The following is a 288358-nucleotide window of genomic DNA, read 5'->3' on the forward strand; positions in this document are numbered from 1 at the left end:
CAGACCAAGGAAAGAGAAAATAGAGAGAGGTTAGGGACAGGGGAACAAGAAAAGGGGATTTTTAAAAATATACAAATCAACATACACAGTACAAATATGCACAATAGTCTATACTGCAGAAGTGACCTTAAATAGGGAAAGCGGAATCCGGACTCCACTGAAGTCAACAGCAAAACTCCCACTGATTTTTGTGGGGCCATAATTTCACCCAGAGGATAGAAGTCTTGCAAATAAGCTCAGATAGGTCAAACCACATATGGAAAATCTGTATTATTTATCTTTAGAACCATGTGGGAATACACATTATTTTACTGTAAATATTTGGTGCAATCTTCATATGCAACAGCAATATAATATGATTTGTAGAGTCACTGAAGTCTATTTCAGGGAATTTGTTTGTTGGCACAAGCAATCATGTGCTTCATTACCATGGAAGGCTTTAATGTAATGCTAGAAGCAATTCAATAGAAATGTATTACAAAGATGCTTCTGTAGGAAAGAAAGCAAGTTGTCCAAACTGTATGCTTTTTACGCATTGGCTTGGACTTCTTAAAAAAATAGCTGCACTTTTAATTAGATTATAATTTTTTGTTTGTTTATAGTGCGGCCAAATTATACTCTGCAATAGTTCTGATAAAATTTTGGGGAACATAATTTATTGGTTTTTGTTTTTTCCATTTTCCAGCTCTTGCTCAGCTTTCTGAAGCTTCCCCCCGCCCACCCCGAGATTCTCACTCTCTGTGTTTCCCTATCATCTAAGTCTCCATGTTTAATAGTTAGCTTAAATGCAATCGTCTCTTCAACCTCTTCTTACAGCTCCAATTCTATTTTATAATTCTATTCTAGTTTATAGTGGGGTGAGTATTAATAGGTAGGACGCTATCATTTCAGCAACGAATGTAGCACGGTGCCCTGGTTCATATTTATTGATTACACAAACTAAACAATGAGGAGCTTTGTCAACTGTGATTTATATCAATCTGTGTCATAATAACAGCACAGTGAGTTGGAACAACTTAATTTGTTTTTAATAAGTTTTGTCTGAAAGACTGACAATTACACTGGGGCGGGGGGGGGGGAGGGAAGGAGGAATTTACCAAATGGAGATCATAGTAAATGTAGAAACAAAAACAGTGTAAGAATTTTGCATAAAAAAGTCCACTGAGTCAAAATATAGGTACATACATATTTATATTATAGTGAATGCTTGGTGGCACCCATGACAGGTTAGGATGCAAAGCGGTTTCAGATATAAATTCATTATTACATGCTCACAGCCTTGGGAAAAATTAACTTTTGGGTTGAGATTTTCTGAGCATGGCCCCAAAAGGTGATTTTCTGATTTGTCTTTATTGGAAAATTTGAATACAAGTTTGGAGTGTGGTCTGGGTGAAAAAACATCCCTTTTCCATTTTAAAAAAATTCCGGGTTTTTTGGATGATTCTAGAGCAAAATTTTGATTGCTTAAGTCCGCACTGAGCATGTGCAGGAAATAATGTTCGAAAGTCTCAGGTGCATGCTGAAAAGCTGTGCTGGGGAAATGTGCACCTTTGTGGATTCAAAGTATCTAGGAGTCCTTGTGGCACTTTAGAGACTAACAAATTTATTGATACAGACTAACATGGCTACCACTCTGAAACCTGTCAAAGTATCTAGTATCCCTCCCACACCTGGCAAAGCCAGCAGAATTTGTCAACTGCTTATGGCAAAGAGGGGAGAGAAACAAGGTTTATAAGCTTCTCTGGTCAAGTGAAGTCACTCCAGATTTTCTTTAAAGAAAGACACACAGGAAATGTAGTCAAACCACCCCAAACCCTGTTAACTCAAATTTGAGGTTGAATGAACAAGTACCTAGAAGTCAGGATATTAAAAAAGATAGCTCCAGCAACATTAACTGGACGATTGCATATTTGTAGCACCAGCTTGTGCCGTTCTTACTCTCTCTTAGCAGTACCATACTACACCAACAGTTTAATTGATCCTGAGAGCACAGCTAAATGATATGGCAATAAAAATGCCTGAGCCATGTGCACACTGGTGTTTCCACCATTGCTATGCCTTATGCTGCTCTACAGGTCTGAATATTGCTAGTGCAGAGAAGCCCTAATCTTTCTTAAGGCCTCTTACATACTGGACACCAGGACTGAATGATATTCACCCAGGAATTCTGATGCAATTTAAGAATGAAGTGGCTGAGCTACTAAGAAAAATATGCAAACTCTCATTCAAATCCGCTACTATACTGGAGTAATGAAGGGCAACAAATATTGTAGCTGTCTTTTAAATGTCTCTCAGGATGACACTGTGTGATGAAGCGGGACTGTTCTTAATGTTTCCTCTGAATATTGTAGGGGTGCCTCAGTTTCCCCTATGCAGTTCTTAAGTCTCTAGGTGGTGGGATAAGGGGGTGTAATTGTTGGAGAGCAAAGGGCCAGTGTACATAAATGGCCGACACACTGTCTCCTGGCAACTGATGGCCTGGACCCTTCTCCCCTGCAAGGTGATAGCTAAAGGGTTGGAGAATAAAGGAATCAGGTGACCTCCTGGCCCAGGAAAGGGACAAAGCCCAGAGGAGGAGGGGCTGGAGGGTGAGTCAGTTTTGGGGCTGGCTGGGGATGTGGAGTGAAGTGCAGACATGGTTGTCTGGCTCACTGCCCCCCAAGATGGACCCGGCTGAGGGGTCCTGTTCTCTGTACCTACAAGCTCTGTTTTAGACCATGTTCCTGTAGTTTAATAAACCTTCTGTTTTACTGGCTGGCTAAGAGTCATGTCTGACTGCGGAATTGGGGAGCAGGGCCCTCTGGCTTCCCCAGGAGCCCCACCTGGGCGGACTCGCTGTGGGAAGCACACGGAGGGGAAGAGGATGCTGAATGCTCCGAGGTCAGACCCAGGAAGGTGGAAGCCGTATGAGCTGTTTGCCCTGGAGACAGTCTGCTCACAGACAGGAGACTTCCCCAGAGTCCTGACTGGCTTCATAGGGAGCAGTTCCAGAGCATCGCCCAGGGACTCCCTGACACACTGGCATCACAGATTAGTAAGTCTAATTCTAGAATTGTACCAGGTAAATGGTTGAAACGTCACACAGCATCATATATTTTTCAGGAAGGTCTCTATTTAGACACTGACCAGGTCTGACTCAGCCTAGTTTAAGTGATGTGACAAGTTCACAGCTCAAGATGTTACCTTTTTTCACAACACAGTTAATCAAATTCCATCCTACAGTGGTTTCCCAGGTTACCAGTGTGATACTGGCAGACCAGGTGCCAGCCCTTGCCAGGGCTTTATGCCTCAGCTGAGCACTGATAAATTCATTGCTGGAAAGCAGTCCAGCTCACCTGTGTGTTAGTGTGGTGAGGATGGGTACTTAACTTATAACAATGTGTGCCGTGTTTAGACTTGGTGAAATGCTTATAAGTTGCTGCATGCATTAATCTCACATATAATATCTTTATCACATAGTAGAAGATAATATTTAAGTTTTTGCTTTATAACTATAAAAATGTGTTCTCTGAAACCATGAACCCAGTCAGGAGGGATAGCCTGCTAAGCATCAAGAAGGACTCTCAAAACTAAAGGGACCATTGTGGAACATGACAATACAAAGACTTTGTTAATTGCCCCTTCACAACCATGAAGAGGCTATGTGCAAAAGGGCTCATCCCATCAGTCTGAATTCTGGAAGAAGGAAACAAAAACAGCTGACAAGAAAATTTTTCCTCTCTCTCTTTTGTTGTTTGGACTCTGACAGGGCTGGAGCTACGAAATAGAAGCAGAGATCCCCAGGGTCAAATGGATTAAAAGACATTCTGAGCTGATAGATTACTACAACTGTGTCATCTTTTAAAACCAAAGGCTCTAATTCATTTGCATATATATGTTTGCTTCCTTTAACCTTTTAATAACTCATTTATTTTTCCTAGTTAATAAATCTTAAGTTCTTTATTACAGGATTGGCTACAAGCATTATCTTTTGTGTGATATCTAAGGTACAAATTGACCTGGGGTAAGTGACTGGTCCCTTGAGACTGGAAGTAACCTGAATCCTTTTTGATCTTTGGTGTGTAGGAACCAACTATCGTAAGTCCTGCTTGCCTGAGTGGCAAGATAGACTGGAATGCCCAAGGGGACTATTTGTGACTCTATGGTAAAACTGCTATAGTGCTTTTGGAGTTCACACTTGTTACTGGGTTAGTGAAATCTAATTATAGAACATACAATCAGTTTGGTGTGTCTGCCCTGCTTCTTGGCAGACTGCCCTGAGGTTGGCACTCACGGGCATGAGCCACTTCAGAGAGTGAGACAGCTATTATATAGCTACAGAAATGAGCTGCTCTCCAAAACCAAGAAGCAACCTCCTGATCCCCACAAAATAAAACAAGAGAATTTGTCTCAATTTAATTTTTAATGGTTTAAATGTGACAAAGATAGACAAAATGTAAGTACTTAGCTGTGCTTCCCATGTGGGGGGCATGCCCCCAGTGGTGGCATGAAAGATTAGCTGGAGGGGATGAGATGGAAAGACTTCTCAATTGTTCCCCAGAGTCTCAGTTTCCATTTTTCTTTAAATCATAAGTCTCTGGATGTTATGGCTCTGAAGAAAACTTTCTAAACATGAAGCAAGTGTAAGTAATCGGATGTCTGCCTGAGTTCACAATAGCTTTGAGGAGTGAATACAGCTGTGGGGAGATAGGTAATTCCCTGTTGCAGAGGATTTTGAAAGTTCAAAATTTGGATTCATTCTGATTTGGAATGAAAACCAAAACTTTCAAAATTCTCCACAAAAGGGAAAGCCCTGGGGGACCTGACCTCTGGGGTAATCTGGATGGCCTGGTCTTTGGAAAATCTGGGAGACTGGGTTGCCAAGGAGCTGCAAGCTTAGGTATGGGCACCTAGGCTCCTGTCTCCCCATCAGCCCACCAAGCAGCCTACTGAGGAGCTGGGTCGGTGAGCTGGCAGGATACTAGGCAGGTTTCTGGTGGAACCCTGGCTGCTTTCCATCAAATCTTGATCAAAAATCAACCCATCTGTTCAGATTGTTTTGGTGTTGACAAATCTGCATTATCCAACAGAAAAACATTCCATCAGAATTTCAGACCAACTCTAGTGGTGAACTGCTCCATTCTTAGATGCCAGTGATAATACTTTAAATTCCAACATTGTTAACTATTTCACTGCTCATCAAAGAGTGTAAAGTAGGAGAGCAAGTATCAAATTATGAAGATCTACCCTACCTTTTCCCAAAGGGTTAGTGCAAAGGATTAATTGGGGGACATGGACACTGTATAAATCAACATGGGTAGAACTTTAACACCACTTGTGGGGAGAGGGGTGCCTGCACATGGAGACAATGGCTTTCATTTTCCTACAGGGCGCTCAGCTTTCAAAAATTTGGGAAGCAGGGCAGTAGACAAAGTGGGAATGGGATAAACAATTCAGTTAAGGGGGAGATGAAACCTCACAAGGGAGGAGCTACTGAAGGGAAAAGAAGGGAAGGGAAAGAGCTACTGCTTTTGCACGATACAATAGGAAATACTTTGTTAAAAATAATGCACAAACATTCAAGAGAACAGTTTAACTTTGGGCACCTCTAACTTGAAAGTGGCTTTTTTCCCTCTCCACACACAATTTTGTAGGTGTTGAGTCAATTATGTGCCTTTGAGAAATAAACAAGGATCAAAATGACAGTTGTTTCTTGTGGGAAATGGAGAGTTGGGATGACATTACACTTCCAATTTGCTAATCAATATTTTATCATAATTTTTACTATGTATTGCAAATGCATACAGCCTGTGTAACATCTGCATTGCTCAGATAGACTGGAATGGCTCCAAAGCACTTCTCAAGCATCTGTTTCTGAAACTTCCCCTATATTTACTGATTCAATGGAGCATCTACATACTTACTGCACATTAGTAGAGAGGCTACATGGGAGTTTACATATAATAATTAGATAGTCTTTCAAAATACATTGCGTTACTTAAAGAAATAAATGCTGAAACCAGAGAAAACCCAAAGACTAAAATTACCAATAAGAAAGATTAATGGTCTGGGATTAAATTAATGAAAACAATGACACCGTTCAAACGTCAATTCTCTGCTTAGGAATCTAGTCGAGAGCTGGGGAGTTGGCAGAAACATTTCAGGGATGAGCCAGTCTGGCAAACAGTGGCAGCTATTATTTCTAATATATCACCATTCACTGTAAGCAAGAGGCAGTTCAGGCCAAGTAATGTTCAACTCCCTGAATATTTTACATAAAAATGCATGAGTCAGGAAGGACTCAATGCTCAAAAACAATTGGAAATGGGACCAGGAGCATGGAAGGAAGGAGTTGGGGGGGGGGGCATTCTTGTATTGCAATGCATCCTTGAGGGGCATGCCCCTACTCAGTGTGTTAGGAGGCTGCATGATAAGGGCAAGGCTGAGTAGTAGAGCTCCTGTACATGGCATTTCCCCCTGCAGCTCAGTAGATTTCTATATAGATGTTGATGTGCTATTAACAGCATGAACTTGCTTGTGGCATCTGCCACATAGGGTATTGTGCAGAGGTGATGGAAAAGCCAATTTCCTCAGCAAGGCCAGAGGGAGTCTGGGGAACAGCAACGCTGTCTAAAGGGCTGACACTTTCCAGAAGGATGCCTGGCATCCATGGGGTTTGGAGGCCACTCCCGTTGCCTTCACTGTCCCTAGGGTTGCCACCCATCCAGTTTTCACCAGAAGAGTCCAGGTTTCGGCTTGTGAATCTGGGTGCCATTTGACAAGTCCTAACATCCAGTTTTTTTGATGGTGGGAGGGAGGGGTGGAGCAGGGGTGGGGTCTTGTGGTGGAAGAGAAAAAGATGGAGGTGGGGCATCAAGGGAAGAGGTGGAGAAGGGGTGAGGCTTTGGGGAAGAGGTGGAGAAGGGGCAGGGCCTTGGGGGAAGAAGCAGAGCAAGGGGCGGGGCCTTGGGGGTCCAGTTACCAGCCATTAGAAAAGTGGCAACCCTATCTGTCCCACTCCAATGCCCCTTCCCAGCAAGGAACATTTTTTAAAGGAAACTCATTGAGATGAACTTCCACAATTTCTGGGCTCAATGGCCTCCTCCCCTGAGTTTTTCTGCTAGAAGGTATGTTAATGGCCCAAGGCATCTTAAACAGGCCCATTCTGTCTGCATTCCCAGTCTAGGGCAATGAGTGAAACACTGTAACTTTATATTGAGTGATGTATTTTGTATACAGCACTAGGCACCAAGGGGCCACATCCAGTCAGATCTTTTTTGGAGCACTGAAGGGTGAAATTGTTCAGTGTCACTCGTCTGAGGTGAGCCTGAAGTCAAGCTCAGTATATTTTCCCTAAACCTTTAAATAGACACACAGATTTCAAGACCAGAAAGGATCATTGTGATTATCTAGTCTGACTTCCTGTATAACACAGGCCACAGAACTTCCCCGAAGACGTTCCTATAGCAGATCTTTTAGACAAAGATCCAATCTTGATTTTAAAATTGGCAGCAAGGAGAATCTGCCATCACTTTTAGTAAACTGTTCCAATTACCCTCCTTTCTCTCTTGCTTTCTTGTTTTAATGTTATCAACTAAATATACAGCAATGCCTTATGTGTTTCAGGACATCACAGGATCCTAAAGCTTGTAATAGCTGTTGGGAAATACACATTTGGAAAAAAGTTAGTATCTATCAGGAAAAACTTCCTGAAAAATCAGAATTTTCTGAAAAGGCTCAACTTCTCCTAGCCCAGATGTTCCCAAACTTTTTGTCTGTGAGACCCAATTTTGAGACTTATTGTTTTAGCAGTGTTTTCCCCAGGAATTGAAATTATAGGGGGGTGTTCAAATTTACGGGTGGGGGGGAGTGTCAGGGCCGATGAGGGGTGAGACTGTAAGGGTGAAGGTGGGCTGTATGGCACCATAGTAAAAACTGAAAAATGTTTCATGACCATTTTATTAGATTTTAAAATCATTGCACAAATTTAAGTTGGCTACTCAAGCCCTCTAAGAAGCATTACATCTACATCCTTCTTGGTTTCTTGTTATAATTTTGCACAAGTCTGTTAATGAACTTCTTGAATGCAATGCGTTCATCTTTGGTGGCTTCTCGTGTGTCCAGTACTTCCATTCCTTCAACTGATATGCTCATTAGTTCATTCACATGATCAGGCAGAAGGCGACGTCTTTCAAAACACAAAATTCTATTCAATGATGAAAAAAAAAACGCTCAACTGCAGCTGTTGTGACTGAGAGTAGCAAGAGATGAATTCCTACTTCTTTCAGCCCAGGAAACATAGCACAAAGATCTGGTCGAGCCACTAATGATGATAAAAAAGAAGTTGAAGTCAAATCTTCATTCATTCGTCATATGATATTCCACTCTGTGTTCAAATTCTCTGTTCTGTCTTGAGCACATTGCAGACCCATTGCTGGTAGTGCCTCACTCCACTCAACTGTCAGTGTTTTATTAGACAGGGATCTGTAAAAGCTACATAGAGATTGAGTAGAATCTAGAAGTCGCTGCTGTAGATTTTTAAGAATCAAGTCTGTGTACTTTTTCAGTTGTCTTAACAAACACTTCTTGTCTTCTTTACTTAAGGATTCAATACAAATGCCTTCATTAGTCGACTTCTGGACTGAAGTCTTTGCTTCTTCCAGTACTTTTTCAATGGATAGCTCTCTGATTGATCCAAATATAGCTTCTATTTCTGGACAAAGATCTACTACTGTTGTAGCAGATGCCTGGATGGCATTGTTTAATGACCCAAGTGGTTTCAACAGCAGACTTACAAGAGAGAGAGAATGGCAATAGTCTTCTCTGAACGTAGAAGCAAAAGTAATCCACCAGCCTCACTACTTAGATCCATCCCATCTTGGTAGATACTTTCCAAAGCCAGTAATAATGGCTGGAGTAATTTTAAGACAACAGCCAAGGATTGCTCATGAGAAAGCCAGAGGGTTTTCCCAGGTTGGACTAATTTGAACTTCAGTCCCAATGTATCTTCTATATTTTCCAAGATATGCAGTCTTTTTGGACTCTTGATGAAAAAGGAATATAATGAAAACATTAAATTTATAGCTTTTTAAATGTCTTTTGAATGGTCTGCAGCTCGTACTAGCACTAGTTGGAGTAGATGGCCTCTGCAGTGTGTATAGGAGAGATTAGGGTTACACTTTTCTCTGAGCAAAGCTTGTACTCCACCATGTCTTCCAAAGAAGTTTGCAGCTCCATCAAATGCACAAGCAGCCATCTGTTTGGGGTCCCATTGACAAGCATTTAACTCTTCTAAGATGTGGGTTGTCACAGGTGCAGCCAATGTGTCTTCTATAACTTGAACATCTAGAAATGCATCTACTGGCCTACCACTGACATCAAGATAACATACACAATGACTTAATACTTGATAATCATTTGCATTGGTGCATTCATCAGCCATGTATGCAAATTTTTTGAATGTGATGAGAGAGTTCTTCACTTTTTCAACTGTTGAGTCTTTCACTGTTGCACCACATGCGTCTAGCCAGTCAGTTGAGTTTCTAGCAGAAAGATAGTGAGAGCATTTGCTGGTCTTGTTCTGAACCAGTGTTCAACTTCAGGATGAACAAGTGACAGTGCACTTAACATTGGCCTCCAGTTTGTAGTGTGTGGTATCTCTTGCTTAAATAGAAAGTATGATGCCACAGCCATGTTTGTTCGCATGAACTGTGTTGTGTAACAGCCTCATTAACACTCGCCGGTGTTGTCCTTGGTCAGCGGAGACTCAGAATTCAGAGATGCTTTCACATGAGTTTACCTCCCAGGTGGGGGGCAAGAAGGCACCTTACCTTGCTCGTTCCTCCAGTTGCTCACTGTTCGTTCTGGCCACTGTTGTTCATTGTGCCACCGTTCACTCCATCGCTCTGTTGCCAATGGCCTTGCACCATCACCTTCTGCTGCCACCTGCCACTGTGACCTCTGCAAGTTGGTCTCTTGAGGTTCCACCCAGTTCTCAGTGATTTTAGCTGAGCTCTCAGTGGGGGAACCTCGCCGCTAGTGCAGACTGGGCCATCTCTTCCACAGAAACATTGTCCCACAGCAGGTCTAAGCACTTAGACCGGATTATCAGTGATTTCAGCTGTAGTGGTCACTTAACAAAACAAAGACTATCTGTGGAGCCTAATCAGCTCTGTCTTTAAACGGTGGAGAGAGGCAGGTCTAATAGTACTTGTGACTCAGGCAGACCGTCAAACAAAACACCTGTTGCCACCCTCTCTCTCTAGAAGCCCTTTACTCATACAGGCTAAGTACAGTTCTACTGCCCTTTACTCATAGAATAAGAACAACAACATTTCTTTACCCCCCCACATTCAAGTGATTTGTAACCCAACCCCAGCCAATATCTATCACTTGGGCAACACAGCTCTGTTTGCTGGATACCTAGGTAGACTAGGTGTGAATGTAAATACAATCTGGTCCTGAAGCCTTTCCGCCCAGCACCCAGCTCATCACTAGCTGTCAGGGAGAGCTCATTTAGACTTTGCTTACAAATCATAATTTGAAATTATTAGGTTGGCCAACATCACCGAAATGAATGCACTGACATGGTCTTAAACAGCTGTACAAGGAAGCTAGTCTATGTTCATACTTTTCAAATCTATTATACTTTTTCAGATCTTACATGTATTTTATCATACACTGTATGTGCTTTTAAAATGTGTATTAATGTTTCAATTTCAATTCACATTTCCAAACAAACACTGCATGTAACTAGTTCACAAAACTGGGAGGCGGGGGTTGGGGAAATTCAGGGGAAGTAAACACTGCCATGGGGGCGGGGGGTGAATGGAAATCCCTGGACCCCAGACAGCACCAATGCAACATAGCAACCAAGGAATCCAAGGAATTTACACATTACGTACATCACTTAATGCTCTCTAATGTGACACATGGGCTTGTGTGTTGCGACAGTTTCTTGAAGTCCGGCGGTGTGGTACAAATCACATATCTAATCTCCAGTCTGACATCAACAGTAGATCAATACTGAGACTTGATGGACACAAGTGTGCTGAATCCAGCTTCACACAAATACATGCTCATGAAAGGCACCATCAGTTTCAAGGCATGTGTTGAGAGTGTAGGATATTCATCCTTCACAGTGAACCAGAACTCTGGGGGAGAAAGTTGGGCATATGTTCCCCACAAGAACTGATTACAAGAAATTTTGATGAGCTGTTTGATTTCACCAGGTGGCAAATCCAGAGCATCAGCCTTGCACTGAAAGCGGTTACACACCCAATCATACTTTGTCACATCCACATTTGGGGAAAAAGGATGCAAACCACTTCTCCAGCTGGCTGAGATGCTCAGCCATCACCTGTGTGGGAGGCTGAATAATTTCATTGTCAGCCAGGAACTTGCAACGCTGTGGGAAGGATTCATAGTTTGTCTGCAACAGATTATTCTTCCTGAAAACAATTTTCTTCATGACTCCTTCGATTACTCAGCTGAAGGGCGTGGGTGTTCTTTTCTTGCAAACCTGCATTCAATTTATTCAGTCTCCCAGATATGTCTGTGATATAGGCAAGAAAGCACATCTTCCTTTGACCATGTAGAAAATCAATGAATTCACTCTTTTTGTAGTCCATTGCAAAGGTACACATTTTGTCTCTCAGTTCAAAAAATTGTCCCAGTACTTTTCCCCTTGAGAGCCAATGAGCTTCAGTGTGGAACATGACCACATGATCGGACCTCATTTCTTCACGCAGTTTTGCAGACACACACCAAGAGGCTGAGTCTTGGTGTAGGTCATATAATTGTAGATCAAAATGGTGGCCGCCTGGTACAGCATTTGTGGAGCAGATCTGAACATGTTTGGGGGCAAACGGCAACATCTCATGGGCTCAATCTGGCCCATTGGACCTGCATTCCCCATCTGCAGATGGGGCAACCCCATTTGGGATCATGACCCAGAGTTTGGGAACCTGTGCCCTAGTCCAACTGACATCACTATGTCATCTGCACAAGAAGCTAGCACAGTTCAGGATAATAGATCTGGTGTGATTAAAAAAATAGCACAAGATCTTAAAACCTGTCCTGTGTTCATATTCAGCTATTTCTTTGACTTAATATAATATCGGGCTACATGATTGCATCAGCCAATCAGACTGCAGGATTTCACATGCCATTTACTGAGTCTGAATAGTCTGTCCTAATTTAAAACAGCAGAATGCACACTTTGTATTCAATAAACAAATGGTCAGGAAGCCCAGTTTTCTTGTTTTTAATACATTCTGCATTTTTATGCCATTAGATATCTGTTCATGCAGCCGACCAATTTCAAACTCTGTGTGTGTGTGTGTGTGTGTGTGTGTGCGCGCACGTGCACGTGTGCCCATGCACGTACATGGGTGTGTACATGAACATCAGATATTTGTAGAATCTGAACAGAGATAAGCCCTTTAGGAAAATGTTGAGCTATCTAATGCAACAAAACCTTCTTATATTTAAGTTACCTTTAGAAAGGCTGAGCAGAACTATTTGTGCTGCCATCCCCACTGGGCAGTTGTTCAGAACAGTTTGCTACAGCAAAGGAAAGGTTTCCTCACTCAGAGCAATGTTCTCTTTCTTCCACGTGGAGAAGGACCAGCAATACCGGGGAATGATTTGTTAAATATTTCATTCTTGTTGATCGCTATAAAGCCCCATTCCTCTCCCACAGTCTGATCCAAGGGCTAGTAATGAAGAAACCTCAAAAAGTGACTACAAATGTCAGTTCAGCTGGGCACCCAGAGTTTGGGGGTGACATCTTGAGCCCCACTGAAGTCAATGGCAAAATTCCCTTCGTCTTCAGTGGCTGAACTTTTAGACTCCCTTCGCTCTGCACAGCTTGGCTGAAAATTTTATGAGGAGTGGCTCAGTTGTGATGTTTGTAGTACTTTTTGCTGGGGAGACCAGAGGAGTTGTCTCTTTCACCGTAGTTTGACATTTCCACTTTCTACCTGTTACCAGGAACTGCAGAGTGGGGAGTAGGTTGCTATACGTAACCCCATTGTGATCAGCTGATAACTGGACTAACTCTATTCCATCTTGATTTAATCTTTGATGATTTATTAGAATGGGAAATGATGGATCATGTCTTTATTAATAGCATTATATAATGTACTATGAAAGGAAACCCAGCTTCTCCCACATTACTTTGTGGAAACGATAGAAACAGAAAACAAAGCAGAACTCTACTGTCCCCACCATCCCCGTGGTCCTGTCTTTGAGACTGGTTCAAAGGAAGGAAGCTCCCAAATGTTCCACATTACCCCCAGCAGCCGGGCAATCTGGAGTTACCTCAAACAATTATGGTCCCGCAACTAGAGATGCTAAAAGCCTCCTTTCCTCAAGGTCAGGGTAAGAGAAGCCTGCACTTGACAGCCAAATCCACCAGCCAACACCCTGTTCTCAATCTGCCTCTGCCTGCCCAGCTAGAACGGTTTCCTTTCAGTGAGCATGCTGACTTACATTGTGGGCGGGTTGTCTGCCAGGTCCCTTTCCCGATAGCACAGCAAAAAGATCAAGCTGCACATGGTGACAAAGCAACTCTGCCCCCTTCCCTCCAAAGCACATACCCTTTTCAAGCCTCAAAAGTGGTCAGCAGCGCAAGTACACGGGGAAGGTCCAGGTCTAAGTCTATTTTGTACATTTCCTGATTGCCAGTTCTTCCCTGAACTGTTCAAACTGGCGCTGGTTAACGAGCTTCAAACCCTGATTTGTGATTATTTTCACAAATGAAAGTATAAGGATGGGATGCACTTTGGCGGAGGAACAAAGTTAGCCATAGGGTGTATGGCGGAAATCACTACATAGCAAGCCTTAGCAAAAGAAGTACGGTGCTAAGGCACTTCTTGGAGCCAGCAACACTATGTGTACAGTTCTCAGCAACAACTTCAGTAAAGCATTCACTGTTACTTAAAAAGGCTCCAGTATCATTTCTTAGGTTATGAGAGCAAGTTGGTATCAGAACACAACTGAAAGAAAGAGAGTAGAACCTGAAAAGTAACTGAAAATGGACCAATTAAAGTCTCCTGCAAAGTCAGCGTTTGAAGGAGATGCAGCAGAAAACTGCAGAAAGTGGAAGCAAGTACATGAGCTGTGTAGCATTGAGAGTGGCGCAGACAAAAATGATGAATGGCTGCAAACAGCATTATTTCTTCATAGGGCAGGTGAAGAAGCAAGAGAGGTTGTTAATACTTTGCATCAGACAAAGAAAAAATACAGATCTTAAAGAATACATTGGAAGCATACCGTGCACCATGAGATGTCACGTATGAGAGGTGTACATTTTTCACCGGAAGTCAGGCAGATGGGGAAAGTATGGACCAATATAGGACTGATTTAAAACTGGCAGCACAATCTTGCAGATTTGGAGAACGGTGTGAATCACTCATTGACGACCGCATCGTGGGTAGTGTTGTGTCAGTTTCAGGCTGTTTAACCCTTGAACATGCTGTGTACATATCGTGCTGATGAAATGACTGCTAAATAATTGAAAGGGCTGGGTGGACCGGGAAAATATGTGAACAGATTGCAGTGTAAATCAGGGGCATGGCCATGGCCCACCCACTTAGCACTGAGGCCCACCCAGAGCATGGATGGGGCCAGTGCCCCACAAATCCACAGGCTGGGAGGGGGTGAGTCGTCCCAGGCAGAGGGGGGTGCCTCATGGGGGCGGGTCAGGATGGGGCTAGCACTGGGGCTGGAGCAGAGCTGGACCAGGTGCCTCGGCATGAGTGGGCTGAGCATGAGCAGGGTGCTGGAGACCAGGGTAGCAGCGCATGGCGTCAGCAGGACAGAGGGATGCGGCCAGCCAGGCGGATGGACACTGAGCTGGGTGCAGGAGGGGTGGGCGGAGCCTGAGCCCCAGCGGGGCCCCCTCTACCCCATGGGAGTGTCCTGCAGCCTGTGTGCCCCAGGCAGCCTCCTTTTGTGGTGGCTGCTGAATGGTAAAGGCCGGCTGGAGGGACCCCCATTCCTCCTGCCCCCCGTCATTGTCTGTCCCCCCAAAAGTCAGGGCCTACCCAGATTTCCAGTCCTAGCTACACCACTGGTGTAAGTCTGCCTTTATAAGCACTCACACATGCAGCCATGGACATGAGGACATCCTGCTGCTAATAAAGCCAGCGATCAAGAGAAGTAAAAAAAAAGAGGAGTCCGAGGAAACTGAGGATTGGTATAGATGTGGCCAGTGCCATGCCATAAGAAACTGTCCTGCATATAGGCAAGAATGCCAAAGATGTGGCTGCAACTTTATTCTTAAATGACTCGGAGTACCCAGTAGATAAAAGTTTTCAGTGCAGGTAATTCCATAATCATTTCAATATGTACCGGGGGAGAGGGAGGCCTGTCAGCCTTCCCTGTTACCCAGCCTGTTACACAAGCAACCTGATGCTGGGACCTCACCCCCACCCTCCGCAATGAGGGTTATGGGGGAGCTATCAAGGTGGAGGAGGGGTTGGGTCCGTTCCATACCAGTCATAGGAGCCCCATCCTTCCTCTGTTTCCATTCCTTTAAAGAATACCTCCTTTAAACCCTTCACCAATCTATTTTATCTGATCACTGTATTCATTCCCTATGGAGTACCTGCACTGGACATCTGCCACAAGGAGGCACCAGCAATTAGGTTGGTTTCCTCTCCCCATACCTAGCTGAGTTCTCAGACATATCCTAATGCCCCCTTTAATATTGGCCAAAAATGTGTCAGCCCCCAAGTCTGACAGGTGGACCCCATCCTCCCTGAATAATTCTGGGGCCCCGTATCATATGTCTGGAGGCAAAATTACTGACTCCTTCCCATGACATCCTTGAATCTGGCCATATCCTTATTCACTTACCTCTTTGTCTTGTAGAGCCACAGGGACTTCACAGCTCCCCGCCGCACCCTGCATTACAGTATGTCTCATCAATTTTTACTCCTGGGAAAAGTTCCAGGATCTGCCCAAGTCCTCATATCTGAGCATTAACTCAACCCCTTTACATATTCCCTAATCATTTTCCCCAAGGTGAACCACAGTTATATCTGGGGCCCGCTCACAGGCCCCCACAGTGTACAGAAGGGGCTCATCTGGTCCCATAATAATGCCCCTCCTCCTGTGCCAGCTCAGGACTGCTTCACCACTGAGGCTCAGCTGCGAACCTCCAGACAACCGGAATGCCTGGCTATGTGTCCAGTAAACACCACTGTGCAGATCCACACCACCATCTGCCAGCATCTGGAATGAAAACACAACAGAAAATTAACATAGATTCCCCACGTAGGGTCTCACATTCATTCTGTATGCTTCACTGTGAATAAAGGGACCCATCTCTTCCTGGGCTTATTGCCACGTATGCCCTCACAGCCTCCACAGACCAGATCCCGGGCTCACCACCCTCCTGTAAAATGATGGATTCAACCCCAGCCTCCTTAATCTGTCTTTGACTTCCTCAATGTTAATATAACCAATTGCCCCTCCCAGTGTTTATCCCTCAGTTCCAAGGCCCTTCCAGAAGAATCCCTACAGGACCCATGTACTAGCTCACTGATCCTAAAAGTTCCACAAAATGCTACCAGAAATGCTGCCCTGAACAAGGCCACCTCCTGTCCACAATGACAAATGGATTCCAGGATCTGCATCAGGTGCTTGACATATTAACAGTGATGGGATGATGTGTAGCCTCCCTATTGCTGGGGCTTCAAGACCACCCCACTAGAAACCTTCAAACTAAAACAAGGGGCCGGGTCACTTGCTGGAGGATTCTCTGCTCCTTGAAGTCTTTAAACCACGATTTGAGGACTTCAATAGCTCAGACATAGATTAGGGGTTTGTAACAGAAGTGGGTGGGTGAGATTCTGTGCCCTGCCGTTGTGCAGGAGGTCGGACTAGATGATCATAATGGTCCCTTCTGACCTTAGTATCTATGAATCTGGGTAACCATTCAGACTTCTGCCAAATGTAAGGACTGATAGGTGAGTGGAGATGGTTGAAGACGCCAGTCATTGGTGTGCTAATGACACCATGTACTGCAGCCCATGTTCCTCTGCAGTGAGCCATATCGATGACAGGCCTTCCACATCCTGAAACTGCACAAAGTCATTAAACTGCGTTAAAACTTCTCTCATAGCTCTGCAATGTTTGCAGAGCCACCTGACAGCCATCATATACCAAGGTTCCATAGTGCCAGCAGTATCTGTCCAGGTTCCTCACTGGCTTCATCTGAGAATGAGAAAATGTATCAGCTTTGCCATTATCAACCCCAGGCACATGTCTGAAAGAGAAACAGATAATAAAGCTTAATCACTGTAGTACAAATGCCTTCACCAACCTCATGTGTGATCTGGAGGACTGGCAATTGATAACATATGCCACTGCCATGGTGTCACACCAGAAACACACCCTTTTATTAGCAAACTCTGTTCCCCAAATGACCACTGCAGCCAAAATGAGAAAAAAAATCCAGAAATGTTATTTCCTTTTTGTGTCCATGCAGAGGGCCATTGCTGGGCACACCACCTGCCTTGGTAATCACCCCAAAATCCATACCTCCTGAAGCATCTGACTGGATCTTTAAATCCTCCTCAAGTATCCATTCCTCCTGCCATAATGAGACTCCATTAAAATGGCTCAGAGCTGTTCCCACACCCCCAAATCCTCCTTCATCTCTCTATAACTTTTATAAAATGGTGGGGTCACCACTGAAAGCCAGGTGCAGACCGCCCGTCTCGGGGCTACCACCTAGCAGGCAGGGTTAAAGATGCCCAGTAATAGATTGCAGCTCCCAGAGTATAGCTTTCTTGCCCCTCCCCCAACCCCACCCCCAGTAGCTCCTGAAGCTTACCGGAGGGAGTTGCGATATACCCTCCAGGATGTCCCGCTCAGTCCCTTGGTAGGTCAGTGTAGTGGTTTTTCCTCCGCTAGGGGTACCCCAATTTTTTTTGCAAGGACCTGAAAGGTGTCCACCAGGTTAACACACTCATCCAAATCCACCCTGCCTGCGAACAAACAGTTGTCTTAGTAGTGCAGTCCTTTCTGTAAACCAGCTTCCCACATCACTGCCCCATGCAGCACTGAACTAAATTTCTCAAATGCTGAATGGGATAGTGCACATCCTGTGGGTATAGCTTTAACAAAATAAAACTGTCCCTCAAGAGAGAAACTCAGAAGGTTGAAGTCAGAAGGATTTAGTGGTAGCAGTTGAAAAGCAGACTTGATACCACAATAGGCCATCAGCATCCCTGGGCCACAAGACCTAACCATGTGCCTAGCCTAATTGATGGAGGAATAGCAGACAGAACACAAGTCCGGGTCTATTCCATCATTAACTGAGCTACCCCGTGGGCATGACAGGTGGTGAATTAAGTGACATTCACTGGAAACTGTTAGGATATAGATATTCAGGCCTGTCTGTAAAGGCCTATACTCTAAGAATTTAGGTGTATTCTTATTACTTAGCTAGTTATAGAAGTATAAAAGAAAGAATCAAAGTCACTGTCTGCCGGTGTAAGAGCCTTCTCTTACTGTGACAGTCTGAGGCCCTGTTCTTAGGCTAAGGCCTTTGGCTAAGCAACAGAGGCAGCCATAAGCTGGGAAGCGAATGGTCACATCCTCACATTCCGAACTAGTCACATTGAAATAAGGTGCTATTGGGATGTTAGGAATACAATCCTGACCTGATAATGCTTATCGCCTCCAGAGAAAGGGAAGTGCCTAGAAGATGTAAAAGGAAACTTAGTTTGATAGCATCCTGTCCGGCAAGAACTCACATATCAATAGCTGGGATGTGAAATCCTCACTTCTGTATTGTTTTGTCATGATAGTTCCCACTTTGCTATTGTTTGTCTGTATAATCTCTGTCCGGTTCTGTGATTGTTCCTGTCTGCTGTATAATTAATTTTGCTGGGTATAAACTAATTAAGGTGGTGGGATATAATTGGTTACATAATCATGTTACAATATGTTAGGATTGGTTAGTTAAATTTCAGGGGATCCTAAACCTTGCAGTAAACTAATCTCACAAATACATCCCATCTATCTTGTCAGGGTAGCGCTACAGGAGCACCCTTAATCATGGGCGGCCAGTGACCCGGCCTTTGGGGCAGGCTAGCCCCCAACCCCTCCCCTTGTGCCCAAGGTCCCTCCCCTTCCCATCTGCCCCCCCTCCATTCCCTTCCCCTGCAGGAGCCCAGGGCACCCGCACTGTGGCCCGCAGCCCCAGCACTGGGTGGTCAAAGGGCAAGGCCCTAGCCCTGGTGCTCTGGGTGGCGCAGCCCCAGCACCAGTCGCCCTGACTCCCTGTGGGAGGCAGGCCAGTCAGCCCCAGCCAGCCTGGGCCAGCCATGGCAGAGCCCTTGAACCACAGGAGGGGCATTGCAGGAATTTCAGGTCGTGGAATTTGACTCAAGCCATACTGGGCTTACAGGCTGTGACAAGTTTAAAATTAGTGCAAAGAGTCAATATGGTAAGGAAGAACCAGAAGGTGAGTGGGATATATTTAAAGAATAAAAGTATGTATTTCAAGGCTTGCCAGGTAAACACACCATAAAGATGAACTTGCAAGTATCACCTATAATTCATGCACTTCGTAAAGTTCCTGTGCATTAAGGGACAAAGTAGAAAAAGAATTGTACCACATGGAACAGTTGCAATTAATAACAAAAGTGCAAGAACACACAAAATGGATCAATTCTATAGTAACTGTAGACAAACCAGGTTGAGATGAAATAAGAATACATTTAGATCCAGGAGATTACAATGGGAACATTTTTAATTGCCTACAGTAGAAGAAATCAACCAACCAATTAGCAAAAGCTGAAATTTTCATGGTCTTTGATTCCAGTAGTGGATTTGGCAAATACAGCTGGGTGACAAAAGATCTATACTCTGTAGATTCAACACACCGTTTGGCAGGTACATGTTCACCAGACTTTCTTGGGGCATCTGTTCAGCTTCTGAAATGTACCAAAGAGTGATCCTACAGACAACTGAAAGTCTGGAAAGTGTTGAGTGTTATATAGATCACATACTGGTGTGGGGAAATACCAGACAAGAATATGATGAAAGACCTAAGAATACTTTTCAATTTGATAATGCAGCAGATAAAGAAAAAATACAGATCTTGGAGAATAAGTCTGAGGTGTATTCTGCACCACAAAGAAATGTACTCACAAATAACACCTGTAATTCATGCACCTTGAAAAGGTCTTGGAATGGTTGCTTATCTTGGGAAATGTATCCCTCACACATCAACAGTAACAACTCCTTTAAGACAATTGATGGGAAAAGATGTCAAGTTTGCCTGGATAAGGTGACATATGAACACTTGAAATAATTGTGCATGAGGGCACCTGTGCTGATGTACTTTAAAGTCAAAGAACCAGTTACTGTCCCAGTGGATGCAAGTTCTAATAGATTAGGGGCTATATTGCTACACAATTGCCTCTAAAGTGACAGAATCCGAGTACTGGGAAGTCTCAGAAAAGAGATCTTGGCTATTATTCATGAGAGTCATCTGGGAGCAGAACTATGTAAAAGAAGAGCTCGAGATGCTGTCTATTGGCTGGTATTTGTAGTCAAATTGATGAGATAGTACAATCTTGCAATACATGTCAAACCTTCAAAAACAGAAAGGAAAAGAACCAGTGCTACCACATAATCACAGAATCATAGAATATCAGGATTGGAAGGGACCTCAGGAGGTCATCTAGTCCAACCCCCTGCTCAAAGCAGGACCAGTCCCCAACTAAATCATCCCAGCCAGGGCTTTGTCAAGCCTGACCTTAAAAACCTCAAAGGAAGGAGATTCCACCACCTCCCTAGTTAATGCATTCCAGTGCTTCCCCACCCTCCTAGTGAAAAAGTTTTTCCTAATATCCAACCTAAACCTCACACGCTGCAACTTGAGACCATTACTCCTCATTCTGTCATCTGCTACCACTGAGAACAGTCCAGATCCATCCTCTTTGGAATTCCCCTTTCAGGTAGTTGAAAACAGCTATCAAATCCCCCCTCATTCTTCTCTTCCGCAGACTAAACAATCCCAGTTTCCTCAGCCTCTCCTCATAAGTCATGTGTTCCAGTCCCCTAATCATTTTTGTTGTCCTCTGCTGGACGCTTTCCAATTTTTCCACATCCTTCTTGTAGTGTGGGGCCCAAAACTGGACATTGTACTCCAGATGAGGCCTCACCAATGTCGAATAGAGGGGGAACGATCACATCCCTCGATCTGCTGGCAATGCCCCTACTTATACAGCCCAAAATGCCATTAGCTTTCTTGGCAACAACGGCACACTGTTGACTCATATCCAGCTTCTCATCCACTGTAACCCCTAGGTCCTTTTCTGCAGAACTGCTGCCTAGCCATTCAGTCCCTAGTCTGTAGCGGTGCATGGGATTCTTCCGTCCTAAGTGCAGGACTCTGCACTTGTCCTTGTTGAACCTCATCAGATTTCTTTTGGCACAATCCTCTACTTTGTCTAGGTCCCTCTGTATCCTATCCCTACCCTCCAGTGTATCTACCACTCCTCCCAGTTTAGTGTCGTCTGCAAACTTGCTGAGGGTGCAGTCCATGCCATCCTCTAGATCATTAATGAAGATATTGAACAAAACCAGCCCCAGGACCGACCCTTGGGGCACTCCACTTGATACCGGCTGCCAACTAGACATGGAGCCATTGATCACTATTCATTGAGCCCGATGATCTAGCCAGCTTTCTATCCACCTTATAGTCCATTCATCCAGCACATACTTCTTTAACTTGCTGGCAATAATGTTCCAAACAGATCATGAAAAAAATTTGGCATGGACTTGTTTCATTTTCAAGGTGCAAATAATTTTACTCTGGTTAATTATTATTCAAAATACAGCTGTTTGCTTCAGGACCCCACAAGTGTGTCTGTCATCAGACACTGCAAGCCTATATTTGCAAAGTCTGGCATACCTGAAGAACTCATTTGTGACAATGGACCACAGTTTTGCTCCAGAGTCTTTAAAACTTTTGCAAAGCAATGAGACGTTTTTTACAAATCATCAAATGATTTCTCCCACAGTATCTTGCCAGCAAGTTAAAGAAGTATGGGCTGGATGAATGAGGGGGGATTTGATAGCTGCTTTCAACTACCTGAAGGGGGGTTCCAAAGAAGATGGATCTAGGCTGTTCTCAGTAGTAGCAGATGACAGAACAAGAACTAATGGTCTCAAGTTGCAGTGGGGGATATTAGGTTGGATATTAGGAAACACTATTTCACTAGGAGGGTGGTGAAGCACCGGAATGGGTTACCTAGGGAGGTGGTAGAATCTCCTTCCTTTGAGGTTTTTAAGGTCAGGCTTGACAAAGCCCTGGCTGGGATGATTTAGATGGGGATTGGTCTTGCTTTGAGCAGGGGGTTGAACTAGATGACATCCTGAGGTCCCTTCCAACCCTGATATTCTATGATTCTATGAAATCTGGTCCCAGAATGGAATGGAATGGCTGGGAGAGCAGTTCAAACTGTAAAAAGGATTTTTCGAAAATTTAGCTTGGGTAACAGATTATTAGCCTGTTGGATTATTGGAATACACCTACTGGAGAGGCTGGATCACCTGTTCAGGTTCTCATGGGAAGATGTCTAAGGACTCAACTGCTAACTTCATCTCAGTTGTTGCAACCCAAGCTGATACAAGGAGACATACAAACGACCTTGACATTGATACAAGCAAAGCAGAAATATTTCGCTGATGAAGGTGAAAACCCTTTATCACCACTGGAAAATGGAGAGACACTTTGTACCCTTCAAAAAGAAGCATGGAAACCTGCAAAGGCGGTTGACCAACACACTGCTCCAAGATCTTGTTGAGACACAGGAAGGAGATTTCTAAAAGAAACAAGGGATTTGATGAGCACTAGGAGAATTGTGCATGAGGGGAATGAAAATATGAAACAAACAGAAACTGTGTCAACTTCCAACTCAGAAATGCAAGCAATACAGACCAATCTGCTGAATCTACTGAGCCTCAAGTGGTCAGTTCAAATACAGAAAAAAAAAATGGGTCACTGACACTCCTGTTACCTCCTCTAAAGGAAGAGTGATAAGAAAACCTGCTAGATACAGTGACTAATTGTTCTAGACTCTTTAAGGATTAAATAAGAGTTACTGATGCTAAATTAAGTTGGTACAGTTAAGAAAAAAAGTTTGAACTTCAGTTAAATAGTATGAATCTAATTAAACAAAGAAAAGGCAGATTTGGTGATAGTAGCAGCTTTAGAATAGGAGCCAAAATTACTCATAATGCTGTACAGGGGAATCATTATGTAGTGAGCTTATTAGCAGAAACACAGAGCTACAGCACTTGGAGTGCAGCAGGCACCCAGGAATACTATCTGTACAGTTCTCAGCTAACAAGTTAAGAAAAGTGTTCATTGTTACTTAAAAAGTCTCTGGTATCTTTTCTGTTATAATAGCAAGTTGGCAACAGCTATGACAGAAAGCACTTAGTGTTTTTTTTGCTATGAATTTGTGGATATTTGGTAAGCATTTGGACAACTGGCTAACACACATTCATGAATCCTGAATGTTTTATGAATTTTAGCCTGAATGATTATGTATCTGAACATTTGAAGTGGAGGTGTATTATCTGTTCTTTGCTCTTTTTGTTATTCTCCGCCTTAAATTTTTTTGGTCATCCAATCAGGAAGTGAAAACAATGCCATATGACTCAGGAGTCCAACCACACAACACGCATAATAGCATGAATAGCTGAAGAAGCAGATCACAAAAAATCTGTAAGGTTTCAGATTGCGAGCGCCTCAAAACAGGGACTGTCCTCAGATGTTTGGAAAGTTATATCTTAAACAATCACCACCGTCAACAATTATTTTGGATGCTGTGGGTGGGTTTTGTCCATGCCCCTTTGCAGTTTTCTATGACACTGTAAACACAGTTTGTGATAAGGGTCAATTTACATCTGTATAGGACAGAAAAATCTAAGCATGGGCATTTCCTCAGGGTTCTCCCTGAGGAAATCCTAACCCTTATATTTGCAAACTCAGGCATTTGGTAGGTAGGATCCCATGGAAATCAAGCCTCAGGGGAAAAACTGGTCAAGAGAGTTGGCAGTTTTTCAAAGAGACATTATTAAGAACACAACAGCAAACTATAACACTGCATAGAAAAGACAGGAAGTATGGCAAGAGACCACCCTGGCTTAACCAGGAGATCTTCAATTATCTGAAGCTCAAAAAAGTCAAAACTAGGTCAAATCACAAAGGATGAACAACACAAGTATGTAGGGACAAAATTAGAAAGGCCAAGGCACAAAACAAGATTAAACTAGCTAGAGACATAAAGGGTAACAAGAAAATATTCTACTAACACATTAGAAGCAACAGGAAGACCAAGGACAAAGTAGGCCCATTACTCAATGATGGGGGAAAGACAATAACAGAAAATGTGGAAATGGCAGAGGAGCTAAATGACTTTTTTGTTTCAGTTTTCACCAAAAAGGTTAGTATCATAGAATCATAGAATATCAGGTTTGGAAGGGACCTCAGGAGGTCACCTAGTCCAACCCCCTGCTCAAAGCAGGACCAATCCCCAACTAAATCATCCCAGCCAGGGCTTTGTCAAGCCTGACTTTAAAAACTTCAAGGAAAGGAGATTCTACCACCTCCCTAGGTAACGCATTCCAGTGTTTCACCAACTTCCTAGTGAAAAAGTTTTTCCTAATATCCAACCTAAACCTCCCGCACTGCAACTTGAGACCATTACTCCTCGTTCTGTCATTGCTACCACTGAGAACAGTCTAGATCCATCCTCTTTGGAACCCCCTTTCAGGTAGTTGAAAGCAGCTATCAAATCCCCCCTCATTCTTCTCTTCCGCAGACTAAACAATCTCAGTTCCCTCATAAGTCATGTGTTCCAGTCCCCTAATCAATTTTGTTGCCCTCCGCTGGACGTTTTCTAATTTTTGCATATCCTTCTTGTAGTGTGGGGCCCAAAACTGGACACAGTACTCCAGATGAGGCCTCACCAATGTCGAATAGAGGGGAACGATCACGTCCCTTGATCTGCTGGCAATGCCCCTACTTATACATCCAAAAATGCCACTGGCCTTCTTGGCAACAACGGCACACTGTTGACTCATATCCAGCTTCTCATCCACTATAACCCCTAGGTCCTTTTCTGCAGAACTGCTGCCTAGCCATTCAGTCCCTAGTCTGTAGCAGTGCATGGGATTCTTCTGTCCTAAGTGCAGGACTCTGCACTTGTCCTTGTTGAACCTCATCAGATTTCTTTTGGCACAATCCTCTAATTTGTCTAGGGCCCTCTGTATCCTATATCTACCCTCCAGCATATCTACCTCTCCTCCCAGTTTAGTGTCATCTGCAAACTTGCTGAGGCTGCAATCCACACCATCCTCCAGATCATTTATGAAGATATTGAACAAACCTGGCCCGAGGACTGACCCTTGGGGCACTCCACTTGATACCGGCTGCCAACTAGACATGGAGCCATTGATCACTACCCATTGAGCCTGACAATCTAGCCAACACTCTATCCACCTTATAGTCCATTCATCCAGCCCAAACTTCTTTAACTTGCCAGCAAGACTACTGTGGGAGACCGTTTCAAAAGCTTTGCTAAAGTCAAGGAACAACATGTCCACTGCTTTCCCCTCATCCACAGAGCCAGTTATCTCGTCATAGAAGGCAATTAGATTAGTCAGGCATGACTTGCCTTTGGTGAACCCATGCTGACTGTTCCTGATCACTTTCCTCTCCTCTAAGTGCTTCAGAATTGATTCCTTGAGGACCTGCTCCATGATTCTTCCAGGGACTGAGGTGAGGCTGACTGGCCTGTAGTTCCCAGGATCCTCCTTCTTCCCTTTTTAAATGATGGGCACTACATTAGCCTTTTTCCAGTCGTCCGGGACTTCCCCCCTCAAAGATAATGGCCAATGGCTCTGCAATCACATCCACCAACTCCTTTAGCACTCTCAGATGCAGAGCATCCGGCCCCATGGACTTGTGCTCGTCCAGCTTTTCTAGATAGTCCCGAACCACTTCTTTCTTCACAGAGGGCTGGCCACCTCCTCCCCATGCTGTGCTGCCCAGTGCAGCAGTCTGGGAGCTGACCTTGTTCGTGAAGACAGAGGCAAAAAAAGCATTGAGCACATTAGCTTTTTCCACATCCTCTGTCACTAGATTGCCTCCCTCATTCAGTAAGGGGCCCACACTTTCGTTGACCACCTTCTTGTTGCTAACATACCTGAAGAAACCCTTCTTGTTACTCAACATCTCTTGCTAGCTGCAACTCCAAGTGTGATTTGGCCTTCCTGATTTCACTCCTGCATGCCCGAGCAATATTTTTATACTCTTCCCTGGTCATTTGTCCAATCTTCCACTTCTTGTAAGCTTCTTTTTTGTGTTCAAGATCAGCAAGGATTTCACTGTTAAGCCAAGCTGGTCGCCTGCCATATTTACTATACTTTCTACGCATCGGGATGGTTTGTCTCTGTAACCTCAATAAGGATTCTTTAAAATACAGCCAGCTCTCCTGGACTCTTTTCCCCCTCATGTTATTCTCCCAGGGGATCCTGCCCATCAGTTCCCGGAGGGAGTCAAAGTCTGCTTTTCTGAAATCCGTATTCTGCTCCTCTCCTTTCTTCCCTGTGTCAGGATCCTGAACTCGACCATCTCATGGTCACTGCCTCCCAGGTTCCCATCCACTTTAGCTCCCCCTACTAATTCTTCCCGGTTTGTAGTGACTAGATGTCTAACATAGTGAATGCCGGTGAAAATCAGGTAGGATGAGAGGCTAAAATAGGGAAAGAACAAGTTAAAAATTACTTAGACAAGTTAGATGTATTCAAGGACCTGTATTCAGGACCTGATGAAATATATCCCAAAATACTTAATGAGCTGACTGAGGCGATATCTGAGTTATTAGCACTTATCTTTGAAAAGTCATGGAAGACAGAAGAGATTCCAGAGGACTGGAAAAGGGCATATATAGTGCCAATTTATAAAAAGGAAAACAAGAACAATCTGTGCAATTATAGACCAGTCAACTTAACTTCAACAACCGGAAAGCTAATGGAGCAAATAATTAAGCAATCAATTTGCAAACACCTAGAAGAAATAAGGTGATAATAATAGTCAGCATGGATTTGTCAAGAACAAATTGTGTCAAATGAACCTAACAGCTTTCTCTGACAGGGTAACAGGACTTGTGGATGGGGGGAAGCAGTAGACATGGTATATCCTGACTTTAGTAAGGTTTTTGATACTGTCTCACATCATCTTCTTATAAACAAACTAAAGAAATACAACCTAGATGGAGCTAGGTGCAGAAGGCAGATGCATAACTGGTTGGAAAACTGTTCCCAGTGGTTCAGTGTCAAGCTGGAAGGGCATATCAAGTGGGGTCCCATCAGTTCTGGGTCTGGTTCTGTTCAATATCTTCATCAGTGATTTAGATAATGGTACAGAGTACACTTATAAAGTTTGCGGACAATACCAAGCTGGGAGGGGCTGCAAGTGCTTTGGAGGAAAGGATTAAAATTCAAAACGATCTGGACAAACTGAAGAAATGGTCTAAAGTAAATACAGGAACTCCTCACTTAAAGTCATTCTGGTTAACGTTATGCCATCATGTGCCAGCAATGCCTCTCTGCCATGTACATTGGCCAAACCGGACAGTCTCTACGTAAAAGAATAAATGGACACAAATCAGATGTCAAGAATTATAACATTCAAAAACCAGTTGGAGAACACTTCAATCTCTCTGGTCACTCGATCTCTGACCTAAAAGTCACAAATCTTCAACAAAAAACTTCAAAAACAGACTCCAATGAGAGACTGCTGAATTGGAATTAATTTGCAAACTGGACACCATTAAATTAGGCTTGAATAAAGACTGGGACTGGATGTGTCATTACACAAAGTAAAACTATCCCTCCCACCCACTGTTCCTCAGACGTTCTTGTCAACTGCTGGAAATGGTCCACCTTGATTATCACTACAAAAGGTTTTTTTTCTGTCCTGCTGGTAATAGCTCACCTTACCTGATCACTCTCATTACAGTGTGTATGGTAACACCCATTGTTTCATGTTCTCTGTGTATAGAAATGTCCCCCCTGTATTTTCCACTGCATGCATCCAATGAAGTGAGCTGTAGCTCACGAAAGCTTATGCTCAAATAAATTTGTTAGTCTCTAAGGTGCCACAAGTCCTCCTTTTCTTTTTCCAGTTAACGTTGTTTCGTTGCTGATCAATTAGGGAACATGCTCGTTTAAAGTTGCACAATGCTCCCTTATAACATCATTTGGCAGCAGCCTGCTTTGTCCAGTGCTTGCAGGAACAGCAGCCCATTGCAGCTAGCTGGTGGGGGCTTGGAACCAGGGTGGACCAGCAGCCCCCCTATCAGCTCCCCGCTCCCCTAAGTGCCCTGTGCAGCAGCCGCCCAGCAGGCTACCAGTTGCTGGCAGTTCAGCTGTCCCTCCCCCCACTGCCATGTGCTGCTCCTGCCCTCTGCCTTGGAGCTGCTCCCTAAGACTCTTGCTTGCTGTGGGGGGGGGGAGGGGAAGGAGAGGGGAGCTAATGTCAGGGTGTCCCCCTCCCTCCTGCTCCTGCACCCCGCTTACCCCATCTTCCATTGAGCAGGGGGGACACACAGATGGAGGGAGCTGCTGACTTAGGCAGCAGCTGTGGTCTGGTCTCAGCTTGCTGATCTAATTAACAAGGCAGTGTACTTCTGACCCCACACTTCATACTTAAAGGGGAAATGCACCTCTCTATCTCTCACACACACACAGGGTGTGTGTCTCTGTCTGCCCTCCCTCCTTTCCTGCTGCCTTTTAGAGTGAGAGAGTTAACCTTTGAGGGCTCAGCCAATTGCTAGTTCATCATTTAGCAGTAAGGCATTCCCTGGGAAATATCTCACCCTCTGACGACTCCACCTCAACCAAGCTTCACAATCATCATCACTGTGTACAAGTATTAAATTGTTTGTTTAAAACTTATACTGTGTGTATGTATATACTGTGTGTATAGTCATTTGTCTGGTGAAAAAAAATTCCCTGGAACCTAACCCCCTCATTTACATTAAGTCTTATGGGGAAATTGGATTCGCTTAACATCGTTTCACTTAAAGTCGCATTTTTCAGGAACATAACTACAACGTTAAGTGAGGAGTTCCTGTAGAATGAAATTCAATAGGGACAAACGCAAAGTACTCCACTTAGCAAGGAACAATCAGTTGCATACATGCAAAATGGAAAATGGCTACCTAGGAAGGAGTACTGCGGAAAGGGATCTGGGGGTGATAGTGGATCACAAGGTAAACATGAGTCGACAGTGTAACATTGTTGCAAAAAAAGCAAATGTCATTCTGGGAAGGTTTAGCAGGAGTGTTGTAAGCAAGACAAAATTCTTCCATCTACTCCGCGCTGATTAGGCCTCAGCTGGAGTATTGGGTTCAGTTCTGGGTGCCACATTTCAGGAAAGATATAGACAGATTGGAGAAAGTCCAGAGAAGAGCAACAGGAATGGTTAAAGGTCTCGAAAACATGACCTATGTGGGAAGATTGAAAAAAATGGGTTTGTTTAGTCTGGAAAAGAGAAGACTGAGGGGGTTCATGATAACAATTTTCAAGTACATAAAAGGTTAAGAGGATGGAGAAAAATTGTTCTTGTTAACCTCTCAGGCTAGGGCAAGAAGTAATGGACTTAATTGCAACAAGGGCGGTTTAGGTTGGACATTAGGAAAAGCTTCCTAACATTCAGGGTGGTTAAGCACTGGAATAAATTGCCTAGGGAGGTCGTGGAATCTCCATCATTGGAGATTTTTAAGAGCAGGTTAGACAAACACCTGTCAGGGATGATGTAGATAATACTTAGTCCTGCAATGAGGTCAGGAGACTGGACTAGATGACGTCTTGAGGTCCCTTCCAGTCCTATGCTTCTATGTGAATGCAGATCTAGTCAGTCAATGTCTCTAACATACCTCAGTAAATCTGCAATTGAGAGAAGGGGCATCCACATGACTGAGTACAAATTTTAATTAATCTTCATTAGACTTAGGCAACTCCCAGGGCACAGCATAAAAAGTATGAGAGACATTCAGGTAATGAATTATAACTTGCAAACAGGATGTGCATTATTTATAGAGATTCTGTTAATTAGGGTTTTGGGGACAGCACAAGAAACCCTCCTTATCTGCTCATGCTATTCACATCCAGTTCTAGTAACTTGCTAAATTGCACTCAGCAAGTTTCCTCTCTGGCTTATCTTGAAGACCAATGTGCAGATTTATTTTTCATTAAGATAGCTCAGTAGGATACAGCACAAAATCCTTTTTGTGGTAAATACAACCAATGCAATTGAAAAATGAAGCAACACAAGGACACGTTGCCATTTAGATGTGCAAAGGGAAAGAGAGAGAAGTAGAGACCCGCTTATGGCAGTTCGATGACCCTGGAGCTGTTTGAGATTTTTCATCTTCATGTTAAGTATTCACTGGGGTTTTTTTCTTACATTTTGGACAATCATAGCTAGTCAGTGAGATCTTTATTTTTGAAGGAGAATCTACTGCTATAGGTGAATATATTTTTAGAGGTAATGAGGAACGTGTGCTGAGACACTAAGCTTTGCTCATTGGCTTGGTTTTTTGTTGTCCCATTTGACTTAAATTGCAGGGTGCTTGAACACTTGTCCATCTCAGCATTTCTCAGCAAATACATTAGGCCCTTGCTTCACTAGGGCGTCTGCATTACAATAGTTGCTGGGTGCTGCTCTACAGCGACAGGAAGTTTCATTACATCCAGTACATTCCATGCATCTTTGTGTACATGCACCTCTTGAGCGCTGAGTACCAATTAATTTAGGAACATTTAGAAATGGTGCAATCTAATTCGCAGCTACGAAGCACATTATGTTAAATCTGTATCCTTTATACCCAGTTAGCCTCTGGCCCCACATTTGTTTCATTTTAATACTTTTCTAAACACATTTCAATTTTGAATTTTTAAAAATATAGTCCAGTTCAAAACAATAAGGCGGCACTTGGGCCCAGATTTGTAAGGGCATTTAGGCATCGCAGCACTGAATGCAACAACATCTAACTGGTTTAGGAGCTTAAGTCTCATTTTCAAAAGTGATGTAAGCGCTTGGAAGCCGAAATCCTATTGACTGTCAATGGGATTTACGCTCCTAACTGCCTACATCACTTTGAAAATGAGACTTAGGCTCCTAAACTGCAATACTGAGTTCAGCAATGCCTAAATACCTTAAAAAGCTGAGCCTTAAATACTGCATTTGGGAAAATGTTGCTTAGAAAGATTGACAGACTAGAGGAGCCAATATGTCTTTTCCCTCTGTGTTTCAAACACTACACTTTCTACATAAGAACATAAGAACCACCATACTGGGTCAGACCAAAGGTCCATCTAGCCCAGTATCCTGTCTTCAGACAGTGGCCAATGCTAGGTGCACAGAGGGAATGAAAACAGGTCATCATCAGGTGATCCAGTCACCCTTGGCTTTGATACCTTATGAGAAGAGTACCTGAGGTGTTTGATAATCAGCCACATACATAGTGCTCATGACTTAGGCTCTTAAATGCCTTAGATGCTTTGGAAATGAGACTTAGGAACCTAATTAAATTAGACTTTTTGAGAAGTGTTACCCAAAATGACTAAATTAGCTGCCACATTCTAAAGAGTACAAGAACAGGTGCACTGTACATTTAAAATAAAACCCTATGCCATAACAAAATGTTTAGGTAGTGCCCACCATCCTGACAAATATCACAGCACTTTACAGACTATATGCACCCTAACACAGTCATCCCTGGGGAGGAACACAGACCATTGTTTCCTTATACTCCTCCATTTGTCTGTCTGTATCCCTCAGTCGCCTCCTCTCATACTTAGATTGTAGGATCTTTGGGGCCGGGACTTTTTGTTCTGTGTTTGTACAGCACCTAGGGGTTCTGCTCCATGACTAGGGCTCCTAGGTGGTGTGGTAATACAAATAATAAATAACACCACATTTTGTGCATCCACTCAAGGTCTGGACGGAATCTAGTCCTCAGTCTCCCATCACCAGCATGTTACCTACACCCTCATAGAGATCATCATCCGCTAAGATGGTGTAGCTCACACACTGTTGGGCTGGAATCAATGAATGTAGCTGTCACAATTGAGACATGGGTAGTCTGACCTAGAGGTAGGAGTGTGAGTTGGGATCGAGGAGGTAGTCTGGGTCAGATACCAGGAGATCAGAGTCTGAGACAGGCCAGAGGACCGACAGAGAAGCCGGAGTCAGGCAGGGTCAGGTTACAAGGAGATCAGAGTCAGGAAATAGGTAGTGCTGGGGAAGCCATTCTGAGCAAGAGAAACCCAGCTGCACAGATAAGTTCCGATTCCTTTGCTTGGTTTAAACAGAAGCAGGGAACCAACTGGGATTCTTGGAGTTCCCCCAATCATATCCCAGGACTGGAGTCCTGTGTCAGTGTTGAGCTTGTTGTTCTAGTGACTGTTAACAGGTCACTGCATGGAAGGTCAGATCTGTGGTCCCAGACAGTAACAGGAAAAATCTGCTAAACAGGAGGATGTAAGGTCACATAGTTCCCTCTTTGCTCTAAATATAAACCTTCCTCCTCCTGCCATGTAAATTGCTTGGGGTTAGTCTCCCTTACTCCCACACATAAATAAGTAGGTATAAATAGCCTGGGGGTGGGGCTGACTGATCTAGGGTGACCAGACAGCAAGTGTGAAAAATCGGGACAGGGAGTGGGGGAGAGTATATAAGAAAAAGACCCCAAAATCGGGACTGTCCCTATAAAATCGGGACATCTGGTCCCCCTAAACTGATCCCACCTTTCATATCATCACCTCTATGTTTGGCCCTAAGGGTCTGGATGGTTTCCTGGGTGACTCCAGGAGCTGTTGTTACCACTTTTTCCAGACATATTACTTTGATTGAGCCCGCAGAGGGCCTTGCAACCAGTAACATGGCACAAAGGCTTTCTGGAGGGGAGATGAACAACACAATCTCCCCCGCTGCAACTACAGGATGAATTGAGTTAGACAGCATGCAGTTACCGAAGCTGGAAAATACCCTCGAGCAGCAGGCTAGGGCAAGTGGTCAGTGTTGCCAAAGGGGAGGCTCTTCTGAGTCGGTAGTACGACGTCCTGAGCAGCTTGAAGTGTTTTAGCTTTCTGTCCTAGGTATCCATCCTAGTTACTCCTACAACTCCCATCATTACAGTATCTGAGTGCCTCACAATCTTCAATGCACTGAGCCTCACAATGCCCCGTGAGATAGGGAGGTGCCATTACCTCCATTTACAGATGCAGAACTGAGGCACAGAGAAGCTAATTAAGTTGCACTGGGTGGCACAGGAAGTCTGTGGCAGGGGAGGGTCTTAAACCCGCATCTCCCAAGTCCTAGGCTCCTCCTTCCTCTCTCTTCACACGTATCCAATTCAGGTAGCAAGCAGGCCTTCCTCGACTTAGCTAACATATGAGATCCCACCTGTTATAGCTGCAAACAAATAGGCTAAACAAAGTAAAACTAATTGTTGGCATCTTACATCCACTTTGCATCAGGGTGAGGCCCCAACTGTACACTGTTAAGTTTTGACGTTGACTTCACTGAGTGTAAGGGCTGAGTAAAAACTGAGGAAGCACTTGAGAATTTGGCCCCCAGTTTTAACCATTTGTGTTACTAGCTGGCTATGAATCCTGGCATGGCATGTTACTTTGTTTTTTTCCATTCACCATACGAAAGGTAGAGGGGGGAAAAATGACCAGCAATTGAATTAGGAAAAACAACATATTGTAATTTGACTTCCTTGTCTGGATTAAAGTTGCCTAGAAATTCAGTATATGATGAGCACACTTTTAAATACAGTTCCCACATTCATTTAGGACATTATATTGCATTTAAGAGGCACCAGTTGCTGCAAGTGCTAGGAACAAAACCTGAGAAATTCAAATATGACAGCTTTTTATTCACAAATTCTTTAAACAAAAGGGGGAAAAAAATCAACAGATGGACTCAAATCCATAAGCTCACAGGACGGGTTTGCAGGGAGAATGAGTTAGTTTTGTGCCAGATACTTGTAAGCGGATATGCTCCAAGATATGCATAACGTGGATAAAGCAAATCAAGCTTTGGTCGAGACTTAATACTATAAATTTCATGCAGCTAGACATATTCACTACACCCACTTTCCTAAGTCATTTGCAGGTCAAAATTAATGCAGAAGAATATGTGAATTGTCTGGTCTACACCTGCTCCTCCCTCCTGATACCCCCCCTCAAAAAACATATTTGGTGAAATAAAGTTCTCTTCAGCTAAGCAGTATTATATTCTAATTCTTAAGTAAGATAAAAAACCCCCAAACACTGTCTGTATCTTCCATAAATGTCCCCAGTGCTTGGAATAGAAAAGATTGTGTAATCTCACAATAGCAAGACTAACTTCATAAAAGATTAATACGTTTGAAAAGCAGGCCACGTGTAAAAATACCCTTTTAAAGCTTCAAACATTATTACCATTTTTTAAAAATTGCATCTCTTCTAAAGATATTTGCATAAACAGCTTATAACCACTCTCTCCAATTCTCCAGTAGTTCCAAGATTATTTTTTTCTTTTTCCTCCTCTTAAGATGTGAGTGGCCACTGTTAATACAATTGCCTTCTGCCCCATCACAATATGCCTACCATTATAAAGGCACCAGTTATGCCATTAACCTTAATGCTTTTGGAAGTAATATACAGGACATGCCTTTCTTCTGCTTCCATACAATGGAATAACTACTTACTGTATGTTACTTGTCCCACCTATGGCCTCTCTATCCTGCAATCAGAGCCAAGTGGGTGGACCTTGCACCTGGTTTGGGGCCCTGGTTTGCAAATCCATTGCTTTCTCTCCATGCAGATCCTTAATTTAAAAGAATTACTTCAGTCCTGGTACCATCAGATTCTGAACTCATATATAAAGGCGAAAGAAAACATATGCCACTCCCTCCTCTGGATCTGCCAGTGTGTCCCGTCCACTTTCTGCTTTTACATTCTAAGCCTGTGCTTCTCAAGCTATCTGATGTGGGGGATTGGCAATTTTTTCCCCTATGTGAGCGCAGACCGGCAGCCGATGGCTCGCGGACCAGCATCAGTCCACGGACCACCACTTTGAGTAGCACTGGTCTAAGCTCTTCAGTTCAGAGACGGTCTTGTTTTGTGTCTGGTACAGTGCTAACGACACTGTTGAAACTAACCAAATCATACACCAGGATGAGAATTATTAGCTCATTTTTTTTTAATTTGGATTTTAAAAAGACAGATGAAAAGTAATCCAGGCCTGTGTGTCTCTGATAATTAACCCCCATCCTTCTCTCAAGACTGCGGCCAAAGTCTCTGTATAAAGATGAGTCATGCAGTGAGCCCAAGTCAACAGCACGAGCTATTTGGGACCAGCAGTATATGAGGGGTGTGAAGCCCTGTCCAAAGCCCTCACAGAGAAAGGGGCACCCTGTCAGCAGTTCTGGCTTTTTTTTATAGAGGGAGCTCCTCCAGCTCAAGTGCCTGGCCTGTCCTCAGCTGCAGCAACGTGGCCCAAGGAGACGGATCGTCTCTCAAGTAAGCCTGCTGCGGTCCCTTTGTGGCTCTAAAGCAGCCGCCCCCTGAAAGCCACAGGCAGCCCGTTCAGATCACACCGCAGCGGCGTGTCACGCATGGGCTCATTACCAGACACCTACAACAGAAAAATCCTACCCGACCTTGCTAAAGCAAAGATATTTTCAGTGGTGGATGCAAAAGATGGATACTGGTAATTCCTATCAGATGAAGAAAGTATCTAACCGCCTTCTGGACACCAGCAGGCCGATAAAGATGGCTGTGAATGCCATTTGGAATCAAACCAGCTGCAGAAGAATATCAATGCTGCCAGCAAGATGTATTAGCAGCTCTCAAAGGGATTAGTATTATAGCTGATGACATTTTAGTGTACAGGTGTGGAGACACAATGGAAAAGGCAATATTAGATCTTGATCATAATCTCACTGAACTCCTAGAAAGGGCTAGTGAGGTCAGCCTAAATCGCAACAAGCAGAAGATGAGACAGTGACTCACTGAGGTACCATACATGGGATACCGTCTGACCTCACAAGGCCTGTCCCAAGATCCAGAAAGATGAGAGTAATACAGCAAATGCCAAACCTTCAAACTCCGAGTCTCTGAACCAACTATTAGGACTGGTAAATTACCTGACCAAATTCCTCTCTTGCCTCTCGGACGTATGCGATCCTCAGACAATTACTAGATTCAGATGCAACATGGATCTGGCTGCCCCAGCACGATACAGCTACCAACCACACGAAAAACTTAGCCACCACACATGCTGTACTAAAATATTATGATGTGAAAGAAGCAGCTACTATACACTGCGATGCCAGTGAAACTGGACGTGGAGTAGCCTGTGCATCAAGGTCCTTATTTCCGACAGAAAGACGGTACGCTCACATTTAAAAAGTGTCTGGCAATAGTATTTGCCTGGGAAAAATTTGATCAATCTATACAAGGTCAAAAAGCCATACATATTTAAAGTAATCATAACAAGTCATTTTAAAGAAACCACTCCTATCAGCTCCAAAATGCCTCCATCATGCAATTAAGATGCAGTGTTATCACCTAGATGTATGCTATAAAAAAAGGAACCAAAATGTATGTAGCAGACTTCCTTTCCAGAGAAGCTCTGCTACAAGAATCTGATACAAATGAACAAGACTACAAAATCTGTAACCTAACTGAAGCAAAAGAAACACAAGAAGAAATAGAAAGTATTAATCAAACCAACTATTTCCAGGTAAGGACTACAGAAAGTCCGTGAGCATACACGACAGGATAAAGAATTACTAATTCGGACATCTGTTATTTTAACAGGATGGCTGGACAAATGTGAAGAGGTTCCAGAGGCCACTCGTGAGTACTGGAACTATCATGACAAACTCAGTGTGCAGGAGAACATTATAATCAAAAACAACCAAATGCTTATACCTAAAGCCTTAAGAAGAGAGACCCTATTTTGAACACATCACAGCCACTCTGGGATAGAAGCATGTCTACAAAAAGCTAAGGGTGTTGTATACTAGCCAAATATCACCAGTGAAATTAAAGACCTGCTAAGGAACTGCAATGCACGGGCAGAATCGCAAGCAAGCCAGCAGAAAGAAAAAAAACATTGAAGATACATAGCATTCCTGACAGGCCCTGGAGTAAGAGGGCAATCAAGCTTTTTGTTGTAAACAACACTGACTTCCTCATCATAGTTGATTACTACTCTGACTTTGGGGAATTAGATGAACTATCAAACAACACTGCAGCAAGAATAATAGGCAGAAGGCATGTCATGCCGGATTGTGTCATCTCAGATAATGGACCACAGTTCACCAGCAAGGAATGTGCACGCTTTACCAAAGATTGGGAATTTAAACGTATCTTAGCCTCCCCTACAACAGTCAGTCCAATAGCAAAACTGAATCTGCCATCAAAATTGAAAAAACTCAAAGAAAAACTTAAAGAATAAGGAAAACAAGTGGCAAACTACTCTATAGTGGAGAAATACCCCAAGGCATGACCAGAAGCTCTGTGAAATATCTAATGTCCAGACACACATGCACACTGGTACCTACAGCCAATGTGCTATTAAAACCTGAAGTAATGGAAGCAGTCACAGATCAATTATAGGAGAAGCGCAACAAGCTAAAACCTACTATGACAGATAGGCCACAAACCTTCCAGAGATACAACCTAGAGAACTAGTAAGAGTGTGATTATTTCTTCAAGACAGATCCTGCACATGGAACAGGGCAATGTGCATGGAGCAGAATAATCCTCACCCCTATATTGTTGTGGTTGATGAACATACATATCACTGGAACCATAAATTCATCTGTCCAATAGACTATCCTACAGCCAAAGGAAACCCAATGAGGGGCAAGGAGGAACTGTGAGATCCTCTTAACAACGATAAGTGGAATATAATAAATTAACTGCCTAAGACACACATGACAGAGGTGAAACCGGTAGAACATGCCACCCTGCTATGTGAAAGGAGAAGCAAAACTGAGCCAAACACAGTAGCCTTTCCTGGCACCATAAAAAAGTACTGCAGCATGAACGGACATCAAATCACCATCCAGATACAAAGACTTTGTACTAAGTGAATCACTGACTCTCTCAAACTACATCAACGGTTGCATAAATTCCGTTAAGTATTTGTTGCATTATGTTTTATACATTCTGTTACTTAGGTATACTTTCTTAAACAGACATGACAAAGGGGAGACAGCTTCCCACCCACAAGTGGGAACTGCAGCTACAATCTCCAAGGGCCTGAGCTGTGCAATATCTTGTTTAACAAGATGTAGAATAGTCAGCACCACTTCTGAGAGCAGATCACAGTGACAACAGATAAGGAAGCAGTCAGTGCTGCAGCCCGGTTTGTAATATCTTAGACATATGAAATAAAAGATTGTTACTGAAAAACTTCAGGGATTTCTTTGCCTTATTGACAGAACCAGAACATCCAAGAGCTGATTTGGAGAGAAGCTGAGATGGGAACCTGGATCAAAGGAAACAGGTTTCTAGAAAGGCAGATTTGAGAGTCAGCCATATAAATATGGTAGTTGAAACTATGAGTGGATGATGCTACTCAAGAAAAAGGTGTAAAGGGGAAAAAGAAGGGATCTTGGTCAGAGCTCTACAAAGAGTGGGAGATGGAGGAATCACTAAAAAAGAGAGAATGAAAGAATGACCCAAGAGGTGGAGGAAGAGTATAGAGAAGAGTGAGCTGTGAAAACCCAGAGACATCAAGATGCTGAGAAGGTGGATATGACTGACAGTGTCAAAAAGCAGAAGAATAGCACACATAATAGAACTCTTACTCATCACAAGACCATAATTTCTGAAAATTACTACCAGCCAAGTTTCAGAAGTATGTCATTCAAATGCATACAGTTCTTGTTATAGAATTCCAATTTTTTTCATAAAAAGAGAAAAAATGCATAAAATACTCTTACTTTTGCAGCTACTACAAAGTGCTGACAGCAAGACTATTTTAAAATGTAGCCAACATTTTAAATATTTAAAAATGAAATATTTGAGTGACGAGTTTTCATGTTCACACTCATTAGCACAGAACAGTAGGCTGTGGATGCACTATTCCTTTCAGAATACATGACCCACAAAAGAGTACAGCATCATTTGAAGCTTTTAAAGTGAATGTATTCTTGCTACAACAGATGCTATTTTGTTAGCTACTAGGATTTCCATGGTGACAAGGAGAGGGTGGTGTTAGGCAAATTTCTCAGTCAGAAATGCATTCCTGGTAGAGTTCCGCAAAGTTGACATATTCCATCATTGAAGATAATGCAAATAATTTCTCTTCAGAGTGAGGAATAAAATCTTTGATCTTTCTCCTAAAGCTAGCGCTTGATTCAGCTCTATTACAGTTAATTGGAGTCTGCTTGTTGACTTCAGTAGGAGCTGTATCGGGATCTTGGTCATAAGGATTTAGGATTTTGCATGGAATTATATTACAGTTTCAAGACAGGGACCCATGTTCTCATTTACACTAAGGCCCCTTTGCCAAGCTCTGTCAGTGTGAAGGAGCCTTAAAGTGAGCGTGCATTTACACCACTGCCAAAATGGTATAAAGGGGCCTTATTTGTCACCTACTACTTCTAAACATGTGTGTCTCAATGTATGCGGTCAAATGTTCTCTCTTTACAATAAGTAGTTGTCAGAAAGTCTGTTTCTGGTCTAGATGCTTGGTCCTTTCCTGTAACAGAGATTATTCAGCTCCATGTCCCAGAGCCCCATTAAGCACTTTGTTTCTTATTGAATGAACGCAGTGACTTGAATCAAACATATACAGCCACCATGGATGGATGAAATTGCAGTGAAAAGTGAGAAGTCAGCGATACTGATTGGCTGCATTGTCTAAACATGTCTCCTCATTGTTGAATTCCTGCCAAAAACATTATCCTTCTGTGTTTACCCTTCAAAAGCCCTTGATCAATCAGACGGTGCATCTCCTTTTTAACATAACATTCTCTAATGCAAAAATTTAATTCATAACTCTGTATCATTCCAGAACCCATCAAAACACATTGATCATAATTTAATTTAGTAGCTGGAATCATATATTTCTTAACTTCAATACTATTACTTTGTTCTAAAATATGAAGTAACAAGTTTTCCTGTTGACCTCTTTCATGTACACAAGAGTTATACCAATTTCCCCCCCAGTACTTGTACAACACTGCAAACAGATTTCAAGATTATGTACACTGTGTCAGGTTAATTACATTAAAACAAAACTGTTATCTTTTTTGAGACAAATTAGAGCTCCCTCTGCTGGAAATATACCTGCATTGTCCGTAACTCTGAGTGTCACGTTTACCAACTATGATGCTCAGCTCTAGCATTAGCAAAATTCTGTTTGTTAATTTTGTTCCACAATTTCTGTTGCTATGTAGACACATTTTGGCGTGCACTTTGCACTTGATCCAAAGCCCACTGAAATCAATAGGAAATTGACTTCAATGTGCTTTGTAGAAAGTCCTTTTAGAGACAACTGGCAATCCGCAAATGCTTGCTAGACTTTTAGGATGATAGCTATGCATTCTCAGGATGATAATACCAACGTGTATTTATACAGTACATTTCACAAGGATCCCAAAGCACTGATAAAAGAATTGACATTCACTAATCGTGTGGGCCAACTGGGTACAAAGATGAAATGGCTATTCCTATTTAAAAACAAAACAAAAACAAACTAGACCTGTGATCTGACTCATTCTTAAAAGTCAAACGTGGTAAAGGTAAGAATTGTTCATATATAAATCCCCTCTGCAGAAACTGTGTCAAGGAACAAAAAAGTCACACATTTTCTCAGATGACTAGAAGCCACAAAAAGTTAACATTTATCAATAAATCAATCTTCTCTGTAATCTCTTTTGTATTACAGCAACCTCACCACCATTGTAAGCACAGTTGATGTGAAAGTCAGGACTTGATTCTGAAAATCTTACAGCAGCAGTCCCATTGAGTTCAATGGGATTAGCTCGGGGAGTAGAGGGTACTTGTATAAATAGGGATTGCAGCATCAGACACACTCTTGGTACCCTGTCAAAAGGTGCTACATAAGAGTTTGTATGAGGAGATGCTGCATTATAGATACCTCACCAGCCCAAACCACTTTTGGCATTAAAAGGAAATTAGTTAAACTTGGATCCCATTGCTTCAAAGAGAACAGGAGTATTTGTAGCACCTTTGAGACTAACAAATTTATTTGAGCGTAAGCTTTCATGAGCTACAGCTCACTTCATCGGACGCATTCAGTGGAAAATACAGTGGGGAGATTTATATACATAGAGAACATGAAACAATGGGTGTTACCATACACACTGTAAGGAGAGTGGAAGGAAAAGGCCTGGGTAGAGAATCGTGGAAGTCAATGAATGGTTACGCAGGTGGTGTCGGAGAGAAGGCTTTGGATTCTTCGACCATGGGATGGTGTTCCAAGAAGGAGGAGTGCTAGGCAGAGATGGGCTCCACCTAACGAAGAGAGGGAAGAGCATCTTCACAAGCAGGCTGGCTAACCTACTGAGGAGGGCTTTAAACTAGGTTCACCGGGGGAAGGAGACCAAAGCCCTGAGGTAAGTGGGGAAGTGGGATACCGGCAGGAAGCACGAGCAGGAGCACGCGAGAGGGCAGGGCTCCTGCCTCATACTGAGAAAGAGGGATGACCAGCGAGTTATCTCAAGTGCCTATACACAAATGCAAGAAGCCTGGAAAACAAGCAGGGATAACTGGAAGTCCTGGCACAGTCAAGGAATTATGATGTGATTGGAACAACAGAGACTTGGTGGGATAACTCACATGACTGGAGTACTGTCATGGATGGATATAAACTGTTCAGGAAGGACAAGCAGGGCAGAAAAGGTGGGGGAGTTGCATTGTATGTAAGGGAGCAGTATGACTGCTCAGAGCTCAAGTATGAAACTGCAGAAAAACCTGAGTGTCTCTGGATTAAGTTTAGAAGTGTGAGCAACAAGAGTGATGTCATGGTGGGAATCTGCTATAGACCACCAGACCAGGGGGATTAGGTGGATGAGGCTTTCTTCCGGCAACTCATGGAAGTTACTAGATCGCAGGCCCTGGTTCTCATGGGAGACTTCAATCACCCTGATATCTGCTGGGAGAGCAATATAGCGGTGCACAGACAATCCAGGAAGCTTTTGGAAAGGGTAGGGGACAATTCCCTGGTGCAAGTGCTGGAGGAACCAACTAGGGGCAGAGCTCTTCTTGACCTGCTGCTCACAAACCAGGAAGAATTAGTAGGGGAAGCTAAAGTGGATGGGAACCTGGGAGGCTGTGACCATGAGATGGTCGAGTTCAGGATCCTGACACAGGGAAGAAAGGAGAGGAGCAGAATACGGACCCTGGACTTCAGAAAAGCAGACTTTGACTCCCTCTGGGAACTGATGGACAGGATCCCCTGGGAGAATAACATGAGGGGGAAAAGAGTCCAGGCGAGCTGGCTGTATTTTAAAGAATCCTTATTGAGGTTACAGGGACAAACCATCCCGATGTGTAGAGAGAATAGTAAATATGGCAGGCGACCAGCTTGGCTTAACAGTGAAATCCTTGCTGATCTTGAACACAAAAAAGAAGCTTACAAGAAGTGGAAGATTGGACAAATGACCAGGGAAGAGTATAAAAATATTGCTCGGGCATGCAGGAGTGCAATCAGGAAGGCCAAATCATACTTGGAGTTGCAGCTAGCAAGAGATGTTAAAAGTAACAAGAAGGGTTTCTTCAGGTATATTAGCAACAAGAAGAAAGTCAAGAAAAGTGTGGGCCCCTTACTGAATGAGGGAGGCAACCTAGTGACAGAGGATGTGGAAAAAGCTAATGTACTCAGTGCTTTTTTTGCCTCTATCTTCACAATCAAGGTCAGCTCCCAGACTACTGCACTGGGCAGCACAGCATGGGGAGGAGGTGACCAGCCCTCTGTGGAGAAAGAAGTGGTTTGGGACTATTTAGAAAAGCTGGATGAGCACAAGTCCATGGGGCTGGACTATTTCACATTTGGGAACAATGTATACCTTCAAATCAGCAGCACTGCTATGGGAACCCGCATGGCCCCACAGTATACCAACCTTTTTATGACTGACTGAGAACATCGCTTCCTCAGCTCTCGTCCTCTAATGCCCCTACTCTACTTGTGCCACATTGATGACATCTTCATCATCTGGACCCATGGAAAAGAAGCCCTTGAGGAATTCCACCATGATTTCAACAATTTCCATCCCACCATCAACCTCAGCCTGGACCAGTCCACACAAGAGATCCACTTCCTGGACACTACGGTGCTAATAAGCGATGGTCACATAAACACCACCCTATACCAGAAACCTACAGACCGCTATTCCTACCTACATGCCTCCAGCTTTCATCCAGACCAAACCACACGATCCATTGTCTACAGCCAAGCTCTACGATACAACCGCATTTGCTCCAACCCTTCAGACAGAGACAAACACCTACAAGATCTCTATCAAGCATTCTTACAACTACAATACCTACCTGCTGAAGTGAAGAAACAGACTGACAGAGCCAGAAGAGTACCCAGAAGTCACCTACTACAAGGCAGGCCCAACAAAGAAAATAACAGAACGCCACTAGCCATCACCTTCAGCCCCTAACTAAAACCTCTCCTGCGCATCATCAAGGATCTACAACCTATCCTGAAGGACGACACATCACTCTCACAGATCTTGGGAGACAGGCCAGTCCTTGCTTACAGACAGCCCCCCAACTTGAAGCAAATACTCACCAGCAACCCTCACCACACAACAGAACCACTAACCCAGGAACCTATCCTTGCAACAAAGTCCTGTCAAGGTTCCTTCCCCACTCTGAACTCTAGGGTACATATGTGGGGACCTGCAAGAAAACCTCCTAAGCTTACTTTTACCAGCTTAGGTTAAAACTTCCCCAAGGTACAAATTATTTTACCCTTTGCCCTTGGACTTCCACTGTCAGCACCAAACGTTTATCTGGGTTTATTGGGAAAACGTTGTTTGGAAACGTCTTTCCCCCCAAAATCCTCCCAACCCTTGCACCCCACTTCCTGGGGAAGGCTTGGTAAAAATCTTCACCAATTTGCATAGGTGACCACAGACCCAAACCCTTGGATCTTAGAACAATGAAAAATGCATTCAGTTCTTTAAAAGAAACATTTTAATAGAAGAAACAGTAAAAAGAATCACCTCTGTAAAATCAGGATGGTAAATACCTTACAGGGTAATTAGATTCAAAACATAGAGAATCCCTCTAGGCAAAACCTTAAGTGACAAAAAAGACACACAGACAGGAATATTCATTCTATTCAGCACAGCTTATTTTCTCAGCCATTTAAAGAAATCATAATCTAACGCATATCTAGCTAGATTACTTACTAAGTTCTAAGACTCCATTCCTGTTCTGTCCCCGGCAAAAGCATCACACAGACAGACACAGACCCTTGGTTTTTCTCCCTCCTCCCAGCTTTTGAAAGTATCTTGTCTCCTCATTGGTCATTTTGGTCAAGTGCCAGAGAGGTTATCCTAGCTTCTTAACCCTTTACAGGTGAAAGGATTTTTCCTCTGTCCAGGAGGGATTTTAAAGGTGTTTACCCTTCCCTTTACATTTATGACAAGCCCGTTGCCAACTGTGTGCACATATCTATTCAGGGGACACCATCATAGGGCCTAATCACATCAGTCACACTGTCAGAGGCTCGTGCACCTGCACATCTACCAATGTGATATGTGCCAGCAATGCCCCTCTGCCATGTACATTGGTCAAACTGGACAGTCTCTACATAAAAGAATAAATGGACACAAATCAGACGTCAAGAATTATAACATTCAAAAACCACTTGGAGAACACTTCAATCTCTTTGGTCACTCGATTACAGACCTAAAAGTTGCAATTCTTCAACAAAAAAACTTCAAAAAGAGACTCCAACGAGAGACTGCTGAATTGGAATTAATTTGCAAACTGGATACAATTAACTTAGGCTTGAATAGAGACTGGGAGTGGATGGGTCATTACACAAAGTAAAACTATTTCCCCATGTTTATTCCCCCCCACTACCACCCACTGTTCCTTAGACGTTCTTGTCAGCTGCTGGAAATGGCCCACCTTGATTATCACTACAAAGGGTCCCCCCCCGCCCCTGCTCTCCTGCTGGTAATAGCTCACCTTAAGTGATCATTCTCCTTACAGTGAGTATGGTAACACCCACTGTTTCATGTTCTCTGTGTATAGAAATCTCCCCACTGTATTTTCCACTGAATGCATCGGATGAAGTGAGCTGTAGCTCACAAAAGCTTATGCTCAAATAAATTTGTTAGTCTCAAAGATGCCACAAATACTCCTTTTCTTTTTGCGAATACAGACTAACATGGCTGCTACTCTGAAACATTGCTTCAAAAGTAATCCTAGGAAGCAAGTGCAGAATACTAGCATATGTCCTACTCAATTACCTAGTTATAAAGCTTTCCTGATTATTATTTCTCACTGCCAATGGTCAAAGATAACATAGTTATCATCATTCTTGAAACATACCACTTAATAGACAACAACATGAGAGCATTTTTATATTGGTTTTAAGTTCTTTATTTCTTAGCTGGACATCTGCATTACATTTGGCTTTAATCCCTTAAAGAATTACTTTCTTTGGCAAAACAGTTACTGAATGGGGTAGAATTCACAGTAGGAAAATATGTTTGAAAAACCAAAGTGATGTCAATGCCAGCTTAAATCCACAAAGCTTAAAATATATCATAAATGTACTTGTACTTTAAATATATATATTCCTCTTTTTTACCTTTGTTGGAAACAACATAAGTGTATGCCATAAAACCACCCAGAAGAATGTGTAAAACATGTAGGTTGCCTTTTATATGTATTTTCTTTTCATGAATAATCACTCTGTAAACATAAAAAAATAAACACAATTTGTGCAAAGTGCTGTATCCAACAGCAGAGTCCACTATTCTTTGTACTCCAACTCCAGCCTCATGCCAGGTCTTCTGCACTGAAAAAGAACTGAAACTTCCCTAAAAGTAAGAATGCTATATTCAGTTGAGAACAGTAGTGCTAAAGGTGTAGAGGCTCCTTGAAATAAAATAAAACCTGACTTTGTAAGCACTTTTAATACTGAAATTTATAAATATGCATTACCGAAGAAAGATTCAGAAGAAATCAGAGGTTTGTTGGGAACAGATGCAATACTAGGGAACGATAACATTGCCAGATAAGCGTGCAGTAAAAATGGAAGAAGCAGGCTAGGAGACCGGATAAACTCTTCTAGTTCTACAGCAAGATGTTTCTATAGTTACAGTTAAAAGAATGAATGTTCTGCAAAGCGGTTTTGGGGAGAAATCTTCGACTGGAACTACTATGTAACCAAGATTTACCATAGCATCACAATTAAATTACCCACTATTTTTTAAAGAAAGATTAAAAAAATCTAAAACAAAGGAAAAACACCACCGATACCTGCACCAGGAGCTATTTATTAGCATAACACTCTTCTTTTTAAAGATTTAATAACAACTGAAGTATATACAAAGTATTACAGCATTTACACAATAAAAAAGTTTCCTATTAGCTGATGAAGTATAAGGTAGTGCTGCAATGTACTTCAGAGCATGAATACAATAATAATGAAGCAGACCACTGTACTTTCAACTTCTCTGCTACCACACACCACAACTGTCGGTTGGAATGACAGTTAATTAAACCATTGGGAAGACACAGATTGTCAACAAAATTGTAACAGATTAACGTGCAGCACTAACCATCATAAGGAAGGGGAAAAAAAGCTACGTACTGTCATGTTTCTACACTTTCCTAGAGCTGTAACAAACTTTCACAGCCTTAGATATAACATATGCAAGACAACATAATCACAGTTTCTCAGATATAGTTTAGCTATCGAGTGTATTTACTTCTTAACAGGAGGCTTTATACTGATATGGCTGTGTGTTTCCATTTTTGTTCATGAACTGTTCAAACAAGTCTACAAAAACTTAAAAGACAGCATGGAGTTTGTAGTCATGATGTGCTTGACTAATAAAGGCATTCAATATCAGCTATAGAATCTAATCATTCCTGTCAAAAGTTTAAGACTAGGAATCTTTATTGAACAAGAAAAGAAACAAAGGAACAAAAACAAAACAAAAATCCAACACATCATTGAAGACATTTCTATCAGTCAACTTTCTTTGACACTTTTTAACCTCTCCATCAGTGTAACATGAAACTATTAATATTTTTACACTGAATCAAACTCAAGACTCATTTAGGCTATGAAAGGTCAAGCAGCTTTGCTAAACTACTTTCACTGTAAAATGAGGGAACTTAGAAAATTAAAACCATCATACCCCAAACAGTGCTTTAATAAAGGTGGATTTGTGTATTTTAACAAAGGATGCATTATTCTCTGTAGTTTAAGAACACTTTTACGTGAGCCAATAAATCCCATTCCACAGAAGATCAAGTTTCTTTGCCTATTGTTGTATGTCTAAATCTCTTATTTTGGCCAATTTTGCCTTGTCTTTTAAAAGGATTCCATTTCAATTTAAAAGCTAGTAATGTCAGTTGACAATATCTGTATTTAAGACACAAAAACGTGAGATATGAAAAAACACAAGGAACTATATAAATATGAAGAAGTCATATAACCTTTTCATGTAAACAATTTGATTATGATGAAGCCCTAATTAGATTCTGGTCTTAAACTTTTGGCAGATAATGTGTATGCTCAGCCAGGATTTGTAGTGTTATTGTTCAAGTGGAAGCCAGGTCAGTTCACATGTTGACAGGCATGCAACTTAAAAACATTGCACAACAAGCAACACAAAGAGATTTGAGAAGTGTACAAGACTTCAAGTAGACTTCACAACCCTTCACAACTGAATATTCACAAAGTTATGGTCCTTGCTTATTCTATTGTGGATTTCCTCTCACACATGGGACACTTTCTGTGACTCTCTAGCTTGCTTGATGCTATACAACCACTTGATGATTCTGGCATTTCTTTCAATTGCAGAAATGCCATATGGCACACGGTCATTGGCACTGTCATCATTTCTAAGGTCACTGTTGCTGTCCTGAGACTGTTCACAGTCTGAGCTAATCATGCTTGCACTGCGAAAGTTGAGGGATATAATATCAGAGTTAGCCCTTGCAAAATTTTCCATCCCAAGGTTTTCAAGCTCTTCAGGATCCAGTCCACAGTAGTTAAAGAATCGTTCAACATCTGCATCAACACGAAAGTATCTGTCACTTAAATCTGATTTTGATCGTTGTAGGGAGGGTCTTCGACTGACTCCACAACTGGATTCTACTGTGTCGATATCTGGGGATTTCAAGGTGGCGATGGCAGTAATTTTGGGTTTTGGAGGCAGAGGTGGGGCTGAACTACTGCAGGGTATTGCTTTTAAGGGCTTACCACTAGTTACTTTTCTAATGTCTGATGAGCTATGGGAAACGTGCAAGAAAGTCTCCGCTGACTGTTCTAAGAGCCTCCTGCTCACGTTGGAGTTGCTTTCTTGAGGGCTGCTCCGGCCCTGGGTGGGGTAGACCTTTAAAGATTCTGCAAATGAATGCCGGTTCAGCTCTGCTGAATCAGATCTGTGGGGAGGCCAGTTTCGTGAACTATGTTTGTGACCTGAACCTGAGCTGGAGCCTTCAGAGCTATTAATGATATTTTTCAAAATCTCTAATTTTAAATTTTCTCTCTGGACACCACTCTCAGTCTTTGCATTGTTGTTGAACACTTTCAGGGTAGGGCTACCCAACGCTCGCTTGGCGGCAGGGCAAACTGGTGGCTTTGCAAGCACTGCTGGCTTTACAGGCTCTTGTTTGGCATTGATGACCTCTTGGCTCTTTACATATTTTGCTTTATCAGCTTCTAGTCTCTCCACAGCACTAAGTCTTTTTGGATTAGGCTCTGCCTGCCTGCGAAAATAGTCCGGTCCTTTGTTTAAGATGCGAAGAGGAACGGCAGATGTGAAAGTAACAGCAGGACTGACTGGTTTCACCATGCTACCTGTCTGTAGTGTTTCTGTAGGCATGTTTGGTGGTCTTTCCCCCGCAGCCGTTTTGGATTCTTCTCTGGGAGCTTCTAAATGCACGGTGTAGAAACATGTACATTAAGCACAATGAATAGCAGATGAATCTTGGAATTGGAGTGTTAGCAGCAGTGCCTCATCTCACAGCTCATTAAATAACACTGTTTCTTTTTTAAAGGCAGCCTTTGTACAAAAAGGCCACCAGACACAAGTCCGTATTAATCTGCTCTGCTGAATCCTTTCTTCTTGCTGAAAATGTGGGAGTCTCGTTGTTTTCTTTGTGCTCAACTACAGGCAGTGATCTGAAACATAAAATAACCAACCACATGTTAGTATCAGCGTGTGACATCACAGCTATAGCAACAGAGAAATTTTGTGCACTCTTTCAGTTACTGGCTGAGTTACAGCTGTGGGCAGTTCAGAGGAAACAGGCAGTCCTATCTAAAACATTCCATCAGGCCTTTGCCTCGTGGCATATGTCTTTTTGACAGAGTAAGCAAACCTGGATTAATCACTCTCTCTTCATGGATATTTCCATGCATGTATTATAATGCATTTTTAAAATAAGACTTTCATTATTAATCACAATCTAAAGTTGGGTTTAAGAACATTATAACGGAAAATCAATGAAAAACATCCATACATTTATATATGATAGTTTACATTCACATTTCCACATCTTATGCCATTTCTCACTATCTCTTGGCTACCTTTGTGTTACTTTTCTTTTGGGCAGGGAAGGGAGGAAGGGAGGCAATGTGATGCTGTATGTATATGGGTGGAATGTGCCAATTTGGGGAGGTTATGCAGTCTCACCTAACTACAAGTGGTTGTTGAAAGACAATTTCCCCACTGATACTAGTGTGTTTTAAGCTAGCTAATTTATGTATATGTTTTATCTTGAAAAATAAGAACACTTTCAGGACATATTGCCCATAAAGATAAAATTTAAAAAATATCAATGTATTTTCCTTTATATTTCTTTACATTAAATGCTCAGGAAGATGAGCGCGGTTGCAAAGCTGGGAGTAAGTGGAGATCTGTAATATTTCCAAGTGCACCCAGTAGGCATTAATCCAGCATCAAATCCATAATTAAAATGTAGTCTAGCTAAAGATACAAGCTGCACTGCAAAATCTGTTATAACCTAACTCACTAAACTTTGATGATGAATTTACTTACTAAAAAGTAAATTATATCAAAGATCCTTGAGTGTCATGGCTTAGATTTGGGCAACTTAAAAAACGTATTTATGAGTTTGGAATGTGTATAACTTCTGCTTCTTAAATTTTGACGCAATTGTTCAAGTATTAAATAGAGTACTCTGGCTAACCATGAATGAAGTTTACATTATCCAAATTATTTTAAGATTCTGTCATTTAATTTTGGTCACACCGGACCGTAAAGCCCAACCTCAATGTTGTGTCCAAGTACTTTAATAATTTTTCTCACATAAGGCACTCAGGGGCACTTACCAATGTATCTTACCAATGTTTTTCAAAGCAGTGATTTGGCTAATGGAGCTTATTTGCTCTATTACTGCCCCATTGAGCCGTGCTGCCCCTTTCAATATCCCATTTCTCTTGTCATTGAAATATATATATATATATATATATATATATATAAAATCTCTTAAAAAAAAAGAGCTTCTTCAACAGTACCAAGAAATGCACGTAAAGCCTCTCCCAGAGACGGACTGCTTTAGTATATTTTAACAGGCCATGCATTTCCATCATATTATCGATAAACTGGATTATCATCCTCCTCAGTGTTTAGTACTCAGCTGAATTACTATAGAAAGGTAAAAGATTAAAATTAAAGATACAATTATTTAAAATATTTAAAATATTCAGGAAAAGAGCAACTATTTGTTCAAGCAGATATGATATAGACATTGAACATTCCGTCTAAACCATTGAAGGTCAAAGCAAGCAAATAAAAGTATACAAATACTGTAATAAGATTTTAAGAAAAAGATGAGCTCTCCCCATAAGCTTACTGTCAGATGTATTCTCCAAATACAAACTAATATATTTTGTTTGGTGATGAACCAGGCACAGTTTCAGTCCAACTGAAAAGGCAGTGCAATGTTAATTAAGTCTCTCTTTCAGGGTTGTTTTATTAATCCCAGTGTTAACTCCTCAGCAGTCTGACTTCTTAACTTTCAAGACCGTATTTCAGAAAAAAAGAAAAGTCCTCTTCCCTCATGGAATCAAAATAGATATCAGCACCATTGTTTTGTAATTAGGAACCAGATTATCAAAGATACTGAGCACACTTGTGTGCATACAGTTGCATGCACTTATGCATGCAAATACCTAATATGCATTCACAAATCAAGTTTGTGCACATAATCGGTTTAGAGCTTTGTTTCTATGTTTGTACAAATACCTGACCAGTATATACATAGGGTATTTGTGTGCACAAATCAGACACACACAACTTATGCAGGAACACTGGCCATAAATTTCATAAAGAATGATAATATTTTGCACTTAAAGAGTGCCTGCTATTCAATGGCTTTAAAAGCACTCAAGTAAGCAAGACCACAACCCTCAGTTCCCTCCACAGCCATTGTCATTAGGCCACTATGATCCTGCCTCAGAAGACAGTCTTCCAGCTGCATTCTCTTACCTGGGGAGCAGAGCAGCACAATACTACAGAGACACAATATTTGTGAGAAAACAAAACATCACAAGCTAGATTATTTTGGAAAATCTTAACTAGTCACAGGCTCAGAACAGCCCCAATAAAAACTGGAAAGCATGCTACACACCCAGTGCTGACTTCAAATTAGTATTAAAATATTTAAAAAGAGTACAGTATGACTCTGTGTGTGTGCAAGTAAGCAAGTATGGGAGCAAAGGGCCTGATACAAAAGCTATTTGAAGTCAATGAAAAGGGTCTATGAAGGGAAGAAACAAAGTCAACCTTACTCTATGGTTTAAATTGTGTTACTGATGTATTGTACTTAAATATCAACATGATTTAGGTTAGAAAAGTTTATTAAACCTTCAGGTCAGAGAACTAAGCCTCACACTCAGATGCAGTTACAAAAGATGGTAACTAAAATATAATAGTTTACTGAAATTATACTAACAAACACCCTAAGTACACAGCCTTTCTGGAATGTAAAAGAAATATATAAAACCAACCAAAGTTGCAAGTACTATTATTAATATGACTTTACTGCACAATTCAAGTTTACTTTCTCCTTCCCTCACACATACCACTATATTCTAAGCAAAAAGCTAACAATGGTAATTGACAAAAAGAAGAGCATTTCATTTCCCTACATCTCTGTTGTTTGCCTTGTGGAGTGTATTCTTTCCATACCACACAAGTGGTATAACCTTTAACTGTGTTTATGTGGGGTTTATTTACAATAACAGTGTACACTGAAATAATGTTAAAGTTGCAGCACATCAGTAAAAAGCAAGGGGGGAAATCCTGGCCCCAGTAAAGTCAATGGGGATTTTGCCATTGACTTCAATGGGGTCACGGTTCTATCCAAGGATAACTGCTCTTAACTCACAATGCAAGGGAGAGGGCTGGAGGGAGGCAGGAGGAAGCAGAATACCAAGAGATAATAAAGATTACCAGCCTTTACTCTGTCAACCCAGATTGTCAGCCTTTGCTTTGTCTTGTCTGAATTTTTAAAGGCTCTAGTCAATTTTATTTTCAATTTTTTAAAAGTACCTATCACAACCTTTAGACACATTTACATCAAATATATACATCACTCAAATTAAAAACATAACTAAACACAACTAATTGACATAAACATAGCTAACTGACGTCAGCTCAAAGGACTCAAAGAAAAAATCCCAAATCACAAAAGAGATCTCACTTCCCATGTGTCTTGTAGGTCAAACTCAGGATCCATTGGACCAAATGGGAAAGTACATTTCAGTGGGTCCCATTCTGAAGTGACAGTGGCTTGGGCCTGGTCTACACACACAGTTGCACTAGTTCAATTAAAGGGGTGTGGTTTAAACTGATATAGTTACCTGCTGGGTTTAACAGCTGGTTCAGTTTGGTTTGATCCTGGCTTATATATGTATAACTTGTATCTGTAAGTTTATAAATATAAATATAAACTAAATACAAATATAAGCTAGAATAAGCGAGTAAACTGATATAAGTTTCTTGTAACTGTTTAATTTTTTTCAGTGTTTAAATCAATTTTAAACTGGTGCAACTTGTGTGTGCACAGAAGGGCTCAGATGATGTCTGTTGTCAGGATACAGCATAAGGAGAGAGACAATTTCTAAGATAGCTTATAACTCAAACCACAAATCAAAGTGCTGATTTTCAATTTCACCTGGAAAAAAAAAAACCATAAGGAGCACTGATGTAATATGCTCCCTGCAGTAAGAGGCGCTAAACAGTCAGGAACAGTCTACACGGGTGGAAGTTTCGGAGTGGTCTTTAAGAGTTGCCTCAGAAGGACCGTATTATATTGATCCATAGTAGCGACAAAGACTTGGATAATTGTAGCAGTTGCCTTTCAAGAGGAAAGGCTGAAATTTTGTTGACTACTGCTACCTGCCTAATGCGTTACTTAAAATAAGCACTTATTCAAGAGAGAGAACTAGCTTTTCCTGTTATAGTATTTTCTTCACAGGATTTTACCAATGGCCTGACAGCCTCATGCCAATTCTATTCTATTCTTACAGCTCGGGAAACATACACATCAATTCTTGATACTGAACCTCCTTATGAAATGTTTAAAACAATTTTTGAGTCTGTATAAGAAATCAGTTTTCTAACCTGAATACCAGTTGTTGCATCCTAATACATCAGAAAGTTCCATCCAATATTATGGAATAAGGAATGAAAAACTTCAATAAAAATAAAAGTCTGGTTTAGTTTCATAAAGACTGACTTGGTTAACTCTTAACTTAAATCCAACCAAAAGGATTTTTTTATATTAAATTAAATATTTCCTTCTAAGCTGAAACTTTCCATTATCAAAAACCAGTCATCAGTTAATATTAGTTCTATTCTACTGTGCAGTTAAACCTGTGAAGTTTAGACTAGAACCCCAGCATGTTCTGAAACAGAGCTATGAACCATGTTATAAATGCCAGGATTCTAGCAAAGAAAGAGTATCCCAAAATTCTATTTACATACAAACGCCAAAAAAGTGGCTGAGCAACCTACTACCTTCTTCATCACAAAGGCAGGATGTAAGCATATGTTTATTGTTTGACAGGAGCTAGAGTATGTCTTTGATGGAAAACCTAAAATAAGAAATATTCTTTTCTGCTGTAGAATCCTGCACTGTTCTATTTTCAACCCAACATCCATAATCTACCCTCAGTTATACCTGCTTCTGGATAAATACCTTTCTATAAAAATCTGCACAAATACTCAACAAAGCCCAGAAACAAAACCTCCTTTTCTTCCACCTCGAGACCAAAACCATTATGAAACATGTATAGGTCCCCACATTCTTTAGAGGAGTATTACGAGCTGTATTTGTAAAAGCAGTAATGGTAATCAAGTCTGTTTTCTCTATGCCCCTGTACTGCTCAGAACAGAATTCACTGAGGAATAATTCAGACTGTCATTTTAAAAAGTAAAAAGGTTTACTAATGTGACTTTTTTGTAACTACAGTTCTTTGTGAAGATTTCTATCTCAGTATATGTTTGATTAGAATGATTCACTAAAAACTCTGCGGGGCTTGGAAACATTTCCTCCTCAGTCACGCACCTGCAGACTACATTTATTTCTATGGCAATGACTGATAAATATTGTAATAGGTAGACGCATTTTATATACATGTATAGTACTTCTTTCAAACAAACAAACTTTCAGAGATTGCATGAAACTTTTGCCAGATGAATTAAGCTTCACTATAAGTATCAAAACTGTATACATTTTAAAAAAACCTCTCCTGTTAATTAAACCTCTGATATTAATAGGGAAAGAAATGTTAAATCTAACTAATTTTTTCATCGTTTATGCTGTGTGTTTGCCCTTTGCACTTTTCTTAGCACAAACAATGTTTACTAGGCTATTTTTAGTTAGTTTTTACTTGGGGTTTTCATGCACTTGAACATTTTTGCAGTGCTGGTTTTTTGTTGGGGGTTTGTTGTTATTTCTTACATAAAATGCCATGCACAGCCGTGCATTATATATTATAGTTATTATTATTTGTATTACCATAGCACCAGTAATTGGGGCACTAGCCTAGGACTTGGGAGACCTGGGCTCAATTCCCTGCTCTGCCACAAACTTCCTGTATTAGCTTGGCCAAGGCACTTAATTCCACTGTACTTCAGTTCTCAATCTGTAAAACGTGGATAACACTACTTCCTTGCTTCACAGGGGTGTTGTGAGGATAAATATATTAAAGATCATGACGTGCTCTGAAATCTACTGATGAAAAGCGCTTTTTAAGAAATAGGTATAATTATTATTAAAGACTGTACCGTGAGATGTTGTTATGAAAGAATTTTCAAGACTTGGACACAGCCTGGGTGTGAGGACCTGGAGAGATATCTGAGTCAAAGCTGACACACAGATTACGAGCCTGAGTGATAAGCAGGATGATGGCGTTGTGCACAGTAAGTGAGAAAGGAGGGCTTATGGGGAAAGATTAGGAGATATGGTTTAGCTAGGCTGAGCTGACAACTAGACATCCACAAGAGAGGTCAGAGACAGGTTGAGATTTTATTTTGGACAGAAGGAGGCAGGTCTAAAGCAGACAGGTCTGAGTCGTCAGCAGTTGTTGAATTTGTGTTTAAAGATGAGATTACTCAGAGATATGGTGTAGAGTAGTGATTCTCAACCCACGACCCGCATGCGGCCCAATTAGCACACACTTGTGGCCCAGCTCAGCTGTGTGCTAAAGGCTGGCCCGCGTGGCGGGGTCCGGGTTCCCAGCTGCCCAGTGCGGTGGGGTCTGGGCTGCCCTGCCACCTAGTGCAGCATGGTCGGGGGTCTGGGGTCAAGGCTGCTGGACGGCTCCAAAGGGTTGGTGGTCTGGGGTCCAGGGCTGCCGGCCGGTCCCACAGGGTTCGGGGCTACCACCCGGCCCCACAAACTCCAGGGTCTGAGGCTGCCACCCAGCCCCGCAAACTCTGGAGCAGCCACTCGGTGCTGTGGGATCTGGGGCTGTCACCTGGCCCCACAAGCTCCAGGGTCTGGGCTGCCACTGCCCTGCCACTCGGCCCCTGCAGCCCAGGTAACACAATGATAAATAACTTGAGAACCACTGGTGTAGAGGGGCAGAGAAAAGGGGACCAAGGACAGTCCTGTCAGACCCCTACAGAAAGCTGGAGGGCAGATGAGGAGGAGCCTGAAGAAGTGATTTAAAAAGTAGAAGGTGTCTCAGTTAGGACATGACTTCAAGAAAAAGAGCATGGTCAACAGTGTCAAAGGCGCTGACAGGTCAAGGAGGATGAGGTCAATAGAGATGACTGCAAGAGCAGTTTCAGTGGAATGCAATGGATGGAAGGTGATTGGAGGGGGTCTAGGATGGAACTGGAAGAGAGGAGTTCCAGAGAGTAGTTGTAGAAAGTGTGTGTCCCAGTTTCAGGGTAACTGTACCTGTATTCACCCTTTGTAATCCACTCCAGGAGTTCCCAGTCAAGTCTCAGGTCTCCAGCCGTCAACTGTCACTGGGCAGGGACCCCTGTCCCACTCCCTTCTGACCAGGGAAGGGTAATGCAAAGGACCGTCCCCATACCTGATTTTTTGAACCTTTGCCCTGAGAGGAGAGGGGAACCTTTGTCTGTGAATTATTTATTCCCAAGATGAAAAGGCCCAAACAGCATAAAGGACTAACTCACAGATCCATGAGTGTTCTTGTTCTGAGCAAAAAGGGGTTATAAACTTGTAACCATAGTGGAGTTTGAAGGATTGTTCACTGGCCAGAGCCCTGGCTGGAGACGGGGTGATCTCTGGTAAACTGATTATCATGCAGGAAGGCTCTTTTTATTGTTTTCAATGTTTTCTCTGTAATACTTTTGCCTTAAGAATAATTACATGCTTAGAAAGAGCTGGGTGGTAACAACTGTGGCAATTACACTATTTGCCATCTCTAAGGAGAAAAGAAAAGCAGGCCTGCTTAGGCCGTCTGACTTTGCTGAGGAAGTCATACAGTGCAGGCAGGGAGCTTGTCAGTCTGGAAATACCCCAGTCAGAAGGGAGAGAGGTGCAGGTCTCTGCCCAACAGAAGTGATGGCCAGGGAGCTGGAAGCCAGAGAGTGGGTGCTCTTGCTAGATCTTGGAAGGGAAGTAGAGGAGCAGTTGCCCTGAACTGTGACAGTGTGTTCAATGAGCTTAGAGATGAAAGGCAGAAGGCAGATGGGGCAATAGCTGGAGAGGCAAGTGGGGTCAAGATGTTATACAGCTTCTAAATTAATAAAACATTTTCAGACTGATTTACATTAATAAAAAAATCTAATTGTGAACAAATTTTCTAAAACTTTTCTTTTAAAAAAAAGTCTAAATTGGTATCTTTAGACCTAAACTTCTTGACCTTTTAAGTCTAGGGCCTCATCCTGTTCTCTGCTAAGTAAACACTGTTGCTTGAGCTAAGGTGTGCAGGATGAGGCATTAAGTTTGTATAGTCTTTAAAATTCAAAAGATTTTATGTAGATGCCTGGAGGTACAGAGATTGATGGTGGGAATTAGAAAATGTACGTGTGTGAATAGTACAGTATATACTACTGTGTGCACACATACAGTAAACTGTAACTGTATAGTTAGTATAAAATAGTGATCTTGAAATAAAACTAGGAGTCTAAATTTTCTAAGGTCATTAGTGTTTTGAGGTGCCTCCCTTTCTGGCTGCCAAACTTGAGATACTTAAAGGGGGCTGATTTTCAGAATACTAGACCCTGTTAAGACCCTGTTAGACCCTGTTAAGTTGTTTCATGTTGGTCACCGAAAAGTACTAGTCACAGCTGAAAATTTTGGTCAGGATATGTGAAAAATACTTGTATTGGCCTCTGTTTTGCTGCTACTGAAATTTAATGGGCGTTTGTTAGTAAAGAGAGGATCTAGCACTTCATCTACAGTATAATGACAAATCACACATTAGCCACTTCATGTATGTTTTAGTAGTTTGTAGCCACAGCAGAATAATAATAGGCTATACTACAAATACATCATGGAGCATTCACGTGAAGACTATGGGGTTGCAATAAGCCTCGTACAAATACCTATGTAGTCACTTGAAAATATCAGCATCAGGAAACTGTATTAAAAAAAGCCTTAAATCTGATTTGACTCCCAAAGTAAGTCCAATTCAATACCCAGAGGATTTTTTCCCATTAATGACCTCCAGGATAGAGACTGGATACTAAAATGGAAAGCTGGCTTTAGAACAAAGCAGGTATGACTGTCAAATCCTGAGGACTAAATACCTTTCCTTATGCCTAAAGACACGGATGTAATTATGATGGAATTTTTCTTCCTGAAATAACGTTTTTGATCTATAAGTACAGTAGAACCTCAGAGTTACAAACACCTCAGGAATAGAGGTTGTTTACAACTCTGAAATGTTCATAACTCTGTGTCATAAATACAAAGGGAAGGGTAAACACCTTTAAAATCCCTCCTGAACAGAGGAAAAACCCTTTCACCTGTAAAGGGTTAAGAAGCTAGGATAACCTCGCTGGCACCTGACCAAAATGACCAATGAGGAGACAAGATAATTTCAAAAGCTGGGGGGAGGGAGAAACAAAGCCTCTCTCTCTGTCTGTGTGATGCTTTTGCTGGGGACAGAACAGAAATGGAGTCTTAGAACTTAGTAAGCAATCTAGCTAGATATGTGTTAGATTCTGATTTCTTTAAATGGCTGAGAAAATAAGCTGTACTGAATGGGATGTATATTCCTGTTTTTGTGTCTTTTTGTAACTTAAAGTTTTGCCTAGAGGGATTCTCTATGTTTTGAATCTGATTACTCTGTAAGGTATTTACCATCCTGATTTTACAAAGGTGATTCTTTTTACTGTTTCTTCTATTAAAATGTTTCTTTTCAAGAACTGAATGCTTTTTTCATTGTTCTAAGATCCAAGGGTTTGGGTCTGTGTTCACCTATGCAAATTGGTGAGGATATTTATCAAACCTTCCCCAGGAAACGCGGTGTAAGGTTTGGGAGGATTTTGGGGGGAAAGACATTTCCAAACGGGCTCTTTCCCAGTTATATACCTGTTAGACGTTTGGTGGTGGCAGGGAAAGTCCAAGGGCATAACGTAAAATAGTTTGTACCTTGGGGAATTTTTAACCTAAGCTGGTAAAAGTAAGCTTAGGAGGTTTTCATGCAGGTCCCCACATCTGTACCCTAGAGTTCAGAGAGGGGAAGGAACCTTGACACTCTGACAAAATGTTATGGTTGTTCTTTCAAAAGTTTACAACTGAACATTGACTTAATACAGCTTTGAAACTTTACTGTGCAGAAGAAAAATGCTGCTTTCCCTTTATTTTTAGTAGCTTACATTTAACACAGTACTGTAGTGTATTTGCTTATTTTGTTTGTTTGTGCTGCTGCCTGATTGCATACTTCCAGTTCCAAATGAAGTGTGTGGTTGACTGGTCAGTTCGTAATTCTGATGTTCTTAACTCTAAGGTTCTACTGTAACTGTCTTTGTTCAAATAAAATATTGCACAATTGCAAATCAGTAATATTGTTACAATTTGATATTGTACCTGTATTATCTCCGAATATTGTACTTTATGCTTATGCTTGTTTACATGTCAATAGACTGACTTTTCTCCTGTTCACAGCTTTCAGACTGTGCTAGTGTCTGAGCTCTGGAAACAGCCAGTTCTCTTGCCGCGTTTCCTTTGCAAGTGAGAATAACAGGAACTATTCCCTAGTATTACCCTTCATTTTGTGATTGTGTATGAGGATCATTCAATAACACAAATTGTTTCACAGGGTTCTTAACATACATGAATCTGGAAAATATAAGCCCATTTGAAAGGGAATGCCAGCTTTTCCCACTTCATTTCAGTTATGACAAAGCAAGATACAATATGACCTAATCAAAGCAAATCAGTCTCCTTCATAAAATATACTTGATACTTTATTATTTTACTTTACCCTCCATCTCTACAGATCGGGGTCGGCAACCTATGGCACACGTGCCAAAGACGGCACGTGAGCCGACTTTTAATGGCACGCTGCTGCCTGCTGGGTCCCGGCCACCAGCCCCGCTCAGCCCGCTGCCGGCCTAGGTGAACGGCTAGCAGCGGGCTGAGCGGGCCAGCAGCATAAGATCAGCATTTTAATTTAATTTTAAATGAAGCTTCTTAAACATTTTGAAAACCTTGTTTACTTTACATACGACAATAGTTTAGTTATATAATATATAGACTTATAGCGAGAGACCTTCTAAAAACATTAAAATGCATTACTGGCACGCGAAACCTTAAATTAAAGTGAATAAATAAAGACTCGGCACACCACTTCTGAAAGGTTGATAACCCCTGCTATAGATCATAGAGGTCTTTGGATGCTCTCAGCATTTATCCTCACCTCTTTCTCTCAAGGACAAATTTTCCCTGCTGATGGTGATTCACATTCAATGCTCTTAGCTCTTGTTCAATGTTATCCCAATGTTATCCTTGGTCAGTCATGAGGTTGGACATCATAAGAATGTCCTTACAAGAGACATTTAACTGGTCTGCCTTCCATCATCCTAACTACATGTCCTGCCCTCCATAACCCTCTAGAACTCACAATCAACTTGAAGACAATCAATAACCCTACAGAATTCTACATTACAAGTTACAGATTCATATTACTTGACAAAGCCAAAATACATTGTAGCCCATATATGTATTTTAAATATTACTTGCCTTTACAGAAACCTGTAGCTCTCTTGCCTCAGAATGTGGCCTATTCAAGTAAATGGACCAACATGACCCTTTATTGATACTACAATTCTTCTATTATTTTTACACTGAAGCCTACCCAAAGTCAAGGCTGTGGTGAGTACTCCAGCATATTTAATTCAAACAAAGTGGGAGGCAGTGCAGGAAAGGAACAGATAGTTTGAGATATTCCCACCCCAAGGAAGACAGCAACAGGAGGAGAAAGATACGCAAGAGGAAAATGAGGGAGGCAAAAGGGAAGGATAAATGGAAGCGTAGGAAAAAAGAAGAGAGGCAAAGTGGATGAAAAAAGAATAAAGGGAAAAAGGAGTCAGGAGAAAGGAGGCACTGGGAAACAGGACATATGAACAGAAAAAGAATACACAAGAGTGGGGAGAAATGAAAGGAAAGGGAATAGGCGGACGAAAAACAGAGAGGGACGGGGGCCATTCACAGAGACTGCGGGGAGGGAAGGAGGAGTGGAAGCTACAGGAACAAAACAGAAGATGCTGACAAGAAGAGAATACAGAGGAAAATGGAAATAGGCATGACTGGCAGATCCATTTCTAGAAGGAAAAAAAAAAAAAAAGGATGGAGGAAATCAAGTCAACCAGGAACTGCCTGCTGTCAATCAGGCAAGAGAGAACAGAATTGCTGTACAGTCTACAGCAAATCCAGTTTTCTTGACTTCACTTCTTCCTCTCGCTTACCTTCCCAATTTAATTTGGAATCTGCTGCAATACCAATACATGTAAGTGCTCTGCCCACAGACCCTCCTGAAACTTCACGTGCATCCAACCCCTTATCCTCAGAAATCCACCAATTAGAAAGGTGATTTAGATTAAAGAATGCTAAGCAGTTTGTCTATCTGCTGATATGGCCCCCAGAATTCTGTATCTGAGCACCTCACAATCATTCATGTATTTACCTGCATAACACCCCTGTGAGGCAGACAAGTACCATTATCCCCATTTTACAGATGGGGAACTGAGGCACAGAGAGACTACATAACTTGACTAGGTCACATTGGAAGTCTATGGCAGAACCAAAAAACAGATTCAGTCTTCTGAGCCCCTGATTAGTGCTTTGAGCGTAAGACCATCCTTCCTTAAAAGATGAATATTGCCAAGTTCTTAATAGACTATTCTAGAGAAAATGATCCTCCAAATTCGTAGTACAAGTCTTGATGGCAGAATCTTTTCAGGAATCTTTGCAGTGTGGTGTAGAGGATAAGACAGTGCAAGAACAGATAAGATAAGACAGTCAAGAAACCCTGGATTCTGCCACTGCCTGATGTGCAAATTCACCTCTCTGTGCCTGTTTCCCTTCCCACCCACTGTGTGTTTTGTCTATTTAGACTCTATGTAAAGTCTTTAGGCTAGGAACTGTCTTTGACTACAGGCTTGTCTACACTACTAATTTAGGTCGATCTACAGCCACCACTAATTCAATTTAAGCTGCTGTTGGTGTCCACACTACCCTCCTTCTGACAGCAGAGCACATCCTCACCAGGAGTGCTTGCACTGACTGAAGTGAGACATTATGGGGCACTGACAGCTACGCAGGGCTCACAGCTGGAGTCCCCCATCTGCCTCGGGGTAACAGCCCCAGCTGTGAGCCCTGTGAGGGCTCAATTTCACAGCGCAGAGCCTATCAGCAGTTGACATTCTTGTCAATTTCACACTGCTATTATCTCTGCTCAGAGTAGCCGCACTCTGGGAGCTCCATGGGGAGCTTGGAGCCCAGGCTCTCAGTGCCCAGAAGCTGGGCTTGGAGCAGGGAGCCCGGGCAGCAGCCCAGCTATGAGCGGAGAGCCAGTGGGAAGCAGGACTCCCAGAAGGGAGTGGACAGCCCAGGCAGCAGCCTGCTGGAAGCAAGTAGCCAGGAGGGCACCACCCACCTGCCCTGGGATGACAGCCCAAATTGTGAGCCAGGTGCAGGATTCACAGCAGGGAACCTAATAGCTTTTCTTGTCAATTTCACAGCTCCAGCACAGAGCTGTGAAATTGACAAGAATTTTAGCCAACAGCTGATATAAGTGATGCAATGTCTACATAGACACTAGGTCACCCTAACTACACCAACGTGGAGGTGGAGTTGTTATGTCGGTGTAGTACGGCACTTACATCAGCAGGAGCAAGCCTGAAGTGTAGGCACTGACATAGTTAGGTCAACATAAGCCGCCCTACATTGATCTAACTCTGCATTATAGACCAAACCTATGTGCCTGATCTCTAGACACGACTGTCATACTAATTACTAACCACTGCTGGTTGTGGCTCCATAGCTAAGTTTGAGTTCCATTTTGCACTTAAAGCTGGGATTCAGCATCTTGTTTATGTATGAAACACACACATCTTCCCCGAACTTACAGCACTCCATGTGCTTTGTATGAGAACTGATTAAAGAAGGAATTATCTGAGAATACATAAATAAATCCAATACGAAATGACACCAAGAAGGGGAAAAGCATGGAAAATGTGTGTTTTGAACTCTGAATTTCCTGGGTTTGTAATGATTGGTTTTGAGATAATTACATCTTTGGACTTAATTTTTACCTGTAAATTACTGATATGTACTCTCAACTTTTTGCCTTGGAATAAACAACAAACAGTTGCCAACTGAAGTGCACATGTTATATAGCTTCACCTTCAAGAACTGAATTTGGTGACTGGAAACAGATGAAAAGAATGCCTTCTACTAAATGAATTAAATTTGAATACCAGTGAAGCGTGTTACAGATTCCATTGTTTTGTGATATATGATGTATTAACACTGATTATTATTTATTTTTATAGCATCTTTACACACAAAAAACATCAAAAGTGCTTCATATCTGACTGCAGTTTATAATCCAGATATAATGTATAAATTGGATTACACAAGCTCTACTCACGAGCTATTTATGAAGACAGAAGTACATTCCCATAGAATTGTAGATTCTTTGGTATAAAGCAGCTTCCTTACACTCTGGTTTCAGCGGTTTTCCCTATATCAGCTAACAGTAAGCTACTTCTTTTGTTACACTTCTTTTTTCCGTCACTGATTTCTAGAGAGAGAAGATACTGTATTTTTTCTTTTAATAGCTTTAATGATGGAAAAAGGATTTTAAACTTTAATATATTTGACCTGCCAGAACCCTAAAAACAACGTCAAAGTGCTGTGGTTAGACTCAAAGATGTTGAAGGCTTCCTCTGTGTTTGAGGATATAACTAGTAAAATATATACATAACTGAAGACTCTAGATGTTTCAGGTTGAAAGGGCTTGCTTGGAAAGAGCACTTTTTTTCACAGGTTATCACAGCTAGCTGATCTGAAGTCCTTTTTCTACTAGAGACAGCAACAAGATAAAGTACAGACGTTGCACAAAAACAAACAAACAAAATCGAACAAAGAAAACCCTACTGGATTATTCCATGAGAGGATTCTGTCGGCATGATACATCTCCAACTATTTGATTGAGGACATCAAGAAATGAACCTCCACTTTCCTCACTGGAACCTTCTTTCTGAAGCATTAAGATTAAACACATAGAAACCCAACCAACACCATCTGAAGGTCAAAGAAAAATTGCCGTTATCATTAGAACAGGTTTCTCAAAGATATAGGGCAAGAGATCAGAAAAAGCCTGTTGGAATCATATACCTTAACACAAAAGAGTACATGTAAAAAATACAGTGCCAAATGCTGGCCTCCTTCTTGGTATGGGGATTACAAACCCTACTAGGGTAACTGTCTCATGAAAGGAAGAAAGATCAGATAGCACAAAAAACAGAAATACAGCAGCGATCTATAGGAATGATGTAAGAAATTGAAAAATGCAAAGGTACTTTTCAACATGGTTAAATAATTCCCTGATGTAAGAGAACACAGGGACACAACATTAACATGAGCTAAGACATCACACGCTACTGCAGAGGAAGAAGGAAGAACAGAGAAACCATGCAAAGAACCAAGAAATATTTCTAACTACTTTAGCAGATAAATGATAGAAGCAACCTGGCTGTACACTGAAGAAACTATGGACTGTATATCATAAGACATTTGGGAAGCCCCAGAACTTGGTCTTAATCCCTTCTATGCCATCTGCAATGTTGAGCCTAAGCAGTGTTATACATTTATTCAAAACAAAACAAACAGAGCTATATTTTCAAAAGTATTCAAGCTATGCACTAAGCCACTGTGTCACGCACAACTGCACATTCAAACAAATGTAAACATTTTCATAAGTAAAAATATATAAAAAAAACAAGCTTCCAACAACTTTCTCCTATTTCTAGATGATGAGAGAAAAAAATCAGAGTTCCTTTTCAGAGTAGCACCTGTGTTAGTTTGTATTCGCAGAAAGAAAAGGAATACTTGTGGCACCTTAGAGACTAACAAATTTATTTGAGCATAAGCTTTCGTTAGCTACAGCTCACTTCATCGGATGCATTCAGTGGAAAATACAGTGGGGAGATTTATATACATAGAGAACATGAAACAATGGGTGTTACCATACACACTGTAAGGAGAGTGATCACTTAAGGTGAGCTATTACCAGCAGGAGAGCGGGAGGGAAAAAACCTTTTGTAGTTCCTTTTAAAACTACTACATTGATTCCACCCCAGAGTAGCCCAATGGTTAGGGGTATACACCTTGGATGTGGGAAACCCAGGTTCAAGTCTCTGCTCTGCCTGGTTCAGGCTAGGCCTCTTTCTCTTTAGGGGAAGGGATAGCTCAGTGGTTTGAGCATTGGCCTGCTAAACCCAGAGTTGTGAGTTCAATCCTTGAGGGGCTATTTAGGGATCTGGGGCAAAAATTGGTCCTGCAGTAGGGGGGTGGACTAGATGACCTCCTGAGGTCCCTTCCAACCCTGATATTCTATGATTCAGCTTTCCTAGTCATTGACCCTGGAGTCATCTACTTCAGCAGCATTTTCCAAGGGCATTTCAACAAATTTTTCAAAATTAATGAATGTTCATATGAGTTGATTCAAGGTAGTCCTAAGCATATTTTATGATAAAAACAGTACATCATATAGGGTAGATTTCTATAAGCCAGGGATTGGCAACCTTTAGCACATGGCCCATCAGGGAAAGCCACTGGCGGGCCGGGACGTTTACCTGTAGCGTCCACAGGTTCGGCAAATCGCAGCTCTCACTGGTTGTGATTCACTGTTCCAGGCCAATGGGGGCTGCAGGAAGCGGCGACCAGCATGTCCCTTGGCCAGTGCCGCTTCCCGCAGCCCCCATTGACCTGGAATGGCGAACCGTGGCCAGTGGGAGCTGCGATCGGCCGAACCTGCAGACACTACAGGTAAACAAACCGGCCCGGCCCGCCAGCAGCTTTCCCTGACAGGCCGCCTGCCAAAGGCGGCCGATCCCTATTATAAGCCTTCCACATCTGGAACTCGGAGTCAAGTCAATGGCATTTGAGAGTGAAGAAGTCTTCCAAGTTCAGACCCACAGAGCAAGCATGGCAATCCTTTTTTTTACAAAAAGCTTTCTCTTATTGATGTAGCCCCGTTATGGTACTGACACAGTGCTAGGGCACAATTCTGGTCTCGCTGAAGTTAATGAGAGTTTTGCCACTGAGTTTACCTCCTAGAGCAGGATGGAGGACTAGAACTTATTTACACAGCAAGTTACTGTGCTGAAAGCTAGGGCACGGATCTACAGCACACCAGCTTGCCATGCAGTAATGCCTCATGTGAACACTACTACAGCTCAGTGAACATGATGGAGTGCTACTGTTACACAGTGCAGTACGCTAGAAAGTTTCCAAATTTAAGAAATGAAATCAGAAGAACTTTTCAAATTCTTCTAGGACTATTACAAAAGTATATATTTACTTTTCATAATATATTTGTACTGAGTATTGGGAGATGCACCATGAAGCAGAGTCTGAGAGATAAGTAGTAAGAATTTTTGAAAAAAAGATTGAAATTTGGAATTTCAGTAACAAACAAACAAAACAAATCTTGAACCTTTTTTGACCGGCTTTAAATTTTAGACATTGATATTTATACCATAACATAACATATTACTCTCACTGACAGACAATTACTGAACATTTCACTTTGCATTCAATACTTTTTCACCTTTCCCTACTCCTGGAGGAATTTTGCGCCAAAAAATAAAAAATTCTGCAACAAAAAATTAAAAATTCTGTGCAAAATTTTCTCACATTCTCCAAAATTCTGCATATTTTATTTGTCAAAATAACACAATATAATCATAACAGTTTCAATTATTTTTGGTCATTTATTTCAAAATACCTGTCAGCAAACAAGTCTGTAACAATACAGACAACAAAAAAGATTCAGGAAATGTTTTTTGACAAATACATTCCTTACTAGACATATTAATACACAACTCTGAGTAACAATTCATTTAAACTACAATACAGAACTGTATTTCCCGCACCCCTCAGAAGCAGTGCAAAGCTTGGGGGAGTCAGGGGTAATGGAGGAGCTGAGGGAGAGGGAAGTCTTTGCTGGGAAGGAGCCTGGGTGTGAACCTGGTGGGTTGTTTGGTATGGATGGGAAAAGTATGGAACAAGTGTTTTTTTGGGGGGGGAGGGGATGGGGCGGGGAGGGATTGTTAGGGAGCAATGCAGACCCTGGCTGACTCCTGGCCGACTCCTGGCCTCTCCCATTCAGTCAGGCACATCTGCCCCTGTCCCCATGTGTCCCGGCACCCCCACTCAAACACCCACTCCCCACATCCCCATGTGGCCCTGAACCCCCTCCCCCATGTGTCTCTGTGCCCCCTTCAGCCACTCCCCTCTCCCTATGTGGCCCTGCATCGCCTCCCCTGTCACCATATGGCTCTGCGCCTCCACTCCCATTCAGCCCTGCCCCAGTCTGTCTTCCCCCATTAGCCCTTATGAGCTCCTGACCCACCCCAGCTGCCCCACGCTGTCTCCTGACCTGGCCCGACAGGTGCTGTGAAGAAAGCAGGCTCTTTCTTCTTCCCTAGCTGGCCAGGAGCTTCTGCTCTGTTCTATCACCACAGAGCCCTCTGGTGGGAAAAAGGAAGAACTGCGGCAACTTTCCAGCCAAAGTTATTTTCTGCTGGGGCTGTCGGGGAGGCTGCTCTGTTCTAGTGCCACAGCACCTTCTGGTGGGCAAAATGCAGAACTGCAGGAACTTTCCAGCAGCTGCTTTTTTCTGTTCAAAGAATTAAAAATATTTGTGGCTCATTAATTATGCACACAGAGGTGCAGAATTCCCACAGGAGTACCTTCCCCCTTCAACAGTAGAGATCATTATTTGAACTGGAAAAGTTCTTGTGAATCCGATTTTATGTCTACTGATGACTTTTTAAAATATCTTCAGACTTTATAGGACATATAGAATGCCACCATATTGTATTTAAAAATTATGGGTAAGTTTTCCCTTCATTCAATATATTTGTAAACAACAATTTGGAAAAAAGTAATCAGTACATTTGTAGTATATTGCTATTACATAAATGTTTTAAATGTGCATTCTTAAAACAAATAAATACTAACTAATAACTATCATCATTCTTATTGTGTAGCTAGGTTAAAAAAGCAACTGTGAACGATGAGTTGTCCTTACTTAGCAGATATGGCTCTCTATCTGTATTTCAATTTTTGACTGGTTATTTCACTGGCAATTTCCCCCCCTGATTTTGACTTCTGTTAGCATAGCAGATACATTAGAACTATGGAGGAGCGAGCTGGATTCTATTCTGGTTTATACATCAGTCCGCAGAATTGTTAACTAAGGGAATGACTCAAGTAAAGGAATGAAAAGTCCTTACATTTTTCTGCTATACCCACCCACAATTTGAGAAATATACCCAACACCTACCAGTCTGAAATGCACTTGCTAGAGAGAAAATTTCTGTGCACCACACCAAGAGTAGACCCTGAAAGTCAGCCCAATCACTAGCCATTTTGAGAAATAAAGCAGTTGGGGACGGATCCACAAAAGGACTTTGGTTTTGCAATGCCTTTTAGGTGTCTGGAAAATCACTGGGATTCACAAAACCCAAGTTAGGCATATAGGCTCTCTATAACAATGTGGCCGGGGGGAGGGGGAGGCCTCTATCTTTGCTTGTAATCCACAGCTGGGAACCCCTTTTCTGGAGTTAGGCAGCTTAGGTGTCTAAACCATTTTTTGCGAGAATGAGTTAGGCAGATGTCTAACTCCAAACAAAACAGTCAGGAGGGAGAAGAGGAGAACCTCTCTTATAATCTTTAGCCCAGTGATTATGGCATTCACCCCAGACCTGGGAGATCCTGGTTCTATTTCCCGCTCTGCCTGAGGAGGAGTTTGAACAGGGACCTCCCACCTCTCAGGTGAGTGTCCTGTCTCCTGGACTTAACGAGTGATTTTCACTCTCTCTCTCTGGCTCAATTAATATTAAATTATTTATTAAAGTGGAATAGCTTCAACAAAAGAGATGGAGATAAACCCATATCAGAATACTCAGTCCACTGGTTACCCCATCCTCCATGTCTGTATACTCCTCTCATGTGAATGGCTTTAGATTCTCCCTCTGCCGCAGGCCACAGCTTTCCACAGAAGTAATGTGAAACCGGCTTGAGTTTTGTCAGTTTCACAGTTACCCACAAAGTTCTAAACATCCACAATGAAAAGACTGGTCAGTCTACAAGCAGCAGCAGTGACAGTGGAGCTAATGATCTGCAGACTTAGTAAAGAGCATTGCATTAATTAACACAGGGCTCACACTGGAAAGCATACTTAACTAGAAGGGTGAGAAAGTTTTAGACAAGAAGCTGTTGTCACTCATCAAGGGAAGTTTCCTCCTTGCTACAGACAAACAGATTGAGTCATATATACCTGGAATAAATATATAACATATCATATATTTAAATCTATTTTTAAATAATTTACAATAAAGTAATAAGCAAAATTAACTTGTGGCAAGTTATGGCAATCTTTCTTCAAAATATGTAACACTTGTGCTAAATCACTACCCCAAAGAGCAAAAGGGACCTACAAGGAATACAGATTTATGATGGGATTGTCAACGTGAACTATAACAATGAAGATGTTCTTATATAATGAACAGCGGTAGATATAATTGCAAGATCTGTATCCTATTGAATCTCCTAAAATGAAAGACTGAGGTCACGGTAACAGAAAACACAAGTATTGCCCATGAGATTGTGGCCTTGTTGTCTGTGGATTGTTGCAATCGTCTAGCTCCATGACAAACAAACTGTGCCAATTCTCAAGGGTTCCTTTAGAGCATATGAAGTAAACTGTGAAATTGCTAGAAAAGGTCATGTCACAAGGGATTCACCAACCTTGGGTTGGGTCCCAGGATAACAATGACTGAGAAAGGTATACAAATAGAGAGAAGCAAATCAATGTTCCATGGAGCCTTTAATCACGTTGCTGGTGTCTAATGTCTATGATATGGAGCAAAAGACCAATAATTCTGTTCAGTGACTGTGAAAGAAACATACACTGCAGATGGAGCTAGCAGGCAAAGCTGATACAGGAACAAGGAGTTAGCAATATGGTTGTTGGGTATGAAAGATTTAAAAATTATCAAGGAAGTTGGTTTAATTATTCTTTGTTGCACAATATTTATAGTATTACACACACATAGTTTTACTGTTAAGGCTTTAAATGCTACTCCAACATAGGAAGTGCATTTTCTAAACCAATAACACCCCTAAAAATATTCTTCATTCTCTGTATGGCATATGTGGGGCAAGCTGTGGCTTTTGGGGTGCTGGTTTTTGTTTGTGTGTGCAGCTAGGCAAAGATCTTTGAGCCCTCCCCCCTCCAGCGCACCTATGCCCAGGCCAGTCAACAACGGGCTCATGGTTTGTGGCAGGGCAGAAGTCCCTGGGAAAACTTAGAGGAAGATGCGCTCAGACTCTCAAAATGAAATTTTGTAGAGGACGACGACGTAATGGCAATGTAATCAGCGACTAAATGTGAAACAATCTACTAAGCGCCTCAAGCACAGCCATATGTTAAGTTCACTATTTAATTTGATTAACTGTGTTGGTAACAAACCTCTCCCAGCAGTTTGTCAGTCCAGCATATTGCTCTTACAGTGACATATTACAGAAAAACTTCTTAATCAACACAATGCCTAAAGCATAGTTTAGATTAGAGAGAGAGAGAGAGAGAGAGAGCGCGCGCACTGATTTACATTTATGCAACCCCACTGTATTCTATGTGATTGCACAAAAAAATCAGTGCAGAATTTAGCCCAAAACCTTTATCAGTAGAAAATGTAAGTCAAAACCATTAGCCACTTATAAGTACAGTTAAAAGCATGAAATCTTACTTCACTGATGACTTGAATTAACATAAATAAAATAGTCATACATAAAATTCTGTTCAGTGCCGAATTACTCATGTAGATACAGTCGTAAAATGAAAAGTCTCGATTTTCATGTGCTACACCAGTTAGATATTACAGGCCAGCATCTGTGACATGATGGTTATGTCTCCCTGATTCTCTGTCTGGCCTCAGGTACATGATACAGCAGCCTAGGGGGGTCCCCAAGAGACTATACGCCAGCTGAAGACAGTTGGAGCACCGCATACACTGCTCCTCGTTCTGTGGGAGGCAGGAAGGATCCTGTAGGAACCAGATACACTGATGCTACACCCACTGGGGACTCCTGCTACCGTGAATCACCAGTAGGCTGATGCAGTGAGCCTGTACTCACTTTGAGCTGGCTGCAAAAACAAAATAAGACTTAAAACTACCAACAACTAATGAAGAGTTTTCTCTGGTTCTTCTGATTCTCCTTTGGGCCTGTTTCTGGAGCAGAAAGCTCTACGCTTTAGTCTTCCTGCATGTGTGTGATTTAGGTAACAAATAAGATAAGTGTATGCATCTTACTACATTTTTTTTCCCACATTGGCTGTACTGTACAGCTTGTGAACATCTGCTAGTCCAAACAGACTATTCATCGTTCAGTATTTCTAACTGGGGGTGTAGTTCTGCCATGTACTCTGGTTATGAAAACTACTTGCTCTTTTCTAGTCAGCAAGCCTCCTGATCTTGTTATTTTACCTTGTCTAGGTATGGAGGAGATTTTTGTCACTGAATACTGTCCTCTTCAGCACTACTGTTCATCGTTTATTTTATCCCCTTCTATTTTCATCTTTTATTCTCTCCTCCGCTTTAAATAATTTAGAAAACTCAGTAATGGCAGACTTTACTCCTGGGAGAATTCTACGCCACTGCATGGACACAGAAATCATGTTGCTCTGCAGATTTCTTTGCTTCCCTGCAGAAAGTGATGGGGAAGCAAAGGGAAGCTGCAAGAGCAGTCACATGCCCCTCCCCAGAAGTGTGGGCACCTAGTTGCAGGCACGCGAAGCAGCAGTAAAATCACCACGGGGGGGGGGGGGGGGGGAGCAATGCCCCCACAACAGAGGTGAGGCATGGGAGGGCATGTGTCACTGCCCCCCACCATTTCTGCAGGCACAGAGCTGCCAGGGTGAGGGAAGGTAGCCTTTGGGTTCCTGACTCTACAGCTGAATGCCATCTCCTGGGTCCTAGTGCCAGTCTATTTCCCCTTCTATGTGTGCTGGTGGTTTTCTGTACAATGGTAAGTGCCCGCAGTGGGCAGAGCAAAGGGGTGGGGGGGAATGGGGGAAGGGAGATGGGGAAAGCGGGGAACAAGCAGTGATGAGAGAGGGGGGATCGGATAGGGCAGGGGGATATGGGAGTGAAGGGAGAAGATGGGGTAGGGGGCAGTGTGGAGGGGATGGGTAAGAGAAGGGGGGATAGGGGAATGGTGGGGGAAGCAAGAGCCTGGCATGCGGCATCCCCTTGGTGGCTGCGATGGCAGCTGTGGCTCCCCCATTAAGCAGACTCATCGAACCCCCACCCTGATGAGCACGCACCTTGGATACCCCCACACCTGAACCACCCCAATGAGCCACCCGGATCCTCCACTCCACTGATCCCCAACCAGCTGCACCTGGACCCCCACCACAGCAAGCTCCACTCCCCCAGCACCCAGACCCTCCCTGCTGAGCCACATCCCCTCATACCCAAACTCTCCCTGCTGAGCCCCAACCACCTTCACTTGGACTCCCCTGAAGAATCCCATTGCCCCTGCACCAAGAACCCTCCAACAAGCCCCTATGCTTCCAGATCCACCACTGAGCTGCCTGCACCCAGACTGTCCCCCACAGAACCCTCTCATTCCACACCTGGATCTCCCCACATGAAGCCCCTCCACACTTGGATCCTGCTGGGCTGAGCCTGCCTGCCCACACCTGGTGCACCTGGCACGGAGGGGCAGTGCCATGGGGTGTTTCTGGGGCAGGCCAGGCCTTTGTGTTGTGTAAGGGTCGGGTGCAGTCTCACCGCTGAGTCCCTATCCCGGGAGGTGGGGGGCTGCAGGGTAATATCCCACCTCCATGTAGCCAATGCCATGGCCCCATTGCCATGCTGAAGTCTCCACATTTATTTATTGAATTTTGCAGAATTTTAAAATATTGTGCACAGAATTTTTTGTTGTTGTTGGCGCTGAAATCTCTCAGGAATAAGACTTGTACCATATGAACACAGGCTCAGGCCAGGGAGTATGTTTACAGGTTTCCACAAAATCGTCTTTTAGAAAAGAAAGCCCACAACAGCATCTTGCTCAACAATCTTTAACAAGTGTACAATACAGAGCCAAAGCCATGATAGATGAGCTTTTCTTAAAGCTCAGACTGATACCCACTACTTACTAAGTGATTTAAGAGTAGGAGTTTGGATGTATTTCTAATTTTGGGCCAGGGATGAATCATAAAAAAATTGCCTATACCTTCCTAACTGTTTCTTATTCACTTCCTATACAGGAAAAAAGATTTCAAGACAACACAATAGTCATACTGAGAGAGAATGAAGCAAGCTGATGTCAGCTTCATAAAACTGTGACAGCCACTAAACTGAACCCAGTGCACTAGCTAAATTACTTCTTGAGTTGCAACTGACACCTCCATTTCAGTTGCATAGGCAGAAGTCGTGGTTGACCGAACAGAAGACTAGAATCTGTGCCTTAAACTCAGGCTGTCCAAAGTTAATTTTTCCAGTGTTACCAAATCAGCCATTAGCCTGAGTTTGGATTTAAATGTGAAGATGTGTAAACTGTTGAAAAAGAAATGATACCCTGCTAGAATGTTCTACAGAAATGAGCCCAAAGCTGGGAACCAAGAAGACTGATAAGCTTTAATATTTTGCTGGATCCTACACCAATAAAGTCATTCTATATTTGTACAAGGCCTGGCACAATGGTGCTGTGATTTCACTTAGAGTCTCTAGGTATCACAGTAATAGAAATAAATAAAAACAAGAATACAATAATAATACATTGTACATGCTCCTCTCCAAAGTGAACTCCTAACTTCTCAATCAGGCTGCATCTCTTAACATTCCAGAAGTTTTAAAATCTAAGATCTTCACTTTTAATTATTATTAGTAGGGCCAGAAAACACTCTTCTGTCTCACTTATGGCTCTGTAGTTGGTTACTGCTCGTTTAACACTCCAGCACTGAAATTGCAATAGACTATGGGAAACACTAAGAGCATGTGGTGTTGTCTTGGCCTCAGAATCATGAAGTGTCAATAAGCAGCAGAGCCAGGTCTTGGTCTCTTAATCCTGTTGCAGAATGGGAAGGGAGTGGTCAACTTATCAGACTTCCAGATGATCCTGTTGTGGATACAATATGGGGAAAGATATAGGGATTCCTTTTTCCAGAAGGATTGATGGACTAAGTTAGCCATCTGCCTCCCAAGAGCATGGGAGGGGGTAAGTAGGCCATAGCCATTCTCCAAAGACATCTACAAACACATCTTTCTCACTAGAACATTATGGTAGTGTGTGGGGATTCTGGGATCTGGGGAAAGAGAGAGTGAGTGTGTGTGTGTGTAAAACATCTAAATCTTGTCACTCTTATGTGCTGAGACCAACCAAGGGTGATTACTGAGCTAGGGGTACGTGAGGCAATTTATTTGTTCCCTTCCCCATGAAGCCAGAGGAAGGAGGCAGATGTATTTTTCCTGTGAAGTGAGTTTCATGGCAGCTGGAAATAGCTCTTCTTTCTCCCCAAACCAGAAATGGGATATGCGAGCCCCAAGACTAGGCTGCTGAGCCTGCAGAGTTAGGGGTGGTTTGCTGGGTCTCTAAGAAGGACAGCTCTCTCTCTAGCCATGGGCTCAAAGGAACAGGGGTTCTTAGTCTAGAAGAAAAAGTGTGTTTTCTCTGTCCGCTGAGAGAGAGTAGTAGTTATTTAGCTGAACTGGGATAGCCAAATACTTCAAAATTCATGGTATTCATGTGTATTTATATTCAGTTGCCTTTACCACTTACGTTATCACTTCCTGCAGAAACTGACTTTCCCTTGAGGGTTTCCAATCCGAGTACTGACAAGGCCCAACTCTGCTTAGATTGAGTGAGCCAATGAGAGCATAGTAGGACAATAAAACAAATAAAAGGACTATTTACTTTGCTGAAGAAAATCACGAGAAAGTGAAACAGAATGAAATTATAAAATATGTTTTAATTATTTTCTAAAGCAGCACCTTGCCAGTGAAATGCAGCCTGCTGTTTGCAGCCTGCCTTCTTTATACAATGATAAAATATTTATATATACATATAGTTTGGCTGGCTGTTTAAAATCTGTTTGGCTTTTTTCTTTCTCCCATGTTTAGTGAGAACTTGACCCTAAACAGCATTAGTATGGCAATATCTCCATAAGAAAAAACAACAACACATGCAACTTTATTTGAACTGACCGGGAGATTACAACTTTCTAGCAGAATATGCGAACATACACTTGAGAGTTTAATATGGAAAGATGCACAGCTACCTTACATGTAAATGAAAAGAAAGAATTCAAAGATACAATCAGCTTTCCACTTAGGAATGCAGTGAGTGTTTAATACAGCAGGTGGTTAGAGCGTGGGATGTACAAGTGAAGAATTTTCAGAGCCACGCAGCAGCTAATTTACAACAAAAGTACTCCAAGGTTGAAAACAAGAAAGTAAAATTGATTGTTTAAAAGACCCCTAGCTATCGAGTTATCCCAAACCCTTATTCCTCTTGAGTTTTTTTGTTCCTTTACGCAAAACGACCTCTAGACAGAAACAGAAAAAAGCTATAAAGCCATACAGGTCTAATGGTAGATTCCCAGTCAGTGGGCTCTAAACATTTGGTGTTGGGCACTGGTTTAACAATTCATTTAGTATAAACTTTTTGCATTTCATAGGAAGGGACTGGTGTCAGCCGTGCCCTTTTAAATGCTCCTTATGGTGCAAATTTACTGACAAAGTCAATATTTCCAACTCAGGTATTGGCAGCAGAAAAGTAACTACCAAATCTATTCAGCACACTTAACGTGATTTTAGAGAGACCAGGTGGGTGAGGTAATATCTTTTATTGGATCAACTTCTGTTGGTGAGAGAAACAAGCTTCTTAAGAGCTGTGTGTGGCTCAAAAGCTTGTTTCTCTCACCAAAAGAAGTTAGTCCAATACAAGATATTACCTCACCCACCTTGTCTCTCTAATATCCCAGGACCAATACAGCTCCAACCACACTGCATTCAGCTTATGTAGTTTGTTGGTTTATGTGAATTTTAAAATGACTGGAATTTTTGGCTGTGACATCCTATTACTGCCTATCTTATCTCACTGAAAAACTGGGATTGGTATTTCCATGATGGTATGGCATCATTCCTCTCCCTGTTGAAGGAAAAGCTGAGTGTTAATTACAATAATTCCAACAAGGTAACTGGAACCTTCATATTTCTGTCTGTTTAAACTGAAGACCAGTTATCTTACGCCGAAGAATCTTGGACTTGCCTGCTTTTTAAACTCTGATAAAGTTCTCTTTCTGTCCGTCTCACCCCAGTTTTTGCTCTGACTAGTGCAAGTAAATCAGATTATTTCAAAACAAAGCAGTCAAGGGCGTCCACTAATAAATAGTACATATAATAACTGCTTTGTCAGTGCATAGCATTCTCCATCCAAGACCTTAGGCCACATATGAAATGTTAACTCTCCCAACATTTATTATGACATATTATTGTTATCAATGGGTGTATTACTGCACGCATTTTTACAGATGGGTAAATTCTGACACTGAAAAGTTTAGGCCCAATTTTTCATAAAAATGGCTTTTAATTATGGGTTCTTAAATGCAGACACAGTCTGATTTTAAGACATGCAGAGTGTCACAATTTAGGGCAACTGCACCTGTATTCCCCCACTGTGGTCACCCTAGGCTCCTCAGCTGTTATCTCTCTTGGATGGAGACCCATGTCTCTCTCCCTCTTGACCAGGAGTTTTTCCAGGCTCACAGTGTAGGCAGAGAACTGTGCAACAAGCCACGCTGCCTAAACAGGCCAATGTTTTTACTTTGGTTTCTCTTCGAAGGTTACCACCAGCCATAACTGCCTGCAGTTACCACACAACTCTTTCTAAGTAAGTACATTTATTCTTAAGGTAAAAGTGTTTCAGAGAAAACATATTAAAACAAAAGAACCTCTACACATGCTAATAAAGCTCAGCAGAGATCACCTCCAACTCCGGCTCTGGTCAGAGTCAGTCCTTCAAATACCACATAGGGGTTTTTCTGTCATTACAAAGTCCATAACAGCCTTAGCTCAGAACTAGTACCACTCATGAATAGAACAGTCTTTCCTTTATACAGCTTGGGCCTTTGTTCTTGAGACTCTGGGAGCAGCAGATAATGGCCCTTCCTCAAGGGCATAGCTTCAAAAGCCTGGATTTTTGCATAACTAAAGGTGGGGACTTTGCATTCACCTCCCCATAGGGATTCCCCAGGCAAACCACTTGACCCTGTTTGTCCCAGACGTCTATTCTTGTCTGTCCCAGTGTTCAGCATAGTCCTTTGAAGTTCATAACACTTCCCAGAGTTCACATCCCATCTCCGCCCTAGAGAGATAACATATAATCCTGTCGCACAATAATATGTAAACCATTCATTTAGCACAACAGATCCAAAACTTTTTTACATTTAATTCAACAAGGTCTCCTAAGGATAGTACAGGAAATTGCTCTGTCACAATGAGCCACAATTCAAACAGATCACAAGTGATGTAAATGCTCAGCTCTTCTGAAAATCAGAGCTAGGGATCTAAACTTGGGTGCACACAATCAGAGGCTATTTTTAGAAAATCTGACTATTCGTGTTTTTCACCAATGGACGTATACAATCTAGGACTCCTGATTCCCAGTCTACTGCCCTCTCCATCAGTCCTTACTCACTTCTTCTCATTTCATCTTTGCAACCAATTTTTATTTTACATGCCATTATATAAAACTTTAATTTTGCTGTCCCTTTGAAGATTCCTGAATTCTAGTTGTTCTAGATCTAGTGGTAAGCTTCAAGATGCTATAAAATAAAACCTTCCTTTCAAACAGTCTCAAATAAAGAAATGGTCAAGTGGCTAGATTAGGTGACCACTGAGTAGCATGCAAGACTACAGGACAAGATGCATGCCTTTAGTGGAAGAAAAGATTCAAAGGCAGATGGCGGCTCTGGGAGCTGCTCTATAGTAGCTCTCCAGGGAGAGGTCAGACCTGGAGGGTGGATCCCCAACTAAGGAGCTAGGAAAGGGGGCTTGGCCCAAGAGGGACTGCAAGGCAGACCATGGAGGTCATGTAGGAACTGAGACCCAGATAGAGGCACTCAGCCCAAGAAGGCGGCTGTGAAAAAGACAGAGTTGTGGTACAGGAATCCCTGGGGAGGTCCAGGGGTCTGAGTGAAGTGGACAAATGCCGCTTGCTACAGGGTAGAGGGAAGATTGGGTTTCCTCTGCATCACCACCTCCAGGATATAGAAATCCCTGCATAAAAGGGGAGAAGGATGATTGAGCCCAAGAAGGGCTGAGGGAGGACTTAGTGACTATTAAGCTCAAGGAGGGTAACCCTGTGTCAACAGGGAAAATGAACTCCTGACTCTGGAAGGGCTGAACAGACTACAGATAGGTGCCTAGGGAGGGCCTCTAAAGAGAGAGCATAACCCAAAGAGGTGAGGAGTGCTAGCTGAACTCAGAGAAGGCAATCCTGGATCAGAGGTGAAGAACTAATGCAGTTTTGTGGACTGGTCTGTCTATCAGTGGGAGGGAAAGGACTCTAATATAAGTTTTGGCGGAAGGCTAAACCTCAGTTCACCCATCTGCTTGGGGAGATGGCAGACTATTACCACAAGTAAGGGAAACAGAGAGACAAGTGGCCCGACAGAGAGCTAAGGGGCTCTCCTATATGGTGTGAAACTCCTATCTTTCTGATTTAATATTCACTTTGGCAAGTTATAAATGACTACAATATGGTGTAAGACAGTGGAGAATCAAGTCCCAAGCCAAAAGCAGCATTATCTAAGAATATCAGCAACCTTTGCAAAAAGCTCAATATTATTTAGATGTCACTACACATCAATGAGGGAACTAATTTCTTAAAACAAACAAATTTAAAAAAACCCCAACAACCCCCAAACCAGCCAGCTGAAGTGCACTTAGGTGACTGCCAGTATCGTCAACCTGTGATACTCGGCCTTATATACTCTGAAACTATCATACTGCTTTGGAGAAAGTTAACTCAATTACCAGCTTGCAATTAATGGAGATCTCTAAAGAGAGAGATCAGGTGTCTTAACTTCTCCCTCCACCCCTCGAAATGGCTAACTGGTCTGTTTAGAGTAGATTCGCTCAGGTTCCTCAAATTCTTTACAAAAAAATAAAATGTTACCAGGGAAGAATCTGCCCATAGAAAACTTCTCCTCGGCCAGTATTCATAACATGTGATTTGCTAGGTGTCAGAAATACTATACTGAAAGTGTCTTAGGATATCGTTCATTTTGCTCTCAAGGAGAAAGTCTTGGGTATTTCCCCAACTACACTCCAGGGCTGTTGGGGGAAAAAAGGGCCTTTGCAAAGATTCTGGGCATTGAGCCAATCTCCAACTGTGCTTTGCCCTGCTAAACAATGTCTGGATTTTGCTGGAGGAGTGTATGGTATCTGCATAAGAGCTCTCAAAGCACCAGAGGCAATTCTGCGGGCAAAGAATCTGGAAGCAGCGTAAGATGTTGGATATTAGGAAAAACTTTTTCACTAGGAGGGTGGTGAAACACTGGAATGCGTTACCTAGGGAGGTGGTAGAATCTCCTTCCTTAGAAGTTTTTAAGGTCAGGCTTGACAAAGCCCTGGCTGGGATGATTTGATTGGGGATTGGTCCTGCTTTGAGCAGGGGGTTGGACTAGATGACCTCCTGAAGTCCCTTCCAACCCTGATATTCTATGATTCTATGTGGAGTTCAAGGATTAATTCTCCACTTCAGACTTGAACAAAGGTTGATCTTAGATTTGAACCTCACTTTTTACTAGCGTTTGTGTGTGTGTCTTCTGTTTCAGGGTCTGAATTTTCATTGCTACTGAGATAGCATATGTATAAAATAATTCTAAGTTCTTAATTAAATTTAAAAAAAAACAGAGAAGGCAGGTCCCTAACCCTGAAGAGACTACTATCATAATAATGGACATAACCGATAAGGATATAATACAAACCCACACTAGGAAGAGGAGGAGAGAGGAAGGACATGTGTAATTGTGACGGGTTGGACCTCCCCCATCCAAGATGCCACCTGATGTACTGGGGTTTCACTGAGCCTCTCCTGCTCCACCAGCCTGGATTCCCTCTCCCTGTTTTGCTGAATTAGGCTCTCTGGCCTCTTGCAGCACACCTACACAGGTAGGGCCACACCCAGCTGCAGATGCAGACTGAAGTCAGCTGTGTGTGAATGGACTCATCCAGCACTCACATGCACACCCCGCTTGGGAGATAAACCCAAAGGTATATTGTCTTGCGTATAGAAAAATCTGCATAGTGGAAGCTCATAAAAATTCACCCTCTTCCTTAATGTGAAGAGAGATATGCACACCTTCTCCCCCCTTCCCAGTTAGAAATTGCATAAGCTGAGTTTAATAATAAAACAAATGTATTATCTATAAAAGGCAGATTTTAAGTGGTTAAAGGGATAGCAAACAAAACAAAGCAGTTTACTAAGCAAATAAAACAAAACACGCAAACTAAGCTTGATACACTAAAGAAATTGGCTACAAATAGTAATTTCTCACCCTAAATATTGTCACAGGCAAATTACAGAGAGTCTTGAAAGTCAGCAGCACTGGCCTGCAGCTTGAAACTTCAGGTATTATTACTGACAAGCTAGACGCCCTTCTAGCCTGGGCTCAACTCTTCTCCCCCCAGTTCAGTTCTTGCTTCCAGGTGGTTTTCAGTGTCTTTTTGGCTGGGGAGGCAGAGGAGAAGCACGTTGATGTCACTCCCCTGCCTTATATAGCTTTTGTGTATAGCAGAAACCCTTTGTCTTCCAGTGGAAAAACACTGGCATTCCAAGGGGGGGTGTCCAGTACCGGGTAACTCAGACCCATGTCTCTGCAGGGTTGTAGCAGCCATTACTCGCAGGCTATCTAGAGCGTCCACAGGAAGACTAAACTCTTTCACAGTCCACTGTCTTTCATTGTTGTACCTGAAGGGCTAGTTGGGGGTGTCACCCAAAGTAGCACATTTGAAATACAGATACATGGTCAATATTTCTAACTTCAGATACAGAAATGATACAGACATACAAATTGGATAATCACATTCAGTAAATCATAACCTTTCCAATGATATCTTACATGAGCCATCTTGCATAAAGTACATCTCAGTAATGCTATATCCATATCATAAGCATAGTTCCATAAAGAATATGAAGTGTAACATCACAATAATGATTACAGAGTTACTCATTTTAGGTTCACATACCTCTTGATGGTTCAAATAGGCACTTGTGTGTGATTATTTTGGAGGGGGATTCTGTGTCCTCCTCATCTCCTCCAGCTGCAAACACTCTAATTTTTTGCAGGTGATGCTGCAGAAATGAGTTTTTAGGAGTCATCTGAAGAAGGTTTGAAGTTGGAGAATAGGAGCAGGCACTAGAATATTGGTAGGGTACAACACATGGGGAAGAGAGGAAAAAGATACACAGGCACGTCATTTGAAACAAAAAATAACCAATCTTGGCTCTTCACTTACATGCCCAATAATGACAGTGCCCATTAGACTCACTCCATCCTCAGCATTCTGCATTCCATCATCTCTACCCACATGTCAACCCAGCTGTGGGCATGTGCCAGGGAAATGCAATGAAATCTACTAGAATGTACACAGTCAAAATAGAAGCTCTGCTTGTGCCTACTTTCTTGGTGGTTCCCTCTCCACCACACCAATTATTTTGCTCCCCAATTCTCAACCTCTATTTACCCTTCACCCGTGATCTGTTCTGTTAACCTTTCATCCCATCACTCCTTTTCCTATTCTTTGAAAAAACTAAGGACTTTCCTTCTTATTACACATTATATGTCTCCTGTATATTTTCTTTCTTGTGTTCTAGGTTCCCTTAGTTTCTTCTGCATTGCTACACAGTGCTTCACCTCCCAATGTGGCAGTCTACAGCACACACAAAATGGAGTGACATGGAAGAGTTAAGGAGGAGAGTTACATATGTGTGTAAGGGGCACTGTTCACTGAGTTAGATGCACAAGCAATTCATTATTATTATTATTTTAAGAAGACACCTATATTTTAAGGAGTCCAGTTCAGTGAGGTAGGTAGGATCCTGCTAGAGCACTGTGCAAGCAAAAAAAAAAAAAAAAAAAAAAAAGTTTTTAATGCAACGGGAATGTCTTATCCTTATACTCCCTGTTGTTATTTAGGGTTTACTATGGACTTTGACAATGTATACCAGTGGCTCTCAACCTTTCCAGACTACTGTACCCCTTTCAGGAGTCTGATTTGTCTTGCATACCCCCAAGTTACACCTCTCAAGAACTACTTGGTTACACAGACATAAAAATACAAAAGTGTCACAGCACAGAGATAGTGAAAAATTGCTTACTTTCTCATTTTTACCATATAATTATAAAATAAATCAATTGGAATATAAATATTGTACTTACATTTCAGTGTATAGTATATAGAGCAGTATAAACAAATCAATGTCTGTATGAAATTTTAGTTTGTACTGACTACGCTAGTGCTTTTTATGTAGCGTGTTGTAAAAGTAGGCAAATATCTAGATGAGTTAATGTGCCCCCAGAAGACCTTTGCGTATCCTCATGGGTACATATACCCCTGGTTGAGAACCATTGAAGTACACTGTAAGAACAGACTGTGTAATTGTGTGATCACTGGGTTTGGTGCATATTGAAGGACCAACAATTTCTCCGTGGTGGGGCCAAATCAAGGATAAGGAAAAGTTCACGGTAGCTCTACAGTTAAGAGAAATTATCAAGGTTGTATAATCTCTTTGGGACAGGGACTGTCTTCTTGTTCTGTGTTTGACCTGCACCTAGTAGGATGGGATCCTGGTCCATAAGTGTGGTTCCCAGGTGCTATGATTATACAAACAAACAAAAGCATTTCTGTATTAAAGGAACTATTAGGGCTCAATTCTACAAGTTTCTGAGATGGTTGTGAAGGTGCAGAGAATAAAGGTAGTTGTTCAACTCCCAGTGGAGGCTCAGGAGAGTGCACATCTGTCGACACAATGCTGAGCAAAGCTTCTTGTTGCTTTACTACTGCAATGATACTACTGTAAGTGTGCCAAATATACAAAATGGGCATGCCAGTGGGCAGAGCTGGAGCAAGATTAGGAACCAGGTTTGACAAATCCCACTCTATAGTTATTCCCTAATCAAGTGAGGTTTTTTCATATCACATATTAAGAAATGGGCCGTTTAATTATAGGTAAGGCTAAGATTTTGTCATGGTTATTTTTAGTAAAAGACATGGACAGGTCGAGGGCAATAAACAAAAATTCATGGAATCCTGTGACCTATCTGTGACTTTTGCTGCTCCGGCTTCATGGTGTCTGGGAGCTATGGAGTTCCCCCTCTGCCCACGGCGGCTGGGAGCTGCAGGGTGACCATATTTCCCAAAGAGAAAATGGGACACCCTAGCCGCTCCTCCGATGCTTCCTCCCTCGCCCCCTGTGCGAGGCTGTTACCCATCACTGGAACCCGGAGGAAGGCCTCCTCAGGAGTCTGTCAGCGGTTGCTGGAACCTTGCAGGTGTCCCCTGTTGCTTGTTGCTAAAACCCTTCCAGGGCTCCTGCATCCCCTGGGGCTGAAGCAGAGGAATGTCAAGGAAGTCTCTGAAAGTTACGGATTTTGTGACTTCCATGACGGAAATGTAGCCTTAATTATAGGGAATCCTGTGTAGTCTCCCAGTTTCTGCAGTACTTATCACATATGCTGAAATAGAAGACTGGATTACAATTATGTGATCTATTCTTTACAGCTCTTGGCAAGCCACATTCAGTTAAAAAATTGCAATAATACTTAATGCAACTGGACTGCATACAACATTCTTCAGCTAGCCAAACTAAGGTTAGTTCTGCCCTCACGAGGTGCTGTTTCCTGCACTGCATATCAGAGATGACCCGTGCCTGCCGAGAGAGGGAGGGGCCATGGGTCCCCTCTGCTGCATATCCAAAAGAAGAAATACATTTACATAAAATCTGGACTGGCATTCCAGGCAAACTAACAGCACAGGATATCTAAGTCACACAACCTTGCCTTTTCCATTCAGTGGAACTAAATAATGACACCATTATTTCAAACTAGCAAATGTAGTCATTTTAAATAAAGACTGCAAAAGGCACTTGTTAGGATATAGATATTCAGGCCTGTCTGTAAAGACCTATACTCTAAGAATTTAGGTGTATTCTTATCACTTGGCTAGTTATAGAGGTATAAAAGAAAGAATCAAAATCACTGTCTGCTGGTGTAAGAGCCTTCTCTTACTGTGACAGTCTGAGGCCCTGTTCTTAGGTTAAGGCCTTTGGCTAAGCAGCAGAGGCAGCCATAAGCTGGGAAGCGAACGGTCACCTCCTCACATTCCAAACTAGTCCCATTGAAATAAGGTGCTATTTGGCTGTTAAAAATACAATCCTGTCCTGATAATGCCTATCGCCTCCAGAGAAAGGGAAGTGCCTAGAAGATGTAAAAGGAAACTTAGTTTGATAGCATCCTGTCTGGCAAGAACTCACTTATCAATAGCTGGGATGTGAAATCCTCATTTCTGTGTTTGTTCTATCACTGTAGTCCCCATTTCCCTATTGTTTGTCTGCATAATCTCTGTCTGCTTCTGTGATTGTTTCTGTCTGCTGTATAATTAATTTTGCTGGGTGTAAACTAATTAAGGTGGTGGAATATAATTGGTTAAATAATCGTGTTACAATATGTTAGGATTGGTTAGTTAAATTTCAGTAAAATGATTGGTTAAGGTATGGCTAAGCAGAACTCAAGTTTTACTATATAGTCTGCAATCAATCAGGAAGTAAGGGGGGGACTGGGAACAGGGAATGGGGGTGGGGAAATTGGAATCATGTCCTGCTAAGGGCAGGAATGGGACCATGGACACAGGTAAGGCTCTGTGGTGTCAGAGCTGGGAAGCAGGACACTAAGGAAGGAAGCTGGAATCATGCTTGCTGGAAGTTCATCCCAGTAAACATCAAATTGTTTGCACCTTTGGACTTCGGGTATTGTTGCTCTCTGTTCATGCGAGAAGGACCAGGGAAGTAAGTGGGTGAAGGAATACGCCCCCTAACAGCACCCTTCTCAAAACATCCAAACTACAGTAAAGATGGCCAAGGTGTTCTAAAACATGCAGCTCTTCACCACAGATCCTGTTTCTCTCAGTATTATATATGACAGATCACTTTCCTAATGTACCAATCAACTGAAAACTATATTCATTTAAAAATATTCACTTTGTTGAGATTCTTATAAATACAGTGTGATACTAAAGATACTTTCAGACCTGGGATGTTGCAACCTCCAAACAATGATTTTCTTTTGGTGGGATGGAGGGAGAGGGAGGGTCCAGGAGGAGGTGAAGAGGGGGAACCATTTGACAAAGAATTAAAATTAACCCTCACTGAGATACAAATCATCTTACAGATACCCCAAATCTGAGGTCTAGGTTTGGGTTCTGGGCTGTTTACTCTGTTGTATATCACAGTGATGTTACTCTGTATATATTTTGTTAGGTTGAAGTGAACTTTACAAATGTGATATTAATGTGCCCATTTGAGAAACATGCAAATGTTGCATATCACCAACACTACAAAAGTTACAGTAACAAATATTACATTTTAAAGAGTGCAAGTGTGTATCTATGTGGTTCACGAATGTCCCTCCTCCTCAACAATCTCCTTTCTTATAATGTTGTCTGTGCTGTAAATATCCGACTTAGCTATTTAAAAGGTATGCTATTGACCTAGAATTGCCAATGCATAAAGAATGGTTTTACTTCAATATCTGCTGTACCAAGTTAAATGTTTATCACTGAACTTTTTTTAAGGTATCCTAGCAGTACTAAATCTTAAAAAAAAAAAAAAAAAAAAAAAAGAAAGAAAGAAAAAGAAAAAGAAAACCTATTATGTAATTTGGTCCTTTGCAACACCAAATATAGCTTCTGTATACACATTAATTTACTTAAGAGTTGCTGATACTGAGGTGATGAAAGGTGTACAGAGGTGTTATGATGAAATTATCTGTTATATTCACACTGCCATAATATTTGCTGTTAATAAATGAGATGCACAGGTGGCTCACCTATCCCTCCACTAGGATCTGATAAATTGTTTTCATAGCCAAATTGCTTTCATTCTATGCAAAAATATACTAGGGTACTACCAAAACTCCAATTATGAAAAACACCTCACTTTTCAGATGCTTTTATAAATTACAGGGAGCAGTTCAATGGCAATCAATGGATTGGGTGCAAACCACTCAATCTGACATCTGGACATTTCCTTATGTATAGGTGAACTGCAAATCACCTCTGCTGGGGCTCAGCTAAGGGATTCCTACACTGAAAAGTATCTTGCCTGGTCAGTACAAATACTAGGTTATAACTGAAAATAAGGAGAGCAGCCACACCTAAGGGCACTCCTCCTCACCCCGTTCTCTGCAGTACACACCAGATTCTAACTACTAATCACTGCAATGGGAACAGAAAATTTTGCCTTATGAAACTATAATGCCATTTTAATGTGATCACTATTAGCATTTTTTTTTCAGACAACAAAATGCACCGATCACATTCACAATGACATTGTGGGGTAACAGCAGCATATACAGACTGAATCACCCCACAAAAATTTCACCACCACAACTGCATTTGAGTCCATGTTCTCTGACAAATCCACTGCCTTAAAGAAATAAATAAATAAAAGGCACTCCTCCTATGGGAAACCTCACTTCTGAGACAACTCAGAGGCAATCCTCAGTGCTGTGGTTTACGCCCTGCCCGATCAGTAGATATCTAAAGGCAACTTTTTTTTTTTTGAATGAGGGACTGTCTAACTATGGAAAACAAATCTTAAACAGCGATCTCTTACATGTACATATACGCCATTTACTATTTGTTTAATCTGTCCGTGACCTACCAAACACACAATCAGGGCAAGAATGACACCAGGTGACCCCTGTCCATGCCTTGTTCCAGTATGTTGACATACAGAAGTGTCCCCAATCATCCCCCATCCCCCCAAAAAACTATATGGAATCACATGATATAAATAAAGAGTTCACATGGTTTCTGGAGATTCTATATTTAATCATTCATATCAGCTAGTCATAAATAATAGCTACGCCATGTTACACAGAAAACACAAGAAAAGGTACTAGGCAGATTTCAGCTGAGTACACAGTTTGCTGCCTGGGAATGCTTAGCTCCTCTGTGTAACAGCACTTTCTCAGGTGCAGCACTATTCCCACAATCCTTGTAACAATGCACACCAAAAAAATATCCTTGTGACCATAAACTGAATGTATGTGTCCCTTACCTGAGCCTATGTTATGTCAGGAGTGGAAATTAGCCAGTATAAAGATATAAATGACATCACAGTACTCACAAAATGAGTCAAAACAAGCCTCTCCATATACCTTTTCACACTCAGTCTGCTAAACTACTTGTGGTGAAGTTTGTAAATGTATCTTACCAAAACTGCACAGTTGCTTTAACAGGACTTGTTTATTGTACACTTTCAAAAACTCAAGCTTCTACTCTCAAGATTACGTAGACACAGTTAGTAATTCTGACACACATCCAAACATATTTAGGGATAAAAAAAATTCACCACTATGTGTACTTCCAATAAAGTACATGTAAGCAACAGTTCCAGGATCTGAAAGCTAGGTTTGATACAAGGAAGGTTAAAATCATGTTAACTGTGACATTTAATATTAACTGCTTTCTAAAGTGGTTAAATGCTGTACAGCATGAGAAGTTCAAAGGAATTCAAAATTCCCATTAGTCTGTGAATTTGATTGTGAGAAAGGAAAAACTAGAAGAGTGTGCTTTGTTTTTACAAAAAGAAAAGGAGTACTTGTGGCACCTTAGAGACTAACCAATTTATTGGAACATAAGCTTTCGTGAGCTACAGCTCACTTCATCGGATGCATACTGTGGAAAGTATAGAAGATCTTATTATATGCACATAAAGCATGAAAAAATACCTCCTCACCCCACTCTCCTGCTGGTAATAGCTTATCTAAAGTGATCACTCTCCTTACAATGTGTATGATAATCAAGTTGGGCCATTTCCAACACAAATCCAGGTTTTCTCACAAATGGCCCACCTTGATTATCATACACATTGTAAGGAGAGTGGTCACTTTAGATAAGCTATTACCAGCAGGAGAGTGGGGTGGGAGGAGGTATTTTTTCATGCTTTATGTGTATATAATAAGATCTTCTATACTTTCCACAGTATGCATCCGATGAAGTGAGCTGTAGCTCACGAAAGCTTATGCTCCAATAAATTGGTTAGTCTCTAAGGTGCCACAAGTACTCCTTTTCTTTTTGCGAATACAGACTAACATGGCTGTTACTCTGAAACCTTTGTTTTTACATAAATTGTAGTTGAATGGGGCTTAATCTTTTACACACAAATGGTGCTGTGAGCATGAACCCTTCCTCTTCTGAAACCAAGGTGGAACTTGTGAGAACGAAATGGGGTATTCCTGCATATGTGGGAGGAATGGTGTATGCCAGAGGCTTCCAAACATTAACATAGTGTGGACAACTAAAAAACATGAGGGACTGGTCCCTCTTCCATCCATAATCAAATAACTTCCCTGTGGAACCTTACAGTAATTATTCACGTGGTGAAATATAAGGAAAGTATTCCGTGCATTTTTAGCTGACATCAAGGCAATTCAGGAGCTGGAAATGAGAAGGAGCAGTTATCACCATGAGCCAACTCTTCATGGACCATACTTCTAGGAACCACTGGTGCAGACAGGTGTTTGTATCCCATACTGATTTTTTTTATTTTCTTGACTCTTGGAAGTTGTTTTGTGCACCTGAGCAACTCTGGTACCATTAGAGGCACAGACAGCTGCAGTACAAATAAGGATAGTGCACTTTGCAGTTTCTTTCTCAGTGGCTGTACCATGTCCAAAACATACTGCTTTGCCATCCAAGATTAAATGCTTCTGGAGGAGAAAGTTTCCACAAACTACGGGTACCAGTAAGAGTATTACTTTCTGAAAAGATGCTAACATTTCTATGGAAATGTAGCAGTTTTTAAAGACATTATGCATGCCATACATTTCAGCTGAATGGTGAGGACTCCTTTTCCTTTGAGTCCATTCTGTCTGGCTTTTATGTGCGTAGCAAATGCCCTCACCAATCTCTCCTCTCATTCCTCCATAGCAGCTGAATACTTCATAACAAGCTCTGGAAAGCTTCACACAGCTTCATAGGGGAGACCTGATTGTGCATTGCCTTCAGCCTCATGTAGACATTTACACATGTATGTAAAGCAAACATGTAACTGCCACTCAGAATGACTAAATGTAATATTTCTACACTGCAACATCTGATTAATATTGTAACAGATGCAAGACCTTGGAATCTGAGGCTATGGCTACGCTACAGACCTTACAGTGGTGTAGCTGTACCATTGGAGCTGTGCCACTGAAGCAGTGCCAGTGCGGACGTTCTAAGCCAGTGGGAGAGAGCTCTCCTGTAGACTTAATCACTCCAGCCCTGTGAGCAGCAGTAGCCATGCTGGCAGGAGAAGCTAACCCCAGAATTTGGACTAACAAACCATAGTTTTAAAATATTTTTCTAAATACAGATTGCATACAGTTGTCACCGATCCACTGTTAACTCTCTCAACTGGCCACTGAGATCTCTACTTGCACATCATAAGCAAATTAGCTGCAAACCTTCTACGTGCAGCCAGGGGCATGTCACTATGGACCGCAGAGCCATAAACTGACTGCACTAATGACTAGCAAATCCTAACCCCAAGTGCGAGTAATTTTTCTTTATCCTTCTGCATTCACCAGTTTCTGCCATTTATTTCAGATTTGTGCTAGTATGTTCAGGCTTCTGTCATGTTGATGGATTTGGCTTCTTTCTGTATTGTTTTGTTTTGTGTAATGTTTCTCTAAATTGTCCTCTTTTTTCTTTCCAGGTGGTGTCCATATTATCATTTGACATGGAAGTCATGTTGGTGGAGTCCTTAAGTGTGTCCTAAGTAGACCCATCATCATCTTACATAAGAACGGCCGTACTGTGTCAGACCAAAGGTCCATCTAGTCCAGTGGTTCTCAAACTTTTGTACTGGTGACCCCTTTCACATAGCAAGCCTCTGAGTGCGACCCCCCCCTTATAAATTAAAAACACTTTTAAAATATATTTAACACCATTATAAATGCTGGAGGCAAAGTGGGGTTTAGGGTGGAGGTTGACACCTCGTGACCCCTGAGGGGTCCCGACCCCCAGTTTGAGAACTCCTGATCTAGCCCAGTATCCTGTCTTCCAACAGTGGCCAATTCCAGGTGCCCTACAAAGAATGAACAAAACAGGTAATCATCAAGTGATCCATCCCCTGTTGCCCTCCATTCCCAGCTTCTGGCAAACAGAGGTTATGGACACCATCCCTGCCCATCCTTGCTAATAGCCATTGATGGACCTACCCTCCATGAACTTATCTAGTTCTTTTTTGAATCCTGTTATAATCTTGGCCTTCACAACATCCTCTGGCAAAGAGTTCCACAGACTGACTGTGTGTTGTGTGAAAAAAATACTTCCTTTTGTTAGTTTTAAACCTGCTGCCTATTAATTTCATTTGGTGACCCCGAGTTCTTGTATTATGAGAAGGAGTAAATAACATTTCCTTATTTACTTTCTCCACACCGGTCATTATTTTATAAACCTCAATCATATCCCTCCTTAGTAGTCTCTTTTCCAAGCTGAAAAGTCCCAGTCTCATTACTCTCTCCTCATATTGCAGCCATTAAATACCCCTAATCATTTTTGTTGCTCTTTTCTGAACCTTTTCCAATATATCTTTTTTGAGCTGGGCCAACCACATCTGAATGCATATTCAAGATGTGGGCATACCATGAATTTATATAGAGTCAATATGATATTTTCTTTCTTATTAGCTCTCTCTTTCTTGATGATTCCCAACATTCTGTTCTCTTTTTTTTTTGACCCCAAGATCTCTTTCTTGAGTGGTAACAGCTAATTTAGACCCCCTCATTTTATATGTATAGTTTGGGATTATGTTTTCTAATGTGCATTACTTTGCATTTATCAGCATTGAATTTCATCTGCCATTTTGTTGCTCAGTCACCCAGCTTTGAAAGATCCTTTTGTAGCTCTGTGCAGCCTGCCTGGAACTTAACGATCTTGAGTAGTTTTGTATCATCTGCAAATTTTGCTATCTCACTGTTTACCCCTTTTTCCAGATAATTTATGAATATACTGAATAGGACTGGTCCCAGTACAGACCCCTAGGGGACATCGCTATTTACCTCTCTCCTTCTGAAAATTGACCATTTATTCCTACTCTGATACCAATCCATAAGAGGACCTTCTCTGTTATTCCATGACAGATTACCTTGCTTCAGAGCCTTTGGTGAGGGATCTTGTCAAAGGCTTTCTGAAAATCTAAGCACGCTATATCCACTGGATCCCCCTTGTCCACATGCTTGTTGACCCGCTCAAAGAATTCTAGTAGTTTGGTGAGGCATGATTTCCCTTTACAAAAACCATGTTGACTGTTCCCCAACAAATAATGTTCATCTATATGTCTGACAATTTTGTTCTTTACTCTAGTTTCAAGTAGTTTGCCTGGTACTGAAGTCAGGCTTACTGGCCTGTAACTATTGGGATTACCTCTGGAACCCTTTTTAAAAATTGGTGTCACATTAGCTATCCTCCAGTCATTTGGTACAGAAGCTGATTTAAATGATAAGTTACAGACTACAATTAATAGTTCTGCAATTTCACATTTGAGTTCCTTTAGAACTCCTGGGTGAATACCATCTGGTTCTCGTGACTTATTACAATTTAGTTTATCAATTGGTTCCAAAACCTCCTCAAATGGCACCTCAATCTGGGACAGTTCCTCAGATTTGTCACCTAAAAAGAATGGCTCAAGTTTGTGAATCTCCCTCACATCCTCAGCTGTGAAAACTGATGCAAAGAATTCATTTAGCTTCTCACAATGGCCTTACCATCCTTGAGTGCTCCTTGAGCATCTCAATTGTCTAGTGGCCCCACTGGTTGTTTAGCAGGCTTCCTGCTTCTGATGTACTTAAAAAAACCATTGCTATTATTTTTTGAGTCTTTGGCTAGCTGTTCTTCAAATTGTTTTTTGGTCTTCCTAATTATATTTTTAAACGTCATTTGCCAGAGTTTATGCTCCTTTCTATTTTCCTCACTAAGATTTAACTTCCACTTTTTAAAGGATGTCTTTTTGCCTCTCACTGCTTCTTTTACTTTGTTGTTAGTCATGGTGGCACTTTTTTGGTTCTCTTATTATGTTTTTTAATTTGGGGTATACATTTAAGTTGAGCCTCTATTACGATGTCTTTAAAAAGTTTCCATGCAGCTTGCAGGGATTTCACTTTTTGCGCTGTATCTTTTAATTTCGGTTTAACTAACTTCCTCATTTTTCTGTAATTTTCTGAAATTAATGCTAGAGTGTTGGGCTGCTGTGGTGCTTTCCCCGCTGCAGGGATGTTAAATTTAATTATATTATGGTCACTATTACCAAGAGGTCCAGCTATATTCACCTCTTGGACCAGATCCTGTGCTGCATTTAGGACTAAATAAAGAATTGCCTCTCCTCTTGTGGGTTCCAGGATTAGCTGCTCCGAGAAGCAGTCATCTTCTTACCATATTTGATGTTTCAGATTGGTTTGCTTTACTTAGAATTTCTGATGTTGCAAAAAACTCTTTACAATGGACTCTGCAGACCTTCTGCAGGCATTTACTTTGGAATGACTTGGTCTTCTTATCAATATCCGTTATAGATTTCCATGACTCTGCTCCATTAAAGGATGCAAGACATGATGCCGGTGTTAAAAATTAGGATTTTTGTGTCAGTGTAATTCATGCTACTTTTCCAAATCTTTTCAAGTTTATGAAAGTTGTTTGCTGCTTTACATCTTGCATAGTGTAGCCATTACTGCATATCTCACTACCTAGACAGGTACAGTGGCTTACATCTACTAGTGTTTCTTTGTCCACTCTAATGGTGACTTTTGGGACATTGATAGCTATATATTTTGTCTTCCCCTTGTTGATGAAAAAACAACATGTTTTGCTGAATCTGCCAAAAGCTGGGTCTTTTCTTCCATTAAGATATATGTTGAACTAAGCAGGACATCAGCAGCAAAAATAAGGTAATCCAATTGTGATTTGTCATTTGTCCATAAAATTCCTTTGCTGCCTTTTGCGGTTACTTTCCTCATGACCATTGCAAACAATTGTGGAGACATAATACACCCTTGCCTTACTCCAGTTGTCACTGTAAACTATTGGCTAATGTTGTCACCATCTCTGGCTGCACATTTGCCATTACTACATAGATTCTTATTCTAATAATTTTTGCTGTTATTCCATAGTATTCCAAAGACTGTCTCTGTGTGCCCTGTCAAAAAGCTTCTGGAAATCTATACAATTTATCACAAAAGGTGCTTGCCATTCCACACTTTGTCCTACAATATGTCTGAGAACACCAATATGATCTGCACGTGAGCTCAGTGCTCTAAAATCTGCTTGTTTCTCTTTACATTGAAGGTCTGTTTGTTTCTGGATACATTCCAAGATGATGTTGCAAATGATTTCCCCAGGCACTGACTACAATGTGATTCCCTTCCAGTTATTGCAGTTGGTAAGGGCAATTGCTGTTCTTTGGCAATTTTACTATAAGGCTTCTCTTCCACTGGGTTAGGTTCTTTTCTTCATTCAATATTCTATCAAAAAAACACAAGGAAAATCTGGATGACTGTTTCTTCGTCACTCGCTTTAAGCTTCTCCTCTAGCTGCTTTCTCATTTTTGAGCATACTGATGGCTTTTCTATCTTCTTCCACTGTAATATCTCCTAAATCAATATCAAGTGAGTAGTAGGTTTCATCCTATATTTCTAGAAGTTCACTTGGGCTTGATTTAAAACAGCCTGAAAATGTTCTGTCCATCTTCTCCTTTTGTTCTAAGAGTCCTTTCATTTACATCTTTAATAAAGCGTCCAGTACTGTAAGTTTCCTGGTAGCTGTTTTGATTATTGTATACAACTTGTAAGGTCACCTCTTTGGCTAGCATCTTCAGTCTCTTGACATTTTCATCAATATATGCCCTTTTGTTTCTTCTAGAGCTCTTTTTACTTCTCTACCTAGAATTCTATATTCTTCTTGCAACTTGCTTGTCTCTTCACATCTTAGCATTCATAAGTTGTTGCTTTATACTTCAATTTTTCACTGCTACCTAAGTAGCATTCCCATTCTTCCCTTTTAGATTTTGTTGTTACTAGAACCATCTTTGAACTTTCTAAAACTGGTGGATGTCTCTGGCTATGGCTAAGCATTTGGAAACACACTTTTGACAGCTGTAGCTTCTTTTGCAGGTACAGAGCGCATATTTTCTTGTTTTCAGTTTGTTTAACTAGTTTGGTTCAATGACTAGTTCAGGCAAAGTTAAGAAACCAACTGGAAGCTGAAACAGTAGAAAAGCTTATTTTCCTCTTCCAGTCTATTAATAAAAACTAGATGTGAGAGGACGAGATCTACTAACTCTAAAATCTTGAAGGACAATCAGTTCATTTCACTAGCTACAGATAATACTTTATTTGTTTAAAAAATCACTTAGTTTTAAATGCAAAACATGTTTTGATAAATTTTCTGATAAACTTAATCCAGAATATTTAAGATATGAGTTAAATAAAACTAATTTTACTATTTAACAATGGTGTTTTGTGCATTTTAATTGAATTCAAATTTCTGTCCAAATAGAGGTTCACACAGGCTACAAGTAACACATTAATTATCATCTAGTAAATAAGGAATGCATCGTTAACCGTTTTCTAACATAATAAAAATGTAAAAATTAAGAATCTGACTAAACATAAAGTTACGTAATTGATTAAATATATGTGTATAAATATAGTGTATCCCCCCAGTTAGCAAAAAGAAGTCCCAAATTTAATGTAAAGGCTATATTTAGTGGAATGTTAACGTTTTAATGGTTACCAACCAATAAGAATGCTACTAACTAAAATATACTAAGTAACTTTAAAAAAAAAAAACCCAAAAAACCCAAAACAAAACAAAAAAAACCCCTACAACTGCAAAACCAGATTAAAATGAATGATTTCAGTTCAGGTTTCCTTCATGCTGATTTAAGTCACTTTGATTTATCAAAAAGAAAAGGAGTACTTGTGGCACCTTAGAGACTAACCAATTTATTGGAGCATAAGCTTTCGTGAGCTACAGCTCACTTCATCGGATGCATACTGTGGAAAGTGTAGAAGATCTTTTATCACACACAAAGCATGAAAAAATACCTCCCCCCCACCCCACTCTCCTGCTGGCAATAGCTTATCTAAAGTGATCACTCTCCTTACAATGTGTATGATAATCAAGGTGGGCCATTTCCAGCACAAATCCAGGTTTTCTCACCCCCTCCCCCCACCACACACAAACCCACTCTCCTGCTGGTAATAGAAACTCCCTGAAAAAGCACAAGATCAAATCCGCACAGACACACCCCTGGAATCCCGACCTGGGATATTCTATCTACTACCCAAGATCCATAAACCTGGAAATCCTGGGTGCCCCATCATCTCAGGCATTGGCACCCTGACAGCAGGATTGTCTGGCTATGTAGACTCCCTCCTCAGGCCCTACGCTACCAGCACTCCCAGCTACCTTCGAGACCACCACTGACTTCCTGAGGAAACTACAATCCATTGGTGATCTTCCTGATAACACTATCCTGGCCACTATGGATGTAGAAGCGCTCTACACCAACATTCCACACAAAGATGGACTACAAGCCGTCAAGAACACTATCCCCAATAATGTCACGGCTAACCTGGTGACTGAACTTTGTGACTTTGTCCTTACCCATAACTATTTTACATTTGGGGACAATGTATACCTTCAGATCAGCGGCACTGCTATGGGTACCCGCATGGCCCCACAGTATGCCAACATTTTTATGGCTGACTTAGAACAACGCTTCCTCAGCTCTCGTCCCCTAATGCCCCTACTCTACTTGCGCTATATTGATGACATCTTCATCATCTGGACCCATGGAAAAGAAGCCCTTGAGGAATTCCACCATGATTTCAACAATTTCCATCCCACCATCAACCTCAGCCTGGTCCAGTCCACACAAGAGATCCACTTCCTGGACACTACAGTGCTAATAAACGATGGTCACATAAACACCACCCTATACCGGAAACCTACTGACCGCTATTCCTACCTACATGCCTCCAACTTTCACCCTGACCACACCACACGATCCATCATCTACAGCCAAGCTCTGCGATAAAACCGCATTTGCTCCAACCCCTCAGACAGAGACAAATACCTACAAGATCTCTATCAAGCATTCTTACAACTACAATACCCACCTGCGGAAGTGAAGAAACAGACTGATAGAGCCAGAAGAGTGCCCAGAAGTCACCTACTACAGGACAGGCCTAACAAAGAAAATAACAGAATGCCACTAGCTGTCACCTTCAGCCCCCAACTAAAACCCCTCCAACGCATTATTAAGGATCTACAACCTATCCTGAAGGATGACCCAACACTCTCACAAATCCTGGGAGACAGGCCAGTCCTTGCCTACAGAAAGCCCCCCAACCTGAAGCAAATACTCACCAGCAACCACATACCACACAACAAAACCACTAACCCAGGAACCTATCCTTGCAACAAAGCCCGTTGCCAACTGTGTCCACATATCTATTCAGGGGACACCATCACAGGGCCTAATAACATCAGCCACACTATCAGAGGCTCGTTCACCTGTACATCCACCAATGTGATATATGCCATCATGTGCCAGCAATGCCCCTCTGCCATGTACATTGGTCAAACTGGACAGTCTCTACGTAAAAGAATAAATGGACACAAATCAGATGTCAAGAATTATAACATTCATAAACCAGTCGGAGAACACTTCAATCTCTCTGGTCACGCGATTACAGACATGAAAGTTGCAATTCTTCAACAAAAAAACTTCAAATCCAGACTCCAGGGAGAAACTGTTGAATTGGAATTCATTTGCAAATTGGATACAATTAACTTAGGCTTGAATAGAGACTGGGAGTGGCTAAGTCATTATGCAAGGTAACCTATTTCCCCTTGTTTTCTCCTACCCCCCTCCCCCCCAGACGTTCTTGTTAAACCCTGGATTTGTGCTGGAAATGGCCCACCTTGATTACCACACACATTGTAAGCAGAGTGGTCACTTTAGATAAGCTATTGCCAGCAGGAGAGTGGGGTGGGGGGAGGTATTTTTTCATGCTTTGTGTGTATAAAAGATCTTCTACACTTTCCACAGTATGCATCCGATGAAGTGAGCTGTAGCTCACGAAAGCTTATGCTCCAATAAATTGGTTAGTTTCTAAGGTGCCACACGTACTCCTTTTCTTTTTGCGAATACAGACTAACACGGCTGTTACTCTGAAACCTTTGATTTATCAATCCACCCTGTCTTGAGCTGCAAAGCAGATGGCTATGTCAATGACACAGTACAATGATTTATTTTAAAGAACCCAAATAAAGGTCAGATAATGTGTTCTCTCTTCTCCTGTGCAACCCAACCCCTCTCAAATGAGGCAAGCATCATAATGCAAAAGGATAAACTTCTGGGAAAGTTAACGTGTAATGATTTGCATTTTGTCCTTTGATTGCAGCTCCTGGGGAGGCTTGTGCTTAGACTACCTGAAGAAATGACTGTAATAGTCTTGGTGCTGAATGTTATGTCCTTCCTTGCAATATATGTAACTCATATCCATACACGGATATTTTAAAAGTAACTGTGAATAGGCAGGATTTGTTTTTATTTTTAAAGTTTGGAAGTCATGATCATTTTATAGATTTGTTCAGTAAGAATCCAAGGATGTTAAATTATTAACTGGTTATGTTCTAAACTGTTATTTTAATTTCTAAATTCTAATTATTACAAGATTGTAGCAAACTCCAGATGTTTAAAATTTCAGACAAAAAGTCTTTCAGAGCATAAAATCCCTGAAGTATGAAACATATTAGATTTTTAAAAAAAGCCAATTTCTAGTTTCACAAAGTCAATCCTAGGGTGAATTTTTGCAGCCTGTAAAATTTTAAAGACCTGTAAAATCAGGTTTATCACAAAAGCTGAAACAACCCTAGCTTCAGATCGTGAAGAGCCACTATAATGCTAACTACAAAAACTTCATACTTTATTGGTGAATTACCAAACTGAATCCATTCCCACTGGAACATGCTTTGTTGCTATATTTACCCATAACCTTTTACTTGGAGAGCAATTATCACAATAGCTGCTTCCTATGAAGTGAAAGAGTTTGGCACAGTTGCTGCCACACCGTTAAAATGGCACTAACTGCCTAATACACAACTGACTTTATGAAATAATTTTCACAAAAGCTGGAAAAGAACTGTTTGATCTCAAGTGAGCTATGGCTGAAGGTAAGGGCCAACAGCAAACTGCAGCAACTACACAAGATAATAATTTGTAACAATTCAAATATTTAAATTTTATATCTTGAAATGTAGAGGAATTTAGAAGACTTACAACAAGTAAATTCTTCAAATCGTCAAATCCTTCCCCAAACAACTCCAAGAGAAATTCTACAAACTCATCCTCCACAAACACATCCCTTCTACATGCTTCTCAAGGGACCTTCTACATGCCTCTCAAGATACACAAACAAGGGAACTCAGGCAGACCAATCATATCTGGCCATGGCACTCTTGCTGAAGAAAAATTGGGACTCTCAGAAACCATCCTCAAACCACTCACCACAAAAGGGCCAACTTCCTCCAGGACTCAACCAACTTCCTCCACAAACTCCACAATATTAGCAACCTCCTTCAGAACATCATTCTTGTTCTTGTCATCATGGATGTCAGTTCCCTATACAGCAACATCCTTAACAATGACGACATAGCTGCCTGTCTCAAATATTTACAAGACAATGAACAACCTTCAGATATTCACCCCAAACACATCCATTTACCCATAACAATTTTACATTCAAGAACACACACTTTGTCCAAACCCGGGCAACATCTGTGGGTACTAGGATGGCTCCCCAACATGCCAACCACTTCATGAAGAAGAATTTCTGGACAAATGCACCACAAAATCAATGATATACCTGAGATACATCAATTATATTTTCATCCTCTGGACAGATGACAAACTCCCTCATAGATTTCCACCACTACTTCAACAACCATCACCCATCCATTAGACCAGGGGTGGGCAAACTTTTTGGCCCGAGGACCACATCAGCGTTGCGAAACTGTATGGAGGGCCGGGTAGGGAAGGTTGTGCCTCCCTACACAGCCTGGTCCCCGCCCCCTATCCACCCCCTCCCACTTCCCGCCCCCCGATTCCCCCTTAGAACTCCCGACCCATCCAACCCCCCCCGCTCCTTGCCCCCTGGCCTGCGGGCTGTAGTTCGCCCACCTCTTCATTAGACTCTCTCTGGAACATTCCCACACTAGCAGCAACTTCCTGGACACCACAATTAGCTTCATCAGTGGAACCCCACCAACAATTATATAGAAAATACCCACAGATCATCACACCTACCTTCACAGAGTCAGTAACCACCCCAAACACACCAAGAAATCCGTTATCTAGAGCCAGGTACTCAGATACCACAGAACATGCTCTGAGGAGAAAGTCCAGGATATACACATTAACACACCAAAAAGCGCCTTCACCAAACAAGAAGAACAAGAGTACTTGTGGCACCTTAGAGACTAACACATTTATTAGAGCATAAGCTTTTGTGAGCTACAGCCCACTTCATTGGATGCTTCATTGGATCACCAAACAAGGACACTTCACAACAGCAGTAGATCACACCATGGAACAGGCCATCCAAATGCCCTAGGAATCTGCTTCAATACAGAAATAAAACTGCCTCTGACAGCACACACATAGCTGTCACCTACCATCCCATGCTGGAATCGATAGAGAATATCCTCATACAGCTACACCCCATACACGCGATGGTGAACACATCCTGAAAGAAATATTTCCTGAAACCCCCAACCTCTCCAACTTCATAATCAGAAGCAAACGTCCCACAGATCAGGACATATCAACTCATAGCAGTACGAGACCCTGACAGAAAAACAGATGCAAAACCTGCAGACATATTTCCACTGCTACAATGATCAACACCCCCCCTCACAACACACCTTTCAATATCCATGGGTCTCACACATGCCTATCACAACATATGGTGTACCTCCTCCAGTGCACTAAATGCCCCAACAACAACTATGTGGGTGAAACCAGATAATGTCTACATTTTTGAATGAACTCACAGGAAAACACCGTATCACCTGTGGGTGAACACTTTTCACAAAGCTATCACTCTATATCTGACCTATCAGTCCTTATCCCCAAAGGAAACCTGCACAACAGTTTCAAAAGATGATCTCGGGAGCTTAACTTCATAACTTTGCTAGGCCCTAAAAATCATGGTCTTAATAAAGACACTGGATTTATGGCTTATTACAACAATCTGTAACCTACTAGCCCCCCCTTTTTGTCCTACAACTACAGGGGTGTTAATGGGCCACTTCACCTTGAATAGTCCCTTAGAATATGTGCAAACTACTTGTGTTGAACTATCTGTTCTATCTTGTATAGCTGTGATACTGTGATTCCTTTCCCAGACCTGAGGAAGAGCCCTGTGTAGCTTAAAAGCTTGTGTCTTCCACCAGTAAAAGTTGGTCCAATAAAAGATATTACTTCACCCACCTTGTCTCTATACTATACTGGAACCAACGTGGCTACAATATCACTGCATAAGACAATTCTGTCAAATAGAATTAAATAAAATCGGGCAATTATGAAAAGCAAGTTCAATGAACGTCTGTGAAACTAAATTTTTTTCTTCCTTCTGCATAGGTTCTCTTCGATTGCTGTTTTTATTACCTTGATTACAATGTTTGAACCAACACCCATGATGGTCCATTTTCTGACATGGTCTCCTAAACAGACTCAAAAACTTGTCTTTATGTTTTAGTCAAAATAAAATTATCAACTACAATTTTATATGTATTTTTCACTTTATGTCCTGAAGTGAATATCAATGGCAGGATTTTCTGAGAAATATCTATGTCAGTGATTGTATGTTGATATAATCAAGTAAATACATGTGCATAGTTATACATTCCTACAAAAACAAAAAGTACCTTAACAAAATTAATACATTCTCACTGCATTTATGCAGCTACAGGCCTAATTTTGCCTTCAAATATGCACACAGATTCCATCTACTTCACTGGTGACGCAGGCATCAGAGGACAAGGTCTGTCCCTACACTGTTTAAGGGTTACAGCCAGTAATGATAGAATTCTGTAAAAGTCGTTAATCACCCTTTACCATATATCGTTTATCCTCCCAGTTCCTCTAAAATAGTAGTTCTCTCCACTTCCATTTACCATCAAGAATGGAACTAGAAGACTAACAGCTAAGATTATAAGTGTTACAGAATTTTTTCCAGGCAATGCTGAGGTTAAAATTTGGCAAGAGAGTGTGAGAATCCCAGTCGCTCTCTGTACTTATGCTTTTGCCCTTCACCCAACTCCACAGAATCCCCCTCCACACACCCACCTCTCCCTGTACAGAAAAGGGATGATTCTAACTGGAACATCATTCATATATATAAATAAATACAGTAAACCCATATTATTTCTGAGAGGTGAAAGGGGAAGAATAAGTGAGTGGTATTCGTATATGCCAAAAATATTTACAAAGGCAATGAAAAATAATGGGTCACTGAAGAATACAGTTATTGAATTCTTTAGATTAATATACAAAGAAAAATAAAAAGAGAAACAACAGCAGGACAGCTCTACAGATTACTGAGATTTGCAGAAGACAACACAAAACATTTTTGGACCAATTCTTAAGATTCTTAAAAGTGCAGGATACCAAATCTAATGACCACGTATCCACTGAATAACAAATACAGCCTAACTTGCATTTTTTTAAATGAGATGTCTAAGTTACATAGTTTCTTCTATGAGCCAAAAACTAGAGTCCAGTTATAAAAGAAACTGTCATGGGTTTATTTCTGAGCAATAAATGGTACTAACTGAGAACATGAAAATAGGGAGGCCTGGAACCAGTGTCCACGACTATTTAAATAGTAATCAGTGCATTCACTTCATGCAGCAATACCAAACTACCAGTGATTTCATGAAAGCAAATACTGAGCAAATACTAAGAAATGCAGTGAGTAAGAACCAATTGGAGGATGTATTAAAATTTACCAACGCAGAAGAAGGCTAGGGAATACTAAATGGCCATAGCCTGCCCAGAAAGGAAGCATGGTACAAGGACAGCAAAATCATTAGATTTTAAAAATTTGAACTCACCTGGCTTCTGCTGTGCATACCACAATGCACACTGAGAAAAATCCCACCATGCACACTGTTCAACAGCAAAGCAAATGACTATGGGATACCCTCTGAGAATGCCATGTGCTTAGCACACAGCAAGCAGCCACATGTACAAAAGGATGTAAACTGAAAAAAAGGCACAGACATCCTGTGTGCACTCAGTTAGGACAGCTTGCATACTGTGCATTAACTAATGTACGTCACCTCAATCTAGTTTAAATCCCATGTGTAGACAAGTCTCAACAGACTATAATTCCTTAGAGAAAACAGCAACAAGCAGAATGCAACAAGCAGCCACAGAGTGGCTTAATGAAGGACTGCTCAAAAATCTGAGGTTAAAAAAATAAAACCATGGAGTCTCAATGGAAAACAACTAAGCAACTAACAGAGACATGGGAGCGATAGCTCGGTGGTTTGAGCATTGGCCTGCTAAACCCAGGGTTGTCAGTTCAATCCTTGAGGGGGCCATTTAGGGATCTGGGGCAAAAACTGGGGATTGGTCCTGCTTTGAGCAGGGGGTTGGACTAGATGACCTCCTGAGGTCCCTTCCAACCCTGATATTCTATGATTCTATGAAATTCTATGAAACAGAAAGAACTACTAGGGCAAAGGGTTTGAGTGGAATAAGAAGGGCTTTCGTAAGTATATCATGGGGATAGTAGTAGTAGGCGGAATCCTTCAGTCTCGAGAGACCATGAGTATGCACCTCAGCCCCTGAGAGAGTAAAGAATTTACTCAATTGGTTTTATCGCAGCTATGGCTGTGGCTGAGAAGACCTAATCAAGAGAGAGAATCTCTGCTGCATCTGTCACATTTAAAGGTTGTGTTTCAACCCCTTGGGCTCTGCCTTCTGTGAGTTCTTTTCTCCTCTGCTAAGCTGGACTACTTCCTCTCATAACTCCGGAGACCTTTGTTAAGTCTTGTTTCCAAAGGCTGCAGTCTTGAGTGTGATCTTCCCAGTTGTCCACATCCATGTCCATTTCTTTGAGGTCTTGCTTGCACACATCCCTGAAACACCACTTTGGGCGGCCTATGGGTCTTTTTCCAGATGCCAATTCGCCGTAGAGGACGTCCTTGGGATGTGCCCATAATTCATTCGGCACACGTGCCCAAGCCAGGGGAAGTGTCTCTGTTTGAGGAGTGTTTGCATGCTAGGTATGCTGGCCCGCTTGTGTTCGTGACTCTGTCCCCCCAGGAGATTCCAAAGATTTGATGAAAGCAACGCATACATATGAAAGCTGTTGAGCCTCTTTTCTTGATGCGACTATAAGGTCCATTCTTGTAGTGTGCTCATAACACATGCACAATGCACACAGATCTTTGTGTGTTCTGTCAGTTTGTTGTTTTGCCAGACCCTCTTGTTCAGTCTAGATATTGTTGTAGCAGATTTTCCAATGCAGATGCTGAGTTCTATTTCAAGTGAGAGGTTGAGTGCAATAGTGGACCCCAGGTATGTGAACTCGTTCATCACTTCAAGTTCATAGTTGTTGATCTTGATGGAGGCTGTTTCCTCAACTCCTTGGCACATTATGTTAAATCTTTTTTAGGCTTATGGCAAGCCTGAAGTCTTGGCAGGCTTTGGAAAAACTGTCCATAAGGTTTTGGAGAGGAGCTTCTGTGTGGGTCGTCACTGCTGTGTCATCAGTAAAAAGGAGGTGTTGGATAAGGGCCTCCATAGTCTTGGTTTTAGATCTGAATCTTACAAGACTGAACAGCTTCCCATCAGATCTTGTGTGCAAACAGATCCCCTCAGCTGAGGAATCAAAAGCTTGTTTCAGTAAAAAGGAGAAGAGGATCCCAAACAGAGCAGGGACAAGTACACAGCCTCGCGTAACTCCGCTACGAACCCAGAAAGCCTCAGACACTGAGCCATCGTATTGGATTGTGCCTAGCATGTTTTCATGGAAGGACTGAATCATGCTTAAGAGCTTGGGGAATATCCAAATCTTTTTAGGAGCACAAATAGTCTGCTTCTACTGACAAAGTCAAAAGCCTTTGTGAGATCGGTGAAGACTATGTAAAGGAGCTTTTTTTGTTCTCTGCATTTCTCTTGTATTTGTCTCAGCGAGAAGATCATGTCGATGACCTTTCAGCTCTGAAACTGCACAGTGAGTCAGGATAGATTCTGTCTGCAAGGGTCTGAAGTGTGTTCAGGACAACTTGGGCAAAGGCTTTTCCCATAACAAGGAGGGAAGTGCCACAATAGTTGTTGCAGTCGCTCCTGTCACCCTTGTTTTTGTAGAGAGTGATGATGTTGGAATCTCTCATTTCTTGTGATACTTTGCCTTCTTTTCAGCACAGGCAAAGCAACTCATAAAGATGTTGCAGTAGAATATATTTTCTGCATTTTATGACCTCTGATGGTATGCAGTTTCTTCCGGGGGCCTTTCCATCAGGGACAATAACTACTAGAAAATAATTCCTTTATTGGCAAGTGGATGGACCAGATAAGCCAACAGGTTGTTGTTATTTCTAACTTCAGTGATTTGGCTCAAAAGAATCCTACAAAATTCGATGATTCTATTGAGGTCCATGTACAGATCCAGTAGTGATGCCGCAAAAAAAAAATTTTTTTTTTGCAAAAGCCATACTTTGTTGTGCCTGGTGAAATAGCGTCCATTAAAACTGAACAATGATTATTTAAGTGCCTGCTTAGGGAATAAGGCAGAAGGATACGTTAAAGATGTGCTAAATATTATATGAAATCAAGTAGCTTTTTTATTTATAGTCTTTAGATTTAGAAAATGGGCAAAAGAGCTCTACGCTGCAGTGGCCAAAAAGATAAAACATGTCTCCACTGCACTGGATACTGCTGCAGTTTCAATTAGTCAGTCTTTCAAAATGAACAACATGATTCAATGTGCAGAAATTAATGTACAGTACTATAAGTGCATTAGGGTGGAAGAGGAACAGGGAGGAAATAATTTTGCCTGAACTGAAAATAAATGTTGCTGTAAGTATTTCTAAACCTTAGGTACTTTTATAACATATTACTATGATGACCTCTGATATATGACAAATAATACGTCGCTCTCTTGCTTATACAGTTTATTTTAAAAACAAGTTATTTTTGGATCAACATGGGAAGAGTTTAGTTAAAAGGCTTAAAACGGCATTTAAATATTTCACTGCCATCTGGCAATTGCAATGACTGGCAGCAAATTTGCAGTCAAATAATTTATTCTTTTAAGTGAGATTCAGAGAACTGTATTCATAATTAATTAAATATTGAAGTGTAGGAACAATCATATAGCCTAAGCCCAGAAGACTTGTAAACTTTTACTTAGAAATATACTAGATTTCAATCCATTAATATATTTATAACTCTTTTGTTGTGAGCCAACCAATTTTAATTATTTATACAAGGTCTAGCTGTATAGCTTTCTAATACATTCAGAAATTGTGCAGCCTGCATCAAAAGAGTTTTATAATAAGATATTCCACATAAACCCCCTAATCTGTTTTAAGTAGAGTAAAGTTAGCATATGCACAATACAGGACTTCAATAAAGGGTGTGGTTGGTTTGCCTTTTAGTGAGGTGAGGATATGACAAGAGATAAATCAAAATCTGGATTAGAAATGTGTATATTTTTCTATTTATCCTTATTCAATCACTCATGACATTCAGAAATTATATTGGAAACATGATATAACCAATCCTCAGGCAGTCAGCAGACAGCAGCTGGTCCTAAATTCTGAGGCAAGGTCCATGTATTCTGAGGCTTTCTGGAAATTCTGCTGCCGCTTCATTTATTTTCTGTTTTAAATTAGTTTTTTAAGTAGTGCCAGTGTTATTCATACATAAAATTCAAATAATTCATTATGACACCCCACATGTTCAGTTTTCAGAAATACTGCACATTTTTGAATTAATATATAACCATATAATAGAATATGTTATAGGGGAAGCTGGAGGTTCTGGCAGTTGAGTGTCAGATAGGCCTGGTCTTTCACTACAAAGTTTTGCCCTAGGAGTGTGTGTGTTGGGGGAAAAAGTCATACCCTTTGGCTGACATATCTATGTTGGGAAAAGTCCTGGTGAAGATTTAAGCCTCCTGACAGAAGTGCTTCCGTCGGCATAGTTAATGTTGTTTGGGGAGGTGGTGTAGCTACGTCAGCAGAAGAACTCCTTCTGCCAGCTTATACTGCATCTACACTAGGGGGCTTTTATCTTCATAGCTATACTGGCCCAGACTCTCTAATGCAGACAAACCCTTAGCAGTGGCTTTTGACACCTGAGGGAATACTGAGACATTCACAGTATGTTTATGCTAAAACTAAAAGTAATGTTGACATTTCAAGTACTGTTGCTGTGTTTCAGAGTTAACACCTCAGTAAGATGAACAGGGCAGTTCAAACATCTTGAAGCTTCAGGCAGTCTGCAGACTCAAGAGGACATTACTGCTTCACTTGCACTCTGTGAAAATATGAACCACCAGAAGGGCTAGAAAGTATTATTTTTTTAAAAAAATCAAAGTTTAGATTCTGAGCCACAATTCATTGCTAAAGGGTGGATTCCTTGACACCAAAGAATACTCAGAGGTCTGGATATAATAATCTTGTAGCATCTCTATTGTTTTAAGGCAGAATTGATGAAGTAGCAATCTAAGACTAGCTGTCAGTTTCGAGGCCTGTCGATCTAACACCACTTACGCAGAAAATTAAATGAAAAAAATAAAAGTAATATTACCAAAAGACATTAACAATACATTATTATTATAAATCAAACGGCATATGAAGTCACCATAAGGTAAATTTGATTAACATACTTCAACAAAGGAGATTCTTGATCAACTTCATTTTTCTGTAATTTCTTGAGACTCCCTTTGCCTTGTCTATATCCTTCCACCACCTATTACAGCTGAGATTTCTAATACAATAGTTAACTACAGTCTATGTTCCACTAATGTCATTGGTCCTAACCCAGAGTTATATAAAGTCATCTTGATCACCTTGATAGATCGGTCCTTCAGCCCTCGTATAGATTGCGCCGACCACAACATGTCTTCTATTCTTCTCGTATCCTGGCCTTCTTTCTCCCTGCGCGGCCATGTCTTTTCATGATAAAATCTTCCCATCTCTTTGAAGGTCGTTTCAGTTCCTGTGGGTATCACTCAGCAACAGCTGCAGTCCATCGATTGTCAGTCAGCCTCGCTATATGCCCAGCCCATCACATTTTACCATGCCTGCTCTCAACAATGACGTCCTGCACTCCACTCTGCTGTCTGATCACTTCACTGGGGACTCAGTCGTGATTAAAATTCCCAGAATTCTTCTTTCCATCACCCTCTCCGTGACAGATAGTTGCTGCTCCTCTGTCTTGGTCAGCGCCCATGTTTCACTGCCATACAACACTGCTGGCAGTACTGTTGAGTTGAAGAGGCTGGTGCGTGTTACTTTGTTGATTTTTCTTTAGAGGACATCCTCGATTAATTTCTTAGCCCAAATAGACATATTGCTCAACTTTTTCTATTTGGTCTCTCTTGATTGTTATTTGGGCTTTTGGCAAGGTATCAGACTGCATACATTTCATTTTGGAGCAGTTAATTTTCAGTCCGACTTGGCTGCTTTTTGTGTTGAGTTCTCACAGCATTTTCTGTAGTTTCATAGTATTGTTAGTGATCAACACAATATCGTCCACGAATCTGAAATGGTTTAACTGCTTATATAAAGTAAACAGGTAAATAGACCTTGCTGTGCATGCCCAACACACAGTCTTCAATTTCATCCTTAACAAAAAAAAATGTACGCACATATTAGACATTCATTTAGATTAATCTTAATGTGGCATTTTGTACTGGAAGTGAAACAAACAATGCATAATATTTATGGGAGACAGCAAAAGAAAAATTGATGGGAAAGCATAGTGATGCACAAAGGGCATGATCTACCAAGGCACCGGGCACCTCCTCTCAGTGCTACATACCCTCCATTCCCACTGGTTCAGCAAACACTAAGGGCACAAAGCACACAGTAGGATCAGGCCCAAAGAGATTAATGTAAGAATCATCACATTAAATAGGCCTATCCATTTGTAGCAGTGAGTTCCACAGATTAAGTAAAATAGCTAGACATCTCCTGTTGAAACAGTTTGTACCATTCACTGTAATTTCATATTGTCCCCATTTCTGCAGGAATTATTTTATAATTCTCAAATTATTACAGTGGAAGGAACTGTGGGATATTTCAGCATATTACCCAGCATGATCTACATAGCATTTCAGTGTGACCCTTCAAATACTGGCTCCATGTCTAGTTGGCAGCCAGTATCAAGCGGAGTGCCCCAAGGGTCAGTCCTGGGGCTGGTTTTGTTCAATATCTTCATTAATGATCTGGAGGATGGTGTGGATTGCACCCTCAGCAAGTTTGCAGATGACACTAAACTGGGAGGAGTGGTAGATACACTGGAGGGTAGGGATCGGATACAGAGGGACCTAGACAAAGTAGAGGATTGGGCCAAAAGAAATCTGATGAGGTTCAACAAGGACAAGTGCAGAGTCCTGCACTGAGGATGGAAGAATCCCATGCACTGCTACAGACTAGGGACCGAGTGGCTAGGCAGCAGTTCTGCAGAAAAGGACCTAGGGGTTACAGTGGATGAGAAGCTCGATATGAGTCAACAGTGTGCCCTTGTTGCCAAGAAGGCTAACGGCATTTTGGGCTGTATAAGTAGGAGCATTGCCAGCAGACCAAGGGATGTGATCATTCCCCTCTATTTGGCACTGATAAGGCCTCATCTGGAGTACTGTGTCCAGTTTTGGGCCCCACACTACCAGAAGGATGTGGAAAGAGTCCAGCAGAGGGCAACAAAAATGATTAGGGGGCTGGAGCACATGACTTATGAGGAGAGGCTGAAGGAACTGGGATTATTTAGTCTGCAGAAGAGAAGGATGAGGGGGGATTTGATAGCTGCCTTCAACTACCTGAAAGGGGGTTCCAAAGAGGATGGAACTAGACTGTTCTCAGAGGTACCAGATGACAGAACAAGGAGTAATGGTCTCAAGTTGCACTGGGGGAGGTTTAGATATTAGGAAAAACTTTTTCACTGGGAGGGTGGTGAAGCACTGGAATGGGTTACCTAGGGAGGTGGTGGAATCTCCTTCCTGAAAGGTTTTTAAGGTCAGGCTTGACAAAGCCCTGGCTGGGATGATTTAGTGGGGGATTGGTCCTGCTAGATGACCTCCTGATGTTCCTTCCAACCCTGATATTCTACGATTCTATGGCATTTTTTTCAACCCACTAGAAAAATTAATGGTAAAGAGAATATATGCTGCATACAAGGCAGATGCTCCATTGGTGTTAAAACATGCAAGGTTTTGAAAGTCTATGATCTTATATATACCAGCGAAGCAACTGTTAGCATAAAGGTGAATATAATAGAATTTGATATACAATACTTGTGTGGTACAAAGATGCTAGAGTTTTACATTGAGTGGAAAACTGAATATGACGTGGGTATATTAGACTTCTGAGCATGATGCATATATCAGAAATTATGATCTCCACATTTGGTGTAAGTAGTCATCTCTACAATGATTTTCAAAAATATTAAATTAAAAATCTAACTTCCACAAAAAAGAAGTAACCATCAGAAGGGTAAAAGAAAAAAATGGGGAGGAAAGGGTGTTACCATACACAGATCTGCTTGTTGTTATGAACACAATGTGTTTCCTTGTGTAACACTAAATTAGGAAGAAAAACATTGTAAACAGACCTTTGTTATGGGCATGCTTCTTAGGCACCACCATAAACATTTAACAGTTACTTAGACACTGGGTATGCTAATGTCTTCTTTGTATACTAATGTAGAGTTAATGTTCTTGAAACTAGCCTGAAGGGTTTCTAAACTAGTAAGGGTGTTTCCATGGTAACATACTGCATTAACAAATTGACAGGTTTCAGAGTAACAGCCCTGTTAGTCTGTATTAGCAAAAAGAAAAGGAGGACTTGTGGCACCTTAGAGACTAACCAATTTATTTGAGCATAAGCTCTGTAGCTCACGAAAGCTTACACTCAAATAAATTGGTTAGTCTCTAAGGTGCCACAAGTACTCCTTTTCTTTTTGCATTAACAAAGTGAGATCATTTCACATGTTCACTGTAATCAAGCAAGTAAGTGACCAGGCATTTTGTAAAAATTGTTGCTTTTTTGGTTTTAATTTTTTCAGTATTGCTATAGAATTTAGTCTGACTAAAACAGAGTCAAGTAATTACTGTCTTTTTACAAGGGAAAAGATCTAATATGTGAAAAATGCACTTCTTGGGAATTGATAATGGTCTCTGTATTTCAAGTTCCTCAACACTGTCTTGTCTACCCATTTCCAACCACTGTACTGTCCATCACAGCTGATATACATGATTCATCATTAACATTACAGTAGGTCCCAAAGGCTTGCCCATTGTACTGGGGCCTGTGTACAGATAACAAGACAGTCACTGCCCCAGAATGTTACAATGTAAAAGACAAATCATACTTCAATTTTAGATTACTTTTCACACTAAGGCCCTGACCTACCACTAGCTTGTGTAGCAGAACAGACTGTAAAACAGGGGCAAAAGAATCTATTGAAACTAAAAAAGTCATCAGAGATACTCAGACAACAAATTATTGTACTTAATCCATTCTAGGGTTATCACATTTCAGATTCCCCCGAAAAGGACACTGCTGGGGACTGGAGGAACTGGAGGGGGGGAAGCTTGAGGGCAGGTATAGTTGAGTGTACTGGAGGGGGTACCTGCGGCAGGGGTACTCACTGGAGGTGGGGGGCAGTGTCGCTCCCTGTCTCTGTGGTAGGGTGGCTGGTGCAAGCGCAGGATTCAGCAACAGCCATCAATCAGCGCCTTCCTGCTGGACCACCTCCCCAGGGCTGGGAGCTGGGGCCTGGGTGGGGGGGATCCAGCAGCTGTGGCTTGCAGGGAAATAGACCAATCAGCTGCGGATGCAGAGGAGGGACTAACAGGGAAGCGGATCAATAGGGACTCTTTCTGAGCTGCAGCTTGTCAGCTCTGCAAAACCCCTGGATATTTCCTGTTATTTGAGAAATCAGTCTGGACAGAGAAAGGAAGCTCAAAAAAGAGAGGCTATGTCTGGGAAAACTCAGCTGTATGGCAACCCTAATTCATTCTATATAGGGAAAACACATAAAGTTAAACTTCATAGGTAACAAAATTTTAAGGCCTTCACCAGCAAATTTTTATAATTATTATTAAGCAGGCAAAATAAGCTTTGCATCATTCTGACAAATTAGAGAAAATTAGATTATAATCTGTATTTAAATGTAGCTGGTGCCCTGGTATGATAAAGGGTTGTCTGTGTAGACTATATTTAGAAAACAAGCCATACCACATGGGGTCTCCAACCAATGGGTACAACGCAATTCTGTGAAGCAATTCCAATAGTAAGAGAAGCTGTTTCAAGTTTTTACACTGACTTTGATGAAATGACACCAACTACTTTCAGTGAAAACCTAGAAGCCTTATGGTTAAGTATTTCTTCCTAAAAGACATCACCTCAGTGTATACAAATATTGCCTGTGTTCTTGCCATAAGCTTACTACGACAACCTCCTTGGGCTATTAACTATAGTCTTGCTATTCATAAAACCTGGTGAAAAGTAGTCAGGATTATAAATATGAACTTTTCCTGACTTCTGTTTTATGGACATCAATATTACAGATTTACTGCACTGTCAATAAGAGCTAAAAGTGTTTGACTTCTTACTGGTTAATTATACAGCTGTTTGATACATCTAATGTCATTTTTTTTGTCACTTGAAGAGATTTGTTTTTTAGTTCAAATGTTTGCAGAATTGGAGGCAATGTTATGCAAAATTAAAAAAATGTGAAAATTCATGGAATTTTTTTTGCCTATTATGTTTACAGTGAAAACAGTATGACAAAAATTGACTTTTCAAATTTTGAGCTAGGTTGGCTGGTTTTGATTGGTTAAATAAGTCACATGACATTGGTTCTAGTTCCTCAATTAGTTGAGACTATGCCATGTAGTCAGGAAGGTTAGCCAAGTAATTTTGAATTGTTTTCTCAAATGACTGGCTCTTATTTGTATTCTCTCAGGAAAAAACATAAAACACACACACACCAGCAGCAGGCAAAGACACTGTGCAATTTCCTCCTGCAGTGTATGTGTTAGGACTTGCTTATTGCCTTCCTTCCTATCCGACGCAAAGGTCCATTGAAGTTTTTTAAGTGGCAGTGTCCCTGCCTGGAAATTCCCATGCCCCAAATACAGACCCTGAAGACACAAGAGGGAAGGCACATCTAAGGGCTTGTGTACAGAGGGAAATTTACCAGGAGAACTGTATCAGTATAATTATACTGTTATAGCAATATAACTCCTCATGTGGACACTCTTATTGGGGAACAAGAATGCTTTTTTCTGACATAGCTTATGCTGCTTTCAAAGTGGAATTTTTTGGATAATTTCAACCAAAACGTTTCAGAAATCAAGAACAAGGCTATAGCAAAATGTTGTTTTGCCAATGTTAAAAAATTCTGGCAACCTACTTCACTGAATAGTTTGAAACAGCGTGGATTGATCATGATTTTAATCACCATGTGGCATGCCTCAAGTTTAAATCACTGATTTTAATTTTCTTTTCCATTTTCCATTCAGTAATTTTCTAAAGAAAGGTGCATTCTCATTGGTTGATATAACCATTAAAACACATTGATTTCCAACTAAATAGAGCCTTTACACTAGATTTGGTACAATTTTGTTACATAGGAGGGTACACTATAATTATATATAATTGCTTAAATAAATGTCTGTGTACCTTAATATTTTCAGATTCTTATTAACTATACATATTTAGTATGAAGTGTAATGGCAGCCATGTCAGACCCAGGGTATCTTTTATTGGACCAACTTCTGTTGGTGAGGGAGAGAAACTTTCGAGCTACACAGATCTTTGCTTCAGGTCTGGGAAGGGAACTCACAGTATCACAGGGAAATGCAAGGTGGAACACATTGTTTAGCATAAGTAGTTACCACATATTGTAAGGGACCATTCAAGGTAGAGTGGCCCATTAACACCTCTGCAGAGGTATTAACAGACTACTCTACCTTGAATGGTTCCTTAGGCTACTGACAAGAAGCTGAGGTACAAGGGGGAGAACTGGCACAGGCCAGGCAAGGAGACTGGGGGCATGGCTACACTTGCAGATGTAGAGCACTTTGAGTTAAACCAGCCTTTGGAGCGCGCATTAGGGAAAACGCTGCAGTCTGTCCACACTGACAGCTGCAAGCGCACTAGCGTGGCCATTGGGAGTGGTACATTATGAGCAGCTATCCCACAGAGCCCCTCTTCCCATTCTGGTGCTGTGACTTGTGGGAAGAGGTGGGGGGTGAGGGGCATTCTGGGTCCTGTCCCAATGCTCCATGATGCATCGGTTCACATCCCAGCAATCCCTGTACTTCCATCCACATTTGGCACCATCTTTCAACCGTTTTTGTACTGCGCGCGCTGTCTTCCCTTTCGGTCTGCGGGAATGGAGCCCGAACTGCTGAGGAATATGCTGACGAGTCTCGCCAGCACGTCACATTTGGCAGTCGAGTTACTCCTTAAGATCCAAACTGACAGTGAGGTCGCCAATGATGATATCAACACGAGCAACGCATATGACACGAGACTGCTTGTGGCATTCATGGACTTGCTCACCACTGTGGAACACCGCTTTTGGGCTCAGGAAACAAGCACTGAGTGGTGGGATCACATCGTCATGCAAGTCTGGGATGATGAGCAGTGACTGCAGAACTTTCGGATGAGAAAAGCCACTTTCATGGGACTGTGTGAGGAGCTCGCGCCCACTCTGCGGCGCAAGGATATGAGATTGAGACTCTGGGTAACATGCATGAAATTTTGGCTGGCTTTGCACAAATGGGTTTCCCTAACTGTGGAGGGGCGATAGATGGGATGCATATTCCAACTCTGGCACCAGCCCACCTAGCCTCCGAGTACATTAATCGGAAGGGGTATTTCTCTATGGCTCTCCAGGTGCTTGTGGATCACCATGGGCGTTTCATTGACATTAATGCAGGCTGGCCCAGAAAGGTGCATGACGCACACATCTTTCGGCACACTGGCCGTTCAGGAAGCTGCAAGCAGGGACATTTTTCCAGACCAGAAGATCACCATAGAGGAAGTCAAAATGCCCATTGTGATCCTTGGAAACCCACTTACCCTTGAATGCCATAGCTCATGAAACCCTACACAGGGAGCCTTGACAGCAGCAAAGAGCGGTTCAACAACATGCTGACCCAGTGCAGAATGACTGCGGAGTGTGCTTTTGGCCATTTAAAGGGCCCCTGGCGCTCTCTGTATGGGAAGCTGGACCTGGCCAATGACAGCATCCCCACGATATATCCGCGTGCTGTACCCTCCACAACATTTGTGAAGGGAAGGGTGAAAGATTCACTCAGGCATGAAACTCAGAGGTTCAACACCTGGAGGCTGAATTTGAACAGCCAGAGAGCAGGGCTATTAGAGGGGCTCATCACGGGGCTGCAAGGATTAGGGATGCCTTGAGGGAGCAATCTGAGGCTGAAAGCCACCAATAATCTTTGGTGCCCTGCACGGGAGTAAAGTGCAGAGGTTCCAATGTTAGTTGGAATCTGTGTTTGATAGGCTGACTTGCAGTGCCTGTTGCTTTCCTGGGCTAAGGTATTTTATACTTTAAGCAATAATAAAGGATGTTTTCAAAGCCAAAAAATCCATTTATTGAAAAGGAAATACATTTATTGAAAAGAAACACAACTGCTTGGGAAACAGAAAGGGCAAGGGGTGGGGTGGGGAACGGTACATTCACAGATTTGCATATGTCCTGTTATCATACTCAGCCTTCCTGTATGGAGTATTGTGCAATGAGTGCTGCACTTCAGGATGGCTATAATGCATGGTGATGGGGGTTGAGTGCAGTGGGTAAGGATTGTAGTTGTCAGGGCTGAGTGGTGAAGCTACAGGTGTTGGAGGCAGCTGGTGGTGATAAGAACCCAGATGTTGGGGAAAGTGGGTTCGAGGTGACATGGGGGCACAAGTGAAAGAGTTTTGGGACAAGGGCTGCGCGGGGGGCGAGCACGGTAGGGCTCCGCCTGCATGGCTACGAGCCCCTGGAACGAGTCCGCTTGGCGCTCCATGATGCTTATAAGCCGATCCATGCTTTGCTGCAGGAGCTCCGTGCTTTTGTGCCGGCACTCCTCATTCTGCTGACAGATCCTCCTTTTGCTCTCCCTCCACTCCTGTGCTTTTAGATGCTCATTAAGGGACTGCTGCATTACTTCATGCAGCATGTCTTTGCTTCTACATGGCCTCTTCCTAATTCTTTGGAGTCTTTCGGCCGGTGATAACATGGACGGCTGAGATCTCAAGGTTGCATCCATAAAGACAAAATGCAACACTTAACAGAGGCAGCATTGTTCACACCAGACAGAACAATGATTCCCCCATACTTAAGGACAAGCACAGTGTACACAATAGCAGAATTTGCACGTCCCAAAGCAAGTGCACATAACCCACGGGAGCCCCAAAATGGTGAGTAAGCACAGGGCCAAGGGGGACTGATTTTTTCACGGCCATACTGTTCTCTGGGTTTCTGTGCCTTGGGGAGAGCCAAGAGCTGCAGGGGGCCCCTATGCTGAACACTGTCCCCACATTTTCCACAGAAGTTTGTCCTGGAAGATATCTCGCTGCTAAGGGTGACCTGGGAAGCAAGAGAGGGTCTTCTACTGCAATGCGGCTTCCGCCCTGGCCCATATGCAGCTTGCCTGTGTGCAGAATGGTTCCCGCACCCCTCACAGCACAGTGGCGTGGACATGTTAGCCTGACTGGGACAAGACCACAGTGGCTCTCCCAAGAAACCTGCACAAGCGCATTGGCCAACTTCTGGATGAGACCTTTGAAGAGATCACTGAGGCCGATTACCATGATGTGAGAGAGAACATCAACGCCCTATTCTGCACCTAGGCATGCATGCAGCCCTAACCCTCCTTGCCCCAAGAGGCCACAATGAATAACTTCCGAATAACGAAATAAAAGCTGTATACCAGGCACCTCCACTGGTGTTTGTCCTTCCCCAAGCACCAGCCGCTGAGACTGGCTACCTTCCTCCTGGCTTGAGAATAGCTCCCGGCTGCATGCATCAAGGGATACCGGGGTGTCTTCCTCCGCCTCAGCACCCTCGCTCCCGCTTTTCTGCTCCTCCTCTTGCCTTGTTGGACTGTGCTCTGAAGTGTCCATCGTGGTATTCGGAGTGAAGGTGGGGTCGCCCCCAAGTATCGCATCCAGCTCTTTGTAGAAACGGCAGGTCGTGGGGGGCAGCACCGGAGCGGCTGTTTGCCTTGCAGGCTTTGTGGTAGGCATTCTGCAGCTCCTTCACTTTAACCCTGCACTGCACTGTGCCCCGGTCATGGCCTCTTTCCATCATGTCCTTTGATATCTGCCCGAAGGCAACATAATTCCTACAGCTGGAGCGCAGCTGGGAGCAGGCAGCTTGCTCCCCCCAAACACTGATGATGTCCAGCACCTCGCCATTGCTCCATACTGGGGATCGCCAGGCGCGTGGACACATGGTCACCTGGAAAGATGCGCTGAGAGCACTCCACACCTGGCTGAGCAAACATGAAGGGGATTTTTCAAAATTCCAAGAGAAATTAAAGGGTGGGTATGACGGTTGGTCACCTGAGGGCAGGGCAGTAGAGTTCAAAAAGTGATGACCTGAGTGGCTAGAACAGGTATTGTGGGACACTTCTGGAGGCCGATCAGAGCGCATTAACAGACCAGGGCGTCCACACTGGCACTGCGGTGCTCCAGCAGGGGCGCATCAAACATTATTCCACTCACCGAGGTGGAGTACCAGGAGCGCTCTAGCAGGAGAGTCCAGGCATTCTACGTGCCTTGCCAGTGTGGACGGGTCAGGAGTTAAAGTGCCTGGGGCTGCTTCAATGCGCTGTAACTCGCAAGTGTAGCTAAGCCCTAGAACTGGGTGTGGAGAGAGAGAGAGAGAGATTGGTTGGGGAGCATTGGGAACCAGACAGCAACACCCAGAAGGGGAGACTAGGACTTGCTGGGCAATGAGACTGGGATGAGATGGCTAGAGACTAAGATTGGGGTAGGCAAGAAAAATGAGACTGGGGTTATGTCTATACTGGCATTTTTGTTGGTAAAACTTTTGTCAGTCAGGGATGTGTAAAAACCACCCCCGACCAAGTTTCACTGACAAAACTGCCGGTGCGAACAGCGCTATGTCAGTGGGAGACGCTCTTCCACAGATATAGCTACCACCGCTCGTTGGGGGTGGTTTAATTATGCCAGCAGGAGAGCTCTCTCCCATCAGAATATAGTGGCTACACAGGAGTCCTTACAACAGCACAGCATAAGTCCATAGTGTAGATGTAGCCTGGGACAGGGACCCTGGGTGGGAAAGAGACAGGATTGGGTTGGAGATGACAGGGCTGAAAAGGTCAGACTTGAGGGGAATGAGAAGAAGAGTCTGTGCTCACTAGAGCACATGCCGCTCTCGAGCTTGGAACGGAACCCAAGATTCCTCTGTCATCAGCAAATATCTGTCAATGTGTGTGAGTCTCATTCCACTCTGGTGCTGGTCCAGTCAGAGGATAACAACCCACTACTGCTCTCAGTTACTCTCTTAGGTCAAGTGGCAGAGGACTATGCAGTAGAATTAAAGGTTCCAACTCTGCTGATGAACCACATGGGTGTCAATATGATGTCAGATGATAGAATTTTTTTTTCAGTTTACTTTTTCAAAATCCTAGGAAACTACACATAAAAAACTATGTTAAAAACATTAAGGACAAAGTCAAGCACTCAAACGTTAGGAAATGCCAGAATTAAGGTTGCTGGTGTCATTTTAATTTGGCCCCCTTGTGTGTATGCATTATGATTCAGTCTTTAATTACATCAACACATACTATTTTCTTCCAAACAGGACCTCTGCCTCATTCAGTACACAGTATGGATTCTGCTCACTTAATGAGCAGCTAATGTGTATTTTGTTTCATCCTCCTCATTCAGTGTGTGGTCCCAGGACTTATTTACTGCTCACTATTAAAACCCTGCTCTGTTTACCCCCCTCCCCCACCAATTATGGGCCTTCAAATTATCACCAAAAAATCCCTAAAGTTTGAGGTTTCAAAAACATACAAAACAATATAAAAAATTTTTGGTGTGCAACATGTTTAATCAATCTCTTCCATTCTTTAATGCTATCTGATCTCTTGCTAGAATTTATGTGGGAAAACAAATTAAGAATTATGCTAGCTATGCTGCATGGGACTTTATATTTCCAGCTAAACAACATGTTTTGTTTGAGCTCTTATAAACTATGACTGTCCTGGTTGTTTTGACCGACGGGATTCTTACTTTACGATTATGTCATTTACAGTATCAGCTAAAATAACCACAAAATAGAGTGTTAACAGTTGCATCTTAATCGTAAAAAAAATACAAAACAAAACAAAACAAAATCCAACACACTGTGACAAGGAAAAGAACCAACATTTGTTAATGCAAATTAATGGCTTCAGATTATAAACACCTCAGTGCAGCTACATTTCTGTGAAACAACAAAATACGAGTTGTAAAATTAAGTTGCTTGAAAATAAATCAGACAACAAAACTTAATTACTGTCAGCAAGGACATTATATCTTAATGCTAAAATGCATGAAACACCAGCCAATTTCAAGAAGCAATAATTTTAACACAGACCTAATATGTAGATCACAATTAATAGGGAATAACAGGTTGAGATGCCTATTTGCTCAGAATTGTAGGATTTATAGCTTAATAGCTGGCATGTCAATTGCTGAAATGCTTTGCAAATTTTGCAGCTCTCATAGTGTGTGATTCACTAGACTGGTACAAAAAATGACTTATTTCATCAGATGCACACTTCAAAATTACACTCGCTTTGGCAATGAGTGAAACTAGTCAGCTGGTGAAAAGTTTTTATTTTAGTATCCATCCCTGGTTTGATTGCCTGCTTTAAAATATGAAAGTTTTACTGCAGATTTACACTACCTATCAAAGGAACACTTAGAATACATTCTCTCTCTTGTCAAAGGCTGTTTTTATGTATATGAGAAAATAAAATTGCTCTTAACAGAATAGAAGCGTAACAAATTTACAGTGGAAGCAAGTTATGAAAGAGTTCAAGTACATTTATATCTCCTGGGAAGCTGATGTTCAAAAAGCTAACACTGATGGGGAGTGAGTACTGTATGGCTTTTGGCTGAAATATCATTTCACCTTGCTATCGCACTCAACTCCTGCTTCTCCCTGCCCCTGCTTTGAGGACAGCTGCATACCAAGGAAGGAAATACAATAATTTTTGACTATTGTGCAAACTCTGTAACCTCGATAAAAATCCTAGATAATTTGATCTATAAAGTACCACGCAAACCTCTAAAATTTATGACATGATGAAATATACATCTCTCTCTCTCTCACACCCTCTTCCCCCCACCTCTCCACCACCAAAATAAGAAAAAGTTAGAAGAAAATCTACCTCACCCTCTCCAAGACCCCAGAACCTTGCAGAAGAGAAATAAACACTGCACTAAGTGGGAATGAGAGATCATGTCTAATCTTGGAGGAACCACTGCATAGGCTTGGTTCAGTCATTTGTGCCTCAATGGCCATACATAGCCAAGTGGCAGGACCACTCTGAAAATAAAACATCACCTCTAATCTGAGTTTTAACTTGATAGAGTACAAATACAGAAAGAATGGGAGAATCTTTCCCCCTTACATTATCAGCAATACATAACTAACATTTTAGCTGATGTTTTCAAAGCTATCGCCAGTTTTAAAGGGAACTGGGTGCCCAAATCTCCTAAACAGTTTGAAACTCTCAGCCTCTCTATTTATAGACCACCTTTAAGCCCAAATGATCTCCAAATACTCTTTAAACTTTACAAATAATGGGCCATCTATTTGTCTTGTGCATAATATTTGTGCTTTACCACTCTTCTGCAAACTCTGATTATGTGCATAAACTGCATGCACACTAACAGGGGACAGGTTGTGCCTCCTTTTGAAGTCTGCTTTTTAGATGAATATTCCTCCCTCCCCCACTTGTGAAATACACCCACATCTACGTTTCTAAGCCTTGGTCTACACTAGGCGTTGAGGTCGAATTTAGCAGAGTTAAATCGATTTAGCCCTGCACCCATCTACATGAAGCCCTTTTTTTTGACTTAAAGGGCTCTTAAAATCGATTTCCTTACTCCACCCCCGACAAGGGGATTAGCGCTGAAATCAACCTTGCTGGGTCGAATTTGGGGTATTGTGGACACAATCAGATGGTATTGGCCTCCAGGAGCTATCCCAGAGTGCTCCATTGTGACCGCTCTGGACAGCACTCTCAACTCAACAGGGACCCGAAGCAGTGCCACGTGAAACTTAAGGAGCTGAGGCAAGCCTACCAGAAAGGCGAATGGCCGCTCCGGGTCAGAGCCCAAAACTTGCCACTTCTATGTTGAACTGCATGCCATTTTAGGGGGTTCAGCCTCCACTACCCCAGCCGTGTTGTTTGACTCCTTCAATGGAGATGGAGGCAACACGGAAGCAGGTTTTAGGGACGAGGAAGATGATGATGATGAGGTTATAGATAGCTCACAGCAAGGAAGCAGAGAAACCGGTTTTTCCGACAGCCAGGAACTGTTTCTCACCCTGGACCTGGAGTCAGGACACCCCGAACCCAACCGAGGCTGCCTCCCGGACCCGCCAGGTGGAGAAGGGACCTCTGGTGGGTGTACCTTTTAAAATACTATACATGGTTTAAAAACAAGCATGTTTAATGATTAATTTGCCCTGGCATTCGCGGCTCTCCTGGATGTACTCCCAAAGCCTTTGCAAAAGGTTTCTGGGGAGGGCAGTCTTATTCCGTCCACCGTGGTAGGACACTTTACCACTCCAAGCCAGTAGCATGTACTCGGGAATCATTGTAGAACAAAGCATTGCAGTGTATGTTTACTGGCATTCAAACAACATCTGTTCTTTACCTCTCTGTGTTATCCTCAGGAGAGTGATATCATTCATGGTCACCTGGTTGAAATAGGGTGCTTTTCTTAAGGGGACATTCAGAGGTGCCCATTCCTGCTGGGCTGTTCGCCTGTGGCTGAACAGAAATGTTCCCCGCTGTTAGCCACGAGGAGAGGGGAGGGATGAGGGGCTAGCCACGTGGTGGGGGGAGGCAAAATGCGGCCTTGGAACGAAAACACATGTGCTATGTATGTAATGTTAACAGCAAGCTTTACCGTGAAAGAGTGTACCCATTGTTCTATAAAATGTGTGTTTTTAAATATCACTGTCCCTTTTTTTTCCCTTCATCAGCTGCATGTGTTTCAAGGATCACAGGATCTTCTCCTTCCCAGAGGCTAGCGAAGATTAGAAGGCGAAAAAAAATGCACTTGCGATGAAATGTTCTCTGAGCTCATGCTGTCCTCCCACACTGATAGAGCACAGACGAATGCGTGGAGGCAGACAATGTCAGAGTGCAGGAAAGAACAAAATGACCAGGAGGAGAGGTGGCGGGCTAAAGCGAGTAAGTGGCGGGCTGAAGAGAGGGCTGAAGCTGAAAGGTGGCGGCAGCGTGATGAGAGGAGGCAGGATTCAATGCTGAGGCTGCTGGAGGATCAAACTAATATGCTCCAGCGTATGGTTGAGCTGCAGAAAAAGCAGCAAGAGCACAGACCGCCACTACAGCCTCTGTGTAACTAACCGTCCTCCTCCCCAAGTTCCATAGCCTCCTCACCCAGACGCCCAAGAGCACGGTGGGGGGGGGGGGGGGGTCTCCGGCCACCCAGCCACTCCACCCCAGAGGACTGCCCAAGCAACAGAAGGCTGGCATTCAATAAGTTTTAAACTTTTAAACTTTTAAAGTGCTGTGTGGCCTTGTCCTTCCCTCCTCCACCACCCCTCCTGGTGCTTCTCTCCTCCACCACCCCTCCTGGGCTACCTTGGTAGTTATCCCCCTATTTGTGTGATGAATGAATAAAGAATGCATGAATGTGAAGGAACAATGACTTTATTGCCTCTGCAAGCAGTGATCAAAGGGAGGAGGGGAGGGTGGTTAGCTTACAGGGAAGTATAGTGAACCAAGGGGTGGTGGGTTTCATCAAGGAGAAACAAACAGAAGTTTCACACCGTACTCTGGACAGTCATGAAACTGGTTTTCAAAGCTTCTCTGATGCGCACCGCGCCCTCCTGTGCTCTTCTAACCTCCCTGGTGTCTGGCTGTGCGTAACCAGCAGCCAGGCGATTTGCCTCAACCTCCCACCCCGCCATAAACGTCTCCCCCTTACTCTCACAGATATTGTGGAGCGCACAGCAAGCAGTAATAAAGGTGGGAATATTGGTTTCACTGAGGTCTAACCAAGTCAGTAAACTGCGCCAGCGCGCTTTTAAACATCCAAATGCACATTCTACCACCATTCTGCACTTGATAAGCCTGTAGTTGAACAGCTCCTGACTACTGTCCAGGCTGCCTGTGTATGGCTTCATGAGCCATGGCATTAAGGGATAGGCTGGGTCCCCAAGGATAACTGTAGGCATTTCAACATCCCCAACGGTTATTTTCTGGTCTGGGAAGAAAGTCCCTTCCTGCAGCTCTTGAAACAGACCAGAGTTCCTGAAGATGCGAGCGTCATGTAACTTTCCCGGCCATCCCACATTGATGTTGGTGAAACGTCCCTTGTGATCCACCAGTGCTTGCAGCACTACTGAAAAGTACTCCTTGCGGTTTATGTTCTCGCCGGCTTGGTGCTTCGGTGCCAAGATAGGGGTATGGGTTCCGTCTATGGCCCCACCACAGTTAGGGAATCCCATTGCTACTTAGTTTAAATTTTCTCATTCTGCCTTACACATGTGAATTGAAGGAGGGTTACACAAGTATTCATATAACAAGGAATTAAAAAGAGGGTAATTAAAAAAACGAGGGACGTCCTACAGACTGGTTAATATAGATTACAAGAGAATCAATTTATAGGTAAGGAACAGACTATTCTATTCTGATACATGAATACAACCAGTATGGATATGTTTCAGAGTAACAGCCCTGTTAGTCTGTATTCGCAAAAAGAAAAGGAGTACTTGTGGCACCTTAGAGACTAACCAATTTATTTGAGCATAAGCTTTCGTGAGCTACAGCTCATTTCATCGGATGCATACTGTGGAAAGTGTAGAAGATCTTTTTATACACACAAAGCATGAAAAAATGGGTGTTTACCACTACAAAAGGCTTTCTCTCCCCCCCACCCCACTCTCCTGCTGGTAATAGCTTATCTAAAGTGATCACTCTCCTTACAATGTGTATGATAATCAAGGTGGGCCATTTCCAGCACAAATCCAGGGTTTAACAAGAACGTCTTGGGGGGGGGGGGTAGGAAAAAACAAGGGGAAGTAGGTTACCTTGCATAATGACTTAGCCACTCCCAGTCTCTATTCAAGCCTAAGTTAATTGTATCCAATTTGCAAATGAATTCCAATTCAACAGTCTCTCGCTGGAGTCTGGATTTGAAGTTTTTCTGTTGTAATATCTCAACTTTCATGTCCGTAATCGCGTGACCAGAGAGATTGTAGTGTTCTCCGACTGGTTTATGAATGTTATAATTCTTGACATCTGATTTGTGTCCATTTATTCTTTTACATAGAGACTGTCCAGTTTGACCAATGTACATGGCAGAGGGGCATTGCTGGCACATGATGGCATATATCACATTGGTGGATGTGCAGATGAACGAGCCTCTGATAGTGTGGCTGATGTTATTAGGCCCTGTGATGGTGTCCCCTGAATAGATATGTGGGCACAGTTGGCAACGGGCTTTGTTGCAAGGATAGGTTCCTGGGTTAGTGGTTCTGTTGTGTGGTATGTGGTTGCTGGTGAGTATTTGCTTCAGGTTGGGGGGCTTTCTGTAGGCAAGGACTGGCCTGTCTCCCAAGATTTGTGAGAGTGTTGGGTCATCCTTCAGGATAGGTTGTAGATCCTTAATAATGCGTTGGAGAGGTTTTAGTTGGGGGCTGAAGGTGACGGCTAGTGGCATTCTGTTATTTTCTTTGTTAGGCCTGTCCTGTAGTAGGTGACTTCTGGGAACTCTTCTGGCTCTATCAATCTGTTTCTTCACTTCAGCAGGTGGGTATTGTAGTTGTAAGAATGCTTGATAGAGATCTTGTAGGTGTTTGTCTCTGTCTGAGGGGTTGGAGCAAATGCGGTTGTATCGCAGAGCTTGGCTGTAGACAATGGATCGTGTGGTGTGGTCAGGGTGAAAGCTGGAGGCATGTAGGTAGGAATAGCGGTCAGTAGGTTTCCGGTATAGGGTGGTGTTTATGTGACCATCGTTTATTAGCACTGTAGTGTCCAGGAAGTGGATCTCTTGTGTGGACTGGACCAGGCTGAGGTTGATAAGCTATTACCAGCAGGAGAGTGGGGTGGGGGGAGAGAAAACCTTTTGTAGTGGTAAACACCCATTTTTTCATGCTTTGTGTGTATAAAAAGATCTTCTACACTTTCCACAGTATGCATCCGATGAAGTGAGCTGTAGCTCACGAAAGCTTATGCTCATATAAATTGGTTAGTCTCTAAGGTGCCACAAGTGCTCCTTTTCAGTATGGATATGTATCCAGTCCAGTTGGAAATAAAACAAACAAGAGGGCTGGGTGAAAATCACAAGTATCTGAAGAGTTTTGTGCTTTTCTTTAAGTGGGGAACTGTAACCTAAAGGACACTGAACTAAGGCTGTATCTGTGGAAGATGAAATATCTACTTTGTTGTGTTTCATGACTCAAAGTCACCGCCCTGTTAATTTTATTATATGAGACTATTTTTTTCTGTCCAAGAGCTGGTAAATATCTGATTGAAAGGGTTCCAATGTCCAAAGGAGGCATATGTTTAGACATGCACATCAGTTCTAACAAAAATTTGACCCATCTGGAAACACTGAACCTTTGGGCCTGTGTGTGTGTGTGTGTGTGTGTGTGTTCTTCCACATGATAAAAAAAAACTCTTCTAGAGAGCTTGTAGCCTACTAAAATAGTATTTGATGATGACTGCTCAAGTGTATGAAATATGACTGCAGTGTTTTTGCTGTTGTTGTTTGTTTTTATTTAAAGGGATGAATTGGTTTAAGGTGGAAAGAAGGTAGATATGCTTTCTGATTCGCGTGGATAGTGGAGTTTACTTCAGGGAGAAATTCTGGAGCTGGTATAAGAGCTACTTGTCTGAAAAGAACACCATGAAAGGCTCCTTGAGATAGAAGACTCCCAGTTGGCCTACTCATCTAGCTAGTGTAATCACTATTAAGAAGGTGACCTTTCTTGATAAGAAATATTAGGACATTTCAGACAGCAGTTAAAAAGAAAGCTTCTTAAAGACCTTACAAAGAATTTTAAGTCCATCTGGGTACAGGATGTCCACAGTAGGTCTCACTGAGTAATATCCTTAACAAATCTGGTTTTCCCTTTTTTGATATATACAGTGCACACCTCCATACACAAAATCACAGCCCAGTAAAATTAGACATATGCAAACAGAGCTTCCAACCTACGTATAGGAGATAACTTAGTCTTTCAAAACTGATATAATGTGTGAAAGCAATAGAACATAAAAGTGAAAATTAATTTTTTTGAAAGATTAAAGGAATATCTTTGCACAGAATACATAATTAGGATACACAATCCTCAACTTTGTGATACAAAAGGCTTGAAAATCTGCTTGCCCACTCAATAGCATGGAGTAGGAAGCTTTCCCTGGTGAGTTCAGAGGCTAAGCTACTAATTTCTTTAGAATTTAAACTTTAATTTAAATGTTTTTCTACCCTGAAGAATGATTACATAAAAATAGCACACATTTACTCTAGGTAAAGAAATCATGCGAAGTTATACTGGCAAAAGCACTTTTATGCGAGTGTAACTGTTTACACTGGGGAGTTTGTCGGCACAGAAATGTTGCAAATACATAATAATCATAAAAGCAAAACACACACCTCAGGGAGAAACTCTTGAGCTGACTTCTGATCTTCGGACATTTAGACCTGTTCTATATATCAAATCTAGTTTTTAATTACAGTGGTGACCCCCACCTTCATTGTCAATAATCAGCTGTGATTACCCCTTGTCTGCTTCCCACATCAGCATCAGCCTTCATGCTGTCTCCCATGCCACCCCGCCACATTGTGAAGCCACCACCTTTTCTCCTCTTTCAAATCTCTCCTCAAAATATCTTTCTTGATAAAATTTTAATCTTACTGTATTTTCTTTGTACACATAGTATTCAATCTTAAATCTGTAAACACTGTCAGTGGAGTTCCTCTTGTAACATTAGCCCTGTGCTTAAAGTTATGCTTGGGGCCTAAAAGGAGATTGGAAAATATTGGGAAAAATTTTAACTGTACAAATTAAATTTCACTTTAACATAATAAGATGTATACACCACAAGGAGCATTTTCAGCTCATTTGGTCACTTTTACCATAATTCAGGTCTCAGGAATGCAGAACTCTGATATGCCAGCTCCTACTCTGGGTTATTTCCCAGTGTGCACTCTGCTAGTGATATCAAACGTACAGTTGAACAAACAATGCTGGAGCTTGCATTATGGTCAAGTCCCACTTTTAACCCAATATTGTATATTTTAAACATTATTTTATCATGAACAGTACAGGAATTTTAAGCATTACACTTTAAAATTATGGAATATTGGAGACAATGAGACTCTTCTTACCACAAATAGATAGCCAACTGTTGGTGCAACATAAGATGGACTCTGGGATATCACTCCAAATGGGAGCTGGAAGTCACAGAGGGTTTGCATTGTTGCAGAAAGAGGGATGTGGAGAAGCAAGGAATTATTTTGGAAACATATTCTCTTTCAAAAGAACAAAAAAATCCCAATTAAATACAGATACAAAAGTGCTTCCGTACTCTCTTTAGTTGGGGCATTTAACAAGCTGGAAATGTCTTCACCATACTTATAGATCACCTTAAAAGGTATTTTTAAAAGACAACAGCAATCTAATCAAATGTAAAATGTCTAACCTACCAATGTAAAAAGAAACAAAAAAGCCTGCCCAACTGACAACAGTAAAAGGATTTATTTTATTTAATTTTGAAAAATCAATATAAAAATGAAGTCCAAAACTTCTTAGTGGATGTGTCTGAAGTTGATTTATTAAGCATGGAGCCTAAGCAAGCCATCATAAGAGAGAAATTGCTTTATTTCATCTTTAAAACAGACTTCTCATTCTTTTGCAAATACCATCATTTCAAAATAATTCTTGTCCAAGTAGCAGTGACACACCATCAGAACTTGTGAACAAGGCAGAATAGAGTAATAAATGCTGCACTATACATGCATTTTACACATTCAAAACATACAGAATATGGTGGTGTAATGGATTTTAAAATAAAATCTAATCTAAATTCCATGTAGAAACGCATGTCACAGAAAATTTCTGGATCTATTAATGTAATTAATAACTATTATTGTAGGTAATGAGAATCATCCTGTGAGAGGCCTCTGCTACTCAGTGAAGAGCACAATATAACTACAGAGACAGGTGTGGAGATATTCTTCAAATATCACATGAGAACAGATGTGGAATTTCAGGCTTCCAATTTCTGTTTTAATGATGAATTGCTCAAAAGATTTCCAGATGTAAACAATACTGTTTGTTCTAACTTTACCAGTAGCATGCTGCTGTACTTACAGTAAAGAGGACATACTGATCAGTTGTCAGGTATCAACAGATGCATTGTGGCTTCATGGTCTTATAAAGTGTTCTGAGATGCACGCGTCCGTAAAACAAATTTGCATTTCGCTTCAGCCTCATCTCTGCCTGTCTCTCACACTTCTGGAAGTTTCACACCAGCTTAAACTTAACATGGCTCAAACTGAACTCCTTTTCTTTCTTCCCAAGCCCTCTCCACTCTCCCACAATCTCTGGCACTCTTGGCAACAGCACCATCCTCTCTGCTAATCAGGCCTCCTTCATTTGGGTGTTGTCTTGGCTAGGAGATCTTCTCACCTTACTATAGGCCCCGGCTATTATGTGCCAGGTGCATTTTTTCAAATGGTACGTACAGAGGAGCAGAAGGATGTGAAGGTGTCTACGAGTGGGATAGATGGATAGATTCAGGTTGGAGAGACAGGGATAGACTGAAAAGAGAGAAAAACATAAAAAGAGGAAATGTGGGGCAGCCAGAAAAATATAAAGGCAAAGCTTGAACACATTATGTAGGGAAAGAGATCTAGGAGCCAACGGGAAAGAAAAGAGGAAACAATAGACAGTGAAAACAATGAAGGATAAGATACTGTCTTAGAGTTTTATACCGCTGCCCATGACTCTAGTAACTACCACCCACACCAAAATCACTAACAGCAAAATCCGCAGTGGACTTCATGGTGCGTCCGGCATTTTTGGCAGCCAAAACTCTGCTAGGTGTAGGGTTTTTGTTTTGTGCAGGGGGTAGTGGTGGTAAGTGTTTAGAAACAGAAAGGGGTGTTTGAATTGTGAGCTTCACTTCTGGAGGAAAGACTTTCTTAAAGAAACATGCTCCATGATGATTACAGTAAAGAGAAGAGAAAAAAGGTGATATAGGGCCAGGTAGGTAAAGAACATAAAAAGAAAAGCCTGAGATTCTTAGCGCAACTTTCATTTTTAACAACTATTAATAGGAAGTTGTTACAATTACATACAAGAAACAGTACACAACTACTTATTTCTTTAAATTTGCACGGGTTCTGTCATTGTCATTATTATTTTGATTACGGTAGTGCCTAAAGGCCAGGGCTCCATTGTGCTAGGCACTATTCAAACACAGAACAAAGAGATGGTCCCAGCCCCAAAGAGCTTATACTCAGTGGTGCAAGTAAAATTCATTTCTTACCGGTACGGGGCGGGGGGGGGGGGGAACCAGGTAAGCGGGGCATGTGACTTCCCCATGTGACCCTCCATGTGATTCCTCACTGTGCCGCCCCCAGCCCAGGGCTCCCACGCTCTCCCCATCTCCTCCCCACATCCATCCCATGTTACCGGGGTTGGGGGGGGGAGAAGAGGGCTCTGTCCTCCTCCTGCTGTGCCAGAGACTTCAGGGCAGGGCTCTCCCAGGAACCAGAGCTGCTATGGTACACAGATGGAGATGCAGCTCCGTGGAAGGGCAGAGGGCGGGGCTAGGCATTCTGCTCCTTTCCCTGCTCGGAGGGGCAGCGGGGAAAGGAGCAGAACTCCTAGCCCTACCCCCCAGCCCTCTCCTCCGGCGGGGCTGCTGCTGTGTCTTTCCGGTAGGCCGTACCGGCTATAAATAGCTTGCTGGCACGGCATACCCGCCTACTTGCACTGCTGCTTATACTTTAAGTGGTTGCAGAGATACCTTAAGTTTTCAAACCCTGTTCAGACAGATTTATTGCGATGGCTTCTACCACTAAAAAGTGAGGCAGTGTGGTCTAGTGAATAAAGCACTAGACTAGGACTCAGTAGACCTGGGTTCTATTTGCAGGCCTGCCACTGAACTGCTGTGTGGCCAGAAGCAAATTGCTTTCAATTCTGTGTAGCTCTCCTCTTCTGTCACCGTTTTACCTGTGTTGTCCATTTAGAACGTACATTCTTTTGGGCAGGTACTGTCTCTTATGATGTGGCTGTTGTGATACAGCATGGCCAGAGGGCAGCAGGAGAGTGTTGGAGCCTTATTCCCTGTAGAGGGAAGGAAGTTTGCTATAAATTAATTAAAGCACCTGAAGCCAATTAAAGCACCTGAAGTCAGTCACATGATAAAAACTCCCTGCTTCAATCACACAAGAGGAGGAGTTGAAGCAGAGTGGATTGGTGTTAGAGTAGAGAGCAGTTTGGAGGAGTTGAAGCAGAGTGGACTGGCGTTGGAGCAAAGAGCAGTTTGGAGGGAAGCAGAGGAGAGTTTGGAAAAGTGCTGTGGTGGGCTAAGAAGACCAAGATCCTAGGTAAAGGGACACCTGGTTTGTGCAGAGGGAGGGCAGGAAGCCCCACAAGCTGAAGGGCAGGAGAGGGAAGCAGCCCAGGGGAAGGAACCGCTAGTTCTAGTGGTTTACTGCTATCCCTAGGGCCCCTAGGCTGGGACCCGGAGTAGAGGACGGACCTGGGTCCGTCCCTCTCCTCTTCCCCTCCCCTCCTCTAGGACACTAGTGAGGCAGTTAATACTCCAGTTCAGGGGCAAGAAACGGTGTCCTGAACCCCCCATCCCAAGAAGAGAAAGCGCAATTTGCCACACTGTACAGTACCTAAAACACTGAGGCCTCCGCACATTGCTGTAATACCGCTACTCCTCCCACCACCACTGACAAAAACGGGCAAATACCCAGGTCTTCAAAGGGTTAATTATAGATAGGGGCCTTGACCCACATACTCATGAACTTTTGGAAAATTCAGATACTGATCCCAACTTTGATATCCATGCCCATCTCCAGTTAATTTACATTACTGATACAAGACACGCCCCACACACTGCAGGGGTTAGCCACAAAAAAGTTTTCTACAGACGTCTTACTCAGCTGTCAGTTATGGTCTCTGCTACCAGAAAATGACTTCTCTCTCAGCTGGCAGACAAGGGATGATTTATAATTGCCATAATGGAAACAAAAAGGCACAGCTGCCCTTTTTCCATAAAAGGAAAACTTGTTTTGTATATCAGAAACGTCTGAACCCAAAAATCTATGTATATTTAGTTATTACGCTAAGGTCTAAATTGCAGCTAGAAGCTAGAGACCTCTGGCAGGGGATGGTGCAGAGGTTCCCAATCCCAAGTAGGAGTAGATTGAGGCACTATGCCTCAGATAGGTACACCGCATGTCTTAGAGCACACAGCTGCTGAAATTGCTGTGTGTGCTCCCTCTACACAGTGCCAGTTTTGCTGGCATGGGGGGAGGTGAGAAGTGCAGAGCTAGCAGGACTCCATCTTTTTTCCACCTCCTTTCAAATGCTGTGGGGGCTAGACTCACAGAGTTCTTCCATCCCTTGAGAAAGAGTGACTGTACTTGGTCCCTGCACAGTAGGGCAGTGAGGGGAATAGGAACCTTCTTCCTCCCTGCATCCCCTATGGCACACACCCAGCAGATTTAGGTACAATTTGGTAGTGTTACCACTATCTTTAATTGGTTGTATTGCCATAGTGCCCAGAGCCCCCAGTTATAATCAGGGCTCCATTATGTTGGGCTCTGCACAAACATATTCAGAGCAGAATCTGCCATAAAGAGTTTAAAATCAAAAAGGTTAAAAAGTAAAACAAACCACCAAAATAAAAGCTAATCAATGTCAGAGACACTCTTAAGGAGTTCTAACAAAGTTATAAGAATATCTGTAGAATTACAAATATGGGTTGATACTACATATGCAATAGTAACCCCTGTACTTGAACTGAAAAGAGAAAGGAGAAACATGTGTGTGACAGATATGGAAAGTTCCTGCAATATCTTTGGGAGTATTAACGGCAAAGAGTTCTGTGGCACCTTATAGATTAACAGATGTATTGTAGCATGAGCTTTCGTGGGTGAATACCCACTTCGTTGGATGCATGTATTACCCACGAAAGCTTATGCTCCAATACGTCTGTTAGTCTATAAGGTGCCACAGGACTCTGCCGCTTTTACAGATCCAGACTAACATGGTTACCCCTCTGATGCTTTACTGTATTAAGTTTATGTATCATACTGGGCAAGGGACTGTATGCAATTCTATTGGGGAGGGTGACAACAACTCCTCCACGAACTAAGAACAGTGGGGGGTGAGTACACAAATTCACTTAGGTTGTCACACCTCCAGAGAAGTACTTTCAGGTGCTCACCTGAAGAAGCTCACATATACTAGTTCAAATTGAATTCTCCACAGATCAACTGACAAAGAAAGGACTTTTGGATAAACAGCTTGAGCTTAAAGTGACTCAGAGCTTTCTTTCTGATCCAGCAAATGGATAGGACCTTCTGTCCAAGGGGGACCCAAATCCTTCCTGGGAAAAGTTGGAAGGGCTTTGGCCTACTGAGGCCCCATTAGACTAACAGCTGACAATTGGTAAGCTTTTAGCAATAGTATAGGAACTTTTACTGTTTTTTGTATGTTCTCTGTAATGCTTGCACCTTAAGAATAAATGTGTTTGCTCAGAAAGAGCTCTGTGATAACTTTTGACTGCTGGCAATTATGCTGTTCGTAAGACTTTGGAGAGTGAACAAAGCACAGATGCTGGCCTGCTAAGGCAGTGTGGCTTGCTGGGTCTACCACAATGTAGGCAGGGAGCTGTGCAGCCTGGAAGAATCCTGGTCAGGAGGGAGAAAGACACAGGTCTCCAACCGAGAGAGGTGATGACTGCAGTATTGGGTTTACAATGGCACCAGGCCCACACTTGGAAGGGGCCCATTAAGGCTCCGGCTCCTAGTGGACTCTGCTGCCAGCCACCTGCAGGGTCCCATCTGCCTCCCCAGGACCAAGCTGCCTGGGACCAGTAGAGACTGAGCCACTCTCGACCAGTGGGGGGGGAGAAGTGCATCACAGGAGGCTTGGCAGAGCCCCAACAGGCAAGTGGGTCCTGAGGGAGCTTGGCTCGGGCAGGCCTCACTCCTGCTTCAGCCTGGCTGACTGCACAGCTCCCGAGTGGCTGGAGTAATCCCCACCCAGGACCAGCTCCCGGCCACGCAGCCAGCTCAGCCCAGGGGACACAGTCACCTCCCAGTGGGGGTGGTGAATGCGACTGGGAGGCGGGACACGGGGCAGTCGGTCTCTGGAGAGCTTGTGGGAGCGAGGGGGCGCTGGGCATTGGGGGAGGTTTGTGTTTTGTGGCACTGGTCAGTGGAGGGTCTGTGGGGGGTGCTGGACATAGGGGTCTGTGGAGGGGGCACTGTGGGTGGTGGTGTGCAGGGTGCTGTGCAATTGTGGGGGGGGGGTCTGTGGGTGGGGGGGCACTGGGCATAGCAGGTCCAGGGGGGAACTGGGCATAGGGGTCTATGTGGGGGTCGTTGGGCAAGGGGGCTGGGGGGCCGTGGGGAGGTGCTAGGGTGTGGTGCAGGCCTGCTCCCAAGGGGTGCAGGCAGTGCAGGGCTGGGCAGGCCAGTGTGTATCTGTGGCTGCTGGTTTGTAAACAGTGCCCTCACGCTGGGCTGGGGGACCAGGGCTGCCCCCGCTGCACCGTGCCCCATTGCCCCGGGCTGGCCCCTTGCTCTGGGTACCTAACGTACCCCACCTCATGCCCCATTTCCCCCATGGGGGCCCCTAAATATGTTTGGCATCGGGCCCACAAAAGGTTAATCCAGCCCAGGGTGGCTGAGGAGTGGGTGCCAGTCATGGACCACGGAGTGGAAATACAGATGCACCTGCCCTAAACTGTGACAATATACTGTAGGACACAAAATCTCACTTTACTTGTTTTAGGACAATTCTAGAAATTTATATTCTGGCATTCTTGTTTGCGCTTGCTTAACTTTACAAATCACAAGGCACCCAAGTGAAAATCCCACAGACAAACACTTGAGTAATACCTTAAATCCCAATGACTGTTTTCATATCATCTCTCTTATTGCTGGAAGACTACAAAAATGCATTAACCTTAAGAATAGTCTTTCCTCTTTAGATTTGGCACGGTTTTAAGTACAGTGAAATTCACTTAAATATTTAACAGCAGAAAGACATAATACCTTAATAAATCTAAGCTAGTGTAACACTATTTGTTAGCGGCAGTCAGACTACTGTATATACCAGGGGTGGGAAAAATCCAGCCTGCAGGCGGATCCGGCCCATCTAACATTTCTGTCTAGCCCGCCAGGCTCTTTGGCTGCCCCCTCATGATCTCCAGGCTGCTAAAAGTCCTGCGGCGCAGCGGGGCACTCAGGTAGGCTGCCTGCCTGCCGTGGTCCCACGCAGCTCCCGGAAGTGGCCAGCTGCTGCTGGCATGTCTCTGTGCACCCCTGGCGGGGGGGCGGGAGGCGGCTCTGCGCGCTGCCCCCACCCCCATTCTCACAGCTTCCACTGGCCAGTTTCCAGCCAATGGGAGCAGCAGGGGCGGTGCTTGTGGGCGTGGTCAGCACACGGAGACCCGCTACCCTTCCACCCTCAAGGGGCACGCAGAGACGTGTCAGCAGCAGCCAGCCACAACCGCTTTCGGGAGCAGCGTGGGGCTACGACATGCAGGGAGCCTGCCTGAGCCCTGCTGTGCCGCCAGCTGGGAGCCACCTGTGGTAAGCACCTCCTGGCCATAGCCTGCACCTCGCACCACCTCCCACACCCCAACCCCCTGCCCCAGGTCAGAACCCACTCCGGTACCCAAACTCCCTCCCAGACCCCACACCCCTTCCTGCATCCCAATCCCCTGCACCAGCCCGGCACTCCCTCCTGCACCCAAATTCCCTCCCAGACCCCGCACCCCCTCCATTCATATAGTAGAAATGTGCGACCCGTGACGACTTACCAAAATTCGTGGAGTGGCCACCTGCGAAAATTATTGCCTATCCCTGGTATATACTCAAATTCAGTCTGAATATAATTTTTGTAAACCCAATCAATAATATGCACACACACAAAAAAGTCAGCAGTCATTACCGATCCTGAAAATACTGGAATGCAAAGCTCTTTTCTGATACCACTGCATTATAATGGGATACCTACTATGACAGTAAAGGCGATAAAACCACATTCAACTGTACAAAATCTATTTTAAATACAATATATAACAAATGATTCTTAGGCAATTGGATATTTAACATTTTCTAACTGCTGAAACCCTGTGCTGCATATCACACGTCTGTATTCTTACTTTGTTCCTTGGCATTAGTTTTTCATTTTTCATGTTATAAGAAAGTGAGATTTAATAGGGAAGTTTATACAAGACTTGATGAAAACTGAGGCATGCTACAAAGCCACATATCAGAGGTAAGACAGGTATATTAAGATAGGTCACAATACAATTATCATGTGTAATCCATATATTTCCTAACATTGAATAGTTTTTAAATACTTTTTAGTTTTAAATATGTCCCCTGCAGCTCACTATTTGTTGACAACCAGCTGAAACACATGCCAGATTTAATCTAGTAAAATTCTATTTTGAAAGTTTTTTTCAAAAGTTCATTTTAGCTGAGATGAGTAAACCCTAAAATGTTATCTATGTGAATTACTGCTTAAATTGAATTTGTTTGCTGCCCCTACCCAAACGGAAAACACATTCCATAATGAAAACAAAGCTTTCGCCTCTAAAAAAGCCATTTATTTCTTGATGATAATAAAACAGTATTACTTTAAATTACAGTCATCAATGCTAGTTTCATGCTTTTCTGCATTAGCCGCACCAGAAAAAAATCAGTCACACCTAACCGAGGGAGAGACATCTGTCTGACTAACTATTGGTGAAACAACAACATTGTATAAATAACTATAACGTGCAATTCCAGTATACATTTTCGTTTAACAATGCTTTACACATCACCAAGAAAAAAATATGCTCACTTTTAAAATATGGACCAAGTTACCTATCTGAGATAAGCATAAGAAACGTTTTCAGGTAAGAAGTCATTATCATCTTACAGATATACAGTATTAGTTCACTGCATATACTTAATTTTCACTTTAAGTAACACGTTGTCTTCATTTTGAATGAAAACAGTCAGCTTTGCTAAGTACATTATTCAGCTGGGGATTTCTACCTACCAACTTCCCTTAACCACTACCAGCATCTCCATCATACACGGCTTGAGAGGCCCATGTCAAAAATTATTCTAGATATTATCAGGAAATCTCTTCTTTAAAGCATGCACATGACATGGATTAATTTACAAACCATATAAATACAGTTAGATGGTAATTCTGAGGATATTGGAAAAAAGTGCCATACACTAAGAACATTGTGCCTGCACATTCTCCCCATTCATCACTGTCCAGACCTAACTGTTGCTATGCAGGAAGGTTATTTTCAAAGCCTGCACCAGTAAAAACACCTTATGGCAATAAAGCACAGACAAATGCAGACAATACAAGCAGACAGTGACTGAGCTTCCTTTGTGGTAGCAATAATAATTTCAAAACCATTTTTGTTGGCAATGCTTTGTCCTGTACTAAAATCAGAATTTAAGTATGCATTTGAAATTTATAGTAGTGCAAATATTTTTGAACTAAGTCAGATAAAATATCTTTGCTTTTAAAGTGCCCCACATTATGAAACACTCATATACATTGTATGTATACCCACTTACATAGAAAGTTAAGCAAGCGAGTGACCAAGATGGAATTTTATGGGCCTTTTTTTTAGAAGGTTACACCGTTTTAATTCAATATTTTAGAAGTTTACAACCCTACTTTGCAACATTTTGGACAGCACAAACACAACACCTCATTGGGAGGTGACGGGAAGGAGTAGAAAGCGTCATTAAAGTAGCTACAGTTCCTTATACCTTTCTGATATCGGCTGAGGCAATCTACTGTTACCTCAGACGCATGGTGGCAGAAAGCCAGCTGGATGAATGGTGACTTACCACACAAGTTTGTGGGCTCTACAGTCTGACACAGACAATATCATTAACTTTAAGTTTTAACAATCAGCTTTAGTAGTCAACTACCTTCATAAGAAGTATGACTACATTGCTCAGTGCTTGTTTTCTTCTCTTCCAAATACAGTTTTAACTGGTAAACATACCCTCTAAATTGGCATTGTTTTTATCAGAAAAAGTTCATATTAATTAATATGTAGGTCACAAATCTCAAAGAGATTAAATAAAATGGTGCTCGAATTATGGAAAACATTCTGGAAGTCTCAGAATCATAGAAGAAAAGATTGTCTTATACACATTGTTTCATTCTATTGCTAAAGGCAATTCCTACAACAAACAAGACTTTGGGACAAAATCTGGCCTTTGGGAACAATATTTGTGTGTGCAGCAAAGAATATGCTGCAATATACCAGTTTGAGGTCCCCCCAACAGCTGCCTAATAGGGAATTCAAAGAACAAAAGAAACAAACTACTCAAATACTAAAGCTACAAGCATCTTTGATGAAAGAACGATAGCATATTACTCCACATTCCTTGACCTCTTTGCAAAAAACACGAGGATAGTTATTACCCTGATATAAGTATAAGTACATCTCTCAGAATTATCCTTTTAACTGCTCATTATTTAGAACAGTTTCATCTCCATGTAAAGAAAGTCCTACATGCCTCTAATTCAACTGTTCTGCAGAGACCCAAATAAATGCAATATTGCCATTACCATAACAAAAGGGAACTAATAAAATTGCTCACATGCACAGGCTTAAGGTTTCACATGAAAGCAAATTTTCCTGTAAAAATATATTCTATTTCCCTGCTAAATCCACTCTGTAATGACATGTTTTGTAATCTGATGGCTATCCCACTGGAGTACACATGATATTAATGAAAGCAAGACCAAATTAAATAGATGACATGATTAACAGTATTCATTTCATGCATGACTGTGTTTTATGGGAGAGATAAAGACCTGAAAGTAATTACCATGAATTGAAACTCCTTCACTGACCTCTGTTTGCAGCTAGCAGTCGTTAAGTACTGATGTTTTATAACAAAGACCAATGCCTTTCATCTGTGCGCTTTCTTTTAATGCTACAAGATGAGCACCTCCACCGTTGCATGGACACAGTACCTCTGTATCTATGTCTGTAATGCAGCATAAAGATTACTGTGGAAACCTATCAAACTGGCAAGCAGCAACGTCTGCAGCCAATCAGAGAAAGGCACATGCAGAACCCAGCACATGCTCTCTGAGGCTCAGATACTGTCACCACTGTTTAACAGGCTGCTAATCTAATTATAGCTGTTTGCTAGCACAGTGCTACTGAAGTAGAGCACATGAGCAAAACTAAATTTCAATACATTAAACCACTTAATCACAATAATCAAATTTGGGTTTTTTAATAAAATTTAAATGCTTAAAGTTAAATGTTCACCTTACACAATGAACTGCTTTAAAAAAGTGCTTTTTTCTGAACTCTGAAAGAAATGAGCAATATTTAGTAGTGCACTTTCAAAATCAGACTTGTAGTTCATTAGTTATATATAGTAGTGAAAGATTTATTACAATGTAGCAGTTTATTCTGTATTTCTGAATTCTGATTCTGTACGTATATTGCAAAATTACACAACTCAGCTTGCTTTATTTACAATGTTTAGCATAACAATTTAGACCCCAATTCAGCCAGGTACTTAAGCATATGCGATTCAGTACATGAGTAATCCTACCATGTCAAGGGAATTACTCATATGCTTTAAATTACACGTGCTTAAATACCTTGCTGAACTGGGGAACTCTACGTTCATTTGGAACCTGAGCTGTAATCAATCTTCTGTCAGGCTACAGTGGAATGCCATGCAAATTGCTGCTACTGTACAAACTACTAATCAATCTGGAAAATATTCATCATGAATATATTCTACACATGCATGGTGAATTTAATCCACTAAATCTTAGATGCATGTTATAAATGCACGCCTAGCTCCATAAAATAACTAACGTTATGGATTCTGAAACACATACATAATAGTCTCTGTATGTTCTAAGTGATTTTTAAAATTGCTGATAAGTTCTGTAATTCATTTTTTCAGTTTTCCTACTTATTAGATGTACAATAATGAGAAAAAGGTGTAGCTATCTGACATTTAGTACTCTTGACAGTGTATGTCAAGTAATTTCTGTGACCAGCACAACAAGAAAGTAGTTTTCTGAAGTTTTAAGGGCCCATATGGTTCTCATATGTAACTAGAAGTCTACAGTGGCCACAGTTTTAAAACATGGATGTCTCAAATTAAGCATCTAAATCTATAGTTAGGCAACTAACTAAAATGGCCTGATCTGCAGAGGAGCTGAGTATCCACATCTCCCATGGAACAAAGTGGATTCTTTAGGTGCATAGCACTAAAGATAAAGGCACTTTTACAAAGCTAGCCAAATAGAGAGAGTAGGTATGTAACCTTAGGCAATCCAGTTTAAAAATGTTCCCGTGTCCATCTATTCATATGTACAATACATAGATAAACTCCTCTCACACAGACTTAAAACCCACTGCAATATTACTCGAAGTGAGCTGCTATGTGCCCATACAGCACTTTTCTCCTCAATGCTTTACTTTCTTATACTAACACCACACAGTATTACTCACTCTCCTACTGTATAGTATTAAAGGTTTACATATGTTTCTGTTGCAGCATTCTTAGCTGGGGAGCAAAAACTGAATTTGTTACTTCATAAAAGTTGCTAACACAAGACTTCCATATAGTATCAGAAGTAGTCCAAATTTACGACAATCTGCAAATAACTAAACCATAGCTTTTTTTTTACTCTGTTAGTGAAAACTGTTAATAAAAACCTGTTATTGTTTCTTTTAGAAATGGAGTCTAATACTTGTACAACATATGTTCAAAACTGTATCTAGCTAGGAATTAAAACTGAACACAGACAGCATAACATTCCTTCAGCTTTTGTTCAGCAACATATCATAGGTTATAACAAAAAGGGGTACCAATACCATGTCCTAGAAACAAAAATGACATGAATAAAAATCAGGTATAAAAACAAGTATATATATCCTCAACTTGGTACTTATAATGTTTATTAAAAAAATTAGAGACTAACCAATTTATTTGAGCATAAGCTTTCGTGAGCTCACTTCATCGGATGCTGTAGCTCACGAAAGCTTATGCTCAAATAAATTGGTTAGTCGCTAAGGTGCCACAAGTACTCCTTTTCTTTTTGCAAATACAGACTAACACGGCTGCTACTCTGAAACCTGTCATTAAAAAAATTCTTTCTCTCATAAACATATCCCTATTACTTTTGTGTCTAAGGTTCTGTAAACAAAGCACTGTAGAAATTAGGAAGTTTCACAACACTGTTCTAAAGCAGGTAGATTATACATTAAAGATGAGAAAGGGGGTTATAAAGAGGTAAGGAACCTGATTTTGAGAATAGGTGAGCACAATTCCAACAGAAGTTGACTGGAGATACAGGTGTTCGATACCTTTGGAAATCAGTCCCTCACAACTTGTCTATCACCACATCAGGATGAAGTTTTCAATTATCACTTCCATAGTCATAGGACAAAGGAGGGTTAGCAAGTTACAGATTGTTGTAATGAGACATAAAACTAGGGTGTCTATTGGGTCCATGATTTTCAGTGTCTCTCAAAGTTATGAATTTAAGCTCCCAGGCTCATCTTTTGAAGGCATTGCACGGGGTTCCCTTGAGGAGGGGGACCCAGAGGTCAGATATGAAGTGATCATTTTGTGAAAAGTGTTTGCCCATGGGTGATACGGTGTTTCTTTCTTTTATAATTTTTCTGTGTGAGTTCATTTGAGAGCACAGTGATAGTCTGGTTTCATTCACATTGTTGTTGGTGCATTTGATGCTCTAGATGAAGTGCACCATATGTTGTGATAAGCATGTGTAGAACCCATGGATAGCAAAAGGTGTGTTGGGAGAGCACTGATCATCATACCCGTGGAGATATGTCTGCAGGTTTTGCATCTGTTATGGCAGGGTCTGGTGTTGTTTGGAACTGATGTGTCCTGTTGTGTAGGGAGCTTGCTTCTGATCATGAGCTTGGCGAAGTTTGGGGGTTGTTTGAAGGTCAGAAGATGGGGTTCGGGAAAGAGTTATTTCAGGATGTAGTCCCCATCAAGTATGATTTATAATTGTTTGATAATACGCCACATGGACGCCACAGTGACAAGTAGGAGTATGCAGAATGTGGAGGGTTTTTTCCAACTTATAAAATGATAAAAGACAAAAACACCCTATCACTTGTGGGTGAACATTTGTCAGAAAATTGGTTGGCTGAAAAGGGCGGGAGCTGGGAGTGTTTTGTTTCAGGTGAGCCTGGCTGTTTAAAAAAGCCAGCGCCCCGTGAATCAGCTGAGCAGCGGGGAACCAGCTGAGCAGCGGGGGACAGCAGAGTAGCGGGGGACAGCAGAGCAGCAAACAGTAGGAGTTTGCCTGGGAATTCGCCTGGGGTGAGCCCACTGAGGCTTACACCCTAACGGCTTCGCTGAGTAATTTACTGCATCTCCTGAGGAAGCTTGTAGTAGGAAGGTAATATGGATGGGGAGTGTTCAGCTGTTGTGACCTGCACTGGATGTGCCATGTTTGTCTTTCTTCCACAGGACAGAAGCGACTTTGTGTGTACAAAGTGCAAGCTGATCTCCATATTGGAAGAGAAGGTTCAAGGTCTGGAGCAACAGGTATCGACCCTGCGTTGCATAAGAGAAACTGAAGATTTCCTGGACAGACGTCAGGATATGCTTCTACGTGCACAAGGTTCTGAAGATTCAGAGCAGGCTGCGCAGCGGAGACAGGAGGACGGTGAAGAAATTTGGCAGCATGTGACCTCCAGAAGAAGAAAGGGGAGTGTCCATGTACCAGCAACGCAGATACAGGTAAGTAACCATTTTCATGTTCTCTCCACAGGTACCATTGCGGGGAGTGGCCCAGATGATACGTCTGGGGGAAGGGACCAGAAGGAGACTCCGCCAGTTGAAAGGGATGAGATGCACTGTCCTAAGGTTGGGGGTTCCACAACCACCACTCCCAAGAGAAGGAGGCGGGTGGTGGTGGTCGGGGACTCTCTCCTCAGGGAGACTGACTCATCTATCTGCCACCCTGACCGGGAAAACAGAGAAGTCTGCTGCTTGCCAGGGGCTAAGATTCACGATGTGACGGAGAGTCTGCCGAGACTCATCAAGCCCTCGGACCGCTACCCCTTCCTGTTTTTCCACATGGGCACCAATGATACTGCCAAGAATGACCTTGAGTGGATCACTGCAGACTACGTGGCTCTGAGAAGGAGGATAAAGGAGTATGAGGCGCAAGTAGTGTTCTCATCCATCCTCCCCGTGGAAGGAAAAGGCCGGGGTAGGGATCATCGAATCGTGGAAGTCAATGAATGGCTACGCAGGTGGTGTCGGAGAGAAGGCTTTGGATTCTTCGACCATGGGATGGTGTTCCAAGAAGGAGGAGTGCTAGGCAGAGATGGGCTCCACCTAACGAAGAGAGGGAAGAGCAACTTCACGAGCAGGCTGGCTAACCTAGTGAGGAGGGCTTTAAACTAGGTTCACCGGGGGAAGGAGACCAAAGCCCTGAGGTAGGTGGGGAAGCGGGATACCAGGAGGAAGCACGAGCAGGAGTGTGTGAGAGGGGAGGGCTCCTGCCTCATACTGAGAATGAGGGGCAATCAGCGGGTTATCTCAGTGCCAGTATTCTTGTCAGCAAGTTAAGGAAGTATGGGCTGGATGAATGCACTATAAGGTGGGTAGAAAGCTGGCTAGATTGTCGGGCTCAACGGGTAGTGATCAATGGCTCCATGTCTAGTTGGCAGCCGGTGTCAAGTGGAGTGCCCCAGGGGTCGGTCCTGGGGCCGGTTTTGTTCAATATCTTCATAAATGATCTGGAGGATGGTGTGGATTGCACTCTCAGCAAATTTGCAGATGATACTAAACTGGGAGGAGTGGTAGATACGCTGGAGGGGAGGGATAGGATACAGAAGGACCTAGACAAATTGGAGGTTTGGGCCAAAAGAAATCTGATGAGGTTCAATAAGGATAAGTGCAGGGTCCTGCACTTAGGATGGAAGAATCCAATGCACCGCTACAGACTAGGGACCGAATGGCTAGGCAGCAGTTCTGCGGAAAAGGACCTAGGGGTGACAGTGGACGAGAAGCTGGATATGAGTCAGCAGTGTGCCCTTGTTGCCAAGAAGGCCAATGGCATTTTGGGATGTATAAGTAGGGGCATAGCGAGCAGATCGAGGGACGTGATCGTTCCCCTCTATTCGACACTGGTGAGGCCTCATCTGGAGTACTGTGTCCAGTTTTGGGCCCCACACTACAAGAAGGATGTGGATAAATTGGAGAGAGTCCAGCGAAGGGCAACAAAAATGATTAGGGGTCTAGAGCACATGACTTATGAGGAGAGGCTGAGGGAGCTGGGATTGTTTAGTCTGCAGAAGAGAAGAATGAGGGGGGATTTGATAGCTGCTTTCAACTACCTGAAAGGGGGTTCCAAAGAGGATGGCTCTAGACTGTTCTCAATGGTAGCAGATGACAGAACGAGGAGTAATGGTCTCAAGTTGCAATGGGGGAGGTTTAGATTGGATATTAGGAAAAACTTTTTCACTAAGAGGGTGGTGAAACACTGGAATGCGTTACCTAGGGAGGTGGTAGAATCTCCTTCCTTAGAGGTTTTTAAGGTCAGGCTTGACAAAGCCCTGGCTGGGATGATTTAACTGGGACTTGGTCCTGCTTCGAGCAGGGGGTTGGACTAGATGACCTTCTGGGGTCCCTTCCAACCCTGATATTCTATGATTCTATGATTCTATGATATACAAATGCACAAAGCCTGGGAAACAAGCAGGGAGAACTGGAGGTCCTGGCAAAGTCAGGGAATTATGATGTGATTGGAATAACAGAGACTTGGTGGGATAACTCGCATGACTGGAGTCCTGTCATGGATGGGTATAAACTGTTCAGGAAGAACAGGGAGGCCAGAAAAGGTGGGGGAGTTGCACTGTATGTAAGGGAGCAGTATGACTGCTCAGAGCTCAAGTATGAAACTGCAGAAAAACCGGAGAGTCTCTGGATTAAGTTTAGAAGCATGAGCAACAAGGGTGATGTCGTGGTGGGAGTCTGCTATAGACCACCGGACCAGGGGGATGAGGTGGACGAGGCTTTCTTCCGGCACCTCGCAGAAGCTACTAGATCGCACGCCCTGGTTCTCATGGGCGACTTCAATCATCCTGATATCTGCTGGGAGAGCAATACAGCAGGGCACAGACAATCCAGGAAGTTTTTGTAGGGGACTGTACTGTAGGGGACAATTTCCTGGTGCAAGTGCTGGAGGAACCAACTAGGGGCAGAGCTCTTCTTGACCTGCTGCTCACAAACTGTGAAGAATTAGTAGGGGAAGCAAAAGTGGATGGGAACCTGGGAGGCAGTGACCATGAGATGGTCGAGTTCAGGATCCTGACACAAGGAAGAAAGGAGAGCAGCAGAATACGGACCCTGGACTTCAGAAAAGCAGACTTTGACTCCCTCCAGGAACTGATGGGCAGGATCCCCTGGGAGAATAACATGAGGGGGAAAAGAGTCCAGGAAAGCTGGCTGTATTTTAAAGAATCCTTATTGAGGTTACAGGGACAAATCATCCCGATGTGTAGAAAGAATAGTAAATATGGCAGGCGACCAGCTTGGCTTAACAGTGAAATCCTTGCTGATCTTAAACGCAAGAAAGAGGCTTACAAGAAGTGGAAGATTGGACAAATGACCAGGGATGAGTATATAAATATTGCTTGGGCGTGTTAGAATAAAATCAGGAAGGCTAAATCACACCTGGAGTTGCAGCTAGCGAGGGATGTTAAGAGTAACAAGAAGGGTTTCTTCAGGTATGTTGGCAACAAGAAGAAAGCCAAGGAAAGTGGGGGCCCCTTACTGAATGAGGGAGGCAACCTAGTGACAGAGGATGTGGAAAAAGCTAATGTACTCAATGCTTTTTTTGCCTTTGTCTTCACGAACAAGGTCAGCTCCCAGACTACTGCACTGGGCAGCACAGCATGGGGAGGAGGTGGACAGCCCTCTGTGAAGAAAGAAGTGGTTCAGGACTATTTAGAAAAACTGGACGTGCACAAGTCCTTGGGGCCGGATGCATTGCATCCGAGAGTGCTAAAGGAATTGGCGGATGTGATTGCAGAGCCATTTTGGCCATTATCTTTGAAAACTCATGGCGATCGGGGGAAGTCCCGGAAGACTGGAAAAAGGCTAATGCAGTGCCAATCTTTAAAAAAGGGAAGGAGGAGGATCCTGGGAACTACAAGCCGGTCAGCCTCAGCTCAGTCCCCAGAAAAAACATGGCGCATGTCCTCAAGGACTCAATTCTGAAGCACTTAGACGAGAGGAAAGTGATCAGGAACAGTCAGCATGGATTCACCAAGGGAAAGTCATGCCTGACTAATCTAATTGCCTTCTATGATGAGATAACTGGTTCTGTGGATGAAGGGAAAGCAGTGGACGTGTTATTCCTTGACTTTAGCAAAGCTTTTGACACAGTCTCCCACAGTATTCTTGTCAGCAAGTTAAAGAAGTATGGGCTGGATGGATGCACTACAAGGTGGGTAGAAAGTTGGCTAGATTGTTGGGCTCAACGGGTAGTGATCAATGGCTCCATGTCTAGTTGGCAGCCGGTATCTAGCAGAGTGCCCCAAGGGTCGGTCCTGGGGCCGGTTTTGTTCAATATCTTCATTAATGATCTGGAGGATGGTGTGGATTGCACCCTCAGCAAGTTTGTGGATGACACTAAACTGGGAGGAGTGGTAGATACGCTAGAGGGTAGGGATAGGAAACAGAGGGACCTAGACAAATTGGAGGATTGGGCCAAAAGAAATCTGATGAGGTTCAAAAAGGACAAGTGCAGAGTCCTGCACTTAGGACGGAAGAATCCAATGCACCACTACAGACTACGGACCGAATGGCTAGGCAGCAGTTCCGCAGAGAAGGACCTAGGGGTTACAGTGGACGAGAAGCTGGATATGAGTCAACAGTGTGCCCTTGTTGACAAGAAGGCCAATGGCATTTTGGGGTGTATAAGTAGGGGCATTGCCAGCAGATCGAGGGACGTGATCGTTCCCCTCTATTCGACATTGGTGAGGCCTCATCTGGAGTACTGTGTCCAGTTTTGGGCCCCAGACTACAAGAAGGACGTGGAGAAATTGGAGAGAGTCCAGCGAAGGGCAACAAAAATGATTAGGGGTCTGGAACACATGACTTATGAGGAGAGGCTGAGGGAATTGGGATTGTTTAGTCTAGGGAAGAGAAGAATGAGGGGGGATTTGATACCTGGTTTTAACTACCTGAAAGGTGGATCCAAAGAGGATGGATCTAGACTATTCTTAGTGATAGCAGATGACAGGACAAGGAGTAATGGTCTCAAGTTGCAGTGGGGGAGATTTAGGTTGGATATTAGGAAAAACTTTTTCACTAGGAGGGTGGTGAAACACTGGAATGCGTTACCTAGGGAGGTGGTGGAATCCCCTTCCTTAGAAGTTTTTAAGGTCAGGCTTGACAAAGTCCTGGCTGGGATGATTTAGTTGGGGATTGGTCCTGCTCTGGGCAGGGAGTTGGACTAGATGACCTCCAGAGGTCCCTTCCAACTCTGATATTCTATAATTCTATGATTCTAGGAAAATGATCACGCTATAGCTGACCTCGTGGTCTCTGTCCTCAAGGGAAGCCTGCACAATACCTTCAAAAGAGGAAGCTGTGAGCTTAAATTCATAATTTTGTTAGACATTCAAAACCATGGATTCAGCAGACACACTGATTTCATGCCTCATTACAACAGTCTGTAACCCACTGAGGCCATGTCTACACTACACAATTAAGTCATCCTTCGTTAGGTTGACTTATAGCCGCTGCAGTAATTACTGCAGTTTTTCATATCCACACTACTTTCCTTTTGTCAATGCTGCATGTCTTCGTCAGGAGTGCTTGCACCAATTTAAGAGGAGCAGTGTGGAAGGCTGAAATCCTGGGCTCTGCAGTCTCAGCCTGGGAGCTCTGCGGGGAGCCCACAGCCTAGGCTCTCAGCACCAGGCAGCAATGCTCCAGCTGTCTACACTGCTGGGGCTCACAGCTGGAATTCCTCCTCTCCCCTGCCCACTCAATTTCAAAACAAGGAGGGGAGCAGCAGTGAAACTGACATTCTTGTCAATTGCACGGCTCTGGCTTTCAGCCATCCTGACAGCCAACAGGCAATGCAAGTAATACAGTGTCTATACAGATACTGCGTCACCTGAACTATGTTGACCTAAGCGTTACACCTCTTGTAAAGGTGGATTTACTAAATCAGCAGGCGAGTTACAGCAGCAAGAGGAACACTGTAGCATGTAGGCTTACATAGTCAGGTCGACATAAGCTACTTTATCAACTTAACTTTGTAGTGTAGACAAGCCTCCTTTGTCCTATGACTGCAGATGTGTTAATTGCCTGCTTCATCTTGAATGGTCTCTCGCAACATGTTAACACCTTATGCATAACAATCTGTTCCACCTTATATTTAGCTGTGACACCTTATATTTACCTTTCCCACACCTGAAGAAGAGCTTGTCCCTTTCACCAACAGAAGTTGGTCCAGTAAAACATATTATGTCCCCCATCTTGTCTCTCTCATATCCTGGGACCAACACTTCTACAACACCGCAAACAATATTCGCACACGCATGCACACAAATACACAAGTAGATGATCTCTCCCGATAGCAAAAAAAGGGAGCACTAGACTTCCACCATTGTCTCCACTAAATGTAAGCAAGTTTCAAACATAAGCATGGCATCCTTGAAGCCTGGCATTAACAACTTCCAAAGAGAGACTTTGCAAATGCTTTGTACTGAAACTGCTCCTTTTTTTCATCTTTACAAGACCTTCCCTTTACCGAATCACAGAAGGAAAGAGGTTGTGTCAATTCTGCAGACCAATAACATGGACATTTGTAGTCTGGACAGTACTTCATAAAAAAGGAAAGATACCAGAAGTAATCTATGTAAGATCAAAGATTTTTCCCATCACAGTAAGAAAACAACTGCAGAATGGCTTATCATGTAAAACAATAAGCAAAGGAATACTTGTGGCACCTTAGAGACTAACAAATTTATTTGAGCATAAGCTTTTGTGAGCTACAGCTCACTTCATCGGATGCATTCAGTGGAAAATACAGTGGGGAGATTTTATATACACACGGAACATGAAACAATGGGTGTTACCATACACACTGTAATAAGAGTGATCAGGTAAGGTGAACTATTACTAGCAGGAGAGCAGGGGGAACCTTTTGTAGTGATAATCAAGGTGGGCCATTTCCAGCAGTTGACAAGAACATGTGAGGAACAGTAGGAGGTGGGAAATAAACATGGAGAAATAGTTTTACTTTGTGTAATGACACATCCACTCCCAGTCTTTATTCAAGCCTAAGTTAATTGTATCCAGTTTGCAAATTAATTCCAATTCAGCAGTCTCTCGTTGGAGTCTGTTTTTGAAGATTTTTGTTGAAGAATTGCCACTTTTCGGTCTGTAATCGAGTGACCAGAGAGACTGAAGTGTTCTCCAACTGGTTTTTGAATGTTATCATTCTTGACGTCTGATTTGTCATTTATTCTTTTACGTAGAGACTGTCCAGTTTGACCAATGTACATGGCAGAGGGGCATTGCTGGCACACGATGGCATATATCACATTGGTAGATATGCAGGTGAACGAGCCTCTGATCGTGGGGCTGATGTGATTAGGCCCTATGATGGTGTCCCCTGAATAGATATGCGGACACAGTTGGCAACGGGCTTTGTTGCAAGGATAGGTTCCTGGGTTAGTGGTTCTGTTGTGTGGTGTGTGGTTGCTGGTGAGTATTTGCTTCTGGTTTGGGGCTGTATGTAAGCAAGGACTGGCCTGTCCCCCAAGATCTGTGAGAGTGATGGGTCATCCTTCAGTACAGGTTGTAGATCCTTGATGATGCGTTGGAGAGGTTTTAGTTGGGGGCTGAAGGTGATGGCGAGTGGTGTTCTGTTATTTTCTTTGTTGGGCCTGTCCTGCAGTAGGTAACTTCTGGGTACTCTTCTGGCTCTGTCAATCTGTTTCTTCACTTCAGCAGGTGGGTACTGTACTTGTAAGAATGCTTGATAGAGATCTTGTAGGTGTTTGTCTCTGTCTGAGGAGTTGGAGCAAATGCGGTTGTATCGTAGAGCTTGGCTGTAGACAATGGATCGTGTGGTGTGGTCTGGATGAAAGCTGGAGGCATGTAGGTAAGCATAGCGGTCAGTAGGTTTCCGGTATAGGGTTTTGTTTATGTGACCATCGCTTACTAGCACCGTAGTGTCCAGGAAGTGGATCTCTTGTGTGGACTGGTCCAGGCTGAGGTTGATGGTGGGATGGAAATTGTTGAAATCATGGTGGAATTCCTCAAGGGCTTCTTTTCCATGGGTCCAAATGATGAAGATGTCATCAATGTAGCACAAGCAGAGTAGGAGCATTAGGGGACGAGCGCTGAAGAAGTGTTGTTCTCAGTCAGCCATAAAAATGTTGGCATACTGTGGGGTCATGCACGAAGCCATAGCAGTGCCGCTGATTTGAATGTATACCCTGTCCCCAAATGTGAAATAGTTATGGGTGAGGACAAAGTCAAAGTTCAGCCACCAGGTTTGCCGTGATATTATCGGGGATACTGTTCCTGACGACTTGTAGTCCATCTTTGTGTGGAATGTTTGTGTAGAGAGCTTCTACATCCATAGTGGCTAGGATGGTGTTTTTTGGAAGATCACCGATGGATTGTAGTTTCCTCAGGAAGTCAGTGGTGTCTCGAAGATAGCTGGAAGTGCTGGTAGCGTAGGGCCTGAGGAGGGAGTCTACATAGCCAGACAATCCTGCTGTCAGGATGCCAATGCCTGAGATGGGGCGTCCAGGATTTCCAGGTTTATGGATCTTAGGTAGCAGATAGAACCTAGTCGGAGTTCTAGGGGTGTGTCTGTGCAGATTTGTTCTTGTGCTTTTTCAGGGAGTTTCTTGAGCAAATGGTGTCGCTTCTTTTGGTAACCCTCAGTGGAATCAGAGCATAATGGCTTGTAAAAAGTGGTGTTGGAGAGGTGCCTAGCAGCCTCTTGTTCATATTCTGACCTATTCATGATGACAATAGCACCTCTTTGTCAGCCTTTTTGATTATGATGTCAGAGTTGTTTCTGAGGCTGTGGATGGCATTTTGTTCTGCACGGCTGAGGTTATGGGGCAAGTGATGCTGCTTTTCCACAATTTCAGCCCGTGCACATCAGCAGAAGCACTCTATGTAGAAGTCCAGTCTGTTGTTTCGACCTTCAGGAGGAGTCCACCCAGAATCCTTCTTTCTGTAGTCTTGGTAGGAAGGTCTCTGTGGGTTAGTATGTTGGAAATATTCCTTGAGTCGGAGACATCGAAAATAGGATTCTAGGTCACCACAGAACTGTATCATGTTCGTGGGGGTGGAGGGGCAGAAGGAGAGGCCCCGAGATAGGACAGATTCTTCTGCTGGACTAAGAGTATAGTTGGATAGATTAACAATATTGCTGAGTGGGTTAAGGGAACCACTGTTTTGGCCCCTTGTGGCATGCAGTAGTTTAGATAGTTTAGTGTCCTTTTTCTTTTGTAGAGAAGCAAAGTGTGTGTTGTAAATGTCTAGTTTTTGTAAAGTCCAACCACGAGGAAGTTTGTGTGGAAGGTTCGTTTTTTATGAGAGTATCCAGTTTTGAGAGCTCATTCTTAATCTTTCCCTGTTTGCTGTAGAGAATGTTGATCAGGTGGTCTGCAGTTTCTTTGAGCGTGTGTGGCACAAGCTGTCAGCATAGTCTGTGTGGTATGTAGATTGTACTGGATTTTTTAGCTTCAGTCCTTTTGGTACGATGTCCATCTGTTTGCATTTGGAAAGGAAGATGATGTCTGTCTGTATCTGTACAAGTTTTTTCATGAAGTTGATAGATTTCCACTCCACAAGGCTAAATTCAGTGCCTTGTATAATGACAGGTTTCAGAGTAGCAGCCGTGTTAGTCTGTATCCGCAAAAAGTAAAGGAGAACTTGTGGCACATTAGAGACTTTGCTCAAAATTTATTTGAGTATAAGCTTTCGTGAGCTACAGCTCACTTCATTGGATGCATTCAGTGGAAAATACAGTGAGGAGATTTTATATCCACAGAGAACATGAAACAATGGGTGTTACCATACACACTGTAACAAGAGTGATCAGAAAGCTTATGCTCAAATAAATTTGTTAGTCTCTAAGGTGCCAAAATACTCCTTTTCTTTTTGTGGATACAGACTAACACAGCTACTACTCTGAAACATGTAAAACAATGTGAACAGAAGAGAGAATTAGGCTTTTTTCTTAAAGCCTAGTAAATGTAACAAGTGTAGTAAACAAGTTTTAAGATTTTGTTATGAACAAATACCCATGAGATAGCTTAGCTCATTTCTCTTTTAAAAGGCTAATGAATTCATCAATCCAAGTAAAATATTCATTAAAGTAATTGGTTTAGTTCAACCTCTCAACGCTACAGCTTGAAAATATATACATTGTTGCCTTTAGAAACATAACATCAATTCATCAGCCCTTTCAGTCAACTCATTTTCATTCCATACTGTGTTAGGCAAAATAAGAGTAAGTAACCATTATAAATGTTTATGAGTAATATTTAATAATCTAAAGCAGGGATCAGCAACCTTTGGTTCGCAGCCTGCCAGGGTAAGCCCCCTGGCGGGCCGGGCCGGTTTGTTTAACTGCCACATCCACAGGTTCGGCCGATCGTGGCTCCCACTGGCCGCGGTTCGCCGCTCCAGGACAATAGGGGCTGCGAGAAGCGGAGGCCAGCACATCCCTCGGCCCGCACCGCTTCCTGCAGCCCCCATTGGCCTGGAGCGGCGAACCGCGGCCAGTGGGAGCCACGATTGGCCGAACCTGCAAATACCCAATGCGAAAATTGGATATGTCAGAATATAAGTTTTGGCAGCTGTGTAAAAAATATTTGTGTGCCTAACTTTGCAAATCAGATTTTTTTTTTATATTTCATTTAAAATGCACAAAGTACTTTGAATACATACAACTCCTCCTTATTTTTAATATTGTATTTCTCACAAACATCTTGTGGAATTAAAGCAAAGGTTCTTCTCAGTTACTTCAGTTTTTATCCCCCAGTTAAGAGAACACAAGGCAACTTTCCCTTCTCATGCCATCCCCCAGTCCTGTCCTTTTTATATTGAAATGTTGGTGTTTAAATTAATTTAAGTCTCATTTCCCTCTTTGGTGGTCTGAAGCATCACTTTCCAACATGGTAAACTAATACAATACTTCAGGAAGCAGTGGCTTCCGTTCATGATTTAGCATCTGAATGTATTGATCTAGCACGACAAGTAATAAGAGACAAGATACAAAATAGATGACTTTATAAAAAAACAACCCACCTCTTATTTGAAATTGAAGAAGGAGAGCCAACAACCACTGAGAAGTGGCCCTGTTTTCTCCAGGTACAATTTAATAGATAAGAACGTGAGAACGGCCATACTGCGTCAGACCAAAGGTCCACTTAGCCCAGTATCCTGTCTTCTGACAGTGGCCAATGCCAGGTGCCCCAGAGGGAATGAACAGAACAGATAATCATCAAGTGATCCATCCCCTGTCGCACATTCCCAGCTTCTGGCAAACAGAAGCTGGGGACATCATTCCTGCCCATCCTGGCTAATAGCCATCGATGGATCTATCCTCCATGACTTTATCTAGTTCTTTTTTGAACCCTGTTATAGTCTTGGCCTTCACAACATCCTCTGGCAAAGAGTTCCACAGGTTGACTGTGTGTTGTGTGAAGAAATACTTCCTTTTGTTTGTTTTAAACCTGCTGCCTATTAATTTCATTTGGTGACCCCTAGTTCTTGTGTTATGAGGAGTAAATAACACTTTCTAATTTAAGAAGAAAAGGAGTACTTGTGGCACCTTAGAGACTAACAAATTTATTTGAGCATAAGCTTTCGTGAGCTACAGCTCACTTCATCGGATGCATGGTTTAACAAGAACGTTGGGGGGGGGGGGGGGCGTTAGGAAAACAAGAGGAAATAGCTGTTCCATACCCCTAATCATTTTTGTTGCCCTTTTCTGAACCTTTTCCAATTCCAATATATATATGTTTGAGATGCACACAGTATTCAAGATGTGGGCATACCATGGATTAAAATAGAGGCAATATGATATTTTCTGTCTTATTATCTATCCCTTTCTTAATGATTCCCAACTTCTGTTTCCTTTTTTAACTGCTCTTGCACATTGAGTGGATGTTTTCAGAGAACTATCCACAATGACTCCAAGATTTCTTTCTTGAGTGGTAACAGCTAATTTAGACCCCATCATTTTATGTGTATAGTTGGGATTATGTTTTCCAATGTGCATTACTTTGCATTTATCAACATTGAATTTCATCTGCCATTTTGTTGCCCAGTCACCCAGTTTTGAGAGATCCTTTTGAAGCTCTTCGCAGTCTGCCTGGGACTTAACTACTTTGAGTAGTTTTGTATCATCTGCACATTTTGCCACCTCACTGTTTACCCCTTTTTCCAGATCATTTATGAATATGTTGAATAGGACAGATCTCAGTACAGACTCCTGAGGGACACCACTATTTACCTCTCTCCCTTCTGAAAACTGACCATTTATTCCTACCCTTTGTTTTTGATCTTTTAACCAGTTACCAATATATAATTAAATAATTAAATCTTTGCTTCATATCTGGGTCTGAATAAACAATAAGATCAACATTTGTATGCAGTGTAGTTGTAGCCATCTTGTCTAAGATCAAAATTTGTCTTTCAGCTCCACCAAATATTTGAGGAAATTTTTTGGGGTCTATACCTGGACATTTCGTTCCTCCTCCTGCCCTCCACCCCCCGCCATCCCAAAACTAACAAAGTTGAGGAGTTGGTGAGTGAGGAGATGGGCCTTATGCCATTCCAACCTCCAAGGGCTAAATCCACAAAGAGACTTAGGCATTGTTACATACAGAGTTGCGGTGCCTAACAACCCAGTGGAATCTACCACCATGAGTTAGGTGCCCAGGCTTCCTATACAATGGATGGGAGAGATTGGCTCCTAAGAATGGGCTCCACAAAAGCCAGCACACTGAGCAGGGAGTCACCTAAGCTAGTCAATAGCAGATCCTGAGGAGAGACGTGTGGCCTAAACCCTTCCCCTTCAGGTACTTAGGTGCCTAAGTCCAGGCTGGACGGAGGTTTCTATTGCTACTTAGGATTCACAAAATGAAATGTCTACTAGGGTTCTGCTCCTAAGCTATTTCTTGCAAGAAACGTTGGTGCACACCTCAACTTCCCCTCTTAGAGTGCTCTAACCACTGCACTATAAGAGTTATTCTCACTCTCTCTCTTTCTGGCCCAATGCATATTTAATTATTTATACACAGTGAAACCGCTTCAACAGGATAGACTGAGAAAGAACTGCCCCCAGAATACCCCATAGCCCATTAGCAGTTAGGGAATTCTCCTAAGAGATGGGATATCCAACTTCAAATCTCTTTTGCACATCCAGCAGAGGGGAGAATTCCTCCAGGGCCTCTGAATTGCTCTAACCACTAGGCTAGAGATTATAAGGGAGGCCTCTGCCCTAGCCATTTTGTGTCACTTTAGGTGTGCTCTGAGTTCACTTAACGGATCAGGCCCTGCAAGCAAGACAAGCAGAGGAATGCCTAGTTTGAGTATCTGACAGGGACTTAGGCATGGGAGAGACATCAGCTGTCAGGACTGGGGACTTTAAAGGCAGAAATGTAGGTACTGAGGGACTTGAGAACCTGCAGGGTTAGGCAGAAGCTGAGCTGGGGTTTTGAGGATATCAGTGGCACCCAAATGTTGGAGTTAGGCAGCCTAAGTCCTTTTCTGGATCCGGGCCTTGGTTTTCTACAGTATCTTGTGTCTTGTTCTATTTTATGGTGTCCCTTCTAGTCATAGAATCATAGAATAACAGAGTTGGAAGGGACCTCTGGAGGCCATCAAGTCCAACCCCCTGCCCAAAGCAGGACCAATCCCAACTAAATCATCCCAGCCAGGGCTTTGTCAAGCCTGACCTTAAAAACTTCTAAGGAAGGGGATTCCACCACCTCCCTAGGTAACGCATTCCAGTGTTTCACCACCCTCCTAGTGAAAAAGTTTTTCCTAATATCCAACCTAAATCTCCCCCACTTGCAACTTGAGACCATCACTCCTTGTCCTGTCATCTGTTATCACTGAGAATAGTCTAGATCCATCCTCTTTGGATCCACCTTTCAGGTAGTTAAAACCAGGTATCAAATCCCCCCTCATTCTTCTCTTCCCTAGACTAAACAATCCCAGTTCCCTCAGCCTCTCCTCATAAGTCATGTGTTCCAGACCCCTAATCATTTTTGTTGCCCTTTGCTGGACTCTCTCCAATTTATCCACATCCTTCTTGTAGTGTGGGGCCCAAGTGCTCCAGATGAGGCCTCACCAGTGTCGAATAGAGGGGAACGATCACGTCCCTCGATCTGCTGGCAATGCCCCTACTTATACACCCCAAAATGCCATTGGCCTTCTTGGCAACAAGGGCACACTGTTGACTCATATCCAGTTTCTCGTCCACTGTCACCCCTAGGTCCTTCTCTGCAGAACTGCTGCCTAGCCATTCAGTCCGTAGTCTGTAGTGGTGCATTGGATTCTTCCGTCCTAAGTGCAGGACTCTGCACTTGTCCTTGTTGAACCTCATCAGATTTCTTTTGGCCCAATCCTCCAATTTGTCTAGGTCCCTCTGTATCTTATCCCTACCCTCCAGCGTATCTACCACTCCTCCCAGTTTAGTGTCATCCGCAAACTTGCTGAGGGTGCAATCCACACCATCCTCCAGATCATTAATGAAGATATTGAACAAAACCGGCCCCAGGACCGACCCTTGGGGCACTCCGCTAGATACCGGCTGCCAACTAGACATGGAGCCATTGATCACTACCCGTTGAGCCCAACAATCTAACCAACTTTCTACCCACCTTGTAGTGCATCCATCCAGCCCATACTTCTTTAACTTGCTGACAAGAATACTGTGGAAGACCGTGTCAAAAGCTTTGCTAAAGTCGAGGAATAACACGTCCACTGCTTTCCCTTCATCCACAGAACCAGTTATCTCATCATAGAAGGCAATTAGATTAGTCAGGCATGACTTTCCCTTGGTGAATCCATGCTGACTGTTCCTGATCACTTTCCTCTCGTCTAAGTGCTTCAGAATTGAGTCCTTGAGGACTAGTCTTGGTTGCAGCTGAAGCCTAACTTGGTGCTTGATAAACCTTGCTCATTGATTCCCTCAAACAAAGGGCCATCAAGCCCAAGTCACTGAGATAGTTCAAGACAAGGCTGGAAAAGAGAAATGGGGGGTAGGGGGAGGTGGTGGAGATGGAACATTATCACATTGAGAGAGGCATGTTCTCTTTTTTCATTTTTGTTTAAGGGAGGAAATGGTGGAGCCTGCACAGCCCCAATAAATGACAAAAGCTATTTGGGGTGCTGAGGAGCCTATGAACAAAAAGCAGCCTTGCAGGTGGCAGAATCTCCTGGCCCACTACAGAAATTCTGGAATTTTGCAGGGGTAAAGCTTTAAAACTCTTTGTGATCTGCCTTCACAATGTCACTGCTGGATGTATATTTGTACACTATGTACATTTGTTTTAGGTCTCTGGGGAATCTTAACCATAACTGCTTTAAAAATAATTATTCAGGCAGGTCTCTTTCCCACAAGAGTGCAAGTGGCAACTTGTACTTACTAACTATATCTCTAGCAGCGTGGACATACTTTTTACGGATAAGTAGATTTAATTTACCTAGTCTTCAAGGCAACCAGATGGAAAAATAGTATTGATTTCTTGTCTGAATGCTTACACAGTCTGTGGCTCAATGCACCAATGAGTTAAAAAGGCAGACATCTAGACCTGTGATTAGCATTACAGTCTGTAGTATGGAGTAGCTTCTCAATGAGACACAGAAGGTAATCAAGGCCATGGTTTGGAATGGTCTTATCTTATCAATAAGCTAGAACAGGCTCCTAAATGATTAGTTTCCATTTTACACTCCCATTCAATTTTCTCTTGGCATTACATTTACACTCCCATAATGTGCATTTCTTAGATACGTGATGGACCCTGTCTGAACTCATGAGTTCCTGATTATCCTCCCTGAGTAACCACTGAATAGCAAATACAACAAACTACAGGACCTGGTGAGTAGCTGGTGTAAGGGAGAGCACTGGGATGGCAGCTAAAGTGAACAGGAGGGGGAAGAATGGTGTTTCTGAGATTGGTTTGAGGCAGCAGCAAAGAGGAAGGTGATTTCAACTATCTGAACCTAACTGGTGCCCTTAGTCCAAGTTTTTTTCAAATGGCCAAATCACCTTCAATTCAGAATGTATTTATTCAGCCTACTTACGACTGTGTTGGGGGTTCAGTAGTCTTTGGTGAAAGACACCATGAAAGGAGCTAGATTTAAAGTCCAGATTCCCCAGGAAGAAACAAAATCCATTAGAATAGCCTGCAAAGGTACCAGGAAGATCTCTTCCAGTTTTGCTACATTAACATAACTCCATGTTGCTTCTATATGAGACGGAAAGGAAAGAGAGCTAGGGACAAGGAAGCAGCACAGCAGCAAATACAATTGTAGAGATGTCCAATATTTTAGATAACTAATGTAACAGAATGATTCACCAGAGTAATAAAAGCGAATAACAATTCTCACTTTGCCTGATTGCATTATATAAAGTATGGAGGGCATCTAACATGCATATACCTTGAACACATGCCATATATCCTGCTCACCTCTGAATCCCCAAAAAGATACCCTGTGTTTTTAAAAAAACTAATCAGTCATTTTGAACCATCAGTTCCTATTATAGAAGCTTTTGTGATATTACTTAGAAAAAGTGTTAATCCTGAATTTAACGGGCTCTTGTGTGAGCATAACAAGGACTTTATGGAAAGACATCTTGTACTGTCTGTCCTGACAGTGAAATTTAAATTACTGTCTGCATTTGGAAGACCTGCCTGCAATGGCATAATAGCAACCTTTCAGTGAATGAGAGCACTGACTTGAACAACTACTCGTGATCTTTGCCAAGAGGAATGTGATCTAATACTTTAAACTTAAAATTACCTTGTATTCTGACTTCCAAAATAAAAAAAGGAAAGTTTTGCTAAGGGGAGTCAACATTTTCTGAGTCACTTTCATTATATGCTACCTTTCATAATGAAAGCCAAAGTGAAGAAATCCTTTTCACTCCCTTGCGGTTGCTATCCCTTTACGTACAGCTTATACTGAATCTCTCTAATGGGCCAATATCCCTCATTAATATAACTTTCAAACAATAACAAAGACTCACATGGTAGTAATTCTATTAATGATATCAGTCACTTGCCATGAAAATAAATAGGGGTGTCACAAACTAAGTGTTCTGGCTTAATGGCAAGATAAAACAGGAAGAGGAGATGGCCTGTGAATTTTGTTTAACTAAATGATCTATGATGATCAGTACATGTGGTAAGTACACATGTGGTAAGTACAAGTTTACTATTCTCTCTCTCTCAATCTCCCCACTTCTTTTTTCCATCTTTTTTTTTATTTGTCTTGTACCACAGATGTCATAAGACTGATACCACTTTATCAGAATAATGTATAAGTAATAGGATATTTGAATAGGAAGCCATACAAAGACAAAGCCCAAGAGTTCGGATGCCAGACTGGTCCCTAGGAACCATCTTTGATCTTTTAAGGAAGTACCAAGTGTTTCTCCAGTTGCTGTTTCCATCTTTGGCTTTCTAAGCTAGTGAGAAGCCATTCAGGTAACCACTGTGCATTCTCAGTCAATTCTTTGTGAGAGTCTAGAACAAAATATACAACAGAGGGATTTTATCCCCTGAAAGGATAGGATATCCCTGGTGCCAGCTCTGCTATCTTTTTGTCTGCAAAAATAATCTCTGTATCTTCATGGAGGACACAAGGGAGACAGAGAGGTACACAAATGAGATTTTCCAGGACACAGTAGAGCGATCCCACCCCTGGTCTGACAGGCTCTGTGCTGCTGAGGAGGATGAAAGTCTCTGGGAAGAAGAACATCAAGCGGGAGTAGAGGGAAATGATCCCATAGCTGTGACTCTCCTGCCAGATGAAGACATGGTATCCTCTCACACTGAGGATATCGCTCCAAGGGGGGAATCCCTATTATTGGGAATCGACAGATAATAGTAATGGGGGATTCAGTTATTAGAAATAGTTTTCTGAAGAACCACATGGTTGAACTGACTCCAGGGTGAAAAGATTGCATATCTCTTGAGACATCTAGATAGACTTATGTGTAGTGCTGGAGAGAAGCTGGTGCTCGTAGTACTTGTAAGTACCAACAACATAAGGAAAGATAGGAGAAAGTAGCCTAAATTTGGCCTCCAGGACCTAGGTAAGAGATTAAAGTCGAGGATCACTATGGTAGCATTCTTTAAAATGCTTCCAGTTTCATGACAACGCCTTTCGGAGAAGCAGAAAGGCAGGATCAAAATGCGTGGATAAGATTATGGGGTTCAGAAGAGGAACTTAGGTTTATTAGGAACAGGGAGAGCCTATACAGAAAGGATGGGCTCCAACTAAGCCAAAATGGAACCAGATTGCTGGCATGTAAAATTTAAAAAGTTGTAGAGGAGTTTTTAAACTTAGCACTGGAGGAAAGCTGACACGTGCAAAGAGCACATGATTCAGACAAAGACATCCCGTAGGGGAGGATTTATTAATTTTACATCCCTATAGGGGAGGATTTATTAATATTACTCTATACCTCAAAGAGAAGAGGATACAAGTTGATAAAATACAGGTAGAAACTGAAGAGAGAGTCCAAAAAGAGTCCCATTCAATCACATCACATGAAGGCAGACAACTCAAGGAAGACATGGCGGTTGCAGGGAAGGAAATGAAGAATTCTCGGCATCAGTCTTCAGTTGCAGAGGACATGAGGGAGATTCCCACACCTGAGCCATTCTTTTCAGGTGACAAATCTGAGGACCTGTTCCAGATGGAGGAGTCAATAAAGGACGTTTGGGAACAAACTGATAAATTGAAGAGTAGTAAGTCACCAGAAACAGACGGTTTTCATCCAAGGTTTTTGAAGGAACTCAAGCATGAAATTGCGGTATTCCAAGTGCCTTAAACTGAACTATGCCTTCAATGAGCAATTGAATACAACTGGCTGATGTTGGCTGCAATAATCTCCTTCTGTAGGTAGTGAAATAGTATTTCTATTTAGTAAACTCTGCAGAGTCACATCTTTCTATGGTTCAAATCCTATCCTATCCTAGTCAGTCAAGGCTGAAAATTCCATCCCTCACTTTGACTTCCCCCATTTGTTGGATATCGTACATGTAACAGGAAGAAATTCCTGATAATATCTTACTGAAGGGAACAGCCTCTCTGGCAGTAGCATGATTTATATGCTGGACGTATTGTCTAGTTAGCGTCCTTGGATGCTGGGGATAGGACACAATTCTGCTCTGCTACATAGGACCTTTCCTCCATTACTAAAAACTATCTCTTTGTAGTTATTTACAGACATTTTTTAAAAAGTGAACAATTCTCACCCCAATCTCTGTTAGTGGGAAGAGGATTGAGAAAAACACACTGTTATCATGAATGCAAATAAGCAGAGTTAGCCCTTGTCTATATGAAAAAATTGCACCAATATAACTAATCTGATATTGAGAGTCCACATTGCAGATCATATACTGGTTTAAGCTACTTCACTTGCAAAACATTGCGTCCACACATTGTGGCACAGTATTGCTTTAAAAGCTTGCAATATGGGTGGGTATTCCATAGTGCCAAATGCCACTACTAGGCTTTATGTAGTTGGGTAATTTTTTGCACTGGATTATGGGATGCCTGCTAGCACCCAGTGAAATCATGGAACTCAAGGTCCAAGTCCCATGATACTATCTACTGTATTCCATAGCTCATGTGTTCTCACTAGCCAAAATCATTTTCAAAGAGCTGCCAAGAAGCATGGAGGAAGCAATGCAACCAGGATGATCCTGATCATAATTAGCATGATTTCATACAGCTACTCTTAGAGAAGGAAGAGGAGAGTTTCCTTGAGTAGCTGCACTCAGTGGAGTGCCACTCTTGGGCCCATCTGATCAGCACTGATTGGTAGGATAAAATAGCGATGCAGACCCGGAATGACCAGCAGAGGCTGCAAAACTCAGAATCATAGAGTTTAAGGCCTGAGGGACCACTGGATCATCTGACCACCTGTATACCACAGGCCACCAACGCCAGCCAGCACCCACACACTAAACCCAACAACTTCAGGAAGACCACTTTACTGAAAGTCTGTCAAGATCACAACAGGCTGCAGTGCCAGACTACCAACACTAGAGTTCTCCGCCCCCACATGAAGAAGCATCAGGCTATTGCCATCTGGAACCTGGTCAGTAGCTAACCAGTTTGGTGTTGGAAAATCCACAGTGGGCTGTGAATGCTTGCGATTAACTGCTAATTATCTTATCCTATCCCATCCCGAATCCTTCATGCACTGCTTCTGGTTGGTAGGGAAGAAAATAATTATGTTATCTAATCCTGCAAATTGTTTCCATCCAGGAAGAGGTGCACTGACTTAATGAAGTTCTGAATGTGTGAAACAACTTGCAGAAACGAGGCCTATGAAGAGATTTGAATTTCCTTTTGGTATACTTTAGAACTGACAAAAGTGTTCCTCCTTCACTGAATGTTTTGGGATATCCTTCTCTACAACTATGTAAAAACTGCCAGAGGACATCTTTTAATTAAAGTCCAGGATTTGATTATTTTATGCATGGCCCATCCAAGGAATAGCTACAGCTGGCATCTTGCTACTGCATGACTGGCAATCTCCTGAAAAACTTCAATGCATCCACCATAAAAAAAGCTTCAGGATTTTTTAAAGTTTATTTAAAAGCTGTATTTGGTAAACTCTCCCTGAAGTCACTCTCCCAAATAGGTATCCTCTAGAGAAAAGACTGTGCATACAGACATGCAGAGGCCTTGAAAGTCCGTCATAAGGTGACATTTTCCAGGCAGAATCCTAAGGGGAGAAATACCCTACCAACAGGATAATAGTCTCCTTAGCAACACAGGAGACTGTGCTGTCTAGTACAGGGACTATAAGGATTTTAAAAACATTGTGGCTAGTCTATTCAATCTCCTGCCTTTACTTAGGAATTCCCACACAGCTAGTCTGAGGTTTTCCATCCACATGTAAGAGGACAAGCAGCTCATATTATGAAGCTCTTAGAAAAATAATGAAGTCTCTGTTTAGAGAACTACTTTTTCAGCCTATAGCACAGGCTTGAATGATTCCTGAAGGAATAGTCTTTCCTAGGGATCGTGGTCTGAATTTTTCAACTGGGAGTCTGACAATGATCCCTTTTCCTGGGGATTCACCTCAGGGAGAGAAGAGAATTTTTGCTTTCTTCTCTTCTTGAGTTTGAAGAGGGTCGATCATGGACCAGACTCAGTTGCCTTTCGTCCCTGTTTAAAACTAACTTCCTTTGCTTTACTAGGACAGAGGTTTTAGCACTGAGAGACTCAGCTGGGTCAGATAACAGAGTGGCATCTTTAAAACTTGGGACTTCCACCGAGATTTGAAGGATCATTCTAGGTAGCTTGAAGATGTGAAGTAGAGAGGGAAAAGAGAATGTTTTGTCTTTCTCCTGTGGCATTCACCTGAGGATCTCTTTGAGAACTCAAGAATCATTGGATGTGGAGGCTCCAGCAGGGGTCTGGTGTGATCTAGAATGCAGGCTCACTAACAGATTGGGCACAGCACCCCCTCTGTATGATTGCAGGACATGTTGGCCCTCCCTCACAGTTTCAACTGTATGTGATATTCTTAATTTTACAATACTCTTCACATTGTCATGAACCACAGTGTTCTTTAGGCTTTATCTTGGACCAGCCACTCATTTTGTCATCAGTAGTGTTCGACTTGTAGCAAACCAGTATATCATAGCAAAATGGGCCCACAAATCCTTCAAGAGGGGGAAAAAATAAGAGCAGTGAGTTCACTACTGGAGCTTAAAAAAAGATGTTAACCTTAAGAGTTTGGGTCCCTCCTCTCAACTTTACATTATTTTTCACCTTTGCCCTCTCAAGTGTACAACATATCTCCCAATCCTGGCCCTCCCTTAACCCTGTTAGAACTTCCTGTCTCATCCTCCTGTGTCCCCACCCCTTTTCATGCCACTTCCCTTATTCCTGCTCTTTTTGGAATGCCTCCTGCATCTCTACAAAACCCTCTACCATTTTTGACCTCTTCATCTCTCATTTGCTCTACCGCCTTGTACTCACCAAGACCTGTCTCCCCCCTCCAACTAGCCTCTCCAGCAACACTTTTCTCACAATGGTGTCTCCTTCTCAGACATGCATCATCGTGAGACCTCCAGGAAATAAGACTTTGGTGTTGTATTATTCCTCCTCTCCTGCACCAGTTATTTCCAAACCCCTCTTCCCACCCATTTCCCACTCCTTTTCCTCCTTCAAGTAACTTGAATTCTTAACTCCTTTCTCCCTCGTAGTGGCTGATCTTGATTTCATCTGCTTGACCCCCGGCTCTTCTCTTTCCTCCAATCAGTTTCCCACCCTCATCCTCTGTGACTTCAATATTTCCATTGATGTCCTGACCTTGCATCTTCACTTCCTTGTTTGACTTTCAAATGTAAATCAACTCTTCTACTCAACTCTACTCTTCTACTTATTCAGCCACATCTTCTGATCTTTCTACCACTTCATCTTCTTTAACACTACACACTTTACCTCTGCCCTCCTTCCAGTCCTTCTGTGATCTGCAAGCCATCAACACCTCTGCTCTGTGTTGCTCTCATCCGCTTCTCCCCACTCTTTCCTCCATTGATTCATTTGTCAAGTTCTATTTTTCCTCCCTTGAATCCTCTACCTCTTTTACCCGCCCTGGCTTACACACACCATCCTACTCCTCTACTCCTGCTCTCATGCCACTGAATGACTAAGGAGAAAATTCCATGGCCACACACTCTCCCTCCTCTACATATTCCTCCTGTTTTCTTTCATAAAATCTAAGGCTTTGTCTACACTGGCACTTTTGTCATTAAAATCTTTGTTGCTCTTGTGTGTGAAAAAACACACCCCTGATTGACAAAAGTTTTAACGATGAAAAGCACTGGTGTGGACAGCGCTTTGTCGGCAGGAGCTGTGCTCCTGGCGACAAAGCTACAGCCCCTTGTGGAGGTGGTTTTATTTTGTCACCAATAAAGAGCTCTCCTGGCAATAAAGAGCAGCTACACTGTGCACCTTACAACAGCACAGCTGCAGCCATGCTGTTGTAAGGTGTGCAGTGTAGACACTGCCTAAAAGTCACAGTTCACTCTGGCACGCCATGTCACAGTTTACTAGGGGGGTTGCACCAGTGAAGCTACATCAGTGTGAACACTCAGTCCTGGTCTAGCCTAGAAAATTAGGTTGGCTTTACTACATCGGTCAAGGGTGCGAAAAATCGCCCCCTTCCCCCCAAGCAGCACTGTTAAGCTGACCTAAGTCCCCATATAGATAGCGCTATATTGATGGAAGAATTCTTCCTTTGACTTCAGTACCGCCTCTCAGGGAGGTGGATTACCTATGCTGACAGGAGAACCCCTCCCATGACTATACGTTGACTCCACGGAAGTGTTAGAGCAGTGCAGCTGTGTCAATGTAGTGTTTTAAGTGTAGACAAGCTCCCAGTGTAAAAAATGCCTACAGTGAATACAGTGCTGGAAGAGAGGAGTTCACAGTTATCTTCTCCTATTACTGGGCTGGAGACATTTTTCCTGAGAGGCTGCGATGAAAAGGCAGCAGCACATTAAAATAGTAACAGATAAGGGTAAAAGCAATAGGGGAAAAAATAAGCATTTACGTCCATTGGCTTCAATGGAGTTACACCAACAGGAAGTTTAGCTCTTAATCTGCATCTTTTGGAGGATTGTGCATTTAATTAAAAATAATTTTGTAAAGGTAAGAATTGAATATTTCAATCAATTTTGTTTTGAATTAATGGGAAAAATAGCTATTCACGGACAGAATAGAACAAAATTTCTATTCACTTACAGGCATGAAATACTAAGGTTTCACTGCTCACAATATAAACACTGCATTTTATTTTAAAAAAGAAAACATACAGCATTCATGTACTTAAGAATATGGATTCCACAACTCACCCTAGCCACTTGGAAAATTTTCACTCTGGAGATTTCATACTGTTCACACTGACACATGAGAGAGAGAGAGAGAGTGTGTGCGCGCGCGCGTGTGTGTGTGTGTGTGTGTGCTGGAGTTTTTATTTCATTTTTTTTCGCGTCAAGTACTAAAAGTGAAACAGAAATGTAAAGAAATTCAGTGCCAGTAGAGGGAGGCAGCTGCTCTCCAGGCAACACATCTTACTGTTCACTGATGCACAGTAGGGAGCCAATTGAGTTTGTTTTTGTGGAAGTGAACTCACCCCTCAGCCATTGTGTAAATGTGGCTTTAAATCAAGCTGTAATTAGATTTTGCTGTATTTAACAAAACCCCTCTGTTGCTCTTCTTTCCCAGGAAATAAAAGCATTCATACAAAAAAAAAAGTGTATGTCTTTTCCTTGAGTGTGTTCTGGCATACTTACAAATGTAAGTATGGAGTATAAAGCAACTGGCTAGGTTTATGGGATGTTTGCTTAATTTTCCTATAGTACTTAAGAAAACAAAAAGATCTCCCACCTGGCTAACTATTTAAAACATTATCCCAAAGTTAGCAAAATTCTGCCTTGTTTAGAATACTCAGAAAGCATTAACAAATCCAACTCTTTAGTTTTGTTCATTAATTTACTTGATAAAAGACAAATGGAAATCTTTTGCAAAAGACACAGGCAGACTAGAACTGTCACATATTCATTTTGGGACAAGTCTTTTCCGCCTCCCTTCATTTTAACCACTTCTGTCTTTACCATCCTTGTCCTATCTCAGCAACTGTACTCCATTCATTGTGCACTTTTGTTCTTGATTGGTATCCATTAAGGTCAACTCTCAGTATCCTCCTTCTTTCAAAATGATTTGACAACAACAACGCGACCTGTATTAGGTGGTTTTATTTTGCTTTTGCTTTTTCTTACTGTCAGTACATACACGGGACTTTAAGTCAAAGTGATTTAAATCACCAATTTTAATTATTTAAATCAGCATGCAAGAAACCTTGACTTAAATAATCAATTTTAATTGTTTAGTATTCATATTCTTAGTTACTTTCTAAACAAAGGTTGAGTCTCATTATTGGTAACAATTAAAATATTTATTTGCAACTAAATATAGCCTTTATACTTAATTTGGTGCACTTTCTTGCTAATCAGGAGGATACACTATATTCACGGACATTTATTTGAGCAACTATATAGCTCAATTCATTCAGGTTTTTAAATTTTACATTTTTAATACATTATAAAATTGTGACTAATGCATTTCTGATTTACTAGAGGATTAATATTTTATTGAGGATTTGTGTCAGCCTATTTGGATGGAAATTTAAATTCAATTAAAATGCACAAAATAGCATTTTTTATTAAATAATACTACCGGTACCTTAAAAGTGCTGGTTACATAAGAAACAAGTTTTGCAATAAAAGGTAACTGAATTATTTAAAAAAGGAAGTACTATCTGCAGTTAATGAATTGATATTGTTTCTGGTCACCATGTCCTTTAAGATTTTAGAACTAGTAGAGCTCACCCTTTCCTCATACCGAGTTTTTATGTACAGATTGGAAAAAGAAACCAGTTTTCCTGCTTTTTCAGCTCCCAGTTGGTTTCTTAACTTTGAACTAGCCATTGAACTGAACTGTTGAATAGACTGAAATGAAGAAAAAATAAAAGGAGTACTTGTGGCACCTTACAGACTAACAAATTTATTTGAGCTTAAGCTTTCGTGAGCTACAGCTCACTTCATTGTAGCTCACGAAAGCTTATGCTCAAATAAATTTGTTAGTCTCTAAGGTGCCACAAGTCCTCCTGTTCTTTTTGCGGATACAGACGAACACGGCTGCTACTCTGAAACCTGTCATTATGCAAGGAAGAAAAAATAGTCTCTCTTCACTTGCAGAAGAGGCTACTGCTTTAAAAAGTTGGCTTAGCACATCAACGAACCATGACTCTGTGTGCTTAGCCAGTGTCTTCCACCATTTATTAGTTTGACTTCCTTTAAAACTTGGCAGCAAACATGGACTCTATGTAAATGATATATATAATCATATATTGTATTTAAATTTAAAATTATAGATTTAATTCAAATTATTTGACTAGATTATAATGTGTTTCAGTCTTTACATAGGTCATCCATTTCAAAGTTAATTTAAAAAATAAACCTATACTTAATATAAAAACATCATCGATTTTTGTACCCACCCTGTATGTAAGCAACACCAAACTTATAAGTAACAATTACTGTAAGTTATGTCATACCCCACTCATAAATAGCACAAGTTTGGCATTTATAAAGCGTTTTTCAGCTAAAGATCTCAAAGTACTTTATAGAATTGTGTAGGAATTATCCACATTTTACAGATGGTGAAACTGAGGGAGAAAGGCTAACTGATCTGTCCAAGGGCACATGGCAAGACTGAGGCAGAGGTAGGAGTGGTCTCCACTCACAGTTCAGTGCTCTACCTTCTGGAGCACACTGGATTCCCCAAGTCAAAATAAATAGGTAATTATTTGCTCTACATAACAAGCTCAGAGTCCCTCAAGGGAAGAAGTTTTTTAATATCAATACTATGGACTCTTTTAAAAGCAGAAGTCATTGGGTCTTTACAACTTGCCTACTCTGTGTTTTCAAAACAAATGTATTTAATATTAAACACAGAATCATAGAATATTAGGGTTGAAAGAGACCTCAGGAGGTCATCTAGTCCAATCCCCTCCTCAAAGCAGGACCAACACCAACTAAATCATCCTAGCCAAGGCTTTCTCAAGCAGGGCCTTAAAAACCTCTAAGGATGGAGATTCTATCACCTCCCTAGGTAACCCATTCCAGTGCTTCACCACCCTCCTGGTGAAATAGTGTTTCCGAATAGCCAACCTAGACCTCCTACACTGCAACTTGAGACCATTGCTTCTTGTTCTGTCATCTGCCACCACTGAGAACAGCCTAGCTCCATCCTCTTTGGAACCCCCCTTCAGGTAATTGAAGGCTGCTATCAAATCCCCCCTCACTCTTCTCTTCTGCAGACTAAATAACCCCAGTTCCCTCAGCCTCTCCTTGTAAGTCTTGTGCCCCAGCCCCCTAATCATTTTCGTTGCCCTCCAATTTGTCCACAAACATCTACCTATATATGTTAATATACCTTCCTCGCTAATATTACAAGTTTTAAGAAAATTAAGACTGTTTCCTATTATTAAAAAAATAGCCATACTCTTGAAATTTAGCAAGTCTGTTTTTGCTTTGGTCTATGAGGTTTTGCTTTCTTTTTGAAAAAAGTAAATTTTAGTTTAGAAGGGAAAACAAATTATACTAATACTTTTTAAACTACAGGGGGTTCAGAGAAGGGTAACTAGAATGATTAAAGACATCGAAAAACTTTCACATCCAAAAAGATTGAAATGAGTGGGATTATTTACCTTAGAAAGGAGACAAATGGAGGGGACATGATAAAAAATACAAAAAATGATGAATGATGTACAGAAGGTACATCGCGGATCTTATGTTCTATCTATAGCATATCACAAAATAAGAGGTCAGACAATTAAATTAAAAGTGGGAAGTTAAAAGTACAGAAGGATGAAACCTTCTGTGAGGGGCAGATTATCTCACATATGTCTACTATATAGTTCTTTCACCTGGCTCTGAAACATTCAGTACCAGCCACTGTTGCAGAGAGCATACTGGGCTAGATGTACAGTGGTTTGATCCAACATGGCAATTCCTATCATATGCAGAGGCATTCTGTTGCAAATGATGAAGTTATAAGAAATTAGCTGAGCACAGATTTCTAGATTTCCAAGCCTTAATACATCACAATTAAACCAAAAATTCTATTTATTTTTAAGATAAATCCTTATTTATAGCAAATCAAAGATTCGCCATACCATGCTAGTACACCAAGTGCCATCAGCTTGCTTTGGGCACACAGGACAGAGATTTCCTTTTGGGGGGTGGGGTGTGTGTGTGTGTGTGTGTGTGTGTGTGTGTGTGTGTGTGTGTGTGTGTGGTGCCTCGTACAATGAGGCAATACCAGACTGGGGCCTGTCAATTTGCCCAGCCTCATCAATTATTCACAGAAAACTGAAAATAATAATGCACACCTAACCAACTATACAGCTCAGTACTCAAATAGGAGAGTTCTACACTAATGCCTTGAGGTGAAGCATGAAATGTATTATTCTTATTTTACTCAAATTGAGTAACAACAAGTATGCATACAGGTACCTGGAAACAGATGTAGTAGTAGTCCAAGGAAAAATTAATCTTAAAGGTTAGATTAGTGAAAACCCAAGTTTCAAAGTGAGGAAATAATGTAATAGTGACAGCTATGTTTGGCATAGCTAGAACAATGATGACAACAAAAAAGGGTAATCTATTTATATTTGATCTACAAGAACAACTAAATTTCAAGCAATATGAAGGCGAGACACACTCACATATCGTAGCTTATAGACACAGCCATTTTGTTGACTGTACTTTTTGCCAGCCTGATTTTCAGTTCACTTGCAGCTGAGGAACCGCTAAACAGTCCTCAACCAGAGCATTTAATTTTATGTTATAATCTACATAACAATTCATGCCTTTCTTCTCAACCATTGTGTCTTGCCAAATTTGGCTTGTCTGAGAGCATCACTTCTATTTCTTTATTTCTGAAAGGCTTTCTGCATCCCACCCCAAAGCACCAGTCCCTCAAACTGCAGCCTGTCTTGTATTCTACAGAAAAATGCTTGCAGCATTGGTACAAAGAGTGGCTAGGTCATTACACATATTGAATCTATTTCCCCATGTTAAGTATCCTCACACCTTCTTGTCAACTGTCTAAATGGGCCATCTTGATTATCACTACAAAAGTTTTTTTCTCCTGCTGATAATAGCTCATCTTAACTAATTAGCCTCTCACAGTTTGTATGGTAACTTCCAATTTACCTGTATATGTGTGTGTGTATATATATCTTACTATATGTTCCGTTCTATGCATCTGATGAAGTGGGCTATAGCCTGTGAAAGCTTATGCTCTAATAAATTTGTTAGTCTCTAAGGTGCCACAAGTCCTCCTGTTCTTTTTGCGGATACAGACTAACACAGCTGCTACTCTGAAAAGAATGTTCAGTTTCACAGATTATATGGAAATGAAGTGTAAGTAATGTGAGCAAAGCAAGTACATTCAGAGATCCAGTAAAAACTACTATCAGAATAGAGTCAGGACCACATTATCAAACACTAGCAATCCAGGGTGAAGTACAGATGTACAGTGGAGAGAGAGGGAAAAGTAAGTACACAACTATCACTTGTGAAGTCTTGTCAACCTAAGACTAAAAACCTATTTGACAGAAGATATCACTGAAGCAGATGTCAGGTGGTGTAAAGAAACTGAATCTGAATTATAGTTGAACTCAAAACTGGTTGCATTATATAAACCTTATGAAAAAGGAACAAAATATATTGGGTTGAAAAAAATGATGCTTGTATCCAAAGCTCTGAATTGTGTTTACAATACATATACTGTTAGGTTGCACATTTAGAGTCACTATAGAATGTTTGGCAAATTATTTAAAATTCTTGCAGCACGCCTGCAAGAATTAGCAAAGGAGTAGCCACAGGGGCAAGACCCAGAGTGATTGTATGAACTTTACAAATCCTGATTGGTTATTCTGACTAGGTGATGCTGTCAGCAGGAAGACAATTTATCTGCATCATAGACACATCCCAGAAGATAATTAAGGTTATACTGAGATTTGCAGTTACCATTTAGTGGTAACTAAAATCCCATTAGATGATGTCTCGCTTGGCAGTCGTTGTGCTGTAATTCTTCATTATTATGCTAATCATAATAATCTCACTATTATAGTAGGCTCCCCAAAACTGCAAATAAATAATAATATGTATAAAAAAACTTTAACACCAAATTTACATTACTTACTCTTAGGGCAGCGACTGAATATTCAAGAAGTAAATCTGTTTAGTAACTTAGAAACATTTTTTAACAAATTACTCTTTGAAATGTAAACCCACAAGTCTAATGTTTTCTTCCATTTCCTCTGGACAAATGAACGGTTAGTTTTAAGACTTGAGAATTTCGGTTCATGTAGTTCCACGCCAAATCTGACACAGGCTACTTTTCAAACAAAAAAAGTAATATAATAAGTATGTTAATTATTGTATGTTTGAATACAACCATATTCATGATTATTATTTTTGTGTGTGTCAAAGGAAACAGACAGATAATGGGTTTGTTGTCAAAACAGCCTATAACCCAGGCAGTGAGGTGCTGAAGCATAGCACTTTCCTGCCCGTGCTGGAACCAAGGCCCTATTTCCTCAGGGCTTGCCTACACTGGCAAGTTTTGTTGCCAAAAAACTGCCTTTTAGCAACAAAACAGCAAGAGCATACGCACTACAATGAGACTTCTGTCGTGAAAAACGCCCAGTTTTGGCAACAAAAAACTTCCATTCCTATGAGAGACTTGTCTTTTCCCCTCCCTTTATTGTCGACAAAGAGCCAGTGTAGACACTGCTGATTGTTTTGTCGCCAGAACTGGCTTCCCCCAGTATCCCACAATGCCTGCCCTGATTGCTCTGCTCAGTGGTTTGATCTCTGCTGCCCTGCAGGCATGAGCCCCTCCCCTTTCAAAGCTCTGGGAAGTATCTGTGTGCTGCTCCGATTGGGGAACAAACAAAGAGCAAATCACTGGACTGCTCCTGTTTTTCCCTGCACTAGGAACACAGCAGCAGGCAGACGGCTGCCACAGGAGGAGGGGTACAGACTGCTGTGCTGCTTTGCCATTCCTCAGCTCACAGAGCTACTCATGATGCTGCTCTCCGCAGCTGAGGGAGCTGTGGGAGAACTTGGAGAGAATCCCAAGATGCGCAGTGATCAGCTCTTCCTTCCCACAAGACTGCACTATGGGATACATACACAGAATGCATTGCTCACCCTGTCGGTATTGGTGTCCCCTGTGTGGACATGATCTGTCGACTGAGGGAGCAAGTATGAACACCCTTTGGCGATTTTTATTTTCTCGACTTTTGGGTGTCGACATAAGTTTTGTCAACAAAACTTGGTAGTGTAGACAAGCCCTCAGACTCCTTCACTCTTATCCTTCAGGGAACTGCTGCTCTCTAGTATCACACTCAGGGCTTGTCTACATTACCCGCTGGATCAACGAGCAGCCATCAATCCAGTGGGGGTCGATTTATCGCGGATAGTCTAGACGCAATAAATCGACCACTGAGCGCAGTCCCGTTGACTCCGGTACTCCGCCAGAGCGAGAGGCGCAGGCGGAGTCAACGGGGGAGTGTCATCTGTCGACTTACCATAGTGAAGACACCGCGGTAAGTAGATCTAAGTAGGTGGACTTCAGCTACGTTATTCACATAACTGAAGTTGCGTAACTTAGCTTGATCCCCACCCACCAGTGTAGACCAGACCTCAGTACCTTTTGTCAACCCTCGGACCATCTATCTTTTTTAGGTGTCCAGACCCTTCCTGGCTTCTCAGCCTTTCTGCATACCTATGATCTCCAGCCAGAATTCACCTAAGCTTCTTCGATGCCTCCCCCAAACCCTCAATGCGCCGTCCCCCCCCGTCCCCCCCCGCAGGAGACACCCAGACCCAATCTGTCACATTTAATAGCCTGAGGAAAGTTCTCTCTGTCTAGCAGAAGTCCAATTTTTTTAACTCTTCCTCATAGGTCAGGTTTTCTAGACCTTTTATCATTTTTATTTCTCTCCTCTGGACTCTCTCCAATTTGTATTGCTGTGAGTCCATAAAAGGTTGGAGGTGCAATGGACTGGGAATGTGTAGGGAACAAAGGCGAAGCGGAGGCTTTAGCCAGGGATACAGAAGGATCAGGGGCCATTGTAATGGGTGCTTGTAGTGGGGTGGCTGCCCCACTCCTATACTAGATGGGGCTTCAGCAGGCCAGAGAGGCTGTGTGGGTGGGCGGCCAATCAGAGAAGGCCTGCTAGGGAGCCAATCAGAGGCTGAGTAAGAGGCAGCCAATCAGGGCCAGGCTCAGCCCTATATAAAGGCTGCCCAGGAAGGGAGCAGTCAGTCTCTCCCAGGCCTTCAGAGGGTGAAGGTCTGTCTCCTGTGTGAGGGGACTAGCACCAGGGACAGTGCAGTGCGGGGCAGGCGAGGGGAGCAGAAGGGAACTCCAGCCCGGTATCTGCCAGGCTGCAGGCTCTGAGGGAAGAGCCGGGCAGGTGTGAAGGGGAAGCGACCCAGGGAGAGAGGTGGACAAGGGGAGAGAAGAAGGGCAGGAAAGCTGCCGCCAAAGGGTCCCTGGGTCGGGACCCAGAGTAGAGGGTGGGCTGGGGTCCCCCCCTTCCCCTTTGCACATACACCCAGCCATTGGACGTGGCGATAGCGGACTGCACCAGACCCCTGGCACAAGGGGTTAGATTTTGGGGTGTGGTTGGCCGCTGCGGCTGGGCGAAGTGAAAGACTACTGATAACCTCTCCCCCCGGAAGGGGGTGAACGAGGACTAAGGGGGACTCCTGGAGGGCAGTGTCTTGAAGAGGATGCTGCAATAAGGGAGCAACGCAGGTCCAGGCACCAAGGGAGGGCGAGAGATGGACGGGACACCACCAGTGGAGGGTGCTCCACACTGGACTGAGCTAATTCCCTGACGAGCCAGCAGGAGGCGCTGCGCTGGTGAGACCCAACCCTGTCACAGTGCTATACAAACATATGACAAAGGTGTTTTTTTTCCTGGAAGATCCTACCCTTCCCACACTCCTTAAACAGGAAAAGGGTCCAATTATGGAACATGCTGAATCAAAAGACAGGTAACTGCTACAACAGTCCACAATCTAAATAAAGACAAAACCATTACTCAAATGTTCAGTCTGAACCATTAAAAAAAATCCACTAAAGAAGATACTGTCTTCAAAACAAAGACAAAATTTGGTTTAATACGAAAACCTGCTATGTTAGCTTTACTTCTGCAGGATAAATGGCTCTATTGTAGGAACCAACTGGATTTAACAAAAATTGCACTGCCATATTTGATCTTGTTTAGCAGGAGGGGGAAAAAGAGAGAGAGAAAAAAGGACGGGTAGGAAGGCCTATTTCCCCCATGTCTAAAGATATCTCTGCAGAACAGAAAGGACATACTGACCCTTAACTCTCCTCTTGAATGAACCCTTAACTCTCCTCTTGGTATTTCAGATGAAAAACAAAGGAATTTTTCCTCTGCACAAATGTATTTTAAGGTGAAGCTCCATCAAAGTGAAGTTGGTGGAAATAGAGAGATTGCTTTCATCAGTACTTCCACCATGGCTAAATATTTTGAGCACTTCTGATTCATGAAATGCTGAAGTGACATAAATGTGGAGGTTTTTAATCATAAAGAGGCTGAAATTTCAGTACATACTTAGTAGAAACAAAGTAGCAAAAAGCAACGAATAAAAGTCCACCCCATAATATCTCAGAAACAAAGTGATGACTAAACGAATCAAAGTAATCAGTTTTGGTTTGCGGTACAGAAGTTTACTTTTGAACACAGCTGGAGCTCAGCCAGCTCCCATGACAGCACCTTCAGGCTGTATTGAGATTTCTATGGGAGAAAAGGCATCATAAATCTGTTTCAACAGCTTTGTGTCATTCTTTTGGTTGACTTTAGAAGGTAAATTAAATGTTTTCTATTAGTATGGTAAAGAAACTATATAGTTTTGTTTTCATTTTAAATACTGTCTCAAGTTACGGAACACTTTAGCTAGAATGTGGCAAGAGCTACATGTTTAATATTTGTAAAGCCTGCAATTCATGCTTATGTGAAAACAGATGTGTATACTGCACCGTTCCCAGGACCATGGATGTTTTTCTATTTTTTTTAAGTATGTTGTTCATTTTTTGAACTTTTCAGTTAAATAATGGAGGAAATTGAAGCAAAAGCCAGTACTCCCTTTGGGGGGAAAGAAACAACAGAAAAATCACAAGCACATGAGTAAAGCTGTGGTACAAAGAATGAAGTATGGTTTTGAAAAGCAATAAGCATATCACTTGAGGCAACACGTGAAGTTGCCTTGATCAATTATTCATACAATTTACAGCAACAGTTACAGTTGCATCAGTGAAGGGAAAATAAACTAGGGCAAACACCATCTTCATAATTATGAAGTGTGCCCTTGATTTTCACTGGAACATTTGGCAACCGTTTCATGTCATGTGTTTCTAGTTAGTAATACCACCCCCTTTTCCCACCAAAAAAGGGAACAAATTGATTTGCTGGAAATAGTAATAGCGTTCAAGACCACGTTTCAGTCCCACACACTCCCTGAATTATTGATAGCTTATGGTACCTTAAACTGTGTACATGAATCATAAAAACCTCCTGTAAGTATATCCACTAACCACTATGGAATTATTCTATACCTTTCATGAAGCCTTTACTTCATTATTCTTATAGTGTAAAATTTGACTTTTTAAACACTATTTGAAAGGGATACCACCAACTCAAACATTACAAATTTCCATCTCAAAATGTTGTCCTTACTATAGGTACACCAGCAATCCCCTAAGGTAACTGTAACTGAAATACTAGAGGGCAAAATATTTTTTCAGTTTGGTCACTGTCCGTATTTGACAGCACTGTGTATAAGAATCAGTTTTGTGTTTTGTTCATGGTGTACATTCTTCCCTGAACCCTGCCAAACTGATGCTTACCAGTAACCAGCTGTAAGGCTGAAACAGAATCTGAATGGGCAACAGGCAGAGAGAGAGGGAAAGAAGTAGGATGAGACAAGGAGGGCAGGAGTATGTTTGAGGTGTTGCTCTCAGGTTTGTCTAAAAGACCCTTTTGGGGCCTTCAGGGCAGGGATCTTGGGTGAAATCCCAGCTGTACTGAAATCAATCACTGACTTCCTTGGAGCCAGGATTTCACCCTATGTCTTCGAATGTGTTTATATAGTCCCTGCACAATGAGCCTTGGTCAGGACCTTGTGGGCACTACTGTAATATAAATGATATATTTCTGCTCAGCTGTTTTATTAGTATTTATCTTTGCAATTTTTCTAAAAGGAATTTTTAAAACAACTGACATTTCCTATTTAAAAGGCGTGCTATCAAAAAAGTAATTTTATCATGCAATAGTCATTTTAAGAATTTGAAGTTTGCAACCCTTTAATCTTGATGTTCTGCACAGATTTCTTTGTCTTCCACGTCTGTACCTAGAGCTTTTCAGCCAATTTCTACAGGTAAGTATGTTCCACTCATCCACCACAAAGTTCTCATTAATATAGAACAGAAATATGGTGAAATTCCTGTCTGTGCTACACAAAAAAACTGTTTTAGTAGAGTCCCCTGAGAGGTTTGTAGCTGTAGTACAGAAGAGCCCAAACAAGTACAACTTCTAGGATTGCAGTTCATACTACTTATTTATTTTCCACCCTTTAGCCTTTACAAGCAATTAGCCAAAATGAATTTGGTACTAAGAAATAATTATTGTACTGGTAAACAGAAATTCTCTATATGGAAACTTCACTCTTCCCCTTTTGTTAGAGACATACTATAATGTTTCTATATTTTTCCGGTCACATGAGAAACTAGTTATGAAAGCTGCAATTAAAGTTTGGTGCATCTTTACAAACAGAACACATTACAGAGATCTCAAGCAGGCTGCTCCGTAGTGGATGTAGATTTGTGAACATTAAATTGAGGTGGTATCTTTCAGCTTTTTAAAAGGAATTTTTGCCAGCTCCAAATTAAAATGCACAGTATGAAAAATAAATTTCTTACCTGGATAGAAGATTTCCGAGCCTCAGCTATGCCACTCTGAACTACTATCCTTAGGCTCAAGTTTCTAAATGGAATGAGGGCCTTTTCATCTCACTATTTTAGGTAGCTCTCTTCACCTAGGAATTCCAGAAGATTCCTTGCAATGCCTAGAAACAGCAAAAGTGAAGGATATTTAGCTTGATGGATGTAGATCTCAGAAACCACATTTTTAGATATGAATTGAAATAGATATATTTAATATCAAAACCATTAAGTGAAACAAAAAGAGAACAGATGTTAGACAACAAAAGATATACAGATACTCCTTAGGAGGAGGGTGGGTGGACAATGAGGGGAAAGGAGGTAGTCAATGGTTTAGGCTAACCATCATATCAGTTGCAGTACACTAGTCCTGCTAGTCAATGTTGAGGGTCCTAATCCTTAGCAAACAAAATATACTTTCAAGATATAAGTATGCCTAATAAAACACTGGCCCCATTTGGAAATTACATTAACAGATGCTTTGGGAACCGGAGAAGGCAGTGATGTGAAATCTTAGCCCCAATAAAGTCAATGGGAGTTATACCATTGATTTCAGAGGGGCCAGAATTTCACCCCAGGAATCACAATTCCTTAAGGCCTGTAGTCTCATGAAGAATGTAACTGCCTTTCCATCTAATAGTGTCCCAAATACTACCCCTGGATTATTATGAAATAACAAGAATTCTGTATGGAGAGGAAATGTGGGACTATCCATCACACTACTCCTATCAGAATTGAGGGAGGAGGCAGATTAATTACTAACCATCCTGACTAATGTGCAATTAACAGCTACCTTTATAAAGCAAGACATACATAAAAGCTACTTGTTTGAAGGTGCTGTTGCATGGATTAACCTCTAGAAAGGCAGTTCTACTTTACATTCTAGTTTGACCTTCATTACCACCAGACACGATGGACTCATAGTGCATAACATACAAAAGTCAAAAAGAGCAATTCGGCACTGAATTCCCATTGTTATCTTAATGAAATTACAATCTTGTACATTTTTTTCAAACTGCTACTATTGCAGAGGCCTTAATCCTACGGACCTCATTCAGAATTTGATCCTAAGAAGAAAAGACACTATTCTGAAGTTAAGTTTAACACCTTTCTTCAACTGTGAGATCATCATCACAAGTTTTTAAAAATTCCTTATTACAGGCAAAGCTGGTAGCATCATCTGTCATTAAGGACACCTGACACTTCCCACTATAAGATCCTGTTTTCAGTTAATTATACCTTTTCCAAATTTCATCTATTTGGGCTAAAATTTCCATGCCAAATGTATGCCTCAGTCTGAACTTTTCTAGAAAATTCCAGCCAAAATGGTTCAGCCATTGCGGAGATCAAGACGAGGGAAACAGAAGTTGTTTTGCCCATGTTAAAAATTCTGGCCATCTTTCAAGAAACTCTATCATGCTCCCATACTCCCTCAACCTGGGGAGAAGAGAGGAACAGGGGAGGAGACTGGGACTACTGGCGCGGGAGGGGAGGAAAGAGAAACTCGGACTGGCTGGGCAAGGAGACTGGGAATCAATGGGGTGAAGGGAAGGAGGTGATGAGACAGATCTAATGAGTAGAGAAGGTGTGGGGGCAGAATTCGGACTGGCTGGGCAGAGAGTGGGACAAGGAGCTGGTGGGGGAATGGGCTGGGGGTTTGGGAAGAACTGAGGGCTGGTCTTCACTACGGGGAGATCGACACTGATTTAGCGGGTCTAGTGAAGACTCACTAAATCGGTGGCAGAGTGCTCTCCAGTTGATCCCGGTACTCCAGCCCCCCAAGAAGATTAAGCGGTAAGTGGGTGGGAGAGCATCTCCCATTGATGCAGCGCAGTGAAGACATTATGTCGACTTTAGCTACATTATTCACGTAGCTGGAGTAGTATAACTTAGGTCGACTTACCCCAGTAATGAAGACAAGCCCTAAGATTGATTGAGCAGCCCAGGGAGGGTGCAACCTTCATTCTGGCACTCCATAACTTTTATGTGCTTGAGTTGTAATATTAATAGTGTACTTCTAATGTATTTTTGTGTGTGTAGTATTTGAGAATTTGTACGTGGTCAGCTAATTGAATACTATCATAAAGCATATGCACAAAGGGATCAAACAAACAATACACATGCAATGTATTACACTGCATACACACACGATGCGTATAAAAGTCAGTAACTTTGTTTGACTCTGTCTACCCATAACATTTTCCATTAACTCACTTGGCATAAAAGTGAAGTACTTAATTTAAAAGATGCTTCTTGTGTGCACTCCATCGCTTTCATCTTTTCAGTATGAAGTTGTATGTGTCAAAATCTCTTATGAAAAGCTGGTCTAAATTTTCTCCAGCAGTCAGCATTCCCATTCAAGGGAGCAATTAGTCAGTATTTCTAAATGTATATCTCTGTTCATCCTCCCTCCTACTCTTGAACTAGAGTGTTCTTTGTACAAGGCAATGAGTTACTTTCCTAGTGGTCATGTGATGCAGCACATAAGAAATGAATTACTGCTATGAATATAAATTGGGAGACTGAAATCGGTTGGTTCAGAAGACTGTTAATGGGTACAGAACCTTTCACCTCTAGGTCACAGAGCAAACTCAGAGCAACTCAACAGTGACTGAATCTGGTTAAAATCTTTCAATTGCCTAAGCACGATGAGAAATCAGTTAGGGATGGACATGTGCTATGATTACAAAAACGAGAATTACAGTTCGCAGACTCAAGGGCCACTAGAAACACACACCACGGAAGTTGTACGATATTTCATAGACTACTGGTATAACCAATATTTTCTGCTTTTATTTAAAATAAAGATGCAAAATGTTTCTAGCTCCTCTGGGTATGATGATATCCTTATGCATGTGAATCAGTGCAGCACTGTCTTTCTCAGTTTTCAGACAAATAGCCTGAAATATTACCTCTAAAGCCAAAATCCTGCCAAGTGCGAAGCAACTTTCACTCCTGTTAATTTCAATGGGAACTGAAGGTGCTGGGCCCCTCACAAGCACTGTGCTCAGCACCCCCAGTTAACTGCCCTATTCATCTTAATAAGTAACAGTGAAATTTAGGGACCCTAATTCTCAAGCTTTCTTGCTTAACATTAAATTCCTAAATCACAGAGTTATAGAGTTTAAGGTCAGAAGGGACAACCAGATCATCTAGTCCAGAGGTGGGCAAACTTTTTGGCCGAGGGCCACATCTGTGTATGGAAATTGTATGGTGGGCCATGAATGCTCACGAAATTGGGGTTTAGGTGCGGAAGGGTGTAAAGGCTCTGGCTGGGGGTATGGACTCTGGGCTGGGGCCAGAAATGAGGAGTTCAGGGTGCGGGAGGGGGCTCCAGGCTGGGGCAGGAGGTTAGGGTGTGTTGGGGGGAGGGCTCCAGCTGGACGTGTGGGCTCTGGGGTGGGGCTGGGGATGAGGGATTGTGGTGTAGGAGGGTGCTCCAGGCTGGGACCAAGGGGTTCGGAGGGCAAGAGGCAGATCAGGGCTGGGGCAGATGGTGCAGGCTCTGGGGTGGGGCCAGAAATTAGAAGTTCAGGGTGTGGGAGAGGGATCAGGGCTGGGACACGGGGTTGGGGCAAGGGAGGAGTTCAGGGGTGCAGGCTCTGGGCAGCACTTACCTCAAGCAGCTACTGGAAGCAGTGGCATGTCCCCCTCTGGCATTACAGCCAAAAGACACTAGACTATTAACTGCAATGTGCAGACAATAGGCGGGACCAAGGCACACCAATGCTCAAGGCCCCAGCAAAGGCAGGGAAATGATTAAGTAAGATATACCCAGATAATCCTGGATAAACCCTGGGAAACCCACACACCGTACAGAAAAGCAAAAACACCCGAAGGTCACTGCCAAATTAACCTGGGGAAAAATTCCCTGTGTATGGCAATCAGGTAGACATTGGACATGTGAGAAAGAACCAGCCTGCGAAACACCTGAGAGAGAGAATGCTCAATGCCACTTCAGGGCCTCAGTGCTTCCCTTCCAATGTTCCATCTCCAGCCATAGCCACCACTGCATCCCTATTTCTAACATCAGCTACTGTGATTAGAGTTGAATTTATACTGTGCAATAACTAATAAATTTACATTTGTAAAATATTTGTGGTTTTCTGCAGATGTATGAGCAAGTGAGTTTATAAGCAAAAACATGTGCCAAAATAATTACTTTTAAGCAAATTTTCGGAAGGAGAATTCTGCATTTGTAATGGTAAGTATTAACTCTAGAAACCTGATTCTAAGTTATGATCATCCAGTTAGGATACACACTTGTGTGCCCAACCAAAATAGTTTGAATTTCGAACACTGAAATCTCACAAACTTCAAACTATCTATGGAAATTATTTGTGAAATAACTGTGTATCATGAATAAATCTGAGATAAACCATCACCTTGGAAAATTTGTGAACAGAAAAAGAAACAACATTTGTCTGATATGAATTGTTTATTGAGATTCTCCCACTTCTGGCTAATAAACTCAGCCAAAGAGACTGGGTCTTGAGAGAGGAGATTGTTGATGTTGTCAGACACTGGTGGAGAAAGTCCCACTTACTGGGTTGTATTGGAGATTAAGTTTAGTTTGAGTTTTTCTGGGAAGTTGCTGGTTTTGTTTCTGTTTTATTTCAAACAATGTCAAAGGGTGCCAAGAATAGCAGATGGATGCCTTTTTATATGTGGTTATAAATCATAAGAAATAAATATGAGGCATGACATAGGTGCTATTATTTAGGGTTATATTCCATTATAGTTATGTAGGTATTTTACCATAACTATAGTGGTGCTGTGGTATTGTAGTTCTGCTGTTTGGTGCAATAAGAGAAAACAAACATCAACAATAAGCAGATGAACAGAAACACACTTTTACAATTCAATACAAAAATTTCTTTTGTTAACCAAAATTAACACATTTTAAATGAAAATCTCACTAAAATAATGCACTAAAGCGGAAAACTCATCCGTCTTAAAACTGGAGTCACTTTGTAGGGATCTGCGGAGGAAACATGCCTTCCTACCAGAGCCTCAGGTTGACTGAAGGAGGACAGCAGAAACTGGCTAGTTCAAGCACCCAGCAAGCCCACCCATGGTTGGCCAGAAGCGTGCAGCTTGTGTCTTGTAAATGTAACTACTGAACCTGTTCCAGCATTGGCATCAAATTGGTAGAACTGGTAGGAAAAATGGCAACAATTTTTGCTCACAATTTACAAAAAAAATTCTGTGAATAAAACCATTGATATTTCAAGTTTTGTAACAGCTTTACAAATAACTTCCTTCTTTACTTGTCTACTGAAATTAGAGCTCTGGGCCTTATACTTCTCCCGTTAGAACTGACAGGTGCTGCTGAGGCTAAGCAGTGTACACACTGCAACTCCTCTCTCTGTATTAGGTGCTGCTGATGTCATCAACTTGTATAGGAGAAACAGATCCCTACGTTAAACTATGACAACTAAATTAATCTAAAAATATATATATTTGTAACTGTCAAAGCGACACGCTTTCTTTTAAGGACTTGGAACCACAGGACATATAGTTCTTATTTAAATAAAGGATATTAGATTTCACCCCAAAGAGCCCAGTGTAGGCTCTGCACAGCCACTGTCATCTAGCTATATAACCCCTTTCTTTGAAAATACCAATAGCCTCTATACTGCTTGTCACTGAGAAGTCTCAGGATATTTGTTTCAAACAGGAAAAAGTGGTGTTTTCCTTGTTTGACGTTTTCCGCCCTCTTTTCACTCTCTGTTATGGCATGAAATCAAAGTGCTGGTGTTTGTGAAGATAATGCAGCTCTAAGGTCACAAAAAAGACATGCCCAGGTTAATTATGAAGGATTTATGAATGACTGAAATAATTCCTTGTTCTAACAATTCCAAAAGCACCTCGCTAAACTTTCAAACATCACTGGATGTACGCTGAGGGGTTGTAGCTATTAAAGAGATAAGCTGATCTGGACACTTAATAGCAGCAGGATAGAATACTACCTGTGCTCACTGTCACTGGAGGAAAATGGAAGGAAAGGAAAGAAATATTAGTCTACTGTTTAACTGTAACTAGATAGCTTGAGGGCTCCAGCTACATTCAGTTAAATGTGACAAACCCTGTATGCTAGGATAGATTTAAATGCCTTCTGGAGCTGAAGAAAACTAGGATACCCTGCTATCCTTGGAGGGAGAGAAGTTATTTAACAAAGCATATAAGGTGTAGGAGGCCACAGACTTTCAAATAACTGAAAATAAGGTACTATTTGCCAGTGGACATTATGCCAAAGAGAATCAGTCTACAGAATGTATACTCCAAATTTTTCCAGACAGGAGAGGTGAGTCACTGCTCTTCTAAATCCATAAAGCATTAGTCTCAAATCAGCAAAACCAAAACAGAAGCTTTGAATTAAGAAGCCACAGTGAATTTAAAGGGTGTGACATTCTTAAGACATTGAAGGTGGGGTTTATAATTTAAGGGGCTATTTTGCCTCATTCCAGTAATTTCTCTTCCAGACTGCTGTTAGGCAATTTATTTCATAAACACACACACCCCCTACATTAAACCGATGACAAGATTCAGAAATTAAACACACAAAAGTCAGGAAATGCAAAAGTTTGGTTCCCCACAATGAATGCTAACTCAGCAATACAGTATCTTGCATTTTACCTGCCTGTGTTGTCAATTTATGCTTAATATGTCTTTAGTGTGGCAGAGTTTACTGTTGTTGTGGGAACCTTCTGAAGTTCATGACTTCTGAATGGCCAAAACAAACAAACAAAAAACTACACTCTGGATAAAGACCAGGAACGATAAATTTTAGCCCAAAAGAAGTGTTTGAGAAAATTATGAGCAACTGAAATGAGGGGTTTACTACAATACTATAATTCCCCATAGAAAGCAAAGTCTGATGAAAACAGATACATTGTTGACTATTCTGAATGGATACATATTACAACAGGAAAAATAGTGAAACTGCTACTCAAGGCATTAGTGTGGTAACAATCCCTTCTAAATTCTAACAACAATTTATTATCACTACTACTATTATATGTCTGTCTTAGCTGTTCATGCTTATTGTAAAAATGTGTCCCGTCCCTCCCTCCCCACCCCCCCAATTAGGTATGGCCCTAGTAAGTAAAGCTTGAAACTGACATTAAAATTTGGGGAAATTAAGGGGATTATGGATCTTTAATAAAGTTCCACTCTTTCTCTTCAATTGAAAATAAATTACAGATCTATAGATAAATATAGATATATACACATACATACTCATTAGAAAAGTGCCATAAACAGAACTAATTAATTTTGTTTTCCTTCATTCCTTTACTAAGGAAATATAGCTCACGTTAGCAAATAACTCAGTTTTTAAAAGATCCAATTATTGTGACTGAAATCTGCAGCTCTGCCTGAACTTAGTCTATAGGGGTTGTTTGTTTTAAACTTCCTATAGAAGGACTTTCCTATGGAAAGCCTTCATGCCAGACGCTAGGTTCAGGGCTGTTATTACTTATAAGGTCCCCACCCACATTTTCAGTTCTCTCTCTCTCTCTCGGTCTCCCCGAACAGTGTGTTTTACTTATAAAGAATTTAGCTCTGTATTTGTATCCATTACAGATTAACCAATCAGTGTACGTAGGAAGTATGCATTTTGTAGTCAGGGTGTCACTGTATGATCAACATGCATTGCTGTGCTGTGTGTCAAAAAAACAGTACTTGCAGTGATCATACAATTATTTACAAAAGCACATTGGGCAAAATATTGTACAAGTCCTTACTCCAGCAGAAATGCACAGTGGACCCATTGTAAGGTTACATTTTAACAAAAAAGTGCAGAATATGTTTCTTTTAATACACGTCCATGGAAAATCTAACTGCTGCTTGTATAAATCTAGTCTTTCAGTAGCAATCATTTTCTACATATCCAACTTCATATATATGTGAACTGTATCTATTTCTATGGGTGTATATGTACATCTTAGAAAGGCAGGTGATTGTTTACTTACAGAGAACTTCTTAGATTATGGAAAATGAAGAAAACAACTTGCAGAAGGGAATAAAGTTGCTTCACTTGCTGTACTATGCTATATGTTACCAACAATTGCTTTTTGCTTTTGGAGATTTTTTTAATTTCACTGAATTTACATATTGCTACAGGAGGAGCCTGGCATCTGGCTGAATTTGTTTGTATCAGCTTCTGTGATAGCTCTATCAAACAATAAAACTAATGCACCAGCAGGAACTCAGTGTTGTGTGATGAAGGAAAGCAGTCTGAATTATTGCTGGCAAAACTAATTTCACAGATTATCTAGTCAGACGATTGCATCACACAGGACACTTCAATACATCATCATTTATCTCTGTCTTATTTAACTTCTACTTGGCCATTACCACTTGGGGGGTCCCCTTTGATAATCTGTTGCAATGCCTAATATCTCTGCTTATATTGTATGTAAAACAATCATATTTAACATATAACCATTTATGTAGTAAGGAAGCGATTTAGAAGCCATTCACAAACTACACAGGAACACACACTAAACATTTTATTTACCAAGGAAAAAGAAACAGACAGAAGATATCCAAATATAACGTAAAATTTTTTGTATCCTTGCCTATGGGCATGTAAGGGAGAAAGCAATTAGTGAAATACTGAGTGTTTGAACATATACTATCATTTGCTTACTTTGATAAACATAATTCAATTTAAAAGATCTCCTTTGGGGACGGCAGTGTTAGCTATAGTGAATATAGTCCTCCCTCTCAAACATAGCATTATAATACTGATTCTACAATTAAAAGTTCAGATAATGCTCAAGATGTTTATTTTTCCATTTACTGTGACAAAAGTATTACTTTTTCGACTGGAGTTTCTTACGTTTGATCTCATGCTATAAGTAGTGAAGAATTTATGGGAGCTACAGAAAGTTGCAACTGCAAGGACAGAGTCTGGAAGTTGGGAAGAGAAGGCCAAGGGTATTACCAGTGTCTGAAAAAGCAGGTTCTTCTCCGGTTTGAGAGACAGAGTAATCCAACCACTTTCTAATGTAAAGGTTTCCAGTTCATTTACTTGCTGCAGCAGATGCTTCTCACACACACACAATCCGTCAGTTTGATGCATGTTCACCTGGGGCCAGATTCTGATACCTTCATTCACACCGACCAACAGTATTTCAGACGGATTGCTCATGCAGTATGATGCTCTTCTACATGAGCACGAGTACCAAAATCTGGCACTTGGTTGGTTGCCTGTATTCTACACTGTCTACATTAGATTTTGTAGTTTGTGTGTGTTCTTGCCAGACTGCGTTTATGCATTAGCAGTTTTTATTTATTTTAACTTTAAACTTTACTAACAAGTTGTCACTGGGTAAGTATGGTAAAAATGTCAAATGCTAAAGAAGACATAGTTATCTGCTACATTAAATAATAAGGATATCAAGATCTCAGAGCAAAGTGACCAGGATTGTGCACAAGTTAAGAACCTTTACTTTCATGCCCAGGACAAAGAATTACAAAGAGCAAATAAAATAAGATTATATACTGGAAAATATGTTTTTTAAAATGTAAATGATCATGACAGACTGAATACCAAGGAGTTAAATGTGCTGTATAAAGTATCCCTCTGTAAAAGTTGTAACAACAATCTAGTAATGTACCAATATTGTCAACAGAGCTGGGCATAATTTTTCAGAGAAATTTATTTGGCAAAAAAATACATTTCAGGTCAACCAAAATTATTCACAAAAAGAAAAGGAGGACTTGTGGCACCTTAGAGACTAACCAATTTATCTGAGCATAAGCTTTCGTGAGCTACAGCTCACTTCATCGGATGCACCAGCTGTAGCTCACAAAAGCTTATGCTCAAATAAATTGGTTAGTTTCTAAGGTGCCACAAGTACTCTTTTTCTTTTTGCGAATACAGACTAACATGGCTGTTACTTTGAAACCTAAAATTATTCATAAATTCATGTCAAGTTCACCTAATAGCTTTGACTGAACCAAGAAAGTCAAACTGTTTTGGTAACACTGAAGCAAAACATTTCAACCTGAAATGTTCATTTTGATTTTCAGGCATTTTGACAAAAGCAACTGAAAGGAGGACTATACCACAAAACAGCCAAAGAGGCCACAGCTCCTTAAGCTTTAGCCTAGTGATTAGGGCACTCACCTAGGATGTAAAAGAGACCGAGGTGCAATTCCTTCCTCCCACTGATGTGGGGGAGGGATTTGAACACAGGTATCGCACACCACAGGGAAGTACCCTAGCTACTGGGATAAAGGTCATTCTCTTTCTCCCTCAGGCACAGTGGCTATTCATTATATTCATGAATGACTATGAATTGTCACTATAAGTGACAAAGAGGTTTTGTTTCAATTCAAGGTTTTTTTTTCATTTTCCATTCACATAAAATTTTTGAAAAATGTTTTTGGTTCAATTCAAAGTTAATTTTTGTTTGTTTTTGTTTTTGGAATTGTCAGTAAATTTTAAAAAATCCACTGTTTGCCCAGCTCTACTGATAGGGCCCTGTGGCACGTCACACCTTCCTTTCCTCCTTCAGTAAGGCGGTGATGGGGCAGGGGTAGAGAAAGAAGGCTACCAGCAATCTAGAGGAGAGGCTTCATGTTGATCAGACATCTATTAACCATAGGTGAATATGAAGAAATATACTCCTGAACAGGGTTCTTGAATGAGCCTTTGGTGAGAATTTCAATTCCTGCAACTCTTAGCTTCTGAGAAAGGGTAGGTGCTGGGATTCCTCCCAGGTCTTTGTCCCTAGACGTCACTGGAGGGCCCACCTCTATACTGTAGGTGTAGTCCTCCAGTCAGCAGGTAGCTGGTAATTTCCAACTCCAACCCCAAAACAGTGATTAGATGTAAAACACAAATCAATTCATATGTGGGAGATCTAACTTTATCAGAGGTATTCAATAATAATTCACTTATTCCATACTCCATTACTCTAAGAGAAAGAGAACCAACCCCATAAGGAGAATGTTCATCTATATATGCTAAAATAAACCCTGGTTTAAAAAATGGCTAGTTGAAGCACCTTAGTTCAGAGAAGTCACAAATGCATATAAGAAATCAAGACTAGTTGTTTTCCCTGGGTTTCAAATCTCAGTTTGGTTGCAATACTAGCTGAACCACCACCAAAAATTCCAGTTTAATACTTGTGTAGTTCAGTAGCCAATAGCAACTAAATCTGAGTAACTGATTGTATTTCTCAAAGAAACTGGAAGGCGGCAAACATGTGAGGGGCAAGCAGCCAAACCAACCATTAATGCTGAGAACAGTATAAATCATCAAATGGAATGTGAATATTTCACACATCACTTTGGAGGACATAAGCCACTTACAGCTTCTATTATAAACATTTAATATTAGTGATCTGTCAAGTTATAAAAGGCATGATGGCGCCAATGGCCACAGAATCCCTCTCTGACCTTGGACTTACACCACTTTGTTTTCAAAGTATCAGAACAGTACTGAAATTAAAAAAGTTCCTGTATTAATGTACACATTAATTCACAACTCTTAAATTCATACTTTTAAAACCAAGTTTAATAAAGTATAAATTAAAATACCACCTGTGATTTTTCTCCATTTATACCGTTCATCACTATATACAGTTCAGAACAGTAGTAATTAGCTGACATTGCTTTTCTATGACATGACATGTGTCTGGTTTTCATTTGATAAATCTTATCCACATTTAACAGCACTGCAGTCCAAAGGAACAATCATACGACTTTAATGAAAAGCTTGTAAAAACAGCAATGAGATTCATGCCATGGACAGATTTAATTACTAATATTAGGCATATTATATAAACAGTATTATAAAAGCCTTTTACACATCTGTGTCACAGCAGCAGGGAAGCAGAAAAGGTGGTAAGACAGAGTCTGGTGTTGGAACACTGCAGATTGTTGACAAGCCGAAGGCCACTGGCATTTCACATTCACACTTGATTGCTCCATCAAGCATTCATTCTCCTCTATACTGAAACTTTAGAATCAATGGGTTAACTTTGCATTTGTAATTGAGGGGCAATTATCTAGCCAACACCCATTTTACAAATGGGATGGCCCACCACAGTTTTAAGGAATGGTTTCAATTGCCACTTTAAATTCAGGATTCCACAGTTAAGTATGTTTTGTCAACCTGTTTAGTCTATAAAACATATTTTCATAAAGAAAGATACATTGTTTTGGAGATAGCTATATCATAAGTGAAGATGCTCAGATACCACAACTTGTGTGCTTTACCCAAATAAAGAGCCAACATTTGGGGTTCTCAGTGATTTTTAAAGAGAAAAGGAGTACTAGTGGCACCTTAGAGACTAACCAATTTATTTGAGCATAAGCTTTCGTGAGCTACAGTTCACTTCATCGGATGCATTCAGTGGAAAATACAGTGGGGAGATTTATATACATAGAGAACATGAAACAATGGGTGTTACCATACACACTGCTGATGAAAAGTATATATTAAATATTTTGTATAATCAATAGCACTACAAAATAAAATATGAAATATAGCAACTTCCCAGATACCATCAGAGACTTACCATCTTTCAAGGAAGGTAATGTTTGGTGCGTCATACTTTTCTGCTTCTGTATAAACTTAAAGTTGGCATGGCCATATTTATTACTACATACCAGTACTTAAGAGTTACCTAGAAACCAACTCTTAAGGCTCAGGTTTAAAAGTTTTTCAGAATTTGTTTTAGGGTTAAACAGTGACCTCTTCCAATATAGAAATGCACAAAATGCTTAATTTTAAACAATACTCTAAGAAAGTGTCTCTGCACATACATATGTAAGGAACATAAAAGCAAGTGTATTTAAATGTCAAGAAATACATGTGAAAACGTGTCATAAAAGCAGCAGCAGCAGAAGAAATTTCTGCCTTCATCTGTCCTGCAGGGTTATCTTTTCCTCTACTACATATTTCAATCTGTTCAAATAGTAAATTTTGCATTATACAGGTGTGCGGAGATACAATGAGATAAATTTCACTGTCGTACATCTCATACAACCTTACTGAAGTCATGAGGGCTGCATGGGATGTAACTCAATGCAGTATAGACTAGCCACCCAGAAGCAGACAAAATAGAGCATATTTAAAGAAAGAAGTAGCATTGCTTGGTTGTTACTCTATGTTAACAGAAAAAGCCAATAAGTGTAGAAAAGAATTACCCATTTAGATACAAATATATATTTTGTGAGGTAAGAATGGAATGCAATAGGAAAGAGAAATTTCAATCATTAGATATTTTAAGTACCTGAAAGTAAAAATGTATAGAAAACTATAATAAGAAAACTCCAGAGTTCCCCATGGATTTAAATCTGTCTATAGTTGAAAGTGTGGGGAAACTATTTCAAACTGTCACAGCATGACAGATTATTGCAATATTATTATTTATTCAAGTGTCTCTGTATTTTTAGTTGTATAAGTTCTGGGAAAGAGAAAAAGGTTGTTCATTTTATATATGAACGCAGATTATTTGAAGATTACATTTTAATTTAGGAGACTAAAGGATTTTAAAAGTGTGAGTGTACAGGTGCGTGCACACACATGCATAATTGTTTGGCCTAAGCTTTCTTTGTGTTGACAGTACTTTAGCACTTACATTGCATAGTGATTTCCTCACGATGTTATAAATTCAGTCTTATGTGGGTGTCAACTGGTCTACTTAGAAGTTTTGCTTCATATGTACAAAATTTATGCTAGCAAAAAAGATCCACTTACATTAGTCATATGGACTATTACATTCTGTTTAGGGCTTTTTGTACATCTTACTTACGAAAGTATTTGACCCGCAATTCCACGTTACAAAAACAAATCTGAAAGTGACAAATTTGATGAATCACATCTTTTAGAATGTGACCTAAAACCAACATTTTACAAGTCAGATTTGTATCAGAGGCAACTTCTATCACAGCATATGGGAAGGCTCCACCACCCACACACCAGAGGAAGATTCATATGAAAGTAAATTGAGAGTGTTACCATGCATAACTGGGCAAGTAAAATTAGAAAAGGAAAGAGAAAGAAAAAAGAAAGAAAAAGAAAAAGAAAAAGAAAGAACAGGAAGCCTGAAAATTCAAATGTAAACTTCCACTTGAAAAGCCTCAGTGTTAACTACAGAAATACAGATTAATTCATAGATCTGAAGACCAGAAGGGGCAATTTTGATCATCTAGACTGACCTCCTGCCTAACACAGACCACAGGACTTCCTTTAGTTAATTCCTGATTCAAGTCCGCTAGCTGTTGAACTGGAGTACTTTTAGAAAAACATCAAGTCTTAGTTTACAAATTTCCAGTTATTCAGAATCCAACAGAGTCCGTGGAAAATTGTGCCAGTAGTTAATTATCCTCACTGCTAAAAATCTGCACCTTATTTCTAACATACAACCTTAAAGGGACACTATCGATTTAACAACGACCACAGCTTTGAAATTTTTAATCTATTGTTCTGACAGTACCACAGTTTACCATAATTGAAAGATCCAACAAAAATATTTTTCTGTTCTTTCAGTTTACTTTGTGTGTTTGACAGCACTTTGTTTATAGTCAGTACAAATACTGCCAGAAGGACTCAGAGCAGATGTAGCAAACTACTTCTCTTTCTGAAAGTGACAGATATCACTCTTTGGTGCCCCTTTAATTTTGCCCTCTGATCCCTACCTACCTTCAACCCCCAAAATCAGAAGACAACTGTATACCACAAAAATTCAACATACAACCTCTGGTTTTGTAATTCCTAAATGGCAAATGTCACTGATGCCATCAGAAAAATGGCTTTGTGCATTTGGGAGCCAGGGCTGAGAGATCAATGGAAAAATTATTTGTTTGTTTATAGTAATGCCTTCTATATGCTGGAAACTTTCCAGACAGTCAAGAAGTCAGAAACTTCCCAGCAGATAAGCAGATAGAGGTTAGGGAGAAAATGGGAAACAACAAATATACGAAGGTCATATCAAGCATAGGAGGCCATGTGGAAGAAGGCATGGAGAGGCTTATGAAAGAGGCTGACAGGCAGTCAAAGGTGGAATGAGGCAAGGCAGAGGGGACAAAAGGCGATGCGAACACTGGATAGGAAATTTTGCAGTAGAAATTAAAATTACAATGAATCAAAATTTAGTTTCTAAATTGACATTCTTGAATCCTTTTTATTTTGCTCTTTACAAACATTGATCAGAGGAAATGTTGATTGCTGTGAATGTTTGTGGAAAACAAATTACAGGTCTGTAGCCAAGATTTGTTTAGCAACAAAATGAAATTTGTTTTGGGTGGAAGTAGGCTCCCTACATTTCCCAGTCAATGTGTCCAGAGAAAACAAAAAATTATTTTAAATCTTACCCCACCACACAGTATTATAATAGCTAACTTTTCTAGCAGAGATCTACTTCCAAGGCCTGATTTGTATTGCCTGGAAAGGAAAAATAACTTAATCCTGCTAGCCTACCTCTTTCTAACTTCATCAAATGCTCCTGTCGCTCTATCTGAGAGAATCACATATCAAGCTCTCTCTCTCTCTTTATTAGAATTACATTCAGGTGGCCAGGAAACAAATTACATATGACTATGGTAATTGCTCACACAGCATTAAAACCATCAATAAATACAGTTGCAAGGAATCCAAAAACTGAAGTCTGTTTGCCTAGAACACTTACTACTAAATTATTATGGAACAAATTCATTAAAAAAAAAAAAAACTAGTCTGCTTACAAACAATTTGCAAATGAAAAGAGGACAAAATGCATAAAATAAATTGTTATGAATAGCTCACCCAATGCTACTGGAACAGATGGAATTCACATATAACCCAGTCTATGGGCAGGTCCACAGGGGTATAATACAGCCTCTCTACTGATGCTCTGAGTTGGAATGGGAATACATATACACGCGACCTCCCTCAGTTATCTCTCTTCAGAGTGGCACAGTCCACTGACACTACAATAGGTCTTCAGCCTGTTCACATCTTTGGTGGTAGAACATAGATCTGTCAATCAATGGTTCAGAGAGATTCCCTACTATTAAAGCCTGCCAGATGAGATGACAGCTATGGTGAAAACTGTGTCCTCCTAAGTGCAGGGGGAAAAGCTTATTAGGAGATAAAACATTAACAGATCATAATTGAATGTCTCTTCTGTAGTTCCAAAACCAGCTGAAAACGGGCACACATACCCATGAGTCAGAGCCGCCAGCAGCCTGACCACTCATTACAGGATCTGTGTACCTTACTAAATTGCAGAATAGCAGTTGCAGTTCCTCCAGGGCACCTATACAAGACTTTCAGGAGATTAAATTTATGCATGCATCAGTCCTGCACTTCTCTCCTGGATATGTCAGTGTGGATAAGAATTAGAGCTGGTCGAAAATTTCCAACAAAACTGCTTTCCTATGGAAAAATTGGATCATCGTCTAAACAATATTTTGTGAAAAGTGTGCGCTTTCTGTGAAAAAAATTCAATTTTTCATTAAAAAAATGGGATGTCCAAAATCCAAAATGTTTCTGGCCAGAAACCAAAGTGTTTCAATTCTGAAATGCTGCTGCAGTAGCTCTTGGGAGGTGTAGTTCATGTGTCTTGTGTTCCCATTCTCCTCTATGGACTAGGTTCCCATCACTAAGGGTATGTCTACACAGCAAAGAAAAGGGTTTTTGCTGTGTATATATATACACCCCACAAGGACAGTCTGTGAGGCAAACTGGGAGATGTAGTGAGATGAAGAAGCCTGGACCACAGAGGTACAGAAATATTGCCTTGCCAACCCAGAGTATCCAAAAATCATAAGATTGGCTTACAAACCATACTGAGGCTCAAAAAGCCTTTCCAATTAAAATGGATTCCACTGTGCATAATACCACCACTTCGTTCTTATACAGCACTTTTCGATCAGTAGATCTCAAAGTGCTTTATAAAAGAAATCGGAATCAATATCCCCATTTTAAATGGGGAAACAGAGAAAAAGCAGGGAAATGATTTGCCCAGAGTCACGAGGAACAGAACACAGGTCTCTTGTGCTCCAGTCTAGTGTTCTATCAGCTATGCAATGCTGCCTCCAAAATTATAGATTCATAGATTATAAAGCCAGAAAAGATCACTGTAATCATCTAATCCAGGGGAGGGCCAACTATGGCCAATGAGCCGGGATCTGGCCCATCAGGGCTTTCGATCCGGCTCGTGGGATTGCCAGCCCCGTGGCACAGCGGGGCTAAGGCAGGCTCCCTGCCTGCCCTGGCCCCGTATCGCTCCCAGAAGCAGCCGGCACCATGTTCCCGTGGCCCTTGGGGGGTGGGGGGGATCCATGTGCTGCCCTCGCCTGCAGGCACTGCCCCCCGCAACTCCCATTGGCCGGGAATGGGGAACCACAGCCAATGGGAGCTTCGGGGGTGGTACCCACAGGCAAGGGCAGTGTGCAGCCACTGCGGGACATGCTGGTCACTTCTGGGAGCGGTGCAGGGCCAGGACGGGCAGAGAGACTGCCTTAGCCCCACTGTGTGCCACTGCCACCCTGGAGCCGCTCGAGGTAAGCAGCGCTGGGCTGGAGCCTGCACCCCTCCTGCACCCCGCACCCCAACCTCCCAACCTCCTGCCCTGAGCCCCCTACCACAGCCCTCCTGCACCCCTATCCCCTGCCCGGAGCCCCTTCCCATAACCCTCCCGCACCACGCACTCCCTCCCACACCCCGCACGCCCTCCTGCACCCCAACCCCCTTTCCCAGCCCTACATTAATGGCCCTGCATACAATTTCCCCACCCAGACGTGGCCCTCGGGCCAAAAAGTTTGCCCACCCCAATCTAATCTGACCACGGGCATAACACAGGCCAGAGAACTTCCCTGAATTGATTCCTGTTGGAGTATGTCTTTTAGAAAAACATTCAATCTTGATTTAATAATTACCAGTGATGGAGAATCCACCACAACCCTTGGTAAATAGTTCCAGTGGTTAATTACTTTCACTGTTCCTATCACAACTTGAAGCACAGTGGGAAAGTGTACATTCATGAGTTTTTACGGAGGTTATCAAGATTACATCAGAGGAAGGTGGCATTTCAGAATGTTACAGAAATAGGAAAGCCATTACCAGAGTTTCACAGCAGTGATTCCCCCCCGCCCCAACTACAGTTGAAAACTGTATTTCTTGAGTCAGAAGGCTTTCCAGTCACAGAGAATAATTTCTGTTGAATACAGTTATTTGTAAGTTATTAATAAGACTGACAATCTCTTGACCTAGTTTTTTTCATAGCTAACCCCCCCCGCACCAATCTCACACAAACACACTCACCCCTGTAACAGTTTTTCCTTTTGAATACCAACATATGATACTTACCACACACTGAAACAGATACTCACAAATAATAACAAAACTGCTTTTACCCTGTTCTCCAATACCCAATTTTGTTTCATGAGAACGTGAGTACAAATAATAATGTTTTATTAAAATAGAAACTTGAACTCCAGGTGGAATGTATTTAGTTTTCAAAAGCACTTTTCATTTTGATTAACTTTCTTTTAGCCTGCTGAGATAATTGATCAAAATTACACAAGAATTAAAATTAGCACAGGTGGTGTTTATATGGTTCAAAGAGAATTAATCCCCAAATGGAAAATATATTACATTAGTGTGCATTTTATATATATATATACACACACACACACACACACACAAAAGTTTTGACTTTAAAATATTAACTACAAAAGATTAAACTAAAAGTGGGGCTTTTCAGCTTGGAAAAGGGGAGATATGATTGAGGTTTATAAAATCATGACTGGTGTAGAGAAAGAAGATAAGGAAGTATTGTTTACTACTTCTCATAACACAAGAACTAGGGATCACCAAATGAAATTAATAGGCAGCAGATTTAAAACAAATAAAACACAACGCACGGCCAACCTGTGGAACTCCTTGCCAGAGGATGCTGTGAAGGCCAAGACCATAACAGCGTTCAAAAAAGAACTAGATAAAGTCATGGAGGATAGGTCCATCAATGGCTAGTAGACAGGATGGGCAGTAATAGTGTCCCTAGCCTCTGTTTGCCCGAAGTTGGGAATAATGATTACCTGTTCTGTTCATTTCCTCTGGGGCACATGGCACTGGCCACAGTCGGAAGACAGGATACTGGGCTAGATGGACCTTTGGTCTGACCCAGTAGGGCCATTCTTATGTTGAAAGATGAAGTCTGTTTTCTCTATATTTTAAACTTGTTTCATATCCTAACAGAAATTTTAAAAATAGGGGACTGTGATGTTCCCCTGGTGTTATCTGGACCGGTGATCTGCTAGGTCACTCCCATCATCGACTCTGGGAGCCAGACTTACTCTGCTCTGCTGTGAGAACCCTCACTCCTGGGCTGTTCACACACACAGCCTCTAGCATGTAAGCTGCTTGGATTGTGAAACCGAATGACACTAACCAATATCTCCGGTCCCAGACACAATCCTAGGAACCTCCATCTTGCAGTGTCCACTTATGCCCACTGGATGCTGCAAGCTTATATGAGTTAGTCAATTTAACAAAGAAATTGATATGTACCAGGCTTGTTATCCCAAGGGGAGTCTGACACGCTTCAGACCAAACGCACCGCTTCAGGAAGAATAAACAAACATTTATTAACGACAAAAGATAGATTTTATGTGATTATAAGTCAAAGCACAACAAGTCAGATTTGGTCAAATGAAATAAAAGCAAAACGCATTCTAAGCTGATCTTAACATTTTCAGTGCCCTTACAAACTTAGATGCTTCTCACCACAGGCTGGCTGTTGCCCTTCAGCCAGACTCTCCCCTTTGATAAGCGCTTCAGTCACTTGGTGGTGGTGTCTGTAGATGGAGAAGGAAGAGAGAGGAAGAGCATGGCAAACGTCTCTCCCTTTTATCATGTTCTTTCTTCCCTCTTGGCTTTGCTCCCCCCTGCTTCTGGAGATACCCGACATGACAAACTTTGCAGAATCATATTATAAGGATGAACATGGGGGTGCAGGGTGTTCCCCTGAGACACAGAGTGTCACAAGGATGTTTTAAAAACAATTCATACCATAAGACTATATCACCTCTGACATAAATATACAACCTCAGACATGTATATACTTGCAATTATCCGTATGTGCAAACAAACCAAAAATAATTACAAACATATATTCCAACTGCACTCTAGCCTCAGTTAGTCAACTTTGTTTTTCTTTTTTCGTTTTAAGAAGCAGCAAAGCTAAGGAAGATCAGGACTGAGGTGCCCTGATACTGCTGGAGAAAAAAACTTGAACAAGGCCTGTGTGAACAATGTCTGATTCCAGCTAATGTTAAAGGTTCTCAGTATCAAATAATATTCAGTCCAAGATTTTTAACAGGTTTTTAAAAAGATAAACACTTCTGTATTTCAGTATAAGATATACCAACAACACACTTTTCAGCACCAGATCTGCATGGTTTTAAAGCTTTCTGAACGGTATAAGGAAACCAGATGAGCTGAGACTATTTTATTGCCAATACACAAATCTGTTCAAAATCCTTGCTTATTTCCTTTGCCAATTTTATACTGCTACAGCTGGATCACAACTTCCTTACACCCATGAGGTCAGGAACTGTTTGAAAAGAAATGTATGATACAACTAAGCTTTGTGTCAGCGGGCCATCTCTAATATAAAAAATGTGATTTTCCCCATTTCCCGACCCCCAACCTCTCCCAACAAAACTAACTAGCATGTTGCTAATCCCTAATTTGTTGCAGTACTTTGTTAAACAGATTTTAAAGATACATATACCTAAAGCACACAGGATATAAAGAATTGTTCTGTGCTCAGGGCTAATGGCCAGGCTTCTTTTCAAAGGCAAGAGAAAAAGCTATCTATTTACCACCTAGAATTGCATTCACTATCATAGAAATGGAGTTATCCTGCCTGTGAGGGGGTTTACAGACTCCACACTAAGGTAAAGGAGTGGTGGAACAATACTGGGCCAAGTATTGGGAGCTGGGCATACTCCCTAAGAAGGGACTAGTTAAAAGGGAGATCTGGCAGACTAGTGGTGGGGGTTGGGGGCACGCAACAAGGTAGACAAGCCACAGAGGTGCAACGATCTACAAAGGAAAGACCAAGACTGGGAGTAAGATTTAGCCAGGATCCACTTTTCCCCTGATTAAGCGGGCGAGATGCGGGGGAACAACTGAACTCTGAATGTGAGCTCCGAAGTGTTGTGTCTGGATCTTCTGTCACGTAAGAGCTCACTCTGACACAGGGTTAATGAACAAACTTCAGCTTTATTGTGGCTGCTTACAACATGGTTTCTTCAGCCTCATGGCTCAACAGTTACCCTGGAGGTGTCCCTTCCAAACAGTTCTCTCCAGGAAACAGTATGCGGCCTGAAAAGCTTCTGCTAGCACTTGTTAGAGGAAGCATCCCTCCCACTCCCACCTCCCCAGCTGAAACCCTGAACTACTGGGACTGTAAAAGCAAAAGTCTAGGGCCACACCCCAAACAGAAGGGAAAAAGAGGGAAGGCAAGGAGTGGCCTAGAGGAGCCTAATCTGGACTGGCAGCCAGAAGGGACTGAGATCCCACCACCTCTCCCCGCTTAGGCCCTGGCTGGGACCTGGTATATATATATATGTATATATATGTATATATATATATATATATATGTGTGTATATATATATATATATATATATATGTGTGTATATATATATATATATATATATATGTGTGTATATATATATATATATATATATATATATATATATATGTGTAGAGAGAGAGAGAGAGAGAGAGAGAGAGAGAGAGAGAGAGAGAGAGAGAGAGAGAGGGGCTGTGTACCCCATCCTTCCCTTGGCCTCCTATGAGATCCTGGAGGACTCCAAGGGGGTGACAAACTGTGGCTTGGCTGTCGAGCCCCCGGGCGGCCCAGAAGAGCTGTCTCCAGGCTTGGATAGACTGTTTGGGTGTGGCCTGACTGGCCCCCAAGCTCGCTACGAAGTGGTAGAGAATGTGGACAACATAAAAAAGAAGAGAGGTGAGCAAAAGATGGATTTGGGCAAGATGTTGAAAAGGGAGATGGACCAGCAGGAACAATGGCAGCAGCAGACCCAGTTCCTCCTGGCTGCTCAGCAACAGCAGCAAGCCTTCCAGAAGCAGCAACAACTCATCACGGAACTAGCAGCTCAGCAAACAGACCAACAGCACCAACCGGTGCAGCAGACGGCCACACTGTTTCACCCCCAGAGTATCCTGGGCAATTTGGCAGCAGGTGGCACTGAGGCCTCCACTGAAGCTAACAAAAATGGGGCCGGGGGATGCCCCAAAGGTGTTCCTAGTAACCTTCAAAAAGTGGCTAAGGTGGCTCGCTGGCCCGCAGGGAGCTGGGCCACTCTGCTAGTGCCCTGCTTGACAGGAGCAGCCCAAGCCAGGTATCGGGGGTCTCAACACGATGGCTGAACAAGACTACCCTTGACTTAAGGCACTCATCCTAGATGCCTTTGATATTTCCACAAAGACATAGCACCAGCAATTTCAGGGGGAAAGGCTCACACCTGGAGCACGACACCAGGCGGCATCCCAATGCCTAAGAGAACATTGCTGGCAATGGCTCCAGCCCCACGAAAAGTTGAGAGCCCAAGTAGCTGAAATAATTGTCCTAAAACAGTTCACACAGATTCTCCCATGGGGAGGAGATGATGCATCACCATTCTGAAACTGTCTCTGAGGCCACAACCTTGGCAGAGAATTTATAGCGCCCCACAAGGCCCATGGTGGAGACCCTTTGGGTCAGTCCAGTGCCACCTCCACCAACCCAGGCAATGGAAGGGAGGGGGGGTGAGTGGGGGGCACAAAAGGACAGGGCTTCCTGGGCCCAGCAAAGATAGGGTGCAGATCAAGAGTTACAGGTGGGGATGCACCTCTAACAGGACCAGGAATTAAGAAGTGTGGAAGACCAGGGGGCAGCCCCTCCCTAAAGCTCGCAGAAGTGGCAGGACTCAGATGGGGTCCCCTTGGCAAGAGGGGCTTGTTTCACATGGAGGCAGCCAAGACACTTCCACCAGGAATCCCTGTACATTGACTGCCTCCATGGCCAACTATGGCTGGCCAAATCCAGGGCCCAGAAGAGAGTGCAAAAGAAAATATTAGTGGCTGTACAGGTCAATGGTATGGAGACACAAGGACTAATTGACTTGGGGTGCTGCAAGATGCTGGTGAGGGCAAATATGAGGGGACATGAAACTGTTCCACAGCCACCATCTGTTCACAATTCATTCATAGGGGATGCATGCCCTTGCCCTACGAAGATGCAGCGGAGGGTGCAGGAACACGATCATAAAATCTGTCAGGGGGTATCCCCGAACCTGCCATATCTGGTGATATTCAGGTGAGATTGGAAGTTTTCTAAAGACCTGATGGGATCCAAAAACAGGGAGCCTCTAGAAGGGACAGACAATGAAACAGGGAGATGGCAGAGCTGCAAGACTTAGTAGGCAAAGATGGCGAGGAAGACCCAGGAGAAGGAACATTGTCCGCCATGAATGATGCCTCAACTGGGGCAGGATGGCTTTCCCCAAGGGGACCAAACAACAGGAGAAATTACATGAGCCTGCAGTAACCAACATATTTTCAGACAACATGGATTTTGCTAAAGTACAAAGAAATAACCAAATGTTGGGACGAGCCTCCAAACAGCTCATCTGGGTCAACGTTGAGGTGGTAGAAACTCGATTCCTGAAAAAATGGCTCCACTTCAAGCTAGAGGGAGAGACAATATACAGAACAGAGAAGGATCACCAAACAGGAGGAGGTTAAAATGCAACTGCTTGTCCCAAAGCACCACTGCAGGGAAATACTATGCCTTGCACATACCATACCGTGTTGGGAACACCTGGGTCATGAGAAAATTCTCGATTGAGTTTCATTTAGTTTCTATTGGCCAGGCATCCATCAGGAGGTACAAGAGTACTGCGTGCTTCCTGCCCAGAATGGCAGTGGGCAAGTCAAGGAAAGGTACCCTAGACCCTGTTAACACCCCTCACCATGATAGGGACCCCATTTGAGACAACCCCTTGGACAAGAGTGCAGCTGGATTCCAGTGCATGCTAGTCATATTAGACTATGCCACGCAATACCCTGAGGCAATTTCACTCTGCTCCAAAAGGACAACAGCCCTTGCCTCAGAGCTCATGAAAGTGTTGGCCCGGGTGGGGATCCAACAGTAAATAATCACAGGTCAGGGCACCAACTTCATGTCCCAACTTATGAGTTAACTGTGTAGCCTGTTGAAGTCCATGTACCACCCACAATCTGACTGGCTGGTAGAGAGATTTAATAAGACCTTGAAAAACACCCTGTGGAAGTTCATAGCCTTGGAACCTCACCACTGGGACCAAATACTCCCACCACTGCTGTTCACCATCCTCAAAGTCTCTCAGGCATCAACAGAGTTCTCCCCAGTCAAATTACTATGCTAGACTTTCTCTGGGAGACGTGGGAGGAACAAAGTTTCAAGCCCACAAAGTTGGTACAGTATGTGCTACGGCTCAAAGAGAAATTAAAGATCTTTGGACCAGATTTTGAGAGGAAACTCTAACCAAGGCACAACAGGGGCAAGCACAAAACAAAGGAACCGACATCCAGGGGTTCCAATAAGGGCACCAGGTGTTACTCCTGCTTCCCACCCTGGAATCCGAAGTGTTTGCTAGGTGGCAAGGCCCCTCTGAAGTAATCAGATGAACTGGGTCAGTAAATTATGCACCATGTCAACCTGCTAAAGTACTGAATATATCAAGAAGGGCTCCTGGTCTCACCATTTTCTGCAGAACTGAAACTCAGGCCCCAGGCTCCTGTAGCTCCCAGATCCAACTTTTGATCATTGTTGAGGCACAAGTGGGGAACAGTACAGAAGGAACTGCAAGCTGTATTTGACTTTGGGGTGGTCGGAGAGTCACATAAAAATGACAAAACCCTATAGTGTTGGTACCTAAACAGGATGGGTCGACCAGATTCTGCAGAGACTACAAGCAGGTGAGTGCAGTGTCCAAATTCAACACCTACCTGATGCCAATGGTTGATGAATTGTTAAAGAAATTAGGAGCTGCCAGGTATCGACCCAACCAGGGGTTACTGACAGATTCCCTGGACTTCGGAATCCTGAGAAAAGATTACCTTCTACATGCCATTTGGACGGTACCAATTTAAGATGATGCTATTTGGCCTAAAAGGCATGGCAACCACCTTCCAAAGGCTGATAGACAAGGTTCACTGGTCTCACAATTAGTACACAACTGCATATATCGAAGATAACCATCTATAGCGAGTCCTGGAATGAGCATTTAAAATATGTCACAGTGATCTTGCAGGCCCTCAGAAGAACTAGACTTACAGCTAACCCTGCCAAGTGTCACTCAGCTAATAGAAAGATGATGTACCTAGGGTATACAGTGAGGAGGGGGCATCTGTGCCCTTCAGCAGGAAAGGCCCAAGCTGTAGCAGAATGCCCTGAACCCACCACAAAGACGCAAGTATGATGCTTCTTAGGACTGTCAAGCTATTATAAATAGTTTATTTCAGATTTAGCCACAATTGCAGCCCTGCTGACAAACCTGGTGAAAGATGCAACCTCCAAGAAGGTCCAATTGTCTCGGGACTGTGGCACAGACGTCAAAAAATTTAAATATCAGCTGACTTAGGAACCTGCCCAGTTCCACTAAAATTTTTCGACCCCTTTGTCCTGCAGACAGATAACTCAGTTGTTGATCTGGGCGCCGTGTTGCCCCAAGAGGTGGAAGAAAATTGTTCCCCCCAGAAGTGGCATACTCAGTGATAGAGAAGGAGGCCTTGGCAATAAAATGAGCCATTGCAGCACTCTGCTCTTGCTTATGGGGACAGCCATTCCATCCCATGACAGATCGTGCATCCCTCCATGGCTGAATGACACGAAAGACCATAACCTGCGGATTATGCACTGGTAACTCTCACTACAGCTATATAATTTTGCACTACTGCATTGAGCAGGATGTGACCACATGAACATGGACTTCTTTATGTGGGATGGAGGAGACCCATCCACGCTGGCTAGCCCCACAGCAATCAGCCTGAGGGGGAAGGTATGTGATGGGGTTTACGGCCCACACTAAGGTAAAAGGAGTGGTGGGGCCAGGCCGCAAACAGATGGAAAAACAGGAAAGGTAGGGAGCAGACCAGGGAGCTGATGGACTGGCAGTCAGAAAGGACTGAGCACCCCTTGCCTCTCTCCCTTTGGGCTCTGGGCTGGGCTATCCTTCCCTCTTCCCCGGCCTCCTGAGAGATCCCCAAGGACTCTGAGGAGGTGATGAACTGTGGCTTGGCCATTGGACCCCCAGACTGCCCTTAAGAACCACCTTAAGGCTCAAAAACCACTGTTTGGCCCCAGCCTGACCACTAGACTGCTGATTCCTAAGTGAAGTCCACTACACTTCCCCAAAATCCATTGACAGTGAAAGACAATCCAATTAAGTAGGTATTTTTATGCCATAGCTATTTTCCTGTGATCTTGTAACTCTCCAATCTGAGGCTCCAACAATAGCATTCAAATTTTTGAAACTGAGGTGGGACCTGTAACAGACTCCCCAGTGAGCTGCACTATCATATATGCACTATTTAATATTTACAATACAATAGTGCCCAGAGGCTCCATTATATGAGATGCTGTATCAACATATATGAATACAGTCCCTGTCTCAAAAGATTTTTAAATCCAAGGCCTCAATCCCGTCAACTGTTCTGCAGACGTGGACTTGTGTATCTTTACTGAAGTCACTGGGGTTCTGTCAGTCACTGCGCAGGCACACGGTAGCACCAATGCAGAGCTCATTGGTGAATTTGGGATTTCATATCACTTTACATTTTAGACCCCAACAGAAATTAAGACAACATACCACATCCTTTGCTTCTCTTAATTTGTTGTCTAAGAAACATGCTATTATTAACCAGTCCTGGACATTTTAAAAACTTTTCCTTTAGACTTCTTAATTAGAACAGCAGGGAGTTTTTTGCTAAACTATCCTGTATGTTACTCATATCTTTATTACAGCTCCTTTATAATGTGGTGTAATTGTTATGAGGTGTAACTGGCTGATTAATCACATATAAAATTCTGAAAAGGACTCCAAGCCCCTGCTAAAACTAATATTTTTATTTTAAAAGACAGAACATATTTTTGTGCCCAACTGGCCATATATATTTAAATTTTTTATCCTAGAGAAGTGCCTAAGTTATTGAGTACAAGAGTCACTGAAAGTTAACCACACCTGTGCTCCTATATCTCATTTAGATGTTTTTGAAAAATCCCACCCTAAATCAGTCACTAAAATTAGTTTAAGTTACTAATAACAGAATATTTTCTATTGCAAAGACTTATGTGATAGTGTATACACTGAGTTTTCTGAGGGATCAAAGCATAAAACTCTTAATACATTTCACTAATACAATATAAAATGATAATGTCCTCTGCCACAATCCCATTCAAATTTAGTGTACATAATACAAAAATATTTTAGTGAGACAACTGTACATCAAAAATACAACTTTAAATTACAGATATCTAAACTGGAATAATGTAGATCTGAAATTAATCTGCAGCAGAAAATTCAAGATTAGGACTGAAATTCTTTGCTAATCCCTTGTGTCCACAAGGATCACCAAATAGCATGTGATCTTCTGCATAGTATATCTGCAATCCATAAGAGGAGTCTAGAGAATATCTGCCCTAAAGTGAAACTTTGTCTGAGAGACTGTCTGAGAAAAGTCACCTTAGCTAAAGAAATTGAAGATATGTCTTCACGAAAACAAAAAAGTGCCCTCATTTTGTCAAACAAAAGTGATCCACGCATTTATGACATCCAGGCTCAATTACTGCAACTGCCATACCTGAGAACTAACATGACAGGTAAAAAATGTGCCTGTTTACATGCTAACCAATTCAAGCATGTTACCCCACAGTGCTGCAGACACTGTACTGGATTCCCATAGAACTCTGGATTAAATTTAAAGTCTGAACTGATCTTCGAAGCACTCATTGTAGATATCTTATGGACCACTTCTTTCTTCAGAAACATAACATACCAGGAAAACTGAAATCCTTCACAAACAATGGAATTTCAATAATGGATGGGAAGATATGTTAGAGCAGGGACAGAGCACTCTTTGTGGCTAACCCTTCGCCATGGAACACTCTGTCGTAGTGTCAGAATGGCAACAAATCTCAACATCTTCAGATGTAAGGCCCATCGCTAAGCCACGCTCACTTGTTATTTCAGTGGACAATGCTGGGAGAAAATGAATCTCTTTACTACATATTTGAGGATAGGAGAGAAATAGAACACCCAAGTTGCTTTTAGAATTGGTATTTGAGTGGCTTACGAACACTTTAAAAAGTTAGCACAGTGACGAGTGCAGCACAGATGGAGCATGACTTCTGTTCACATTTGGAAGGTTTTCTTCATAACCATTGTGACGTTGCACCCATAATGCTTTATAGAAATAAGCTAGATATGCCGTGTAACATATCTCTGCAAAGCTTATGATCTACTGAATATATTCATCCTATTTGTATGCATGTATCATTTTTGTATTCGAAGTTATGAATACTGGTTATGTACTTGTTTGATTTTAAGTAGCCTCAGTGAAGCATTTGGTCAGCTTCTTGAGAAAAGACTATTCTCAGTAAGTGTCCAATCAAGAAACACTAAAACTGACAATGGACTTTGATAGGGATAGGTCTTCAATCCTGCTTCTTGCCTCTGGAGGAATTTTGCTACAAACTGAAGCTCTGAACAAAGGACTGAATGACCCATCCCAGCTGTGGATATACTCCACAGACTTGATTTGAAGCTGCAGTTTGTTTCATTACTGCTACAAGCCAGAACCAAAAACTTTGCCATTACTGTATGTAACTGATTCCACTTAACCAATTCTAGCTCTCATCTATATCTTTTTCCTTCCTTTTATGAATAAACCTTTACATTTTAGATTCTAAAGGATTGGCAATAGTGTGATTTGTGGTTAAGATCTGATTTGTATATTGAGCTGGATCTAGGACTTGGTCCTTTGGGATCAGGAGAACCTTTTTTCTTTTACTGGGGTAGTCGTTTTCATAACCATTCATCCGCATAACGAGTGGCACTTGTGGTGACACTGGGAAACTGGAGTGTCTAAGGAAACTGCTTGTGTGACTTACGGTTAGCCAGTAGGGTAAAACCGGAGTCTTCTCTGTTTGGCTGGTTTGGTTTGCCTTGGTGTGCAAAGAAACTCCAGGCTTGGGCTGTAACTGCCCTGCTTTAAGCAATTTGCCCTGAATTGGTACTCTCAGTTGGGTTCCACCAAAGATAGCATCGTTACAACCACAAAGGACTATAATTTTTAAAAGTGAAATTCTACAAAACTTGATGGGTGAACCACTCCTCCACGCATATACCTGGGAAAATTGAGTAAGTAGATTGTTCAAGCCTTGTATGTGGATGCATTGCTCTAAAGAATACTTTGTTATGCTACCCTGACTGTTCCTGCTTGGTACGACACAACATGCTACAGACAGAAAGGTTCCTACCTTTAGATGAAGGTTGCTATTGCAGCACAGGTAAGAGAATGGATGTGGTAACCATTACTAAAAGAGTGAGTATTGTCCTCTATAAGACAAGAGAAATGTTCGATTGTAAACTTTTAAAAGATAAAAGAAATATGCAGCTTGTTAAGTAGCTACAAGACTGATGTCTTAAATCCTCCGCTGTCCCACTATATAAGAAAACTACCAGCGGAAGACAGATACGATGTGCATGGCGCTGGAAAAGCATGGAGGAAGAATTCTTAAAAACCATACTGCTCAAATTTATGCGAGGAGGAGGGAAGGGAAGGTTTATCTTTGAGGTTGTCCATCCCCTTTAAGCTCTCTGTTGCAGCAGCAATCCTCCCTCATGCAAATCCTGCTCCACATCTCAACTCAAATGTCGGATCATTCAACAGGTACACAAGGAACTTGCTTCATTTTTAGTCCCTCATAGCCTGAGGATCAAGAATTCAGTCTTGAACTCCACCCAGTTAGATGGAACTCCAGCAACTCTTAAGAACCTAGAGCTGTTTTGTTTTGTTTTGAGAGCAGAGGGAAAAGGCTCATATGGAGAAGTCCTACAGATAATTTAGTACTTATAATCTTGGTACAGAATGCTTAAAAAATAAAGTCTACAGGAAGTGTATAATTCGCTATTAATTCCCATTTTGAGTAACCTCTCTCAAATGCTATTGGTTTCCGTTCTGTAGGACTTTTCCATAAAGACTCATTTTAAAATATGGAAAAGTCATTCAGCTAACTTTTTTTTTGGTTGGTCCTCGTAAGAAGGTATATAAAATTTACATTTTTATTTCTTTGACTACGTTTACCCATAAAATATTGGCCAAATCCTGATCCCATTAAAGTCAACAGTAAAACTCCCACTGACAACAAGACCATAACTTAGTCCTCATATAGCTAGAGTGACAGAACTGGAAGTCTGCAGTCACCAACACAGAATGCAAATCAAATGTTATCATTCGAATTGTTTGTCACTTTATATTTTATCCATTATGTATTGCTGTTTTCTGATGAACCAGCTGTAATCCAACATTCTAAATGCTCACATGGTGGAAGGATTCGTTTCCTGTATCTGTATGATATGTACCTGAATTTTTTTATTAGATACTGGGCCTGTTAACCCTCACTCACATGGAATCATAGAATTATAGAACTGGAAGGGACCTCAAGAGTCATATAGTCCAGTCCCCTGCATTTGTGGCAGGACTAAATATTATCTTGAGACCATCCCTGACAGGTGTTTGTCCAACCTGCTCTTAAAAATTCCCAATGATGGAGATTTCACAACCTCCGTGGGCACTTTATTCCAGTGTTTCACCACTCTGACAGTTAGGAAGTTTTTCCTAATGTCAAACCTAAACCGCCCTTGCTGCAATTTAAGCTTCTTGTCCTATCCTCATGGGTTAAGAACAATAATTTTTCTCCCTCCTCCTTGTAACAACCTTTTATGTCCTTGAAAACCGTTATGTCCCTTCTCTTCTCCAGACTAAACAAACCCAATTTTTTCAATCTTCTCTCATAGGTCATGTTTTCTAGACCTTTAATCATTTTTGTTGCTCTTCTCTGGACTTTCTCCAGTTTGTCCACATCTTTCCTGAAATGTGGTGCCCAGAACTGGACACAATAATCCAGTTGAGGCCTAATCAGCGTGGAGTAGAGTGGAAGAATTACTTCTCCTGTCTTGTTTACAATACTCCTGATAATACATCCCAGAATGAGGTTTGCTTTTTTTTTTTTTTTTCCAACAGCATTACACTGTTGACTCGTATTTAGCTTGTGATCCATTATGACCCCCAGATCCCTTTCCACAGTACTCCATCCTAGGCAGTCATTTCCCATTTTGTATGTGTGCAATTGATTGTTCCTTCCTAAGTGGAGTACTTTGCATTTGTCCTTATTGAATTTCATCCTATTTACTTTAGACCATTTCTCCAGTTTGTCCAGATCATTTTGAATTTTAATCCTATCGTCCAAAGCACTTGCAACCCCTCCCAGCTTGGTATCGTCCTCAAACTTTATAAGTGTACTCTCTTAGCCATTATCTAAATCACTGATGAAGATATTGAACAGAACCGGACCCAGAACTAATCCGTGCACTCGTTATGCCCTTCCAGCATACCACTGATTACTCACATCAGAACCACTGATTACTCACATGAGCAAGGATACACAGAATTATTGTCTTCATTATTATTTTAAATGTTCACTCCCAGTCTGACATTGTGTCACATTTCAATGGGGAACAATTTTTTATGGTTAAGTTACAAGATCCTAAAAATGAGACTTACTATAGTGACATTTAAATAAACAGGATTACTAACAGGCACTTAAGAGAAAAAGAATATTTCAGCTTCATATCTGAATGATTTCACTCCATTAAGATGGCTAATATTTTCCCTAATTTATTTGGGGTCAGAGTGGGAGGACTGCTGCAATAAAAAGTTTTAAAGCACAGACAGAATCTGCACCCATTCTCCATTTATTAGCCACATACATTTTTTCAATAAGTCCAGATTCAGGATCTCACTATTTGGATCAATATTTTTAAAAACAGATAATGTACCATTACTAATGATGCAATTATCAGTGGTTGATTTAATTTAAAAATTAAAGGTAAAACTAATTATCTGGTGGTTAATCATGTTACCCAAATGACTGTTATTATTATGAACTGCTTTATCCTGTATGAAGTGGTCAGGTAAAATGCAATTCACCAGCTGTGTAAGAGCGTCACTTTCTTCTAGGGATGTAAGAGCAAACAGAAGTGTCACATGCTGTAAGAATTCTCTCTGAGGGAAAAATGAATACAGGTATTACTTTCTTTACCAAAAGAAGATTTTGGACACTGTATAAGGCCCCACAGAGTGCTTCATCCGGTTACTAAAACAGGTTTTATTATTCCTAATTCAGATATCATCTTTTCAGAATCACTCACTGCTTTGAGCAGAGACCCACCAGCTGAAGGAGTCAAAATCAGTGATCTAGAAGCATTTTTTTTTTTTAAAGAAAATATGTATTTTGCAACTATCCACATTTTGATAGTGCTCCACATGAAGACAAAAATCTCAAACCCTGCTTCTCCATAGAGCTCCTCTTCTGTCTTCTCCATATGCCTATCAATTTGCAAGTCATCTTATACGGCTGGTGAGAATTTCTATGAGAGGTAATTATTGCCAGACAAATCAACTGGGTGTATATACTTTACCTGTAAATTAAAAGCATTTGATGTATTTTAAGAGATTTGCAAGGAGTTTACAATGTGTTATTGGGAAATAATCTCACGCAGAGTCCTCCAGAGTTCTGTTTTGTCATCCATCCTGTTCAGTGCACATATAAAGCCAATCATGGGAGAGAATGAATTGTTTTGGGATGAAGTGTTGTTATTTGTTTATTAATTAATATCAGTGTGCTTAACACTGTGCAAAAAACAGAAGGTATGAGTCCTGCCCCTAAAGATTTACATTCCAAATGCAGCTAATGATACTCAGCTGCACATCTCTTTCTCTTCCTTGGATACAGACAACGCACCATCTCTCTGCTTTTCCAGAGTCAGACCAAAACATGAACGAGACTGAGGTGGCTAAACCCCAAACGGGAGAAGAAGGAGGGTAGGCTGGTGGAAACATCTAGTCAATTTGATATGGGAGGTTCCTGTCCCCTTATAAGGAGCATGCCTATCCTCTGTCAATGAGGTTTGCAATATAGGGTTACTTTTAGGCCAAGATACTCCTACTAGCTCAGATAGCAACATTGGGTAACACTGCTTCCCCCTTTCCTTCCGGCAGTCTTTTCTCTGATTTCACCATAGTGATCCATCTGTTTGTCACCTCCAACACGACTAAAATGTCCTGTACTTGGAGCTATCAATGGGTTTTGTGGTGCCTGCAGCACAGCTGCTCAGAGGTGCAAATCATATATGGCAATTCGTGGTCCAAATAAGGCCAATGGCTTTTTTGCCACAGTATTCAGTGGAACTAAAATTTTTCTCATTTTGCATGTTATCTGTTTACTTTGAGAGGGATGGATTTCTAATTTGCTTCTGGATACAATATAAGATGTTGTATAAGATATATAAAGATCTATATGGTCTGGGTCCTGGCTGCTTCTCACCCTGTCTGCCATCTCAGCAGGAAATCAGCACGGGTCTTCTGTTGATAGTCCTTAGATTTTAATGGTAGGCACTGGATGCAAAGTCTTCCTGGAGGAGGGTCTCCAACTCTGAGGCTCATTCCCTGTTAATTTGACCCAGTCTCAGTGTTTTGAATTGTATGTCCCATCTGTTTACTCAGGTCTTTAACTAAGGTAAACAGATTAGAAGGGAGTTCTATTATTTTCCATTTGAGTGCAATTATTGCGGTGTCTAAATTGTTGGCCACTTTAACCAACTTAAATCTATAGTAATTCATATATGAACCTACAATCTATGAAATGAGAACATGTTTTTATGAACTGGAAAGTAAATAAAAACAAAACACGCTACTTTTGCATATATAGGCCAAATTAGAATGTGTGTGTCTAGATGTTGGCACCTAGTATGCAAAGCTACTGTACAACCTTAACAATATAACTTGCCATTAATACTGCATTTTAATTGGGTAACTACTTAAAGATCACTGGCATAGAAGGGAAAATTTTAAATCCTAGCTGAAGAAATTATTTGACAAGCAATAAAGCTGCTGTTCGTGACATGGTAAGAAAGACCTCTAAAGCCAATTACATTGAAGTTTTTCTTTATAAGTTTTCCCTTTATCCAACTACTTATATTGTATGAGCAAACAACAAAATAAACCAGATGCCTTCATTTCAGTTGGTTTATATTTGATATGTGTTTATAGGCTGAGGATTAACTATATAATTTAAGACAGAATCAAAGCATCCTAAAATTGATCTGAATTATCTAAATGAAATAGTATTCAAGACTCCACGATAAACACTTTTCTTCCCAAAGCAGGAAAACTTTAGTTACAATATCTATACATGTTTAATTACCTTCAGAATATATTCTCTCTGTATTTTCTCAGGATCCTGTGTTATGCTATATTTTAAGCTGCGAAAGAGACCTAAGGCATAAAAGTGTCCTGAAACAGGGGTCTAGACAGTGGTTTAGTGACATTTCTGAGGAGCCCCCAGTGGTACAGAGTGTGTTGGAGCAGCTGTTTTGAGCAGAACATTACTCTCTCAAACTCTGCCAACAAAACTGCTTACTCCACAGGAGTTTTTGTCAGAAATTCTGCAATGTGAATCTCATGAAATTTCTTGCATCCTCACTAACATAACCTTTAATGACTGGTTTATCACAAGTGTAGACTGCATTATTTGCTACTAAAAATTCCCCCCAAAACTGTGCTTTTTATTACTTTCAAGGTATCCTTCTGAATTACGTGATATATATAAGAGTTCTATATCTAGCTCAATAACAAGATAAACAAACTAAAATGATGTACAAAATTATATATCACTGTGTGCTAACAACAGGATATGAGGGGACTGTTCAGATCTTGACTTTGCCAGATAAGAAGAGCCTAAAACTTTGGCATAAAAGAATCGGGTCATTTTGTATACACGAAACAATTTTAAACAGGTAATGCTTGGTCATACATTTACTCTATACAAGGAAAGGAGGTTCCCATCCTAATACTCCAATCATTAGCATTATACTTTGTAAAAAGCTTATTGAAATTTTTTCTTCTTCTATATATTCTCTACAAAAAAAAGGTATTATGCACCAAGCAGATGTATTCTGAAAATGTTTAATGAACCCACTGGAAGTCCATCATTGCAACTCCAGAAAAGGAGACTGTTTACAACAGATCACAAAAAGCTACTCAATTGCTTTCAATTTAGCATATTATTTTAACAAATTGTACTTCTTCGAGGACAAAGAACTGTATTACCACCACCTGCATTGTGCTTGCCAGCATTCATCAACCTTTTCAACAGAGGAAGAGAGTTGGCCTGATTTTCAAGCATTATGTTTCTACAACGTTGCACTGTATGATGAAGTATTCCACAAAAATTAATCTCAGTGTCAAAGGAACAAGTTTTGTTTCTCATCACTAGAAATTCAGCTTAAAACAAGCAGTTCTATGTATTTGCTAGAAACAGGAAAAAAAGGGAATTCAGGTTCAGAACAGTTATAATTAGGGGATAATATTAGGCAACCTATGTGTCAGAATGATTTTTAGCAAAAAGGAAGTTGGTAAGCCATATGGCACCCATATTAATTCAGGTGCAAATGCAATAAAATATTAAAACAAAACAAACCCTTAAAATTATTCCATAAATAAGACTACATAACATTTGTAAGTACACCAATTCAGCATTAGCTCAATATACAATGGATTGAAAGTATAACTATCATTTAGCTGTAGTTCAATGCTTGTATCTCATGCCTACCAAAAATAAGCAACTGTTATAAAGTGAAATGACCCCATTACAATTATATGCTTATTTTTTTAAATCACTCTGATTCAAAATAGAGACTCGGTTCCCTTCAATCTGTAAACTCTTCACCTTGGACAACCCCTTTGCTTGACAGGACTATGCTAAAATCCTCAAAAGCTTGCACATGACACACGTAGATCTCTGCATGCTGCAGCTGAATAGTGTAGGCGACATGGTCAAAGCAACATTTTTCTATGTGACTCTGAGCACAATAGGCCAGATCCCAAACAAGTTTAGCACATCTGGTACTAAACTCATTTGCAAATTTTGCCATAAGTGTCTCAATGGCAGCTGCTCGGTATTGAGCACTGTTGAAAATTTGGCCAAGTGTATTCTAACAGGAAAAGAAGCGCAGGAAAAAGATGAATGATTGCACCTGTGGGCTGCCTTTTCTATTTTGTACTTTTTTTATGCACACTGGGGGGGACATCAATCAAGTGCTACATCGGTGCTGCAATGTCTGTCTAGCAACTGTATAACAGGGTCCAAAAAGAATGCCTCCACAATAACCCTTACACTGTTGCCACAGTTCATGCCACAGTTCAATGCACCTTATTCCCCTACCATGGTCCACCCAGGTCATCCATTCTAGGCTCCTGGCTCTTCAGCTGTCTCCTCTTTTGGGTAGAGACGCACATCTCTCTTTCTCCTGACTGGGGTTTTCCCAGGCTGCACAGCTCCCCGCTTACATTGTGATATAACCAGAAATCCAGTTTATCTAAATAGGCCAGCATCTGTGGTTTCCTCAGTCTCTGAAGGCGTATGAACCGCGTAGCAGCAGTTACAAGTCACCACACAGCTCTTTCTAAGCAAGCACATTTATTCTTAAGGTGAAACCATTACAGAGGAAACATCACATTTCCCACCTAGAGGGAGGTTACATACAGTCCCAGCCCACAAAGATACATAAATCATTTATTTAATACAATGGACTCCAAAAATACTTAAATTTAATTCAATAAGGTTTTCAAGGATATTGCAGGAAATTGCCATATGTCACAACTGCCATCCAAGAATGAACAGCCAATATCTGGTATGTTTGTATTGCTCCTTTAATTGTTGTAACTCAGCCAGCAATGCAGGAGTTAATAAAACGTGTGTCTCACTGAGATCTACATTTCTCTGGTCCAGTTAGCATGCTCAACATGCAAGCTGGACAGAATGATCTCAATGTTCCCATAATAAGCCATAAGATGAGCCTCTGCACAAGTTAATTCATCCAGAGGAGCCTCACCTCCTACATCCCTCTGGAAAGCAGGAGATAGTGTGCTGCAGTCTTGATTCAGGAAGAGCCCGAGGAGAAAGTCCGCCTTCTACTGCATCCTCATTCCTATTAAAAGAGGAGTGAACATCTCGCCTCTGTTTAAAAAGTCTGCAGATGAAAGGTTTAAGCCATGTGAGGCAGCTGGTGAATCAACCGGTTCCATACCCAAATTTACAGTATTCTCAACCTCTGCATGCCCCAGGTTCCATTAACAGAAGAGGACGCCTGCTTAAAAGATAGCCTGGCAGCAGAGTTCCGCTCCAGGGCACCAGAAGAAACAGCAGACACACCAGTACAATTAGGACATAGAAGCAGTTCTGGAAGGCAGTACACTTGCCAGTCCTCCACAGACAAATCAGCAGTAAACAGTAAGAGGAGTTTACTGGCCTGTAACAGGAGGTTCTTTGAAGTGTGTGGTCCCTATCTGTATTCCACTGAGGGTATATGCATGCGTGCCATGCATCCAGAGCTGGGGAATTTGAAAGTAGTAGCATCTGTTAGTCTGCGCATGTGCCTTTCCTTCACGTCTTGGTTTCGTCAGAGGTGATAAAGGGCAGGACAGACCAAACCAACCACATCTCCAGTTTCTTCTCCACTACAAATCAAACAGATCCGTAGCAGAGGGGAAGCAGGGCAGGAAGTGGAATACAGATACGGACCACACATCTCGAAGAACCTCCAGTAACAGGTAAGTAACCTCCTCCTCTTCTTCGAGTGATGGTCCCTATTGTATTCCACTGAGAGTGATTAACAAGCAGTACCTAATTCAGAGGAGGGTGTAAGGAAGAGAATGGGACAGTTGAACGGAAGACAGCCACACTGAACGAGCAACTGTCAGAGTTCTGCACCAAAGCATAGCATGCAGCAAAGGTATGTACCAAACTCTATGTGGCTGCCCTACATATGTCTGGAAGCGGCACATCAAGGAGGGATGCCTAGGCAGCTTTTTCAGTAAATTCCTTCAATTTGCCATAATTAAGGAAGGCATATTTGGCCAACAAGGCCTGGAAAACGAAGTCTGAAAAACAAAACTGAAGGCTTGTTGAAGAGAAGACCTTGTGTCTCAGAAGGTCTAAGCATTTGGAGCACAGATGTTGCTGCCTACACCATGAGGGAATTGGGTGGAGGGTGTGAAAAAGAAACTTGAATCTCTTCGCTGGTACATAATATCTCCTCCCTGCCCCCTTTGGAGTAGACATGCAAGTGGCTGAAGTATGCCAACCTGTTCAGGCTGGTTGAAGAATGGCATCGTTGATCAGGTACTTGTACTGGCAGTAGGAAATGGGTGGTCCTTGTTTTCCATCGGAATCCTCCAATAATGAGAACTCAGATCCCGGTTTCAGTGGTGGTACCGTCAAAGCCGGCAGAAGTATATAAACCACAAAAGAATGAGTCGAGGCATGACATGACTTTGGCAAGTCCTGGATAGGAGATTGGACCTCCCTAGGTACAGTTTGCAGAGGAAGGCATGGAGATCTCAGTTCCCCAAGAGTGAAGTGCTCATGTGACTTCGATGCTTTCTCCAAATGCCCCAGTGTTAATGGTACCCGTTCCATAGCTGGAGCCGGTGCTGGAGCAGAGGACTGTCCTGGAACTGATGGATCCCTTGTCTTAAGGGAGGCTGACACTGAGGGGATGTGGATCACGGCACTCGATACCGGTAGATCCGCTGGTCTCTGCAATTTCTTGTCAGGATTGTGCCCTCTGGAACGCGCTGCCCCTCCGTGGCTGGAACTCGTGGAATGGGCATCGTCCTTCCTTGGTTTGGAGCAAGACTTATTACCATGCTTATGCACATGCTTACTTGCCTCCCAGCAAGGCCCCAGCATGGAGTCCATAGAGGAGGGACCGCCGGAGCAAGACTTGATCTCAGCAGACGGAGGCACACTCCTGGCTTCCTCAGGATGATGTACGGGGGGAGGGAGGGATGTTCCCTGGCCTGGGTCTGACTGAGGCCTCAAGGCAACTTCCATAAGGTGCTTCTTGAGGCATAGAGCCCAGCCTTCTCGGGTACGGCTTGTGAAGGACTGGCAGATACGGCACCTGGATGAAACATGGGCCGGAGGAGAGGACTGTTAAAGAGATTCCCCCAATGTCCCAGTCCTACTAAAATTACTACTAAAAACTAAACTACATAAGAAAACAGTAAAACAGTGGAAGAAAAAACTAACTACACACAGTTCAAAAACTTGTTTATTTGGGATGGGAGGGGGGGGCGGTTTAAGTGCATCAGATGAGAGGACACTAGCTGCTCCGACTTGGACCAGGGGATGGTGAAAAGGAACTGGAGACATAGTTGGTCCACCCCACCCTTTATCACCTTGGATGAAACCATAAGGCAAAGCAAGGAAACATAAGAGGACCAATGGACACTTCTACTTTAAAATTCTCCAGACTCCTGGAGTGCATGCTAAACCCTCAATGGAATACAAGAGGAACCATCACTTGAAAAACAACTGTTCTATGGACATAATTCCTACAGCATCATCCAAGATAAGGTTTAAAAATTATTACATTTTGCATGAAAATGTTGAATGCTACGGAGTGTTACAACATTTCGTATTTCAGAGTAGCAGCCGTGTTAGTCTGTATTCGCAAAAAGAAAAGGAGTACTTGTGGCACCTTAGAGACTAATAAATTTATTTGAGCATAAGCTTTCGTGAACTACAGCTCACTTCATTGGATGTATTCGGTGGAAAATATAGTGGGGAGATTTATATACATAGAGAACATGAAACAATGGGTGTTACCATACACACTGTAAGGAGAGTGATTACTTAAGGTGAGCTATTACCAGCAGGAGAGCGGGGGAGGGAGGGGGGAAACCTTTTGTAGTGATAATCAAGGTGGGCCATTGCCAGCAGTTGACAAGAACGTCTGAGGAACAGTGGGGGAGGGTGCAGAAGGGGAATAAACATGTGGAAATAGTTTACTTTGTGTAACGACACATCCACTTCCAGTCTCTATTCAAGCCTAAGTTAATTGTATCCAGTTTGCAAATTAATTCCAATTCAGAAGTCTCTCGTTGGAGTCTGTTTTTGAAGTTTTTTTGTACAAGAATTGCAACTTTTAAGTCTGTAATCGAGTGACCAAAGAGATTGAAGTGTTCTCCGACTGCTTTTTGAATGTTATAATTCTTGACGTCTGATTTGTGTCCATTTATTCTTTTACATAGAGACTGTCCAGTTTGACCAATGTACATGGCAGAGGGGCATTGCTGGCACATGATGGCATATATCACATTGGTAGATGTGCAGTGAACAAGCCTCGGATAGCGTGGCTGATGTGATTAGGCCCTATGATGGTGTCCCCTGAATAGATATGTGCACACAGTTGGCAACGGGCTTTGTTGCAAGGATAGGTTCGCGGGTTTTGTTGTGTGGTGTATGGTTGCTGGTGAGTATTTGTTTCAGGTTGGGGGGCTGTCTGTAAGCAAGGACTGGCCTGTCTCCCAAGATCTATGAGAGTGATGGGTAGTCCTTCAGGATAGGTTGTAGATCCTTGATAATGCGTTGGACAAATTTTAGTTGGGGGCTGAAGGTGATGGCGAGTGGCGTTCTGTTATTTTCTTTGTTGGACCTGTCCTGTAGTAGATGACTTCTGGATACTCTTCTGGCTCTGTCAATCTGTTTCTTCGCTTCAGCAGGTGGGTATTGTAGTTGTAAGAATGCTTGATAGAGATCTTGTAGATGTTTGTCTCTGTCTGAGGGATTGGAGCAAATGCGGTTGTATCGTAGAGCTTGGCTGTAGACAATGGATCGTGTGGTGTGGTCTAGATGAAAGCTGGAGGCATGTAGGTAAGCATAGCGGTCAGTAGGTTTCCGGTATAGGGTGGTGTTTATGTGACCATCGCTTATTAGCACCGTAGTGTCCAGGAAGTGGATCTCTTGTGTGGACTGGTCCAGGATGAGGTTGATGGTGGGATGGAAATTGCTGAAATCATGGTGGAATTCCTCAAGGGCTTCTTTTCCATGGGTCCAAATGATGAAGATGTCATCAATGTAGCACAAGCAGAGTAGGGGCATTAGGGGACGAGAGCTGAGGAAGCACTGTTCTAAGTCAACCATAAAAACGTTGGCATACTGTCGGGCCATGCGGGTACCCACAGCAGTGCCGCTGATTTGAAGGTATACATTGTCCCCAAATGTGAAATAGTTATGGGTGAGGACAAAGTCAAAGTTCAGCCACCAGGTTTGCCATGACATTATTGGGGATACTGTTCCTGACAGCTTGTAGTCCATCTTTGTGTAGAATGTTGGTGTAGAGGGCTTCTACATCCATGGTGGCCAGGATGGTGTTTTCAGGAAGATCACCGATGGATTGTAGTTTCCTCAGGAAGTCAGTGGTGTCTCGAAGATAGCTGGGAGTGCTGGTAGCATAGGGCCTGAGGAGGGAGTCTACATAGCCAGACAATCCTGCTGTCAGGGTGCCAATGCCTGAGATGATGGGGCGTCCAGGATTTCCAGGTTTATGGATCTTGGGTAGCAGATAGAATACCCCAGGTCAGGGTTCCAGGGGTGTGTCTGTGCGGATTTGTTCTTGTGCTTTTTCAGGGAGTTTCTTGAGCAAATGGTGTCATTTCTTGTCTTTTCTTCACCTCGGCAAGCAGCAGCGAGCCATTAAAAATCCTGCCTGCCCCGGCCTGCTCTTCTCCGTCCCCCCAGGCAGGGTGAAGAAGCTTGGTCCTGCCGGCTGCTGCTGCAGAGCAAGGAAGCTTCCCCGTCCTCCGCCTCTTCCCCCAGCGTGCTGGGTTCCGGCCCCTCCTCCTCTCCCTCCCTCCGATCAGCTGATGGCCCTTGCGAGGGAGGGGGAGAAGCGGAGCCACAGCGGGCTTGCTGCTCCGGGGAGGAGGCGGAGAAGAGGTGGGAACGGGGCCTTGGGGAAGGGGGGTAGAGTCAAGCCCCTCCAGCCCCCTGCTGTGAGCCGCTCTGGGCAGGGGGCTGGGAGCACCCCGACGATCCTAGCCCACACCCCCAGCCCTCTGCCCTGATCCCTGCACCCCCACACACACACTCCCAGCCCCCTGCCCTGAGCCCTGCACCCTCCACACACCCCAGCCCTCTGCCCTGACCCCAGCACTCCCCACACACCCCAGCCTCCTGCCCTGACCCCTGCACCCCCCACAACCCCAGCCCTGACTCCAGTACCCCCCACACATACCCAGCCCCCCACACCCCATGCCCTGACTCCTGCACCCCCCACATTCCCATCCCCACCCTGAGCACCAAACAGGAGCTTCTGCAGCCCTCCCACCACCACCCCCACATTCTGACCTGCACCCCTCGCACCAAATGGGAGCTGCCCAGGTAAGCACTCCACACCCAAACCTCTTGCCCCAACCCTGAGCCCCCTCCCTCATTCTAGCTCCTGGCCAGACCCTGCACCCCAACCTGCTCCTTCACCCCCAGCCCTGTGCTCCGTGCACTCCCACCCTCAGCTCAGTGCAGAGAGAGAGGAAGAGAATGGGCTAGAACCAGGGAGAAGGTAGGTACCCACTCTATGTGGGCAGAGCCGGGATACCAGACCGGCAGTGGGTTGAGCGGGGCCGGCAGCTGGAACTCTGGCTGGTAGGAGCTTCTGAAAGGTTGCCAACCCCTGGCCTACCTTATGGTAGTAGCCCAGTGGCCAATTTCCACTGGCTTGCTGTTGGCTGCAGAGCTGCTAGGGATTCTGCCATCATCATTTTGCCTTAATTGGGCAGGACTCTCCATTTCCTTTTTTAGTTGTGGCCCCAACTGCATAGTCATTTCACCTTCAGCCCTGCTTATCCCCCGACCCCTGCTGTCACGTTAACAGATCATAGAGTGAAACTTACTATACTGTAGGTGACTGAGTCCCTGATTCAGAGGGATGTTCAGTGTTTCAAGGGGCTGTTGGCAAAAAATGCTTCCTGATACGATCTTGTATTTTTATGACAAATTTTGAGAGAAACCACACTGCAGCAGCCTTCAATCTGTTGGGCATTCCTTTTCTGCAGAATTTATCCCAAAGAAAGCCTGCACAGGCAAATTTTAAAAGGTGTATCACCTTGCATGTCTCCTGGGTCTCTGATTTCTTCCTATCATGCAGTTTTCAGAGTAACAGCCGTGTTAGTCTGGATTCGCAAAAAGAAAAGGAGGACTTGTGGCGTTCACCACGTAGACTCAGCATGATTCCTTGCTGAGCAAGCTCATTTTCATTGAGGAAACCTTTGGCATTTGCTTCATACAACAGCTGTCTTCTAAAAAACTTGATGTTTGAGTGCACAGCTGGAGCCTGAGTTCCAAGACAGCCTGAAGATCCAGAGGTGCAACCTTCCCATAGTTTTAAAATACTTTCAACTCTCAGAGTGACCAAAAGAGGGCATACAATTTTCCTGCCATGCACTGCTTTGAAAAATCCCTTTCAAGTTCCACTCACAATTACACAGGTGTAAATCCAAAGAAACGCCAACAAAGTTCCTTCAGTTTTACATCCTTGTGACACAGCAATTTTGCCCCAGAGTGCACCTCAATTTGTATGCACTGAAAGGAAAGTATGCCAATTTGTGTGTTAGCTTTCTTAATTCTCACTTTTTAATTCATTTTTAAAGAAAGACTTTATCTTAGACAATCTAATACTGTACAACTAATAAATGTTGTGTTGTCTGTTAGCAGATTTTTGGCTTTAAGAGTTTTGACTCTTCCTGTGAGAGGAAGATTTTTCCCAAAGGAGTTATGCAATTTCATATAACAAATGTAAAAACAAAGCTACTTTTGTTTAAGTACTGCAGGTTTGGTTTGTTTTGGGGGGAGGAAAAGAGAAGTGACATTTATCAATTTATAGCTAAACCTATATAAAGGAAGATACCACCACGAGCAGGCTTTAAGGAAACACGGTCAACTTAAAATTTCTCACACACGAATTTCTTACCATCTACCATTACAAGTAATTCCTGAAGTTACTATAACAAAGATTAAGGGGAAAAGTATTTACTTTGCTTTCTAGTTCATTGCATTGTGCATTCAACAGCACTTTGTATATGTTCCGTTTCACTAGAATCAGTTTCTCCTTTTCTTTGTGTGGATCTTTCAGACAGAAAGAGGGAAGAGAAATTTTTAAAAATAGGAAAATGTGGTCTCAAAAATACACAAACTGGCAGGAGGATTCAGGGCAGGCATAGCACCTGAAACTACTCTTTCTTTCTAAAACTGATTTCAAATTGACAATTTCCCTTTAACCTACCACGTCATTCAGTTTGCCAAGACAGGAACCAATACTGCGATGAGATCCATGTGGGCAGACCCTTGCACCTGCACAGGGCACACCGCAAGACAGGGGCAATAGAGTAACCTCAAATAAATGTAAGAAATTACTGAAAATATCAGAGAATAAGTATAAGAAAAAGTAGTGCCTTGTGCCCTGATCCTGCAAAGAGATCTAGGCAGGTAGCCCTCACACAGGGTCCCCAAGGGATCCATGCAAAGACTTCTGCACCATTGTGTCAAGGATGTGCCCATGCAGATCCATATGCAGGATTAGGGTTCTAGTCTCCTATCTAATGGGGTTGTTACAATGACTCATGAATATTGATTAATGAATCACTTTGATTTATTGTTAAAATAATTATATACTGTATCAAATTTTATCCAGTGAACTTAGGTAATATATCTGACAACATCTTAAATGGGAAAATAGTTGCTCACTCGCAGTAGCTGGACTGAAATCTGTAAATTCTCATTCACGCAGCCTGCCATTTTAACTGATGAAAGGTTACAGCTCATTGAAACTTTTAGCATCTAGTATCCCAATTCCTAAAAATTACAAAATGAGCATATTTGGGGCGCTCAACATCAAAACACTCCAGAATTGATTTGGGAAGATGAACAGCAAAACACTCCAGAATTGTCCCTACTTGAAAAGAAAGAAGTAATATGTTTGGTAGGAACTGTGCACTTAGATTTAACTTGCACATTGCAGTCTCTCAGAATTTGAAACTAGTGATGTTTAGATGACTAAATTTATTAATTGTGCTATAAAATGTTCCTCCTTTTAGGTGTATACTCATCACATTATACAGCACTACGTGCTGCATCCAAAACTATAAGAGTTCTTAACTCCAAGATACGAACATAAGTATGCTGTCATTTTTGGGGCAACAACCTGGACCTGAAGAGCTATAAGACTGATTAGAGTAACATCATAAAAAAAATCCAAAAGCATTCTATGAATCATAGAACTAGAGTCATCCAATACAAATGGACAGATATGGCCAAATTCTGCATGGACATACACCTCATGCAGGCCCACGGACCTCTGCTAGTTTGCACAGTGTGTATGTGAGAAATTGATTTGGCCCACAGAGTCTATTAGACCCGTAACTGGTTATAGACTAGTATTTTGCCAGATGATAGACGCAAATTATTATTATTTATTGTAGCACCTAGGAGCCCCAGTCATAGACCACTGTGCTAGGTGCTTTACAAACACAGAACAAAAATACAGTCCCTGCCCCAAAGAGCTTACAATCTAAGTATAAGACGAGAGACAACACATGAACACGCAGACAGATGGAGGAGTACAAGGAACCAATGATACAACACTCGTCAGCATGATAGGTAATGGTGTCAGCACACCAGCAGACTAGCCTTTTGTACGTGATGATGTACATAAGGCTGCACTAGTCCACGTGATCTGCATCCACCCAGTAATTAATGACATGTCAAAACATAAAAACAGACTTGACTCATAATGGACATAGACGCTGAAAGGAATACAGTGACTTTTACCCCAAGGCATGTTAATGGTTCTTCAGAATCACAACAACAGCTACCCTTATCAACTGGTAGAGTAAATAACCTTCAATTCTATATATGATGTTTAACATGCTACTGAATATACACAAATGTGAAAAGGGACCCTTTACCCTAAATGATAAAATAGAAAATCACCTAATTACCTTTTTGGAAGCCATTGTTAGATTTATATAATTAAAAAAACACCTGAAGGGATTCTTGCCTTTTGTCCGCTTTGTTTCCATGCAACTAGGTGCAGTCGAGAGATGGAAATAAACTACCCTTCCTTTCCTTCTTTATTTTCCCCAATTCCCCCTTCCTTTTTTTTTTTTAAACCGCATAGTAGGAAAATCAAGGGAAAAATATTTTACAGTTGCCTTTATAGGCATCTGTAAAATCTCTCCGTGACTTAACAAAAATAATGATTCACTGCCTTCTTCCTTTACCACCTCCACCCCCCACCCATTCAAAGCTTGCTCTTATAATGGAACTTGAACTTTTTAATACATATCAACGTTCCTCCCATTTTTATGTACAAGTTTAATTAATGTGACCACTACCCCTTTATGGTCCCATTCACAAATTCACTAGTAATTCTATCAACTATCCTCATATGTCTCTCTCCTCTTGGGGTAAGTCTACACAGCATTTTGGAGAAAGCCTTCCAGACTGGAACAGGGCTAGCATGGCCAAGGCTAGTGCTCTATAAATAGCTGTACAGACAGTGCTTTGAAGTTGAAGCTTGGGCTGAAGCTCAGACTCTGAAGCCTAGGCTCCAGCCCAAGCCACAACTTCAAAGTGCTGTCTGTACAGCTATTTTTAAAGCACTAGCCCAAACCCCACTAGTCCAAGTCTGTGAACCCAAGCTGGGAGGCTTGCTCCAAAAATTGCTGCACAGACATACCCTCAGACTTTTCTTCTCACTCTCGTTTTCCCTCCTTTGCCCATTCTCCATCTTTCACCTCATTCTTACCCCTCTCTCTTCAGTCTCTCATTTCCTTCCACTTCTCTTCTCCTTCACTCCTCCTCTACCTGCATTCAAACTCACTATACATCCCAAACTCATTCTTCTCACCATGCACACACACTCCTCCTTAGAGTATATCTATACTACAAGTGCTACAGTGGCACAGCTGCCACTGTAACACTGTGGAGTAGACGTGGAAGGGGTTTTTCTGTTGCTTTAATAAATACTCCCCCCTCAGGGGTGGTAGCTAGATCGACAGAAGAATTCTTCTGTCTACCTCGCACGGTCTTCCACAGGGCTCAAATTGGTTTAACTACGTCTCTCAGGAGTGTGAATTTTTCACACCCCTAAGCAATACAGCTAGTTTGACCTAAATTTTATGTGAAGACCATGTCTTAGTCTGTAAACTGCAGTATTAAAGGACCCTCTTGTTTTCTCTTGACTGAGTTTAAGAAGATTTTGGATATATTTTCACTGACCAGAACAAGCTTAAAAATTTCCTCACAGTTATAAATGCAGTTTTTCAAACTCAGATTGTAAAAGCAAATTAATAAAGTGATACTGTAGATAAAAGACAGGATGAGGAGTGAGATCTACATTACATACTATACTTTGCAACAGATTTTGTTTGTTTGGGTTTAACTAGTCATTTTTAATCCTTCAGTAGTACTTACCTACCTTACTTACACAAATGTTGTCTATTAATATTTGACACTAAGATTCTCAAATGAAAGGAGCTAAAGTCACATAATTTTAATGATAATATTTTAACAATAAGCAACACACTTATATAAAGCAGAGACAGGAGTAAATGAAAACATGCAATAAATGAATACTAAATGCCACTAAGACATCCACTAAATTTTTTCTTGAGTTTCTTAAATTATCTTCTTGACTGCTTATCACAGTCTCTTTACACTTATTTCCTACAAGGAACACAGATATTTCAAGTTTGCTATAGCTCCTCTTGAAAGAAAGCATGCATTTAAAGTGACCATTAAAAATCTGGACTATCATATTTTGGATTAACTATGCCTGGGTGCTCTGCAAGAGCATTACATCCCAAGAAAATTATCCATATGCTTTATCAATTAAAAACCTTAACTGGCATAAAGCAATGTCAAAGAGCACTGATGTTGCTCTGATACATAAAACATTACCCAAAATGTCTTACTTCCTTAATGATTCTTCCAAAAATCTGTCCACATTAGTGACATACATTTGCTTTCTGTTTTAAACATTCACCTTTGAATTTCAAAAGCCTGCGTTTACAGTCTTAAAGCCCAGCCCTGCAAGGTTTACCGTGTGGTGCCTGAACAGAGGCCCAATTAATACGACTAGGTTCCGTCTGGGGCCTTAGATTCCACATATCTGCTAAATTTCTTTATTAAATGGTCCATATGTAATTTTGTTGTCATCCTTCTTGGAGAAGAAGGAAGCACTTGGCTGCAATTAAAGTCTGTCTGTAACAGCGGCTTAGCAGGCCGGTGCTAGGATGCATCCGTTGTCTGTCTGCCCTTGCTCTCTTTGGTCAAAGAGTGAATTTTAGTGCTTTGGCCCCCTGGTTAAAGCAAAAGTCTGCTCCTTCCAGGATAACAAAGGTCCCAAGCACAGAATTAAAATACATCAGTGGTTTTCCTAGGACTACAGCATTCACACCTGTTATAATTCAAGGCTTCACTACCAATCTTCACCCATCATCTGGCTAAAGAGTTCTTTAGCCCTCCCTAAAACAACAAACGCACGCCTTTTTTCTTAGGCCCCTTACTGCCAGGCTCACAAATCCTGGGTCACATGGATTTCCACACTACCCTTCTAGGCGGCACTCAAGTGGGTGAGAGGGCATGTCTTTTCTCTGCTACAGGCTCCAGCCCAGGACCCTAAACGTGAATGCCTTTCCCCTATAACTTCCATCATTGCACTATGCCTTCCCCGGTCCTTTCCAAAACTACTTGCTTTTTATTCATACCTAAAGGGACATGATGGGAGCAGCAAACAGGCCCTAGGTGGCAGATCCTACTCAGCAGACAATGCATCTGACAAAGTGAGTATTGAGTATTGAGTAGTGAGCTCCAGTACGTCCGTTAGTCTATAAGGTGCCACAGGACTCTGCCGCCATTGCAAAAGGAACTCTTAGAACAAGAAGTGGCATGTGATTGGAAAGCCATTGAGATAATAGTTGTTGGCAGACGTCCACAAAGAGAAAGAACAATCCTTTTATGTATCAAGGGGTTCAGGTAATTCATTCTGACCTCCATCCTAGATTTCTCTATTTGTGTGTTTTCTTAGTTGTCCGTGTTAGTTTGTGCTTATTTTTTAGTTAAATTTCTCCTCTTCCCCCACATGAAAAGGGAAAACAACACAGTAGCCATCAGAGGAAATACATACTCACCCCTACCCACTCCTACCATGTGACAGGAGTATTTATTGAAATGGATTGAGGTTATAAAAAGTGAGTAGGCCGGGGGGAGAGGGGGGGACGGGGATGGGGACGGAGGGTGAGTTCATTCAATTACCAGCATGCCTACGTGTCCCACCATTACTACAGAATTGTTTCGTTTCTGTTGTTCAAGGGGTGGTGTTAGGGGAGCAGGGTTAAGGTTGTTTGGTTTATCTGAACTGTGCATTTCTTTACTTTCAGACATTTACATGTAATCTTAATTCTGAATTTCCAGTTCGTGTTTAGGAAAATTACAAGATATATTTAAGGGATTTTTTTTAATTAAGCAATCTGTATACATTTACAACCTTAACTGTAGTTTATGCAGGTTTTTTGGCCTGGAAATTGTCTTGGGTTTTTTTCTTTGTCAGTTTATTCATTACTTTAGTAATCTCCCCAATTTGGAATACCAAAATATACTTTCAGAAAAAGAGTCACATTACTTTCCCCCCCGCCTTCCTAGGAATGTTCCCACACTGAAAGTTTCCAATAACAATCTGAGATTTCACATTCCCACCATGTCAGAAGTCCACAAGGAACAGACACTGAAAATGTTGATACTAATTTAAAAACTATAGAAGAAAGAAAGAAAAAAGTAATATCAAAAGATACAAAGTAGTAAAGTATGGTGAATTATCTGCATATGGAATTGGAAATTACCACGGTGTACTTAGGGTTTGTTAGAAAGGTGTACCACTTTAACTATGCCGGTATTGTAAAAATAGAACAACCCTCCCAGTCTGGACACAGTTTATACTGATCTACTGTAGCTATTCCATACAAGAAAGTGGAAGTCACCTTTATACCAGTGTAATTACACCCACACCAGGGTTTTTAGTGGTATAACTATTTTGGTAACAATAAAAACAAAAAAAAATCCGTACACCTAAAAGTTATCAGGTTAAGGGTAGATTTGGCCTTACAATCATTTTGTCATACTGGAAAAGTATGGCCTTTCATAATGAACATGGACCACATTATCAGCTCTTGTGAAAAAATCCACCAGAGGAGAAAGTTACAAGAAATATTCCACATGGCTGAGGACATAGGAAACTTGATCCCTCTGGGAAGGGATCAGCAGCTGCATGGAAGAGGCCGGGGGCATGGTTGCTTAACTGCATGGTGTAAAAGCATCTCTGTAAAAACCCTATGGTTGAGGATCTCAGGACATCCACTCTAGAGCGCCTGCCCCTCCATTTCCCCATGATGGCCACCACCACAGTTAGCTCAGTTGCCACTGAAACCTCCTGTGGCACCTGCCTGCTACCTCCAAAGACTGTTAAACCCTGAAGAGAAAGTTAACACTGAAACACAAAACAATAATCTGTGACAGATTGCCATGTAATTTAGGGCCCTTTTGACTGGGATCATGCCATGGAGAGTAGCTGTTCTGAGTTAAATCTCAGCCACAGCTCTCGGGACCATGGGCATATGACAAAAATATCTGCCTCAGAAAGGGCTGCTAATAATCGTTAAGAATGCTGCATAGCCACATCTCTGTCACCCCTTCCAGATATCACATTTTCTGCACAGATAAGACACAAACATGCAATGCTGACGCTTAACTTTAGTTACAGTAGTCCCATGAATACATGCATAAGTGCTTATTGAATCGGGGCTTTAATCACTCTGTGCAACAGAGGAGGTTGCTGGATACTTTGCAAGTTTCAGAAAAAACAATTCACCATAGAGTGAGTCTAACAGTGCAAATGACACTCTGATTCTTTACTCCACAAACATATTTTAATATAACTTAGGATAGGGCTGTCAATTAATCACAATTAATTCAAGCGATTAATTCAAAACAAATTAACTCAATTAAAGAAATTATTCGTGATTAATCACAGTTTTAACTGCACTGGTAAACAATAACTGAATGCCAATTTAAACTTATTAAACATTTTTGGATATTTTTCTACATTTTCAAATAAATTGATTTCAATTACAACACAGAATACAAAGTGTACAGTGCTCACTTCATATTATTTTTAAGACAAAAATTTGCACTGTAAAAAAGATAAACAAAAGAAATAGTATTTTTCAATTCACCTCATACAAGTACTGTAGTGCAATCTCTTTATTGTGAAAGTGCAATTTACAAATATAGATTTTTTTACATAACTGCACTAAAAAAAAAACCACAATATAAAACTCAAGAGCCTGTAAGTCCACTCAGTCCTACTTCTTATTCAGTCAATAACTAAGACAAATAAGTTTGTTTACACTTACGGGAGATAATGCTGACCACTTCTTATTTACAAGGTCACCCGAAAGTGAGAACAGGCATTCACATGATACTTTTGTAGCTGGCATAGCGAGGTATTTATGTGCCAGATAGTCTAAATATTTGTATGTCCCTTCGTGCTTTGACTACCATTCCAGAGGACATGCTTCCATGCTGATGATGCTCATTAAAAAATAATGTGTTAGTTAAATTTGTGACTGAACTCCTTGGGGGAGAATTGTATGTCTCCTGTTCTGTTTTACCTGCATTCTGCCATATATTTCATGTTATAGCAGTCTTGGATGATGACCCAGCACATGTTCGTTTTCAGAAGACTTTCAAAGCAGATTTGACAAAATGCAAAGAAGATACCAATATGAGATTTCTAAACATAGCTACAGCACTCGACCTAGGTTTGCCTGTTAGATGTCTATATTTTCTAACTAGTCCCAGTTATGAGTCTAAGAGGTTTTAAGCAATGTCTCCCCCATTTCCCTTTACAGTCAATTCCACCGTCTGACTCCTTGCCCTGTGAGCAGTATTAAGGCAGTATTAAGGCAGGCATTAAGAATCTGAAATGCCTTCTGAAATCTGAGGGGGTTGAGGTATGGAACGTGCTTGTCAGAAGTCTTCAAAGAGCAACACTCCAATTCGGAAACTACAGAACCCAAACCACCAAAAAAGAAAATCAACTTTTTGTAGATGGCATCTGATTCTGATGATGAAAATGAACGTGCGTCAGTCCACACTGCTTCGGACCGTTATCGAGCAGATCCTGTCATCAGCATGGAAGCATGTCCTCTGGAATGGTGGTCGAAGCATGAAGGGGCATACCAATGTTTAGCACTAAGGAATGGATTAAACTGATCTTTTTAGAGCATTTAAAAATAAGTGAGGCACTTAGTTTAAGTCTACACACGCACAAAGCTGTGCACATATACTATCTACTATTAAGAACACACAACAGATTTTGTATGTAGGACAAGAAGTGAAAAACATTTTTGTAACAAATTAACATTTATACTTTTATAGCATCAGCCCTATGAGCCATACTCTACAATTGATGCTAAATGTTCAATATGTTGGAAAAGGTAAGGATATAAACATTTTACAGATGAGGAAACTGAGGCTCAAAGGTTACTTTCCCAAGATCACCCAGGAAATCTATGAAAGAGTTAGGAATACAAACAATTTTTAAAACCTATAACTAAGTTATTAAAAGAACTACATTCCCAGATCTTTTAAAGGTATGTTAAATCTTTAAGGCAAGAAAACTAATGCTGTCATTTTAAGTACAAGGGACAACTGCATATAATGAAGCGAAAGCAACTATCAGCTTCAGTACGTCTGAGTTAACCTATGTGTGATCAATTTTGATCCTTAACACTGAGATAACAGGGATCAAGATGCAAATTACATGAATTTTCATGTTAAGTAAAACTTGCAAAGTTAAATGTTTAAATGCATATACTTTTCAGATTCTGTAACATAACATCTTATTGTACATTCTATTTGCTTAGACTAGGTTTTTGAAAGACTTCTTTCCTTCACAGACCATCTCCTCCCCCTACAAGTGATCACATATTAGGTCATATGACACATCACTACCTTTCCAACAGTAATGTAAAACAAATTGACTTCGCTGAACTCTGAGTAATGGCTCTGAAAAAGTATTTTCTAAGAAAAATATAATATATATCATAATAATAGCAGGAAAGGGAATATAGAAAAACCCCTGGTACATTTCATTTTGGATAAGTCTTCTCTCTTCCCTCACCTAAAGTTTCCTTCAGAGTCAAATCCTCCCTTGAAACAAAACCTGTCAGTGGTCCTTAAAAAAACCAGTCACAAGACAGGACTAATTTCATGTAATGTTGTGACAGATGTGTACCAGATTCTGAACAGGGCATTAGCCTGACCCACAGGAAGAAGCCTTGTGTTTTGCCCTGCATCACAGAGAAAGAGAATTAGAGGAGGAAGGAAGTCCACACTTCTTTCTGAGTCAAAAAAACACACCCGAAGGGTTAAACAGCTACTCTCGGTTTCTGTCTCCTGGGCCACGTGTTTTCCCTTGACATTAATGAGGAATTTAGGAACAAGCAAACCACTTTATTTCTGAGCAGTTTTATAGTGAAAAAAGCAAATAAAAAAAAAAAGAGTTGGGGGACTTGTCCTGTTACTGGAGCTACAATAACCCGGTCTTAAGTAAAAAGAACTAATAAAAATTTGGCACCGCAATTTGTCTCTATGCAGAGAGGCAGCTGAGCTTTCCAACAGCAGGGGTAGCGCACCACATTATTTCATCTTATTCTGAGAAGTGAATTGTGCACTACTGAGACAAACAACCTTTTCACTTCTCTTTGTCACTCCCCCCGCCCCCAACCCACCACTGCTGCTTAGGCACCGATCCTGCAAACACAGAGGAACGTGAGTATATTGAAACATGCCTTAAAGGGCAACAGTGGCATTAAAATCAAATGCATGGAGAAAAACTGTCAGCGCTCCAGGGTTCGAGACTTCCCAACTAGGCAGCAGGATCCTGCTGAGTGCATCTGCCCTGTTAAGTTTAGTATCAGCTATCAAATCCCTCCAGCATCAAACATTTAACCCTGCAAGGAAAATCCTTCCGAAAGCCTTGTGTGTCCAACCTCTCCATCGTAACTTTTCCCCTCTCTCTTTGCAGCTACAAGGGCTGCAGGCTCCGTCTGCTCACACACAAAACCCAATCCCTCCCCCCTTTAAAAACAGCTTTCCGCTTCCCGAGCTGCTGGGGAAACTTCCACCTCCTGCTGTCACAACTCCAGACCCAACGAGCCCGAACCAGACCCTACATCGCAAGAGGAAAAGGGGGGGGGGGGGGGGACACGTGAGGTGGGGGGAAGAAACACCCCGAGGCCCACAGATGTTCTTGCAGAATAAGCTGCTACCCCCAGAAGCGAGCTCCGGGAAGCCCAGCCTCCGTGCAAAGCTTTGACACCGAGGGGGCCGGCAGCGGGAGCTGCAGCTACTTGGGACAACAATAAGCGCGTGCAGCCGGGCACTGCCTCCCCCCGGCTCCCCGCTCGCAGACTGCCTGCCGCGCGGCGCCCTTACCGTCCCTGCCGGCCTCTCGCGGGCGCCTCTGCTCCGGGGGGCGGCTGCGCGCAGGCAGGGGGCAGCCGGCCTCCTGCGGGGAAGGCGGGGAAGCCGCCGCCGAGAGGAGGAGGCGGAGAGCAGCGAGCCGCGCGGTGGGCAAGCGCCTCCCGTGCAGGCAGCGCTTCCTCCCGGCACTGAATGAAACTCTCCCGGGCGCTGCTGCTGCTGCTGCTGGCGGCGGGGGGAGGCAGAGCGCAGCCGGGCTCTTCCCACTGCCCCCACGCGCGGAGGGGAGCGGAGCTACGGGCTCGGCCGCGCCCCGCGCCTCCCAGCGCCTCGCCCTCGCCCTCGGCTGCGCCCGCCCCTCGGCCTTTGCCTAGGGTGAGCGGCCGCTCGGGAGTCGGCGGCTCCGCACGTCTGGCGGCGCGGCGCGGCCCGGGCTGCAATGGTTTGGTCCACGCTGAAATGGGGAGGGACTGGGGGGGTGTGCTGCACACACAATGGGCTGAGCCGGGCTCTGGGCTGGCGCGGCTGGGAGCCTCCGTCGAGCCAGGGCAGGGAGGCTGGGGGCTGCAACCCAGACACGGGCAAAGGGTCACTCCCCCTGGGCAGCCCAGGCTGGGGTCAGGGCTGGTGCGGGGCTTCTCTACGGGCAAACACACTCTTTATGCAGATACACACGCATTCACCACCGGGCTGTTAGACACGCTCTTGTGACGCTGGAGGGGAAGCTGATTAGCGGCCCCTTGCCAGCGCTAACCTGCGATGATGTGAGAACTGCTGCATCCATTTTAGTATTAGTTGCATGAAATAAAAGAGTAACTGTGATAAAAAATAATGGGTGATATCCTGGCCCCATTACAAAAGGAGTGTTGTTATTGGCGTCAATGGGGCTAGGATTTCCCCCAGGAGATCTTTGAAAGCAGGGGACGAGTCAGGATTTCACCCAATAGATCCTTGAAAGTGGGCTCCAGAAAACTTACTTCACCATAAAATACATAGTTTTGGTGAAATACCATTGAAGAGAGGATACTTCAGGCAACGTAGGAGAATTTCCAAAATAGTACAGCTTTTCACTTTCCCTTCGTACAAGAAATGAGACATTCACTTACAGAAGATGTTCATTTATTTTGATCATTGTTAATTGGTCTATGTGGCATGCTTTAACAACAGTAGTTAGACGTGCACCAGTGAAAAATCTAAAGGAACTTCATTGAAGCGAATGGAGTCAATTGGTTATGTGTAGTACTGACAGCAGCATTTGGCACAGTGGGCTAGAACCTCAACTGCTGTAAGTCAGCATAGCCACATTGTCTTCAATGCCTATTTATGTCCCCTGAGGAGCTGACCAGTGACTCCTAATTTAAACTAAGCTTTCTGTTACATAATTGTCAATCTTAGTAGCAGAGATGGTAAGGACTATTTCTTTTGCGTCCACAGCGATCATCTTTGGAATATATAAAAACTAGCAAATGCAAATCTGATACACACAAAAGTTAAAGCTCATTTAGACAACCGTTCTTCCTCTGGTCTGAGCCAGCGCACATGTACTGATACTTTCACTATTCACATATTCACTCACTCATTTAGTTACTTACTTCCATTTGCCTACTCATTTACACGTGCAGGTGTCCATATAACTGCTCATTCGCACCCTCCCCCCCCTTTTTTTACAATACGTAATCATTCTTTCCTTACGCATTCTCCTGTTTTTCCACATTCCTAATCTGAGCCCTTGACCCAGTTTTCTGGCTGAGTTTGACTTCCTGTCCCTTGACACAGATGCTCACCCTTTTGCTATCATAACCTATTCTGTTCATTAGAAATGAAGTTTATCCAGATGTGTATTGCCCAGGCTTTCTCCTACAGTTACTCCAGATATTAGTCATCTGCCTGAGAAGAGCACAAGCAGAATGGCTGTGTATAGAGGCCTCTTCACCTCTACACACTACATGGTGGGGAGGGATGCAGATCTGAATAGGCTGGCACAAAGGAAGAGGGCTGGAAGGGTCTAGAACCAGCAGCCCCAAAAGCCAGTATAGGAGCAGCAGCTACTAGTCCAGCTACTATATTTGACTGTTATCCATAAAGTATCAGTGCTGCATATCAACAACCTGCTCACAGGTTATTTGTATGTATTCCATTACCCAATGTCAAAACTCCCTATTACTTAGGGTTTATGTGACAAGGAATGAATATTGTCATACCAGAAAAATAAGCAGGGTTGAATTAAGGCCTAGGGGCTATAAATACATGCCAGAGACCCAGCTTCTGCAGCCATTTGATTACACCAGAACCTAAGCTTTCATTTAAAAAGAGGAGGTTTCTAGTCCTCATTGTTGGGAAGAAAAGCATAAAAATGTGAAACTAGTGTAATAAATTCAGGGAGTCTAACTGACTCAGCAGAGATCCTAAAACAATAATTAAACAGTACCATGTACCTCAGTGGGGTATTAACTCCAAGACCCACTGCTGTGGGGGTCCTTGCTAACAACACCCTTATAGAGAATTTTGTGGAAGGGGGAGAAAAATGCAGTGTACCCAGCCCACCAACCCAATTAGATACACTGACTGCTGGGGTGAATACTAAGGGCTTCCTTCTGCCTGTCCAGACTTTGGGAGGAGCACTGTGACGCTGCTTCTGAGGGGGAAAGTGTCACTGCCACTACCTTTCTGGGAAGGGTGGGGGCTCACCTGCCATCCCCATCCAAGTGAGAACAGGTCCAAGGCCCAGGGAGCACAGCTATAGGGGAGAAGCCACAGGGGAGCCCGCATGTCATGGTGTGCTGAGGGCCCTTGATCACCTTAATATGACCTTGTAAGTAAGCACTACCAAACACTCAACGGGTAGTGATCAATGGCTCCATGTCTAGTTGGCAGCTGGTGTCAAGTGGAGTGCCCCAGGGGTCGGTCCTGGGGCCGGTTTTGTTCAATATCTTCATAAATGATCTGGAGGATGGTGTGGATTGCACTCTCAGCAAATTTGCGGATGATACTAAACTGGGAGGAGTGGTAGATACGCTGGAGGGGAGGGATAGGATACAGAAGGACCTAGACAAATTGGAGGATTGGGCCAAAAGAAATCTGATGAGGTTCAATAAGGATAAGTGCAGGGTCCTGCACTTAGGACGGAAGAATCCAATGCACCGCTACAGACTAGGGACCGAATGGCTAGGCAGCAGTTCTGCGGAAAAGGACCTAGGGGTGACAGTGGACGAGAAGATGGATATGAGTCAGCAGTGTGCCCTTGTTGCCAAAAAGGCCAATGGCATTTTGGGATGTATAAGTAGGGGCACAGCGAGCAGATCGAGGGACGTGATCGTTCCCCTCTATTCGACATTGGTGAGGCCTCATCTGGAGTACTGTGTCCAGTTTTGGGCCCCACACTACAAGAAGGATGTGGATAAATTGGAGAGAGTCCAGCGAAGGGCAACAAAAATGATTAGGGGTCTAGAACACATGACTTATGAGGAGAGGCTGAGGGAGCTGGGATTGTTTAGTCTACAGAAGAGAAGAATGAGGGGGGATTTGATAGCTGCTTTCAACTACCTGAAAGGGGGTTCCAAAGAGGATGGCTCTAGACTGTTCTCAATGGTAGCAGATGACAGAACGAGGAGTAATGGTCTCAAGTTGCAGTGGGGGAGGTTTAGATTGGATATTAGGAAAAACTTTTTCACTAAGAGGGTGGTGAAACACTGGAATGCGTTACCTAGGGAGGTGGTAGAATCTCCTTCCTTAGAGGTTTTTAAGGTCAGGCTTGACAAAGCCCTGGCTGGGATGATTTAACTGGGACTTGGTCCTGCTTCGAGCAGGGGGTTGGACTAGATGACCTTCTGAGGTCCCTTCCAACCCTGATATTCTATGATTCTATGATTCTACTCTATGAAGAGGCCTACAGAGCTCCACAATGCTACTTGGGTATGCCAAAATCTTTCTAAATGCTCAGTTATATGTATTGTGCCTTTGCTGTCATGTCCTTGATAATAAAACAGAGCAGTCCATCAAATTGTTTATTATACTATTCACTGACAGACTTTTACTCTCAAACTTCACATGACGGATAGCTTCATTAAATTGCCACCTTATGCTTCTAGCAAGAGTGGAATACTACGTTTGATATCTCACCTTTATTTTAGTGTAGCCCTTTTTGATCCAACAACTTTAAACCCTCATTTATTTCCTTTCAAATGTGAGTACCCTGTATTCAGGGAGTTTTGTTTAGGCCATGAAATTTACCTCAAAGCTGAAATTTGGCATGCAGGGTCTTAGTCTGAGAGCAAATTATTTCATAAGTATTTGTAAAAAACCAAACTCCAAAACAAAACTCTAGCAATTTACATTTTAACCTTGAAATGTTGTTTATTGAAAATAGTAACTGATTTACAAATACTGTATTTGAAAACACATTATATAATGGAAGACCTCAATCCTGTATACATGTATATGCTTAACTTTAGGCAATGTCTACAGGGCTATAGAAAAAGTTTATTGCTATACCTATCCTGGCAAACCTTCCTAGTGCAGACACAGCTTATACTGGCAAACAGGTGATTATCCTGGTTTGGCAAGCAAAATAAACTATCCTGGCAAAAGCACTTTTGTGCCAGTATAATTCTATCTAGGGTTTTTGCCAATATACAGATGTTAAATAAATAAATAAATCACACCTCATACCAACATTGCCATACTGGCAAAAGTTTCTAGTGTAGACCTGACCTCATGCACCTGAGCAGTCCCATTGATATGAGCGGGACTACTGTACATGAATGAAGTTAAGCACATGCATAAGTGTTTGCAGAATCTGGACACAAGTAAGTGAAAAGCCATTTTAATTAAGATGAGTGTAAGAAAATACACTCAGTATATTTTCTTACACTCATCTTATTTAAAATGGCTTTTCACTTACTTATGTCCAGAAATGTTTACATTTACCTAAAAATTAGTTATTATAAAAATGGATTAGCTTATCTCTAGTTTGAAGTATTTTGATATTTTGAAAAGAAGTTGAGATATGAAAAATTTAAAACCCAACTAATGCTGTTAATCAGACTCTTTTCAGAATTCTCCTGCGCAAAACACATATCCTAAATCCATATTAATGCAATTGAGTATAAGAACAATGAGCCTTATTCCTCTAAATGCATGGTTCCAGTAGGGTTTACCCACAACCAGCTTACTCAGTGGTAAACACAACTTGCTTCTGTCTACACTGATTATATCATGTTTAACATCATGTTAATTAACACAGCTCCTCAAGGTTGTATTCTAACACAACCTAATATTCTTGTGATGACAAGCCCCGGTTAGTCTCTAAGGTGCCACTAGTACTCCTTTTCTCTTTGCCACAAATCTGTGGCTCATCATGGTGCACACTACAGCCATTTTGAACTTTATATTAACAGTGAGGCTAGAACTGGTGGTATCCTGCTAAATACAGACCCCTCTAACTTGAGCTAAAGGAAAATTTGGAAGCTGTTAAAGTATAAAGCACAGTTGGACAGTTCTGTTTCTCCCCAGGAGAGGGTAATGATTCTATCCAATAGAGGGCAGCAGTTAGTTACGCACACACTTTCCTTACAAAATGGACACACAGTAGTGATGCTATAATTAAGGGCCTGATCCTGCAAACTTTAGTCAGACAAGTAGTGCTTATCCAGGTAAGTAATTTCATTGACTGGAATTGGGCACACTCACATGAGTAGCCATGACTTGTATGAGTAAGGGATGAGAATTAAAGTTCTAAAGCTGAATTTATAACTGAATGATTTAAGATTAAGTTTTGCTTAAATATTTTTTAGATTGGGGGCTAAATCTCTAGCCTTTTTCATTGTGATATAGCCCCAAGAATGTAAACCTTGGTTTTAGATATAAAATGTAAAAATAAACCATTATGGTTGTTTCTCAGGTGATTTTTCCTATCAATATTTTACGGGAACAAGAATCTTAGATTCTCTACTTTGGGACAGGGAATAGGAATAGAAGAAGTAGCCACCTGTAACAGTGTATAGCATCGATCAAGGGTGGGGAACCTTTTTTCTATCACGGGCATTTGACCCACAGAAAAAATCAATCACGTGCCACACACAGCCCCAAGCAGGGGGGGGGGTGGTACGGAGGCTTGGGACTTCCCCCCGCAGCTGTGCGCAGCTCCAGCCCCACGGGGGGGCACCAAGGCCAGATGAAATAAAGGAATGAGCCGGTAAAGGTAAAGGGGTATGGTAAAGGGGCATGGTTTTTAAGGTAAAGGGGCATGGTTGCTGAATGTTTAGGCTTTGGACCAGTCCTGCTTGATCATGTATAAACTTATCCAAAATTATCAAAATATGCTTAAGCATATATTTTAAATGGATATTTTTCAGCAAAAATTATAAATATTTCCTCAGGAAACATCCCCTCAGGACTCTAATTCTCAATGGGTTTGTCTACACTGCAACTGGGAGCTGTGATTCCTGCATGGATAGACAGACTCACACTAGCCCAGCTTGAGCTGTGCACTAAAAATAGCAGCGTGGATGTTGTAACACAGGCAGTGACTTAGCCTACCCACTAGAGTCCAAGCCCACCTGACCCACCAGTCGAGTTTGTAACTGCTGTGAGCCCTTCAGATATACAAGTTGATGTATTACTTAATAGGAGCCTAAAATATGTAGTTAATGACAATTGCAAGCTCTGTGGGTTATGTTCACTACTTCTGTTGGCTCTCAGATATGATTCCATTCACACTAGATACAAGGTTGAGTCCCCCCCATCCCCCGAACCTCTTCATAACACATGTAAGCATTCATGGAAAATATAAACTTCACTGCCCAGCATGATCATACAAATAAATTATAGATGTGTATGCTTTCTCGCAACAGCAGTAACAGTAGCTTTTTGAGCAGTCATGTATTCTGAAGGATTAAGACTAAATGGGAAATCCTGAATTCTAATCTTAGTTTTGCCATTTATTTACTCTGTGACCTTGAGCAAATCACTGCAGTTTCTTCCTCAATTTCTCCATCTGTAAAATGGAAGTAATATTACTTCCTTCATAGAGGTGTTGTCAGAATTAATTAGTCAATGTCTGAACAGCGCTTTAAACATATAAGGTGCTTTATGAGACTAAATATTGTAATTTTAGGCTGCCCTTTTGGGTTCCTTTGTCTAATTCTCTGTGTTATTTTATTTATTTGACCCAAAAACAACAGGAACTGAGATATACAAAAAGTAAATTAAAAGTTCATTTTTAGATTTCCCAAAGGACAAGGAATGCATCTATATCAGTATTTATTGTAATAATAACAAATTTTAAAATACCCAATATGGTCTAATCCTGTTTACTTTTTTCCCCCAACACACACAGTCCCATTCACTTCAGCCTCATAAACAGCCCATTCACTACATTACATTTTTAACATTACATTTTACTGATTTGTAATTAAATAGTGTCATTTCAACAGAGAGTTCTACTTAGTAACCAATAACACAATACAGCCCTTTGCAGCTACATCTGAGAGAGGGAGAATCTTGTTGTTCTCGCTGTAGGTACTAAAACCACTCAGCTCATTATTGCACACACAGAGAAATATTGGAGCTGAGTCATGATCAAACCAAAGTGATGGCATTACTAGTAGAGCCAATACCACCAAGATAACCGGATGGTGCTAATTTGTAGAGAAGAAAATTTACCCCAGGGTAGAGGGGCCATATAAAACCTTCCACACCACTTATGTCCTGGAACTGCAAGCCATGCTATACTACCCTTGCACACCATAGCAGGGGTCTTGTACCAGATTCAAACAGGCCAGCCTGCAGGATAGCACTAGGTGAGGGTTGGATTGGCCAGGGAGGGGCAACAGGATACAATCGTTCTTATACCCACATAAATTGCCCCTATATAGCCTAGGAGAGACGGACAGGACAAAGAAGTACTTTAGTCTTAATCCATGTTCCCTGCTTTCCTAAAATTATCCCATTTCACCTTCATGAAGCACAATTATTCAGACTTTATGCAGGTGAAAAATGTTTTCTTCTTAGGAGTTAAGAAGTATGGGGAGCCTCACGTGGGCCTTTTGTACTGTAGAAAATGTCACACAAAATTAACAGTTTATGCAATGTTTTTCTAATATTCATAGATCATAGAATATCAGGGTTGGAAGGGACCTCAGAAGGTCATCTAGTCCAACCCCCTGCTCAAAGCAGGGCCAATCCCCACCTCAAGTAAGGAATATCGATTTAAAAATCTACTTTAAATTAACCCTACAGAACCTGAATAATAATAATAGGACAGATTTATATAGAACCAGACAGTATGAATAGTCTCTAGAGAAATGTTGCAATGATAGCTTTATAAACTAACATGACTGTTTTTCTTCTCAAAACCTCATGCAAGGAACAATACAAAAATGATGATTAATTAATGAAAGTTTACCTTCAATGAACAAGAGGTAGGAAATTAAAAAATGACACATTCTGGTCCAGATTCATATCTCATTTAACTCTATTCAAACTAGTTGAATTACTCTGTAGTTACATTGGTGTAAATAAAATCAGAATATGGCCTTCTGTTAACTCAACTCTTTAAAATATTTAGAGCAGGGTTTGGAGTTTCCTTTCTATTGTGCATTCAATTAAAATTCTTAATGTTATTAAATATAGTCTGTTTTTATTTAATATGTTGTACATTGTATTTTTTATATAGGGTCAGTAAGGATGTATCATGAAAAAAGACATTCCTTAAGACAAAAGATTTTCACAAGATGTGAACAAGTAGATGCCAGAACTGCATGTCTGAATTAGTAGATGCCAGAATAAAGAAATCAAAGAGCTTTTATTATCTTGGCCACAAAGAATATCAGACTGAAGATCAAAATCAGGGTGGAAAAACTCTTTACAGTTCCCAGGAATTAAAAAACAAAACAAAACATTTGGATTGATAAATCCTTAATCCAGCCAACAGCATTTGCTTTCTGGAATGATTTATTATAACCAATTCAGAAAAATGCATGTGTTTAATTTTTTTTAAAAATATGTTTGTAAAACTTGCCAGAAAAGAATGGTTTCAGAGTAGCAGCCATGTTAGTCAACTTTAGGATGAAATGACTAACTGATTCAAGAAACAATCTTCAAGGGGAAAAAATGAAACACTCACTAAGAGGGACATAAAAAAGATGCTATATATTACAGATTGAACACTTATAGGAGTGTGAAGACTGTAGTGATACAAATGCAAAAATGCACTATCATCTAGATGAACTCTCTGAAAAATCAGAATAAGGATGTATTAATAAAATATTATTAACAGTTTTGTTATGACATGGTACTCATTTGTACAGTATTATAAATGTGCATGGCACTTTAGAGACACCCACAAAAATAATATTGAGATGCTTACAACCTAAATAAAAGTAAAATGGCAAGTGAAGACCCTAAGCAAAGGGTGAGATATGGGATATAAGAACCTCACGATTACAGCAGTGAAAGATCATAAAATGTTTATTGTAATGGACAGATCTTGTTAGCTCTGTGCTTTATGTTACTAATACATAGTGTAAATATCCTCTTCTCAGGGTATTTATCAACAAGAGATCATGTCATGGGCTAGATCCTGTCCCCTTTGTGCAACTCTGGTGGTGAAAAGAGGGCAGAAAGCTGCACTAATTAGGCAGCTGTTGATTTCCTTTGTGTGGGAGGCACCCCATCTGGGATAGAGCTAGAACAGGTACTTCTCCACTTCCCCTTCCTAATCTTGCTGGGGTAGGGACATGCCAGGATGGGCAGGGGCATGGTCAGAGTACTCTGGTGATCCTTATTGATGCAATGATTCCTCAGGGCTGCTAAAAGCCAGTACAATTTAGAACAGCCCAGAGGCTACTCTATATTGCAGCAGGGATCAAGCTGCTGCCCCCTTGGCAACCTCAGGAATTGGGAAAGTGAAAAGGTGACTTAAAGCCACTTTTACTTCACCATGTTGGGTCCTGCACCAGTCACAGCTAAACTGGAACCAAGGATCTGGTCTCTTATTTGTGCATGTGATGGCCAGTATTTCTTCCAAAAGTATTCCACCTGAAATGCTGCTGCATTGGGACTTAGGCTTCATTTCCTTCAGTGTCAATATTCTGAGCAGTGCTGCAAGTACCCATTCATGTAGGAGCAAATAAAAAGTACTTAAAACTCAACATTATTTGGATAGGATCTCAGAGTTGGGGTGTGGCTTCTGCTGATTTTATCAGCTGCTGCTAATAAGTGTTATGGTTCAACCTTATCATGACGAATGTGTGTAACATGTCTAAATGTTATTCCTTCAGTGGGTGACATCAGTGTTCCTTTGTCCCTGTTGTGTTTGCCAAGTGACATTCTCTGTGAACTTCTTTTGGCAGTTCATACATGAGGGGGTTTTGTTATTCTTCTCTGAAATGTAGTGGTAGAGTTTTTTATTTTGGGGAAGAGTGTTAACTCAGGCTGTCCCAGGAGGAATACATTGGAACTGACAAGCAATGAATAACTGACATCAAGCATAAGTAATATTTGTATTATGACTTTGGTATGTCATTTAAAAAAATACACATCTGTTATCTTGCAGAAAAGGAGAGTCAGAAAGAATGACAGAAATGGGGGAGTGAAGATAGCAGTAGAAAGGAGTGTAGAAAATGAGAGTGAAGAGGTTTAACAAAGAGAAAAGAGAGGAAAAATAATGTAAGTATAAGAATGGATTCAAACTGATAGATTATGTGAAAGAGCAAGAGAGAGATTGAGCATGAGAGAGAACTACAATGACAAATAGGGGAGAAAAATTAAGGAGAAACAAATACTTTTGCATAATTATTCTGTATTACTGTATGTAACCAGGGAGCATTCAAAAAGTCTATAAATATCTCCAAACTAGAGCTGTCAAGCGATTAAAAAAATTAATCATGATTAATCAAGCAATTAATAGCACTGTTAAACAATAATAAAATACCATTCATTTAAATATTTGTGGAGGTTTTCTACATTTTCAAATATATTGATTTCAATTACAATATAGAATACAAAGTGTAGAGTGCTCACGTTATTTTTATTACAAATATTTGCACTGTAAAAAACAAAAGAAATAGTATTTTTCAATTTACCTAGTACAAGTACTGTAGTGCAATCTCTTTATCATGAAAGTTGAACTTACAAATGTAGAATTATGTACAAAAAATAACTGCATTCAAAAATAAAACAATGTAAAACTTTAAAGCCCAAAGTCCACTCAGTCCTACTTCCTGTTCAGCCAATCGCTCAGACAAACAAGTTTGTTTACGTTTGCAGAAGATAATGCTGCCCGCTTCTTCTTTACAATGTCACCTGAAAATGAGAACAGGCATTCGCATGGCACTGTTGTAGCCGCGTTGCGAGATATTTACATGCCAGATGCACTAAAGATTCATATTCCTTTCATGCTTCAACCACCATTCCAGAGGACATGCATCCATGCTGATGCCAGGTTCTTCTCAATAATAATCCAAAGCAGTGTGGACCGATGCATGTTCATTTTCATTATCTGAATCAGATGCCACCAGCAGGAGGTTGATTTTCTTTTTTGGTGGTTTGGCTTCTGTGGTTTCTGCATCGGAGTGTTGCTCTTTTAAGACTTCTGAAAGCATGCTCCACACCTTGTCCCTCTCAAATTTTGGAAGGCACTTCAGATTCTTAAACCTTGGGTCAAGTGCTGTAGCTATCTTTAGAAATCTCACATTGGTACCTTCTTTGCATTTTGTCAAATCTGCAGTGAAAGTGCTCTTAAAATGAACAACATTTACTGGGACATCATCTGAGATTGCAATAACATGAAATATATGGCAGAATGCCGGTAAAACAGAGCAAGAGATAAATTCTCCCCCAAGGAGTTCAGTCACAAATTTAATTAACACATTATTTTTTAATGAGCATCATCAGCATGGAAGCATGTCCTCTGGAATGGTGGCCAAAGCATGAAGGGGCATACAAATGTTTATCATATCTGGCACGTAAACGTGCCATGCAAACGCCTGTTCTCACTTTCTGGTGACATTGTAAATAAGAACCGGGCAGTATTATCTCCTGTAAAAGTAAGCAAACTTATTTGTCTTAGCGATTGGCTGAACAAGAAGTAGGACTGAGTGGGCTTATAGGCGCTCAAGTTTTACATTGTTTTGTTTTTGAGTGCAGTTATGTAGCAAAAAAAATCTAGATTTGTAAATTACACCTTCACGATAAAGAGACTGCACTACAGTACTTGTATGAGGTGAATTAAAAATACTATTTCTTTTATCATTTTTACAGTGCAAATATTTGTAATAAAAATAATATAAAGTGAGCACTGTACACTTTGTATTCTGTGTTGCAGTTGAAACCAATATATCTGAAAATGTAGAAAAACATCCAAAAATATTTAATAAAGTTTAATTGGTATTCTATTGTTTAACAGTGTGATTAAAACTGTGATTAATCATGATTAATTTTTTTGAGTTAATCACAAGTTAACTGCGATTAATTGACAGCCCTACTCCAAACTGAAGACCTGCTCCTGCAAAGACTTGTGTGTACACTTAACATATTATGAATAGTCCCAATGACTTCAAAGATACTTCCCTATTACTCAACAACAGTCAAAGGATGTGCTTTAAATTACTCTAAACTCTAATGCAGCAGCAGGAGTGTGTGCACATAAAAAGAATGACACTTTCCCCTCTTCTCAGAAGCAATTGGGGAAGAGTGAGTCACACTCCTCTTTTGCCAGGAATTCCTGCAAAGACTGAACCACCGGGGACCTGGTACAATGATTTCTGAGGTGTGGGACTGTGGGAGGGGAAATTATCTTAATTTGGGGTCACTGGAGAAGCCCTGCAGCAAAGTCTGTCATTGGGCAATGTTGCTAAGATTAGCTATAGTCCTTTAGAGAAGGCATGTATTGACAACAAACACAAAATATGCAACTGCGTAGGAAGCTATTGAAGCCATTTGTATTTACAGAATGTTGTTCTTTCTTCCCACTGTGTCAATTACTGTCTCCATCATCAGGAACAAACATAATGTAGCAGGCTGAAAAATCTATAAACGCTACAATATCATCAGAAATTGGAATCCTTACTTTAGAAAACCAGAAGGCGGAGAGATGGGGCACTTCTCAAAGGGATAGTGCACTATAATACACTCAGACACAATACCAGCTCCTCTGTGGTTACCTGATACAGTATTACATTTAAACAAGAGTTATTAGGAAAACTAGTTGTCAGATAAAATTCTTTACATTAGTTAAACCATATTTTCAATATGTGTGGACTGAACAACAAAGCAAGATGAGAAATACCTGAGCCATCATGTTTGCCATTATTATAACTCATGGAAAGGCTTATCTGTTCATCTGCAGCCCACCCAAGAGGCAAATCTTTGATATAGAGAAAAAGGATGGTTAAAGTTAAACCAGAGAACTGAGAGTCAGGAAACTGTATTCTATTCCTGGCTCCACCATGACTTGCTCTAAGACCATGGTAATATTCCAATACTTACATTTCCGGAAGTGGCCACTAATTTGGGGTCCCCAATTTGCAACATCTACGGGTTGGTTCTCAGAGGTACTGACTACTTACAGCTTCACTTCAAGTCAATGGGAGATAGAGTTGCTAAGCACCTTTGAAAATCAGACCCTAGTGTTCTCAAGGTAAGCACCCAATAAATGAGGCGCCCAAAATTAGTGACTGCTTTTGAAAATGTGGGCCTTAATGTCTTTGTGTCTCTGTTCCCAATATTTAAAATAAATTCCCTTAATTCACAGGGTTTCTGCAGGGCTTATTGTAGTAATGTTTGTAAATCATGATGAAATCCTTGGATAGAAGGTGATGTGCAGTGTAAGTATGAAGTATTATTATTGTATAAAAGATTGACCAATAAGTAATCTACTGTTCATGATCATTTTACATTATGAAATCACATAGATCAAGGAGAAGCAGAAAAGCAAAGGTGTTTGATTTCACATCAGAATAGAGGTTATTTGTAGTTACTTTGTAGATATGCAGTATTCTCCCAATAAAATCCTCAGACTGCAAGTATATTATAATCAGGGATCCTCGTTTTCCATGATAAAACCTGCAAAATTCTCTGATATAAAAAACCATAAAAATCAGCGTTTTTCTGCTATTAAAATGAAATGCTGAACTTTAGTTTCTCTAGCCACAATATATATAGGTATCGTTTGAACACAATATGGAGAGCGGGATAATGGTGGCTTGGATAAATGGGATTCTACTGCATTTTTTTTTAATTTTTTTCACAACACGTAAAAACTAAAGATTCTCTGTAAAAATGCAAATTCCATGCTTTTCTGCGACAGATTTCTAGGATCCCTGATTATAGTTAATAAAATGTCCTGAATGACAAAATGCTGTGCAAAGATATGATAGCCTTACACTAGTCTATTTAGCTTACAGTATCCAAAAATGTGTTATAGAAGAAAGAATGTTTTCTTATTCTGACTCTACGTAGTTAATGGCATTGCTCATGAAAAAGAATGAGATATCTGATTCCCACTTTTCCAAGTGGGAGGTGCTTTATTAAAGTTACCATAAATTGGGACAGATCCTACTTTTCTCATTCACCCAAAATTCCATTGGCTCTGGAGAGCTTTTATGCCTTGGTATGAATGATTTTGGGTGCAAAGGGGATGAAGGAATGTATGTTGTTCACACAGCTATAATAGTACTAATAGAACATATGGCTAGAGGAAAAACACTGTGTCATGTATGCTAGCATGTTGTCATCACATTGCACACGGGACTTTACTTACATTCGTATTTCCTGTTTATACAAATGTTTATTCTAGCTACTAGACAGCACCCCAATTGAGGAAGGCAACCCTATTCAGAAAGGGTGCTTACAACATGCTAAACTTTAAGTACATGCTTACGGGAATGGACTTAAGCATATGCTTAAGTGCTTTCCTGAAATGTGGACAAGCATATGTAATTTTATTAATTAAAATATAAACAGAATACTATTAGATTTTTTTTCTTGTTAATACTACAGATTTTAAGGTAAGCAGATTTTCAAGAGCTACAGAAAGCATTAATGAAATTCAGGGCTGCACCAGGATAAGCTTCTATGATGGTGCACCCCATAAGGCTTTATGGGAATATGCTTATGAATATATATATGATATAACTGGAGTATGTTTCTTGCTACATATGCCATATAATATATCTCTGAAAAGGTTATGATCTACTGAATCTATTCATCCTATTGGTATGCATGTATCATTTTTGTATTCAAAGTTATGAATATTGGCTGTGTAGTTGCTTGATTTTTAAGTAGCCTTAGTAAAGCATTTGGTTAGCTTCTTGAGAAAGGAATGTGCAAATTAAGTGCCCAATCAAGAAGCACTTAACGAACAATGGATCTTGGAAGGCTCCAATCCATATAAGAAGTCTTCATGAGGACGTTCAAGGTAGCATGTAAACCATGGCTGCTGCCTGTAAGTTCTGAGTCATGCATGGACATGTGACTTGGCCATGTGACTCCAAAACTCCATCTTGTAGCTGGAATTCTACACAGGGGGAGGGAGGGGTATTCACCCACAAGAGAAAGTCTATTTAAACCCCTGAGAGACCCCTCCATTTGGTCTTCAGCTGGCTCAAGAGATAGCCTCTCCACCCCCAAGGATACCTGAAAGAAACTGGAACAAAGGACAGTAACTACAGGGTATGAGTGATTGCTGGACCCAGACTAGAAGGAGACTAGTCTGTAAAAGGAAGCTTACTGGAACTCCTCTGAGGGTGAGGTTTTATCTGTATTCAGTTTTCTTACTGTATTAGACATAGACTTGCGTGTTCTATTTTATTTTGTTTGGTAATTCACTTTGTTCTGTCTGCTATTACTTGGAACCACTTAAATTCTACTTTCTGTATTTCATAAAATCACTTTTTTCTTATTAATTAACCCAGAGTATGTATTAATACCTGGGGGGGGGGGCAAACAGCTGTGCATATCTCTCTATCAGTGTTATAGAGGGCAAACTATGTAGGGGGCAAACAATGTAAGCTTTATACAGGGTAAAACAGATTTATTTGGGGTTTGGACCCCATTGGGAGTTGGGCATCTGAGTGTTAAAGACAGGAACACTTCTTAAGCTGCTTTCAATTAAACCTACAGCTGTTCGGGGATGTGGTTCAGACCTGGGTCTGGGTTTGCAGCAGGCTTGCGGGTCTGGCTCAAACTAGGCAGGGCTCTGAAGTCTCAAGTTGCCAGGGCAGGAAAGCAGGGGCAGAAGTAGTCTTGGCACTTCAGTTGGCAGCCCCAAGGGGGTTTCTGTGATCCAACCCATCACAGCTTCTTCCCAGATCTCTAAAATAATTATGAAGGATGCATTTATTTGGGCATTCTTGGACATAAAAAGATTTAAAATTGTTTTGGAATGTTTTTGACTTATTTATTATGTGACTTAGAATATGCTGTACCTTTCTGATGTTTTACAAAGGTGTTATTAATATGATTTATTCATAAAAGAAAGTGACAAAACTGTATTGCTAATCCTCATGATTCAGTAATAAATCTTTACTATTTTGTTCTAATACACATTTCCAATATTGCAGAATATATTTTCACTACATTTTATCCCCTTGGGTTCAGCAACTCCAACTCCTTATGATTATGATAAATGCTCCCAAATGAAACAGCTGTTCTTTAGCACAAAAATTGGCAAATTTTATTAAAATTTATAAAAATCTTGTATCTCTTGAGGGATTCGCTTATGTGAGCTCTGTAACTGCAAAGTTTATTAGCATGAATAATGTGTGTTCCTACAGAAGGCCACAGTCCTGCTTAAACCAGTTGGGTTTTGAACATAGGAGTAGTTTGACTTCTATATTTGGGGTGGCAGCTCCAGTCAGGCCAATGGGGCCACGCATGGGGGGGCAAATTCCATATCTGTCCGAGGCTTGCAGTTTAGGGAGGGCAATGCCCCCCGTCTCCCAGTCAAACTACGCCCATTGTTTTGAACAAAAGTAACAAATACAAGAGGCAGATGCACAGAATAATGTACTTTCTTTTGTCTTTCTTAAAAAATAGTGGTGTTTGGCTTGTAGCAACACTCATCTTCTTTTTCTGAAGTAAATTAAAGTACACCATCCAGGAAAGACTCATTGTGACTATCAAGTCATAGGGGACTATGGGGACTAACAAGTTTATTGCAGTTAGTTCCCTGTGGAGTTTTGAGAAACCTAAATTATATAATATTAAAACGCATAGTAAGCACGCCCAAAAGATTTGTTGACAATTTGATAATTCCCTTTCCTAAGTGAAAAGGAGATAGCACTCCAAAATTGCAATGGTGGATTAGATATGGAAACTGACCAGAAATATCTATTTTTAAATTTATTTTGAGTATAAGTGGTCCTGAATTACACAGTCTGGTTCCAGAACTAGTTATCAGTAACTACATTTATCCATTATAAACATCAACTTAAAAAGTCAGAAAATAGGAAAGAAAACAGTCATTGTGAACAGTTTTTCAAAGAATATTTATCAGCCAAATAGAAATGAGATATACACTTGTAAAGTATGAATATACCTTTATCTGATATTTTTAACTACTGACCTTCTTAATATTTCATTTGGGTTTGATTGTCTCTTTTTATTTCTGTCAGTAATAGCAGTAATATATTTCATTTTGCCTGTGCTATCTTCTTCTGTTTAGATAGTCAGGGTGAAATCCTGGCCCCACTGAAGTCAGTGGCAAAATTCCCATTAATTCAGATGAGACCAGTGTATCACTCTAGATCTCTTGCTTCTATACTGATAAAATTAGAAGGTATACAAACAACCTATAATTTAGTGCACTAAAGGTGGAGGGCTAGGAATTTAAAAGGAAACCAAAGGGATTAGGCAATACAATTCCCATTGAAATTTAAGGCTTACACATGTGCAGAATCTTATCAGGATCTGGGCCTTAAGTTTCAATGGGATTTGGGCACGTAACTCCCATAGATTCCTTTGAAAATCCCAACCGTAATGTTTTTGTCTTGGGTAAGCACACTAGAGAGACATACTTTATGGTGTCATCATTTCATCACTTTCTGCCTAGCCATATTCTTTAATTGAACAATTTTACCTCGGTACCAAAGTGATTGAATGTCTCTGTGACTCCTTACATTTTTTCATGAAGTCTTTATATGGAAATATTGGGTTTGCTTTAGACATCACATATTTATAAAAATACATTACTTTTTAGGACCTTTGTATTCTCTTCACTGACATTCCTTGTATTATAGACATTTCATCCATTTCCATCAATCCAGAACATCAAGGATGGTAGCTGCATTTTCTCCCTCAGATATCATCCTGTGTAAGCAAGAAAATATCAGCTACACACATTATTTCAATATTTTCCATGTTTCCAGCCCATTGGAGGTGAACAAAAGTTAGTCATACCCATATCAGTATAGATGGCATTGGAGTTAATCAAAAACCATGACTCAGGCCCCCCAAAAGTATGAGATTAATTTAGAAATGATGAGATTTTTAAAAATAATAATGTTTGCGTTCTTTTTATTTGTCTTCTGGTTTTTGAGCCTTTATGTTATACTCAGGTATTGTTTTCAAGCTTTTCTCTGCAGCCATCGGGGCTGCTTTTCTTTCTAAATGAAAGCTGAGATTCTCATGTAATTATTTGATTTCATGAGCTAGCGCTTTAAGGAAAACATCAAATATAGTGAGACTCCCAATTAAATCACAAGGGCTGGCAACAATATCTGTTCTGATTAGTGAGGGGCCCAAACCAAAATTACAGATGCAAACTTTGCACAAGGCCTGATCTGCATCTGAATGTTACAGCTGTGCCCTTACTCTACAAAGGGCTAAATCAAACCTTAGATTTACACATCCCTCAACTTGAGGGAAGTGTGGAACCTGATCTGGGTCCAAATGTTGTATCTTGGGTTCATTTTTAAATCACTTCTAAATAGGTTCTTTTACATATATTTTTCAAATAGCATACACTAATTTATGACTCTGAAAGATAGTGATGTTTTGGTTTGTGTATTTTCTACCAATAGAGAATGAATGCATTGCAGAGGTATTTGTGGAAGCAGTCTCTGAAAATACATTTATCACACCCATAACATTTCCAGTGCTAGTCAGTAGGTAATGCAGTGGAGCCCTGACCACACCCCTAACCAATCCAAACATGCCCCAATAGAAATAACAGGGCAGGACATTATGGAGCATAAGCAGCTCCGTTATGGTTGCCTTCTTCAAGGATGTTCTGTGGGGTGAGGGAGAAGGAGCTCCCTGTATTCCCTCTTCCACCTCCTCCTCACACCCACTCAGATATTCTCCCAACCTCACACTGCCACTCGGAGATAACCATAATATTTTCCACATCACATTTTGTGTCTGGACAGTCAAATCATGGGGAAGACATATGTTCCAATCTGACTCCAAAGCAGCTCTAAAAACTAACACAAGGGAAGTTTCTCGGTTCAGGAGTGATTCAGGCAAGAATAGTATAAGCAAATTAACAAGAATAATGCAAATAGAAAAAATACATTTTGTTATGGAAAGTGCCCCCTGCTGTGAAACTAGCCACCCTTAGATACTTATAATGGACCAAAGTGTTAGGTTGTTTCATTTTATGGGTACCCTGGTGGGAAGAAAACAGTCTTACTTTGATAAAATAAGCATTGGGTTTTTTAAGTTATTTCTTTATCCACCGATTTTGTAATAAACATAGAACTCATGACACCTCAAGTGTGTTTTTGCTAGTAATATAGAATGTTTCTGTTACAGTCCCTCCAAGGTAAGAACTACTTTGCTCTGCATCACTGTCCTGACTCTATGGTAGAAATTGGAACTGTTCATAAGAGAGCTTATAGTATAAACAGTTATCCTTCTAGGCACCATAAAACTTTATATGAAAGAATCAATTCCCTCTGAGTATTCCCACAGCATTCCAGCCGTATGGTAATCTTGTCATTTGGAGTGTTTTTTAACTTCAAAGTATTTTGTACTATTTGGCTGCATAAGAAGATTTGCTGACTTTAAATAATCCATATTTTTAATATTAAGTCTTAGGCATTTTATATAGTATATGCCACTAATTAGCTGATTAATGAAGACTGATGGGAACTGTCTCCACCTGAGTTATAGTATATAATTTAAAAAAGCTACGAAATCTGAAAATGCTTGAAATACAATATACCCAGCAAAGAAGAAGCTTCATTTAATTTGTAGGGCTAAGTTTGGTGTTAAAAGTTTTTCTTGATAATAAATTCATCTCATTTGACCTAAGTGATCCAAAAATTATATATTTTACTACATTGATGGTTAATATAATATAGCTTTTATGTAACTTCCAATGTAATAAGGCGAGCTTTTATTTTCTTAAAAAAACAAAAAACTTGTAGAGTTCTGCTCACTGGGTTTCCTGTAAGGAATACAGTTGATCAGAAATAAAGCCCTCTGCCTACAGGATGGCCATGAACAGTGATTGACACATTTATGCTTAATTCCAAGAAGAGAATCTATAAGGTGCAGAGCACCAACATTTTAACCTGAGAAGCAATGAGTAAGAATCATAGTGTGGACGTAAACTTCTTTTTCTCCCAGATAACGTCTGAGATCTCTTCGACTACTGAGAATCTATCCCTCTGCTTCCTCTTTAGTATCTCCCCTCTTTCTTAAAGGTCCTCCATCAGACTGACCTTTCCTCTAACAGAGAAGAGAGTAGATAAAGCTCCTTCCAGATTCTGTCAGTGCCTCTTCATGGCATCCCCACTTTCAGAGGGTACTGGTAAAATGTAACATGAAGGACTTCTGTCTTATCCTATGAGCTGAGTATGCTGACTTCCATAAGGCTTCCTGCATTTGCTGGCTTGGATTCTCTACAATGAATTTAGACCCTACCACCCTTTCCACGGTAGGGTGAAGTACTACAAAGCAGTGCCTCCTTTTGCAACTAGAAAGATAGCCCAACCTTGATGGTTTATTTTTGAAAAGCCTTGGGATTTGCTACTGCCCCTTGTACCTCTCCAGCAGCACAAAAGGGCCATACTGCCAGCTTAACCAGACAGCCTATCACTGTATTATCTAAATGGTACACAGGAATGAAAGAATGAATAAGTGTTTCAGCTGCCATTCCTCTGAGCAGTGATTAAAAAAAGCAATGTATACACACCAACTGTCAGGGCGTCGTGGGCGGCCTGTGGGCACGGGGTGAGTGGCTCAGCATTTGGGCTGGAGGGTTGAAGATCAGTCCAGGGCCAGCCCAGGTCAAAACTGCAAAGTCAGAGTCCATTACCAAATTGAGAGCATGAGGTGAGAGTTAGGATCAGGCCAGGACAGGATCTTGCACCAGAGTCAGTAATAGTCCTAAGCCAAAGACCGTAAACCAAGATCAATATCAGGAGCCAGACTGGGGCTGAGAACTAAGTGTGTGGGATCCAGGAGAGTTGTAGCAAGGAGTGGTGAGCAGGGCCCAAGACAGAAGCACACCGGAGGTCTGTATTGCTCAGGCAACCCCCAGAACTGGCTTCCTCGTTTATATGGAGAGTACCAGCCAATCAGGGAATCACGGAGTTTTGTTGCTCATCCCCCTTAGGGCAGGACTTCCTTCAGGGCTTTAGCTTTTTAAATAATTCTCGGTGGCAACCCTTCTTGGGCCCCTGGTGAAGATGAGGAAGCAGTGCCTGCCTCAGACCCTGCAGTCCCTGGTTCTAGGTCTGTGGCTTCTTACATCACTCCCCCACTTCAGGTCCAGGCCAGGATTGTCTAGATGAGCCTTATAAAACTCTCTCACCAGGTTAGGAGTGTAGACATGGGAGGCAGGAATGAGGGATGGAATCCCTAATTTGTGAAAAGGGGCTCTGTCCTGTTGAGGCATGGTCTGCATTGTTGTAGGAAAACTCAGCAAGCAGTAAGAGGTTGCAACAGCTATCTTAGTGATAGTTAGTGAAGCATCTGAAGTACTGTTCCAGTACTTCGTCACCCACTAGGTTTGTCCATCTGTTTGGGGGGTGGTAAGTGGTGGAGGTAGAGGTCCAGATGTCAAATAGTCACAGGATTTTGTCCCAGAAGTGCAAGGTGAATTGGAGGCCTCAATCTGAGACAATGTGGCCTGGGAGCCTATGAAGACAAATAACATGTCTTATCAAGAGTTGGTTGGTAACCTCAGTGGAAGGTAGGTGGCTGCAGGGGACGAAGTGGGCTATTTTTGTCAGACAGTCCACGACTGTCAAGAAGACAGTGTGACCATTAGAGTCGGGGAGTTCCACAATGAAGTCTAGTGAGATCACTGTCCAGGGCTTTGCGGTTGTTTCTAAGGATCCCAAAGGGCTTTGTTTGAGGTGTCTTGGAATGGGCACAAACCTTGCAGAAATCTACATAGGCTTGAATTTCAGCCCTCATGCAGGGCCAGTATTTTTTTTTTTTAAAAAAAGGCTGTGTGGGAAGTCTTTTGAAGATCAAAATGTCCTGCCAGTCAGGTGTCATGACAAAGATGTAGTACCTTGACACGGGAGCTCTCCATGGGTGGACATACATGCACCTGTTGAAATGTGTTACTCCATTGAGTTTGGAGCAGAGCATCCATGTCCCTGAGTGCTTAGGAAGTGGCTCCTGGGTGACAGGATCCTCCTTTGAGGTGGACTGAATAAGTGAAATCAGACCTTGATGAACTGGCGCACTGCGGAAATTACTGGGTTTGAGGAGGAATGGTGGCTTGATGGTTGGATTCTTGCCATCCTAATAGCACCCTCCTTTTCATGAAAAGGTGTCAGCTTTCCCATTTTGGAACCAGGTCAATAGATGATGTGAACTTAACCAAGAGAAAAATAGGGTTCACCGTAGCTGCCTTTGGTTTAACACTTGGGACCATAAGGTTCTTCTGGTCTGTGAAGACCTGTACAGGATGCCAAGTCCCCTCAAGATGGTACTGCCCCTCCTCAAACAAACACACTTTTAACTGTGAGTAGCTCCTTATCTAGGATTTCATAGTTTTCTTCCACTGGGGCAAACTTGCAGGAGTAAAATGCACAGGGGTGCAAGACTTGCTGGGTCTAAGCTTCTCTGAGAATATCATCCCCAGGGTCATGCTGGATGTGTCAGCCTCCACTATGAATGTGCAGATGGAGACAGGGAGCCATCATGAAGGCAGATTTGAGCTGGGTGAAGGCATGTTGGGCTTCAGTTGACCAGATGAACCCAATGGTCTTATGTAAGAACAAAGTCAGGGGAGTGATTTTTCCAGAGAAGTCGGTGATAACCCACCAGTAAAAATTGACAAAGGCCAGGAAGCATTGTAGTTCACAGAGATTCCATGGAGCTGCTCAGTCACAGATTGCTACTATCATTTGGGAGATCTATCTGAATGGCTGAGGTAGAAATTATATGCCTAAAAATTTGATGGAAAACTGATCAGAGAGGCACTTTTTCAGTTTGGCATACAACCCATGCTTATGCAAACTTTCTAGAATAGGTCTTATGTGACAACAGTGTCGTTCTTGGTTCTCTGAAAATACTAGGATATCGTCAAGATAAATGATGTCATGTTGATCCAATACATTGCTGACCACATCATTCACAAAGTATTGGAAAGTTACTGGGGCACTGATGAGGCCGAATGGCATTATTAGGTATTCAAAGCACCCTTACTGAGTACAAAAGGCAGTTTGGCACCCATTCCCTGGCTCTTATATGCGCTAAGTTGTAAGCTCCTTGAAGGTCTAGCGTTGTGAAGTTCCTGGCCATTTGCACTTCCGGAACTAGTAATTCCAGTAAGAGTAAGAGGCTGAAGATGCCAGTTGCAGGGCTCAAGAGTCCATGCAAAGGAACAGTGATCTGTGCTTTTTCTGTAAAAAAGGGGCAGAGGTCCCTGCTGGGGAGGTAGATTAAGAGATGAAGCCCTCCTCAAGATTTTCTTAGATATAGTGCTTCCAGTTCTGGTTCGGACGTGGTAGATAATCAGTCATACAGGACATTCAACCAGGGGTCTAAGTCTATGGGATAATCCCAGTGTGGGGGCAGGATGTCTGCATTTTTTTCCTCAAAAACTTCAGTGTACTCCTGGTATTTCTCAGGGAGATGGAGTTCTGGGCTTGTTGCGTCTCCTTCTGGAGCATTTCAAAATACACTGCCTCTTCTTCATTATCAGGATCAAAACTTGGGCTCTCATCCTGGTTCTATCTAGCCCAGACTATTGTTACATCCTTCTCTCAGCCTCCCTGATTCTCCACTTTCCCATCTTTAACCGATGCAATGTACAGTATTTAAAATAAACGTCTTCCAGTATACAGCACCCTCCCTTCAAGTTGTTTACTGTTCCTCTGTTTTCCCATAGTTTCCTAATCCTCATTTTTAAGACTGCACCGCTCTACCCCTGGCTGCATCTCAGCTTTAATCTCCCACCTTTCCCCTCACACCCTCTCCCCACCCTGTGTCTCCGTTCGTCTTCAAATGTTTACAAGCACTCTCACTCCCCTTCTTTAAATCCCATCTCAATACCCTCTTCTTTTGCCTTGTTTTCTGCTGCTGTCTTCCATGCCCCATCAATCTATTCCTCCTCTCTTGCCTCAATTCAGTTTCTGCTTAAAACTATCTACATTTGTATTGCGTGCTTTGGATACAATTCAACTCACATTGTTTTTATTTGCTTTAAGCCATGTCTCTTTCCTTTGTGTCTCTCTAATTCAGGTTGCAAATTCTTTTTAATCTCTAGAATGTACCATGAAAAGTTATGATGCTATATACATGCTTCAGCCTAGATACTATAGTGATTGGTGCCTGATAATAAACATCGAGCTATTTAGCTAAGAATAATAATTAGCAAAATGTTTATAATGGACAGAACCATGTCTCTGAGTTTTGTTTGATATGTTTAGCATCTGCATAAGTGAGTGGGGAAAGGGAGGTTATTAATCAGACATGATTTTAATTACTCAACTGTGTGTGCTACAGAACTAACAAACTATATTATTATTCCCCTATTGCTTTAATATGATACCTCTAAAACTACATACATGATATTATCTATGCTACAGTTTCCACAGCAAAACCAATGCACAGTCATGGAGCTTTTAATTCCCCCTGATGCAGCAAATGTAGTCAACTTTCTTAAGGCCCTGATCCAGCAAAGCATTTAAGCACGTTCATCATGTGCACGAGTAGTCCCACAATTAACATGACTAGTTGTGTTAAAGTAAAGCATATAATTAATTGCTTTGCTGGATTGGGGCCTTAAACAACTTTATTGGTTTATTACATTTGTTTTGCTTTCAGGACATAAAAGAAATCATTTAAAGAAACTTGCATTTTGCAACATGCTGAATATAATAGGATTTGGGTTTTTTTCTCCCTAACTAAGACATTAGTCTACTGGCTTTTATGGAGGTTCTTACACAATAAAAAAAAAATGTATTACCAGTAGAGTCTCCTTATATTGAAAGCTAAATATGTCAACGTATCTGGACAATAAACATACCCTGCCCTGCCCAGTTCATTTAGACTAAAACATTTGGGTAACATCACATTTTAAAGATGATAATTTGTTTACTTATAGTAATAAATTCACAGTTCCACTGCAATAAAGATAAGTGCATAAATAAATATAAAAGCATATAATACAAAGTACTAATATAAAGTCATAAAAATGAGCTAAGTTCTTTTCAAGGTACATACATAAGTTATTATAGCATTAATAATAGTGCAAATAATGTAAAATCTAATTACCACGTGCCCCTTTGTGCACAGATGAATCAAAAAGACCAAATGCAAAGAATCAATGAGAGAGAAACAAGAAAAAGTATATATATTTTTATATAAAATCATAAAAATGAAAATATCCATAAAATATCTAACATAGGAGCAGCAGATGGAAAATCATTTGAATAAAATTACCTATACATAATGCAGTTTAGATTTACAAAGGAGAAAAACTTTCTTAAATGTAAAAGAGCAAAACATAATTTCTATAACACCTTCCATCTAAGGGTCTCAGATATTAAAGAATTAAGCCTCACAACTTCATTATGACGAAGTATCACCTTCCCAGTTTTACAGATGGGGAAACTGAGGCACAGGGATGTTCAATGACTTGCTCATAGTTCCACAAAAAGTTCATGGCAGAGCCATGAATAGAACACAACTAGCTTGACTCACAATCTTGGATTTTAACCACACGATCATCCTCTCTCTCCAAGAAGTTCCACTATCTTGGAAATATCTGCATCTATCCAGTTTCACTTTTCCAGGCATTTTCTGCTACATATGATATGTGTAGGTGTATATAGGTTTTCCAACCATCAGTGTGTTCATCTCTGTGAATTTCTTGGGATTGCAGTTTATTTACACTTTCTAAAGCATCAGCTGTAGCTTTCAAGCCTGGGTTTAAGTTCCAGGGATCATTTCTATTGATCAGTCTTAAAGAGAACAGATAAAGAATTCCAAGTCAATCCAGTTTTGACTATAACCCAACAATTTCTCAGAGGCTGTTCTGTGCTACAGAAAAGGAAAAGAAACTTGTACCAAACAGGACATTGCACTAAGTTTAAGCTTAGAACTTTTCTCAGGGAGCCCATAACTGGGTTTAAATATCGCTCAACAAATAATCCTGAAATAAATAATGAAATTTCTCATTAGGACAGCCATATTAGAATTTAACATTTGAACATCAAAGGGTCCATCTTTCAAGGTGCAGGCTCTGATTCCAAGGGCAGGGAGTTATATGGGCCTGTGGTGCCCGTGCTCCAGCAAATTCAAGGCACAGTGGGTCAGCTCCACCAATTTGTTTGGGGCCAGGTCTCTCCCCTGGCCCCACCTGCCGCCCCCGCGCACTTCCCCTGGAGCATCCCTGCCTGCGCACTGGTGGCTGCCTGACTGCTCTATGCTGCACTCCTTCACTGGCTGCAATGCCGGTGCCACCACCTGAGAAGATCATAGATTATCAGGGTTGGAAGGGACCTCAGGAGGTCATCTCGTCTAACCCCCTGCTCAAAGCAGGACCAATCCCCAATTTTTGCCCCAGATCCCTAAATGGCCCCCTCAAGGATTGAACTCACAACCCTGGGTTTGGCAAGCTAATGCTCAAACCACTGAGCTATCCCTCCCCCAGGGAGGAGGTGCACACATGATGGCAGCCCTCCCCCGGCACCCACCCCAGGGGAGGCAAAGGGGCTTCCTGGACCTGAGAGGGGCCCAGCCCCTAGAAGCATGTGCAATGATGATGCCGCGTGAATGTGCTGCCAGGTGGGAGAGGGGGGTTCCTCCCCCGGAGCTCACTGCTGCCGGCGGGGAGAGGGCGGGGGGGGGGGGGGGACTCTGGAGTCCACCTCTCTGGCTCCAGCCCCCAGGCAGCCTGCCTGCACCCCAAACTCCTCATTCCCAGCTCTGCCCCACTCCAGAGCCTGCACCTCCAGCCAGAGCCCTCATTCCCCTGCACCCCACCCTCTGCCCCAGCCCTTAGTCCCCTCCTGCACCGTGAACCCCTCATTTCTGGCCCTACCCCGCAGCCCTCACCCCAACCCTCTGTCCTAGCTCTGAGCCCCTCCCACACCTCAAACCCCTAATCCCCCCACACCCCAACCCTCTGCCCTAGCCGAGTCCCCTCCCACACCCCAAACCCCTCATCCCCAGCCCCACCCAGAGCCCTCATCCCCCCACATTTTGCAATATAGGGAAACTGTTAAATGCTTACTCTTTCCAGTCCATTTTTACATTTTAAAAAAATATATACATTGCCTTACAAGGCAGGTTGTGTGTGGGGTGGGGGGGCCCGTGTGGGACTTGGACCCATTCTGGGCACCACCAAAAATTATACAAACCAGCCGCCCCTGTCTGATTCAACAAAGCACTTTGTTGTGTGCTTAACTTTAAGTCCCCTTTCTCTGATGGGTGCTTTTGAAAATCAGATCACTTACACAGAAACCCAAATATGGATTTAGGAACCTAACTTTAGGTTTTTATTTTTTAATATCTTGAGCTGTACCTTTCTCTGGGTCTGTTGTGATAATAATTTTCAGTCCAAATCACTTAAAGGGAAGCATGAGTATGTGTTTATTTATCTGAATTTTGTTTTACTTTTAGGCCTTTCTATGGTGCTCATCACTATATCTTAAATTCCTAAAGATAAGGGATGTGGGGCTGTTACTGTTATAGACGGAAAATGGTATTCTATGAGGCCATACTACTTGCAGTTCTCTGTCAGATTCAAGCTTTAAAAATCTGCTGCCTGAATTTTCTGCAAACTGAGACCTCAAGTCAGCAAGGTACTTAAGCATGTGCTTTACTTTACATGTATGAGTGTCACCAACTGACTTCATATGCTTATGTATCTTGATTAATAAGGGCCTTAAATACTCCCTTCTTCCTCAGCATCTTCTTTCAGATCCACAGTTCAGGGGCTGATGAGGCAACTTCTCTTCCATAGCTCTTCCCTTTTTTCCGAGACTCATCTACTATGGCTTTCTAACTCAGTCACATTACCTTCCAAAATCTTCACTTCTTCCATCTACGTTTGATAGCCCTGGACACAATGCATTCATACCTGACCTCCCTTTTGCCATTTCTGCTTCTGTTGCTTTGAGCAGGGGGTTGGACTAGATGACCTCCTGAGGTCCCTTCCAACCCTAACCTTCTATGATTCTATGAAATTCAAATTCCTAATAGTTTGGAGGAATTTAATTTCTTCAAGCAAAGAAGCCTATATTAGTCTTGTTACCATGGTTACCAACTCCTCACGCACTCTTCACTCCAGTCTTTTTAGCCAGTCCTGCCGGACCAAGAACACTCCTCTCATTTTTTCAAAAAAATCACCCTCTATCTTTGGATAGCATAACTTTAATTTTGACTCCCTGCTTTTGTTCCCGTTTTCTGAGGTAGCTCTTAACAGCGGGGAGTGGGCTAGGAAGCCATTACCTGAGACAGTCATATGCAGTCATTGACTAGGCCTGATTCTGATCTCACTTAATGGGGTGTAGTAGAGAGTAACCCCCCAAAGTCCATGGACCTTATTTTGATTCAACACTGAGTTACTCCAGTTTTATTGCATTTTAACTGTACTTGGCTGAACTGGACAGTTAAAATAATAGAAGAGAATCATAGTCTTAAATCATGAACTTTTCTTGGAATTGATGCAGATTATTAGCTTAATTGAGGACAAAGGGCCACGATTTGAAACTCTAAAAAATTGATTAGCTGACTGGAAAGATGTTTAAGCTTAATGCTAAAGTCCGTTCTGTTTAAACATGTGAATCTTTGGGGACAAATTCCAGGTAATCATGCAATCTTGTATGAGATTCTATGCACTATTCCCACTTGTTTCTTTTTGGTCCCTAAAGAAAACAAATATAAGAAGCAATTTAGAGATTATGAAATTAGTGTGGGCACTTGTATCAAGAAATCTGAAGACTGCACATTTTAATTATTAAAGAACCTTTTAGTTTAATTTTTAAGTTTACATATGGAGAATCAGCTTTAGTTAGCACCACTGTGTCCCAAAATTTAAAAGAATGTATCTTCTTGGCTTTAGTATTGGCCTAATATCAGAAGAACAGAACTAGACATCAGTTTAAATATTAAAGTTCTTCTTATGACTCTCAAACCTGTATCTCAGCGGGGCAGAAATTGATCTAAAATGTTTCTCTCATACAGATGATGTACATTAACATCCAACTCAAAACGTAATCTCTCAAAATGAAAGTTTACAATGTTTCAATGCATTATCATCTCTTCTGATACCCATTACAATAAACATTTAAAATGAGATAAATTATATTAACATAAATACCAAAAAGACTATGTAATTCCATAGGAAATTTGTTTTAATTTAGTGTGATTTAATGGACTTCATCTTATTCCTATTTATTTCAGAATTTACAGAGGATAGCTTCAGTGGGCACATTTGAGCAAAAGCTCTGTATCTTTGTGTGAGCTAAAACCACATAAAGCAGCAACAAGGACCAGAAAATTAGATTACATAACAGAGCACTCAAAATTTTCTAGTTTAATTTTCTAGTTTAATTTTTATTACTGGGACAAGACCAAAATCTGCCCTCCGTTACATTTGCGAAACCTCACTGAAGCCAGTTGCGTTGTGTGTGTGAAACTGAAGTTACAGTCAGGACCACTGGGTATAATCTAATCTCTGTTTAATCCTACCGGAAACTTTTAAATTACAGAAGAAGCCCAAATAAATCTCCATTACAGAAGAAGCCCAAATAAATAAATAAAGCAGAAGAGCTGGGCATTTCATTTTTCTAGTATATTTGTAGCGTTGGTGTAGCTGTGTTGGTCCCAGGATAAGAGAGACAAGGTGGGTGAGGGAATAGCTTTTACTGGACCAACTTCTGTTGGCGGAAGAGACAAGTTTTCAAGGCACCCAGATGCTCTTCTTCCAGATGTGAAGATATTACCTCAACCACCATATTTTTCTACTATGTTCTTCCAGAGGAGTTAGGGGTTAAACATAGTCTATTAAATTTTGCAACATCTCACCCCCATATAGGGCACGACTCCAGAAACCGCATTCCCTCATATGCTGTATTAATAATACTGTAATGCAATAACGGCCACGAATAAGAAATATTTACTTATAAGATAGCTCATGCTTCATCTAGTAAAAATCAGGCTGAGATTCTCCCCTCCAGTAAGAAATCAATTATTAGGAATTATTGTTTTGTTTTTTATATAAAGTGTGACCTTGGCCTGTGCGTTACAGCGTCACTGATGATTTCCCCAAGCCTCCTCATTAACTTAACTTGTGCCTGCCCCTTAAGTGTGCAGCAGGAGAAGAGTCCCCATTCGGAAGAACAGAGACTACTCCCTCTTAGCAGCTCTAGGGTACAAGTCAATCAAAGTGGGGCCATGGTTCTGCCCACCCTATGCAATGGCCAGAATAGTAGTCTAGCTTCATATGGAGAGTATGGTGCACCATCCTACAGGGACCCTGGATGCTCCAGGAGTGATTTGTTCCTCTTCAAAGGCATCAAGCTCTTCCCTTTTGGTGAAACTGATCCCTGAGCAAAGGACCAGCAAAAGGCATATGCACTACTTAAATCCTACATCAACTACTTCATATAATGATGCATTGGCTTTGTACGGGCGCTTTGCGTGGGAGACTGAGACCCTTTAGGAACAAGTGCCAGGGCAGATAAAAATAGTGAATGCATATGCAATGAATACATATAGCCAAAGCTAGAGTGCATTTTGCTAATACATTCAATTTCTTTAGTATTTTTCTAATCCTGACAATCAGTCCTAACTGCTCTGCTTCTCCTCCCTCTTCTGAGCGCTAGATATACTCAGAAGTAATTTATCGTGACTGAAGTTTCTGTCTTTTGTGAACAATTGAGAAATATTATTGAATTTAATATGTTAGCTTTGAGAAATCAATTTTTATCCAGTATAACCCCTTTTCTCTTGTTGACCCATAACAAGAATCCTTTGGAGTCTGAATTACTACCCATAGTTAGTTCTACAGCTATTCACACAGTTGTAGAATGTTTTATTTTCTTACTATCATGCTTCCGTGATGATTTCATGAAAAAAACAATGCTGATTTTAAAAAATGAAAATGCCTGTGTGACCAACTTTTGTCATAGCAGCTGCTCTTGAAACTTCCCTCTCACCAAAAATACACAGAGAATGGACTTGGACAAATAGGGCTGGGGATTAGATCGTCTTGAATTATCACAATCAGGATGAATATAGGGTTGCATTTTAACATCAGGTATTTAAAAAAGCATTTATTGAAGACACTGTTTATATTTTTTGGACCTGTCTTCTTTTTGCTTGTGGTAATATTGTTAATGTCATAAATGGTGTGTGATTTGGCTTATTAAGCTCTAAATAGGCTCAACTGTCTGTACCTCAGCTTCCCCATCTGTAAAATGGGGATCATGATGCTGATCTCCTTTGTAAAGCACTTTCAGATCTATGATGAAAAATACTATACAAGAGCTAGATATGATTAATTTATTAATTATTATTATATTACAGGGCCTGGTCTAGCCTTCCTGACAGACCACATCTCTCCCCAGGAAACACTTAGATGATTAGTCAGTGGAGGAGCTCCATGCTATGTACCCCTTGATATAACAGAGTGGCCTGTGCTATATTCCCCCTGATATAATAGAAAGTGGGTGGCTGACAGGGCATTCTCCAGAAGGGCCCAGAGCTCTGCTTTCCAGGACATGTTTTAGGATGCATTTGTTGTGCCTGTCCATTGAAGAAAGTTAAGGGGAACTGAATCACTGGACAATGTGTTGGGGATATTGTGATTTGTATTTAGAGCTGCTGCTTGGGAGAAGGCGTGAAGGGGTGAAATTATTGAATTTTTATTTAGTTATATAATTTAATGTAGTTGGCAGGGCACTCTGAGCCTCCGGATGGGCACTTTTATTGTAATTAATCAAAATAAAAGAAATAAGCACATTGTTTTAAATAATAGATTTTACTCTCAGTTATTAAGCCAAGTTATTTTTGCACTGTAACGGGGTCACACTCACCTCCCGCGAGTGCCGCCTGGCCAACTGCGTGTGGCTGCACTCTCTCTCTATTTGTGGTGGGTCTTCAGTGACTCAGCCCTCCGGCCAAGTCATACACAGTCTGTCTGTGAGATAAAAGCAAAGCATACCCTTTTCGGGGTACAAGTCCAACAGGGGCCTTTCAGTGCCCTCTGTGATCTCTCTGTTTGTCCCTGCTCTGGAATAGAGCAGTGCCCCAGGGCTCCTTCCCTGGAGGCAGTGTCTTCACCGTTTCAGGGCCTTTCTGGCCCCAGCTCTTCTGCTGGGTCACTACAGTTCAGCCCACTTCTGGGGTGCCTCAAAGTCCAGGCCACTTTCCCAGTGACTGGTGGGAGGGGAGTGGGGAGATCCAGGCCCACCCTCTACTCCGGGTCCTAGCCCAGGGACCCTTTAGATAGCAGCCGTTCACAATGTCTCTTTAAATAAACTGCGTTGCTGCTATAATTCCCTGGGCCACTTCCCCATGGCTCCCGCACATTCTTCACCCTTACTTCAGGGCCTTGTCCTCGTGGAATCCCAACAGTCAACCTGGAGAACCAATCACACTCCTCCAGCTCTAGCAAGGAACTGAACTCTCTCTGGCCCTGCAGCTCTTCTTATACTAGGCTGCTGGGCCCTGATTGGCTGCTTCCCACACAGCCACTCTAGGCAGCCTGAAGGACCTCTCTACTGCCCCGTTCTGGGGAGGTGTGTGGCAGGTTCACAAGGCCTCCAGCAGGGAGCCTCAGGGCCTAGTGCACATGCACATATTTATTATACAACAACTTTTAACATCTAAGAAGTTGAGTATCCCTTTTTAACTCCTTGGCAGCAGTAACCTGCATGTATTTGTTACAGATAATCATAGAATCATAGAACTGGAAGGGACCTCGAGAGGTCATCTAGTCCAGTCCCTTGCACTCAAGGAAGGACTAAGTATTATCTAGACCATCCCTGACAGGTGTTTGTCTAACCTGCTCTTAAAAATCCCCAATGATAGAGATTCCACAACCTCCCTAAGCAATTTATTCCAGTGTTTAACCACTCTGACAGTTAGGAAGTTTTTCCTAATGTTCAACCTAAACCGCTCTTGCTGCAATTTAAGCCCATTGCTTCTTGTCCTATCCTCAGAGGTAAAGAAGAAAATTTTTTCTCCCTTCTCCTTGTAACAACCTTTTATATCCTTGAAAACTGTTATGTCCCCTCTCAGTCTTCTCTTCCCCAGACTAAACAAACCCATTTTTTTCAATCTTCTCTCATAGGTCATGTTTTCTAGGCCTTTAATCATTTTTGTTGCTCTTCTTTGGACTTTCTCCAATTTGTCCACATCTTTCCTGAAATGTGGCGCCCAGAACTGGACACAATACTCCAGCTGAGGCCTAAACAGTGCAGAGGAGAGCAGAAGAATTACTTCTCATGTCTTGCTTAGAATACTTCTGCTAATACATTCCAGGATGATGTTTGCTTTTTTTGTAACAGATTTACACTGTTGACTCATATTTAGCTTGTGATCCATTATGACCCCCAGATCCCTTTCCACAGTACTCCATCCTAGGCAGTCATTTCCCATTTTGTATGTGTGCAACTGATTGTTCCTTCCTAAATGGAGTACTTTGCATTTGTCCTTATTGAATTTCATCCTATTTACTTTAGACCATTTCTCCAGTTTGTCCAGATCATTTTGAATTTTAATCCTATCCTCCAAAGCACTTGCAACCCCTCCCAGCTTGGTATCATCCACAAACTTTATAAGTGTACTCTCTATGCAATTATCTAAATCACTGATGAAGATATTGAACAGAACCGGACCCAGAACCGATCCCTGCAGGACCCCACTCATTATGCATAATAAATGAAAATGATGTGTAAATGCTATTCTCAGATCAGCCAGATTAACACTGTAAAACCCTCCAACTTTCTGGTTGACAAATGCTTTATGGACATGACACACAAATATATTATGCTTCAGCATTAATGATGGGACATTTCCAGACCTCCTTTCAATGAGGTGATAAATGGGTCCCTAAACATTCAGCCATGAGAAACCAGGAAATTTTCCATTTTTGCCTAGACTCCGTGGAAAAGCACATCCGATTAAATTTACAGGAAGTAGTAATGTCTTTTTCTTTTAGTCAGTATAATGAACAACCATTTTGTTTATGAATGAATAATCATCTTATGTGACCTAGTGTTATCAGGAAGAGAATAGAATGTAAGAAATATAAGTTCAAGACAGACATTAGGGAACTGGTTTTTGAGCTTGAAGCAGCCACTGGGAATGAATCAACGATCTTAATCAAATGTTACATAGGAAAAACTTATTGTTATAGAAACTAAATTAATTTATACATACATTCAGCATTCAGTCCTTGTATGCAGCTGCCTCTTTTAGACAAATCTCCTCAAGGCTACAGAAATCTAGACAGAGATTCACAAGGCCAAATTCTGCCTTGGCAGAGATAAATATATTGATGCTGAAGTCAATTGAAGTTGCAAATGTGCATGTGTAGATGGGATTTAACCCATTTATTTATCATGATACAAAATATGGGGCTGTCTGGTATTGGAGAATAATATTCTCTAGAAGAAGTGACCCCTAATGGGTTTATTTTACTATCATTCAAAAGCTATTATAATTGGAGCCAATCAGGAATATTTTGATTAATTGTTTTTTTCATTAGAAAATGCCAGTTTATCAAAATGCAGGAAAGGGTCAGTTTCCATTAATTTCTCATTTTGAAATGTTGGAAAAGTTTCAGATTTCAAAATTTTTGCATAATGGCCTACACAGTAGTGATAGACAAATCTTAAAAGGGCCACTGATTTGGTTTGGCTATATGTTCAAAATTTTGCAAACTTACCTGAAATCTGTGAAAACTGTACTGGGCAGGGAATCTCTAGACACCAGGCATTTCCACAAGACTTCCAGCACTTCCTGCTTCCCGTGAATCTGCAAATACTGTGAAAATGATCTTTTCTAATGCCATTTCTATACTTCTGAGACCCCTGTTCACTGAAACCAATAAGTGATCAGGCATACAGAACGAAAAATAATAATAAAAACTTAACTGAATTTAGCTGGGTAAAGTTTTGGGTCAATGTTTATTTTATCTGAACCATTGTTGCCCATCCCTCCAGCACAGTAAAAGAGTACTACCAGTACCTATCCATTTGCTTTGTATATAGTTACCTTCAGCATGAAAATCAATTAAAAGAATAGAATAAAATACAATAAATCCCATTTTGCCTCTGACTCAGTTGGATTGTCACATCTCATAAGCACCTCATGGCGTGAGCTTGCCTCATCTTACAGAAGTAAAAATGATATTCAACTCAGGATGGCCCACCTGGGCTTTACATTCCACAAAATAAACAAAATAGTCTTTCATTGTCTCAAGCAAAAATGTGTAGTCAAAGTTAGGCCCTGACCAGGCCAAGTTTCTTGGGTTAAGATGGGGGAGATCCTTCTTCTCCATCCGAACTTCACTCAGTACTGGGCCCTGGAAGAAGCAGCCAGCCCTTTTTATCTTGCCTGCTAGGCCCTGATTGGTTTTTGCCTGCTCCCAGCCCCTCTAGCTACCAGAGGACCAATACTGATTGGTTCCACCTACAGCTGTTCCTGCGTGGCCTTTCTAGGCAGCTCCCAGAGGACTAAACTTTGTGTACCTTTTCCCCAAAAGGACTCCTCTTGTGGGTACACCCTGTCACATGGACTTTTTTGGAAGATATTTATTGTGGAAAGTGAGGAATATTACTTTGATAATAGGATTTCATGAATAATAATCCATCATGAATCCCATAAGCTCTTTTCCTTGGGAAGGATTTAAAGTAGATTTTGTCAAGTTTTGCAAGAAATGCTAGTGCTATTGGAAACTGTAGAATGTAGCTAAAATGAAAGGTCAGTATTAGATAAGGGGGAATTATGAGCTATCTCTAGACTAGAAACAGCAGGCCTTACAAGACACCATTAGTTTTCATTGCTGTGAAAAAAAAGTCGTACTTTTCATTGACATAACAGAAATGCCTGATAACTGAAGAAAGTTCATAAAACTGATTTGTAATAAAGCTTTTCATATGTTGTTCCTGGCATCTTATTAAATCCTACCGCATACCTGCTTTTTTTCTGCAAAGAAAAATTGGGCACTTTCAGAGGTTGAGGTGTCAGAAGAAGAGGTGCTGGAGCAACCTGATAATTTAAAAAAAACAATAAATCACCAGGTCCACCTGGTACACCCAAGAGTTCTGAAGGAGCTTAAGTATCCAGTGGCTCAGCTGCTAACAAATGTATACAAGCTCTCATTAAAAACAACCACTCTTTCAGAGGATTGTAGGGTAGCAAATTTTGTATCCAAAGCTCCATACGTGACCTGGAGAATTGTACACCAATAAACCTTGCATCTATATCTAGCAAACTGATTAAAATGACAAGTAAAAGCAGATTAGCAAAACACCTGGAAGATCATGATCTTATAGGGTTTAACTAGCGCAGTTGCTATAAAGGGAAATTGTCTCACTAATGTCTTAGAATGATTTGAACGTGCCAGTAAAACAGTGGATAGAGGAGAACTGGTTGACCTAAATTATTTAAACTTCCAAATGTCCTCTGACAAGGTGTCATACATGAGGCTACTAAAGAAATTTAGTACTCATGGAGTGGGAGGTAAAGTATCGTCCTGCATCAAAAACTGGCTAGACAGAATGCAAAAAGGAAAATGTAATAGTCAATTTTCATCCTGGCAAAAGATGAATAGTGGGGGTGCCTTCATGTTTTGTACTAGGTCCCATGTTTTTTTAATATATTAATGATCTGGAAAGGGGCGAGTAAGTAGTGAGGTATAAAATTTGCAGATGAGAGAAAGTTGTTTTGATTAGTGAGGAATAGAAGACTGAGGAACTTCAGAGAGATCTAAACAAGTTAAGTGCATGGACAACATGATGGCAAATCATATTCAATGTTAATAATATTCAATTAAATGCAAAATCATGCACATCGGAGAGAAAAATATAAGCTCCTTGTACACCTGATGAGGTCCTAAATTAGCTGTATCAACCCCAAAAAGGGACCTGAGCATTACTGTAGTAGCTCATGAAGACCTCTGTACAATGTGCAGCTGTGGTTAAAAAGAAAGCCATGTATATATTAGATTGCACAAGGAATGGGATGGTGAATAATGCTAAGAATATTATAATGCCTTTTTATAAATCAATGGTGTGGCCTCATCTGAAATACTCTGAGCAGTACTGCTCAACGCATCTTAAACAGGACACTGGAGAACTAGAGGGGGTTCTGTGAAGGGCAGTGAGAATGATCAAGGACATGCAAAAATTCTCTGATGAAGAGAGACTGACAAGATAGGGATGGTTTACCTTAGAAATGAGATGAATAAGAGGGTACATGATAAAAGTATAAAAAATAATGAGTGGAATACAGACGGTAGATTGGGAACTTCTGTTCTACCTGTCTATGATACAAGAACAAGGGAACAGTCAATGAAAACAGAAGGTGAGAAATTCAAATCTGATAAAAGAAAATACTTTTTCTCAAATGTGTCATTAAACTGTGGAACTCACTGCCACAGGAAGTCATTGAGGACAAAACTCAGCAAGATTAAAAAAGGGCTGGGACATTTACAGATATATCAAGGATATTCAGAATCACCTTAATTAGTGATAAATACTTTGTGGAATGGATATTAATCCTAATGCTTCAGAGTTTAAGCCAATCTCTTAACTATTAGAGGTCAGGATGAAACCCACTGTGGGACTGATGGTCCCAACATCTATTCTTACAATTTCCATTGAAGCACCTGGTGCTGGCCACTGTTGGATAGAGGATACTAGACTAGATAGGTCACAACAATTCCTATGTTCCCATATTGACTGAAAATTAAATGGAAAAGAACGGAAAGAGAAACTAATGTATTTTCTCATAGCCTTTCCTCAAGTCCAATAGTAAAAAAGATTTTTTAAAAAAGACTTTCAGCTGAAAGGTATAGGGTAGTGTTGCTCATACTTTCTTTGCAGCTACTCTGCTGATAATCAAGGAAGAATCTTTGCATCAAAAGAACAGCATTTTATCAAACACTGAATTCCAACTTTGGAAAAGCAGTGATACCATGCTACAGAAATAAGAATCTTTTGTTCTACTGAATAAATCCTTAACCTGCCCCACCTTTCTCTCAGGGTTCCCTCCCCACTCTGAACTCTAGGGTACAGATGTGGGAACCCACATGAAAGACCCCCAAAGCTTATTTCTACCAGCTTAGGTTTTGGTAAACTTTCCCAAGGCACAAATCCTTCCTTGTCCTTGGATGGGTACTGCTGCCACCACCAAGTGAGTTAGACAAAGATTCAGGAAAAGGACCACTTGGAGTTCCTGTGTCCCTAAAATATCCCCCCCAAACCTCTTCAGCCCCTTTCCTGGGGGGCTTGAGAATAATCTACTAACCAAATAGGTAAACCAGATTCTTAAAAAACAGAACTTTATAATAAAGAAAAAAAAGTAAAAGAAGCACCTCTGTAAAATCAGGATGGAAGGTAACTTTACGGGGTAATCAGATTCAAAACACAGAGGATTCCCCTCTAGGCAAAACTTTAAAGTTACAAAAAACAGTGATAAACCTCCCTCTTAGCACAGGGAAAATTCACAAGCTAAAACAAAAGATAATCTAATGCCTTTCCTTGCTTTACTTACGATTTTTGTAATCCTAGATCTTATTTCTGGCAGGGTTTTAAGAGATGTTTTTTCCTGCTCCTGGTCCCTCTCTGGTTCCGAGAGAACCCACACAAAGAGACAAAGCAAAAACCTTCCCCCACAGATTTGAAAGTATCTTCTCCCCTTATTGGTCCTTTTGGTCAGGTGCCAACCAGGTTATTTGAGCTTCTTAACCCTTTACAGGTAAAAGAGGGAATTTTATGGTAACTCTTAGCTTTATGTTTATGACACCTTCCAAGACCTATTATTATTACTTTTGTTATTTGATATTTACAAAAATACAGTTAGAAAGCTCTATACCCTGAGGAGATTACAATGTAGACTGGATATGTACAACAGAAACAGCAAAGGAATGTACCAAGAGAGTTGGGTAAACATTGTAGTTAACAAGCAGTAAGAAACTATATGAAACAAGTGAACTCTAAGAAGAGATTTGAATATGGAGATAGAGATCCCTGGTGCAGGAGAATCCTTAGACTGTTCCAAGTATGCAGGAAGCAGCATGAGAAACCTAGTGGGGAAAGGCATGATAAAACTGAGGAGCTTGCATCAGGAATGGAAGCCTTGAAATGTTAATACCATGATGTCTTTCAAGTTGCAACCAAATTAACAGCCCAATTCTTCATCCAGTGGAATGAAAGGGCAATCTCTCCCTGAGTGGGGTCTGGTCCTACCCAGCTTGAAGACAGGTACAAAATGATTCAGAAACTGGTGTGCGAAAGGCAGGAAGTTAACTGTCAGCTTTAGTTAGCCTGACCAGACAGCAAGTGTGAAAACTTGGGACAGGGGGTGGGGGTTAATCGGAGTCTATATAAGAAAAAGCCCCAAATATCGGGACTGTCCCTATAAAATCGGGACCTCTGGTCACCCTAGCCTTAGCAGACAATATTTACATATTTTTCCCACATGACTTCGCCTCATACAATGCACATTGCACCTGGTGCTTTTTGTTCCTAGGTAGGTCCTGTGTGGGCAGTTTTCTTTTCCCACATGAAGCTCTATTGACATCACAGTTCTCACTGTAGTATCAGGGAGGGTAGACTATAAACTTTGTTAGAGCAACATAAATGAGCAATGTACAATACACCGGGGCCCTGATCCTGAATGGGGCCTTTGAGCTCATAATGAACAATAATAGAAATAGGGTGAAAAGTCAACACAAGATTATTTTAAATTTTAAAAAAATTGGAGATGAAGGACTTCTAGTACATATATCAATTCATAGATTTTAAGGCCAGAATGGACCATTATGTTCCTCTAGGCCAGGGATTCTCAAACTTCATTGCGCTGTGACGCGCATCTGACAACAAAAATTATTACATAACCCCAGGAGGGGGGACCAAAGCCTGAGCCTGTCCAAACTCTGCCACCCCGGGGAGGGGTCAAAGCCAAAGCCTTAGCCCCACTGGCCTGGGCAGGGGGGTGAAAGCCAAAGCCCAAGGGCTTCAGACCTAGGCAGCGGGCCTGTAACTTGAGCCCCGTCGCCCAGGGTTTCGGCCCTGGGCCCCAGCAAGTCTAAGCCAGCCCAGGCAACCCCATTAAAATGGGGTTGGGACACATTTTGGAGTCCTGACCCACAGTTTGAGAACCACTGCTCTAGTATGACCTCCTATATAATGCAGGCCAAAAAAACCATACTCAACAAGTTCTTCATGAAGCTCATAACTACTGTTCAGATACATCAGATCTTTTAGAAAAATATCCAGTCTTGATTTAAAGACTTCAGGTGATGGAGACTCTACTGTGTCCCTAGGTAAGTTCCAATGGTTGTTACCCCCAATGTTAAAAACCTGCACCTCATGTCTAGTCTGAATTTGCCTTGCTTAAGCATCCAAACAATTGTCTTTTTCTGCAAAATTAAAAAAGCCATCTACAATCAGCTATCTTTTTTCCATGTTAATACTTACAGACCATGATCAAGTTATCACTTAACCTTTTCTTGGATAAACTAAATAGATTGGATTGATCTTCTTAAATCTCTCACTAGAAAGACATATTTTCCAGGAACTGAATAATTCTTGTCACTTTTTTCTGAACCCTTTTCAATTTTTCAACATCCTTTTCAAAGTGTGGATACCAGAACTGGTCACAGTATTCCAGTATTGGTCTCACTAATGCCATATAAAGAGGTAATGCCCATCCCTACTCTTTTTTGATATTCCCCCACCTAAAAATCCAAGGATTGCATATTTCAGGGGGCCAATGAACAGTCATTCTTGAGAGTATGTTCTGCAATGCTTTGTCCAGTGTTTTAACAGACTCAAGCAACTGGACTTTCCTTAGGAGATGATTTCACATTGTAAAAAAATCTTATTATTAAGAAACATCTTATAATATTGATTCTACATTATCTTTTACTTATTATTCTAATTTAATCTTTTATCTTTTTTGTTTCTGTTTTGTCCCTGCTACCCTATTTTCCCCCCACCACCTAGCACACAGTTTTAATTTCTCCAGTTACTGCAATTAACCTCTTTTTAGATGCAAAAGCCTTTTTCATTACTCTTGTTATAAAAAGTGAGTTATTTGCCAGGCAGGTTTCCCAAGCTCTCCCAACTCTATTAAAATGTGAATTTCTGTATTGCAAAATCCCTGTGATGTATGCTCACAAGGCAAAATGAATTAATGCTGTTTTTTTTTTCAAGCAGAAAAAATAGTCAACACTGATAATTTTATTGAATATTTAAATAATGCTAATATTAACTGCTCTCTTTCAAAACTGAGCAGTCTATGCATTAGATGAATGTAGCCCTTTTCTTTGTCTGCAAGTCATCCACATATACATTTTAAAAAATAAAGTCTGTTTGTTATTCAGAATTGTTCAACGGATATTTTATGCTAACACATTTCAGCCTATGGGTTATCTCAGAACTATTCACTTTGACTTTTAATTTTTCCTTATCAGTTGCATGTGATTTGCCGCCTAAGTCACTCGCTGTTGTTTCTGTTCCATGACTAGATGACTGAAACTTTTATAAACATAAGGAAAGAAATCAAAGAGATTTCAAGTTGACCTTATCCAAAGTCTATTGAAGTCAGTTGGGAATCTCTCCATTGAGTTCAGTGGCCTCTGGATCAGGTACATGAATATTCTGGCAAGAACTGTCACAAGGACACATATTTGCGTATGTATTTACAGGACAAGCCCCATGTTTGAGTTTCAGAGTTGGGCTAAAATTTTCAAAAGAGTCTTAGTGGCTTAGGACTTTAAGCTATATTTTCAAAAGTGACTCAGGCCCAGATTTGTAAAGGTATTGTTGTACTCAGTGTTACAACATTTAACTGATTCAGGAGCTTAAATCTCATTTTCAAAAGGCATGTAGGCACTTAGGAACCAAAATCACAAAAACAGCCCATTTGGACATTTTCTAAAAAAAAATTTCATTTTCTGGTTCATAATGACTTTGTTTGAAATGGTAGATTTTGGTTAAAAACGAAATAAAAATAAATAAATAAATAAATATTAAAATGCCAATAAAATATTTAGATTGACCCAATCCATTTTTTCCAGATTATTGGTTGGCAAAAATTTCAAGGTTTTGACTTTTTCTTTCAGGATTGGACAAAATGTCAAAATCTCAAAAACTTTTTCAGGAAGGGAAAACCATATCCCACCTAACTCTGTTGAAAAGATCTGGTATGGTTCTTATCAGGATTTATGTCCTGATTCTGCTTTTGTATCTTGTAGCATAAAAGCATGATCTCCTGGCACCCATACAGGAGTCCATATTAGCAAATCCTGATGAGGAGTCTGGAGTTTGGCTGCTGCTAGCTACTTCCTATTTTTCATTGAAAAAGTTCTCCCATTCATAAAAATTATGCAACATATTCAATAATATCGTTTGCTAATGTATTATGGGGTATGTCTGACATTCTTAATTAATTAGTCACAATTTCTTATAAGGTCACTACTCACTAAGTGGTGACATGTGAATGAGAAAAGGAAATTGTGCTGGGCAAAGACATAGTGAGTTCATTAGAAAAGTATGTAATGGCTGTACTGCAATTAATGAAGTGTTGGAGATAATCCATTGCCATCTGTCTTTATTTGACTAAGCCACACAACTGCAGACCATATCTTCAGGAAAAATACCCACATGTTTCAATCAGAGATAGAAGAATACTGCTGAACAGAATTGGCGAACATTTGTGCAAGTTCCAAAGAGCTGTTCACTTTGACCATGTCCATACCCCTTTTTTATTCAATGTTCATGAACACACATACACACACGAAGGAGTTTTTGTTCAAAAATGTTTGAAGAGTGTTTGTTTTTCATACAAATACCTATATGCAAAGAGAGGTATTCATCTTCTTTTGTTTAAAAAGCTTTAGTCTTCCAGCTGGGGATCAGAAAAAATGTCATGTAACTTTACTGAACAGTTACACACTATGAATAATGAACAGTGATCGGTTAAAAAGAGGGATTTTCAAAAGCACCTAAGTGAGTTAGGTGCAGGAATCCAATTGACTCATTTGTTTCTGATTGGAAGACAGAAAAAGTGACTAACATTATTCAGTATGTTACTCGGAATAAATAATTGGATCACCTCTAGTTCTGAGTTTTGATCAGAGCAAAAGATAGAATATATTTTGACTGTAATATACGGGCTCAGTTATGGCTGGTCCTATGTGGGTGTGCAAGATGGGAGAGAAGACATTGTGCTTGCCCAGTATAATTTCCTTTTTTCAGTTTCATGCTAACAGTGAGTAGTGAATTGTGACTAGTTATTTAATAACATCTATGTTAGACATAACAGCAAATAAATACCATAGAAAACTATAATATTGAATATGCTGTGTAATTTTTAGAAATGAGAGAAACTGTTTGTTGAAAAATATGAAGTAGCATAGCTTTCTCCCCATATGGCACACCCACACAGGACCAGTCACAAGTGAGCCCTTACACTGTAGTCAAAATATATTCCATCTTTAGCTCAGATCCAGACTGGAAACTAAAATACAAATTACTTATTGTGGGTAATGCATTAGACAATGTTAGTAATTTTATTTCCTTTTGCCCCTGCACAGGGGTCAGCTGCATTAGCCTTGTCTATACTGGCAAAATGCATTGATGGCACCAACCTTTTCAAATGATCTGTGAAGCTCTCCGTATATGCCAGCAGTGCTGCCTGGGGATGCATATGCTGTTGCCAGTATCTTGGGCATCTCTGAAGCCACAAGAGACATTCTAGCTGGTTCTGCTTCCTCTCTCCCTAAGGAATGAACTTCCTGTCTGTGTCAGCTGCCCATCTTATATCTGATATAGCTGTAATTCAATAATATGTGCCTTTGCATTGCTATTAATTCAAATCAATCATTCTTTAAAAATGAAAATGTTTCTTATTTTAGCCTTATCCTGGAAGCTGGACTACCTGATCCCATAATTTCTCAGGGTAGAAAATTCATTTGAATATCTTAATAACAGTTTGCAACCCTGTGGACACAATGATAAAAGGAGTACTTGTGGCATCTTAGAGACTAACAAATTTATTAGAGCATAAGCTTTCGTGAGCTACAGCTCACTTCATTGGATACATACAGTGGAAAATATAGTGGGGAGATTTTATATACACAAAGAACATGAAACAATGGGTGTTACCATACAGACTGTAACAAGAGTGATCAGGAAAGATGAGTTATTACCAGCAGGAGAACACCGGGGGGTGGGGGAGAAACCTTTTGTAGTGATAATCAGTGGCACTGCTATGGGTACCCGCATGGCCCCACAGTATGCCAACATTTTTATGGCTGACTTAGAACAGCGCTTCCTCAGCTCTTGTCCCCTAACGCCCCTACTCTACTTGCGCTACACTGATGACATCTTCATCATCTGGACCCATGGAAAAGAAGCCCTTGAGGAATTCCACCATGATTTCAACAATTTCCATCCCACCATCAGCCTCAGCCTGGACCAGTCCACACAAGAGATCCACTTCCTGGACACTACGGTGCTAATAAGCGATGGTCACATAAACATAACCCTATACCGGAAACCTACTGACCACTATACTTACCTACATGCCTCCAGCTTTCATCCAGACCACACCACACGATCCATTGTCTAAGGCCAAGCTCTACGATACAACCGCATTTGCTCCAACCCCTCAGACAGAGACAAACACCTACAAGATCTCTATCAAGCGTTCTTACAACTACAATACCCACCTGCTGAAGTGAAGAAACAGATGGACAGAGCCAGAAGAGTACCCAGAAGTTACCTACTACAGGACAGGTCCAACAAAGAAAATAACAGAACGCCACTCGCCATCACCTTCAGCCCCCAACTAAAACCTCTCCAACGCATCGTCAAGGATCTACAACCTATCCTGAAGGACGACCCATCACTCTCACAGATCTTGGGAGACAGGGCAGTCCTTGCTTACAGACAGCCCCCCAACCTGAAGCAAATACTCACCAGCAACTGCACACCACCCAACAAAAACACTAACTCAGGAACCTATCCTTGCAACAAAGCCCATTGCCAACTGTGTCCACATATCTATTCAGGGGACACCATCATAGGGCCTAATCACATCAGCCACGCTATCAGAGGCTCGTTCACCTGCACATCTACCAATGTGATATATGCCATCATGTGCCAGCAATGCCCCTCTGCCATGTATATTGGTCAAACTGGACAGTCTCTACGTAAAAGAATAAATGGACACAAATCAGATGTCAAGAATTATAACATTCAAAAACCAGCTGGAGAACACTTCAATCTCTCTGATCACTCAATTACAGACCTAAAAGTGGCAATTCTTCAACAAAAAAAAAACTTCAAAAACAGACTCCAATGAGAGACTGCTGAATTGGAATTAATTTGCAAACTGGATACAATTAACTTAGGCTTGAATAAAGACTGGGAGTGGATGGGTCATTACACATGTGTATTTCCCCTTGTTTATTTCCCCTCCTACTGTTCTTGTAAAGTGCTGGAAATGGCCCTCCTTGATTATCACTACAAAAGGTTTCTCCCCCTCCCCCAGCTCTCCTGCTGGTAATAGCTCACCTTTCCTGATCACTCTTGTTACAGTCTGTATGGTAACACCCATTGTTTCATGTTCTCTGTGTATATAAAATCTCCCCACTATATTTTCCACTGTATGCATCCGATGAAGTGAGCTGTAGCTCACGAAAGCTTATGCTCTAATAAATTTGTTAGTCTCTAAGGTGCCACAAGTCCTCCTTTTCTTTTTACGGATACAGACTAACACGGCTGCTACTCTGAGAAATGATCTTTACGACATTACAATGGAGAAGAGCGGAAGCTGCAGGTCAGTGAACACCTAAAGAAGAGTGTGGAAAAACATTGGCCTTTATGAGTATTTATTCCAGTCAGTAAAACTGTGTAAATGTAACACTAACTATTTCATTACCAAATATATTGTAATAAACAAAAATTCAATATTCTTGTTTTGCTACGCCTATTGGTTTGAAGCATCCTGAAAGATGATGTTCTCTGTGTCAGGAATATAAAATGTAGTAATTCAAGGTACACAGTGCTGTTTGCCAAATAGATTTTGACAGTGGTGCTCCATCAATATTTTACCGAGAATGAAAAATGAACACTGTCTCCATTTTATTTATATTCTCTGGAACCAAGCAACCTTTTGCTATGCTCCCAGGGAAAACCTAGCACTTCTGAAATGATACAATTTCATGCACCCTTTCAAAAAGGCTTCAATCCCATATGTCCATTATTTTAAATTTATTGTTTTAATGGGACCTCTTCAGTGAGTCCCTATCTGGTATGTTTTTGAGTTGTACACATAGCAAAGCAGCACCTTTGCTCTATAGGTATCCATTCCTGCAGTGATTTGCGTTTTGATTCAGAGTTCAAGCAGATGATGTCAGTGAAAATGAAGGTTGCATTCAAAATAGCAAAGATCTATATCTTCCCACATACTATCTGGCTAAACTCATAATAAAAGACTAACATTTTAGCCAGGGAGCTGAATGACTCCTCTGAATCCACTTGTACATGCAATAATTTACAAAATATTATAATAAAGAAATGTGTATTTTGAGTTAATTTCATATTTCTTCATGGTACTGAACAGACCACTCTAGGGAATGAAGCCCTCTCTTTAATTGCAGAAGCCCAAATTCTCCCACCCTTACTCACATTGAGTAGTACCTTATTCCATGGTTCATCTCTTTGGCACTACTCGTGATAAGGTAGGCAGAACCTGGCTCTCTACAGTGTCTATAGCATGGCAATGGCAATACAGTCTTCCTTTCCCACCCGCACGTCTCCACCGTGGCTTGGAGGGAACACCACAAGGAATAAGATAGTAGTTCTATATCCATAGCAATTCAGTCCTTGGCTTTTCTGTTCATATCACCAACAAGTGTGCCAACCAGTGCCGGTTGTGATGGTGGATTTTTGTGATGTGAACTCTTCTCCATGAGGAAAGAATTGAATTGAAATCACTATCTCATTTCAGAGAGATCACTAAATAGTCTTGGATGTTTGATCATTACTGGCCTGGATAAGATTTACACTGGTGATCATTAATTATATTCATTTTTTTATTTCAGTTTGAATTTTCCCTTTTTCTGTTTCCTGTTAAAGTGTTTTCTCAAATGGAGCTCTTATGGCAGCAAAGGAAACAATTCAGATTTTATAAAGTTTAAGTGATACCAAAATGACAATGATGCATAAAGCACCCCAGATCATTCCCCATAGTCACTGCATGGTAACATGCTCAGAATTTCAGAATTCATAGAAGTGACTGACACACAGAGAGGTGGGATCACTGGGCCAGTGGTCAGCATTAAGGTGGAGTGTAGAAGCTGTCAGAGGAAGGGAAGTAGTTGGGAACCCACATTGGGAGGCGCCAGATATTCAGCAAGCTAATTATATTGATATCTGGATAAATATCTTGTTTTATAGTCAGCTGGTACAGCCAAACTACCATACTCTTTCAGGACAGTCCAAATAAACCAGAACATCTGTTTAGCCTATGGATTTCCCCAGGTTTCATGTTCCAGTGGTAAACATCCTATTGCATGCTATTGATCTGATAAGTGCCTAATAATAAAGTTTATTGTATTGGTAGCTGGGCCTTTATTCTCTGATGATTATCAGAAGCACACATATCCAACTACATAAATACACGTATCATGGCACACCCAGGGAAAACTTGCTGCTGCACATTTTGATTTTACAAGATGCAGAGCACTGCACATCCCTGTATCTGAGGGCACAGTTAAGCCCTTAGAACAGCAGAATCTTGTCTTTGTACAACAGGGAATTTGATAATTGGGCAGATGAAGCATGAAGGAATGAGGCTAGAGTGCTGGTGGCAGAAATTCCCATCTGAATTCAGCCAATCACAGCATGAAGATTTTTTACAAACATATGTCTGGGCTGCAGTGGTGGTGAAGAAACCTTTTTTCTCCACTGCAGCATCATTCAAGGTCCAGTCTTGTGGCAGCGTGCTACACTACAGATTAGCAGGAGGATGGCTGTATGGCTGCAGAGGAGGGCATCATTGTGTGATACGTGCCTCTGCTTGTTTCTACTGAGCTCTAACCCAGGTCTGTTCAAATCCCATATGAAACTTATCAGGGATTTCTCAGAATGTGACAAAGGGTCAGAGATCTCTCCTGGTTGCTATGAATGGCTTCACAAGATAAATGTGCTATAAATTCCTGTGCTACTTGCCAGAAGCAGACAAAACCGCTGTAACATCCATGCTGCCGTTACATTCAAGCCTCTTATTTGATCATGCATGGGAAAAGTTTATTATTGACATAGTTAGGCATTTTGAAATAGTGCCAGCAGATGGCTGTTATGTTCTTACTGTAATTGATTACCTCAGCAAATGCACAGAAGTATCCTTTACCAGCCAGGTTTCTTCAGCAGTAGTAGGATGTTTGTGTTAGCAATTGTCATGCATGAAGGAAACCCTGAAGAATTAGTCTCCAACAGCTCAATTCACACAAACGGAGTTTGAAGAATATCCGAAGAAATATTAAGAACAGACCTTCTTCCATTTCTCGTCCTTAGGCCCATGGGGAAATTGAATATTTTAACAGAGCTTTGAAAGATAGTTTGCAAATTGTTGACCTAGAAAGCAAGCTTTGGAAACCATTGGCTATAGAACTTACAGAATTAATGAGAAATCCTGCAGAACTGCTGCATATGACAACCATGCTAGCATCAGGCACAGTCACACAAAGAGAAACTCATAGTGGAGCCATGTAACAGACTGTAACTATAATTACAGGATGAAATCTTGGCCCTGTTGAAGTCAGTGGGAATTTGCCATTGACTTCCAGGGGGCCAGGATTTTATCCATAGTATATAGGAGAGAGTGACATATATATGTTAGGTTAATGTGGCTATGATAGATGCTGGCATGCACGTGGCACGTATGGGAAGTGCATCATGGGGCAGTGTTACACTGGAGCAGTAATAGTTTTCCCACATAATGGCTTCATCTGTAGCTTTTTAAAGCCACTCTTATACTTCCTACCGCAATTTGTGAGGAGGGGTTTTCACAGGACATGATGACATGCTATTTTTGCTTCTTTGTTGCATTGAATCTTTTGGGGAATATCTGCCCCTTTCATGCTGGTTTACATCAAAGCAGATGATATGACCCATAGTGAAATAATCTGAAAGTGTCATTAGAAAAGTACTTAGTTGCTGTAAAAATGACTTAGGGCTTTTCTACACTGGCTTGCTTATTTATTTATTTATTTTTGCACTAGTGAAACTGTACCAATGAAACACCCTACCATAGATGTACAGTGTTGTAAAAAGAGATTTGCTTTGGAATATCATGCCCAGGTGCAAATCACTTTTTACAGTGATGTCATACATGGACGCTGATACAAAAGCAGCTGTACCGGTACAGGTTTCCTCCTTCCCCAAAACAAACACACCCAGACAAGCTCTGAGTACATGCCTCTGTTAGTCTTGCACTCCCCCTGACATTCACCTAAGTTAGAAGTCACTTTAGTCACCAGATCAAGTGTCTAATGCAATAAAAAATGCTTTGAGCAATATTTCTGTTCAGAAAAATTACAGAAAACATTTATATTTGTTTTGCAGAATGCAAAGTTGTTAAAGTGAGTGGTGGAACATTTTCTGCCAATGGCAAATCTGACATTATGAAATTCTCTGTCATATGAACATCAGTTTGTTTTTAGTAATATAAAGAGTATTAAGGTCACATTCCACACATTTTGCAACTAGCTTTGTACCACAAGTCTTGATAGAGTAAAGGAAGATGACAAAGTTCCCTGACTCCAATGCTTAGGGCATTGTACTCATGGGGATGCCACGTTTTATTAAAAGTGTCATTTTGTTCATTGATACCTGCTATAAATATGTATCATTTACATAATTGCACAATGCAAGGGACCAACATTGCCTTCCACTGGAGGGGTCCTGCACATGAGATTACTTTTGTGAATAAATGTTATCATCGTGTAACAAGTCTCAGCACACTCCTTTAATTTACAGTTAAGAAGGCATACAAGTCCTCATGTTTCAGGGCCTACACTAACCTCTCAGAGGTTCAGAGGAAGGATACCAGAATAGCTGGACCACTGGTCTGTTCTAGTACAGCAATTCCTCAATGTGTAAAATTTGTCTTACTTATAAGTGAGCTGCAACACAAATGTATAGACCGAAACATTACATGTTTTTAGATGTATGACCAAAAAGATGCAGGGTCAAGTAAAGGTCAGGCCACATGTGGTATTTACTTTCTTCTGCAGGATGCTGAGAGCCCTCAACTCCCACTGGCATTACCTGGCGCTGAGGGACTGCTCAGCACTGCCTCAGAGGCACATAACACCTTGAAGGATTAGGCAGTGATGGATGAACAGCAAATGGTTTGGACCTTAGAATGGCCACCGAATAGTTTGGATGAGTATCTAATCTTCTTCAGAGTAACAATCTCCTAGGACTGCTAAACTGGGCTGTAAATCTTGCTAAATTTCCAAGACTCCCACTTCTAGTCCCAGCTTGAAATATGACAAAAAAATAAAAATAAAGCCTCTCTCTTGATATTATAGCACATCCAGCTATGACTCTGGAAGTGAAAGGAACACAGTAAATAAACAACTAACCTCCTTTAAATTTACCTGGACTTTTCAAACCTGAGCAAAGGTTCAGTTCAAGTATGGTTCTAAACAAGCTGAAAGTTCAGGGAGGTTCCTTTTGTTATTCAAATTGGTTCAGCCATCCCTCGTATCAATAATAATTATTCATTGCTATGTTATTATTCATTTTTTAAAAAACGCCTATCAGCTCACAAGCTGGAATGCCAGACAGACGCTTTTGCTGGCCAACCTTGCATTTTTTGAACCACCACTCTGCTGATGTAGCAAATATCAACACTAGCTTCTACAACAGCTTCACTGTCCTGCCGTCTTTATCCTGTAGTCTCCTGTCTATTTAAGATATAAACAACAACATTTAAAAATAACGATATAACTTTTTTTACCACTCTATGAGATACAAGGACAGTTAAAGGGTTGCAATAATGCAGGGCTCTGTTAGCTTTTGACATTTGTAAGCAGGGGTTGGTGGAAGAGAAGCAGAAAGGAATTTGTAAGATTTTGCAAGAAATCAAGTAAATGTGCATTACAGACAGAAATGGCCCTGAACCAAAATTCCAGTGATGAAATCCTGGCCCCACTGAAGTAAATGGAAAACTCCCATTTATTTCAACGGGGCCAGGATTTTATCCCAGATGTGAATACCCTAGAACTAGAGCTTTGGGGAAGTTCAGATATGAGCTGGATCAAATTCAAATCAGATCTTCACAGCTGATCTCTTACTGCCTGTCATGGGTTTAACCAAAACAAATTCAATTTAAAGCTTCCGATTCATCTCTAATAATCTGTTTTGGGACTAGGCAAACCAGCTGGAATAAAACAAGGTCCTTTCCTGTCCCAAACCTCCCTCTGAATTCAAACCAAACCTATTCTGAGGTTATGAAATGTTAGCATGAATGCTTTTACACAGTTATTCCAACCAAACTAGAACTGGAAGTTCCAAAATACCATGAGAAAAACCTGCTCTTGCAATTTTTCTGTTCAGCTGCAGACGTCAGAAAGCATAATTTTAGGAGACTTCCAGGCCAATTTTGCTAACTCCTGATGCCCACTTCTGATCTCATTTACACAAGTTTTCCACTGGTGTGGCTCCATTAATTTCAACAGAACTATTCCTGATTTACAGCAAAGTGATGTCAGAATGTGGCTCTAGAGTTCCAGTTAGTTCAAAGGAAATGCATCTGAATTTCTGGATGCTCAGCTACACTAAAGGCAAAATTTAAAATTTTCGAGTTTCACTGAGTTTGAGTTTCTCTGAACATTACACTTATCAAAGAGGTATTGAGAACAAAGATTTCGGTTTTGTGAATTTTCACAAACAAGTATTTTTCATGATTATTTATTTGCTTCAAGTAGCCTTTTCACACATTTTTGTAAATATCTTCATATGTGCTGTTTCTTACTAGATATCTACATCCAATAAATATTAGTGAAGGTATTCACTAAGCTTTACAAATGGATACATACTGACTTGAGGCATATCATGCCATTTTTTTAAAGCGGAACTCTCCCTTTAAATCAATGAAATCATCTTAAAATGAACGATAATAGGGTTCTAGGTTTGTCATTTATTAACTAATGTTAAGGAAATGCATCTTCATATTTTATCTTTAAAGAATAGGGCCCTTTCCTCCTTACAGATATCTCAGCAGAGAATGAGCCTTGTCTCTTCCATTTTCGGTGGGCTGCTATAAATAAGATACCTACATTTAAGAATTATGGGACTGATCATCAGCCTCTGGTCTAGCCCCTTTGTGACACTATATTTTCTATAGGGAAATTCCCAACTGAAGCAGATCCCATGTAGCTCATTAATATTATTATTTAACATTTATATTGCAGTAGTGCCTGGAGGCTGCAACCAGGTTGGATCCATTGTACTAAGTGCTGTACAAATATAAATAATAGTCTGTTTCCAGAAAGACTTATAGCCTTAAAAAAGAAGGTTTCTAACCATCAGAGGAGTGAAGTTTTGGAATAGCCTTCCAAGGGAAGCAGTGGGGGCAAAAGATCTATCTGGCTTTAAGATTAAACTCGATAAGTTTATGGAGGAGATGGTATGATGGGATAACATGATTTTGGTAATTATGATCTTTAAATATTCATGGTAAATAGGCCCAATGGCCTGTGATGGGATGTTAGATGGGATGGGATCTGAGTTACCCAGGAAAGAATTTTCTGTCGTATCTGGCTGGTGAATCTTGCCCATATGCTCAGGGTTTAGCTGATCCCCATATTTGGGGTCGGGAAGGAATTTTCCTCCAGGGCAGATTGGAAGAGGCCCTGGAGGTTTTTCACCTTCCTCTGTAGCATGGGGCACGGGTTACTTGCTGGAGGATTCTCTGCTCCTTGAAGTCTTTAAACAACGATTTGAGGACTTCAATAGCTCAGACATAGGTGAGAGATTTTTTGCAGGAGTGGGTGGGTGAGGTTCTGTGGCCTGCGCTATGCAGGAGGACAGATTAGATGATCATAATGATCCCTTCTGACCTTAGTATCTATGAATCTATGAAAAACAAGGCTGACATGTGGATGAGACAAACAAGCAGGACGGGCTGGGGTGGAAGAAACGGGATAACACACAAATATAATAGGACAACCTCCTGATTCAGAAGGTAAGAGCGGAGCCTCGCACTCCAGAAATTAAGGCCAACGGAGTAACCTCGGGGGGGGGGGGGGGGGGGGGGGGGGGGCTGTTTCTGCCAATGTAACTTAGCTCCCAGCCAATGTAGCTCTGGGGCTCCCAGCTCCCCCTGCAAAAAATTAGGTTACGTTGGAGGAGAACAGTTTGACATTTTGAAGATCTATCTACTTCTCTTTTTAATTCATCCACCACCTTCATATCTATGTAAGGAGCTATTTATCAATATTAACATTGCTAACTGCAGTGGTCATTATAATATTAACAGTAACATTTTTGTATTTCGTGTTTGAAGATCTTCAATAAGAGATGGAGTCTATAGAATTCTTTGTCCCTGGCAGGTATATAGTTTACTATCCGGGTGCCTATACAATAGGACCCATTCAGCAGAAACTAGTTTATTTCTTTGGGAATTAATCTGGAAAGCCTCAGTGGAAGTGTGGAACAAAGAAGGATTGATCAAAAAATAGACAGAGCAGCCATTTATTTACTGATGTGGCCTGGATCAGAGAAGTACACCAATGGGTTATTTCAACAAGCCTGCTTTATTGTGTTTGCACTAACAAGATTTCTATGACATTTCAGAGGGGGGGAACATGCCAAAGGTTCAGTAAAGTTCCTTGGCCTTTAATGTTAATTTTCACCAACTTCCTCCAGGCAAAAGAGATCTGCTGACTGGTACAATCTGTATAATGTATGTTATCGCTGCAGGAACTATTTTACTGGGAGTCTGGAAGGAACTCATGCAGCCTGTGCAGGGTTTATAATTGATCCCATTTGTAAGGAACTCATGCTACGTGTGCAGGGTTTGTAATTGAATTAGTACAGTTTACCCCCTATTGGTCATTGCCCACCGGGGGTCGCCCATACCAGCTATTTAAGAACTCAGCAAGTGCCATCCAGCATCTGCTTCACACTCACTAGGTATAGGCATAGTTTGACTGCTAAATTTGGGGGGCACAAAGTGCAGGAGCGCATGCACGCACATGATGCTGAAGCCAGGTCCGTGGGCTCACTGGCTCTCTCCCGCGCCTGGAGTGGTACCTGGGCTGCCGGTGCTGGAATCAATGTCAAATCTGACAGTCTTTATTCTTCTCCAGATTTAACATTGTTTTGATGTACCGTCCAGGAACCCAGAAGGGCGAGCCCAATGAACGTGTAAGAGGGAATACCTAAGAGAAAGAGCTCAAGTTTAAGTCTATTCTACAATCCTCAAACCTTGTAATGTTACCAATGCCCTAGTTCATAGGTATTTGCTGCCCCTTATTCGATTCTTATTATCTAAATGACCCATTTGTGGTGGAAGTCATGTTATCTCACAATGACACTAATAACCAAACTTCTAACCCTGATACCCTGATCAAAGATGGGATTCTGTACTTTAAGAGCCATATCTATGTTCCACAAGGTCACCCGCAGCTTGAAGTACTTACATTTATTTCTTCACACAACGCACAGTCAACCTGTGGAACTCTTTGCCAGAGGATGTTGTGAAGGCCTAGACTATAACAGGGTCAAAAAAAGAACGAGATAAATTCATGGAGGGTAGGTCCATCAATGGCGATTAGTGAGGATGGGCAGGGGTGGTGTCCCTACCCTCTGTTTGCCAGAAGCTAGGAATGGACGACAGGAGATGAATCACTTGATGATTACTTGTTCTGTTCATTCCCTCTGGGGCATCTGGCATTGGCCACTGTTGGAAGACAGGATACTGGGCTAGAAGGACCTTTTGGTCTGACCCAGTATGGCCATTCTTATGTTCTTATCATTCTCCTCTGGCTGGCCACTTTGACCACTTTAAAATATGTAGATTAGTTTATCGAAATTTCTGGTGGCTGACAATGCAGCACTTGGATGTTTGCTCTTGAACAAACTACTCCCCGCTGCCCAGCACGAAACCTGTTGGGGCCCTCACACCTTTATCAACCTCAGCTAAGTCCTGGTCATCCTTCTCCATGGATTTTATCATTGACCTATCCAGCTTGGCGGGTGTCATAAACATAAAGGGAAGGGTAAACACCTTTAAAATCCCTCCTGGCCAGACGAAAAACCCTTTTACCTGTAAAGGGTTAAGAAGTTGGATAACCTCTCTGGCACCTGACC

At 41.6% G+C, this 288358-nt stretch overlaps 1 protein-coding gene across 8 annotated transcripts; it reads right to left on the reverse strand.

Moving 5' to 3' along the window:
- Positions 1-46587: 46587 nt before the first annotated feature.
- Positions 46588-232729, reverse strand: FAM110B (family with sequence similarity 110 member B). Of its 8 annotated transcripts, none has more exons than XM_037892580.2 (4): positions 232368-232700; positions 177600-177745; positions 81810-81979; positions 46588-49471 (listed from the first exon to the last, which is right to left on the reverse strand). In XM_037892580.2, exon 4 carries the CDS (start codon positions 49170-49172, stop codon positions 48060-48062), a length of 1113 nt encoding a protein of 370 aa, XP_037748508.1. In that variant the 5' UTR covers positions 49173-49471; positions 81810-81979; positions 177600-177745; positions 232368-232700; the 3' UTR covers positions 46588-48059. The 8 variants fall into 8 exon arrangements, 7 of the variants coding, with proteins under 7 accessions (XP_037748508.1, XP_043395528.1, XP_037748506.1 ...); XM_043539593.1 differs by lacking the exon at positions 81810-81979 and adding an exon at positions 67922-68161 and having other exon boundaries at positions 232368-232662; XM_037892578.2 differs by lacking the exon at positions 81810-81979 and having other exon boundaries at positions 232368-232676.
- Positions 232730-288358: the final 55629 nt, after the last annotated feature.

This window comes from Chelonia mydas, chromosome 2 (genome assembly GCF_015237465.2).
Source record: "Chelonia mydas isolate rCheMyd1 chromosome 2, rCheMyd1.pri.v2, whole genome shotgun sequence".
Classification (NCBI taxonomy): domain Eukaryota; kingdom Metazoa; phylum Chordata; order Testudines; family Cheloniidae; genus Chelonia; species Chelonia mydas.

What these genes read in the sequence shown, in the direction of transcription:
- FAM110B (XM_037892580.2), bottom strand. Translation starts at nt 49,172, where the DNA reads ATGCCTACAGAAACACTACAGACAGGTAGCATGGTGAAACCAGTCAGT.